Raw genomic sequence first — 288,358 nt, 5'->3', positions numbered from 1 at the left:
ATGAATTGTATTAAGTTGTTGGTGGTATTTTTAAATGTGCCATGTCCTCCGAAATTCAATGAACAACGAATACACCCACAACTACCAAATCAACTAAATCAGATAACAAATATTACATTATAAAACTAATGCCCCGTATGTCCTAAACTGATGGATTTTTATCTGACCTCATGAATTGAGATTTAATATCCTTTTATTGACATTTAACTTGATCTGTATTAACAGAAGTCAAACTAACAAGTACATGTAACTAATGTAGTTGAGGAAACCATCAAAACTCCACTTGATGAACGGACAGAGGAAGAAACCAGTAAAGCACCGACAGAACGCTTGACACCAATGCAAAGCGCGCACCATTCAACGAACCAGGTAATAACCGACCCAGAACAAAAATTTGACTAAAAACATACGTCACATATTAACACATATGCTATTGCAACAGACATCAATGAACGAGAACCATCGAAAAAGAAGAAACGACCAGGTCAGGAACAAGAAACAACAACATTTTTTGGTTCACTACAGTGTAGCAACTAAAAAACATTTATTTTCTGTTGTAAATTATGTAATTAGTTGCTTAAACTAGGTTGATGCACTAACTGAACAACTCTGATGTAAAACTGCAAAATTGCTGTAATAACAGTAGCAGGCAACCCCGTAACAAATGCACATTTTGCATAATATAAAACTTTTCTATATAAACAGATAACCAGCTTTTGTAACCGACTGTAATAAATCGAGAATGCGCAGCGAAGCGCGAGTTGGACCACATTCTACTAGTCAGTATCGATAAAAGTATAGAACTATCTTCTTCATAATTTGTTCTTCATAAATTGCCTGATCTTCTGCTGATCTGCTTTCTGTTCTGCCCGCTGCTATATTTCAGTTTTTATCAATTTGATTAATTGCTGTTGTAGCTATTTGATCATTGGTGCTGTTGCTATTAGTTGTTTATTTACCGACTTTTTTGCTCAGTTGGTCCCTCTATTATACCCCAAATTGCTAACAGCGTGTCTCGATTTTTAATTTGGAATCAGCGTTCCTTAATAATTTTAATTTTGCAATTCGAGTCCCTCCGTTAAGTTTTTGTTAAAAAGGTCCGTTAACCATTGTCATGTGCAATGCATGTGAGGATAAAATCGTCTTTTTACTTTTTTCTTCACTAAAAACAAGGGACCTCCGGCGCAAAAATATCTTAACTAAAAATGAGGGACTGGCTCAAAAAAAACTTATAATGTTTATATTTTTTTAAATTTATAAAAACAAGAACCCAGAACTACTTGCACTTTTCGTTAAATTAATGAATACCAATCTTCATAATCACGGCACTAACGTCACCTTAATAATTCATATTTTTGTGTTCATCTTCACCAATTACTGGATTCATAGCACAAAATCAAAATAAGATTTGTAAATCTGATACAATTCATAGCACAAACTCAAAATTCATAAGACTAATTGGAGATCCAATATCATATTCATTCATCTTCAACAACATTTTGAGATCTAACTCGATACTCAACTTTATTACGAAAATACAATTTTTGTAGCTTCATGAGTTGATTTAGAAACTAACTACACTTTTACTTTTTAATATTTCATTCCCATCGAGCTATAGACCAAAATTTGAACAATTTTTCGAAACAAAAAAAGATGATAACTCGATCAATATAAAGAATTAATGTCTGGAATTTTGCAGATACCTTAACAAAATAATTTCGAAACTATTTGCATTATCAGTTTATGTTAAAACGCCCTAGATTTTCAAATCAACTAAGCAGTCAACAAAAGCCAAACCGAGTTCTAAACTTGATTTTAAGCAATTTAAATATGAAATCAGAAACGAAAATAGAGTGCAATCTGCTACAAATTAAAGAGAACGTCAAATAGAGTGCAACCTAGCTGCAAATTAAAGAGAACATAACAGAGTGCAACCTGCTGGATTTCGCACCGGTGACAGCCGTCAACTTCGCACCACCACTTCCGTCGTACCATCGCTGCAGATATGGAAAAATTATACGATGATGATGATGATAATGATGTCGATTTTTTCATACATTAATTTGGGATGAATTTGGTTAGATATAAGTGTTTATGATTTTTGGGAATTTGTAATTTGAATTTGGTTAGATATAGGTTTGGTGAAGAAGAAGGCTTGATGATGATTTTGTTATAATTTTATATATTTTTATAGATTTTTAATATTATTTTTACAAATTTATCAATTAAAAATATATAAATCATAATTGTGCCCGTGGTCCCTCATTTTTAGTGAAGAAAAGAGTAAAAAAACGAATTTACCCTCACATGCAAGGCACGTGACATGAGTTAACGCACTTATTTAACTGAACTTAGACGGAGGGACGCGGATTGCCAAATCAAAATAACTCAGGGACGCTGATTGCCAAATTAAAACCGAGGGACACTGTTAGCGATTTGAGGTATAATAGAGGGACCAACTGAGCAAAAAAGTCTTATTTACTAGTACTAAGAAAACTTAATATCCTCCACTGCATCAATACTCAGTTTCGTTTTTTTTTTTTTTTTTGTTTTTTTGTTTTTTGGCTAAAATAACGATAACATATAACTCAGTTTTTCATCAATCGATGAACAAGACGAACAAAATACAATCGAACAAAACGCAACCAAGGCTCGGAAGCTGAAAACGTACCCTAAAACTAAACAAAGACCCTAAGCTAACTAAGCTCGAGCCTTGAGAATCCGAAACACTAAAACGTACATGTGATATAAACAACAAACACATCCAATTCAAAAACCAAAAATTAAAGACTACGATCATGGAAACGAGCCAAAACCGCTCAAAAAAATTATCCGGCAACCGCTTTACCTTTACCTTTACTTTTACTTTTTCGAGTCTTTATGATTGATTTCACAACCACGCCGTCAACCTTCAAGCGATTAAATTTCTTGCCTCCCCGATTTTCAATCTCATAAGATGATATCCTTGTCGACCCGATACCAATCCTAAAACCCGGCACAGGGGTCGGAAGCGAGCCTTCCTTCTCTAGACTTTCAAAAAAGCCAATGTTCCGATCCTCCACAATTGACCCGGGACCACTGTTTTCGGACACTCCGGGATCTTCATCATCCGATAAGCGGACTCTTTACCATCTTCACACGACTTATCTGATTCCTCTTCGTCCCTAAGCGTGTATAGGTATCGATCGACTTCGACTTAGAGTTTATAGCCACACTGCTTTCCTTCCTATATTTATTAGGACCTACACAATTTACAGTAACATTATTCGTAGATACCGAAGGGATAGTAGCCGAAGTATCATCAACAAAACCACCGGGAGTAACCGAATCGACCACGTTCGACTTCATCTCTTTAATGTTTGAACCCACGTTAGTGACAGTAGCACCATCCAACACCTTCTTGATTCCACCATCAACATGAGCCCCGGGGCGAAATTCATTCGGACAATTAACCACTTCTTGTATTCATACAATTAAGAATTTTTTTTATTACTGGATATATGTATATGTATGTCTTTAACTAGCTTCAGACTACATACTCAGTTTCGTTATCCTCTTGAGAACGTTAAGAAATTAATATCACCACTTCTTGTATTCATACAATTAAGAATTTTTTTTATTACTGGATATATGTATTTGTATGTCTTTAACTAGCTTCAGACTACTCACTTAAGTTTGTATTTTCACTTCTAATGTTGTTTGTTTACAACTCTACGGTTTTCATCAAATGAAAAACATTTCTTATGGATGAAAATATCAAGTTTTTAAAGATTGATTAAAATAGTGATAAAGCACTTCAGCAAATGACCAAATCTATAGCTTCCCTGCAGATGACAACGACTAAATAAAGACGACTTATAAAAATTTACTTTTTTAAATGTCATAATTTATTAAACAGCACACACTCATTTACAAATAGTTTACAAGGAGAATTGAACTACAACTTCAAGAATGGTGAGTTACTTCGATACCACTAGACAAAGGCCTTTGATTTTATTTCACCTTTTACTTTTAACACGTGGCTTCATCTCCTTATGAAAACTACTTCTAAAATCGAATTTGTAGTCACTTTGATAATATCTCATATGGTAGTCATTGTTGTCAATGCATGAAAAAATCTTAACAAACATACGATTAAATCCTTCAATCACATAAAGTAAAATCTCCAATCACATGAGATCAAGTTCTTCACTGATCATCAAACGCACAATTAAAATGATTGTGATAAGAATACAAAGGTTCACACAATAGCTAACACTTTCAAACAAGTTCAAAGATTTATGAACTTGTTTCTCACTCAAGATTACAAAGATTGAACGAATGAAAGAGATGAACACAAACCCTAATCGGGTTGATCAACGAGAGCAACAAAAACGGAATGATAAAAAATAAAAAAGAAATAAATTATATATAATAAATTAAATTGCATCCAGTTCCCTCAACTCCATTTTTCAGTTGTGCACACAAGTTCTAGCTTTTCAACTTTGACCACCAAACTTAACTTTGACCAAAGAATATAAAAAACGAAACATGCTTAGATTGTATGTATCATATTTAATACTATAATCTAAACATGAAACATGTTTAAAAGTGTAAGTTTTTCACACAACAACTATAACACCCCGCCAAATTACCATCTGACGGCGTGTTAATTCCGGTCCCACGGTTAACAGTTACGCTCTCTATATGAGACGTTTAAAACAATCGCATTTAATTTTATTCAAAAATTAACTTTCAAAAAACATAAGTCAATAATCCCAAAATAGAAACACTGTTGTGATCGTAACCACAAGCAAACAGTATTTAAACAGTATAAAAGTTTTAAATGCGAAAGTAATTAATGTTCTTTAAAATCAAATGCTGACTCCACGGCCAGTCATGCAGCAAACACAGAGGAAGCATACCTCTAACGGACCTGAGAATAACAACACGCAAAAACATGTCAACAAATAATGTTGGTGAATCTACAGGTTTAAAGTAATGTAACAGTATCTGAAAAACAGTTATCAGAAAAATAGTTTAGTTTCCTTGACCACGAGATTCTATCGTTTGCATAAACCGAACACCTGAATACTAGCAATGACCCGAGTATAGAAGCCACTATACCCGCCTTTACCTCCTAAAATGTTATACACTTGTTCAAATGTATTTAATGTTCAAAGTAAATACACCACTGTTTTTATAGCGGGTGAGGTTGTCAACCTAACGGATCCGTCCATCTAAATTGTGCTTACACCGATGGTATTAAAAGTATTCAAGCTAGAGGCTTTTTGAACAAACTCATTATGCATATGTGTAGTACTCATGTCAATATAAAAGTATTTAAAAATGTAAATATAACAGCGTGTATTCTCATCCCTGAAAACATGTAAAAAGCGGGACTGTAGACTCACCTTTGAATAAGCTCGGAATGAAAGACAAACAACTTGTACGGTTTAGACCCGAGTAATGTAACCTAAGTATACGTATGTAGGTTGGTCAATATATGTATCTTAAATAAGGGTAGTTTCATAGTGTACGTTGTCTTATTGCTCGACTCGACGCGTTTCAAAGTAAAAGTCAACTATATCATGCAAGTCAAACAAAGTCAACCGAAGTCAAACCGAAAGTCAAACTTGGTCAAAGTAGTCAACTAAAGTCAACATCAGTAGGTTCATGCCAAATATTGGTCAACATGTCAAACCTAAGTCAAACAATACGTTTTAGGTCATGAATGATCATTTTCACAATTTCAGTTTATCGTCATGCACAAAATTTATGAACACGTAGCATACTTAGCACATTATCTCATAGTACAAAATTCAAGTAAATATGAAAAACTCCAGATCATAAATATACTTAAAATCGATTCCAAAAAGTCCTGCCAGGGACTCATACGACAATTAAAAGTCAGGAATCAGAAGAGATACATTTGGGGTTTGCCAAATCAGTTTCTGACTGCGCACTGATTTCATTTTGGCTATAACCGGAGTTAGGAACATGAAATTGATACAAGACCAGTGGCCATAGTTCAAGGACAAATCAAAGTAACACATATCAAAAATCTAGCAACTTTTGTTTAGCCAATTGGTACAGTTTATTCGTGCAAGTTGAACATTTAGTTTTCAGCTCAAATCAGAATTCACATAAAGTATAGCTCTATTGTGCCCAATGCATAAGGTTTCAGAGATTGACATAAACTAACAATAAGTCACATATCATGTTAAGTTTCATTTCCCATAAGCATACATGCTAAAACAATTCACATAATCCACAGAGTACAAAACCGTGATCAATTTACAGATTCGATTCTCATTTAGTTAGTCACATTCTCATACGATTATCCGAAGATCTATATACAATTAGCCTATGATATCCCAATGAAAGATAAAGTACTTTTTGTCTACTTTTCAAATATGCAAAGCTTTAACCATCGAAGTTAACAAATTTTATCATACAAGGTTATTTTCATGCAAGTGCTGTATAAAACTACATTTACACTAATTCTAGCATATCTCGGGCTATACATAAGCAAACGACATGATATCCTAGTCTAAATTGAGTGTTTTTAAATTATATTTCCAGTGGTATAAGTCTCACATGCCAATTCGTTTTCTATCAATACCAGATTTCTGATCAAGCAACAAAAACACAACGATAATTCAAATCGACATAACTTAATCATACGGAAACGAAATCAAGCGAATCCAAAGCCTAAACTCAATAGTTTTTCGCAAGGAATCTGATTTTAACATAATAATTAACATTTGAAAAACTTAATTTTTCTGATCAAGCAAATACAAATTCATTTTTAAACCCTAGCGCATTAAACAATCAAAATAACGATTACAATTAACACGTACGCGTATAGACTTGAGCAATTGACAACATAACTATGAAACTCACATGAAAATCAGATTTTAAGAATTAGGGTTTATGCAATTATACCTTAGATCACAAAATTATTTATACCAATGGATAGAGAACGAGGAGATGAACGCGATTTGTGTATAACACTTTTGCTAATTTTGAAAGATGAAGGTATGGTGGTGATGGTGATGGTCGACGATGGGAGGAGAGAAAAGCTGCATGTTTTTGTTTCTAATTAGGTTTAGGAAAAAGAATACAAGTACTAATTAATTTATACATGGACTAAATACCCCTAATTGCACTTAAGTCCCTCCATTAACCAAAAATTAACAAAATAAGGGGAGAGGGGAGGGGGTTTGGCCGAATGGGGCCCTCATGGGGTTCTCGGGCTCTCGTTTTGCAATCCCGTATAATCGTGGTCCGTTTTAAGTGCCGTTTAGTCGTATCGAAGGCCCGGAACGCTAACCCGATCGTTAAACGCAACCAATTGTTTAATTTATTAAAAACCCAATAAATTAAATATTTTAAAAAGTTAATAATTAGTAAAATTAATTATTAAAATAAACCCGAGCGTTTCGTTGCTCAAAAAGCTATGATCAAAATCGTATCGTTTTTATCGTATTTCTTTATCCGAAATATTTATTTGAATTAATATCAACCCATATGAATTATTAAAACCCTCCGAAGATCAAGTACGCATTTAATACATGTAAACACATAAAAGTTAAATAATCGCCGTTAAATAAACTAACGGAAGGTTAACGGAAGTAACGGAAAAATCAGGGTTGTTACATTACCCACCTGTTATTGAAAATTTCGTCCCGAAATTTTAGTGATCGTCCGCTGAAGTAGTTTCCTCGGGAAACAATTGCGGATATTTCAGCCTCATCTGGTCTTCACGCTCCCACGTGAACTCTGGTCCTCTTCTAGCGTTCCACCGAACTTTAACGATAGGAATTCTGCTTTGCTTCAACTGTTTGACCTCACGGCCCAAGATTTCAACAGGTTCCTCAATGAAATAAAGTTTGTCGTCGATACGTAGTTCCTCTAAAGGAATAATCAAATTATCATCGGCTAGGCACTTCTTTAGATTGGATACATGGAAAACGTCATGAATACCGCTGAGTGCTTGTGGCAGTTCCAATCTGTAAGCTACTGGTCCAACTCTTTCAATTATCTCAAACGGTCCAACATATCTGGGACTCAGTTTACCTCGTTTCCCAAATCGTACAACACCCTTCCAAGGTGATACCTTAAGCATAACCTTGTCACCAACTTGGAACTCTATGTCCTTCCGTCTAACATCGACGTAACTCTTTTGATGACTTCGAGCCGTTCTCAATCATTCCCGAATCTGTAGGACTTTCTCAGTTGTCTCCTGAATAATCTCAGGACCTATCAACTGACTATCTCCCAATTCGCTCCAACAAACTGGAGATCTACACTTCCTTCCATACAATGCTTCGAAAGGTGCAGCTTTAATGCTCGCATGGTAGCTGTTATTGTATGAGAACCCAGCCAGTGGTAAATACTTGTCCCATCCGTTTCCGAAATCAATGACACATGCTCTCGCATGTCCTCAAAAGTCTGAATAGTTCGTTCGCTCTGGCCATCCGTCTGGGGGTGATATGTTGTACTCATATCTAGACGGGTACCCATTGCTTTCTGCAATGATTGCCAAAACCTGGAAGTAAATCTGCTGTCGCGGTCGGATATAATGGATATAGGCACTCCATGTCTAGAGACGACTTCCTTAATGTAGATTTGAGCCAACTTCTCCATTTTATCAGTTTCCCTTATCAGTAAGAAGTGTGCGGACTTAGTGAGACGATCCACGATAACTCAAATAGTATCGTGACCTCCCGCCGTTCTTGGCAGTTTCGTAATGAAGTCCATGGAAATACCTTCCCACTTTCACTGGGGAATCTCTGGTTGAGTTAATAATCCTGATGGCTTCTGATGCTCAGCCTTGACTTTAGCGCAAGTCAAGCACTTCCCGACATAGTTAGCAATGTCAGCTTTCAAATTTGACCACCAATAAAACGCCTTCAAATCTTGGTACATCTTATCTGATCCCGGATGAATTGAGTATCTCGACTTGTGTGCTTCCTCCAACACTAGTTCTCCCAATCCACCAAACTTTGGTACCCAAATTCGGTTAGCAAAGTACCGTGTTCCGTCCTCCTTGATGTCAAACTTCTTATCCATCCCTTTGAGAAATTCAACATCAACATTCTCTTGTTTCATGGCTTCTTGTTGTGCTTTGCGGATTTGTGATGTGAGATTCGTACGGACAACTATGTTAAGCGCTTTAACCCTAAGAGGTTTCTCTCGCTCCTTTCTGCTTAAGACATCTGCCACAACATTCGCCTTGCCCGGATGGTATTGAAGTTCGCAGTTATAATCATTAAGTAGTTCCATCCAACGTCGTTGTCTCATGTTGAGCTATTTTTAATCGAATATGTGTTGTAAACTCTTATAGTCAGTGAAGATAGTGAACTTGGTTCCAAACAGGTAGTGTCTCCACATTTTAAGTGCAAAGACAACAGCTCCTAACTCAAGGTCATGCGTAGTGTAGTTCTGCTCGTGAATTTTTAACTGACGCGATCCATAAGCAATAACTTTGTTTCGTTGCATAAGCACGCAACCTATTCCTTGACGTGAGGCATCACAATAAACCACAAAATCTTCACTTCCCTCAGGTAGAGACAATACTGGTGCAGTCGTTAACTTCTCTTTCAACAACCGAAATGCAGTCTCTTGCGGTTCTGACCACTCAAACTTCTTGCCCTTATGAGTCAACGCGGTTAATGGTCGGGCGATTTTAGAGAATCCTTCAATGAATCTCCGATAGTAACCAGCTAGACCCAAAAATTGCCTAATCTGCGTTGGCGTCTTTGGAGTTTCCCAATTCTTAACCGACTCAATCTTTGCTGGATCGACCTGTATTCCATTGGCCCCTACAACATGGCCAAGAAATTATACTTCTGGTAACCAAAAGTCACACTTAGAGAACTTTGTATACAACTGCTCTTCTCTAAGCATAGTCAATATCGAATGTAGATGCTGCTCGTGCTCTTCTCTGTTCTTGGAGTACACCAATATATCATCAATGAACACAATGACGAATTTATCTAGGTATGGGTTACACACACGATTCATGAGGTCCATGAACACTGCTGGTGCGTTTGTCAAACCAAACGACATCACTGTAAACTCATAATGTCCATAACGTGTTCTAAACGCTGTCTTCGGGACATCAGCTTCTGTGACTCTCAATTGATGATACCCGGATCTCAAATCAATCTTTGAATAACAACTAGATCCTTGTAGCTGATCAAATAAGTCATCAATCCTCGGTAGCGGATACCAATTCTTGATTGTTAACTTGTTCAATTCTCTGTAGTCGATATACAATCTCATCAACCCATCCTTCTCCTTAACAAACAGGACCGGAGCTCCCCAAGGTGAAGAACTCGGTCGAATAAATCCCTTGTCTAACAACTCTTAAAATTGACTAGATAACTCTTGAAGCTCTGGAGGTGCGAGTCTCTACGGTGCGCGAGCCACTGGTGCCGCTCCTGGCACTAAGTCTATCTGAAACTCAATTTCTCGATGCGGTGGGAGACCAGGTAATTCCTCCGGAAAAACTTCAAGAAATTCCTTAACTATAGGAACGTCTTCGGGTCTCCTCTATTCTGGTACAATTTGGATTACATGAGCCAAGAACGCGATACATCCCTTTCTCACATACTTCTGGACTTTCAAGCAGTTAATGAGATGTAATTTTGAGCCATTCTTTTCACCATAAATCATCATAGATTCACCGTCAGCAATAGGAATACGAATAGCCTTTAGGTCACAGACCACCTCGGCTTTGTTATCAGCTAACCAGTCCATTTCAACCACAAGGTCAAAGCTTTCCAGTTTAATAGGTATCTGATGTGCGAAAAGTGGTATATGAATTATCGTATGGAAAATACCGGTTTTAGAGATTGCTACACACTAACGGGCAGTGTACCCGATCGTGTAGTAGTATAGTAACTGGTTTAGTTCCGTGTATCGTTCCAAGGACAGTTATATCAGTCAAACTAGAATTAGAAACTATATTATGATTAACTAAGTGAATGAAAGTTAAAAGTACAAGTTTTATGTTTTGGTGGCTATTTAACGATTTAGCCAAATCAAAGAAGGTTAAATGTAAAAACAATATTTTTGTCTTTTAAGTTTATGAAATGAGAATAAATGCAAATAAAGCAAGTAAGATAGTTTTGAATTAAATCAAAGAGATGAAATGTTTATCTAGATATTTTACCCTCGGTATTGGATGTATTTTTAGATATTAAGTCCTGATTGAATAATTATGTGTGTAGTTATCTAATAGGTTCACTAAGAGTTCTCTCGGATAAACACGCAAATACAATAACAAGATCAAGGGTTCCCTTTTCACTATGGTTCTTGTATTTGTAATCAAATAACTATAAGCATGCTAATCACCTAAATCGACTCGCCAAGAGTTCTCTTTAGCAAGTACTCAAACTAGAATTACTAAGCGAGGGTTCCCTATTACTTAGACCTTTTCGTTTGTGACTAGTTGATCAACAAGATCAAAGACTTGAATAACAATTGTCTTTGCGTTCGCTCTACACAATTCATTCCTATTTTGTTTAACCGTTTTAATCTAGTTTACCCCCTTGGTCCGGTTTAGCAAACAATCAATCTAAGACAAGTTGATTGTAAATCAATATGATACATCAACAAGAGTTCTCTTTATCAACAACATATCAATTAACTAGATACAAATGATTTTAACAACAATAAGCATGGTTCTTAATTCAAGCTTCAATCTATCACGCATAATACATTCAATCAATAAGATTACACCCAATACCTTGGTTATTAATCTAGACAAACATTATAGAAACTAGCCAACAATCATGGTAACAGACAACAATACAATCAAATTATTAACTGAAATCATTGCTGAGAACAAGTAAATAACCTACAAGAACAAGAGTTCTTGGATGAAGAAGGTTTTGATGGATGATGCCTTGATGTTGAGCCTCTTCAAAGAGGTTGGAGTTCTCCAATTTGCTCCTGAAAATCGCCTCTAAACTCTCTGGTTCGTATTCTGATGAAACAGTCCCAAAACTGATGTTTTAAAGTGGAGAAATTAGGTAAAAAGCAGAAAAAGTCGGGTACACCTACTTCGGGACGTCGTCCTAAAAGGCAGGACGGCGTCCCGGTATAAAGATCAAGACGGCGTCTCGAATGACCATGACGGCGTCCCACTTCAAAGGGCAGGACGGCGTCTAGCTATGTGGGACGGCGTCCTGCTGTACTATTTTTGACTCTTTCGTTTTCTTTTCAATATTATTTCATTTGGACGAAACCTATCATATCGGAAGCCTTGTTTTATTATTTTAGAGTGGTATTTTGACCCTAACTCGTATCGGGATCAACCAATGTCATAAATCATCGAAATTCTTTGCAAATCATTCTTCCGATACAAATTCGCGCATCTTGGCTTATCACTTGTAGATCACCTTCATTATCTTCGATTATAGAGCGTTTTAAGCGATATTGCGATAGATATATATGATGTAATTGAGCAATATCAAAACACCCCACACTTAAACCTTGCTTGTCCTCAAGCAATTCTTTCGTTACAAAGTAGAACAATATCAATCATAATCACACAATATAGATTACATACATTACATGAATCACTCGAAGCACACGAAACACACATGTTGATATAAAACACAACACACACTATATGAAACACACGCTTTAAGTAACACACTCACGCTATATACACAATGGAAACACACGCTTTAAGTATAGTACACTTTTATTGAAATCACACGCACGCTTTATACACAATGGAAACACACACACACATTTTTGGGAGATTTGAGCCAAGTATCCGAAAAATTTGATCCTAGGGAAATCAGGACCTTGATGAAAACGTTTTATGGTTTTGAAAATATCATGCTAGTTTTTAATACTAGACACGTTTTCCGATTTTGTCGGATTTTCTGAATTTTGAAAAATGAGTGCGGGTTTCCCGCTATTGGTCAAGCCAATCCCTCCCACGGTACCTAACATCGCGAGATGTCGGTAGAAAATAATGTGCTTAGGAGGATACACATTACGTCCGGATATCATTGATAATCATGAGGTAATCATCTAATCCGTTAAGTCAATCATAAAGATTGAAGTTCATCAGGCTTAAAAGCTGATATATTACCTTTCTGGAGGTTATCCTTCCGGGGATCTGGTAAATCACTAACATTTTGTGTATACATGGTGCCCCCCCGTTTTACTAGTTAATCCCCCTCATTGAGACAAACCTTGACTACCAGTTTTCCTGTTTGACGTTGAGGCCTGGTAGATTTCCAGTCGATGTTAGTAATGACTTTTCAAGAGTTTTTGTCACCCTACAACTGGTCTGGACTACATCTTCTGAATTGAATCAGTAAGTGTGTCATTCGGAAGACTTTACTTCCTTGAGGATGGAATAGATACATCCTATTGGTCATAATAGGTGGTCGGACACAACATTGTCCTTGTTAGGAGAAACAATGAGGATCGTCCTTAAGGTTTTCGATCTGGCGCGAGATCCGGTTTCCGACCACGCTATACAATCACCGCTCTCTCACGGTTTACACTCGTTTTGGTACAAGTGACCTACAAGTTAGCTTAATAAACTAGTAGGATTTTCATTCAAATAATTGAATGATAGAGCAACTTCAAAGACTATTAATAATTTAAAATGCAAAACAACATTTATTTTCTTTTAAAATCACAATGCATATGACATGGTTTTGTTTTTGGACTTTTAATCGTTTTTAAGGCTTACATGAAAATTTTAAAATTTTTATAATAAACGCCAAACGCCTTATTTTAGTGAAACGAGTTCCCGATAAATTTCTACTCCCCACCCCACACTTGAGATCATGCAAGGCCCTCATTGCATGAAATCACAAAAAGGATTAAATTTAGAGGGCAAAGTGATAGGGTGATTGTAGAAATTTTCAATTTTTAACCTGTAAATCGTGGAATATGTAGACGGATGCCGCTGAACTTACTGCCAGCATAAGAGCATCGTCCATTCCGCGATTATCATCATACACATATCATAATATCAAATGTCGCTGAACTTAATGCCAGTCTTTGAAGTTCAAACATGCTGCAAAAATGAACAAACCACACAAATCACAATAAAAATAACGGTGTTTTTACAACCACAACCGTTTATCAAACCACACCATTAGTACATTATTACAAACCGAAATTATCTCAAAACACATCACACAAATTAAATTGTCTCAAAACAAAGTACAAAATGATCCAATAGGCACGCAGGCCTAGTTATCAAACGGCCAAAAATAATTACCCGAACCATCTCTGTACGGGCGTCCCTGTGGATATTGCTGCTCAAATCTGTTCCGAGCATCCTGCAACGCAGCGGTATTATCATAAATCGGGTGAGGCGGAGGTGGGTTTTGAGGATCCGTGTAATATTGGGGTGTCAGACGTGTCGTCCCATAGTACTGCTCGGGGTTGGAATAAAACAACTCTGAGTTATGGTTATTCCAATCAATACCATAACTCATCCATCCCTGATCGTGCACTTGAGCAATCTGTCGCCGCTCCATTCTTTCCTGACTATCCCACATTTGTTGGTTGTGCCTCCTTTGTTCGTTCGGGCTCAATCTCATGTTGTTAACACTACCAACCAAACTGTCCCAATTCGCTTGGGACGGATGCCACGGAACCTGTTCACCAACATTGGTCTGTGCCTCCATTTCCGCCTCCTCTTCCTGCCGCTGCTCTTGCTGAACACCACTGCCACTTGCGTCACCTGCACCAACTGCCACAAAAGGCACCAAGTGCCCATTCCTGTCTTTCATAATGATTTCGGCATTAATATAAAAAACCTTTTTCAATGGTTTCATGATACTCGTAAGTTCCTGTAATCTGTCGAAATCAATGTTAAAGTGTCGGGCAAATCGGGTTATGTAGTGCCCCCCCAGAAGTGGCTTCTGTAGCCGTGTCTCTGTAGCAATGGAAAGAAAATAGTTACCGATTAACCCAGGAATGTCGGTATAGGCCCCCCGCTTGATTTGATCCATAATCCACAAATCTAATGTTTTCACCTTCTCATGTCCCTCAATCCTCGCATTAAAGGTGCATGCGATGAGTCGGTGAAGCAGCTTATCATCTCGGGCTGCGATTTCGTTGTACCGGTGTTTGCTTGATCGAAAATGTGCCGGCGCATTATTTGGCTTACAAATTCTGCGCCAATAAGAAGTGTCATCAAACTGATGTCGGCCAACATAATCAGAAGCCCTCAAGTATTCACCTAACTGTGTGTCGGTGAGTTCCTCAAAAATACCCAGAATTCTACAAAGCTGAAAACTGCTCAAACCCCTATCTTGGCCTCCTAGACGAAACCGTAGAAACTCAGTTGATAAATAATCGCTTACATTGCTGAACCGCATAGTAGAGTAAAATTCCTTAAGCAGCACCGGGTAGATTGGTTCATTGATGCTAAAAACATGTTCCCAAGCGTGGGCTACTACTCTACCATAAGGAATGGCGAGTAAATTAGTAACATGTCGGCGCATGCCCGCCTCCTCCAATGGCCCCCAGATAAAATACCAAGTGGCATTAATCGGCCTGCGGTTAATTCTCTCAAAAGTTTCGGTGTAGTCTTCATCGTTCTGTACCTGTGTTAACCAAACTCGAGGATCATTGAGATCCTCCTCCTCTTCTTCTCCGGAAGAAGATGATGAATGATGTTGTTGTGGTGGTGGTGGTGGTGGTGGTGGTGGTTGTCTTGGTGGAGCCAAACCTGATGGTCTTCCTCTTTTAGCCGGTCCTCCCCTGCTTGATTGTCCCTGCAAAACATTATACACAAAACCAAAAGAACATAGAAACCGTTGTGTTAATGTTAGCTAAAACATAACCGAGTAGCAGGAGAACTTAATCATTCAATTCCTAGTTCAAAAAGTTATTATGATTCATTTAAACAAAAGTGCATGTTACAAGTTTATACCAGAGTCAACCAAACTTGACTTGAATTCATTAACACACTTTCAAAAACGAAAATCACAACTTAACAAAGTAGCACAAACTTAGGACCTAAAGGATTCAAGTATGTTGTGTCATAGGTCATAGCATTTAACCTTGCATACTAATCATATTCATCACAAATCATAGTGCAATTTTCACAATTTTTTTTTTATCTCAAATGACCATCTTAACACATACATTATGGCATTCCATTCCCTTATTTGATTCAACATGACCTTACAAATGAAAAACAAGCATACACATTTCATAAATTCATTATAATTCATCATATGCTTAGAAATTTACTAATATTCAAAAAAAAAAATGACCCGGCCAAATTGACATCAACATCACTAACACAATCAAATACTTCACAAGAATCATAAACATCATACAATAACTCATCATCACAAATTAAGTACCCTAAATTCGGATTTAAAATCTTCAAACCCTAGTATCATGAATAAACCCCTAAGAACAATTAATCTTTGCAAAATAAACACACAAGGGCAATTTAAACATCTAAGGTATGTTAATCTTAACAATAATCATGCAAATCAAACACCCCACACTAATCTTTAACCAATTTATAGATATAAACATATAATTCAAGTAATTGATAAAGAAAAGTGAAGAAATGGAGTATTCATACCCAAAAGTTCATGATTTAAAGCTTGAATTTGAAGAGGAAATCGCTAATTTGAAGTAGAAATTAGGGTTTTTGGAGAGTGGTTCGGGTTAGGGCAGAGAGAAATAGAGAAGAGTGTGTTTTGTGGATGAAAAATGAGTGGGATAAGTGTTAAAACGTATTTTTTTTTTCTGACTCAGGGGTTCGGGACGTCGTCACGGAATGGAGGACGGCGTCTCGGTTAGTACTTTGGGACGGCGTCGAGCTAATTGAGACGGCGTCTTGATCTTAAAAGTGGGACGGCGTCTAGCTAAATGGGACGGCGTCCCGTAACACTAAAACTCACTGATCTGATTTCTCGAGTCGTTCGCGTTTCGAGGTCATACGTTAATCATTTTGTACCAAACTAAAATTTAACGTGCACACAATACAAACCTAATTACAATCGTGAACCATTCTTTTACGAGTCGTTCACCAAACTCGTCCCCGTTTTGATTTAGGCGTTTTTCTTGAAGTTGAGGCTAACCTCATCCTCAATTTCCAGGGGACCATCAACATAGTGTTTGACCCGGTGGCCATTCACTTTAAAAATATCATCTTTCCAGTTTACCATTTCAATCGTTCCATAAGGGTACACCCTTCTCACCACAAATGGTCCCGTCCATCGGGACTTAAGCTTTCCGGGTGATAACTTGAAACGGGAGTTGTAAACAAGGACACGATCTCCTTCCATGAATTCTTTTGGATGTTTCAATCTCTTGTCGTGCCATTGTTTAGTTTTTTCCTTGTAAATTAGAGAGTTGTCATAGGCTTCAAGCCTCAACTCGTCTAATTCATTTAGTTGGGTCAAACGTAACCGACCCGCTTCTTGGTAATCCAAATTGCATGCCCTTAGCGCCCAATGTGCTTTATGTTCAATCTCCAACGGGAGATGGCATGCTTTTCCGTATACCATACGGAAAGGAGTTGTTCCAATCGGTGTTTTGTAGGCCGTGCGAAATGCCCACAATGCATCATATAACTTGTTTGACCACTCTTTTGGATTAGCACCAACGGTCTTTTCTAGTATGCGTTTTAATGACCGGTTGGTGTTTTCTACTTGCCCACTCGTCTGGGGATGATAGGATGTCGAAATTTTATGGATTACTCCATATCTTTTCAACACCTTTTCCATTTGCTTATTGCAAAAGTGGGTGCCCCGGTCACTTATAAGAGCTTTTGGCGTGCCAAACCTAGAGAAAAGCTCCATCAAAAAATTTACCACTACTCGGCCATCATTTGTTGGTAGAGGCTTTGCCTCCGCCCATTTAGAAACATAATCTATGGCGACAAGTATGTAGAGGTAAGAGTGAGATTTTGGAAAGGGGCCCATAAAGTCAATTCCCCAAACATCGAACACCTCGCATACTTGGATGCTTTGTTGAGGCATTTCATCCCGTTTAGTTATTTGTGATAATGCTAAAAACGAACATATATTTCATAGCATTATTCCCCAAGAAAGACAAGATTTTAGTTGGTATTGTTCGATTTACAAGCAATATTCGTTTAAATATTAAAAAGTGAAGACAAAAGGCAGATTCGACAAATTGAAGACAAAAAGGTCCAAAGAGCTAAAAAGTACAAGATACAACTAAAAAGGTTCAAAATTTTGATGAGGAACGTCTCAAAATGACAAGAGTACAAGTTACAAGACGCAAAGTACACGATATAAAATAATACGCGAAGACGTCCGAAAATCCGGAACCGGGACCTGAGCCAAGAAGAAACGCCCGACGCAACGGACCAAAAATATCTAGTCTACTATGCACAAGAATATAATATAATATATATATAATTATATATAATTATATATTATATATATTATTATTATTATATTACGTCGGCAAGAAGAAAACAAAGCAATTTGGCTGGATCCAGGGTGGCCATGCGACTCGCATGGCCAGAGGCACAAATCCATGCGAGTCGCATGGAGTGAAATTGCTGGTCAGGTCCTATATAAAGCCAGTTTTCTGCCGAGTTTTAATCATCTTTTTTTTCTTCCTCTTCATACGTAAATATATTTATATTTATAATTTATATTTTAATTTTAATTATAATTCTAATAATAAGGGTATGTTAGCGAATGTTGTAAGGGTGTAAGTCGAAATTCTGTCCGTGTAACGCTACGCTATTTTTAATCATTGTAAGTTATGTTCAACCTTTTTATATTAATGTCTCGTAGCTAAGTTATTATTATGCTTATTTAAAACGAAGTAATCATGATGTTGGGCTAATTACTAAAATTGGATAATTGGACTTTGTACCATAATTGGGGTTTGGACAAAAGAACGACACTTGTGGAAATTAGACTATGGGCTATTAATGGGCTTTATATTTGTTTAACTAAATGAAAATTTGTTAATGTTAATATAAAGATTTACAATTGGGCGTCCCTATAAATTACCATATACACTCGATCGGACACGATGGGCGGGGTATTTATATGTACGAATAATCGTTCATTTAACCGGACACGGGAATGGATTAATAGCCACTAGAATAATTAAAACAGGGGTGAAATTACATTCAAGGGTAATTGGTGTAATTGTTAACAAAGTAGTGAAACCTTGGTTTACACGCAGTCGATAACCTGGTGTATTCATTAAACAAAGTATTAAAACCTTGTTACAATTCGAATCCCCAATTAGTTGGAATAGTTATCTTCGGGTATAATAATAATTTGACAAGGACACTTGCAATTTATATTTATGACTGATGGACTGTTATGGACAAAAACCAGACGGACATATTAAATAATCCAGGACAAAGGACAATTAACCCATGGGCATAAAACTAAAATCAACACGTCAAACATCATGATTACGGAAGTTTAAATAAGCATAATTCTTTTATTTCATATTTAATTTCCTTTATTTTATATTTAATTGCACTTCTAATTATCGCACTTTTATTTATTGTTATTTAATCGCACTTTTAATTATCGTACTTTTTAATTATCGCAATTTTATTTTATCGCATTTTTATTATTCGCAATTTCATTATCGTTATTTACTTTACGCTTTAATTTAAAGTCTTGTATTTATTTTTTTTACATTAGGTTTTAACTGCGACTAAAGTCTTAAAATCGACAAACCGGTCATTAAACGGTAAAAACCCCCCTTTATAATAATAATATTACTTATATATATATTTGTATTTTTATAAAAGTAAACTAATATAGCGTTGAGCTTTGTTTAAAGATTTCCCTGTGGAACGAACCGGACTTACTAAAAACTACACTACTGTACGATTAGGTACACTGCCTATAAGTGTTGTAGCAAGGTTTAAGTATATCCATTCTATAAATAAATAAATATCTTGTGTAAAATTGTATCGTATTTAATAGTGTTTTCCTAGTAAAATAATAACTATTTTATATACACCTCGTTGCACATCAAGTATTTTTGGCGCCGCTGTTGGGGATCGCCGAAGCGAAACGCCATATTTTTAAATTTTAAGTTATAATTTGTTTTTGTAAAATTATAAAGTATTTTAAGTATATTTTTAGTTTTTAAAATTAAGTTTTATTTTAATTATATATATATTTATCTTTTAAATATAAAACAGAAAAATATAAATAAATAATAAATATTACGTTTGAACCTGTCATTGAACCCCCTGATTTGAACCTGCAAGGAAGGTCATGCGACTCGCATGACCCCCTCCCTAAAATCATGCGACTCGCATGATGACCCAGGTCAGGCCACATGTAAACCCTAATTCTGCATTTAATGCGGAGTATAATATATTATTATTATAATAAAACCTAGTTTGATTATTATTAATTAAGTTTTTAGTTTAATTATTTTTAACTACTTTTAATTAGTTTTATTATATTTAAAACTTAATACTTTAATATAATTAATATAAAAATAATATTTTAATAAAAATTGTATTTTTATAACTTTTTATAACTTTTAATATTTTGTCCCTTTTTAATCGTTGTAGCGTAATATTTGTATCTTTTAGCTCATATTTAATTTTAAACTTAGTTTTTGCTATAGTTATTTTTACTCCTAGATTTTTAGGCTTTGCCGTAGAATTCCTTAAGTGCTTTTTCTTTAGACTAAGATTTAGGTGCTTTAGAATTTTGCGACGCCTTTTTAAGTTTTAGTTTCTTTTTAAGTTATTTCCATTTGGGATTTAGTTTTTCCTGTAAGCTTTAATATTTTTAGACCTTTTACTATGTACCAATTATCATTCCAATTAGTAATCTCAATTTGCGATTATAATTTTAAGTTAGTTGTAGTAATAAGGTTAGGTTAGTAAAGTATTTTTAAGTTTTTATAAGTTTCTTTTATTTTTCCGTCATCTTTTATTTTTCAATCATTTTTCTTTTTCGACCTTTTGCGACGAACTCTTTTTCTCTCTTATTTCTCGCCATTCTAGTTTTTAGGACTTAGAATTTTTTTCTACTTCTTATCTAAATTTCTTAAAATTACGAAAATTTATTTTAAGTGGTTAAATTGATAGACATCAAAATTTTCTGGTTCGTAGTAATAGTTGGATTTGTACGTGGACCGGGTTATTGGAGCCAAACAGTCCTCAATTATATTGAGACCAAACGAATCCTGCCCCTCTGCTGCATCTTTTGGCTATTCGAAACGTGGGCAAAATCAGAAAAGTCTATTGATTGGATAACTTATTATAATTTTTCTTTCCTTTTTAAAAACTAATAGGATATTCAGTGAATGCACCGAGCAAGACGTTCATCACCTTTTGTACGTTCACCACCTGTAACTCGATCAAGACATCGTTTAACAAATATAACCGCCGTTGATTTTTCTTTAGAATCGTCATCCAGTCAACCAAGTACTTCAGTTCAAATTTCCGATAATCCAGTTTTTGAAACAAACCTCACAATTGAGAATCCAGAAAATATTCAGGAACGGTTCGTAGATCCTGAACCATTAAACTTTCCTCCGGAACCACCAATCATTCAAACAGAGATTGTTGAGGAACGAACCATTAAAACAGAATCATCTAGTGATACCGATTCGACAAATTCAATTATGGAGAATCTGGAACCTTTAAGTATGGAAGACCGAATGAGAGCTAAACGCACTGGCCAAGGTCACGCAATTACTCATCCAGACATTAATGCGCCAGATTATGAAATCAAAGGACAAATTCTACACATGGTGACTAATCAATGCCAATTTAGTGGTGCGCCGAAGGAAGATCCAAATGAACATCTACGTACCTTTAATAGGATCTGCACACTATTTAAAATACGAGAAGTGGAGGATGAACAGATATATCTCATGTTATTTCCCTGGACTTTAAAGGGAGAAGCCAAAGATTGGTTGGAATCGTTACCTGAAGGGGCGATCGATACATGGGATGTTTTAATTGACAAATTTCTTAAACAATTCTTTCCTGCATCTAAAGTCGTAAGACTTCAAGCAGAAATTGTTACGTTCACACAGAAACCAAATGAAACTCTATATGAGGCGTGGACAAGATATGGAAAGTTGTTAAGAGGATGTCCGCAACATGGTTTAGACACCTGTCAAATAGTACAAATATTCTACCAAGGATGCGACATCACTACAAGGAAAGACATAGATATAGCAGCTGGTGGTTCTATTATGAAGAAAACCGAAACTGATGCTTACAAAATTATTGATAACACTGCTTCCCACTCACATGAGTGGCACCAAGAAAAAGATATCATTAGATCATCTAAAGCAGCTAGAGCCGATTCTAGCCATGACTTAGATTCCATTTCAGCAAAGATAGATGCTTTCGAGAGACGAATGGAAAAGATGACTAAGGATATTCACTCAATACGAATTAGTTGTGAGCAGTGTGGAGGACCACATTTGACAAAAGATTGTCTCAGTATTGAATTAACAATGGAACAAAGAGAGAATATTTCATACATAAACCAAAGGCCTGGAAATAATTATCAGAATAATTATCAACCGCCAAGACCGATTTACAATCAAAACCAGAATTATAACCGAAATATTCCATACAATAACCAACAAGGTCCTAGCAATCAACAAGTATCCAATAATACTTACAATCAGCAAAGACCTAATTTTCAAAACAAACCACCACAACAAACCGATGATAAAAAGCCGAATTTAGAAGATATGATGACGAAGCTAGTTGAAACTCAAACGCAGTTTTTCACATCTCAAAAACAAACCAATGAACAAAATGCTCAAGCATTTAGAAATCAACAAGCTTCTATTCAAAATCTGGAACAAGAAGTAAGTAACCTAGCAAGGTTAATAGGTGAAAGAAAACCGGGAAGTTTACCTAGTGATACAAATGCTAACCCCCGGAATGAAACAGCTAAAGCTATTACCACAAGAAGTGGTACAACACTTAAACCACCTGAAATACCAGTAACTTCTGATGAAACTATTCCTACTCCACAAGAACCACAACCTGATCAAGATAAGGAAAAAGAACCGGTAGTTGAAAAGGTTAATGAAAATAACACAGTTAAGGATAAACCTTATGTTAAACCATACCAACCACCACTTCCTTACCCGAGTAAAATGAAGAAAGAAAAACTTGAAGCCGAGCAATCCAAATTCTTGGATATGTTTAAACAGATAAATGTAAATCTTCCTTTCATTGATGTGATTTCAGGAATGCCAAGATATGCTAAATTCTTGAAAGATCTAATCTCAAATAGAAAGAAAATGGAAGAACTCTCGGCTGTTACCATGAATGCCAATTGTTCAGCAGTGCTGTTGAATAAGATACCAGAAAAACTATCTGATCCAGGAAGTTTCACAATTCCATGTTTTCTGGGTAGTCTTAGTTCAATAGAAGCATTGGCAGACTTAGGTGCTAGTATAAATCTAATGCCGTATTCACTATACGCTAAACTAGACCTTGGAGAATTGAAACCAACCAGAATAAGCATACAACTAGCCGATAGATCAATAAAATATCCTAGAGGGATAATGGAGAACATGCTAGTTAAAGTTGGTAATTTAGTATTTCCAGTAGATTTTGTTGTTTTGGACATGGAAGAAGATTCTCAAGTTCCTCTCATATTAGGAAGACCATTCTTAAACACGGCTAAAGCAATGATAGACGTGTTCGGTAAGAAACTGACCCTAAGTATAGAGGATGAGAGTGTTACCTTTTCAGTTGATAGAGCAATGCAACAACCACAATCTGCAGATGATACATGTTATTATATTCAAACTATAGATGCACATGCGGAATTATTAGAAGAATTTCCAGAATTACAAGGAACAGGAGAATGTTCTTTAGGAGAAGGTAATGAACCAATTGATGAAGCTGAAATGTTAGCTACACTTATAGCTAATGGATATGAACCAACAACAGAAGAAATTCAAATGCTAAAAGAAGAAGACAGATATCGATATAAATCATCGATAGAAGAACCTCCGAAATTAGAGTTAAAGCCACTTCCAAACCATTTGGAATACGCTTATTTACATGGTGAATCTGAATTACCTGTAATAATATCGTCTTCTCTTACTGAAAATGAGAAATCACAACTCATTTCTGTGTTGAAAGCTCATAAACCAGCCATTGCATGGAAGATTCATGATATTAAAGGAATAAGTCCTTCGTATTGCACACATAAAATCCTTATGGAAGAAGGTCATAAAACGTATGTGCAACGCCAACGAAGACTAAATCCTAATATGCAAGATGTAGTTAAGAAAGAGATTATTAAACTGCTAGATGCAGGTTTAATATATCCAATCTCTGATAGTCCATGGGTAAGCCCAGTTCAATGCGTGCCTAAGAAGGGTGGCATGACTGTCATCACAAATGAGAAAAATGAGCTTATTCCTACTAGGACTGTAACAGGATGGCGTGTATGTATTGATTATAGAAAATTAAATGACGCCACCAGAAAAGATCACTTTCCCTTACCTTTCATAGATCAAATGTTGGAAAGATTAGCCGGAAATAGTTACTATTGTTTTCTAGATGGATTTTCCGGATATTTTCAAATTCCAATAGCACCCGAAGATCAAGAGAAAACCACATTTACGTGCCCTTATGGTACTTTTGCTTACAAACGCATGCCATTTGGACTTTGTAACGCCCCTGCAACCTTTCAAAGGTGTATGATGGCGATTTTTCATGACATGATAGAAGAATGCATGGAAGTATTCATGGATGACTTTTCAGTCTTCGGTGATACATTTAAATCATGTCTAGTTAATCTAGAACGAATGCTAATTAGATGCGAAAAATCAAATCTAGTACTTAATTGGGAGAAATGCCATTTCATGGTTAAAGAAGGCATCGTTCTTGGACATAAAATTTCAAAAGAAGGAATTGAAGTGGATAGAGCTAAAGTAGATGTAATTGCTAAACTTCCACATCCCACCAATGTTAGAGGAGTTAGGAGTTTTCTAGGGCATGCCGGTTTTTACCGACGTTTTATAAAAGATTTTTCTAAAATTGCCACTCCTATGAATAAAATCCTAGAAAAGGATGCGCCATTCATCTTTTCAGATGAGTGTATCAAATCTTTTAATATTCTTAAAGAAAAACTCACTAATGCACCAATCATGATAACACCAAATTGGAATCTACCATTTGAACTAATGTGCGATGCAAGTGATTTTGCAATGGGAGCCGTTTTAGGACAAAGGATTGAAAAACGATTTCAACCTATATATTATGCTAGTAAGACATTACAAGGAGCACAAACGAACTATACAACTACTGAAAAAGAACTCCTTGCTATTGTCTTTGCTTTTGACAAATTTCGATCATATCTCGTTCTAGCAAAAACGGTGGTCTATACCGACCATTCTGCTCTTAGATACCTATTTTCAAAACAAGATGCTAAACCAAGATTAATCCGTTGGATCTTACTCTTACAAGAGTTTGATATTGAAATCCGAGATAAAAGAGGAGCAGAAAATCTCGCCGCTGATCATCTTTCTCGTCTTGAAAATCCCGAATTAGAAGTTCTAAATGAATCGGCCATACAAGACAACTTTCCTGATGAATATCTATTGAAGATAGATTATAAAGAAATCCCATGGTTTGCAGACTATGCAAACTACTTAGTTTGTGGATTCCTTGAAAAAGGATTATCGTACCAAAGATGAAAGAAATTCTTCAGTGATATAAAACACTATTTCTGGGAAGATCCACATCTGTTTAAAAGTTGTCCCGATGGAATAATACGCCGATGTGTATTTGGAGATGAAGCTAGTAAAATTTTAAACCATTGTCACACAGGACCAACAGGAGGGCATTATGGGCCTCAACTAACAGCAAGAAAAGTTTATGAAGCTGGATTCTATTGGCCTACAATTTACAAAGACGCACACCTTCTTTGCAAATCCTGTGATGCATGTCAAAGGGCCGGAAAAATAAGTCAACGTGATGAAATGCCACAAAATGTCATCCAAGTATGTGAAGTATTTGACATTTGGGGTATTGACTTTATGGGTCCATTTCCAAAATCTCATAATAATCTATATATACTCGTAGCCATTGATTATGTATCTAAATGGGCGGAAGCACAAGCTCTCCCAACTAACGATGCACGAGTTGTAGTCAACTTTTTAAAACGTCTTTTTGCAAGGTTTGGAACACCGAAAGCTTTAATAAGTGATCGGGGTACTCATTTCTGTAATAATCAACTTGAGAAAGTTCTTAAAAGATATGGAGTAACTCATAAAATCTCCACCGCATATCATCCACAAATAAGTGGACAAGTTGAAAATACCAACCGAGCTTTAAAACGTATTCTAGAGAAAATCGTAGGATCAAATCCAAAGGAATGGTCCATTAAATTGGAGGATGCACTCTGGGCTTTTAGAACAGCCTACAAAACTCCAATTGGAACCACACCTTTTAGACTTGTTTATGGAAAAGCATGTCATCTTCCAGTAGAAATTGAACACAAAGCATTTTGGGCTTTGAAGACATGTAATCTTGATTTACATGAAGCCGGACGTCTACGATTAAGTCAACTAAACGAATTAGAAGAATTAAGACATGAAGCATACGAAAATTCGTTAATCTATAAAGAAAGAACGAAGAAATGGCATGATAAAAGAATCAGAAGTTCAAAAGAATTTAAAAAAGGAGACAGAGTTCTTCTTTTCAATTCACGATTCAAGCTATTTCCTGGAAAATTGAAATCAAGATGGTCTGGACCATTCATAGTCAAAAGAGTTTTCCCATACGGAACGATAGAATTAATAAATTCAAATGGCATTGAATTTAAAGTTAATGGTCACAGAGTTAAACATTACATACATGGTCCGATGGAAGTCGACAACGAAGTTAATCACAATTTCGACACCACAGCTAACTAAGTGTGGGGAGAATCAAGTCTTTAAAGGATAATATGTATTTCTGTTAGAGTTAGATTGTCTGTTTTCGTGTAGTTCTCGAAAATGGAACACGTATGGTCTTTCCCTAGCAGACCCTAAAGAACTAGTCTTCTCCCCCCATTCTAAATTTTTATTTTTTTAGGTTTTTACGAAATGAAGACTGCCTGTGAACTAAACCATGGTCTAATGCTACACGCTTTGATCACTAAACGTAATAATGACATACTCCCGAGTGAAATAGTATCAGTAATCAGAGAAAGAATGGACGGAGTTAGAAAAGAATCCAGATGCGAAGATAATAAGTTACAATTTGGTAAAGGAAAATCAAAATCCGCAGCGAAAAGAAGAGCACGACACCTAGAACGATGTCACAAATGCGGAAAATGGTCACATGGAGGTAAATGTTCAAATAATCAAACCTATTCAAATACCGAATTTGTTACTTTATGCAGAGACGGACCGTTCATATGTTTAGAAGAAAAGACAATGAATGCTCGAGGTTACGCCTATGCAGCCATGGAAAACCAATTAAACCGACTATCTTATGAATATAATAGATCATATAACTAAGAAATCTATTTCACAGGTATGTCTGTACAGTTTTTATTTTTATTTTTATTTTTAACCTTTTGATAATAAACGCTAATTTGTTCGCTAAAAAGTATTAAATTGGTATTAAATAAAATTAGGTTTGGCGACCGAAATTATTGATATTGTTCAAAAATTTATTACATCACTGCGAAATTTAACGTTTATTCTTAAGGTATAAATATCTTTAATCAATCAACCCAAAATATTTCAAAAATTCGTCATGAGTCAAATTAGGTCTTGGAACCGAAATTACTTTACCGAAAAGAGGGGCGCATATTTTTGATAATATTTGATTGATTAAAGTGGGATAAAAAGACAAAAAGATTTTTTTTAATTTTATTTTTACCATGTTTTTAAAATTAATATAAATATTAAATTAATATTGTAAACTTTGTAAAAATAATATATTTAAAATTGTAAATATTTGAAAAATTAATATAAGTTTGGTGTAAATTTATAATTTATAAATTTTTAAATTAAGTCTGGTGTGAATTTTTAAAATATGAATTTTTAATTTTATGCATTTCAAATTTTAAGTTTGGTGTGAATTTTTAATATAAATTTTGAATTTTATATTTAAGTTGTGTGAATTTAAAAACAAAAATTTACTTTATCTCATTAAGTTAAAAATATGATTTTTAAAATTCGTCGTAAGTTGAAGACTAGGTCTTTGAACCGAAATTGCTTTACCCAAGGGAGGGACGAGAACTTTTATTATCATTATTTTTAATCTTTTTGATTTAAAGTATGCCAAAAAAATTAAAAAAAAAAAAAAAAAAATATAAAAAAAACCTGGAATTTACCCCCATGCGACTCGCATGGGGGAAAGGCATAATCCATGCGAGTCGCATGGCCACAGAAAACTGGTCAGGTTCAAAAGCTCAGTCCGATCTGTTTTTCTTTCACAATACACACACATATACACGAAAACTCTCCCAAATCCTCTCAAAAATCCGCCATTTTTCACCAAATTTCTTGCAAAACTTCACAACAATCATGCCTAGATTCAGTAGTCTCAACCCCTTCAGGAGAAAGGTAAAGATTTCACCCCTAATCTCTTTAAATTCAAATTTTTGTGTTCTTGAGCTAGAAATTTTATATTTTGATTTTGTTAAATTTAGGTGTAATTAGAGCTAAATTGTTGTTATATTATGCATGTATATCCTAGATAGAAGCTATTTAACATGAATTGAAGCTAAAAACTTCAAATTTTTAAGAATCTAGGGTTTGTGTTCTTGAGCAATTTGGGGCTTTTTGATATAAACAGGTTATGGCCAATTTTTGTCATGAATTGTTGCTAAATTAAGTAGTGTAACATGTTTAGGTAGTTAATTGATCCAAACTTTGAGCCTAAACATGTTTTTGAGAATTAAAGTGGACTTTTTAAGTCCAAAAATTCATGAACTTGGATAAATTGATATAAAGGCCATTTGAAACTTGTTTCATTGCTAGTAGTGATTATTTTGGCATGTTATTTGAGATAAATGCTTATGAACCTGATGTACATTTTTCGTATATGCTTATTTGATAAAGTGTAGACTTGACAAAAATATGAAAATGAGCACTAGTTTGATTTGAATGCCATGTAACAAGTGTTTAATTGCTATAATGATTATTGTTGACATGTTTAAGAGTTTAAATGTGATAAAACATTGTATACATTTTCGTATGTAAAAATGTAGAATTGTTATTGTTAAGAAAATGTGTATAAAATGTGTTATGAATTGAACATGTCATCATAATTGTTTCAAGTTATTATTTTGCTAACACTAATGCATATTTGGATGCACAATTTTTGTGTTTAATGTGTTTTACAGAGAGCCGATACTGGAGGTTCAGGAGCATCATCGTCCAGGCAACCAGAGCCCGAACCGGAAATGTTTCATGAACAAGAACAACATATGCAACAAGAAGAAGAAGAACAGGAGGAGCAACATATTCCATATCACGATCAAGATCAATTATTCATGAATCAGTTTCGTCAATTCGCTCCACATCAAAGGATTCTGAGCTTAGACATTAATGAAGATCAGTTACACCCAAATCTGAGATTTGATCGATGTTGGATAGAGTATCCAGATTATCAAAAGAACATGCACATTCTCTACTTTAAGGTTGTTGAAATGCCAAGGGCAATTGACTGGGTACCTTTGGAAACAGTTAACCTTGCCGAACCGATTCGGGAATTATTGGTGCAAAGGTATGGTAATTCTCAGTTTAACGATTGGATGCGCCTATTTTCCATTCGTAGAACCATATATAGGGAATGGTGTATAGAATTACTTAGTACTATTAAGTTAAACAGTGATGTTAGGAGGATAGATGATAGAAGCTTTATTAGATTTCTGTTAAGTGGACGCATGTACAGAATGTCCATGATAGATTTAGCTAGGGCCTTACAGATTTACACCCCTGCTGAACTTTTGAGCCCCGACTGTAATAGCCTGATTGCCCAAGGAGAAAGGGTAGATAGGGAATTTGATATTAACGCCATCTGGAGGCGTATGTCCCACTTTAATGAATTTCACGCCAGTGGAAATCATACATACTTAGATATAGACAGAGCTGAACTCCGGGTGATTCATAGATTCTTAGCAAACACAATTACACAAAGGGGAAGAAATAAGGAGAAATTGACCGTAAACGATTTGTTCTACCTCAAGTGTATTAGAGACCCGAGGAGTTTCGTTAACATTCCCTATTGTGTTGGTTATTATCTCGCTAATGTAGTTTCGGGGATGAAATCGGGGAGTATTATAGGTGGTGGTATTTTCATTACTCTCATTGGAGAGTATTTAGGTGTAGATAAGCACCAAGGGGGTCCAATGAACGAAATAGAGGACGGAGGTGAAACTATAAGTTCAAACCTTTATCACGGTGCAAGGGTATTATTGATGAGACGTGGTCGGGTATATCGATACGAGGGACCTCAGCGACAGGTAGAAAGAGGTTCGGATGATGAAATGGAAGAGGCAAACAACATTATAGGAGTTGTTCGGGAGACTGCTCTTGATTTAGGCGTTCGTATGGAGGATGAATACATGACGAACTATGATAGGCATATGCAGTACGAGGCATGGCAACGTCGGAATGACTACGAGCATTCCCGGCAACGAGAGCATGGCCGATGGGATTATCATCAGCGCCAAATTATAAGCCAGTTGCAGCCTGGCGAGATGTATTATCCGACCCGACCCGCATACTATCCCGCACATCAGCCAGAAATGAGACCACCCTATGATTCATATGATTATGACGCAGCATACCAGTTCACCTATAATCAGCCATGGAACCCGGACGCGAACATGAATTGGGATCCATATCCTAATTTTCCTCCTAACCCACCTCCTGATCAGTAGAGATAAGTTGGTAATTTTTATTTTTATTTTAAACACTTAACATTTTATTACGTTTATGTAATGTTTGATATTCTTATTATTATTGTGTACTAATATTTTTCTTATAGTTTGAAAGTGGGATGCCAAAGTTCCATTTCAAATTGCATGTATGATTATATTTGTATTGTATGTATTCTCTTTTATGCACAAAACAGGGTAAAACAACGCATTTTCAAAGACTGGCATTAAGTTCAGCAAAAGCAACAAATTTTGACGACAAGATGAAAAATATATGTGAAATAGCAACAAGACGGAATGAACAAATGATGTGCACCATTTATCATTCAGCAAACAAACGCCAATATATTTGGAATCTTTGGTAAAAAATTTAATCATTTTCACACAAATCACCCTCAATAATTTAAATTGTTACTGATTTCTTGCAAATGAGGGCATTGCAAGATCTTAAGTGTGGGAAGGGGTTAAATTCTTTCGGATTTTAAAATTTTTATATTAAACACTTGGTTACCATTAAAAATACTAGTAAAGCAGTAGTTGTATTAGAATCTAGTGCTCTCTGATAAAAAAGAACAGCCCTAGTCTTATATACTGACTACCCAATTCTAGTAAAATTTTTCAAAATTTTCAATTAAATGAATTCAAATCATGTTTATACATATTTATGAACGATAAAACTAGGTTTTAACACCGAAATTATTGTTACCTCGGAAAGGACATAAATTAAGAAACAAACTAAAATGTTAAAATTCATTTAAAATGGAATAGAGAACGATAAAAAGGAAAATAAAAGCCAAGTGTGGGAAAATTTACCAAGTTATTTTAAACATATGCCACATATATCTGTAACAAATAACTGAAAATACTTTTGCTTTGAACTAAACTAAACTGTTTTACCCGATGAAAGAAAAGAAGAGATGGATCTACACGATGAATCAATTCCATCATTAAAAGGAAGTAAAGTCTTCCGAAAAAGACACGCGCTTCTTGATTTAGGTCATGAAGTTGTCGTTCAGACCAGCTGTAGGTTGACGAAAAATCTAGAAAAGTCATCACTAAAATCAGCAGGAAATCCACGGACCTCAGCATTAAACAGGGTCGCCAAGTGGTCAGATTTATCCTAACCATGAGAAGGATTTATCTCGTACAATGGGGAGGCACCATGCAAATTAGCTGGATAAGACTAATGAATCAGATTCCCAGAAAGGATAATCTCCTTAAAGATTAAAAATCAGCTTTTAAGACTGATATTACTCAATCCTAGAGATTGACCTTAAAGATTGAGAATTACAAACTCATGGAATTCAATGATATCTAAACTCGAGCTTGAACGAGAAAATATTTTGATCAAAAATACAAACCGATTTGTTTTCTGAAAATCCATTTTCAATGCGTTCATTACCATTGAACGTAAAATCCTAGGAATTCACCTGGAATTCACTAGGTCACCTGAACTAAATCGGGTGTCAACCGTAAGAACGGTGGTTGCATAGTGGTCAAAGACAGGACCTTGTGCCAGACCGAAAAAATTATAAGGGTGAGCTTTACTATTGCTCCTACCAAGGATAGTAATTGCGTCCGACACGTTATAGACCATAATCAAAAGCATGTCACGGGACATTGCCTTAAACAGTTGCTTGTTCAACGCTTTCCTTTACAACCGGACGGTAGTTTGCCGAAAGGTAATATACGGAACAAGTAAACTGGACGTGTTGCTTTCCAAATACAAGGTTAGCAAGTAGGTGACACAAAACCGCAAGTTTTGAGCTAAAATTTTCAAATCTGAAACCCACCAAACCCACAAAAATATTTTGCAAACACCGGTAAAGGGTTATTCCGGAAAACTTATCTAGGGTAAAAACTAGATTTCAAAAGATCAAATGTTTTCATAAAGATCCAATTTCCTTAATGGATCTAAATTTTTATAGTCATATGAGACTGTAAACCATATCGTTATTACCATTGTTTATACCGCCGTATAGAAATCACTGATGTACAAAGTATGAAGAATAAAGAAGTGATTCTAGTATTTCAAGACAATATTGCTTGAGGACAAGCAACGCTCAAGTGTGGGAATATTTGATAATGCTAAAAACGAACATATATTTCATAGCATTATTCCCCAAGAAAGACAAGATTTTAGTTGGTATTGTTCGATTTACAAGCAATATTCGTTTAAATATTAAAAAGTGAAGACAAAAGGCAGATTCGACAAATTGAAGACAAAAAGGTCCAAAGAGCTAAAAAGTACAAGATACAACTAAAAAGGTTCAAAATATTGATGAGGAACGTCTCAAAATGACAAGAGTACAAGTTACAAGACGCAAAGTACACGATATAAAATAATACGCGAAGACGTCCGAAAATCCGGAACTGGGACCTGAGCCAAGAAGAAACGCCCGACGCAACGGACCAAAAATATCTAGTCTACTATGCACAAGAATATAATATAATATATATATAATTATATATAATTATATATTATATATATTATTATTATTATATTACGTCGGCAAGAAGAAAACAAAGCAATTTGGCTGGATCCAGGGTGGCCATGCGACTCGCATGGCCAGAGGCACAAATCCATGCGAGTCGCATGGAGTGAAATTGCTGGTCAGGTCCTATATAAAGCCAGTTTTCTGCCGAGTTTTAATCATCTTTTTTTTCTTCCTCTTCATACGTAAATATATTTATATTTATAATTTATATTTTAATTTTAATTATAATTCTAATAATAAGGGTATGTTAGCGAATGTTGTAAGGGTGTAAGTCGAAATTCTGTCCGTGTAACGCTACGCTATTTTTAATCATTGTAAGTTATGTTCAACCTTTTTATATTAATGTCTCGTAGCTAAGTTATTATTATGCTTATTTAAAACGAAGTAATCATGATGTTGGGCTAATTACTAAAATTGGATAATTGGACTTTGTACCATAATTGGGGTTTGGACAAAAGAACGACACTTGTGGAAATTAGACTATGGGCTATTAATGGGCTTTATATTTGTTTAACTAAATGAAAATTTGTTAATGTTAATATAAAGATTTACAATTGGGCGTCCCTATAAATTACCATATACACTCGATCGGACACGATGGGCGGGGTATTTATATGTACGAATAATCGTTCATTTAACCGGACACGGGAATGGATTAATAGCCACTAGAATAATTAAAACAGGGGTGAAATTACATTCAAGGGTAATTGGTGTAATTGTTAACAAAGTAGTGAAACCTTGGTTTACACGCAGTCGATAACCTGGTGTATTCATTAAACAAAGTATTAAAACCTTGTTACAATTCGAATCCCCAATTAGTTGGAATAGTTATCTTCGGGTATAATAATAATTTGACAAGGACACTTGCAATTTATATTTATGACTGATGGACTGTTATGGACAAAAACCAGACGGACATATTAAATAATCCAGGACAAAGGACAATTAACCCATGGGCATAAAACTAAAATCAACACGTCAAACATCATGATTACGGAAGTTTAAATAAGCATAATTCTTTTATTTCATATTTAATTTCCTTTATTTTATATTTAATTGCACTTCTAATTATCGCACTTTTATTTATTGTTATTTAATCGCACTTTTAATTATCGTACTTTTTAATTATCGCAATTTTATTTTATCGCATTTTTATTATTCGCAATTTCATTATCGTTATTTACTTTACGCTTTAATTTAAAGTCTTGTATTTATTTTTTTTACATTAGGTTTTAACTGCGACTAAAGTCTTAAAATCGACAAACCGGTCATTAAACGGTAAAAACCCCCCTTTATAATAATAATATTACTTATATATATATTTGTATTTTTATAAAAGTAAACTAATATAGCGTTGAGCTTTGTTTAAAGATTTCCCTGTGGAACGAACCGGACTTACTAAAAACTACACTACTGTACGATTAGGTACACTGCCTATAAGTGTTGTAGCAAGGTTTAAGTATATCCATTCTATAAATAAATAAATATCTTGTGTAAAATTGTATCGTATTTAATAGTGTTTTCCTAGTAAAATAATAACTATTTTATATACACCTCGTTGCACATCAATTTGACCGGTCCGTTGGCACGCGTCACAAGCCTTACAAACAGCGTAGGCATCTTTGAATATGGTAGGCCAATAGAAACCGGCCTCATAAACTTTCTTCCCCGTGATTTGGGGACCAAAGTGCCCACCTGTTGGACCAAGGTGACAGTCAAGCAGAATTTCGGTGCATTCCTTCCCCGAAACACACCGACGGATTATCCCATCGGGACACTGTTTAAAGATATATGGGTGTTCCCAAAAATAGTATTTTAAGTTACTAAAGAATTTCTTTCTTTTCTGGTGTGACATACCGGTTTCTAGGAATCCACCCGCAAGATAGTTGGCAATGTCTACAAACCATGGATCATTAATTTTCTCAACTCTCATGAGATTTTCATCAGGAAAATTATCTTGGATAACGGTCTCATGTAGAACCCCAACATTCGGGTTCTCAAGTCGAGAAAGGTGATCGGCAGCTAGGTTTTCGGCACCCTTTTTATCTTTTATATCGATGTCGAATTCTTGCAAAAGCAAGACCCAACGTATTAAACGGGGTTTAGCATCTTGCTTAGAAAGCAAGTACTTTAATGCCGAGTGGTCTGTGTAGACAACCGTCTTTGCTAGCACTAAATAGGATCGGAATTTGTCAAACGAAAAGACGATTGCAAGGAGTTCCTTCTCGGTGGTAGTGTAATTAAGTTGGGCTCCTTGCAGTGTCTTACTAGCATAGTAAATGGGCTTGAAATGTTTTTCTATTCTTTGCCCCAAGACGGCACCAATAGCAAAGTCACTGGCGTCACACATAAGTTCGAATGGTATTGACCAATTCGGCGATATGAGAATCGGTGACTGCGTGAGCTTTGCTTTAAGAAGATTAAAGGCGGTAAGACACTCGTCCGTAAAGACAAATGGAGCGTCCTTCTCAAGAAGTTTGTTCATGGGAGTTGCAATTTTGGAAAAATCTTTAATGAACCGCCGTGCCCCAGAAAACTTCTAACACCTTTCACATTCGTTGGTGGTGGTAATTTGGCTATTACTTCCACTTTAGCCCGATCCACCTCAAGACCTGCACAAGAAATTTTATGACCCAATACAATTCCCTCTTTTACCATAAAATGGCATTTTTCCCAGTTTAGTACAAGATTTGATTCTTCACACCTAATCAACATACGCTCAAGATTTTTAAGACATGAGTTAAAAGAATCACCGAAGACTGAGAAGTCATCCATGAATACTTCCATAAAGTCTTCAATCATGTCATGAAAAATAGCTACCATGCACCTTTGGAAGGTAGCAGGAGCATTGCATAAGCCAAAAGGCATACGCCGATAGGAGAAAGTACCATAAGGACATGTAAAGGTCGTTTTCTCTTGGTCCTCGGGTGCTATAGGGATTTGAAAATATCCCGAGAAACCGTCAAGAAAACAATAAAAATTCTTTCCCGCTAATCTTTCCAACATTTGATCAATGTAAGGAAGGGGAAAATGGTCTTTTCGGGTAGCATCATTTAATTTCCTGTAGTCAATGCATACCCTCCAACCCGTGATAGTCCTGGTAGAAATTAATTGGTCGTTTTCATTTGTGACAACGGTCATGCCACCCTTTTTGGGCACGCATTGGACCGGACTCACCCAAGGACTATCCGAAATTGGATAAATAAGACCCGCATCTAGGAGTTTTACAATCTCCTTCTTAACAACTTCTTGCATATTGGGGTTGAGTCGCCTTTGTCTTTGTACACACGGCTTATAGTTATCTTCCATTAATATCTTATGTGTACAATAAGAGGGACTTATACCCTTGATGTCATGAATTTTCCATGCTAGAGCCGTTTTATGGGCTTTTAACATGGAAACAAGCTTAGATTTTTCACTTACAGAGAGTTCGGATGAAATGATCACCGGGAGAGTAGAACCTTCTTGTAGGTAAGCATATTCCAAGTGACTTGGAAGTGGCTTTAGTTCCAAAACGGGAGGTTCTTCAATCGATGTTTTACATCGGTATTCATTCCCTAAATCCAACTTTCTGTACTCTTCATCATTTGGCTCATACCCGTTAGCCATCAAAGTGGTCAACATCTCCACTTCTTCCACCATTGCTTCATCATCACCTTCCGCAAAAATGCATTCTCCTGTACCGTGCAATTCTGGAAATTCCTGCAATAATTCCGAATACGTGTCTACGGTTTGCAAATAATAACATTGATCATCAGTAGATTCGGGGTACTGCAAGGCATGGTCAACGAAAAAGGTAACCTTCATATCCTCAATACTAAGGGTCAATTTCTGCCCATGAACATCTATCATAGCTCTAGCGGTATTGAGGAAAGGTCGACCTAATATAAGAGGCACACGTGTGTCCTCCTCCATGTCTAGAATTACAAAATCAGCCGGAAATACTAGGGTACCGACTTTTACTAACATATTCTCTAAAATTCCACGAGGGAATTTAACAGAGCGGTCTGCTAGTTGGATTGCCATTCGAGTTGGTTTCAGTTCCCCGGGGTTTAGCTTAACATATAATAAATAAGGCATTAAATTTATGCTAGCCCCTAAATCCGCTAATGCTTTAATGCATTCCAAATCTCCCAGGAGACATGGTATGGTAAAACTTCCAGGATCAGCTAACTTTTTCGGTATTTTGTTCATCAAAATTGCTGAACAATTAGCATTCATGGTGACGGATGAAAGTTCCTCCATTTTCTTCCGATTAGTAAGTAAGTCTTTTAAAAACTTAGCATACTTGGGCATACCTGAGATTACATCAATGAAAGGCATGTTTATGTTAATTTGTTTAAACATATCTAGGAATTTCGACCTTTCGGCCTCTAGCCTCTCTTGTTGTTGTTTTCTTGGGTATGGGAGCGGTGGTTGATATGGTTTCACTACGGGTTTTTCCCGTTCTTCCTTTTTAACCACTTTTTCCGGCTCCTTAACCGGTTCATCGTTTTGGTTCAATGGAACACTGAAATCAGAATTTTCGGGCATTTTTGGAGCATCGTATGCTAGACCACTCCTTGTGGTGATAACATTTGCGTGCTCATTTCGTGGGTTTTTACTGGTATCGCCCGGTAAACTACCTGGTTTCCTCTCGCTCAGTAAATTGGCTAAACCACTCATTTGTTTTTCTAAATTTTTAATTGATGCTTGTTGGTTTCTAAATTGATGTTCGTTTTTCTCGTTGGTTTGGTTTATATTTGTGACAAGCTGAGTTTGTGATGTAATTAACTTTTCCAACATACTCTCTAAATTTGACTTTTTCTCTTCCTGTTGGGGTTTTTGGTAAAAACCCGGAGTTTGTTGTTGAAACCCACTACCTGACCCTTGTTGAAAATTGAAAGTTTGACCTTGAGGGTTATAGGGGTTGTTAAAGTTCCGGTTAAATTGGGCTCTTCCCTGAAACTGGTTATTATTTCTTTGGCTTATGAAAGCCACTTCTTCTTTTTGAGCCATGGTTAACCCGGCATCACAATCTTTTCCTAAGTGGAGACCTCCACAGTATTCACAACCTACTTTCATACTATGGATTTCCTTGGTGATTTTGTCCATGTTTCGGACAACACCATCTATTTTCACACCTAGGGAGCTTAAGTCATCATAAGCACCGGCGCTTTGGACTTGAGCATTTCGAGTAATTGGGCGTTCTTGATGCCACTCGTGAGAATAATCGGCTAGTTTCTCGATTATCTCATAAGCCTCTTGCTCGGTTTTGTCCATAAGAGAACCACCGGCCGCTTGGTCAATTGAAATTCGGGTTGCTACATCACAACCTTTGTAAAAGATTTGGACCTTTTGAAAGGTATCCAAACCATGGTTTGGACAACCTCTTAGCATTTTGGAAAATCGATTCCATGCTTCGTACAGGGTTTCCATCGGCTTTTGACAGAATTGGGTAATTTCGTGTTGGAGTCTCGCGGACTTGGATGCTGGAAAATATTTCTTAAGAAATTTTTCCAACATACCATCCCACGTTTCTATCGTAGCCTCGGCCAATGAATCTAACCAACTTCGTGCTTCCCCTTGAAGTGTCCAAGGGAAAAGTCTTAATAATATGGCCTGGTCAGTTTCTGGTTTAAGTTTAAATAGAAGACATATCTCTTGAAAGAGACGAATATGTTCGTTTGCATCTTCATTCGGACCACCACCAAATTGACACCTGTTATTAATCATTTGAAGAATAGGTCCTTTTATTTCAAAAGTTACCTCACCAGTAGGTGGAGTAATAGCACTACCTTGTCCGGTCCGGGTTGCTTTCATCTTTGCTGCCATTGATTGTCGTGGTACCAACGGTCTTTCTCCTTCCATTTCAAAATTTGGGGGTTGAACGGGTTTACCAAAGTCTGAATATCGAGGCTTGGTTGTACTTGATTCTGAATCAAAGGTTTCTTGCTTTGATGAAGATTCAAAAATTTCAAGTACTTCTTTTGAAATCCTACCAAGCTTTCTATCAGGTTCTGTAAACGGTGTAAGTAATGGAGATTCTGAACTTCGGGTATGTGGCATATGCGACCTATAAACTGTCAATCACACAACTAACAAAAATTATTAAACATACCGATTCTATAAGTTTAAAAATCAAAGATTATTAAAAATTTAAAATAATTAAGAAACTACTTAATCACAAATCAGTTAATAATTCTATTTTGACACAAAACTGTCCCCGGCAGCGGCGCCAAAAACTTGATGTGCGAAAAGTGGTATATGAATTATCGTATGGAAAATACCGGTTTTAGAGATTGCTACACACTAACGGGCAGTGTACCCGATCGTGTAGTAGTATAGTAACTGGTTTAGTTCCGTGTATCGTTCCAAGGACAGTTATATCAGTCAAACTAGAATTAGAAACTATATTATGATTAACTAAGTGAATGAAAGTTAAAAGTACAAGTTTTATGTTTTGGTGGCTATTTAACGATTTAGCCAAATCAAAGAAGGTTAAATGTAAAAACAATATTTTTGTCTTTTAAGTTTATGAAATGAGAATAAATGCAAATAAAGCAAGTAAGATAGTTTTGAATTAAATCAAAGAGATGAAATGTTTATCTAGATATTTTACCCTCGGTATTGGATGTATTTTTAGATATTAAGTCCTGATTGAATAATTATGTGTGTAGTTATCTAATAGGTTCACTAAGAGTTCTCTCGGATAAACACGCAAATACAATAACAAGATCAAGGGTTCCCTTTTCACTATGGTTCTTGTATTTGTAATCAAATAACTATAAGCATGCTAATCACCTAAATCGACTCGCCAAGAGTTCTCTTTAGCAAGTACTCAAACTAGAATTACTAAGCGAGGGTTCCCTATTACTTAGACCTTTTCGTTTATGACTAGTTGATCAACAAGATCAAAGACTTGAATAACAATTGTCTTTGCGTTCGCTCTACACAATTCATTCCTATTTTGTTTAACCGTTTTAATCTAGTTTACCCCCTTGGTCCGGTTTAGCAAACAATCAATCTAAGACAAGTTGATTGTAAATCAATATGATACATCAACAAGAGTTCTCTTTATCAACAACATATCAATTAACTAGATACAAATGATTTTAACAACAATAAGCATGGTTCTTAATTCAAGCTTCAATCTATCACGCATAATACATTCAATCAATAAGATTACATCCAATACCTTGGTTATTAATCTAGACAAACATTATAGAAACTAGCCAACAATCATGGTAACAGACAACAATACAATCAAATTATTAACTGAAATCATTGCTGAGAACAAGTAAATAACCTACAAGAACAAGAGTTCTTGGATGAAGAAGGTTTTGATGGATGATGCCTTGATGTTGAGCCTCTTCAAAGAGGTTGGAGTTCTCCAATTTGCTCCTGAAAATCGCCTCTAAACTCTCTGGTTCGTATTCTGATGAAACAGTCCCAAAACTGATGTTTTAAAGTGGAGAAATTAGGTAAAAAGCAGAAAAAGTCGGGTACACCTACTTCGGGACGTCGTCCTAAAAGGCAGGACGGCGTCCCGGTATAAAGATCAAGACGGCGTCTCGAATGACCATGACGGCGTCCCACTTCAAAGGGCAGGACGGCGTCTAGCTATGTGGGACGGCGTCCTGCTGTACTATTTTTGACTCTTTCGTTTTCTTTTCAATATTATTTCATTTGGACGAAACCTATCATATCGGAAGCCTTGTTTTATTATTTTAGAGTGGTATTTTGACCCTAACTCGTATCGGGATCAACCAATGTCATAAATCATCGAAATTCTTTGCAAATCATTCTTCCGATACAAATTCGCGCATCTTGGCTTATCACTTGTAGATCACCTTCATTATCTTCGATTATAGAGCGTTTTAAGCGATATTGCGATAGATATATATGATGTAATTGAGCAATATCAGTATCACATTAATGCTAAAGGGCTTACTTTCTAACGTTAAAGTACAATCACGATAAATCTTATCAGCTCTCATCAAGTTACCATTCCCTAGTTCTATGGAATACACGTTATCTAAGGAAGAAACAGGTTTCTTAACATTGTGACAAATATCCCTAGATATAAAACTTCTATCGGCGCCAGTATCAAACAAAACATAAACAGGTTGATCATCAAGTGAAAACGTACCCGTGACTAGCTTTGGATCATCACGAGCCTCCACAGAATTGATGTTGAACACCCTTCCTCGAGCATTCCCATTGTTGTTCTTAGGACAGTCCTTCTTGAAATGGCCCGGCTGTCCACAACCATAACAGTTCTTACCACCATTAGCATTGTTCGCATTGCTTGCAGTGCTGTTGTTGTTGGTTTTGCCGTTGAGATTAACCTTGCAATCTTTTGACAAATGACCAAACTTCTTACAACGGTCATAATTTAGAACAGAACAATTTCCAGTATGATGCTTGCCACACTTCTGACATTGTGGCTTTTTGCCCTTATACCCGGAGTTAGTTCCTGTGGTTCCAGTGTTGTTGCGGAGTTAGTTCCTGTGGTTCCAGTGTCGTTGCGGTAAGAATCTTGCTTTTTGAACGGCTGTTGATTGAAATTCTTGTCCTGACCACCGTTCCTCTTCCTCTTACCATCGTCTGACTTATTCTCATTCACTGTAGTGCCCTTCCCTCTCTGGGCAATCTGATCCAATAGCAAACTAGCCATGTCAATAGCTTCCTGAACATTTGCGGGTTTTGAAGTAGTGACCCCGCCTTGAATATTCTCACTCAGACCTTCAATGTACAGTTTCACCTTACGCCTTTTCGGAGTTACAATTTCAGGACACATTAACGCCAGCTCGAAGAACCTCTTGTTATAGGCGGTGAGATCGTTGCCTACTAACTTCAGCTCTCGGTACTCGCGTTCCATTTTCTTAACCTCGTTCCTCGAACAATACTCCTCGATCATTCTTTGCTTCAGAGTGTCCCAAGGTAGGGCATAAGCCTGATCATGGCCCAGGGATTGAGCATAGTTGTTCCACCAGGTGAGCGCACTGTCTGCCAGTGTGCCCGTTGCAAAGCCTACCCTGTCGTTATCATTACAACCACTAATGCGGAAAACCGATTCGAGCTTCTCAAACTACCTAGTGAGACCAACTGGCCCCTCAGTTCCGTTGAAAGAATGCGAGTTGCAACCAGTGAACGTTCTGTAAGAACATCCATTACGGCCTTGTGTGCCATTTCCATTGGTGTAGCTCGAGCCACCACGATCATTACTGCTTCGAGCGTTATTGAATTCTCTCAGTAGTTCAGCTCTTTCAGCCGCGATTCCTTCGGCGACCATTCTCCTGATTTGGGTGGCGGTTGATTCCTTCGGAGGCATCTTCAACACAGAAAAACACACCAGTTCAGTGTCAAAACAACGCTATATATGAAAATATACTAGCAACGAGTGTTGAAGACTAGTAAATAATAGTACGAAAAGATTCGCTAGTAGTGAGAAGTAGTGTAAGTAGTGATAGTAGTAACACTAGTGGTAGTAGTAGTGGTACTAGTGTTATGTAGTGATAGTAGTGATAGTAACACTAAGTAGTAACATTAATGGCAATAGTAGTAGTATAACATAACACAAGTATTATTGTAACACCCCGTTTTCCCGTGCGCGTCTAAAGGTACGTACTTAATCAATAGTACGCTTATAACTTACTCGTTATGTGATTAAATGAACTAAAGTGTTAGTTAGGTGTAAGTGCATATATGTATATGTGTGTATATATATATCTGGGTATATGCGAATGTGTGCGTATACGTGTTTGTGTATGTGTCGCGATGGTGTTGAGTTGTGTGAGACTTAAGGGCGAAGCTTAGACGTGCATAGGAATAGTGAATGAGGTGTGCTAGTTGTATGAACCTTCGTTTTATGATTTGTTGTCGAAGTGACCAGGAACAGGCTAATGCCGCGACGCGGCAAACAAAGCAAATCCAGATCAGAACTTGAGTTAAGAAGGGTCGTTTTTCCTTCTTTATGTCGCGCCGCGATAAAGGTGCCGCGCCGCGGCAATTCTGCAGTTCTGACTCCGAATTCCACTCAAATTAAATAGGGTTTAGGGGCAATTTGGTCTTTTTGCATGTAGATCTGGTTGGAGCTTTTAATATCAACCACTTATTCTTTATTTCTCATTTCTTTTCCTTTTTCTTTCACATTTTCCTCCCAAAACATAAAACCCACTAAGTTTAATCTTGAGATTTGAAAGTGAAGAGTTGTGAATCAAACCTAGGAGCAAGAATCAAAGTTGTTCATTGTATCTCTAGCTACACGTTCATAGTCTTGGTAAGTTCTAACTCTAAGTCTTGAGTTTTAATTAGTTTAAGCTAGGGTTTGGTTCATATGGAACTAGTATGACCCATTTGAGGGTTAAATGGGTGGGTTTTGGGTTGGATTGTTGAAAGGAAACCCTAAATAGCTATTATCTAGGGTTTGGTCTTGTGATTTGAGGTTGTAAGTGCTAAATGATGTTGTTAGTCATTAATGCACTTTTAAAATGATGAAAGAGTTGTTATTGTGTAAGTTTGACTTGATTTGTGAGTCAAAGAGTCAAAAGAGCACTAGTTGACCTAATCGGGCGAAATGGTTATGAAATACACCAAGTTTAGGTTAGTTGATGTTATTAAACCATAATCACTAGCTTTTAGTGATTTATGACGAGGCATGGCCATTAATGGGCAGTTTTGGTGTAGTTGAGTCATTTAATACAAACGGGTCATTAAATGCTCAAGGGTTAGTGGTTGGCATTTAATTAAACTAGATTGTATGCTAATAAATGCATAATGTAATAGGTACGTTACATTGAAGGGTTGCAAGCTCAGTTAGCTTTCACAAGGGACTTGAGGTGAGTGGAATATCTATATATGTATGTATATGATTTATGTGCCGTATTGATGGTGTCACATAGCCGTTTTGTGACCATAGTTGCGAGACGTAGCCATTTTTGTCTACGTATGTTATTTATGCACATAGCCGTGTTTGTGCATATAGTGGCGAGTAATAGCCGTGTTTTACTCCCACGTTGTTATCCGTGTTATTTGTGCACATAGCCGTGTTTGTGTACAAGATTGTGAGTATTAGCCGTGTTTTACTCACATGTTGATCAAGTGATGTCATAGCCATTTTTGGGAACACTTGGGGGTGATGCCATAGCCGTTTTTGGAACACCTCGGGGGTCAGTATACCATAGCCGGGTTTGGGAGCTAACGGTTGTTATGAACATCGATGACTTATTTCGCAAAGTCATTCCCCTTGCGAAGGATTTTGGTTAACCATGGTTTATAGTTGGTGATGCTAGCATTTGATTTATGATTATGATATTTATGTTATTAATGTGGCTAGTTGTACGGTTTGAAGATACTAGTTTATTTATCGAGATGTTATGCGATTGTGTGCGTTATATGATATCGTGGATGCGTGTGGGTAAGTCTTATATGCATGTATATATTTATTCTACTCACTAAGCTTTGCTTACCCCTCTCGTTGTTTATCTTTTTAGATGCATGCGCGGACAAGGGCAAGGGGGTCGTTGGGCACTAGGTGTCCCTTGTTGTTGTTATGTTGGAGCTTTTGGAAGTTGGCCTAGTTTTGGGTAATTTAGTCCCAAACCATGCTCGGAACGTCGTTTGGTTTATAAACTATCATTTGTAAAGGGTCAAACTTGTACTAAACTTTATTCGTGGCCCTCGTGCCTATTGTAAATAATTAATTGTTGTGCGTTTTAAATAGAACTCGTGAAGTGGGTTACATATTTAATTGGCGTGTAATTGTGTTGTATAAAAAGAAAAAATTTATCGTAAGGATTACGGGTTGAGATGTTACAATTATGATCATACAAAGTTACTAAATATAGAATAATACCGCATGCAATAAAAGATAATAGTTACTAATAGCATAAACCACCATTAATATAAATAAAATCCAAGAGTGATAAACCAAATTCCAAAGTAGTAAACCAAACAATAAACATAATGTGCTAATAGTCCGGTTTATAACACCCGGTAAGTCTTATATAATCAATTAAAGAAGGTATGACGGATGAAAAAGGAAAAGAAGCTCATGGTCAACGACCCTTCACTTCCTCTTCTGTCGGGTACGGAAGGCAGGTCCATCATTCCTTGGCCTATTATGTTCTGCCTCTAACGCAGCAACCCTGGCGGTTAAGGCTGCTATCAATCTCGCCATCTCAACGAACCTCGCTTCAGCTTCGTATGTATAAGTATTTATACCCGTGACTCTTTCCTCCATTCTCTCAAGATCATCGGGGTACGGATATGTCCTAGCAATATCGCTCAAGGCATTAACACGATCAACAATATCCCTTTTACGGTTAGTATGAACCAAATCCAATGCATAAAGGTTCACGGGATGGTTAGGTATCCGATGCGGAGCAGGTGCTGATGCTGGGGCTGGAGCATTCACCTCAGCCACAATGGAGTCGCTGTCACTGCTTCATGAATCCTGTGACATCTAACTCATAGTACAAGAACACAAACAAAATAGATTAGTCAAGTAAATAACGTTAGTCACAAAGTACTCATGTAATGACTAAGTCCCGGTCGTAGTCTAGACTCATCAAGGCGTCCTAATGACCAAATCAGACACACTAATGCAAGTCCTAGTTTCCCTACCAACCGTTAGCTCTGATACCAACTATAACACCCCGCCAAATTACCATCCGACGGCGTGTTAATTCCGGTCCCACAGTTAACAGTTACGCCCTCTATATGAGACGTTTAAAGCAATCGCATTTAATTTTATTCAAAAATTAACTTTCAAAAAACATAAGTCAATAATCCCAAAATAGAAACACTGTTGTGATCGTAACCACAAGCCAACAGTATTTAAACAGTATAAAAGTTTTAAATGTGAAAGTAATTAATGTTCTTTAAAATCAAATGCTGACTCCACGGACAGTCATGCAGCAAACACAGCGGAAACATACCTCTAACGAACCTGAGAATAACAACACGCAAAAACATGTCAACAAATAATGTTGGTGAATCTACAGGTTTAAAGTAATGTAACAGTATCTGAAAAACAGTTATCAGAAAAATAGTTTAGTTTCCTTGACCGCGAGATTCTATCGTTTGCATAAACCGAGCACCTGAATACTAGCAATGACCCGAGTATAGAAGCCACTATACCCGCCTTTACCTCCTAAAATGTTATACACTTGTTCAAATGTATTTAATGTTCAAAGTAAATGCACCACTGTTTTTATAGCGGGTGAGGTTGTCAACCTAACGGATCCGTCCATCTAAATTGTGCTTACACCGATGGTATTAAAAGTATTCAAGCTAGAGGCTTTTTGAACAAACTCATTATGCATATGTGTAGTACTCATGTCAATATAAAAATATTTAAAAATGTAAATATAACAGCGTGTATTCTCATCCCTGAAAACATGTAAAAAGCGGGACTGTAGACTCACCTTCGAATAAGCTCGGAATGAAAGACAAACAACTTGTACGGTTTAGACCCGAGTAATGTAACATAAGTATACGTATGTAGGTTGGTGAATATATATATCTTAAATAAGTATAGTTTCATAGTGTACGTTGTCTTATTGCTCGACTCGACGCGTTTCAAAGTAAAAGTCAACTATATCATGCAAGTCAAACAAAGTCAACCGAAGTCAAACCGAAAGTCAAACTTGGTCAAAGTAGTCAACTAAAGTCAAAATCAGTAGGTTCATGCCAAATATTGGTCAACATGTCAAACCTAAGTCAAACAATATGTTTTAGGTCATGAATGATCATTTTCACAATTTCAGTTTATCGTCATGCACAAAATTTATGAACACGTAGCATACTTAGCACATTATCTCATAGTACAAAATTCAAGTAAATATGATAAACTCCAGATCATAAATATACTTAAAATCAATTCTAAAAAGTCCAGCCAGGGACTCATACGACAATTAAAAGTCAGGAATCAGAAGGGATACATTTGGGGTTTGCCAAATCAGTTTCTGACTGCGCACTGATTTCATTTTGGCTATAACCGGAGTTAGGAACATGAAATTGATACAAGACCAGTGGACATAGTTCAAGGAAAAATCAAAGTAACACATATCAAAAATCTATCAACTTTTGTTTAGCCAATTGGTACAGTTTATTCGTGCAAGTTGAACATTCAGTTTTCAGCTCAAATCAGAATTCACATAAAATATAGCTCTATTGTGCCCAATGCATAAGGTTTCAGAGATTGACATAAATTAACAATAAGTCACATATCATGTTAAGTTTCATTTCCCAGAAGCATACATGCTCAAACAATTCACATAATCCACAGAGTACAAAACCGTGATCAATTTACAGATTCGATTCTCATTTAGTTAGTCACATTCGCATACGATTATCCGAAGATCTAGATACAATTATCCTATGATATCCACATGAAATATGAAGTAATTTTTGTCTACTTTTCAAATATGCAAATCTTTAACCACCGAAGTTAACATATTTTATCATACAAGGTTATTTTCATGCAAGTGCTGTATAAAACTACATTTACACTAATTCTAGCATATCTCGGGCTATACATAAGCAAACGACATGATATCCTAGTCTAAATTGAGTGTTTTTAAATTATCTTTCCAGTGGTATAAGTCTCACATGCCAATTCGTTTTCTATCAATACCAGATTTCTGATCAAGCAACAAAAACACAACGATAATTCAAATCGACATAACTTAATCATACGGAAGCGAAATCAAGCGAATCCAAAGCCTAAACTCAATAGTTTTTCGCAAGGAATATGATTATAACATAATAATTAACATTTAAAAAACTTAATTTTTCTGATCAAGCAAATACAAATTCGTTTTTAAACCCTATCGCATCAAACAATCAAAATAACGATTACAATTAACACGTACGCGTATAGACTTGAGCAATTGACAACATAACTATGAAACTCACATGAAAATCAGATTTTAAGAATTAGGGTTTATGCAATTATACCTTAGATCACAAAATTGTTTATACCAATGGATAGAGAACGAGGAGATGAACGCGATTTGTGTATAACACTTTTGCTAATTTTGAAAGATGAAGGTATGGTGGTGATGGTTATGGTCGACGATGGGAGGAGAGGGAGGAGAGAAAAGCTGCGTGTTTTTGTTTCTAATTAGGTTTAGGAAAAAGAATACAAGTACTAATTAATTTATACATGGACTAAATACCCCTAATTGCACTTAAGTCCCTCCATTAACCAAAAATTAACAAAATAAGGGGAGAGGGGAGGGGGTTCGGCCGAATGGGGCCCTCATGGGGTTCCCGGGCTCTCGGTTTGCAATCCCGTGTAATCGTGGTCCGTTTTAAGTGCCGTTTAGTCGTATCGAAGGCCCGGAACGCTAACCCGATCGTTAAACGCAACCAATTGTTTAATTTATTAAAAACTCAATAAATTAAATATTTTAAAAAGTTAATAATTAGTAAAATTAATTATTAAAATAAACCCGAGCGTTTCGTTGCTCAAAAAGCTATGATCAAAACCGCATCGTCTTTATCGTATTTCTTTATCCGGAATATTTATTTGAATTAATATCAACTCATATTAATTATTAAAACCCTCCGAAGATCAAGTACGCATTTAATACATGTAAACACATAAAAGTTAAATAATCGCCGTTAAATAAACTAACGGAAGGTTAACGGAAGTAACGGAAAAATCAGGGTTGTTACAACAACATGTGTTGTGAACCTGTTAACCCTTTAGTGAAAATATCTGAAATATTATCATTGGAACAAATCTGTTTTGTTTCAATAATACCAACACTAATCTTCTCTATTACAAAGTGTAAATCAACTTCAAAATGTTTTGTATTTTCATGAAAAATAGGATCGTTAGCAATTTGTAAAGTAGATTTGTTTACACGGTAAACTTTTGTAGGTAAAATATGATCAATCTTTAAATTAGTTAGAATTTTTAAAATCCGTATTATCTCACAAGCGACAGAAGAAGCAAGTGCTCTATACTCTGCTTCTGCCGAAGATTTAGAAACAGCTGATTGTTCCTTGCTTTTCTTCCAATAAAAATACAAAAACCAGTAATAGTCCTTCTTACCATATTGCATTTAGCATAATCAGAATCAACATAAGCTGAAACAACAAAACTATCATTTTTGGAAATGGTAATACCAGTTTCAGGGGAACCTTTTAAGTAATTCAAGACCCTAAAAACAGCTTTAAGATGTGAAGTTAATGGAGCATGCATATGGTGGCTTAAGCAGTGAACAAAATAAGTAATGTCGGGTCTAGTCAAGGTAATATATATCAATTTACCAACCAAATTTTGGTATTCACCAACATTGGTAAAGGTAAATAAGTGCTACTATGATCATTGATACTAGCCAAAACAACACCATATTCCATTGGTGTTATTGATGGCTTACTTGCCAACAATACAAATTCGAAAATAACCTCAAAGCAATGCTTTCTTTAAGACATAATAAAGTTATTATCATTTTTAAGCAACTCAATCCCAAGAAAGTACTTAAAAGTCAATATGTCACTCATAAAAGTCATATAAACATCCTCAGTTAAAGCATTGATCAGGAAGAGTCATCAATTTAATAGAGGATGCCTTATGATTCTTCTTGATGATGTTTAAAAGTCATTATGTTTATACTTTGATTTAACTTTTCATTCCATTTTTTTGGTGCTTGTTTTAAACCATTGATATTAGCACATCAATACTATGTGATTCATCAATTGGTGAGGCATGATTGCCATCATCTTAGTATTATCTATCCCTTCATCATTGGAACTTACAGTATTATTTTTATATAAAACATCTGAATCAGTATCATTTTTAACAGTATCACAGTCATGTAGGTAAAAAAAAGTTAAAATTTATAGATCATTATCAGTAAACACAATTTTGTATATAGATATAGAATCAAGTTTAAAAGAAAAAATATGCTCATAGAATTCAACATCTCTATAAAAAAATAAAGATTTTATCTTCCAAAGAAAAAAGTGTGTATCCCTTTTTGAAATTTGTATCCCTTTTAGAATCATTTATTTTTTAAATAATTGCAATTAGCATCCTTCTGTCGGTTCATATAGTATACTTCATATTGCAAATAGCGTATTTCAATTTGTTTTTTACCTTTAGAATTTTTTTTTGACAAAATTGTCCATTTCGTCACCGTGTTTTCAATTTTTTGCCCGTTTCATCCCTGTATTTTATTTTCTGCATTTTTCATCTTTATAAGCATTTTAAAGTCCCAATTTCATCCCTCACCCTAACGAAGGTTAACTGAGTCTATTAAAACTATTCACAAGGGCTATCCACGTAATCTTTAACTAATTAAATTACAAAAATCAATTCCTTATTTCTCTGATTATGTCTGACAGTTCAAAACCTTCAAATAGAAATAATGGAAACAAATTGAAGGTGTGTAAAAAATACAAGGGCTTCCTAAAAATATTGACATAAGCTGACTGGTACTATTTATTTGACTGGTACTATTTATTTGAGTTTAAACTTTGGTATATCATCACGAGAAATTCTACAATTACCAAATTCTTACTAAACAAATTTTACTAAATGACATGGACTAGTGAGTTGTCATTCCATGTCATCCCACTCACTTATCTCAAACTAACTTCCCCTTTTCACTTGCCTAACTTCCATCTTTTTATTTAATACTACGTATTTATTTATTTATTTAATTTTTTTTTATTTTTTGCCACTTTCTTACTTCCGCTTCCTATTTACTCTCTCCCCTGAAACAATTTATTCACGTTCGATGGTAAAAAGCATACTGTTTTTGTATGTGATATTTCACAAATTCTAGCAATAAAATAATCGTATTCATATTCAAGGCACTTGCATATGTTTTTTTCTCGTTACTACATATATATACGAACTTGTTATAAAATTAGGAGAGGTAGAACAAATTTTATAGTGATGGTGGTTTCACTATGGCTGTAGCAAATGACAAACCTTGCAACTCAAAGCACTGAACATAATTTATATATATTGTCAATTGTGTTATGTTTACTTTAGATCACATGACATATAACAGAGACATTATAAATCTATCACTTTACATGACTGAAACTACGAATCAAAAAGTAATTAATGATTAATCTTCCTCAATAAATAAACTAAAATTGAACAAAATGTACCACACTATATAAAACATAAACATATAAAATCATGCTCAACATGAGATGAGCTAAATCATAAAAAATAAAAATAAATAAACAGTCGCTACGGATGAAAAAATTCAGAAGTATTTGGATGCGTAAATGTCATATTTGAAGCATAAAAGTTTGCATTTGATGAGTTGATTTGTGATGGTTGATGCATTTGGATGCCAAAATGTTGTACTTCATTTGGTGTTACTTGCTGAAATATCCTACTATTTTGCGAAGAATATTGAGGAGGTTACATAGCATAACTAGGAATATATCCACTATACTGAGGAGGAACGTTAGCATATCCACTATGATTATATTCATTATAAACTTGGTACACATTTTGATCAACCTGCATTCAAAATAATAGATGTTAATCGCTAGAGTAAATCAGTTTGAACATAATATTAGCACATTTTGTCTAATAGTTATGAGTTTTGTATTACTTTAAATTACCTGTGTTTCATTCCTTGTGCGTTTCCTTATTTGTTCTGTATCATCAACTCCAAAAGCACCTTCACTTTGATTAGAATCTTGCAATTTCTACAATTGAAATTAAGCATTTAACATAATATGAAAAATAATGGTCAGATATATAAGAACCTAATAATAGAATTAGAACCTTCTTCTTTTTTTGCATTTTGGTAATAACTATTTCAGACTTGGACTTCAGCCTATTACTAGGAGGACGACCTTTTCCTCGTACGGGCACAGGATCACGAATCCTTATGTTATCCTTGATAGAAGGACTCACATCTTGTGTACACACGAAGCTACTAGGACCACTTTTTACCTCTAAAACCTCCCTCTTTAATTGGTTGACACGATCAAGTACAAGGCTACACTTATCTTCTAACTCAGATGCCAGATCTGCCACTTCAAAGAAAGCATTACACATTTTATCATAACGACTCCCAACTTCCGAGTTAGACCAATCACTATAATTGACTTTAACCTTAGTATGCATTCTCTTCACATCTTTTCTCCATCTTCTTATAATGTACTTAATTGGCACCGAATACATGTTATTATGGATGAGTACCATAAGTGCATGCCTACACAACATTCCCCGAAACTCAAACAAACGACAAATACATTTAACATCACATTCATCATCACAATTTGTCGTTTTAAGCAAAACAGTAAATGACTGCTTCCTTATATGTCCATCAACTGTAATATCCTCTATTACTTCATATTGTGAATACTCTTGTTCTATATTTGAATAACCAATCTCGCAATACATTTTTCCCGTTAACTCATTCCGAAACTCTTTAAACTTAGCATTTGTGTAAACACCCTTCAATTATTCTTCCATGGCATAACGGGTTATTTGTGGATACCACGAATTGTAAGACTTAAAATCTTCAATATTTTCCTTTTCAGCTCTATCCCTTAAAGCATTTTCATATTGTTCCACAAATTGCTTCAATGTAGTTTTCCTGTTTACATATTTATCAAAAAATGAATTGATGCTCTCGCTTCGTTGTGTGGTAGACATCCCCGCCCAAAACGTATCTTTAACAAAGCAAGGTACCCAACGATATCTTTCAACAAACAATTCTTTCAGCCACCTATTCTTTTCAAGTCGGTATCTTTCTAACATTTGATTCCAATTATTTTCAAATTCGATCGGAGTAAAAGAATCATACACGGCTTTTTTAAGCCTGTACTTTATAGATTTATATCTCTTATGCCTTCCAAACTTTTCAGGTAGTTTTTTCAATACGTGCCATAAACACCACCTATAAGTATAACAAATAAAGATATATAAAAATTAGCCTGTTTATACAAAATAACGAAAATAGTAATTTATACAAAAACTAATTAAATCAACTACACATCTTCATGATAAAATATGTTGTTTTCAAATACCAATAATATGCTTTAATGTCCACTATATTGTGTTAGCATATGCATGGTAGTGAATTATAATGTCAGTGAGTTAGCATATGCATGTGGTAGTGAATTATATCATGTATTTTAAATATACAAAAGATATCATAGCTTGGTTAGAAAAAATAAGTACCTATGACGTGCATTAGGAAAAACAACCTCAATTGCCTTTTTCATAGCTTGGTCTTGGTCTGTTATGATGGCTGGGGGAGCACGCCCAGACATACACGTAAGCCATGTTCGAAATAACCATGTAAATGTCTTAGTATCTTCATTGGAAATCAATCCACAACCAAGCAATACTGACTGTCCATGATGATTTACACCTACAAAAGGAGCCAATGGCATATGATACTTATTCGTCAAATACGTTGTATCAAAGGTCACAACGTCCCCAAATTCTTCATAAGCTGCCCTACACCTTGCATCCGCCCAGAATAAATTCTTCAAACGATTATCATCATCCAATTCCCATGCATAAAAAAATTTATGATCCGTAGATTGAACTTTCATGAAATAACTTTGAATTGCTTCAGCGTCTCCTTCCCCAAATTTCAACCGTTTAACTTTATCAATGTAGTTACGACAATCTTTTTCAGTGAACGGTATATTTTCATATCCACCATTCTCCACGACGAATGTATTGAAACCTTTATTCATTCTTACTTCGAATCTTTGGAAGATTTCAAGTTGTCTTCGCACACGAGAATTAACAACCCTATTACATCGATAAAATCGCCCTTTGCTCGGACTAAATGGATGATTATGTTTGAGCAGGACTTTCGAAATATACCACTTTCCATCATTGCCACGTATTGCATTAACTCTAGCTCCACAATTTGTTTTTGTAATAGGACGTGGATTCAAAGAATTTTGGGTTGTCGATTTTGACTTTCCAACCCGATGACATGAAACAGTAGCATACCTTGGCTCCTCACATGTGTCAGACTTTTGGGAAGACCTTTTACACACTCCAAATCCCATTTTTTTCCCATAGTTTGCATAAAAGTTAGTGAGTTCTTCAACCGTGTCAAATACCATGCCGGTCTTTGGCTCTTCAATATTTTCATCACCATGCACACTTTTATCACGTTTTTCTTGAGCATGTACATTTTCATGACTTCCAAAATCAATAGTTTCATTATGATCAACACTGTTGCCACGATTTTTTTTAGCATGTGCATCCTCATTACAGTTATCTTCATTGTCTTCATCATTATTACTAACATTTTGCTCATAGTTATTCTTATTTTCTATGCTATTAAATTCAGCCCTACAATTAAAAAATATTTAAAAATAGTGATCAAAGTAACGTAATTCAACTCATATATTTTAAATGCTACAATTATGTTAACAAAGAAAGCCTACGTTTTAAACACTTGCAATTAAATAAACAATATGGCCTAGTTTTAAAGGCTACAATCAAGCTTAGTAAAAAAATAAACTTTTCAAAAATAAAAAATAAGAAATATTTATACTAATATAGAACTTAATTACCCGTCTTCTTCATTATCAGAATTTTGGTGTTCCTCTGTATCTGATGAAAAGTCGTCATCTTCTAAAGGAGAAGACGTGTAAGACGATTGATCGGAAATCTGCGATGATGAAGATTGATCCATATTTGTGTAGATAGTTATATTGAATAACAATCGCAGGTATTGAGCGGTTGCAATTTTGAAGAAAAAAGAAGATTAGAGAAAATTAAATTAAACATGTTAAGTAATTTTATGTCAGTTAAATTAGGATTGGTGAAGTCATCGTGTATGTTAAAGGGGAAGTTAGTTTGAGATAAGTGAGTGGGGTGACATGGAATGACAACTCACTATTCCATGTCATTTAGTAAAATTTGTTTAGTAAGAATTTGGTAATTGTAGAATTTCTCTATCATCACTATCACTACCATTTTACAAAACGTGTGGGACACAGCTGACGTGTCAATCTGACATTAAATCCAGGAAATTAGTGCCACGTGTTTTTTCCTAATTATTAATCCGGATTAGTACTGATAATCACCAAATAATGACATCTCTACCAATGAAATATTAGATTAACGTCCATTAGCAAATAAATTAAAAAAGCACGCACACACACGAGTTTACACACACAGCTCCTCTCTCTCCTCAAAATTAACCACCCACAACCTTTCAATCAGTGATTATGGCCGGCGGCGGCCGTAATAAAGGTCGCTGCTACACCAAGTATATCCGCTACAATTTTACGCACCTAATGATATAAATTTTGTATAATATCTCCTATTTACTTAAATTCGCCGGCACCGTTGCCGGTTTTTGGGATAATTTTGAGGAAACCTCTAATCGGAAAGTACCAGGTATAGATTTCAATACATAGTTTACGCTTATAATTTTACTCATTAAGGGTGATTTGGAGTTTTGGTAATCGGTAAATGTCAACCATATCATAGATGAAGTTTTGAAATTGATTAGTTTTCGATTATATTTCATCTGATGATTTATCGATTCATCGACAAATTGCCAGATCGATAACAGCGTCATTTGGTAGCATAATTAAATTTATAGGTTAAATGAAGTGGATTTCATCTGATAATTTATTTTTAACACGATACAGTCGATTTAGATATTTGGTTAAATACTACTTGTGTGTCGTAGGTTTTCTTTTTAGTTGCTGATTGAATAATTACTTGATTGTTTTGGTTGCTGATTAAATAATTACTTGAATGCATTTTATTTTGTTTTATGTGTTAATATCACAACTATGTGTTTGTGTTGTAATTATCAAACCTCCTGTCTATGTTGAAATTTGGTTGTAAGGTAGGTCATCTATAGATTGTGTTGCTGCTTGCTTAAAATAGCCATGAATGTCTGAGATTGTGAAATGACTAAGGTTTTGAGGATTGTTATTGTTAAAATAGCTTAAAGAATATTACAAAATAGTTGTTCATACTCAAAAAATCTGTAGCCTATTGGAAATAAGAAACAGTTTTAGTGCTGCAATAACGGGTTGTGTAACAGGGCTAAATAGGTGGTAATTAATATTAGTCCAAACGGGTTGGGTTGGGTCGGGTCAGGTCAGGTCATGTTGACCCATCAAGACATATTTGTTCTATGACGGCCCGAGGAATTATAAGATTCCTTATCTTTATTACGATCTTCATAATGGGTTCAGGCTAGATTGCTTAATCACTTTAATACTACATTGCCATTGTACAATGCGTTGGTTACTTGCGTTGAAGTATCTATTATATACGAAATGTATAAATAATTGAGTTTTTTGGATTACATCAGTTAATAATATGGCAAATGTGTTAAGCAATGTACCTTCCTATATGTTTTTAAGTATTGAAAATGCTATAAATATCATGTGGACTTAGAAAAAATGCTGACTTATTATTCTAATATACATGTTTGTTGTAACCCAGGTGCTATTAATTTCTAGATATCAAATATAATCGGAACTCGCATATTTTGTTCGTAAATGGGTAAGCTTGCACTATTATGTAATCTTCACTTAATTACTCGATGTATTACTGAATCATGATTGTGTTTTTGGTTGCTGGAAGTAAATAAATATCGCGAACTCTACAGTTTCGGTTACTTTTAGTTTAGGCAATCCGATTTCCATGAGCTCTATTCTTGAAAATCATATTCATTTTACCCAAATGACTTAATTTACCCGAACCACTGTTCTTCAAGGAAATTGCACCGGATTAATGGGAGATGGAGTTGTTGATAGTGATATTTTTATTCAAGAAAGTGATACGGATAAAGCTATGTCAGTTGGTGATGAACAGATGGAGACTAATAGTGACTTATTAAATGCGAAGACAAGTTCGGGTTTAAGCATTTGTGGTGGCTATCCAGGGTATGAACAAATGCTAATTAGTTGCTGAATTTATTGGTATAGAATTTTGTTTTTGGCATACAATTGTATATAGGTAGTCTGTGGTTGCATATTGACATATGTTCTATTAGTAGTATTAGTAGAAGTTGTTGCATATATAAAACATAGTGTAATAGTGTAGTATGCTTGGAAAAATACGTTTTAAAAGCCTATAGACAATAAGATATCAATATATTGATGTGTATAATAAGGTAAGAGAAAGGACTAATAAGGGTGGTTAATTTACTTCCCCGGTTCCTTCGATTTGGAATTTATTAGTTGTTATTAGAAAGGATTGCCACTTTTATCTAGGCATATCGAATGTTTTTGAAATGGACAGGCTTGGGTGAAAGAATGTGAAGGAAAAATAGGGGAGGGATGTGAAGCTTATCATACTCATGCTACTGCTGCTCAGGTACTACTACAATAAGATGTTTATGTATGTTGATTTTTTCAGGTTATATGTTACAAGGAAATATAACCTTAACTTGATTGCTACATTATGTATGTATTAATAATTTAAAATCAACTTGCCCGGAGTCTTACGATGATGTTTACGACTTTGACCGAGTTTCTCACTTTTCACGAAGTTTGACTGACTTTGGCCGACTTTCACATTTTCTGTCCAAGTTTTACTGATTACTCCTGGGTTTCAAGAACCGACTACTACTCAATTCACACGGAGTGCAAAAAATGTGGAAAGAAAGCTACTAAAAATACCCGTCGATCTGTGTGATGCTGTTTTCCGATGCTACAACTGTGGTTTGGTGAAAAGTGTAATACTAAGGTGAGCTTTACATGCACACTTTATTGACTGCATAGTTTCAAAATGGTCTGCTATGGTCATTGACAGTCCATTTGAATGCTATAAATGTACATGGAGTCATTAGTTTTTTTCAAGTTAAGAGTATACTGAAGCTTATGCTGATGTACCTGCTATTAGTACATTTATGTTATTCACCCCTTAATGTTTTTTTTGTTGCTCTGGTCATAAAAAATTACTAATTTATTTCTGATATTTGACAGTGGTTAACTCTGATTGATCTTCCTGGGCTGACAAAAGTTGCTGTTGGTGAGTTAACATCATGCATTTTTTGATTTAGGCAAGTTGGATCTGATTAATTCATATAGTATCATATGTGATCTTTGTAGAGGGTCAGTCTGATATAGCATTATGCAAGACATTGAAAACTTGGTGCGCTCCTATATTGAGAAGGTATGTTGTTTTCAAATAGGCCTACCTGTTTGCGAATTTAGTTACAATCATTGTTATCAGGGTTATTATTTAACATATTTATTAGTTTGTGAGAGTAAGTTTTTAGGTGTCTGTTATTTATATGCAAATACTATACATTCAGGCACATTTTGGCAATGCAATGGAAAAGCTATATGATCGGGCTCCGAATATGATGACAGCTCACTGCAGAAGCAATATAACAAGGTGATTACAGTGTTTGTTTTCATTTATGCAATTTTTGACTTTCTTTGACTTAAATACTTGATTACTAATTGTGTAAATTTATCATGCGTATAACTGTAGGACATGACTTTAAAAGAAGCTGAAACAATTACTCTTTCAATCCATAAGAATTAATATCAACTTTTATGTGGCTTTAAAATTTTCTTCATATTTTAGTGAAGTTGTGGTCTATTTGATAAATGTAATGTAGGTTACATAGTGGTGCTCATTGGATTATAATTGCAATATTTTTTCATCCATATGCCGGCCTGTAATTCTCTGCCATGGATATCCGTACGGCATCGCTTCACAGAAAACGATCTCTCTATCACTCCATGGTAACTTTGACTATCTCGGTTATAATGTTTCAGTGCTGAATAAATAGTAATGATTATGAAAACTACTTTTTACACCCGTCGTGCAACGTACGGGCTCTTAATCCTAATAGCATAGACATACCATTTGGAGAAGGTTGTAGTGTTTGGCTGAGATTTCAGGTGTTACCGGTTATAACTCAAGAAAAGAGAGGATATTGTAGCCGCATCACTTAACTCACTGTTTCCAGTTGGTTTGATTAAGAGTTGCCGTGCAACGCACGGGCTCTTAAAGGCTAGTTATGTATTAATACGAAACATATAATATACGTCTTAATATGTCACTTATTTTTGTACTATTAGAAATCAGTCTGCGAAAATCAAATTTTCTCATGTAATAATGTATAAATTTTGAATTTTGATTTGATTAAAGTTTTGCTCTTTGTATTTTGATGAGATGTGTTGGAGAATGAAGTAGAAGATGAAAGGGAAACCAATCGTGAGCTTAATTTGTAGTTGTTACTTATGGTGCAAATGTAGAAGCATGTTGTACAAAATTTTAAGCATATATAAAGTTACTGTTGTTGTGCTTGATGGGATAAATGTTGGAGCGAGAGATAAAAGGCCCTAAATTAAGTAAACAAGCTTACAACATCACGATGGTTAATATGAAGCAAGTCTAACACAATGATCACAAAGTGAAAGTGACATCGCCATAAACGATTGATAATCTCTGTATACAAGAGCTGATCGTTCTAAGAAACCGATTGGTGAAAGTGGAATGTAATTTGCTGAATATGATTTTTGTAGTTTAACTAGAAAAAAAATCGACCGCGCGTTGCTGCGGTTGTATTCGATGCGCATTCGAATTTGGATATACGTTGTTTGGTACCTAATATATCTAGTAGGTTGAGTTGTTTGTTGGACGTGTATGTATATGTATGTAATATAGGCCGAAATATTTAGTGTTTTTTAATGATGTCCGTTTCGCGTATAGTTAGTCGCGTTGTGTTCGTAAAATTATTTCGAGTTAAATGGTGGTCTCGGGAAAATTTAACTCGCACCGAGCGAGAATATAGGACCCGTTAACCAATTTTTTTTAACGATGTCCGTTTCGCGTATAGTTAGTCCCGTTGGGTTCGTCTGATTTTTTCGAGTTGAACGGTGGTCTCGAAAAAATTTAATTCACACCGAGCGAGAAGATAGAGCCCGTTAAAAATTCGGGTGAAATTAGTTTCTTTTATTTTAATAAGATTATTATATATTTACCCTTTCTACACCTGAAAAAAATGTAAACTTGAGAGGCTGTTTTGTAATTTGAGTCGAATTTGAGGGATCGTTTATAGTGTGAATGCAAACTTAAAATGACAATCCGGTAGAACTGAAACTACGATTTTTTGGGGGACTTTAATTATATAGGTATAATATAATATAATTAGTTGAAGATTACGTGGATAATCCATGTGCATAGTTTTAACGGACTCAGTTAACCTTTGTCAGGTTGAAGGATGAAATTGAGACTTTAAAATACTTTCAAGGATGAAAAATGCAGAAAATAAAATACGGGATAAAACGGACAAAAAGTGAATTTTTTTTTCTAGGGCTTTTCAACAAAGAAATTTTGTCTTTTTTTTTTTATTACGAATAATTGCAATCAGTATCTCTCTATCAATCTACTATTAAGAAAATTCGTTAAGGGTGTGTTTGGCGTGTAGCTTATTGGAGCTTATAGAAGCTTATGGGAGCTTGAGCTTATGATTTTAATAAGCTCTAAGTAATAAGCTTCGTTTGGTAGTAAAAAAAAGTAGAGCTTATGAAAATCATAAGCTCTGAAAAAAGAAGCTACTTGTAGTAGCTTATGAAAAAAAGTAGAGCTTATGAACTGAAAAATAAGCTCCAGCTAGTTTACCAAACATTTATAAAAAATAATAAGCTCCAGCTACCAGCTTCAAAAACAAGCTCCAGCTCCAGTTCCTGCTCATAAGCTCCAGCTCCAGCTCCAGCTCCAGCTCCTTTCGTCCGAACACACCCTAAATCTATGGCAAATTTGTCTTTTTACGCGAAAACCTTTCCATACCCATCATAGTTATTTGTTGAAAAGCCCTATAACCCTAGAACAGCCGCCATCTTCCAGAATCTTCTTCTGTATCTATTTTAATTACTTCTACAGCCAGGTACAACATCCCTGTTATATCATTTTCTTATTCTTGATTAATACTGACCTAATATGTCTATTTTTTTCTTTCTTTAATGTTTCTAACTCTTATTTCATATACTTGACCCCAGGTATTTGTCAATTTTACTGATCTACTCAACCTCCATTTTTTTTGTTTAATTTGCAGGGTTGCAAAAAATAGTACCCACCAGGTGTTTGATTTATTTCCTCAGTCACGTTCTTATCTATCCGCTTCTGTATAATTATATACATGATAAGTTAAGTTCATTTTTATGTAAAACAGATTAGGAGTAGGTTTAATTGTACTCGAGACTATGGCCGCTAAAGATATCAGATTTGGAGTGTATGCTAGGGCTTAAATGCTTAGAGGAGTTGAAGAACTTGCAGATGCTGTTAAAGTAATTATGGGTCCAAAGGTACCTGATTTTTTGATGCCGGCGGTGGTGGTATGCATCGGATCTAAGCCGGTGCGTTGGTGATTTAGGAGACGGAGAGGGAAAAGAGCTCTTCATCTATTTCATGAGCCAAAACAAAGGTAAATTAAATAACTACAGGACAGTTTCATTCCCACCTCTTTTTTATTTCTATTTTTATTTTATTTTATTAAATTATGGTGGGGTTATATATCTGATTATTATTATTATTATTACTGTATTATTATGTTGCTGATACATGTTATTAAGCTTGTCTATGAATTTATTATACATGTTATTACCGTACAAAATTGTTTCCAGCTTTCTATTTTGATTATGTTAGCTTTGTTTGAGAAGTATCAGAACTTGTTTTAAAGAAAATAAAGTGTGCATTAAACCCCAAGCCAGATTGTGAAAACTAATTATATATAGCTTTAATAAAGGCTAAATGAAAAAAAGTCAAGTTTAGTATTAATATATACCTGATGATATTTTGATCTTGATTAAAAGGAAGAATATACATGACTTAGATGAATAAAGTAATTGAAAGTCATGAAACTGACTTGTAGAGATTTCAGTTTGACTTTGTAAGTCAAACTGCTCCAGTTTGAGTGTTGATTAGCTTTAGAGTTAATTATAATGTGTTAAAAGTGTCGATTGTATTGATTGATAGGTACGTGGAACACGAGAAGATATGTCTTGCTTTATAAAAGGTTAAGGTGAATTTTATGGGGTGATATGGTTATATGATTTCGGATTGCATATGTGCAAGAGATTTCATATAATCATGTGTAGTTATATTATATGATGTTATTACTCTCCATATTAATTGTTTTGCTTGTTTTATCATTGTGCAATATAAGTACCCAAGTTGCTATATGCCTATATGCTTGTTGTTATTTGATAAAATGACGTGCTATCACGAGGCTAGTTACTTTTTATGATGAAATGATGTTGTAGCGCGAGGCTAGTTACTTTTTATGATGAAATGATGTTGTAGCGCGAGGCTAGTCACTTGTTTTGATGAAATGTTTGTGATACTCCGGTCTATCACTTGATATTGATGTTACTAGCCGAGGCTAGTTATCTAATGGTTGTATATGCTGAGGCCAAACCATTATGATTGATGATAGGATTGTTTTAGCCGAGGCTAAACAATCATTATTAGAGAGTGATCAATTACATTAGCTATGAGTATGACATGGTTATAGCGCGTGGCTAAACAAATATGTTGATGAATTACATTAGCTATGAGTATGACATGTTTACGGGTACTTTGATGTTAATTGAAAATGATATTGGAATGTCGCTTGTTTAACTTTCCATATTACTCACTAAGCTTTATGCTTACCCGTGGAATGTTTTTTGATATTTTATAGGTACAAGCTTATTGAATGTTAAAGTTGAACTAGAAAAGGAAAAGGAAATCGGCTAAATGTGAAATGTACTTGCCATGTAGGTACGCAAGTGTTTCTTTTAAATTACCGAATTGATTCTTGATTTGTGTAGGTCGCCCATGTTTTGGTCAAATGTGTAAAGTCAATGGAACTGATTATTTAGTCAAGTGAAACGAGGTTATATGGGTTATTGACCCGTTTGATGGATTAGGCATATGCAAAAGTGTTGAAAATGGTGTAAAATGAAATTTGGGTAATTCGACCCGTTTGGTTATAAATAATATGAATACGCGTCAAAATAATGATTTGAAAATACAAATATATACAAACATGTTTAGAGTTGTTCTTGAGAAAGGAAATAGTAGCCGTGAATGTTACATAGTTAAAAGGGTTTTGTGCGTGCGTTTTGGCCCTTTGACTCCCTTTGGTCATATAGTGTCAAATTGAGTATTTGATGATTTATACATGCTCACTATGTCAAGTTAAGCGAAATTGAAAGTTTTGGTGATTTGAAAATGGTTTTGGGCATATTTTGGTTGAAGTGTAAATTTATTGTTTATTTGGGTCATAACTAGGCATGGCAATGGATTAGATATGGATCGGGTGACGCCATATCCACATTCATATCCATTTAGTTTTTGTTCATCCATATTCATATCCATTTACATTTACATTCAGTTCATCCATCCATATCCATATCCAGTGGAATAAGCGGGTTAATGGATATCCATTGAATATTTAAGAAATGTTATAGTATTTTATGATTCCTCGTAATGAATCATTAGAGCACATGGAGTCGTTCGGTGTTAAATCTCAGTGTTAAATTTAACACTGGATTTAACACCGAGGGCAAAACAGGGGAAATGGTTCAGTGTTAAATCTCAGTGTTAAATAATTATTTAATTATTTTTTTAATACTTTTAATAATATTATTTAGTTTAATTATATATTAAAAATATAAAAACAAATGCAATACTAAATTTCATTAATTAAAAAATTACATTAATTAAAAAATTACATTAATTAAAAAAAAACAATACTTAATAAATAAAAAACACTTATTAAAAAAAAAATTACTTAATAAAAAACACAATACTTAATCCGACTCCGACTCCGTAGTCTCACGATTAGCCCATACATGTTCAACCAAATCCGATCGTAGGCCCTCATGCACTTCCCTATCTCGAAATTCTTTCGTCCTCCTCCTGTAAGTTTCGCACCTCTCGATCCAAGTTGTTTGCATATTATGAACGGGTTCGTAAACCCAATCATTTTCGGTTAGAGCAAAACCATTATCTTCAACAATTATGTTATGTAAAGATAATGCACGTATACATCATTTGTTTCATTACATTGATGCTATATGCCCTTGCTGGTTGTTGTAGCATATGCCAACGCCCCTGTAAAATACCAAAAGTCCTCTCAACATCCTTGTGTGCCGCTGCATGTTTCTTCGAAAAGTACTTGCGTTTTTCATCATTTGCACTTGAAAATGCCTTAACAAATGATGCCCACCCGGGGTATATACCGTTCGCTAGATAATATCCTCTTTTGTACTCAACCCCATTTACAGTAAAAGGAATATCTTCTATTTCTTCATTAAGCATTGAGTTGAAGAGATTACTAGCGTTCAAGACGTTTAAGTCGTTGTTTGAACCCGCAACTCCAAAGAAAGCATGCCAAATCCAGTTATCATATGAGGCTACAGCTTCTAGCATAATAGTTGGAACTTTGTGATCGCCTCGAGTAAATTGACCTTTCCATGCAACGGGACATCTTCCCCATGCCCAATGCATACAATCTATGCTTCCCAGTAAACCGTGAACATCTTCGTGAGCTTCATACAATCGTTTGATATTTTCCGTGGTAGGCTCTCGCATATATTCATCTTTATATAAATCAATAATACACTTACAAAAGTGCATTAGCGATTCACGAGATGTTCGTGCCGACATTTGCAAGTACTCGTTAAAAAGATCGGGTGTATCACCATAAGCTAATTGTCGTAGAGCGGCAGTTATTTTTAAGTATGTACTAATACTCAACTTGCCGCGCGCATCAACTCGTAAATGAAAATACTTGAAGTATTCCGGTAGCGGATCTTTGTGGTAGTTGAGAATATCTTTCATAATTCGGAGAAATACGCGACGCCGCATCCGAAACCTCTTTCTAAAATTATCGTCGGAGTATTTGCAACCTTCAACAAAATAGTCGGTCATAAGACGTACATGTGCGGCTTCATGTTCACGTTATATATAACGACGTGTGTGTGAACTTTCCGCTTCATTTTCACTTTCTAACGCCTCGCTATTGATTAAATCGAGCACTTGCATCAAAAACTCTTCGCTAGACGATGATGTTGAAGACATTTTTTGAAAAAAAAAATATGTTTATTTGTTGTGAAATTGAGAGAAAAAGATGTGAAAAAGGATGATAAAATGAAGAGTATTTATAGAGTATTTGAAAAAAAAAAAAAATAGTTTTTGACCGTTTTCCAACGGCCAAAAATCACAAACGGATCAAAATAGCACCGTTACCCAGCTAACGCTGGCCAACGTTAAACACCTTTAACGGTGGTTTAACGCCGGCGGGGAGTGGGTGGCACCACCGTCCCCACCGTTAAATTGGGTTAACGGCGAAAATTTTACTCGACTCCTGGTGCTCTTATATGGTTGCAAACAAAATGTGTATGTAATGATAAATACATTTGTAATAGTTATTGTATATGCATATATCTATATTTTTGTATTTGTATATGCATTTCGGGTGTAAATGAATATATCCATGGATGAAATATTTCATCCAAATCCATACCCATTTAGTTTTATCCATATCCGTATCCATATCCATTTAAGATCATCCATATCCGCTTTAAACGGATCGGATCGGGTGAATATCCATCAGATCGGATGATCATTGCCATCCCTAGTACTCATAACGGTCTTTTGTGACCCATACTTGTGATTTTGGAAATCCGAAGTTACCAACAACTTTAAAATGTTATTCTTGACTAGTCTTATTAATTTAGGTAGCCCAAGTCAGATGTATTAGATTTTGATTTTTCAATAGAAAATAGCCTACTTCGCGGACTCGTAAGTTGAAAGAGGATGAGTTTAAATATAATCTACTTATTGAGTTGAAAAGTAGTACCGACAAGCTTCAAAATAATATTAGATATGTCTGGGTTTGTCGAGTCTAAACTGGTATAAAACGAGTATGAAAATGGGACGTCGTTGCTGATTTTGTGCTGTTAATAGCAGTTGTCAGCATAGTAGTTGCAATATTTTGTTTTGGGAGACGGTTTTCGCAAAGTCATAACTTTTGAATCCTAACTCCCTTTTTGACGAATAAACTATATATAGAAAGATGAAATAGTCTACCTTTCATTGGTATTGGCCTAAGGGATTATATTTGATTGTGTGGGACTCGAAAATATCTCAGGATCAGCTTCAAGTTTCAAAAAAAGAAAAAGAAAAAAAATGCGTCAAAAATATGGGCATTTCATTTAATCTCTACCTGATTAATACCTTAAGATTTGCATAGGCTAGCAAAATGGTCTAGCAATTCGATATTGGTTACTTCTCAGATGATAACTTTACTAAAGATCTCCTTAGTGCTATGTTCTTCCTGAAGTGTTTTGTGTTGCTGTTGTTCTCAAGTTTTGATTGATAGCCACTTCTATTGCGGACCACATCAGAAAATCTTCTATCATCTCGAAAGCAATTGTTCTTTATAGGAGATTTGAATCTCTCCTCGAACATGTTTGTTGTTCAAATGATCCTTTATGTCTCGGAATTGCACAATTTTCCCCATCTTGTTCCTTCATACGCCTTGAAAGCTCGAAGCCAACACCCATCAACTTGAATTGAGTTTAGTTTCTCGAGAAATGCTTCAATTTGACTCAACTCCTTCATATCGAAGCAACCCGAGTTTCCTTCCATTTTGTAATCTCTTTCGTGGAATAAAAACATCACGAACAGGTCCTATACTTTGTGAATAAAAGCCACAAGTCTCTTACTACCCACGATCCTGGTTGGTTGAAAAAGATGAACGAAGTAATCCCGTTGTCGTTGTCTCTTGTTGAATGAGTCTTTTTGTAGGTTCCATTGTACCTCTTCTGCTGATCGAAGGAAGCTCCTCCAGCGCCGTTGCAAACTCTTCCTCTCTAGACCTATTCTCTCTCCCATCTCTCCTTATAATCAATAATTATGAGTGCATGAATGGCATGTGATACCTATAAAGCCATAATATAAATTCAATTGAATTTATATGATGCATGTAAGAATTTCTTACTCTTTGTATATGTACACTCTGTACATGTATGAAGATATGGGATTTTTGGCATAACTACAGTCCTAGATTAGAAGTAAGGTCGATATTGGTATTACGGGAAGGGTGTAAATAGAGTTTCACGACTACCCGAAAGGAATGAACTGATTTGCTAAATGCCTAACTTTTGCTCTCGAAGTTTTTAAGTTATGTAAACTTCTTTCCTTTTGGTTGTTTTATTGAATTGGTATAACATGTGTTTGCTTGATATTAAATGACTATCATTTTTTTTTTTTTTTTTTTTTTTGTGCTTTTGATATTTGGATAGCCTTATATCTCTAGTGTTTTGTTAGGATTACGAGATAATCATGTATGAAAATGAACTTGAACTCTAACAAACCCCGGTTCATCTGAATTCTGTAGACATGATTAATCTAAACATTATAACACGTTTTATGTTTTATCATGGCAAACTCTACATTAGTGCAGACCGCAACAATCTACAACATTACATGTGCACTGGTAGTTAGTCTGTGGCAATAGAATATCAACAATTGTAATGTCGGCATAGATATTTGACATTTTTACGTTTAGTTTTACCATCCATTGTTAGTGTATGGCTGTATAAAACTTTTTTTTCTTCTTCAGGGAAGTGTTAGCATGATTGTCTTATGTTCCGTTGTCACTAAGCATACTTTTAAGTTCTATGTGTAATTAGCTCCATTTGATTGATGAATTGAATTAAATTTGTAGATATGAAAGACGATCCTTACAAGCTGAAGAGACCTCCTAGTGCTTTCGTGTATGCATGATAACAAAAGTTATTATTATTATTATTATTATTATTATTATTACTTTTGGTATTTTATAGATTGATTGTGTAGTTTATTAATTATTGTTACTAATGATTAGTCTACTTTTACATAAAGGAGTTCAGGACATGTAAAAAAAAAAAAATCGAAATGTTTCAATTGTCTTGGACCAAACTTTTTGGACCAATCTCTTGTTGTTGTTTTCTTGGGTATGGGAGCGGTGGTTGATATGGTTTCACTACGGGTTTTTTCCGTTCTTCCTTTTCAACCACTTTTTCCGGCTCCTTAACCGGTTCATCGTTTTGGTTCAATGGAACACTGAAATCAGAATTTTCGGGCATTTTTGGAGCATCGTATGCTAGACCACTCCTTGTGGTGATAACATTTGCGTGCTCATTTCGTGGGTTTTTACTGGTATCGCCCGGTAAACTACCTGGTTTCCTCTCGCTCAGTAAATTGGCTAAACCACTCATTTGTTTTTCTAAATTTTGAATTGATGCTTGTTGGTTTCTAAATTGATGTTCGTTTTTCTCGTTGGTTTGGTTTATATTTGTGACAAGCTGAGTTTGTGATGTAATTAACTTTTCCAACATACTCTCTAAATTTGACTTTTTCTCTTCCTGTTGGGGTTTTTGGTAAAAACCCGGAGTTTGTTGTTGAAACCCACTACCTGACCCTTGTTGAAAATTGAAAGTTTGACCTTGAGGGTTGTAGGGGTTGTTAAAGTTCCGGTTAAATTGGGCTCTTCCCTGAAACTGGTTATTATTTCTTTGGCTTATGAAAGCCACTTCTTCTTTTTGAGCCATGGTTAACCCGGCATCACAATCTTTTCCTAAGTGGAGACCTCCACAGTATTCACAACCTACTTTCATACTATGAATTTCCTTGGTGATTTTGTCCATGTTTCGGACAACACCATCTATTTTCACACCTAGGGAGCTTAAGTCATCATAAGCACCGGCGCTTTGGACTTGAGCATTTCGAGTAATTGGGCGTTCTTGATGCCACTCGTGAGAATAATCGGCTAGTTTCTCGATTATCTCATAAGCCTCTTGCTCGGTTTTGTCCATAAGAGAACCACCGGCCGCTTGGTCAATTGAAATTCGGGTTGCTACATCACAACCTTTGTAAAAGATTTGGACCTTTTGAAAGGTATCCAAACCATGGTTTGGACAACCTCTTAGCATTTTGGAAAATCGATTCCATGCTTCGTACAGGGTTTCCATCGGCTTTTGACAGAATTGGGTAATTTCGTGTTGGAGTCTCGCGGACTTGGATGCTGGAAAATATTTCTTAAGAAATTTTTCCAACATACCATCACACGTTTCTATCGTAGCCTCGGCCAATGAATCTAACCAACTTCGTGCTTCCCCTTGAAGTGTCCAAGGGAAAAGTCTTAATAATATGGCCTGGTCAGTTTCTGGTTTAAGTTTAAATAGAAGACATATCTCTTGAAAGAGACGAATATGTTCGTTTGCATCTTCATTCGGACCACCACCAAATTGACACCTGTTATTAATCATTTGAAGAATAGGTCCTTTTATTTCAAAAGTTACCTCACCAGTAGGTGGAGTAATAGCACTACCTTGTCCGGTCCGGGTTGCTTTCATCTTTGCTGCCATTGATTGTCGTGGTACCAACGGTCTTTCTCCTTCCATTTCAAAATTTGGGGGTTGAACGGGTTTACCAAAGTCTGAATATCGAGGCTTGGTTGTACTTGATTCTGAATCAAAGGTTTCTTGCTTTGATGAAGATTCAAAAATTTCAAGTACTTCTTTTGAAATCCTACCAAGCTTTCTATCAGGTTCTGTAAACGGTGTAAGTAATGGAGATTCTGAACTTCGGGTATGTGGCATATGCGACCTATAAACTGTCAATCACACAACTAACAAAAATTATTAAACATACCGATTCTATAAGTTTAAAAATCAAAGATTATTAAAAATTTAAAATAATTAAGAAACTACTTAATCACAAATCAGTTAATAATTCTATTTTGACACAAAACTGTCCCCGGCAGCGGCGCCAAAAACTTGATGTGCGAAAAGTGGTATATGAATTATCGTATGGAAAATACCGGTTTTAGAGATTGCTACACACTAACGGGCAGTGTACCCGATCGTGTAGTAGTATAGTAACTGGTTTAGTTCCGTGTATCGTTCCAAGGACAGTTATATCAGTCAAACTAGAATTAGAAACTATATTATGATTAACTAAGTGAATGAAAGTTAAAAGTACAAGTTTTATGTTTTGGTGGCTATTTAACGATTTAGCCAAATCAAAGAAGGTTAAATGTAAAAACAATATTTTTGTCTTTTAAGTTTATGAAATGAGAATAAATGCAAATAAAGCAAGTAAGATAGTTTTGAATTAAATCAAAGAGATGAAATGTTTATCTAGATATTTTACCCTCGGTATTGGATGTATTTTTAGATATTAAGTCCTGATTGAATAATTATGTGTGTAGTTATCTAATAGGTTCACTAAGAGTTCTCTCGGATAAACACGCAAATACAATAACAAGATCAAGGGTTCCCTTTTCACTATGGTTCTTGTATTTGTAATCAAATAACTATAAGCATGCTAATCACCTAAATCGACTCGCCAAGAGTTCTCTTTAGCAAGTACTCAAACTAGAATTACTAAGCGAGGGTTCCCTATTACTTAGACCTTTTCGTTTGTGACTAGTTGATCAACAAGATCAAAGACTTGAATAACAATTGTCTTTGCGTTCGCTCTACACAATTCATTCCTATTTTGTTTAACCGTTTTAATCTAGTTTACTCCCTTGGTCCGGTTTAGCAAACAATCAATCTAAGACAAGTTGATTGTAAATCAATATGATACATCAACAAGAGTTCTCTTTATCAACAACATATCAATTAACTAGATACAAATGATTTTAACAACAATAAGCATGGTTCTTAATTCAAGCTTCAATCTATCACGCATAATACATTCAATCAATAAGATTACATCCAATACCTTGGTTATTAATCTAGACAAACATTATAGAAACTAGCCAACAATCATGGTAACAGACAACAATACAATCAAATTATTAACTGAAATCATTGCTGAGAACAAGTAAATAACCTACAAGAACAAGAGTTCTTGGATGAAGAAGGTTTTGATGGATGATGCCTTGATGTTGAGCCTCTTCAAAGAGGTTGGAGTTCTCCAATTTGCTCCTGAAAATCGCCTCTAAACTCTCTGGTTCGTATTCTGATGAAACAGTCCCAAAACTGATGTTTTAAAGTGGAGAAATTAGGTAAAAAGCAGAAAAAGTCGGGTACACCTACTTCGGGACGTCGTCCTAAAAGGCAGGACGGCGTCCCGGTATAAAGATCAAGACGGCGTCTCGAATGACCATGACGGCGTCCCACTTCAAAGGGCAGGACGGCGTCTAGCTATGTGGGACGGCGTCCTGCTGTACTATTTTTGACTCTTTCGTTTTCTTTTCAATATTATTTCATTTGGACGAAACCTATCATATCGGAAGCCTTGTTTTATTATTTTAGAGTGGTATTTTGACCCTAACTCGTATCGGGATCAACCAATGTCATAAATCATCGAAATTCTTTGCAAATCATTCTTCCGATACAAATTCGCGCATCTTGGCTTATCACTTGTAGATCACCTTCATTATCTTCGATTATAGAGCGTTTTAAGCGATATTGCGATAGATATATATGATGTAATTGAGCAATATCAGTATCACATTAACGCTAAAGGGCTTACTTTCTAACGTTAAAGTACAATCACGATAAATCTTATCAGCTCTCATCAAGTTACCATTCCCTAGTTCTATGGAATACACGTTATCTAAGGAAGAAACAGGTTTCTTAACATTGTGACAAATATCCCTAGATATAAAACTTCTATCGGCGCCAGTATCAAACAAAACATAAACAGGTTGATCATCAAGTGAAAACGTACCCGTGACTAGCTTTGGATCATCACGAGCCTCCACAGAATTGATGTTGAACACCCTTCCTCGAGCATTCCCATTGTTGTTCTTAGGACAGTCCTTCTTGAAATGGCCCGGCTGTCCACAACCATAACAGTTCTTACCACCATTAGCATTGTTCGCGTTGCTTGCAGTGCTGTTGTTGTTGGTTTTGCCGTTGAGATTAACCTTGCAATCTTTTGACAAATGACCAAACTTCTTACAACGGTCATAATTTAGAACAGAACAATTTCCAGTATGATGCTTGCCACACTTCTGACATTGTGGCTTTTTGCCCTTATACCCGGAGTTAGTTCCTGTGGTTCCAGTGTTGTTGCGGAGTTAGTTCCTGTGGTTCCAGTGTCGTTGCGGTAAGAATCTTGCTTTTTGAACGGCTGTTGATTGAAATTCTTGTCCTGACCACCGTTCCTCTTCCTCTTACCATCGTCTGACTTATTCTCATTCACTGTAGTGCCCTTCCCTCTCTGGGCAATCTGATCCAACAGCAAACTAGCCATGTCAATAGCTTCCTGAACATTTGCGGGTTTTGAAGTAGTGACCCCGCCTTGAATATTCTCACTCAGACCTTCAATGTACAGTTTCACCTTACGCCTTTCCGGAGTTACAATTTCAGGACACATTAACGCCAGCTCGAAGAACCTCTTGTTATAGGCGGTGAGATCGTTGCCTACTAACTTCAGCTCTCGGTACTCGCGTTCCATTTTCTTAACCTCGTTCCTCGAACAATACTCCTCGATCATTCTTTGCTTCAGAGTGTCCCAAGGTAGGGCATAAGCCTGATCATGGCCCAGGGATTGAGCATAGTTGTTCCACCAGGTGAGCGCACTGTCTGCCAGTGTGCCCGTTGCAAAGCCTACCCTGTCGTTATCATTACAACCACTAATGCGGAAAACCGATTCGAGCTTCTCAAACTACCTAGTGAGACCAACTGGCCCCTCAGTTCCGTTGAAAGAATGCGAGTTGCAACCAGTGAACGTTCTGTAAGAACATCCATTACGGCCTTGTGTGCCATTTCCATTGGTGTAGCTCGAGCCACCACGATCATTACTGCTTCGAGCGTTATTGAATTCTCTCAGTAGTTCAGCTCTTTCAGCCGCGATTCCTTCGGCGACCATTCTCCTGATTTGGGCGGCGGTTGATTCCTTCGGAGGCATCTTCAACACAGAAAAACACACCAGGTCAGTGTCAAAACAACGCTATATATGAAAATATACTAGCAACGAGTGTTGAAGACTAGTAAATAATAGTACGAAAAGATTCGCTAGTAGTGAGAAGTAGTGTAAGTAGTGATAGTAGTAACACTAGTGGTAGTAGTAGTCGTACTAGTGTTATGTAGTGATAGTAGTGATAGTAACACTAAGTAGTAACATTAATGGCAATAGTAGTAGTATAACATAACACAAGTATTATTGTAACACCCCGTTTTCCCGTGCGCGTCTAAAGGTACGTACTTAATCAATAGTACGCTTATAACTTACTCGTTATGTGATTAAATGAACTAAAGTGTTAGTTAGGTGTAAGTGCATATATGTATATGTGTGTATATATATATCTGGGTATATGCGAATGTGTGCGTATACGTGTTTGTGTATGTGTCGCGATGGTGTTGAGTTGTGTGAGACTTAAGGGCGAAGCTTAGACGTGCATAGGAATAGTGAATGAGGTGTGCTAGTTGTATGAACCTTCGTTTTATGATTTGTTGTCGAAGTGACCAGGAACAGGCTAATGCCGCGACGCGGCAAACAAAGCAAATCCAGATCAGAACTTGAGTTAAGAAGGGTCGTTTTTCCTTCTTTATGTCGCGCCGCGATAAAGGTGCCGCGCCGCGGCAATTCTGCAGTTCTGACTCCGAATTCCACTCAAATTAAATAGGGTTTAGGGGCAATTTGGTCTTTTTGCATGTAGATCTGGTTGGAGCTTTTAATATCAACCACTTATTCTTTATTTCTCATTTCTTTTCCTTTTTCTTTCACATTTTCCTCCCAAAACATAAAACCCACTAAGTTTAATCTTGAGATTTGAAAGTGAAGAGTTGTGAATCAAACCTAGGAGCAAGAATCAAAGTTGTTCATTGTATCTCTAGCTACACGTTCATAGTCTTGGTAAGTTCTAACTCTAAGTCTTGAGTTTTAATTAGTTTAAGCTAGGGTTTGGTTCATATGGAACTAGTATGACCCATTTGAGGGTTAAATGGGTGGGTTTTGGGTTGGATTGTTGAAAGGAAACCCTAAATAGCTATTATCTAGGGTTTGGTCTTGTGATTTGAGGTTGTAAGTGCTAAATGTTGTTGTTAGTCATTAATGCACTTTTAAAATGATGAAAGAGTTGTTATTGTGTAAGTTTGACTTGATTTGTGAGTCAAAGAGTCAAAAGAGCACTAGTTGACCTAATCGGGCGAAATGGTTATGAAATACACCAAGTTTAGGTTAGTTGATGTTATTAAACCATAATCACTAGCTTTTAGTGATTTATGACGAGGCATGGCCATTAATGGGCAGTTTTGGTGTAGTTGAGTCATTTAATGCAAACGGGTCATTAAATGCTCAAGGGTTAGTGGTTGACATTTAATTAAACTAGATTGTATGCTAATAAATGCATAATGTAATAGGTACGTTACATTGAAGGGTTGCAAGCTCAGTTAGCTTTCACAAGGGACTTGAGGTGAGTGGAATATCTATATATGTATGTATATGATTTATGTGCCGTATTGATGGTGTCACATAGCCGTTTTGTGACCATAGTTGCGAGACGTAGCCATTTTTGTCTACGTATGTTATTTATGCACATAGCCGTGTTTGTGCATATAGTGGCGAGTAATAGCCGTGTTTTACTCCCACGTTGTTATCCGTGTTATTTGTGCACATAGCCGTGTTTGTGTACAAGATTGTGAGTATTAGCCGTGTTTTACTCACATGTTGATCAAGTGATGTCATAGCCATTTTTGGGAACACTTGGGGGTGATGCCATAGCCGTTTTTGGAACACCTCGGGGGTCAGTATACCATAGCCGGGTTTGGGAGCTAACGGTTGTTATGAACATCGATGACTTATTTCGCAAAGTCATTCCCCTTGCGAAGGATTTTGGTTAACCATGGTTTATAGTTGGTGATGCTAGCATTTGATTTATGATTATGATATTTATGTTATTAATGTGGCTAGTTGTACGGTTTGACGATACTAGTTTATTTATCGAGATGTTATGCGATTGTGTGCGTTATATGATATCGTGGATGCGTGTGGGTAAGTCTTATATGCATGTATATATTTATTCTACTCACTAAGCTTTGCTTACCCCTCTCGTTGTTTATCTTTTTAGATGCATGCGCGGACAAGGGCAAGGGGGTCGTTGGGCACTAGGTGTCCCTTGTTGTTGTTATGTTGGAGCTTTTGGAAGTTGGCCTAGTTTTGGGTAATTTAGTCCCAAACCATGCTCGGAACGTCGTTTGGTTTATAAACTATCATTTGTAAAGGGTCAAACTTGTACTAAACTTTATTCGTGGCCCTCGTGCCTATTGTAAATAATTAATTGTTGTGCGTTTTAAATAGAACTCGTGAAGTGGGTTACATATTTAATTGGCGTGTAATTGTGTTGTATAAAAAGAAAAAATTTATCGTAAGGATTACGGGTTGAGATGTTACAATTATGATCATACAAAGTTACTAAATATAGAATAATACCGCATGCAATAAAAGATAATAGTTACTAATAGCATAAACCACCATTAATATAAATAAAATCCAAGAGTGATAAACCAAATTCCAAAGTAGTAAACCAAACAATAAACATAATGTGCTAATAGTCCGGTTTATAACACCCGGTAAGTCTTATATAATCAATTAAAGAAGGTATGACGGATGAAAAAGGAAAAGAAGCTCATGGTTAACGACCCTTCACTTCCTCTTCTGTCGGGTACGGAAGGCAGGTCCATCATTCCTTGGCCTATTATGTTCTGCCTCTAACGCAGCAACCCTGGCGGTTAAGGCTGCTATCAATCTCGCCATCTCAACGAACCTCGCTTCAGCTTCGTATGTATAAGTATTTATACCCGTGACTCTTTCCTCCATTCTCTCAAGATCATCGGGGTGCGGATATGTCCTAGCAATATCGCTCAAGGCATTAACACGATCAACAATATCCCTGTTACGGTTAGTATGAACCAAATCCAATGCATAAAGGTTCACGGGATGGTTAGGTATCCGATGCGGAGCAGGTGCTGATGCTGGGGCTGGAGCATTCACCTCAGCCACAATGGAGTCGCTGTCACTGCTTCATGAATCCTGTGACATCTAACTCATAGTACAAGAACACAAACAAAATAGATTAGTCAAGTAAATAACGTTAGTCACAAAGTACTCATGTAATGACTAAGTCCCGGTCGTAGTCTAGACTCATCAAGGCGTCCTAATGACCAAATCAGACACACTAATGCAAGTCCTAGTTTCCCTACCAACCGTTAGCTCTGATACCAACTATAACACCCCGCCAAATTACCATCCGACGGCGTGTTAATTCCGGTCCCACAGTTAACAGTTACGCCCTCTATATGAGACGTTTAAAGCAATCGCATTTAATTTTATTCAAAAATTAACTTTCAAAAAACATAAGTCAATAATCCCAAAATAGAAACACTGTTGTGATCGTAACCACAAGCCAACAGTATTTAAACAGTATAAAAGTTTTAAATGTGAAAGTAATTAATGTTCTTTAAAATCAAATGCTGACTCCACGGACAGTCATGCAGCAAACACAGCGGAAACATACCTCTAACGGACCTGAGAATGACAACACGCAAAAACATGTCAACAAATAATGTTGGTGAATCTACAGGTTTAAAGTAATGTAACAGTATCTGAAAAACAGTTATCAGAAAAATAGTTTAGTTTCCTTGACCGCGAGATTCTATCGTTTGCATAAACCGAGCACCTGAATACTAGCAATGACCCGAGTATAGAAGCCACTATACCCGCCTTTACCTCCTAAAATGTTATACACTTGTTCAAATGTATTTAATGTTCAAAGTAAATGCACCACTGTTTTTATAGCGGGTGAGGTTGTCAACCTAACGGATCCGTCCATCTAAATTGTGCTTACACCGATGGTATTAAAAGTATTCAAGCTAGAGGCTTTTTGAACAAACTCATTATGCATATGTGTAGTACTCATGTCAATATAAAAATATTTAAAAATGTAAATATAACAGCGTGTATTCTCATCCCTGAAAACATGTAAAAAGCGGGACTGTAGACTCACCTTCGAATAAGCTCGGAATGAAAGACAAACAACTTGTACGGTTTAGACCCGAGTAATGTAACATAAGTATACGTATGTAGGTTGGTGAATATATATATCTTAAATAAGTATAGTTTCATAGTGTACGTTGTCTTATTGTTCGACTCGACGCGTTTCAAAGTAAAAGTCAACTATATCATGCAAGTCAAACAAAGTCAACCGAAGTCAAACCGAAAGTCAAACTTGGTCAAAGTAGTCAACTAAAGTCAAAATCAGTAGGTTCATGCCAAATATTGGTCAACATGTCAAACCTAAGTCAAACAATATGTTTTAGGTCATGAATGATCATTTTCACAATTTCAGTTTATCGTCATGCACAAAATTTATGAACACGTAGCATACTTAGCACATTATCTCATAGTACAAAATTCAAGTAAATATGATAAACTCCAGATCATAAATATACTTAAAATCAATTCTAAAAAGTCCGGCCAGGGACTCATACGACAATTAAAAGTCAGGAATCAGAAGGGATACATTTGGGGTTTGCCAAATCAGTTTCTGACTGCGCACTGATTTCATTTTGGCTATAACCGGAGTTAGGAACATGAAATTGATACAAGACCAGTGGACATAGTTCAAGGAAAAATCAAAGTAACACATATCAAAAATCTATCAACTTTTGTTTAGCCAATTGGTACAGTTTATTCGTGCAAGTTGAACATTCAGTTTTCAGCTCAAATCAGAATTCACATAAAATATAGCTCTATTGTGCCCAATGCATAAGGTTTCAGAGATTGACATAAATTAACAATAAGTCACATATCATGTTAAGTTTCATTTCCCAGAAGCATACATGCTCAAACAATTCACATAATCCACAGAGTACAAAACCGTGATCAATTTACAGATTCGATTCTCATTTAGTTAGTCACATTCGCATACGATTATCCGAAGATCTAGATACAATTATCCTATGATATCCACATGAAATATGAAGTAATTTTTGTCTACTTTTCAAATATGCAAATCTTTAACCACCGAAGTTAACATATTTTATCATACAAGGTTATTTTCATGCAAGTGCTGTATAAAACTACATTTACACTAATTCTAGCATATCTCGGGCTATACATAAGCAAACGACATGATATCCTAGTCTAAATTGAGTGTTTTTAAATTATCTTTCCAGTGGTATAAGTCTCACATGCCAATTCGTTTTCTATCAATACCAGATTTCTGATCAAGCAACAAAAACACAACGATAATTCAAATCGACATAACTTAATCATACGGAAGCGAAATCAAGCGAATCCAAAGCCTAAACTCAATAGTTTTTCGCAAGGAATATGATTATAACATAATAATTAACATTTAAAAAACTTAATTTTTCTGATCAAGCAAATACAAATTCGTTTTTAAACCCTATCGCATCAAACAATCAAAATAACGATTACAATTAACACGTACGCGTATAGACTTGAGCAATTGACAACATAACTATGAAACTCACATGAAAATCAGATTTTAAGAATTAGGGTTTATGCAATTATACCTTAGATCACAAAATTGTTTATACCAATGGATAGAGAACGAGGAGATGAACGCGATTTGTGTATAACACTTTTGCTAATTTTGAAAGATGAAGGTATGGTGGTGATGGTTATGGTCGACGATGGGAGGAGAGGGAGGAGAGAAAAGCTGCGTGTTTTTGTTTCTAATTAGGTTTAGGAAAAAGAATACAAGTACTAATTAATTTATACATGGACTAAATACCCCTAATTGCACTTAAGTCCCTCCATTAACCAAAAATTAACAAAATAAGGGGAGAGGGGAGGGGGTTCGGCCGAATGGGGCCCTCATGGGGTTCCCGGGCTCTCGGTTTGCAATCCCGTGTAATCGTGGTCCGTTTTAAGTGCCGTTTAGTCGTATCGAAGGCCCGGAACGCTAACCCGATCGTTAAACGCAACCAATTGTTTAATTTATTAAAAACTCAATAAATTAAATATTTTAAAAAGTTAATAATTAGTAAAATTAATTATTAAAATAAACCCGAGCGTTTCGTTGCTCAAAAAGCTATGATCAAAACCGCATCGTCTTTATCGTATTTCTTTATCCGGAATATTTATTTGAATTAATATCAACTCATATTAATTATTAAAACCCTCCGAAGATCAAGTACGCATTTAATACATGTAAACACATAAAAGTTAAATAATCGCCGTTAAATAAACTAACGGAAGGTTAACGGAAGTAACGGAAAAATCAGGGTTGTTACAACAACATGTGTTGTGAACCTGTTAACCCTTTAGTGAAAATATCTGAAATATTATCATTGGAACAAATCTGTTTTGTTTCAATAATACCAACACTAATCTTCTCTATTACAAAGTGTAAATCAACTTCAAAATGTTTTGTATTTTCATGAAAAATAGGATCGTTAGCAATTTGTAAAGTAGATTTGTTTACACGGTAAACTTTTGTAGGTAAAATATGATCAATCTTTAAATTAGTTAGAATTTTTAAAATCCGTATTATCTCACAAGCGACAGAAGAAGCAAGTGCTCTATACTCTGCTTCTGCCGAAGATTTAGAAACAGCTGATTGTTCCTTGCTTTTCTTCCAATAAAAATACAAAAACCAGTAATAGTCCTTCTTACCATATTGCATTTAGCATAATCAGAATCAACATAAGCTGAAACAACAAAACTATCATTTTTGGAAATGGTAATACCAGTTTCAGGGGAACCTTTTAAGTAATTCAAGACCCTAAAAACAGCTTTAAGATGTGAAGTTAATGGAGCATGCATATGGTGGCTTAAGCAGTGAACAAAATAAGTAATGTCGGGTCTAGTCAAGGTAATATATATCAATTTACCAACCAAATTTTGGTATTCACCAACATTGGTAAAGGTAAATAAGTGCTACTATGATCATTGATACTAGCCAAAACAACACCATATTCCATTGGTGTTATTGATGGCTTACTTGCCAACAATACAAATTCGAAAATAACCTCAAAGCAATGCTTTCTTTAAGACATAATAAAGTTATTATCATTTTTAAGCAACTCAATCCCAAGAAAGTACTTAAAAGTCAATATGTCACTCATAAAAGTCATATAAACATCCTCAGTTAAAGCATTGATCAGGAAGAGTCATCAATTTAATAGAGGATGCCTTATGATTCTTCTTGATGATGTTTAAAAGTCATTATGTTTATACTTTGATTTAACTTTTCATTCCATTTTTTTGGTGCTTGTTTTAAACCATTGATATTAGCACATCAATACTATGTGATTCATCAATTGGTGAGGCATGATTGCCATCATCTTAGTATTATCTATCCCTTCATCATTGGAACTTACAGTATTATTTTTATATAAAACATCTGAATCAGTATCATTTTTAACAGTATCACAGTCATGTAGGTAAAAAAAAGTTAAAATTTATAGATCATTATCAGTAAACACAATTTTGTATATAGATATAGAATCAAGTTTAAAAGAAAAAATATGCTCATAGAATTCAACATCTCTATAAAAAAATAAAGATTTTATCTTCCAAAGAAAAAAGTGTGTATCCCTTTTTGAAATTTGTATCCCTTTTAGAATCATTTATTTTTTAAATAATTGCAATTAGCATCCTTCTGTCGGTTCATATAGTATACTTCATATTGCAAATAGCGTCTTTCAATTTGTTTTTTACCTTTAGAATTTTTTTTTGACAAAATTGTCCATTTCGTCACCGTGTTTTCAATTTTTTGCCCGTTTCATCCCTGTATTTTATTTTCTGCATTTTTCATCTTTATAAGCATTTTAAAGTCCCAATTTCATCCCTCACCCTAACGAAGGTTAACTGAGTCTATTAAAACTATTCACAAGGGCTATCCACGTAATCTTTAACTAATTAAATTACAAAAATCAATTCCTTATTTCTCTGATTATGCCTGACAGTTCAAAACCTTCAAATAGAAATAATGGAAACAAATTGAAGGTGTGTAAAAAATACAAGGGCTTCCTAAAAATATTGACATAAGCTGACTGGTACTATTTATTTGACTGGTACTATTTATTTGAGTTTAAACTTTGGTATATCATCACGAGAAATTCTACAATTACCAAATTCTTACTAAACAAATTTTACTAAATGACATGGACTAGTGAGTTGTCATTCCATGTCATCCCACTCACTTATCTCAAACTAACTTCCCCTTGCCTAACTTCCATCTTTTTATTTAATACTACGTATTTATTTATTTATTTAATTTTTTTTTATTTTTTGCCACTTTCTTACTTCCGCTTCCTATTTACTCTCTCCCCTGAAACAATTTATTCACGTTCGATGGTAAAAAGCATACTGTTTTTGTATGTGATATTTCACAAATTCTAGCAATAAAATAATCGTATTCATATTCAAGGCACTTGCATATGTTTTTTCCTCGTTACTACATATATATACGAACTTGTTATAAAATTAGGAGAGGTAGAACAAATTTTATAGTGATGGTGGTTTCACTATGGCTGTAGCAAATGACAAACCTTGCAACTCAAAGCACTGAACATAGTTTATATATATTGTCAATTGTGTTATGTTTACTTTAGATCACATGACATATAACAGAGACATTATAAATCTATCACTTTACATGACTGAAACTACGAATCAAAAAGTAATTAATGATTAATCTTCCTCAATAAATAAACTAAAATTGAACAAAATGTACCACACTATATAAAACATAAACATATAAAATCATGCTCAACATGAGATGAGCTAAATCATAAAAAATAAAAATAAATAAACAGTCGCTACGGATGAAAAAATTCAGAAGTATTTGGATGCGTAAATGTCATATTTGAAGCATAAAAGTTTGCATTTGATGAGTTGATTTGTGATGGTTGATGCATTTGGATGCCAAAATGTTGTACTTCATTTGGTGTTACTTGCTGAAATATCCTACTATTTTGCGAAGAATATTGAGGAGGTTACATAGCATAACTAGGAATATATCCACTATACTGAGGAGGAACGTTAGCATATCCACTATGATTATATTCATTATAAACTTGGTACACATTTTGATCAACCTGCATTCAAAATAATAGATGTTAATCGCTAGAGTAAATCAGTTTGAACATAATATTAGCACATTTTGTCTAATAGTTATGAGTTTTGTATTACTTTAAATTACCTGTGTTTCATTCCTTGTGCGTTTCCTTATTTGTTCTGTATCATCAACTCCAAAAGCACCTTCACTTTGATTAGAATCTTGCAATTTCTACAATTGAAATTAAGCATTTAACATAATATGAAAAATAATGGTCAGATATATAAGAACCTAATAATAGAATTAGAACCTTCTTCTTTTTTTGCATTTTGGTAATAACTATTTCAGACTTGGACTTCAGCCTATTACTAGGAGGACGACCTTTTCCTCGTACGGGCACAGGATCACGAATCCTTATGTTATCCTTGATAGAAGGACTCACATCTTGTGTACACACGAAGCTACTAGGACCACTTTTTACCTCTAAAACCTCCCTCTTTAATTGGTTGACACGATCAAGTACAAGGCTACACTTATCTTCTAACTCAGATGCCAGATCTGCCACTTCAAAGAAAGCATTACACATTTTATCATAACGACTCCCAACTTCCGAGTTAGACCAATCACTATAATTGACTTTAACCTTAGTATGCATTCTCTTCACATCTTTTCTCCATCTTCTTATAATGTACTTAATTGGCACCGAATACATGTTATTATGGATGAGTACCATAAGTGCATGCCTACACAACATTCCCCGAAACTCAAACAAACGACAAATACATTTAACATCACATTCATCATCACAATTTGTCGTTTTAAGCAAAACAGTAAATGACTGCTTCCTTATATGTCCATCAACTGTAATATCCTCTATTACTTCATATTGTGAATACTCTTGTTCTATATTTGAATAACCAATCTCGCAATACATTTTTCCCGTTAACTCATTCCGAAACTCTTTAAACTTAGCATTTGTGTAAACACCCTTCAATTATTCTTCCATGGCATAACGGGTTATTTGTGGATACCACGAATTGTAAGACTTAAAATCTTCAATATTTTCCTTTTCAGCTCTATCCCTTAAAGCATTTTCATATTGTTCCACAAATTGCTTCAATGTAGTTTTCCTGTTTACATATTTATCAAAAAATGAATTGATGCTCTCGCTTCGTTGTGTGGTAGACATCCCCGCCCAAAACGTATCTTTAACAAAGCAAGGTACCCAACGATATCTTTCAACAAACAATTCTTTCAGCCACCTATTCTTTTCAAGTCGGTATCTTTCTAACATTTGATTCCAATTATTTTCAAATTCGATCGGAGTAAAAGAATCATACACAGCTTTTTTAAGCCTGTACTTTATAGATTTATATCTCTTATGCCTTCCAAACTTTTCAGGTAGTTTTTTCAATATGTGCCATAAACACCACCTATAAGTATAACAAATAAAGATATATAAAAATTAGCCTGTTTATACAAAATAACGAAAATAGTAATTTATACAAAAACTAATTAAATCAACTACACATCTTCATGATAAAATATGTTGTTTTCAAATACCAATAATATGCTTTAATGTCCACTATATTGTGTTAGCATATGCATGGTAGTGAATTATAATGTCAGTGAGTTAGCATATGCATGTGGTAGTGAATTATATCATGTATTTTAAATATACAAAAGATATCATAGCTTGGTTAGAAAAAATAAGTACCTATGACGTGCATTAGGAAAAACAACCTCAATTGCCTTTTTCATAGCTTGGTCTTGGTCTGTTATGATGGCTGGGGGAGCACGCCCAGACATACACGTAAGCCATGTTCGAAATAACCATGTAAATGTCTTAGTATCTTCATTGGAAATCAATCCACAACCAAGCAATACTGACTGTCCATGATGATTTACACCTACAAAAGGAGCCAATGGCATATGATACTTATTCGTCAAATACGTTGTATCAAAGGTCACAACGTCCCCAAATTCTTCATAAGCTGCCCTACACCTTGCATCCGCCCAGAATAAATTCTTCAAACGATTATCATCATCCAATTCCCATGCATAAAAAAATTTATGATCCGTAGATTGAACTTTCATGAAATAACTTTGAATTGCTTCAGCGTCTCCTTCCCCAAATTTCAACCGTTTAACTTTATCAATGTAGTTACGACAATCTTTTTCAGTGAACGGTATATTTTCATATCCACCATTCTCCACGACGAATGTATTGAAACCTTTATTCATTCTTACTTCGAATCTTTGGAAGATTTCAAGTTGTCTTCGCACACGAGAATTAACAACCCTATTACATCGATAAAATCGCCCTTTGCTCGGACTAAATGGATGATTATGTTTGAGCAGGACTTTCGAAATATACCACTTTCCATCATTGCCACGTATTGCATTAACTCTAGCTCCACAATTTGTTTTTGTAATAGGACGTGGATTCAAAGAATTTTGGGTTGTCGATTTTGACTTTCCAACCCGATGACATGAAACAGTAGCATACCTTGGCTCCTCACATGTGTCAGACTTTTGGGAAGACCTTTTACACACTCCAAATCCCATTTTTTTCCCATAGTTTGCATAAAAGTTAGTGAGTTCTTCAACCGTGTCAAATACCATGCCGGTCTTTGGCTCTTCAATATTTTCATCACCATGCACACTTTTATCACGTTTTTCTTGAGCATGTACATTTTCATGACTTCCAAAATCAATAGTTTCATTATGATCAACACTGTTGCCACGATTTTTTTTAGCATGTGCATCCTCATTACAGTTATCTTCATTGTCTTCATCATTATTACTAACATTTTGCTCATAGTTATTCTTATTTTCTATGCTATTAAATTCAGCCCTACAATTAAAAAATATTTAAAAATAGTGATCAAAGTAACGTAATTCAACTCATATATTTTAAATGCTACAATTATGTTAACAAAGAAAGCCTACGTTTTAAACACTTGCAATTAAATAAACAATATGGCCTAGTTTTAAAGGCTACAATCAAGCTTAGTAAAAAAATAAACTTTTCAAAAATAAAAAATAAGAAATATTTATACTAATATAGAACTTAATTACCCGTCTTCTTCATTATCAGAATTTTGGTGTTCCTCTGTATCTGATGAAAAGTCGTCATCTTCTAAAGGAGAAGACGTGTAAGACGATTGATCGGAAATCTGCGATGATGAAGATTGATCCATATTTGTGTAGATAGTTATATTGAATAACAATCGCAGGTATTGAGCGGTTGCAATTTTGAAGAAAAAAGAAGATTAGAGAAAATTAAATTAAACATGTTAAGTAATTTTATGTCAGTTAAATTAGGATTGGTGAAGTCATCGTGTATGTTAAAGGGGAAGTTAGTTTGAGATAAGTGAGTGGGATGACATGGAATGACAACTCACTATTCCATGTCATTTAGTAAAATTTGTTTAGTAAGAATTTGGTAATTGTAGAATTTCTCTATCATCACTATCACTACCATTTTACAAAACGTGTGGGACACAGCTGACGTGTCAATCTGACATTAAATCCAGGAAATTAGTGCCACGTGTTTTTTTCTAATTATTAATCCGGATTAGTACTGATAATCACCAAATAATGACATCTCTACCAATGAAATATTAGATTAACGTCCATTAGCAAATAAATTAAAAAAGCACGCACACACACGAGTTTACACACACAGCTCCTCTCTCTCCTCAAAATTAACCACCCACAACCTTTCAATCAGTGATTATGGCCGGCGGCGGCCGTAATAAAGGTCGCTGCTACACCAAGTATATCCGCTACAATTTTACGCACCTAATGATATAAATTTTGTATAATATCTCCTATTTACTTAAATTCGCCGGCACCGTTGCCAGTTTTTGGGATAATTTTGAGGAAACCTCTAATCGGAAAGTACCAGGTATAGATTTCAATACATAGTTTACGCTTATAATTTTACTCATTAAGGGTGATTTGGAGTTTTGGTAATCGGTAAATGTCAACCATATCATAGATGAAGTTTTGAAATTGATTAGTTTTCGATTATATTTCATCTGATGATTTATCGATTCATCGACAAATTGCCAGATCGATAACAGCGTCATTTGGTAGCATAATTAAATTTATAGGTTAAATGAAGTGGATTTCATCTGATAATTTATTTTTAACACGATACAGTCGATTTAGATATTTGGTTAAATACTACTTGTGTGTCGTAGGTTTTCTTTTTAGTTGCTGATTGAATAATTACTTGATTGTTTTGGTTGCTGATTAAATAATTACTTGAATGCATTTTATTTTGTTTTATGTGTTAATATCACAACTATGTGTTTGTGTTGTAATTATCAAACCTCCTGTCTATGTTGAAATTTGGTTGTAAGGTAGGTCATCTATAGATTGTGTTGCTGCTTGCTTAAAATAGCCATGAATGTCTGAGATTGTGAAATGACTAAGGTTTTGAGGATTGTTATTGTTAAAATAGCTTAAAGAATATTACAAAATAGTTGTTCATACTCAAAAAATCTGTAGCCTATTGGAAATAAGAAACAGTTTTAGTGCTGCAATAACGGGTTGTGTAACAGGGCTAAATAGGTGGTAATTAATATTAGTCCAAACGGGTTGGGTTGGGTCGGGTCAGGTCAGGTCATGTTGACCCATCAAGACATATTTGTTCTATGACGGCCCGAGGAATTATAAGATTCCTTATCTTTATTACGATCTTCATAATGGGTTCAGGCTAGATTGCTTAATCACTTTAATACTACATTGCCATTGTACAATGCGTTGGTTACTTGCGTTGAAGTATCTATTATATACGAAATGTATAAATAATTGAGTTTTTTGGATTACATCAGTTAATAATATGGCAAATGTGTTAAGCAATGTACCTTCCTATATGTTTTTAAGTATTGAAAATGCTATAAATATCATGTGGACTTAGAAAAAATGCTGACTTATTATTCTAATATACATGTTTGTTGTAACCCAGGTGCTATTAATTTCTAGATATCAAATATAATCGGAACTCGCATATTTTGTTCGTAAATGGGTAAGCTTGCACTATTATGTAATCTTCACTTAATTACTCGATGTATTACTGAATCATGATTGTGTTTTTGGTTGCTGGAAGTAAATAAATATCGCGAACTCTACAGTTTCGGTTACTTTTAGTTTAGGCAATCCGATTTCCATGAGCTCTATTCTTGAAAATCATATTCATTTTACCCAAATGACTTAATTTACCCGAACCACTGTTCTTCAAGGAAATTGCACCGGATTAATGGGAGATGGAGTTGTTGATAGTGATATTTTTATTCAAGAAAGTGATACGGATAAAGCTATGTCAGTTGGTGATGAACAGATGGAGACTAATAGTGACTTATTAAATGCGAAGACAAGTTCGGGTTTAAGCATTTGTGGTGGCTATCCAGGGTATGAACAAATGCTAATTAGTTGCTGAATTTATTGGTATAGAATTTTGTTTTTGGCATACAATTGTATATAGGTAGTCTGTGGTTGCATATTGACATATGTTCTATTAGTAGTATTAGTAGAAGTTGTTGCATATATAAAACATAGTGTAATAGTGTAGTATGCTTGGAAAAATACGTTTTAAAAGCCTATAGACAATAAGATATCAATATATTGATGTGTATAATAAGGTAAGAGAAAGGACTAATAAGGGTGGTTAATTTACTTCCCCGGTTCCTTCGATTTGGAATTTATTAGTTGTTATTAGAAAGGATTGCCACTTTTATCTAGGCATATCGAATGTTTTTGAAATGGACAGGCTTGGGTGAAAGAATGTGAAGGAAAAATAGGGGAGGGATGTGAAGCTTATCATACTCATGCTACTGCTGCTCAGGTACTACTACAATAAGATGTTTATGTATGTTGATTTTTTCAGGTTATATGTTACAAGGAAATATAACCTTAACTTGATTGCTACATTATGTATGTATTAATAATTTAAAATCAACTTGCCCGGAGTCTTACGATGATGTTTACGACTTTGACCGAGTTTCTCACTTTTCACGAAGTTTGACTGACTTTGGCCGACTTTCACATTTTCTGTCCAAGTTTTACTGATTACTCCTGGGTTTCAAGAACCGACTACTACTCAATTCACACGGAGTGCAAAAAATGTGGAAAGAAAGCTACTAAAAATACCCGTCGATCTGTGTGATGCTGTTTTCCGATGCTACAACTGTGGTTTGGTGAAAAGTGTAATACTAAGGTGAGCTTTACATGCACACTTTATTGACTGCATAGTTTCAAAATGGTCTGCTATGGTCATTGACAGTCCATTTGAATGCTATAAATGTACATGGAGTCATTAGTTTTTTTCAAGTTAAGAGTATACTGAAGCTTATGCTGATGTACCTGCTATTAGTACATTTATGTTATTCACCCCTTAATGTTTTTTTTGTTGCTCTGGTCATAAAAAATTACTAATTTATTTCTGATATTTGACAGTGGTTAACTCTGATTGATCTTCCTGGGCTGACAAAAGTTGCTGTTGGTGAGTTAACATCATGCATTTTTTGATTTAGGCAAGTTGGATCTGATTAATTCATATAGTATCATATGTGATCTTTGTAGAGGGTCAGTCTGATATAGCATTATGCAAGACATTGAAAACTTGGTGCGCTCCTATATTGAGAAGGTATGTTGTTTTCAAATAGGCCTACCTGTTTGCGAATTTAGTTACAATCATTGTTATCAGGGTTATTATTTAACATATTTATTAGTTTGTGAGAGTAAGTTTTTAGGTGTCTGTTATTTATATGCAAATACTATACATTCAGGCACATTTTGGCAATGCAATGGAAAAGCTATATGATCGGGCTCCGAATATGATGACAGCTCACTGCAGAAGCAATATAACAAGGTGATTACAGTGTTTGTTTTCATTTATGCAATTTTTGACTTTCTTTGACTTAAATACTTGATTACTAATTGTGTAAATTTATCATGCGTATAACTGTAGGACATGACTTTAAAAGAAGCTGAAACAATTACTCTTTCAATCCATAAGAATTAATATCAACTTTTATGTGGCTTTAAAATTTTCTTCATATTTTAGTGAAGTTGTGGTCTATTTGATAAATGTAATGTAGGTTACATAGTGGTGCTCATTGGATTATAATTGCAATATTTTTTCATCCATATGCCGGCCTGTAATTCTCTGCCATGGATATCCGTACGGCATCGCTTCACAGAAAACGATCTCTCTATCACTCCATGGTAACTTTGACTATCTCGGTTATAATGTTTCAGTGCTGAATAAATAGTAATGATTATGAAAACTACTTTTTACACCCGTCGTGCAACGTACGGGCTCTTAATCCTAATAGCATAGACATACCATTTGGAGAAGGTTGTAGTGTTTGGCTGAGATTTCAGGTGTTACCGGTTATAACTCAAGAAAAGAGAGGATATTGTAGCCGCATCACTTAACTCACTGTTTCCAGTTGGTTTGATTAAGAGTTGCCGTGCAACGCACGGGCTCTTAAAGGCTAGTTATGTATTAATACGAAACATATAATATACGTCTTAATATGTCACTTATTTTTGTACTATTAGAAATCAGTCTGCGAAAATCAAATTTTCTCATGTAATAATGTATAAATTTTGAATTTTGATTTGATTAAAGTTTTGCTCTTTGTATTTTGATGAGATGTGTTGGAGAATGAAGTAGAAGATGAAAGGGAAACCAATCGTGAGCTTAATTTGTAGTTGTTACTTATGGTGCAAATGTAGAAGCATGTTGTACAAAATTTTAAGCATATATAAAGTTACTGTTGTTGTGCTTGATGGGATAAATGTTGGAGCGAGAGATAAAAGGCCCTAAATTAAGTAAACAAGCTTACAACATCACGATGGTTAATATGAAGCAAGTCTAACACAATGATCACAAAGTGAAAGTGACATCGCCATAAACGATTGATAATCTCTGTATACAAGAGCTGATCGTTCTAAGAAACCGATTGGTGAAAGTGGAATGTAATTTGCTGAATATGATTTTTGTAGTTTAACTAGAAAAAAAATCGACCGCGCGTTGCTGCGGTTGTATTCGACGCGCATTCGAATTTGGATATACGTTGTTTGGTACCTAATATATCTAGTAGGTTGAGTTGTTTGTTGGACGTGTATGTATATGTATGTAATATAGGCCGAAATATTTAGTGTTTTTTAATGATGTCCGTTTCGCGTATAGTTAGTCGCGTTGTGTTCGTAAAATTATTTCGAGTTAAATGGTGGTCTCGGGAAAATTTAACTCGCACCGAGCGAGAATATAGGACCCGTTAACCAATTTTTTTTAACGATGTCCGTTTCGCGTATAGTTAGTCCCGTTGGGTTCGTCTGATTTTTTCGAGTTGAACGGTGGTCTCGAAAAAATTTAATTCACACCGAGCGAGAAGATAGAGCCCGTTAAAAATTCGGGTGAAATTAGTTTCTTTTATTTTAATAAGATTATTATATATTTACCCTTTCTACACCTGAAAAAAATGTAAACTTGAGAGGCTGTTTTGTAATTTGAGTCGAATTTGAGGGATCGTTTATAGTGTGAATGCAAACTTAAAATGACAATCCGGTAGAACTGAAACTACGATTTTTTGGGGGACTTTAATTATATAGGTATAATATAATATAATTAGTTGAAGATTACGTGGATAATCCATGTGCATAGTTTTAACGGACTCAGTTAACCTTTGTCAGGTTGAAGGATGAAATTGAGACTTTAAAATACTTTCAAGGATGAAAAATGCAGAAAATAAAATACGGGATAAAACGGACAAAAAGTGAATTTTTTTTTCTAGGGCTTTTCAACAAAGAAATTTTGTCTTTTTTTTTTTATTACGAATAATTGCAATCAGTATCTCTCTATCAATCTACTATTAAGAAAATTCGTTAAGGGTGTGTTTGGCGTGTAGCTTATTGGAGCTTATAGAAGCTTATGGGAGCTTGAGCTTATGATTTTAATAAGCTCTAAGTAATAAGCTTCGTTTGGTAGTAAAAAAAAGTAGAGCTTATGAAAATCATAAGCTCTGAAAAAAGAAGCTACTTGTAGTAGCTTATGAAAAAAAGTAGAGCTTATGAACTGAAAAATAAGCTCCAGCTAGTTTACCAAACATTTATAAAAAATAATAAGCTCCAGCTACCAGCTTCAAAAACAAGCTCCAGCTCCAGTTCCTGCTCATAAGCTCCAGCTCCAGCTCCAGCTCCTTTCGTCCGAACACACCCTAAATCTATGGCAAATTTGTCTTTTTACGCGAAAACCTTTCCATACCCATCATAGTTATTTGTTGAAAAGCCCTATAACCCTAGAACAGCCGCCATCTTCCAGAATCTTCTTCTGTATCTATTTTAATTACTTCTACAGCCAGGTACAACATCCCTGTTATATCATTTTCTTATTCTTGATTAATACTGACCTAATATGTCTATTTTTTTCTTTCTTTAATGTTTCTAACTCTTATTTCATATACTTGACCCCAGGTATTTGTCAATTTTACTGATCTACTCAACCTCCATTTTTTTTGTTTAATTTGCAGGGTTGCAAAAAATAGTACCCACCAGGTGTTTGATTTATTTCCTCAGTCACGTTCTTATCTATCCGCTTCTGTATAATTATATACATGATAAGTTAAGTTCATTTTTATGTAAAACAGATTAGGAGTAGGTTTAATTGTACTCGAGACTATGGCCGCTAAAGATATCAGATTTGGAGTGTATGCTAGGGCTTAAATGCTTAGAGGAGTTGAAGAACTTGCAGATGCTGTTAAAGTAATTATGGGTCCAAAGGTACCTGATTTTTTGATGCCGGCGGTGGTGGTATGCATCGGATCTAAGCCGGTGCGTTGGTGATTTAGGAGACGGAGAGGGAAAAGAGCTCTTCATCTATTTCATGAGCCAAAACAAAGGTAAATTAAATAACTACAGGACAGTTTCATTCCCACCTCTTTTTTATTTCTATTTTTATTTTATTTTATTAAATTATGGTGGGGTTATATATCTGATTATTATTATTATTATTACTGTATTATTATGTTGCTGATACATGTTATTAAGCTTGTCTATGAATTTATTATACATGTTATTACCGTACAAAATTGTTTCCAGCTTTCTATTTTGATTATGTTAGCTTTGTTTGAGAAGTATCAGAACTTGTTTTAAAGAAAATAAAGTGTGCATTAAACCCCAAGCCAGATTGTGAAAACTAATTATATATAGCTTTAATAAAGGCTAAATGAAAAAAAGTCAAGTTTAGTATTAATATATACCTGATGATATTTTGATCTTGATTAAAAGGAAGAATATACATGACTTAGATGAATAAAGTAATTGAAAGTCATGAAACTGACTTGTAGAGATTTCAGTTTGACTTTGTAAGTCAAACTGCTCCAGTTTGAGTGTTGATTAGCTTTAGAGTTAATTATAATTATAATGTGTTAAAAGTGTCGATTGTATTGATTGATAGGTACGTGGAACACGAGAAGATATGTCTTGCTTTATAAAAGGTTAAGGTGAATTTTATGGGGTGATATGGTTATATGATTTCGGATTGCATATGTGCAAGAGATTTCATATAATCATGTGTAGTTATATTATATGATGTTATTACTCTCCATATTAATTGTTTTGCTTGTTTTATCATTGTGCAATATAAGTACCCAAGTTGCTATATGCCTATATGCTTGTTGTTATTTGATAAAATGACGTGCTATCACGAGGCTAGTTACTTTTTATGATGAAATGATGTTGTAGCGCGAGGCTAGTTACTTTTTATGATGAAATGATGTTGTAGCGCGAGGCTAGTCACTTGTTTTGATGAAATGTTTGTGATACTCCGGTCTATCACTTGATATTGATGTTACTAGCCGAGGCTAGTTATCTAATGGTTGTATATGCTGAGGCCAAACCATTATGATTGATGATAGGATTGTTTTAGCCGAGGCTAAACAATCATTATTAGAGAGTGATCAATTACATTAGCTATGAGTATGACATGGTTATAGCGCGTGGCTAAACAAATATGTTGATGAATTACATTAGCTATGAGTATGACATGTTTACGGGTACTTTGATGTTAATTGAAAATGATATTGGAATGTCGCTTGTTTAACTTTCCATATTACTCACTAAGCTTTATGCTTACCCGTGGAATGTTTTTTGATATTTTATAGGTACAAGCTTATTGAATGTTAAAGTTGAACTAGAAAAGGAAAAGGAAATCGGCTAAATGTGAAATGTACTTGCCATGTAGGTACGCAAGTGTTTCTTTTAAATTACCGAATTGATTCTTGATTTGTGTAGGTCGCCCATGTTTTGGTCAAATGTGTAAAGTCAATGGAACTGATTATTTAGTCAAGTGAAACGAGGTTATATGGGTTATTGACCCGTTTGATGGATTAGGCATATGCAAAAGTGTTGAAAATGGTGTAAAATGAAATTTGGGTAATTCGACCCGTTTGGTTCTAAATAATATGAATACGCGTCAAAATAATGATTTGAAAATACAAATATATACAAACATGTTTAGAGTTGTTCTTGAGAAAGGAAATAGTAGCCGTGAATGTTACATAGTTAAAAGGGTTTTGTGCGTGCGTTTTGGCCCTTTGACTCCCTTTGGTCATATAGTGTCAAATTGAGTATTTGATGATTTATACATGCTCACTATGTCAAGTTAAGCGAAATTGAAAGTTTTGGTGATTTGAAAATGGTTTTGGGCATATTTTGGTTGAAGTGTAAATTTATTGTTTATTTGGGTCATAACTAGGCATGGCAATGGATTAGATATGGATCGGGTGACGCCATATCCACATTCATATCCATTTAGTTTTTGTTCATCCATATTCATATCCATTTACATTTACATTCAGTTCATCCATCCATATCCATATCCAGTGGATTAAGCGGGTTAATGGATATCCATTGAATATTTAAGAAATGTTATAGTATTTTATGATTCCTCGTAATGAATCATTAGAGCACATGGAGTCGTTCGGTGTTAAATCTCAGTGTTAAATTTAACACTGGATTTAACACCGAGGGCAAAACAGGGGAAATGGTTCAGTGTTAAATCTCAGTGTTAAATAATTATTTAATTATTTTTTTAATACTTTTAATAATATTATTTAGTTTAATTATATATTAAAAATATAAAAACAAATGCAATACTAAATTTCATTAATTAAAAAATTACATTAATTAAAAAAAAACAATACTTAATAAATAAAACACACTTATTAAAAAAAAAAATTACTTAATAAAAAACACAATACTTAATCCGACTCCGACTCCGTAGTCTCACGATTAGCCCATACATGTTCAACCAAATCCGATCGTAGGCCCTCATGCACTTCCCTATCTCGAAATTCTTTCGTCCTCCTCCTGTAAGTTTCGCACCTCTCGATCCAAGTTGTTTGCATATTATGAACGGGTTCGTAAACCCAATCATTTTCGGTTAGAGCAAAACCATTATCTTCAACAATTATGTTATGTAAAGATAATGCACGTATACATCATTTGTTTCATTACATTGATGCTATATGCCCTTGCTGGTTGTTGTAGCATATGCCAACGCCCCTGTAAAATACCAAAAGTCCTCTCAACATCCTTGTGTGCCGCTGCATGTTTCTTCGAAAAGTACTTGCGTTTTTCATCATTTGCACTTGAAAATGCCTTAACAAATGATGCCCACCCGGGGTATATACCGTTCGCTAGATAATATCCTCTTTTGTACTCAACCCCATTTACAGTAAAAGGAATATCTTCTATTTCTTCATTAAGCATTGAGTTGAAGAGATTACTAGCGTTCAAGACGTTTAAGTCGTTGTTTGAACCCGCAACTCCAAAGAAAGCATGCCAAATCCAGTTATCATATGAGGCTACAGCTTCTAGCATAATAGTTGGAACTTTGTGATCGCCTCGAGTAAATTGACCTTTCCATGCAACGGGACATCTTCCCCATGCCCAATGCATACAATCTATGCTTCCCAGTAAACCGTGAACATCTTCGTGAGCTTCATACAATCGTTTGATATTTTCCGTGGTAGGCTCTCGCATATATTCATCTTTATATAAATCAATAATACACTTACAAAAGTGCATTAGCGATTCACGAGATGTTCGTGCCGACATTTGCAAGTACTCGTTAAAAAGATCGGGTGTATCACCATAAGCTAATTGTCGTAGAGCGGCAGTTATTTTTAAGTATGTACTAATACTCAACTTGCCGCGCGCATCAACTCGTAAATGAAAATACTTGAAGTATTCCGGTAGCGGATCTTTGTGGTAGTTGAGAATATCTTTCATAATTCGGAGAAATACGCGACGCCGCATCCGAAACCTCTTTCTAAAATTATCGTCGGAGTATTTGCAACCTTCAACAAAATAGTCGGTCATAAGACGTACATGTGCGGCTTCATGTTCACGTTATATATAACGACGTGTGTGTGAACTTTCCGCTTCATTTTCACTTTCTAACGCCTCGCTATTGATTAAATCGAGCACTTGCATCAAAAACTCTTCGCTAGACGATGATGTTGAAGACATTTTTTGAAAAAAAAAATATGTTTATTTGTTGTGAAATTGAGAGAAAAAGATGTGAAAAAGGATGATAAAATGAAGAGTATTTATAGAGTATTTGAAAAAAAAAAAAAAATAGTTTTTGACCGTTTTCCAACGGCCAAAAATCACAAACGGATCAAAATAGCACCGTTACCCAGCTAACGCTGGCCAACGTTAAACACCTTTAACGGTGGTTTAACGCCGGCGGGGAGTGGGTGGCACCACCGTCCCCACCGTTAAATTGGGTTAACGGCGAAAATTTTACTCGACTCCTGGTGCTCTTATATGGTTGCAAACAAAATGTGTATGTAATGATAAATACATTTGTAATAGTTATTGTATATGCATATATCTATATTTTTGTATTTGTATATGCATTTCGGGTGTAAATGAATATATCCATGGATGAAATATTTCATCCAAATCCATACCCATTTAGTTTTATCCATATCCGTATCCATATCCATTTAAGATCATCCATATCCGCTTTAAACGGATCGGATCGGGTGAATATCCATCAGATCGGATGATCATTGCCATCCCTAGTACTCATAACGGTCTTTTGTGACCCATACTTGTGATTTTGGAAATCCGAAGTTACCAACAACTTTAAAATGTTATTCTTGACTAGTCTTATTAATTTAGGTAGCCCAAGTCAGATGTATTAGATTTTGATTTTTCAATAGAAAATAGCCTACTTCGCGGACTCGTAAGTTGAAAGAGGATGAGTTTAAATATAATCTACTTATTGAGTTGAAAAGTAGTACCGACAAGCTTCAAAATAATATTGGATATGTCTGGGTTTGTCGAGTCTAAACTGGTATAAAACGAGTATGAAAATGGGACGTCGTTGCTGATTTTGTGCTGTTAATAGCAGTTGTCAGCATAGTAGTTGCAATATTTTGTTTTGGGAGACGGTTTTCGCAAAGTCATAACTTTTGAATCCTAACTCCCTTTTTGACGAATAAACTATATATAGAAAGATGAAATAGTCTACCTTTCATTGGTATTGGCCTAAGGGATTATATTTGATTGTGTGGGACTCGAAAATATCTCAGGATCAGCTTCAAGTTTCAAAAAAAGAAAAAGAAAAAAAATGCGTCAAAAATATGGGCATTTCATTTAATCTCTACCTGATTAATACCTTAAGATTTGCATAGGCTAGCAAAATGGTCTAGCAATTCGATATTGGTTACTTCTCAGATGATAACTTTACTAAAGATCTCCTTAGTGCTATGTTCTTCCTGAAGTGTTTTGTGTTGCTGTTGTTCTCAAGTTTTGATTGATAGCCACTTCTATTGCGGACCACATCAGAAAATCTTCTATCATCTCGAAAGCAATTGTTCTTTATAGGAGATTTGAATCTCTCCTCGAACATGTTTGTTGTTCAAATGATCCTTTATGTCTCGGAATTGCACAATTTTCCCCATCTTGTTCCTTCATACGCCTTGAAAGCTCGAAGCCAACACCCATCAACTTGAATTGAGTTTAGTTTCTCGAGAAATGCTTCAATTTGACTCAACTCCTTCATATCGAAGCAACCCGAGTTTCCTTCCATTTTGTAATCTCTTTCGTGGAATAAAAACATCACGAACAGGTCCTATACTTTGTGAATAAAAGCCACAAGTCTCTTACTACCCACGATCCTGGTTGGTTGAAAAAGATGAACGAAGTAATCCCGTTGTCGTTGTCTCTTGTTGAATGAGTCTTTTTGTAGGTTCCATTGTACCTCTTCTGCTGATCGAAGGAAGCTCCTCCAGCGCCGTTGCAAACTCTTCCTCTCTAGACCTATTCTCTCTCCCATCTCTCCTTATAATCAATAATTATGAGTGCATGAATGGCATGTGATACCTATAAAGCCATAATATAAATTCAATTGAATTTATATGATGCATGTAAGAATTTCTTACTCTTTGTATATGTACACTCTGTACATGTATGAAGATATGGGATTTTTGGCATAACTACAGTCCTAGATTAGAAGTAAGGTCGATATTGGTATTACGGGAAGGGTGTAAATAGAGTTTCACGACTACCCGAAAGGAATGAACTGATTTGCTAAATGCCTAACTTTTGCTCTCGAAGTTTTTAAGTTATGTAAACTTCTTTCCTTTTGGTTGTTTTATTGAATTGGTATAACATGTGTTTGCTTGATATTAAATGACTATCATTTTTTTTTTTTTTTTTTTTTTGTGCTTTTGATATTTGGATAGCCTTATATCTCTAGTGTTTTGTTAGGATTACGAGATAATCATGTATGAAAATGAACTTGAACTCTAACAAACCCCGGTTCATCTGAATTCTGTAGACATGATTAATCTAAACATTATAACACGTTTTATGTTTTATCATGGCAAACTCTACATTAGTGCAGACCGCAACAATCTACAACATTACATGTGCACTGGTAGTTAGTCTGTGGCAATAGAATATCAACAATTGTAATGTCGGCATAGATATTTGACATTTTTACGTTTAGTTTTACCATCCATTGTTAGTGTATGGCTGTATAAAACTTTTTTTTCTTCTTCAGGGAAGTGTTAGCATGATTGTCTTATGTTCCGTTGTCACTAAGCATACTTTTAAGTTCTATGTGTAATTAGCTCCATTTGATTGATGAATTGAATTAAATTTGTAGATATGAAAGACGATCCTTACAAGCTGAAGAGACCTCCTAGTGCTTTCGTGTATGCATGATAACAAAAGTTATTATTATTATTATTATTACTTTTGGTATTTTATAGATTGATTGTGTAGTTTATTAATTATTGTTACTAATGATTAGTCTACTTTTACATAAAGGAGTTCAGGACATGTAAAAAAAAAAAAAATCGAAATGTTTCAATTGTCTTGGACCAAACTTTTTGGAGCACATCTCCATTATTTGGTAAAGGTCAAGAAAACTGGAAGAAAGAAATGGACGTCTCTTGTCTCTCTAGCAGTTGGTAATGTCAACATGATCTAATATGGCGTACATGGAGTTATAGTTTTTTGATATTCTTTTATTCGAGGGAAAAGCATCGTATAAATCAAAAGTTGCAAAACTGATATATCACTTAGAACACTTTAAATGTTCAATACATAGTTGTGCCTCGCCCATTTGGAATCAAGATCTCTCCCCAATATGCTCATGTATTGCTAAGGCTGATATGGTGCCTATGTTGTATTGACTGAAAAGTAATAGGTTAATTGATCTTGTCACCACAGGCTCTTGTGGACACTCATAGTAAATCATATAATAATGGGAGATTTGAAATATTATTGAATCCTTACTTCGGATTACAAATCATATAGGACTACCCCTTTACTATGACGACTACTAGGCCTATGAAGATTGCATACAGACTTGCTGATTTGTCATATAAGTCGGGTCGTTGGAGGTATAACATTGATGGTTTCATTGCCAAATAAAAATCGGATGAAATAAAACGACTACTTGTTAACTTCTCCTCAAAATACGAAAAAAATACGAAAATAAGTTTTCGGTGCTTGCGAGTGTTACTATGGGAATATTTAGTGACATAGAAGTAGCTCGTGCAGCGACTGATAATGTCCCTTTCGAAGATGAATTGTGTAAAAATTGGAAGGTTGATGATCCGATGACAGAAGAAATTGATAGCGTTTGGAAGTAACTGATGGCGTAAGAAACTGATGACATTTGGACGGTTAATGATTCGATTGAGGAAAAAACTCATGAATTGTTGGTAGTCGGTGTCGACACTAGATCTTCGGATATATCGAAACACCCTTGTGTTGTAAGAAATAATTGGTGAGAATCGTGGGACAGGGATAGCTACAGCGATTTCTTATTCGAGATGCTGTAAGGTTGCAGCTCTTCCAATATTCAACCTGTGAAAGGTAATTACAAATTTCATTTTACCTTTCCTCGGTTGAATATCGGAAGAGCTGCAACTTGCAACATGAGATTCTGTTGTAGTCATTCGTTGCCCATGATTCTCCCCATTTGTTTCTTACAACACAACAGTGTTTCGATACATCTGAAAATCTAGTGTTGACACCAACTGTGCTAGCAAGGCATGAGTTTTTCCTCAATCGGATCATCAATCTTCCAAATTTCATCAGTTTCTTTCGCCATCAATTTCTTCCAAATGACATCACTTTCTTTTAGGTCAACAACCTTCCAGTCTTTATATAATTCATCGTGGAAAAGGATATTATCAGACGATGCACGAGTTACTTCTACGTCATTTTTCCCATAGTAACATTTACAATCACCGGAAACTTATTACTGTATTTTGAGAAGTTGTTTACAATTAGTCGCTCTGTTTTATTCGAATTTTGTTTGATGATTAATTTATCAATGTTATATCTACGATGACCCGATTTATATGAAAAATCACCGGGTCTGTATGCAATCTTCTCAGGCCTAATAGTCGTCATGGTGTAAGGTAGTCCCGAATAATCTGTAATTTGAAGTAAGGATTCATTACTATTTTGGAGTGTTATCTTGGAGTGTAAGGTAGTCACAATATCAGGCTTAGTGATACACACACATTTTGGAGTGTTTATCTTGATTCCAAATGGGCGGAGCACAACTCTGTATCGAACATCTAAAGTGCTCTTAAGCGATATACCAGTTTTTTAACTTTTGATTTATTCGATGCTTTCCTTAAAATAAAAAAGTATCAGAAAAACTATAACTTTATATACGCCATATTAGGTGAGATTGATATTACTTACCGCTTCTGACGAGACATCCATTTCATTTCTTTCAGCTTTCTTTACTTTGACCAAATAGTGGACATGTGCTCTAAAGAGTTTAGTCAAGATATTCGAAACATTTCAATTTCTTATTTCTTACATGCCTTCCCTAACTCGTCTTTCTAAAAATAAACCTCAATCATCAGTAATAATAGTGTACACAATCTATCTATAAAATATCAAAATAATAATATTAATAATAACTTTTTTGATCATACATATAGGAAAGTATTACATATGGCGGCTTACCCAATTGGTAATTGCGAGCTGCTACCAAAAGGTTGGAGCAAAAGGAGTGATCCAAGAGGTAATTAACACTTTTATGTTTCAGAAACATGTACATGCGTACCCATGGTGTTTATATAATATCCTTAATTCCATTTACAGACATAGTTGGCACTCATCCATATAGAGGCTTGATAATGAAAAGACATGGGTACGACTACTATGTTTGCTCGCCAGGTTGGTTTATTTTAACATAAATATACTTACGTATTAACCTAGTGATCTCTTATAAGTTAAGAATTTGAGGGAGGGTGGCTGTTTATATATATCTTTCAATTTTTACTCGTCATGATTTCCACTCTGAATATAATTGGTGAATGTTTGTGGCCGGTACACTCGAAGAAATTGGCAAGGCATCGGATGCGAGTAGAAATGATATCATCTTCTTGTGGTGATGACCGATGATTTTTTAATAATATTTGATATCTAATATTTATGTGTATATATGTGATTTGATATGATAGAATCTAATTTAATGTTTTAAAATATTAACTGGTTGAGTAGCAACAATCACTTATAGATTGCTCAGTGATAGATTGTTTGCTTACTCTTGTCTCTATTTTATCACCTTATGTTTTTTCTTTGGATCTAATTGTTTTAGTTTATCATTATTGGTTTTACTTGGAACATATGAGTAGTTGTAAGGTTTTCCCTTTTCAGGTGACTCGAGAAGGACCGGTAATCCGACTCTATACTCTAGTGTACGCAGCCCATCACGAATACACTTCGAACAAAACCCTGAGAATTTCAGATTAGAGCGAAAATAAAGGTCGAGCGAACAAAAAAGGTGAAATTCGAACAAAAATGGTGAAATTAGAAAAAAAAGGGCGGACGAACAAAAAGGTGAAATTCGAACAAAAATGGTGAAATTCAAACAAAATGGTGAAATTCGAACCGTTTTATGTTCTACATTTTTCAAATTCGAACAAAAAAAATTGTAGATTCGAACAAAAATTTGTAGAACAGGTGAAATTCGAACAATTTTATGTTCTACATTTTTGTAATTCGAACAAAAAAATGTAGAACTGAACAAAAAAAGTGTAGAACCGAACAAAAATTTAAGATTCATGAAAATCATGTTCTACAATTTTTTGTTCGACCAACTTTCATTTTTGTTCGCCCGGGCGAACAAAATGGTGAAATTCGAACAAAGATGGTGAAATTCAAACAAAAATGGTGAAATTCGAACAATTTTACGTTCAACATTTTTCAAATTCGAACAAAAAAATTGTAGATTCGAACAGAAATTTGTAGAACAGAAAAGGAAATTCGAAAAATTGTATGTTCTACATGTTTGTAATTCGAAAAAAAAAATGTAACCGAACAAAATTTTAAGATTCATGAAAATCATGTTCTACAATGTTTTGTTCGACCAACTTTCATTTTTGTTCGCTCACCCCTTTTTTTTGTTTGAATTTCCTTTTTTTGAATTTAAAAAAACGTTAATATTCTTCACGATCAATATTATCTTGAATGTTATTTTTGTCGAGCGTTTTTCCGTCAAAATAAAAATATTTATCACAAAGTGTCTTTATTAAATGTTCATATTTTCATCCAATCTATAATGTTCGTGAACAAAGTTTTTTCAAAAAACGAAAAAAAAAATTGCTTCCCTCGGTTTCCTCCCGGTTGGTTATTTCCTCCATGATCTTACCACTATATATATATTGTTTTAATCAAGAGGGAAACTCTTTTTTGGGAGAGAGTGGGGGAAGTAATTTTTTTTTTTTTTTTTTGAATTTTTTTTCCAATCATTAAAATCACTTGAAAATATGAATATTTTAAAACGGCTCTTTGTGATAATTGTTATTATTTTGGCGGGATAATGCTCGAAGAAATAAATGATAACATTCATTCCAATGAATGTTTTGCTTTTGAATTTTTTTTTAAGGTTTATAAATTAGGGTTTAGAAATTAGGGGTTAAAAATTATGGTTTAGAAATTAGGGTTTAGAAATTAGAGTTTAGATTGATCTTTTGTAAGGGTGCAAACCAGAGTTCACATCGGTCATGGGATAAAACAAATGTATGTATATAAGTCTAAGGAGAAGTCTCTCTATCACCAATTGGTTTTAGAAAAGGATGGACTATTGGGCTTAAATGCAGGACATTGTGTTTGGGCTATCGATCCTTACAAATGGTATCAGAGCTGGGCCATAGCCCCGATGTGGTGGATGGCGCAGTAGGCGCACCCCTGAGCCACGCAGCGACGTGGCGCACCCTCGGTTGTAAGCAGCGATGAGTGGACACAGCTATCGTTCGAGGGGACCCTGGCACGATGAGTTGATCCTGGAAGCCTTGTATCGAAATCTCCTTGTTCCTTCTTCCAGGTTGAGAGTTCCGAGTTGGCGGCGGTAAAGGTTGGATCCGGACTATCGTTGGAGGGTAGGCCTAGATGGACTTAGGTTTGAGTGGAGGTTTGTAAGGGTGCAAACCAAAGTCTCACATCGGTCATGGGATAAAACAAATGTATGTATATAAGTCTAAGGGGAAGTCCCTCTATCACCAATTGGTTTTAGAAAAGGATGGACTTTTGAGCTTATATTGCAGGACATTGTGTTTGGGCTATCGATCCTTACATCTTTAACACGAACGATTTAGGATTTTGGGTTTAGGGACTAAACCCTAAACTCTAAGCCCAAAATTCTAAACTCTAAATCGTGCTAAATCTTGAAAAAAGCTTCACATATGATAGAAAAAAAATCTCGAAGAATAACATTACACATGATGCATCGTATCAGTATTTTCTTCGAGTGTTTTTCCGCCAAAATAATAACATTCATTACAAAGTATCTTTTATAAATGTTCATATTTTGTTTTCGTGTGCTTTTAATGTTGGAAAAAAAAAATTCTAAGAAAACGAAAAAATTAAAATATAAATTTTACTTCCTCCCAAAAAAGTGTTTCTATATATATATATATATATATATATATATATATATATATATATATATATATATATACACACTAGGTTTTAGAGTCCGTGCGCTGCACGGGCGCGTGCAAAATCAATTGAGTTTATCAAACAATTACGAAGTATTTTTTAGAGCTAATATTTTCAATAAAATAATAATAAATTATTAAATTGCTAACACTTTATAAAATAGTTGGTGTATGGAGCCCGTGCATTACGATTTTTTCATACAATTATTCTTTTAAGTTTAACAGTCCGTGGTGTTGACAAATTTTAAAAGTAGTTTTGAGTGGTGTTAGTAATTTAACTGCTACAATTTTTTTTATTTCTCTCCATTAATATCTTTGTAATTATTTATATATAAGTTATATACTACGTAATATTATTTATTAAATTTAATATCTTAGTAATTAAAAGCTACTATGTTTATATTTTTAATTGTTCATGCCCAAAATCATTTATCCTTTAAAGACGACTACAACTACAACAATAGTTGGAAAAAAAAAAGTTGACTTCCTATATCGATCGAGTTCCTTATTTTTATTTGGATATTATAATGTTTCGGGGGTATTTTTAATTTGGTGACGGTAATGAAATGTGACTGAAAGATTAGGAAGTTTACGGGAGAAAGAGTTACGTACTCCAAGCCATTCATGTCGATCTCACATAATTCTAAATGTGTTGGAAACTTCAAATCCTCATAATTATTCAAATGGGTTAACATATGCATCTCTTCCTTCAAAATAATTTGAAATGGATCCTTTAATTAAAATACCTCTAAAAATCATTTTAAAACACCAAAACTTGACAGCACAATTAGAGGGTAAACGTATATATCTTAGTATATCTTATCTATTTATGTGTTAGATATTTATGGGGTAATATTTATTTTATATAATATATATATATATATATATATATATATATATATATATATATATATATATATAATGAATAATTAATTTATATATATATAAATTGTGGTAAATGATGTCAAAATATATATATATATATATATATATATATATATATATATATATATATATATATATATATATATATATATATATATATAATGAATAATTAATTTATATATATATAAATTGTGGTAAATAGTGTCAAAATTTGATTGGTCAATACCTTGCGGTAACTAATCTTAATACCCAAATCTTCCCCTTACCCGGTCCAAACCCCCAATACCCACTGTTAAAACCGTTTTACTCTCATGGATCCACCCGACCCGACACTCCCTCCTAACCAATTACTTCTCAAATCTTCTACACCCATCTTCTTCTTCTTCTTTCTATCCATGCCTCTTCATAGTTGAATCACCACCATCGTCATCGCCCCTCTATCCTCCTAAATTAATCATAAACATCGCCAATCTTCTCAAATCTTCTGCACCCTCCTCCTTCTTCTTCTTCTTCCTATTCATGGCTCCTCAGTTTCTGAATCACCACCATCGTCCTCGCTTCTCCATCCTCCCAAATTAATCACAATCATCGCCAATGGTAACCAACGACTCCGACGCCAACAAAGACGCCTACACCATCGCATCTACTCCACTGCCACACACAATCTTAATTCTTCCTTTGTGTTTCTTGCGATTCCAATCATTATTGAAGGTGGTTTTTATTTTTAATTATACTTTTCATCGTATGGATTTAATCTTATATGTCTTAAACTTTGGGGGAAAACTTTTACGATTGACGGTTTTGGGGTTTCTTATAAAGGGGCTTAAATTCAGTCATATAAGTTTGATTTACTCAAGCGCTAATAGCATGTTTTATTAAGCTTAATTTTGTGTTTTTTTTTTTTTTTTAAATGACGGTTCTTATATATTTAATTTGTTTTTTTTTTTTTTTTTTTGTTTTTTGTTGAAGCATCTATGACTTGAGGATAAATAAGCTGATTTGTTGGTGTTTATGTGTGTAATTTATTTGATGTCTGATTAATTTTTGTTTAAGTGTTTGTTGTTCATGTTGCAGATTGTTTTTTGTCGTGGTTCTCTTGCTTGCAGTTTATTGAAGGTTTGTTATACTGTTAGTTTCGTTGATAAAATTTGTTTGGATGAATGTTAGATTAGCAAGTGCAGTGTCAAGTGAGTTAGAGTTGTAATTTTTGTTTGTACAAATTATCCACTGTTTAAACTTACAAGTTTAAGTGGTTGGATTTATATGGTAGTTATAATGTGTTTTTTATTTGTTCTCATTGTTTGTTGACTTTCGCTTGAAGTTCAAATTTGTTGTTCTTATCAGACTGCTATTGCATAGCAATAGCAAAAGAATTTCAACCAAGGATGTTATGGGGCATTAAACCCATGTGATTGATAAAAGCAGGTTAATTTGGTTAAGGTTTACATTCTCTTTTACATCTCTTTTTTATATTAAATCTATAACTAAAAATCTATGTTTGATTTTTGAGATTGAAAGGTTAAACTAAAAGAATGGAAAATGTTTTGTGTATCACGACATAGAAAAAGAGGAAATTTACGAACAAAGTTTCTTGGTCTACTTCTGACATTGGAACTATTTGTTTTATTTTATGTTTTAGATTTATGGAACTTATTTTCGTTTCTAATAATTGATGGGAGACCTCTAATGATAATGGTATGCTTTAATTTGTGATTTAATATTTCGGCTGATGTATATTTGGAGGAAGAGTATCCATATCTTTGTTTTCTATGTTTTATAATTTCATATTTTTTTGGGTAGAGCAACCATCTACCCATAATGTTATTGCTGATCAGGTGTTACACCGGTGAGGTCTTACTGTATATGATCGTAGCAACTCATCCTTTGATCTATCTATGAGTTTACAACAGAATGATACTGGTGAACGTCTGTCTTTCTTCGAAATGATTTTAATGATATTCGTTAATATTTGATTTGCTTTCAAGACATTGGATTCCTTGGCTTTTGTTGGCAACTGATAGTCCATGGTGTGTTCGGTTTTATAAGGTACCCAATTTCAACAACACTTTCTCAATTAAATTCGAGGTTGTTTTTGTTGAAGAGAATCAATCCTGTATAGTTTCTTTGATGATTAATAGCTCTTACTTCTTATTAGCTATTTTATTAGTTATGATACAATAATATTGATGTAGAAAAGTTGATGGTGACAGGTTCAGATGCCTCCTATTGTTAGTTCATTGCTGATCACTTGGGTTATCACTAAGGTAAGTTAGGATGGTTACCAAAATTCAGTTTTATAAGCAAGGAAATGGTGTTCAGCTTGTGCCACTGTAGCTATTTGTTGGTAATATAAATGAGTTCACTTTATCAATTTCTTAATTTTTCACAACCACATAAATTTTGCAGCATTTGACCTTAGATATAAACATAACGTCTAAATAAACTATTTGCAGATACCCTATAAATTAGTGTAAATCTGTACCCACATAGTAGAGGTGACAATATTCATCCAATTATATACTAATGGGTTTTGTTATTATGCTTTGTCGCTAACAAGTTCAGTCAGCCAAACTTAAAGATTTAACTAGAAATGATACATGTCAAATGGGTTAAAAGTTGTCTGAAACTTCGATTTTGTCTGCAAATTTTTTTTTACAGGTTAATATTCTTCATTCATCTCAAGTAGTATATGCTACATTAACCAAGGACTTTGATTGCAGCTGCTGCCTGCCACCTCTGATGCCGCTGCTGCTACTCCAAGGTTTTAACATGTTCCAAAAAAGTTGTACTAATGTTAATAAGAATAGATATGTTTTATACATTATTATCATTAATGAATACTTCTTTTTTTGTTGGTTGTCGTTTATAAAAGTAATTTGCAATTTTTTTTATGAAGTTTGGTTGAGGTTGAAATCAAAAACAAGTACGGGACAAAAATGGTCAAAATGGCCTAATTCAGTATTAAGTATTTACGAATGTTGGTTTTGCGGTCGTTCAAAATCCGCAGCGAAACGCGGACCACCTAACTAGTTCAATTTAATCACAAAATGTCACATAAGCAAAAACCTTTTTGGTTATATATATATATATATATATATATATATATATATATATATATATATATATATATATATATATATATATATAGGGGCAGGATCAATGTAGAAGTAACCAATCGGGGGGAAGCGAAAAAAAAAAATTTCGTTTTTTTTTTTGGAATTTTTTTTTCCGGCATCAAGATCACACGAAAATATGAACATTTAGAAGAGAGACTTCGTGATGAATGTTATTATTTAGGCGGGAAAACGATCGACAAAAATAACATTCAAGATAATATTGTTCGTGAAGAATATGAACGTTTTTTTTTTTTTTTTCATGTTTTGTGAAGTAAAATTTAGCCCGATTTAGAGTTTAGGGTTTAGGGTTTGGTGTTTTGGGTTTATTTCATAAATCCAAAACACCAAACCCTAAACTCTAAACCGTTCGTGTTAAAAACTCAATTTAAATTCTAAATCTAAACCTTAAATCTAAACCCTAAACCCTAAATTTCTAAACCCTAATATCTAAACCCTATAAACCCTAATATCTAAACTCCAATAGCTAAAATTCCAACATACGCTCGAAAAGCACGATAATTGTTATATATTACTTCTTCGAGCGTTTTTCCGCCAAAATAAAAACATTTTTCACAAAGTGTCTCTACTAAATGTTCATATTTTCATCCCATCTATAATGTTCGTGAACAAAGTTTTTTCAAAAAACGAAAAAAAAAAAAAAAATTGCTTCCCCCGCTTGGTTACTTCCCTCTTGATTCTACCACTATATATATATATATATATATATATATATATATATATATATATACCCAAGTTCCGTCTGTAGTTTTGTATGTGATCTTTGGTTTTTCCAACGTCGTTTCTTCATAAGACTATAACTGTAAACTCTTTAACTATTTTTGATAAATAAGTTATCCATAGAAAGGTGGGAGAGTCAACTTTCCAATGGTCATGTCCTAATAGGATAAATCAGATTTTGTTGGACCCGAAATTTATTGTAAAGTTGCTGAAAAAAATTGTGTCATAAAGGATGAAGTTAATTAAATCGTGAAAATATATGATTGAATATTCTATGACTTATAATTAGGCATAAGTATAAGTATTACGTATGAACCCGCATCCACATTCCTATATCACAATTCAGCAGTAACTCATACAACCTATGTTAACTGCAGGATCAGAAATCCAAGCAGGTACGGTACTTCATCCAACTCTGCATCTATCTTACCACAAAAAATTACGGCATCAGCTGAATAAAACTTCAACTGCAACCAAGGTAAATAGAAATAATGTCATAAGTCAATTGTATCCTACAAATTAACAAAATAAATACGAACAAACTACCTTTTGTTAAAAAGCAACATGCTCTTGTAGTAAACACTTTATAAGTCCATCTGTACTTTATCAAGAAAACAATTGTTAAGTACTTAAACTTGCTAAATCATCAACATCCAAAAAAAATTCAGGTTTGAACCCTACGGTTCTTACTAAATTTTTTACATATATATATGTTCAATGTTATCATAATTACTCAAACTCAAATTTCGTTGTATTAAGTTGGTGGTGGTATTTTTAAATGTTTAGTCTGCATTTGCTGTTCGTTTTGACCACGGATTGCTCATGCGCCATGTCCTCCTGAAATTCAATGAACAACAAAGACACCCACAACTACCAAATCAACTAAATCAGATAACAAATATTACATTATAAAAACTAATGCCCGTTATGTAGTAAACCTATGAATTTTTATCTGACCTCATGAATTGAATTTAATATCCTTTTATCGACATTTAACTTGATCTGTATTAACTGAAATCAAACTAAAAATTACATGTAACTTATGTAGCTAAGGAAACCATCAAAACTCCACTTGATGAACGGACAGAGGAAGAAACCAGTAAAGCACCGACAGAACGCTTGACACCAACGCAAAGCGCGCACCATTCAACGAACCTGGTAATAACCGACCAAGAACAAAAATTTGACTAAAAACATATGCCACATATTAACACATATGCTATTGCAACAGACATCAATGAACGAGAACCATCGAAAAAGAAGAAACGACCAGGTCAGAAACAAGAAGCGACAACATTTTTTGGTTCACTACAGTGTAGCAACTAAAAAACATTTATCTTTTGTTGTAAATTATGTAATTAGTTGCTTAAATTAGGTTGATGCACTAACTGAACAACTCTTATGTAATACTGCAAATGCTGTAATAACAGTAGCAGGTAATGTTGGAGATATGGAGAACTTTAAACAATTAGAGGGAAGATTCCAGAAAGGTTCGTGTTAGTTTATCTTCCCTCGTGTCATGCGGCTTGGATTGCGAGGACGCAATCCGAATAAGTGGGGGAGAGTTGTAAGACCCGAATATTTGTAGTGTATATAAGTGTAATGTTCGATACTTGAAACGGGGTTTTGGTTATATATTTAAAAGCAAGAAAGAAGCTGAACTGGAGGTGTCGCGCGCCGCGCGGCCTGGTGGTGCGCCGCGCCATCTATCTGCGACAGATTCTCCTCTTCTTTTAAAATAGATATTTTGAGGGCATTTTGGTCAAAACACATTGTAGCCCGAATTTAATGCCTTGGATCAGTTTTGGAGCTTCATTCACTCCATTCCCAACAACCTTATCTTCTCCAATTAAACTCTAGAGAGAGAGTGCAATCCTTGAGAGAGAAAGCTCCATTAAAGGGTGAAAGAGGTTGAATCGGGTCTTGGTGCAAGTTATAAAGTCGTTCATCTAGTCGATAGCTACGTGGTGATTGTGTTGGTAAGTTATAAAACCCGATTTCTTACTTTAATTGCTTTAAGGGTTAGGGTTTGGGCTAGTGATGAACCAAAGACCCATTTTGTTAGTATTTTGGGGATTTTGGGTGAATATGGGTTATGAAGGCTCATTGATGACTAACCTAGGGTTTGAATGTGTTAATTGGACTTTTGAGTCTTAAATTTGGTTAGTTAGTTGCTAGAACACTTTAATAATATGTAAATGGGTGTTATTGGGTATGGATGACCCAAATGGGTGTGTTGACCTTGAAATGGGTCAAATGAGTCTTTAATGACCTAAGTGGCCTAGCAAGTATGAAAACGAGTTAGCCTTGCGACCTAAATGTGTTTTAAACCCATCTTGACGAAAGATTAGGGTTTTGGTGTGTGTTGACCCAATTTAGGGTTAAGGGTGCAAATGGGTTGAAATTGCACCTTGGGTCAAAATGGCTTAGAATGGTGAAAAGGGTTTGGTTGACCGACGTGAGTTTGCGTTTGATGATGTGTATTATATGATAGGTACGTTACTTTGAGGTCTTGCAAGCTCGGGTATCTTTTCACAAGACTTTGAGGTGAGTGGAATAATTATATGCGTATGTATATAATGTATCTATTTGTTGTAGCGTGAAAGGTGTAGTGTCGAGGTGTTAAGACACCACGTTTCACGTGAAGAGTGTAGCATCAAGGTGTTAAGATGCCACTCGGGTGTAGCATCGAGGTGTTAAGATGCCACCTAGGAGTGTAGTGTCGAGGTGTTAAGGCACCACTCCATAAAAATAATGAGTGATGCATCGAGGTGTTAAGATGTGTAAAGACCCGTCCTTATCCATCCGGACGATATCTTCAACATTTGGTCCCATTGCGATGGTCGACTCCAAGTAATGTCCTTAAATTGAGCAAATGCACAGCGGAAGACTTAATTCGTACCTGAGAATAACATGTTTTAAAAGGTCAACATAAAGTTGGTGAGATATATAGGTTTGTTGCTAGCAGCGTTATAACTATGGACCACAAGATTTCATATGTAAACATTTTAATAAAAATATTCTAAGTGGTTGAGCACTTGGTAACCATACTTAACAATTAATCACGTCGCATATTCCCTTTAATATGAAATCTTACTACACTGTACCATGTGTAGTCACGAAACGAAGTACTGTGCAACCGTTGAATACTGGTCGTCCAGTCCGGTTGGGGTTGTCAGGCCCGATAGATCTATCAACAGGATTCGCGTTTACAATACCGCTGTAAATAACAGTTACCAAGCTACAGGGAAGTATGCCAGTGGTACAACTCAACGTAGAATATATTTTTCAGTTACTTGTGTCCATAACGTAAAACATAAAATACATGTATTCTCATCCCGAAATATTTAGAGTTTAAAAGTGGGACTATATACTCACCTAATGTATTTTGTAGCAAAATACATATAACACCGTTGAACACTTATAAGGTTGGCCTTCGATTCACGAACCTAATTAATTATATATTTATATATTGATTAATATCTAATTAATAAATAAAATCAAATTACAGTGTACCTCAATCCTAATGCTCGAGACTAATTTGTAAAAGTTAACAGAAATTCATTTGACACAAAATGATTTCCAAAAAATTATACATAAATAGATATTGTCATTTCATATTTTAAATTTTTAACAAAATTTCCTTTATAGTAAATAACAATATAACTTACTTGTTAATAAATAATATTTTATATACAAAAACGTTTTAAAATAATAAATCAATATTTTATAGTAATATTTCCCTTTATAATAAATTTTATTAATAAATTGATAATTTAATTAATAATATAATATTAATAATAATAATAGAAATGATAAATTAATAATTTTATTATTTATAATAATCAAAATAATAGTTTGATAATTTTTGACAAAAATATTAATTGTTTTTAGTTATTAACATAAATAATCATAATAATAATAATCTTAATGATAATAATAATAATATTTTAAAAAAATATCAATTAATAGTTTTAATAATAACAATAAAAATTTTACATTTGTTGAAAAAATATATTAGTTTTTAATAATAAAAGTCATAATAACATTAACGATATAATAAAAATGATGATTTTAACGACGTAAAAATAAAAATATTCATTTTTAACAATTTGTACAAAAGTTCAATTGACTATATCTTCAAATCCGCCCGTCGAATTCATTCGACATCTAAATGAAAAGTTTATAGTTTTTCGCCACCTTTCCAAAAACATATAATTCATATATCTTATCTTCACCGCATGAGTAGCAAATTCAGATTCTATCCTGATGTATATTTTGACAAGAATAGATAAATAAACAAGCTTGATCCTAAATTCTCGAGCACTAGTCAGGGACACATTAAAAGTAAATAAAAGTTAAGTTTTGAGTGCTCACGTATCAATATTGAGATTCAATATTGCAGGGAAGGTATATACACGTCACAGAGATAATAAATACTAGTTTGTCTCACGAGCAAAACCCACGATCCATACCCATAACCTCCATAGCTATAACTCATAATTTCTTAAATTCTATCTCATTCATGACATAAATTTTGGGACACTTGGGCAGAATCCCGTCATGAAATCTTATAGTAATTATGCTCATAATCATAAAATTAATGATATTGATAATAATAATAATAATAATAATAATTATAATATAAATATGGATATAATTTAGATTGAAGTCATATTATCATTATGTTACGGAGTAATAAAATTTTGAGTATGTGGTTGTGTGTGTGCATTGTATGAAATGAAAAAAATCAGAAAGTTGGTCTGGCATTTAAAGGCCCACTTTGTAATTATTGCTCCACAAGTCGCTGTATACCCAAGGCAATATATCCGCGAGTCACGGCATTGGGGATTCCATCTGTCCAGCACTCAATAAAAAGGATCCGATGTTTTATTTTGTATTTTAATATATTTAATTTTTATATTTAATTAAATATTATATTATATTTACGTTAAGGGTAAAATATAATTTTTACAAAAATTACTTTTACTTTGTCACGCGACTAACGTTCCGGTTCCAGTTTCTCAGACAACGTTTCGTACGCTGAGAAAATTAACATTTTACGTTTTGGGACTCGTACCTTTATCAAAATAATGACCTTTAAAATTATAAAAAAACAATCCCACTAAAAATATAACTTAACCTTTTGAACATGGTGATCATTTACTTGTATAAATCAAAGTCTAGTTATTTCCCAGAGTATATTTTTAAATCGAAAACGTTTTGTATTTAGTTAAATACCTTATTTAATCATTTTATAAAATACAAAAATATATAATGAACACATTTTGTTTAAATATTTGTTTTTATTAAAATCCCGGACCGTTAATATTTACGAAGTGACAAAAGGTTTCTAGAAAAGTTCTGACTTTTAAGAAAACGTTAAATCCTTCAATCTTATATTAACTCGTTAATAATTTGACAGACACAGTTTCAGATATTTATATATTTAAATTATCTTTTACTCTCGTTGATAACATAATAATCTTATATCGAAACCTAGTGTTCATATCTAATACTTTGTTAACAATAAATAAATATATATCACCTAAACACATAAATGTTCGTGAATCGTCAGGCTTGGTCAAAGGGTAACTAATTATCCAGATGAAGATTTCAGACTTTCTAGACTCAACATTAGGGTTTTTACTTATTGTGTCGGAAACGTATAGAGTTTAAGGTTTAAATTTGGTCGGAAATTTCCGGGTCGTTACAGTACCCACCCGTTAAGGAAATTTCGTCCCCGAAATTTGGTAGAGGTTGTCATAAATAACAATAGGAATGTTTTCATGACCAACATAAGGTGATAATGGAGTTTTATCATTATTGAGAGATATAGATAAAACGATTCGATCATGTGAAGCGTACAAGTGAAGTTATCACAAAAGAGCGAAATGTGTAAATAAATATATTCGTTTCAACCGATGACGTAGTTACTGTTGATTTCCGGGATTTAAGGGATTTAAAGAAAATCTTACGTAATAAGATTTGGTTCTTCGGCGATTTAGAAAATCAAAATCTTCTTTAATTAATGCAATAATCTGTTCCTGATTTCTCTGTCGGATATATTGCTATAAATCCACCCCCTTCGTTTTCCTTATTCTCCACACCTTTTATTCTTTCTTCCTCTACTCATTCTTAATATGTTCCATCCAATCCTGATTCTTATTATACTTCTAACCTTCATATCTTTCATTCTTCTTTTTCATTTGCCGCCATAAGAATCTATTTACTTTTATGATTTTCTTGGAATTATAATGTTTCTTATTCTCCCGTGTCTTTACGTCGCATTACGTATTGATATACACGGTTTGTAGTTTCTGGGTGATTATTGGGTTTTATATCTTCCCTTATACTTCGATGTCCTTGCTTTTGTTTTCTATAATCATTATCATCCACAGTTAATACTCTCTTCCATTTACTGCGATTTATACTCCAATTTCTATTTCGGAGCTTCATTCTTTTTCTTTTCCTCCTTTTCAACTAAGCATCTTTTGTAATGGTCCGGAATTCGTAGGTATGAAATTCGAGATGAATATAGTTAATGTCCTAAGAGAGAATTGGTAATGGCACGATTTTTGATTTGTCAAATTACTATAATATCCTGGAAAAGACCGAATCATCAAGAGAATATTTTCTTGATATGTTTAGAGATTGGATAGATTGTAAGAGCCGTGTAACATGGCACATGATGATGGTACTGTGAATCATCACATTCCATTAGAAACGCAACATGACTTACTGTAATATAATGAAGTTGATCAAGTTTCATTATATTATACTAATTCACGCATCAGTTCCCAACACTGCTTCAAGACATTCATATTTTAAACTTGAAGATTTCAGAATTTAGAAACTACCACAGTTTCTTTTATGTTGTAACGCAGATATTACGGGGAGATAGATGATTGCAGATAGGAACAGTTGTGAAAATATATTTAGAAATATGGAGAATATGTATAGCGTAAAATATGAAAATACCTTATAATATCAAAGATAAGATGATGATGAATAATATCATCTGAAAAAGTTTAGAATAAGGAGTAGGGTTCATACTGACGGTTTCAACAGATACTGAATCATTTGCATTATTTGAAGGCAGGTTCATTCCTTGTATTTGTTCTTTGTTTCCTTCACGGTTAGCTCAATCCATTTTTTTTTTTTTTTTTTTTTTTTTTTTTTCAGCACTAAATTTTCTATCGAGCGTTCCTAACATTCCCTTCTTTATCATCAAACTTTTGGCCATTTAGGCCATCTAAAATTTTACTGTTTCCTCTGCATTTAATGCAGTCATATCTGAATCGTCGATTATCAATCCGAGGTGTTTTTGGGCGAATTGTGTTTTTAGATGATTAAATGCTGATGATAAAATGGCGGAGTATGAAAGGTTCCCCGGTAACGATGAGGAAAACCAATCGTATATATCAAAGTTATAATAAGATTTTTTTTTTTTTTTTTTTTTTTTTTTTTTTTTTTTTTTTTTTTTTTACGAATGAAAGGTCGAAGTTGTTCTGCTGAAGCTGTGATAAAATTGGCTACTTTGAAAAGGAATCGTAAAGTTGTTTTTGCTAATAAATGCTAAAGAATTCGTCGCGGTACGTGTTGAACTATGACTTTTGGTTCAAGAGTTTTTCATGTGTATAGATCTTTTCTTCTGTAGATGAAGTGCGGTCGGTTCAACTTTTCGATTGAGGTATTTTCAAGAATCCTGATAGGTTTGTACGCGGATTGTAAACGTCGAGATACAAATGAGGTTTAGGATGAAATCAAGTGGCAAACTTGAAGATTAGTTTAGTTTCATATGTTATAATCAATATTTTAATTCATTTTAATTGTCCAAAGTTAGCAGTCCAATAGTCCGATTGTACAATGATCCAATATATTCATATATAAATTAAATATATAATATTTGAATTAACTTATACGTATCGTGACCCGTGTACCAGTCTCAGTGTCGATCACAACTCAAAGTATATATATATTTTGGAATCAACCTCAACCCTGTATAGCCAACTCCAACATTCACATATAGAGTGTCTATGGTGGTTCCGAAATATATATATAGATGAGTCGATATGATAGGTCGAAACCTTGTGTACGTGTCCCGTTATTTAAAGTGCGTAAAATAAATAACAGAACTTAAATGACAATAAATTAAATGCGTAAAGTAAATAACAGAAATTAAATGACGATAAATAAAATTGCGATAAATTAAATGTTAATCAGTTAGCTGGGAACAGTTAGCCGGAACAGTTAGCGTGAAATCCTATCACAATTCCAATTAATTAATTCGTTTGTTTCTAACACTTTTTATTTTTGTCCAATGTTTTCTTCGTTATGCCACTTGTTGGATTCTGATAGGTCAAAATCCAAATATGAAATTTGAATAGAAATGGTTATTCTGTGGTGAACGGATACGTATATCGGTAGTTGTAAGTAGGATAGAAAATGATTGTTGAATCAGATTCGAAGAATGTACAGTGTAACTTATTAATGTGAAATCGGAATATTTCTCGGGTACTACCCACCCGTTAAAATATTTTCATCATTCACAGTTTGTACGAAAGAATTTTAATTACAATCTTTATGAAAATATACTTGCATATATATTTTCTTCGGATGTAATCATAGATTTAATGAGTCAATAAGATATTATACTCATTTGATTTATTGTTGGCACTTGATTATATGACCTCTAGAACATTAGAGACTACATAATTGCCATGTCGAACGAAAATAAATGTGATAGAACGATAAGTAAAGCGAAGATAATCGATATAAAATGATATGTAAAACGAAGATCATACTCGAGGTACAGATAGTGATATTGAGGTGAGTGATGTTGATATCCGAGGTACAAATTGTGATGTTGAGGTTTACGACGCGGTTGTGGTTGAGGGTGATATGGGTACTGTCGGTGTTGATGATGGTGGTACGGATTATGCTGCTGGTGCTGCTGCTGGTGTTTGTAACCTTCGCACCGTATTCTCCAAAGCCGTCACGCGAGCGCGAAGTTCGTTAACTTCTGCTAGTACACCGGGATGATTGGTGGTTGGAGTGAGCGAATGAACAAGATCTGAAATATGGGATAGTATATAATCGTGACGAGATACTCTAGAAATGAGAGAGAAAATGGTTTCTCGAACAGGTTCGCCGGTAAGTGCTTCAGGTTCATCGCCAAGAGGGCAATTTGGTGGATGGAAGGGATCACCCTCTTCATGTCTCCAGTGACTTAGTATATTACGAACCCACCCCCAATTCATCCAGAATAGATGATGGGAGATTGGTTGATCCATTCCGGTGACGCTGCCTTCGGAGCTTGAATGAAAATCCATATCGGCATAGTTGTCATAATCTGAGGAATTCGAACTAGATGCGGAATCCATCTTGTATAATCGAAAAAATGAATTTTTGGTATGAAATAGATTATAGAAGTTAGATTTGGTACTCTTCAATACATACTTTACATATGTATATATATATAATACCAAAATCCCGTAAATTACGGAGAATCTTTAAAAAAATGTCAACTAAAGTCCAAAGTAACAGATATGCTAAGATATGAATTTTGTCTATACACTATCGATACACTAAATGCAGTAAGACGTGTCTAGACTTATGAATCATAAGAAGGCAATTCCCTAAGGATGATAAGCAAATAATTTACGACTAGAAATGATAAGCAAAACTTTTGACATGCAGGCACGGTCGAAGTCCAGACTCATTAATGTATTCTAACAACTACCAGTTAGACACACAAATGGGAGACCTGGTTCGCTAAGACCACCGCTCTGATACCACCTGTAAAGACCCGTCCTTATCCATCCGGACGATATCTTCAACATTTGGTCCCATTGCGATGGTCGACTCCAAGTAATGTCCTTAAATTGAGCAAATGCACAGCGGAAGACTTAATTCGTACCTGAGAATAACATGTTTTAAAAGGTCAACATAAAGTTGGTGAGATATATAGGTTTGTTGCTAGCAGCGTTATAACTATGGACCACAAGATTTCATATGTAAACATTTTAATAAAAATATTCTAAGTGGTTGAGCACTTGGTAACCATACTTAACAATTAATCACGTCGCATATTCCCTTTAATATGAAATCTTACTACACTGTACCATGTGTAGTCACGAAACGAAGTACTGTGCAACCGTTGAATACTGGTCGTCCAGTCCGGTTGGGGTTGTCAGGCCCGATAGATCTATCAACAGGATTCGCGTTTACAATACCGCTGTAAATAACAGTTACCAAGCTACAGGGAAGTATGCCAGTGGTACAACTCAACGTAGAATATATTTTTCAGTTACTTGTGTCCATAACGTAAAACATAAAATACATGTATTCTCATCCCGAAATATTTAGAGTTTAAAAGTGGGACTATATACTCACCTAATGTATTTTGTAGCAAAATACATATAACACCGTTGAACACTTATAAGGTTGGCCTTCGATTCACGAACCTAATTAATTATATATTTATATATTGATTAATATCTAATTAATAAATAAAATCAAATTACAGTGTACCTCAATCCTAATGCTCGAGACTAATTTGTAAAAGTTAACAGAAATTCATTTGACACAAAATGATTTCCAAAAAATTATACATAAATAGATATTGTCATTTCATATTTTAAATTTTTAACAAAATTTCCTTTATAGTAAATAACAATATAACTTACTTGTTAATAAATAATATTTTATATACAAAAACGTTTTAAAATAATAAATCAATATTTTATAGTAATATTTCCCTTTATAATAAATTTTATTAATAAATTGATAATTTAATTAATAATATAATATTAATAATAATAATAGAAATGATAAATTAATAATTTTATTATTTATAATAATCAAAATAATAGTTTGATAATTTTTGACAAAAATATTAATTGTTTTTAGTTATTAACATAAATAATCATAATAATAATAATCTTAATGATAATAATAATAATATTTTAAAAAAAATATCAATTAATAGTTTTAATAATAACAATAAAAATTTTACATTTGTTGAAAAAATATATTAGTTTTTAATAATAAAAGTCATAATAACATTAACGATATAATAAAAATGATGATTTTAACGACGTAAAAATAAAAATATTCATTTTTAACAATTTGTACAAAAGTTCAATTGACTATATCTTCAAATCCGCCCGTCGAATTCATTCGACATCTAAATGAAAAGTTTATAGTTTTTCGCCACCTTTCCAAAAACATATAATTCATATATCTTATCTTCACCGCATGAGTAGCAAATTCAGATTCTATCCTGATGTATATTTTGACAAGAATAGATAAATAAACAAGCTTGATCCTAAATTCTCGAGCACTAGTCAGGGACACATTAAAAGTAAATAAAAGTTAAGTTTTGAGTGCTCACGTATCAATATTGAGATTCAATATTGCAGGGAAGGTATATACACGTCACAGAGATAATAAATACTAGTTTGTCTCACGAGCAAAACCCACGATCCATACCCATAACCTCCATAGCTATAACTCATAATTTCTTAAATTCTATCTCATTCATGACATAAATTTTGGGACACTTGGGCAGAATCCCGTCATGAAATCTTATAGTAATTATGCTCATAATCATAAAATTAATGATATTGATAATAATAATAATAATAATAATAATTATAATATAAATATGGATATAATTTAGATTGAAGTCATATTATCATTATGTTACGGAGTAATAAAATTTTGAGTATGTGGTTGTGTGTGTGCATTGTATGAAATGAAAAAAATCAGAAAGTTGGTCTGGCATTTAAAGGCCCACTTTGTAATTATTGCTCCACAAGTCGCTGTATACCCAAGGCAATATATCCGCGAGTCACGGCATTGGGGATTCCATCTGTCCAGCACTCAATAAAAAGGATCCGATGTTTTATTTTGTATTTTAATATATTTAATTTTTATATTTAATTAAATATTATATTATATTTACGTTAAGGGTAAAATATAATTTTTACAAAAATTACTTTTACTTTGTCACGCGACTAACGTTCCGGTTCCAGTTTCTCAGACAACGTTTCGTACGCTGAGAAAATTAACATTTTACGTTTTGGGACTCGTACCTTTATCAAAATAATGACCTTTAAAATTATAAAAAAACAATCCCACTAAAAATATAACTTAACCTTTTGAACATGGTGATCATTTACTTGTATAAATCAAAGTCTAGTTATTTCCCAGAGTATATTTTTAAATCGAAAACGTTTTGTATTTAGTTAAATACCTTATTTAATCATTTTATAAAATACAAAAATATATAATGAACACATTTTGTTTAAATATTTGTTTTTATTAAAATCCCGGACCGTTAATATTTACGAAGTGACAAAAGGTTTCTAGAAAAGTTCTGACTTTTAAGAAAACGTTAAATCCTTCAATCTTATATTAACTCGTTAATAATTTGACAGACACAGTTTCAGATATTTATATATTTAAATTATCTTTTACTCTCGTTGATAACATAATAATCTTATATCGAAACCTAGTGTTCATATCTAATACTTTGTTAACAATAAATAAATATATATCACCTAAACACATAAATGTTCGTGAATCGTCAGGCTTGGTCAAAGGGTAACTAATTATCCAGATGAAGATTTCAGACTTTCTAGACTCAACATTAGGGTTTTTACTTATTGTGTCGGAAACGTATAGAGTTTAAGGTTTAAATTTGGTCGGAAATTTCCGGGTCGTTACAAGATGCCACTCAGGGTGATGTGCCGAGGTGTTAAGGTGCCACCCTAGGGGTTAGTGGTGCTAGGTGTTAAGTGCCCTAACGGATGTTATGAACACCGATGGCGTTTTCGCGAGCGCCGTTCCCTTGTACTATTGGTTAACCATGGTTATTTGTGTTGTAAGCATATTATATTATTCGAGTTATATTTATATGCGGATGTTATGCTAGCTTGGGGGTATTGGTGAATTATAGCTTGATATTGCGACGATAAGCTAATGTTGTTTGCTAGCATGTTTGCGGTTGTGTAAGTGTATGCAAGTAGGTATAATTATATATGTATTCGTATAATTATTGCATTCACTAAGCTTTGCTTACCCTCTCGTTGTTTACCATTTTATAGGTTCGGTTTTGGACAAGGGTAAGGGCATCGTTTTGGACTAGAGATCCCGCTTGATGCTAGGGGACGCTTTTGGCTTTAGTAGCTCTTGGAGTTTGACCGATAGTTGGGTAGTTTAATCCCAAACGCCATGCTCATTGTGTAGTTTGGAACTTAAACTTTTTGGTGGTCGAAACTCGTAAATTGTATTAAACTCGTAAAACGGCCGATGTGGGCCCCACCTGTAAAACATCGATTTTATATTTGAAACAAGTTAGTTTTACATATTTGGATGTATGGTAAAAAGCGTTTCGCCTAAAAGTGTCGGGAACTAGTCAATCTTTTTCGCATTTTGAGACTTTCCGGACAGTCCACTTTGGTGCGCCGCGCCCCTACCTGGCGCGCCGCGCGGGTATGCTGCACAGGAATTTTTTTTTTTTTATTTTGTATTTTCGCGTGGTTTGGTCGAGGGTTGGTTTGGGTTGTTACAAGTGGTATCAGAGCATGGTCTAAGGGATTTAGGTGACTTGAGATAGGCGCCTAGACTTAGACTTTTTGTGTGTGCGCTATGCGGGACTTGTAGGACTTTGGGTCGGATCGGGATTGGTTTGTGCATAGGTTTATGTAAACTAATCATGCGCTAATTGTTATGTATGTTTAGCGAGCATCGAGCGAGATGGACGTTGTACTAGCAAGTTAATGCGACGTGCTCGCGTAACAATGATTAGCTACCATTGTTACGGGCGCAAATCGTGTCGAACAAGCAATGTACGACGATTGTTGAGCAAGATGGGGTAGTGTGGTGTATATGTATATACATACGTGTTATGTCTTTTTGTTTTGCCGTTTAACCTACTTCGTTTTATAGAATGAAGACGAGAAATGGACCCGATCATGATAACGGAAGTACAAGTGAGGACGCCGAGTTTTCGGCCAAGGTTGAGGCCGTCTTTAAAAAGTTAAAAGCGGATTTTCTTACGGACGTCCGAAAAGTCTTCCAAGATTCGGTCGATGGGCAAGTGACCGATTTGATAAATGAACGAATGAAGGCCACTATCGAAGAGGCCCTTGATGCTAGAAACATTTATCCTCGTGGTGAAGGAGGTGAAGGAAGGCGGGACTTCCACTACAAGAATTTCAAGGACGCTCAACCCCCGATGTTTAATGGGGTACGAGATCCTTTAAAAAGTACATGTTGGATCTCCGATATCGAGGGAGCTTTCCGTACCTCGGAATGTCCTCCCGAGAAGAAGGCGAGGTATGGCTCTAGCATGCTACGAGAAGAGGCTAAGTTATGGTGGGATGATAAAATCAACTTATATGGTGAGAAACAATGTATGGGCTTGACGTGGGAAGAGTTTAAGAAGGAGTTTTTCAAGGAATACCGAACTTCTTTCGATCTCGATAGAATCCGGGACGAGTTGCACCATTTGCAACAAGGCTCAATGGACTTAGTTACTCTTAAGTCTACATTCTTGGCAAAGACTCGTTTTTGCCCGGAATATGTTGGTGATGATCATAAGCTCATGAAGGATTTCTACCGTACTTTGAATGATGAGTACAAGGGGAAGATTAGTCGGGGTATGGCTAAGTCTTTTGATGAATTGTTCGAGTTGGCTCGGGGTTTTGAGCCGGAGGTTCCAAGAAAGAGTGATTTCATGTTTTCCAAAAATTTTTTTGAAGGTTTTAGTTACTCTAACGCCTCAAGCAAGAAGAGCAAGAGCAAGAGGGGGGCCGAAAGTGTCAATAGTGCAAAGAAGGGCACTACCGGCGGGTTTTCTTATACGTGCTACAATTGTGGGCAACCGGGTCATATGGCTCGTGAGTGTCCGAAACCACGTTCCGGGAACAAAGTCACTTGTTTTAATTGCGGTAAAGAAGGGCATAAGAAGCCGGAGTGTCCCGACTTGCGAAACGACAATGTGAAACGGTTAGAGAAGGCGGCAGGTACGGCTAGGGGTCGCAACTATTTGATGACCAATGATGAAGCCAAACAATCGCACGAAGTTGTCTCAGGTACTGACATGGTTAATTCTAATCCGGCAAGGATTCTTTTCGATAGCGGTGCAAATTTGTCGTTTGTGTCTCCTAAATTTGTGCCTAAACTTAATAGACCGTTAGCTAAGTTAAGTCGTCCGATAGAAGTCGAAATAGCGGACGGCAAGACGGTGCTAGTGGTTGATGTGTGTGAAAATTGCGATGTTGTTTTTGGTGCCGAAACCTTTAAAATTGATCTTATTCCAATGACCTTGGGCGACTTTGATATTGTCGTTGGTATGGATTGGCTCGATCGTTATAGAGCTGATATTGCATGCCATGATAAGTTTATTCGTGTGAAGACCCTAAGTGGGGGAGAGTTAATTATTCATGGTGATAAGCGAAGGAGACCGGTGCCGATATGCACTTTTGCACGGGCACGTCGTTTTGTTGTTACCGGTGGCATGGCTTTCCTTGCTCATGTTGTTGATACTCGCAATGAGCCACCACCTATTCGTGGAATTCCGGTTGTTAGTGAATTCGAAGACGTTTTTCCGGACGAATTACCGGGTGTTCCGGCGGAAAGACAAGTTGAGTTTCGTATTGAGTTGGTTCCGGGAGCTACTCCCATTGCTAAAACTCCTTATCGTTTAGCACCAACGGAAATGCAAGAGTTGTTAAATCAAACCCAAGAGTTGCTCGAGAAGGGTTTTATTCGACCGAGTGCTTCGCCATGGGGCGCTCCGGTGTTATTTGTGAAGAAGAAAGATGGTAGTATGCGTATGTGCATTGATTACCGTGAGTTGAATAAAGTGACGATCAAGAATCGTTATCCATTACCTAGGATTGACGATTTATTTGATCAACTTCAAGGTGCAACGTATTTCTCTAAGATCGACCTACGGTCCGGCTATCACCAAATGCGGGTCCGTGAGGAAGACATAGAGAAAACGGCTTTTCGAACGCGTTACGTGCATTATGAGTTTGTAGTTATGCCCTTTGGTCTTACGAACGCACCGGCGGCATTCATGGATCTTATGAACCGAGTGTGCCAACCTATGTTGGACAAGTCGATAATAGTGTTCATTGACGACATACTAGTCTACTCGAAAAGTATGAACGAACATGAACATCATTTGCGTGAAGTATTGAAGACGCTACGAAAGGAGAAGTTGTATGCAAAGTTCTCCAAATGTGAATTTTGGCTAAGGGAAGTTCAATTCCTTGGTCATATTGTGAACGAAAACGGGATTCAAGTAGATCCGGGGAAGATCAAAACGGTGAAGAGTTGGGGACGACCGACTACGCCTACGGAAATCCGAAGTTTTCTCGGATTGGCCGGTTATTATCGTCTGTTTATCCAAGACTTTTCTAAGATTGCTTCTCCATTGACGAAATTGACAAGGAAGAATGCGAGGTTTGGTTGGGAGAACGAGCAAGAAATTGCTTTTCAATTGTTAAAAGAGAAGTTGTGTCAAGCTCCGGTGTTAGTGTTACCGGAAGGTGTTGAAGACATGGTGGTTTATTGTGATGCTTCCTTAAATGGTCTCGGGTGTGTTCTAATGCAAAGAGGTAAGGTCATCGCTTATGCCTCACGACAATTAAAGGAACATGAAACGAGGTATCCGACTCATGATCTTGAGTTGGCGGCGGTAGTGCATGCGTTGAAAATTTGGCGCCATTACTTGTATGGTGTCAAGTGTACGATTTATTCGGATCATAAGAGTTTGAAACATCTCTTTAATCAACGAGATTTGAATTATCGCCAACGTAGGTGGATGGATGTGGTAAAAGACTACGATTGTGAAATACTTTATCATCCGGGTAAGGCGAATGTGGTCGCGGATGCGTTGAGTCGAAAGAGTCAACATCCGGCGATAAAAGCGGGGTCGTTACGTTTGATTATTACCAACGATTTTCTTGAAAAGCTTGGTGAGATTCAAATAGAGGCTTATGTTCACAACAAGCATACGGAGCGAATCGTGGGCCAATCGGAGTTTATTACTATGGGTCCGCGTGGGTTGTTGTCCTTTCAAGGAAGGGTGTGGGTGCCTAAGATGGGTGATTACCGACGGGTGCTACTTGATGAAGCACATAAGTCAAAATATTCCATTCATCCGGGCGCGACGAAAATGTATCTTGACTTGAAGAAAGATTATTGGTGGCCGGGCATGAAACGTGATGTTGTGAAGTATGTTGAGCAATGTGTCACGTGTTTACAAGTAAAAGCCGAACACCAAAAGCCGTATGGTAAGTTGCAACCGTTAGAAATCCCGAAATGAAAATGGGAGCACATTACCATGGATTTCATTACAAAGTTACCTAAAACGGCGAGAACCCAATTCGATTCGATTTGGGTTATAGTTGACCGATTGACAAAAAGCGCTTTGTTTCTTCCCATTAAAGAAGCGATATCGTCGGAGACCTTGGCAAAGTTGTTTATCAAGGAAGTGGTCTCGCGACATGGGGTTCCTATATCTATTATTTCGGATCGAGATACCCGTTTTACATCTCGGTTTTGGGAAAAGTTTCATGAAGATATGGGTACGCAATTGAAGTTGAGCACGGCGTATCATCCTCAAACGGACGGTCAAACCGAACGTACGAATCAAACTTTGGAAGATATGCTACGAGCGTGCATCATTGACTTCGGTGGTAATTGGGATGAGCATTTGCCTTTGGTGGAATTCTCGTACAATAATAGTTATCATACTAGTATCGGGATGCCACCTTACGAAATGCTTTATGGGCGTAGGTGTCGAACTCCCGTTTGTTGGGGAGAAGTGGGTCAAAGAGAGATCCGGAGTACCGATTTGGTTTTAGAGACCAATGGCAAGATCGATTTGATTCGGGAACATTTGAAGAAGGCTCAAGATAGGCAAAAGTCGTATGCCGATAGACGTAGGCGATTGATTGAGTTCCAAGAAGGCGATATGGTGATGCTTAAGGTTTCGCCATGGAAGGGTATTATTCGATTTCGAAAACGGGGAAAGTTAGCTCCTCGGTTTATTGGGCCATTCAAGGTTTTAGCTCGTGTTGGTGAAGTTGCATATCGATTGGAATTACCAGAAGAGCTTGCGGGGATCCATAATACATTTCATGTTTCCCACCTCCGTAAGTGTCTTGCGGATGATTCCTCATGGATGCCTTTAGACGAGATCGAGCTAAACAACAAGTTAGAATATGTCGAGGAACCGATTGCTATCCTTGACGAGAAGGTGAAAATGTTGAGAAATAAAGAGGTGAGAACTTTCAAGGTTCAATGGCGACGAAGTAAAGGTTCCGAGTTCACTTGGGAGCCCGAAGAGTTCGTGTTAGTTTATCTTCCCTCGTGTCATGCGGCTTGGATTGCGAGGACGCAATCCGAATAAGTGGGGGAGAGTTGTAAGACCCGAATAATTGTAGTGTATATAAGTGTAATGTTCGATACTTGAAACGGGGTTTTGGTTATATATTTAAAAGCAAGAAAGAAGCTGAACTGGAGGTGTCGCGCGCCGCGCGGCCTGGTGGCGCGCCGCGCCATCTGTCTGCGACAGATTCTCCTCTTCTTTTAAAATTGATATTTTGAGGGCATTTTGGTTAAAACACATTGTAGCCCGAATTTAATGCCTTGGATCAGTTTTGGAGCTTCATTCACTCCATTCCCAACAACCTTATCTTCTCCAATTAAACTCTAGAGAGAGAGTGCAATCCTTGAGAGAGAAAGCTCCATTAAAGGGTGAAAGAGGTTGAATCGGGTCTTGGTGCAAGTTATAAAGTCGTTCATCTAGTCGATAGCTACGTGGTGATTGTGTTGGTAAGTTATAAAACCCGATTTCTTACTTTAATTGCTTTAAGGGTTAGGGTTTGGGCTAGTGATGAACCAAAGACCCATTTTGTTAGTATTTTGGAGATTTTGGGTGAATATGGGTTATGAAGGCTCATTGATGACTAACCTAGGGTTTGAATGTGTTAATTGGACTTTTGAGTCTTAAATTTGGTTAGTTAGTTGCTAGAACACTTTAATAATATGTAAATGGGTGTTATTGGGTATGGATGACCCAAATGGGTGTGTTGACCTTGAAATGGGTCAAATGAATCTTTAATGACCTAAGTAGCCTAGCAAGTATGAAAACGAGTTAGCCTTGCGACCTAAATGTGTTTTAAACCCATCTTGACGAAAGATTAGGGTTTTGGTGTGTGTTGACCCAATTTAGGGTTAAGGGTGCAAATGGGTTGAAATTGCACCTTGGGTCAAAATGGCTTAGAATGGTGAAAAGGGTTTGGTTGACCGACGTGAGTTTGCGTTTGATGATGTGTATTATATGATAGGTACGTTACTTTGAGGTCTTGCAAGCTCGGGTATCTTTTCACAAGACTTTGAGGTGAGTGGAATAATTATATGCGTATGTATATAATGTATCTATTTGTTGTAGCGTGAAAGGTGTAGTGTCGAGGTGTTAAGACACCACGTTTCACGTGAAGAGTGTAGCATCGAGGTGTTAAGATGCCACTCGGGTGTAGCATCGAGGTGTTAAGATGCCACCTAGGAGTGTAATGTCGAGGTGTTAAGACACCACTCCATAAAAATAATGAGTGATGCATCGAGGTGTTAAGATGCCACTCAGGGTGATGTGCCGAGGTGTTAAGGTGCCACCCTAGGGGTTAGTGGTGCGAGGTGTTAAGTGCCCTAACGGATGTTATGAACACCGATGGCGTTTTCGCGAGCGCCGTTCCCTTGTACTATTGGTTAACCATGGTTATTTGTGTTGTAAGCATATTATATTATTCGAGTTATATTTATATGCGGATGTTATGCTAGCTTGGGGGTATTGGTGAATTATAGCTGGATATTGCGACGATAAGCTAATGTTGTTTGCTAGCATGTTTGCGGTTGTGTAAGTGTATGCAAGTAGGTATAATTATATATGTATTCGTATAATTATTGCATTCACTAAGCTTTGCTTACCCTCTCGTTGTTTACCATTTTATAGGTTCGGTTTTGGACAAGGGTAAGGGCATCGTTTTGGACTAGAGATCCCGCTTGATGCTAGGGGACTCTTTTGGCTTTAGTAGCTCTTGGAGTTTGACCGATAGTTGGGTAGTTTAATCCCAAACGTCATGCTCATTGTGTAGTTTGGAACTTAAACTTTTTGGTGGTCGAAACTCGTAAATTGTATTAAACTCGTAAAACGGCCGATGTGGGCCCCGCCTGTAAAACATCGATTTTATATTTGAAACAAGTTAGTTTTACATATTTGGATGTATGGTAAAAAGCGTTTCGTCTAAAAGTGTCGGGAACTAGTCAATCTTTTTCGCATTTTGAGACTTTCCGGACAGTCCACTTTGGCGCGCCGCGCCCCTACCTGGCGCGCCGCGCGGGTATGTTGCACAGGAAATTTTTTTTTTATTTTGTATTTTCACGTGGTTTGGTCGAGGGTTGGTTTGGGTTGTTACAGTAGTATTATGTATGCCATGGTTTGTACAAGACTCGATATTGCTCAAGCAGTGGGAGTTGTAAGTCGTTATATGTCTAATCCGGGGAAAGAGCATTGGGAAGCGGTTAAATGGTTGCTTCGTTATTTGAAAGGTACTTCTAATATGGGATTGTGTTTCTCCAAAAACAATCTCATACTTAGGGGTTATGCGGATGCTGATTTGGGTGGATGTGATGATTCGGGGAAAAGCACTACGGGTTATGTTTTCACAATAGGGAAGACGGCGGTTAGTTGGATGTCTCGACTACAAAAGAGTGTTGCTTTATCAACCACTGAAGCCGAATATATGGCTATTGCAGAAGCTTCTAAAGAGATTGTTTGGTTGAAAAACTTCTTAGGTGTGTTGGGTAAAAGACAAGACTATTGCGTCTTGAATTGTGATAATCAAAGTGCGGTTCATCTTGGGAAGAATCCGGTGTTTCATAGTCGTACGAAACACATCAAGATAAGGTATCATTTTATTCGACAACATATAAATGATGGTACTTTATTATTGGAGAAAATCCTTGGTACGAAGAATCCTGCTGATATGTTTACTAAGGTTGTTACGACAGAGAAATTGAGGTTTTGCATTACCTCAATTGGTCTTCTAATGAATTGATGAGAGAAGACCCCAACTAGAGAATTAGAGAGTTAATGTTTCAATTCTAACAAGTAGTGTTGAAGACCTTGTATCGAAAGTCTACTCATCCGAAGTATGTGTTGAGTGTGCGAGTCCCAAATGGAGTTTGGCGGTATAATGGTGGTTTAACGTTCTTGGTTAGATCGTTGATATTTTGGGTTGACGAAGGTTGGGTTTGTTCAAAGTCTCCAAGTGGGAGATTGTTGGAGATATGGAGAACTTTAAACAATTAGAGGGAAGATTTCAGGAAACTCACACGAAGCTTTCCAGGAAACTCACATGTAGCTTCTACGAAGTTGTTAGGAAACTCACATGTAGCTTCCACGAAGTTGTGAGGAAATTCACATGTAGCTTCCATGAAGCTGTCAGGAAACTCACATGTAACCTCCATGAAGCTGTCAGGAAACTCACATGAAGCTTCAAGGAATTGTTTTTTAGCTTACTCCTTAAATCATTCTATAAATAGACCCTCTTGTAATGTCATAACCCGACCTTAACCATAAGGACGAATACAATAACATATGATTTCATCGCGAGGTATTGACCTCTATATGCGACATTTTTCAAAAACTGCATTCGTTTTTACAATACAAACCATAGCTTTTATTACAAATACAAGGTTTAAACAACTTAATAATGATTATCGTTTAGCGATAATCTTAGACTTACAAACTTTACATGTGATAATAACAATACGACCTCCAACATATTTTACATTACAAATCCTTCGATATGCAGTTTTATTTTTGACACAAATATGCATACTCAAGATCTTGCTTAAATTCAACATGTTGCAGCGGAAGCTTTTAGTTATCACCTGAGAATAAACATGCTTAAAACGTCAACATAAAGTTGGTGAGATATAGGTTTAAAGCCGGCAGCGTTATGAATATAGACCACAAGATTTCATATATAAACGTTTTAATAAAAATATTCTAAGTTGTTGAGCACTTGATAACCATACTTAACATTTAATCAACGTCGCATATTCCCTTTATTATGAAATCTTACTACACCGTACCAAGTGTAGTCACCGAAACGAAGTACTGTGCAACCGTTGAATACTGGTCGTCCAGTCCGGTTGGGGTTGTCAGGCCCGATAGATCTATCAACAGGATTCGCGTTTACAATACCTCATGTAAATAGTAGTTACCAAGTTACGGGGAAGTATGCCAGTGGTACAACTCAACGTAGAATATATATTTTTAATCACTTGTGTCTATAACGTAAATCATAAAATGCATGTATTCTCATCCCGAAATATTTAGAGTTTAAAAGTGGGACTATATACTCACTTTTGTCTTGAAGGTATTTAACTCGACTTGGTCTCCGATAGATATCACGAACCTAACCATATATATAATATATCAACATATTTTCTTTTCAAGTAATCGTTACATATATATATATATATATATATATATATATATATATATATATATATATATATATATACTTTTAATACTTTTAATATTTTCTTAGTCCGTAGTTAGCAGTCCGATGTTAGTGGTCCACAATTAGTTGCTTAAATAAAATAAATAAAGACCCCATCGTATTCGTGTTGATCAGAATTAATCTTGACCCATGGTACCATGTTGTCAAATGACGTGTTGCGTACATAAAGTACCGTGTTGTCAAATGACGTGTTGCGTACAATCATGAGGTCTTATGATTAATCTTCTCGTGTTGTTTACGGGTGGTCCTGAAATATATAAAATAAAATCATAAGTAAATATATATTAAATATTATGTTAATTAGCCAAGATATGATTAATCCGATTTTGTCATAATATGATATATTACAGGTCTTGAAGTGTTATTAAAAATCAAATTAGAAGGATCTATTTAGTTTGCGAACAAGTTTGAAATTACTCAAACTATGTTCTTGTTGTTAAAATTTTATAACACAAAATAAGATAGCTATATAAATATGAATCGAATAAGGTTATGAATAAGGTTACTACCTCAAGTTACTTGGACAAAGCTACTGGAAAAGGTAAGAAAAATCTTGGAATCAAAAGAGTGGTGGAGTGGGATTGAAAGATTGGAAGTAATCTCCTTGAAATCGGATGACTATATTGATACGTTCTTGAGTAGGTAAATGAAGAGAGATTAGGGAGTGAATTAACTTGAAAGAAAATTGGAAATGAAATTGTATGTGTGTGTGTGTAAAATAGCATGATTATGGGATGGATATATAGGAGATTTAGTTTGTTTTCTTGCACAAAAGTCACACATGAGGTTAAATGGCTGGTTCCCACATGTAACATCATGTCTAGTGGCTGATCATTGAAGTTTATTGTTGGTATATACCAATAGTAAATACGTATAGAAGCTGGGTATGATACGGTTACATATACCCTAGATATACTTGTAGAAATTTTGAGGAATCGGAACGAGAATTCAAATATGGACGGGTTTATAACTATAAAAGAGGCTCAAAACTGGGCTTTTATTTTTGGGTCAAACCGGGCCAAAATAAAATTTTAAGACATTTTTAATAAAGCAATGTTAGCCCAAAAAAAAAAAATTCCAAGCTGACATGGCAGCTCGACCCCAGCCAGGGGCTCTGCCCCTTGGACCCCGCCAGGGGTTGCCACCCCTTGGACCCCGCTTATCGGGGGCGCTGCCCCCGAACCCCCGTCATAATCAAGATAAGTTCAAACAAGTGTGCACTTCACACTTCCCCAAACTTGTTCGATATTTATCAAGATTATTTTGGTTACAAATTAATCCCATTACACTTAAATCATATTGGTGACATAGATCACCAACACATTATAGATTGTAAGTATATATGTCAAAGAACGTTACATATAGTTATCGTTTTGAAAACTTAAGTTTGTGGTCTCAAAGTATACTTATAACTCATTGTTGTTAGTTCACAATGAAATGTTAAACCATCCTTAAATCATGTTAAATATGTATAGATATGTACATATACATAATCGTATAATTATCGTGTGTTATATAGTTCGTGATATCATCGGTCAAATTGGACGGTTACACGTTGTGTGAAACTCTTTTCAAAAACATAAGTCTCAACAGTTTGGATTGCTTATCATGTTGGTAAGGTTTATTTTATGTAAATATTAATCTCATAAGTATAAAACGATCGGAAAATCCGGGTCGTTACATGTAACTCATTGTAAACACACCACAAATATTCAGTAAATACATTCTCTAGTTGGTCCGTGGACTAAAGCAATCACAACGATTGCATATAACCACGTTATCTCTTGTGTCGATTTACATTTCTTGCATTTATAATCTTTCGTTCATTAAGTGGGTTAGTAATCTTGTAGAATTATTATCGGTGAGTGATTTTGCGTTGTTTTGGGTCTCAATATCCTTACAGGTAACGCCGTAACAAATGCACATTTTGTATAATATAAATGTAACTTCTGTATAAACCGATAACCAGCTTTTGTAACCGACTGCAATAAATCGAGAATGCGCAGCGAAGCACGAGTCGGACCACATTCTAGTGATCAACATCGATAAAAGTAGAGAACTATCTTCTTCATAATTTGTTCTTCATAAATTGCCTAATCTTCCGCTGATCTGCTTTCTGTTCTGCCCGCAGCTATATTTCAGTTTTTATCAATTTGATTAATAATTACTGTTGTAGCTATTTGATCATTGGTGCTGTTACTATTACTTGTTTATTTACTAGTACGGAGAAAACTCAATATCCTCCACTGCAAAAATGCTCAGTTTCGGTATCCTCTTGAGAACGTTAAGAAATTAATATCACCACTTCTTGTATTCATACAATTAAGAATTTTTTTATTACTGGATATACGTATATGTATGTCTTTAACTAGCATTAACTACTCACTTAAGTTTGTATTTTCACTTCTAATGTTGTTTGTTTACAACTACGGTTTTCATCAAATGAAAAACAATTTTTATGGATGAAAATATCAAGTTTCTAAAGATTGATTAAAATAGTGATAAAGCACTTCTGCAAATGACCAAATCTATAGCTTCCCCTGCAGAGTGACAACGACTAAATGAAGACAACTTATAAAAATTTACTTCTTTTAATGTCATAGTTTTTCAAACAGCACACACTCATTTACAAATAATTCTCTAGGAGAATCGAACTACAACTTCAAGAATGGTGAGTTACTTTGATACCACTAGACAAAGGCCTTTGATTTTATTTCACCTTTTACTTTTAACACGTGGCTTCATCTCCTTATGAAACGTACTTTTAAACTCGAATTTGTAGTCACTTCGATAATATCTCATATGGTAGTCATTGTTGTCAATGCATGAAAGAATCTTAACAAACATACGATTAAATCCTTCAACCACATAAGGTAAAATCTCCAATCACATGAGATCAAGTTCTTCACTAATCATCAAACTCACAATTAAAATGATTGTGATAAGAATACAAAGGTTCACACAATAGCTAACACTCTCAAACAAGTTCAAAGATTTATGAACTTGTTTCTCACTCAAGATTACAAAGATTGAACGAATGAAAGAGATGAACACAAACCCTAATCGGGTTGATCAACGAGAGCAACAAAAACGGACTGATAAAAATAAAAAAGAAATAAATTATATATAAAAAATTAAATTGCATCCAGTTCCCTCAACTCCATTTTTGAGTTGACCACCAAACTTAATTTTGATAAAATGACTGCAAACCCTACACAATATTAACCCAGAAATAAGGACCAAATAATATAAAAAACGAAGCATGTTTAGATTGTATGTATCATATTTAATATAATCTAAACATGAAACATGTTTAAAAGTGTAAGTTTATCACACAACAACATGTGTTGTGAACCAGTTAACCATTTAGTGAAAATATCTGAAATATTATCATTGGAACAAATCTGTTTTGTTTCAATAATACCAGAACTAATCTTCTCTCTTACAAAGTGTAAATCAACTTCAAAATGTTTTGTACTTTCATGAAAAATAGGATTGTTAGCAATTTGTAAAGTATATTTGTTAACACGATAAACTATTGTAGGTAAAATATGATCAATCTTTAAATTAGTTAGAATTTTTAAAATCCGTATTATCTCACAAGCGACAGAAGAAGCAAGTGCTCTATACTCTGCTTCTGCTGAAGATTTAGAAACAGTTGATTGTTCCTTGCTTTTCTAAGAAATCAAAGAATTTCCAAGAAAAATACAAAAACCAGTAATAGACCTTCTTACCATATTGCATTTAGCATAATCAGAATCAACATAAGCTGAAACAACAAAACTATCATTTTTGGAAATGGTAATACCAGTTTCAAGGGAACCTTTTAAGTAATTCAAGACCCTAAAAACAGCTTTAAGATGTGAAGTTAATGGAGCATGCATATGGTGGCTTAAGCAGTGAACAAAATAAGTAATATCGGGTCTAGTCAAGGTAATATATATCAATTTTCCAACCAAATTTTGGTATTCACCAACATTGGTAAAGGTAAATCAGTATATGATCATTGATACTAGCCAAAACAACACCATATTCCATTGGTGTTATTGCCGGCTTACTTACCAACAATACAAATTCGAAAATAACCTCAAAGCAATACTTTCTTTAAGACATAATAAAGTTATTATCATTTTGAAGCAACTCAATCCCAAGAAAGTACTTATATGTATGTGTAAATATTTATTTACTGGTATATTAAAAATTATTATCTTATCTATATAAAAAGTATATATACAGATGTACACATAAGAATTTTTTGGAAACCATAAGTTTTTTAAGAAATTGAAATTTGGAAACATAAGAATTATGAATGCTCCGTGAGTTTTAATTGAACGTCACTCCCCACTTAGGCAACAAAAAATAAAAAATAAATAAATAAATAGGAATTTTCCATATAAGACGTGTTAGATTAATAATAAGTATCAAGGATAAATTTTAAGAACGTGTTTTTTCGTCCCACATCGATGGATTACGTAAACAAACATGGGTATATATTCTAGAAACTTTAACCCATCGGCAGTAATATTAAAAGACGAAAACTTGGGCCTATTCTCTTAGGCTTCAAACAAAATACACTTTTTTAAAAAAAATTATCTTTTTACACCATTCGGTAGACGGGATTTCTGTCTACCACCTTTATCTGTCGTCTACTATTATTTTTACAAAGTAGTAGACAGCTTTTTCGTCGACTACTCAATAAAGGTGGTCTACTACGTAGTAGACGTAACCCTGCCTTATAACTTCGTCTACTACGTAGTAGATCAGGGTTACGTCTACTGCCTTATAACTTCGTCTACTACGTAGTAGACCACATTTATAAGTAGTAGACGAAAAAACTGTCGACTACCTTGTAAAAATAATAGTAGACGACAGTAGACGAAACTATAAGGCAGTAGACGTAACCCTGCCTTATAACTTCGTCTACTACGTAGTAGACCAGTGTTACGTCTACTGCCTTATAACTTCGTCTACTACGTGGTAGACCACATTTATTAAGTAGTCGACGAAAAAACTGTCGACTACCTTGTAAAAATAATAGTAGACGACAGATAAAGGTGGTAGACAGAAATCCCGTCTACCGAATGGTAAAAAAAAATGCATTTTATTTGAAGCCTTAAAAAAAGTGTATTTTCATCAATTTCCCTTTCTTTTTTCCCATTAAAGTGTTGTCTAGTGGTAACGAAGTAACTCACGATTCTTGAAGTTGTAGTTCAATTCTCCTTGTGAATTATTTGTAAATGAGTGTGCTGTTTAAAAAATTATGACATTGAAAAAAGTAAATTTTTATAAGTCGTCTTTATTTGGTCGTTGTCATATGCAGGGGAAGCTATAGATTTGGTCATTTGCTGAAGCACTTTATCACTAATTTAATCAATCTTTAAAAACTTGATATTTTCATCCATAAGAAATGTTTTTCATTTGATGAAAACCGTAGTAGTAAACAAACAACATTAGAAGTGAAAATACAAACTTGAGTAGTCTAATGTTAGTTAAAGGCATACATATACATATATCCAGTAATAAAAAATTCTTAATTGTATGAATACAAGAAGTGGTGATATTAATTTCTTAACGTTCTCAAGAAGATACCGAAACTGAGCATTGATGCAGTGGAGGATATTGAGTTTTCTCAGTACTAGTAAATAAACAAGTAATAGCAACAGCAGCAATAATCAAATCAAATAGCTACATCAGTAATTAATCAAATACATAAAAACTGAAATATAGCAGCGGGCAGAACAGAAAGCAAATCAGCAGAAGCAAGATGATAGACAAACCAGAGATCCAATAAACTGAAAAACTCTTCTCTGGCCGAATACAAAACACTAATTGAGCAACACTTTAACTATTATTATGGGGCTTGACCTTGAGCTATTCTCTAAAAAGAGAAAATTCTCTTCAATTATAGATTAGAAATACACATGTATTGCAAATTGTGTAGGACACTTGGACCCATCTGAGATTTAAATTGGAAGTTATAATTGATCTTAGAAAAGACTTGGGCAATTTTATCACTAAGATGTTTGAATTCAAATATTTACAGGTTTATTAACACAAAACCATATGTTCCAAGTGTATTACTTATGGGCTGCATACACTAGAGTATGGGGTCGTAAAACCCTTGCAACAACTCATATGTTCCAAGTAAAACCCATAATGATAAACTAATACAATTGGATCCAAAGAAAATATATAAGGTGATAAAATAGAGACAAGAGTAAGCAAGCAATCTATAAGTGATTGTTGCTGCTCAACCGGTTAATATTTTAAAACATTAAATTAGATTCTATCATATCATCACATATATAAGCATAAACATAAAAATTAGATATCAAATATTATTAAAAATCATCAGTCATCACCTCAAGAAGATGATATCATTTCTACTCGCATCCTATGCCTTACCAATTTCTTCGAGCATACCCGCCACAAACATTCACCAAATATATTCGTAGAGTGGAAATCCTGACAAGTAAAAATTAAAAGATATATGTAAACGGCCAACCTCCCTCAAATTCCTAACTTATAAGAGATCACTAGGTTAATACATAAGTATATCCATGTTAAATAAAAATTACATGGAGAGCAAACATAGTAGTCGTACCCATATCTTTTCATTATCAAACCTCTATACGGACGATTGCCAACTATGGCTGTAAATGGATTGAGGTTATTTAAACACCCCGGGTATGCATGTACATGTTTCCGAAACATAAAAGTGTTAATTACCTCTTGGATCACTCCTTTTGCTCCAACCTTTTAGTGGCAGCTCGCAATTACCTATTTGTGTAAACCGCCACATGTAACACTTTCCTATATGTATGATCACAAAAGTTGTTATTAATATTATCTTTTTGGTGTTAGATTGTGTAGTTTATTATCAGCTCGCAATTACCTATTTGTGTAAACCGCCACATGTAACACTTTCCTGTATGTATGATCACAAAAGTTGTTATTAATATTATCTTTTTGGTGTTAGATAGATTGTGTAGTTTATTATCACTGATAAATTGAGGTCTACTTTTACAGAAAGGAGTCCGGGAAGACATGTAAGAAAACAAAATTTAAATGTTTCGATTGTCTTGCCCGAACTCCTTAAAGCACATGTCCATTATTTGGTCAAGATAAAGAAAGCTGGAAGAATGAAATGGATATCTCTATCAGAAGCAATAAGTAATATCAATCTAACCTAATATGGCGTATATGGAGCTATAGTTTTTTTATACTTTTTATGTCAGGGAAAAACATCATATAAATCAAAAGCTGCAAAATTGGTATATATCGCTTAGAACACTTTAGATGTTCGATACAGAGTTATGGCCTGCCCATTTGGAATCAAGATAACGCTCCAATACGTGTGTGTATCGTTAAGGCTGATATTGTGATGATGTTGTATCGAATGAAAGGAATACGTGAATTGATCTTGTCACCACAGCCTTTGGTAGATACTCACAGTAAATCATATAATAATGGGAGATGTGAAATATTAATGAATCCTTACTTCGAATTACAGACCATTCGGGACTACCCCTTCACCATGACGACTACTAGACCTGAGAAAGATTGCATGTGGACTCGCTGATTTGTCATATAAGTCGGGTCGTCGTAAGTATACAATTGATAATTTGGTCGTCAAACAAAATTCGTATGAAATAAAGCGACTAATTGTAAACAACTTCTCAAAATACGGAAATAAGTTTCAAATGCTTGTGAGTGTTACTATGGGAAAATTTAGTGACGTAGAAGTAGCTCGTGCGACGGCTGATAATATCTCCTTCCACGATGAATTGTATAAAGATTGGAAGGTTGATGATCCTATGGCGAAAGAAACTGATGACATTAGGAAGAAACTGATGGCGTAAGAAACTGACGATATTTGGAAGGTTGATGATCCGAGTGAGGAAAAAACTCATGCCTTGCTAGCAGTTGGTGTCGACACTAGATCTTCGGACGTATCGAAACACTGCTGTGATGTAAGAAACTGTTGAAGGGAATCGTGGGGCAAGGAATGACTACAACATAATCTCATTCGAGATGTTGCAAGTTGCAGCTCTTCCAGTATTCAACTAGGAAAAAGTAAAATGAAATTTGTAATTACCTTTCCCCGGTTGAATTCTGGAAGAGCTACAACTTGCAACATCTCGAATGAGATTCTGCTGTAGTCACCTTGTTCCACGATTCTCACCAACTATTTCTTACAACACATCAATGCTTCGATATATCCAAAGATCTAATGTCGACACCAACTACTATCAATGCATTAATTTTTTCCTCGATCGAATCATTAACCTTCCAAATGTCATCAGTTTCTTCCGTCATCGAATCATCAACCTTCCAATCTTTAAACAATTCATCGTGGAACGGAACATTATCAGCCGCTCCACGAGTTACTTTTACGTCACTAAATTTTTCCATAATAACACTCACAAGCACCGGAAACTTATTTTCCTATTTTGAGAAGTTAACAATTAGTTGTTTTATTTCATCCGATTTTTTTTACGATCAAACCATCAATGTTATACCACCGACGACCCAACTTATATAACACATCAACGGGTCAGTATGCAATCTTCACAGCCTAGTAGTCGGTAATAATGAAGGGGTATTCTCGAATGATCTATAATCCGAAGGTAAGGATTCATTAATATTTCACATCTCTCATTATTATATGATTTACTGTGAGTGTCCACAAGGGGCTGTGGTGACATGATCAATTAACGTATTCCTTTCATTCAATATAACATCGAAACTATATCAACCTTAGCGATACATGAGCATATAAGAGCGGTATCTTCATTCCAAATGAGCGGGGCATAACCCTGTATAGAACATGTAAAGTCCTCTAAGCGATATATCAATTTTGCAGCTTTAGAATTATATGGTGCTTTTCCTTAAAATAAAGAAGTATCAAAAAACTATAACTCCATATACGCCATATTACGTCAGGTTGATATTACACACCGTTTAAGACAGAGACATCCATTTTTTTCCTTCCAGCTTTCTTGATCTTGACCAAATAACTGACATGTGCTCTAAAAGAGTTTAGCGAAGACAATCGAAACATTTCGCTTTTTTTCTTACATTCCTTCTTGAACTCTTTTATGTAAATGGAGACCTCAATTATTAGTAACAATAAATAATAAAATACATAATCTATCTATAAAATACCAACAATAATAATAATAATAATAATTTTTGTTATCATACATACAGATAAATCAAGAAGCACTAGAAGGTCTCTTCAGCTTGTTAGGATCGTCTTTCATATCTACAAATTTAATTCAATTCATTAATCAAATGGAGCTAATTAGGAAGTTACCGAATACTCCTTTCAATAGTATACAATATAAGTTGAAGGTAGGAAAATAAAACAATCATGCTAACAATTCCATGAACAAAAAAAACATGTTTTATGCAGCCATAAACTAACAATGGATGGTAAAACTAAACGTATAAATGTCAAATATCTATGTCGGCATTACAACTGTTGATATTCTATTGCCACAGACTAACAGCGCACATGTAATGTTGTAAATTGTTGTGGCCTGCACTAATCAAAAGTTTGCCATGATAAAACATAAAACGTGTTATAACGTTGAGATATTGTAATCACGTCTACAGAATTCAGAATTCAGATGAACTACATGTATGTTAGAGTCCAGGTTCGTTTTCATTCATGATTATCTCGTAATCTTAGCAAAACACTAGATATAAGGATATCCAAATGTCAAAAGCACATAAAAAATAAATTGTAATAGTCATTTAATAATATCAAGCAAACAACACATGTTATACCGATTCAACAAAACAACCAAAAGAAGTTTAAATAACTTAAAAATTTCAAGAGCAAAAGTTAGGCATTTAACCTAATCAGTTCATTCCTTTCGTGGTCGTGAAAAGTCTATTTACACCCTTCCCATAATACCAATATCGACCTTACGTCTATTCTAGGACTGTAGTTATGCCAAAATCTCATATCTTCATACATATATAGAGTACATATACAGAGTAAGCAATTATTACATGCATCATATAAATTCAATTGCTTATAAAAACTGCATTTATATTATGGCCTTATCGGTATCACATGTCATTCATGCATTCATATCATACGGAGAGATGGAAGAGAGAATGTCTAGAGAGAGGAAGAGATGGTAATGGCACCGGAGGAGCTTCGATTGATCAGCAGAAAATGTACAATGGAACCTACAACAAGACTAGTTCAATAAGAGACAACAACAATATTACTTCGTTCATTGTTTTTCAACCAACCGGGATCGTGGGTAGTAAGAGACCTGTGGCTTTTATTCACGAAGTATAGGACCTTTTCGTGATGTTTTTATTCCACGAAAGAGATTACAAAATGGAAGGACATCCGGGTTTGTTCGATATGACGAAGTTGAGTCAAATTGATGCATTTCTCGAGAAACTAAACTCAATTCAAGTTAATGGATGTTGGCTTCGAGCTTTCAAGGCGTATGAAAGGAAAAAATATGGGGAAAATGGTGAAATTCCAAGGCATAAAGGATCATCTGAACAACAAACAACATGTTTGAGGCAAACAGGAGAGATTCAAATCTCCTATAAAGAACAATTGCTTTCGAGATGATAGAAGATTTTCCGATGTGGTCCAAAATAGATGTGGCTATCAAGCAAAACCCGAGAACAACACAAAAAGATTGAAAATGATAACCCTTAAGGAAGAACATAGCAATAAGGAGATCCTTAGCAAAGCTATCATCTGAGAAGTAACCACGATCGAATTGCTGGACCAGCTTGCTAGCCCATGCGGATCTTAACGTCTTAATCAGGTGGAGATCACATGTAACGCCTATTTTTTAGGCAATTTTTTTTTGTAAACTTTCAGCAGGTTGGTTCTGGTTGACAACTTCTGAGATATTTTCAGGTCCCACACAATCAGATAAAATCCCTTAGGCCATGAACAAAATAAAGGTAGACTATTTCACCTTTCTATAGATAGTTTATTCGTTAAAAACGGAGTTAAGATTAAGAAGTTATGACCTTGCGAAAATAGTATCCCAAAACAAAATATTGCAACTGCTATTAATGGCACAGAATCAGCAACAGACGTCCCATTTTCATACTCGTTTTTCGGAATGTCTTAAACCATTATTTGTTGTTTCGGAATGCACTACAAGCTTATCCATTTGACCCTTATCTTTTTGTCTCGTAAAATGCAAACATCCAGTTTGTCATCTCTAATTTTGTTTTCTTTCTTGGCTACAAGGCTAGCTTTGAAAAAGATACATGTTAGGCTTAGTTGAGTGTTTGAATCACGAGTTTTTGTAGCCATATCCTGTTCTTTATGAAAAACTAATAAAAGTAGTATTTTTGAGGTTTATGTTACATTTTTAAGTATGTATAATTTATATGTGAGGATGGGTTGTTTTTGTTAGAGGTGATTTTTTTGTACATATCAAATTCACGGTTCTCTTAATGCCAAATGGATCTGACTATGTTATGTCACATTTCTCTACAAGAGTTGTAGACAACAAAAACTGTAGATAACCCTGAAATTAAAGTTTGGTTGGCGCTACCTGTGAAAAGCAAGAAGAAATGTTGTGGCAAGAAATGTTGTGGCACTTTTAAGTGCTCGATTCGACAATACTCGCCACGTTATTAAGACCAAAGACACAGTGGCGCATATGCACCTTTTGCTTTCGCCTACATGGTTACTATTCTATATAGGATGGTAGGATTCGATAAATTAGTCCTATCACCCCAGCCTTTAAATTGACGTTCAGTGTAGAGAACACCTACGACATTCATGATCTTACGTGAACGTTCTTTCGGGTTAAAGTCCATTGAGGACTACACGTGTACGTTGATGGCCACTTTTTTAGGCAAATGGAAAATCAATATAAATGAATTTGGTGATCTAAAATTTAGATTGAGAAGTGATATAAAAAATTGGGATTTTAGGATGGGCGCAGGTTTCACATTGAAGATTTGATTATCTATGATCCGGGTGAAATCAAGGACCCCATTGTAAATAACTTTTCAAAAGATGGAGATCAATATCCGGTATTTGTGATCGTAAATATTAAATCTTTTAGTGATGGTGAAAAAGCTCGCGATGCTTATGACGTCACCTTACACCGTGAATCAGAGTCAGAGTCTGATGATAGTTCTAGAGATACTAAAGTAGAACCTAACACGCCTTGCTAGTTATGGGAATAGATACGACATCGTTAAACGAATTCGATCACTATTGCTTGGTGAAGAAATCCTGTGGGAAAAGTTGGGGTAGAAACGGTTTCACCAAAATACATTTTAAAATACTGCTATCAGGTGCTGTACCGATATTAATGGTTGAAAACGCAAGTTGTTCCTTTTTTATGCTCATAGAAACAACTTACGTTTTAAACCATAAAAAATCGGTAGAGCAACGATATCAGCATCTCAACATGTATCTTGGTGAAACCGTTTTAACCCTAACTTTTTCCATAAGAGTTCTCACCAAACAATGGTGCTCGGATTCATTTAACGATGTCATATCTTTTCCCATAACTAGCAAGAAAAGTTTAGGTTCCACTTTAATATCTATGAACTGTCAACATCATCATCGGATTCTGATTCACGGCGGAAGGGGACGTCACAAGCATAGCAGTCATTTTCACCATCACCAAAGGATTCAATATTTACGGTCACAAATACCGGATACCGATCTCCATCTTCTGAAAAATTGTTTAAAATGAAGTCCTTAATTTCACCGGGTCATATTTGATAATCAGATCTTTAATGCGAACATACTCCTATCCTAATATCCCCATTTTTTTGTATCATTTACCAATCTCGATTTTAGTCCTCAAAGACTGTAACCCGAAAGGACGTTCACGTAAGATCATTAATGCTCGTAGGTGTTCTCTACAATGAGCGTCAATTAAACGCTGGGGTGATAGGACTAATTTATCGAATCCTACCATAGGATAGTAACCATGTCGGCGAAATCAATAGATGCACATGTGCCACTGCGTCTTTGGTCCCAAACACGTGGCGAGCATTGCCGAATCGAGCACTTAAAGTGCTTAGATAGATCAGACGAAGCCCATCTCTTCTTGCCACCACATTTCTTCTTGCTATTCATAGGTCGAGCTAACAAAATTTTAATTCCAGTCATCAACAGTTTTGCTGTCTGCAACTCTTGCAGAGAATGTGACATGACACGGTCAGATTTGGCATTAAGAGAACCGTGAATTTGATATGTGCAACAAAATCATCTCTAACGAATACACCCATCCCCACATTTACATACTCAAATATGTCACATAAAGCTCAAAAATACTACTCTTACTAGTTTTTCACAAAGAACGGGATACGGCTGCAAAAGCTAATGATCCACAAATTCAACCAATCCTAGCCTAGCAAGTTTCTTTTTCAAAGCTCTATAGCCAAGAAAGAGAATACAACAAAATTAGAGATGACAAACTAGATGTTTGCATTTTGCGAGTCAAAAAGTTAAGGGTCAAATGGGTAAGCTTATAGTATATTCTGAAATAGCAATTAATGGTTTAAGACATTTCTGCAAAAATTACCACCAATTATAATATATAAATATATATATATATATATATATATATATATATATATATATATATATATATATAATGGTAGGATCAAGGGGGAAGTCGGGGGAAGCAATTTTTTTTTCGTTTTTTTAAAAAACTTTGTTCACGAACATTATAGATTGGATGAAATTATGAACATTTAATAAAGACACTTTGTGATAAATGATTTTATTTTGGCGGAAAAACGCTCGAAGAAGTAATATATAACAATTATCGTGTTTTTCGAGCGTATGTTGAGATTTAGATATTAGGGTTTATAGGGTTTAGAAATTTAGGGTTTAGATTTAGGGTTTAGATTTAGGATTTAGATCGAGTTTTTAACACGAACGGTTTAGAGTTTAGGATTTAGGGTTTGGTGTTTTGGGTTTATGGAATAAACCCAAAACACCAAACCCTAAACCCTAAACTCTAAATCGGGCTAAATTTTACTTCACAAAACATGAAGAAAAAAAAACGTTCACATTCTTCACGAACAATATTATCTTGAATGTTATTTTTGTCGATCGTTTTCCCGCCTAAATAATAACATTCATCACTAAGTGTCTTTTCTAAATGTTCATATTTTCGTGTGATCTTGATGCCGGAAAAAAAAATTCCAAAAAAACTAAAAAAAGAAAAAAAAATTTGCTTCCCCCGATTGGTTACTTCCCCATTGATCCTGCCCCTATATATATATATATATATATATATATATATATATATATATATATATATATATATATATATATATATATATATAAACATACCTAGTAGAGAATAACATGGCAGAGAACTTTTTACTGATTTAACAATATTTAACACGAGATGCCTTCCTTTTTAAGTGATAAATCTTGTCGGCAGCTCTTTTATAAACTTTGCTGCATAACCATCATCAGCATATCAATATTCAAAAACAATAGCAATTTACATTTATATGCAAATACATATGCCATTACCAGAATATTGTTTTTATGTAATTACCTTGTCGTCTCCCGTGCTACTCATTATATCAATTTCATACACTTCATTCTCCTCAAATTCAGCATCATCAACTCTGGTGTCGGGATTTGACACAGTTAAACAACTTTGTTTCTGTTAATCACAAATTGCTTCAGTTGATGACCAAGTACACCTTCAACTACTATTTTGCAATCATATAGTCATATGCTGCAGCAACATTTTGAATAGCTTATGTCACATCTTGATTCTGCAATAAAATAAGGATCAATATAATTTCCAAAATTTTGACTCACTTTTAAATTTAAATTATAAATTCCAAAATTACTATTTCTATTCTTAAATATAGTGTAGAACTATAAGCATAAAAGATATAATCTTCAACTTAATTGTCTAGACACATGCACATAAGCGTTGATTTTCTAAGATACTCCAAAATCGTAGTTTTAATTCGTAACAAAAATTTGACCAACTTTGCCCAAGCAAATACGACAATTGGCCGATTTCAACTCGTTAAGTGGCATGCTTCTAAAAATGATAGTTTGGAATCAATCTTGTTTGTTTACAACCATAATTTGTAGTTATATTTGACACAGTATTTTTTGGAGAGCGAGAATGTTCAATTATTAAGAGTCTTATTGAGACTACAAGTACGAGTAGAAAGAATGTAAACCCTGTAGGTTATTAAGTTACTTTTTTCGTCCCAAAATAATTGTCCCACTTTGATTTGTTACTTTTTTTCTTTTAACTTTGACCTTAAATATTTTTGTATGTGTTATATAATATTTTATTTATGATAAGAAAGTTATACCAATGAAAATGAAGACATTTACAAATCAATCAATTTATGTAATTTTCCTATAGTACAAACAAGTATTAGGGGACGGAGGGAGTAATATGGATCAAGTATTTACAAAATATAATGAAAGTCCAAAATCTAACTAAACTCTAACGTACCAAACCTTAGATTGAGTTAAAAACATTAGTGTGAGAAATTGAATCACCATTGTAATCAAAAAACATCAGTTGAGAAATTGAACATTTAGTACTGTATACAGTATTATACAGTATATTACTAGCCAAATTGTCCAAAAAAAAAAAAAACATCTTGCTTTTCAATCTCAAACTTAAGCTCATACAAATCATCAAAACTTCACTAAAAGCTTTGAAAATAAAAGTGTGAGTTTCATCGAAATACCTCCCCGCCTGTACTGAAACACAAACAAACTAAACAAACAATGGCGGTGGCTGAATCTAGCCAGAGGATCCAGCAGAACCCAATAACAACAAAAACCAAAAATCCGCCCAGCTAAATTAAAAATACCGTTTTTCTTAATAAAAATTAAAAAAAAAAAAATTACCTGTAAACATCGGAACAAAACTCCACACTAAACCCTTTTCAGAAAAACGTAAGAGGCCAAGCAACAAGACACAAAGAGTGTCGGAGCAAGAAACTAACCTGAAGCAAGGAGCGAACAGATCCGTCAGCTACACTCGATAACTAGCTATAAAGAGTGCCGGAACAAAAACGAAACTCACCTCAGAAGTCCGATCGGGAAGAAAAGAGTGCCGGAGGGGAAAGGAAAACAAAGCTAAACACGATAAAAAGAAAAGGAAGCCAAACCGCAACTCCGGCGAGTTGCCGGAGGAGGAGGTGGCGGCGCCGTGAGAATTAGGGTTGGTCGGAAGCAACTTGTTCAGAGAGAGAGAGAGAGAGAGAGAGAGAGAGAGGTGTGAAAAAGTTGAGAAATTTTTTTGAACAAGCCTTCAGTTGACCGAGAGTTTAAAAGCAATCTATTTGACCATACTTTGCAAACTAGTGCCTCAATAATCCTTTAAAAAATAGATTTTTAATAATAATAAGAATAAGAATTAAAAAAAAAATGGATAATCTTTATCGAAAAATAATACTTACTCCGTCCTCCGTATTTCATATGTTAACGGGGTTACAGATAAAATTTAAAGTTATTACAAATAAAATTTTGACTGTGGCACAAGTGATACAATCACTTATGAAAAATGTTCAAGTTTCAAATTAAAACCATAGAAATAGAAAATCATATCTAGACTGTAAATTGATTAATCATTCAAGTCAAAACATGAAGGACCGTTGAGATTTCACTTCCTGTAAAGTTATCAAAGTTAGGGTGTTCATTAAATGGTTCAAATAGAAAAACCGAATGATCCAAATGATTTTAGTTGAAGTGGGTTCGACTAATCTGGTTATGGTTCGAGATTTTAGTGGCATCCGACTTATAAATTTGTTTATGGATTGGATGAACTAAATCAGCTGTTGTCAGGTTTTAATTTTAACTGCATGAAGCCCGATCATTGGAAGTGGAACTTCACATCGGACAGGAAATTTACGGTAAAGAAGCTCTCAACAATCATTGATGATAATACAATCGCTTTGAACAATTTTGAGCAGGAAACGATTCGCAACAATTTGGTTCCTAAAAAACTGGAAGTGTTTGTTTGGCTTGCTCTAAAGAAAAGATTGTCCGTTAGGATGGAATTAGACAAAAGGGGAATCGATTTACATAGTGTTCGATGTCCAATATGCGATGATGGATTAGAATCCATGGAGCACTCATTAATCTTTTGTAAGCATGCTTTCGACATTTGGTCTCGTGTCTTCAAATAGTGGAATCTTGGTAACTTCTCTAACCTTAGCCCCAATGAATTGCTTCGTGGAAATAATTGTCGATCAATGACATCTTGGGGCAAAAAGGTTATGGCAAGGTGTGGAATGGACATGCGCGTATTTTATATGGAAAAATAGAAACATGGTTGTATTCAAAAACAAAGGTTGGAATGCTCTGATGGCGCTCAACGAGATTCAAGTAAAATCTTTTGATTGGATCTCAAATCGTGCTAAAGGAAAACCGCTCGACTGGAAAACGTGGCTATCGTCTGCGGATATATATTTAACAGCTATAAGATTTTTTGTTGGATGCTAACTCTGCATCGTATATGTTGTAAATTCGTGTTTGTGTAAAAGTGTACGGTGGTTGCATCGTTCGTGTAAAAGTATATAGTAGAAATTATATGTCATATTACATTTTGGGGTTGTATTTGTTAACATAAATCTTTATTAACATGAGTGTTATTATAATACTTGAAGTTGGATGGGTTTTGTATTTAGAAGTATATGAAGATAGTTTATGGTCGCCATATTTTATACCTTCAAAGACTTGATAACATAACTTAGCTATCGTATTTATATGGAAAAACTATTGTTTTGGTTTGTTTGCACTAATAATCCCACTCATTAATGATTAATGTATCATGTGTTGGGTGCAAACCCAATCTCACATTGGTTGGGGATAAATGTCAAGATCAACATATAAGCTCATGAGTGTCTCTCTCTACTACCAATTGGTTTAGAGTAATTTGGGAGCTCGTGGCTTATATGTTTGGTGCTTGTTGGGCTATAACCGGTCCTTTCAGTGGTATCAGAGCGGGTTAGCCCAGAATTATGTGGATTAATCACCCCAGTTAGACAACGATAATGGATCATTGTGTGTGCCTTATATCAAAAGATCTCCCTGATTTGGCCTTGGTCAGGTTGAGAGTTGCCGGTAATGGCCGGCGATATAAGATGAATGGATCTTGTGAGGAATATCGTTGAAGAGGAGGCCTGGTGATGTGGTCTTCGGTTTGAGGGGAGAATTGTTGGGTGCAAACCAGATCAACATATAAGCTCATGAGTGTCTGTACTACCAATTGGTATATGTCGAAGTGGATTGAACTTAGGTTTTCATAGGAGATTTCTCTTTTGGGCCGGTGAACCCCCTAAAAGGCGAAAATAGAAGCCCAGGCCAACATAAGGTATGCATATACGATACGTAAGGGTTGTTAAATTTGCATACGATCAAACCCTCTTTTTTCATCTTTTTTCGTTGTCTAACAGGTTATCTCCTTAATGTTTTTATACACACATACATATATTTTTTTAACAATCGTACGTGATCTGTTGATATGCTTGGTATAGTATTGAAATCGTATAAGTGATAGATTTTGTTTGGAATAATATGTATGGATACTCTTTGTGTTAACATGTTTAGGGTTTTGCTCTCGAAATCCTAAGTTTCCTAAATTTCTTTCCTTTTGCTTGTTTTGTATATTTGTTGAATCAGTATAACATGTGTTTGCTTGTTATTAAATGACTAATACAATTTTTTTTTTTTTTCATGTGCTTTTGATATTGATATTCAGATAGCCCTATATTTGGTGTTTTGCTACGATTACGAACTCAAACCTGAACAAACATGTAGTTCGTTTGAATTCTATAGTATCTCAACATCAAAACATGTTTTATGTTCTATCATGGCGAATTCTTGATTAGTGGCTGCAACAATATACAACATTACTTGTGGACTGTGAGTTTGTGACAATAGAATATCAACAAATGTAATGCCGGCATGTATAGATATTTGACATTTAGATGTTTTACTATCCACTGTTAGTTTATGGCTGTATAAAACATGTTTTTTTCAGGGAAATGTTAGCATGACTGTCTTATGTTCAGTTCTCACTAAGCATACTTTATATCACTCTAACTTTTTATCATGTTCTTTCATGAATTTTTTTAAATCATCTTCAACTTCTATAGTCATTGAAATGAGTATGTTATAACTTTTAGGTTCTGAGTTAACCATCTAATGCGAATACTTTTCTGCTAATGGGGATCTGCTTAGTTATGTTGAGATTGATTAGAATGTTAGCTTTTGGATGATTTGGAAAACATGTTATTTGATTTTTCACTGTTGCAAATTTCTTAACTCTGTAATTTTGCTTTTTGTTGAAAAACACCTTTTTGGGGAAGTGGAACTATGACATTTACAGATAAGATTTGATTGCAATATTGAAGCGTTTGTTTGTATAGTGAATATGCCTAGACAGCCCAAATTAAAAGAGAATCGATGGGAGTTTTCTGAAAATTCGAATGGGAAACCTTCAAGCAAAAAGCAAAGTGTGGGGGAGTTGCGTCTTAACAAAGGTAGAATGCGTTACTAATTAACAAGTGAACTCAGTATTAGTGTTTATAGGTTCCCAATTCTTGATATACAGGTTAAAATATAAGGTTTTCTCTGTTAAGGTTACCCGGTTTTACTCAGATATACACGGCCTAATCAGGTTATTTGGTGAGGTTTAAACCTGAGACATCTTGTGTTAGAGATTATGAGGGTTCTCGGTTCTTGGTGCTATTTCACTAATGTTACTAAAGATTTCTACTTTTTGAGTGCCAATGATTTTTGTTTTAATATGTTATTTTCGGCGTATTGTGTGTAGATATTAGCGAGTTAAACCTACCCGAGACATGTAGCATATCATTCCCAAAAGGAAAACATGACCTCATGCCCTTTGAAGTAACCATTCGGCCAGATGCGAGAGACTACTCATAGGAGACTACGCATAAGCGTATCTTTCCTTTTGTTCCCAACTTGATATAACGTTTAACTAATAGATTCCTACATTTAGAATGATATTGAAGTTTTTGTTGTTGTTGCTAGCTTTATAATTATAATATTTACATTAATTTAAAATCAACTATATATATATACTTAGAGTGTTCCATTATTTAGAATATAAAATGAAGTCCACCGTCGGATAATATGTTATCAGAGGTGGCATATTTACATTTACATTCAAGATTTCACCGATCTATCCCTACGTGGCACCAAAGATCAAATGCCAAACAAAGGTACACATACTTGTAGCTTGTTAGAAATTAGGGTTGTAAATGATAATCCCGGATTGATTCTTGAATCGTGAAACACTTTCCTAATTAAGTATTTCGACCCTACTTGCCTCGGGTTACACGAAATCTTAATTGGGATAAGACAAGAACGCAATTTGACTCTAGGCAAGAAGAGATCAAATTATAGTATTAGTGAGAATGTCATTTTTCTTGTTTGTATAATGAAAGCAAAGTCCCATATATATAGAAAATGGAAAGGTATAATGAAAGGACACAACCTTTCAATGAAAGTGTGCAACTCTTCATTGACACCTATTAGAAAATAACATCACTTTTCATGAAATGATGTAACCATTCATGGTTATCTTTTCATCAAATGATGTAATTTTCAAGACCTTATCGAATTAATCCGAACGAGCGTGCACTCCGCACTCTCCAAACTCGTCATTGATCTTAATGCGATAAGCATTTGCTTTCTAGTAAATCCCAATTAACTAAAATGATTGTTGATAACACTAAAATCACCAACAAATGCCAAACAAAGGTACACATACTTGTAGCTTTTAGTGTTTAAGATCCTCATTTGGCGGTTAATTTCTTTTCTACTACTTGTGTTATTTAAGGATAGGGGTGACAAATTCAATTTTTTTACTTATGAACAGTTTGATTTTGGGTCGTGTTTTATCTCAAAGAAGGTCAAACAAAATATTAACGGGAATGGGTCAAACAGACTGAAAGTCATCTATGATCAATATTTTTTTACTACTATGTTAGAAAAGCAGCAATGAATACATAATCTATTTTTAGTTCATACTACCTTTTAAAATTATAATTAACGCTTTGGTTACATGTGCTTTTTTCCTAAATGGGCGGGAATGTGTTATTGGGTCAACCCGTTTTTACGAACATTACTACACAATGACTCATTTTGACCTGATGCCTATTCATTTAGTCAATTGTAAACTGTAATGTTCATGATAAGCTGAATCATAACTGTGTGTTGTTATTTGTAGGTGCACCACCCTAACATAGACTTGGATGGAAATGTTTGCCTTAAAATTCTTCGAGAAGACTGGAAACCAGTTTTAAACATTAACACTATAATCTGCGTATTGGATCATCTTTTCGTGGTAAATTTTCTTATCTTCCTTTGGGTTGTGTTTGGATTGGCGTTTTGAAAGTGATTATGTGATATCACATATCTAGAATCAGATAATTATTCGTGTAATAAAAGCTTAAGGCTCTCAAATTTTAATAAAAAGGGTAAATAGGCAATTTTATTCTACTGTTATCTTGACATAAATTAATTATCGCGTATTTGATGGTGCAATAATCCGAACACCAAACACACAAAATACCAATTTTTTAATTTTTATTTATTTATTTATCGATTTGACTAGCTTGATTTGTTGTGTAGGAACCAAATCGTGAGGAATTCTTAAATTCAGATGCAGCTGAAGTGTTGAGAAAGCGTCATAGGTTATTTAAACGTAGGTTTATTTAAGTCACTTTTCACTCCCACACATGACTTTCTGATGGCCGGCATCAACAAGCATAATTGATCTGTGAGGTTAGAATCTGACGAAAAAAATGAACTTAATTGATGATGCATTTGGTTGTTACCATGTAAAACTAATTGGTTTCGTATGAATTTCACTTGAGGGAAGATGATGGCTAATACAGACTTGCTGAATGAGTTTGGATAAACCGTTGCAACTTTTGTATGGTTCTAAATATTTCATTTTGGGTCTGATTCTTTGGTAGTCTTGAATTGGTTTTTAGTTACGGTGTAACACGTGTCGGCTCGTTTAAAAATAAAAGAGATCGGGCTCAGTCTTGACTTGTTTCGAGCTTAATATGTGAAGTTAAAGTTTAACTCGTTTGGTTTTATACAAGCTTAATAATATATATTAAGCTCGAGCATTGATATTCAACTCGTTTCACTCTACTGTTTGTTGGAAAACCGTGTGTACTTTTACCAATTTCAGATTAACGCAGCGGACAGTGGCGGAAATAGCATGGGGCAAGGGGGGGCAGATGCCCCCAGTCGATTTGTAATTTTTAGTGTAAAAATTTTGGGTTTTTCGACTTTGCCCCCGGTGGAATTTTTTTTTTTGCCCCAAAACCTCCGTATTTTGCTCCAAAACCTTCACATTTTGCCTAAAAACCTCCACATTTTGCTCAAAAATCACCATATTTTTCCCCAAAACCTCCATATTTTACCAAAAAAAGTTGATACGCTTTAAAAAAAATTCGCCCCGGGTGAAAAAAAATTCCTGTTTTCTCCACTGGCAGCGGATAGTTAAAATAATAATCTTTTATTATTTCATAAAAACATTTACAAGATTATATATTCATATATTTAATGAAACAAGCACACGATTAATTTATCCCAATGATCCAATTATACCATAATAATTGTCATGAATATAAAACAAAAGAGGAGTTAACGATATACCTTTCTTGGAGAAATTGATGAGACGGAGAGAAACTTACGATCAAAAGTATGACCGTCTCTTTGGATAGTCCACACTACACTTCAAACGACCGTCAATGGATTCTAGTCCAAACTCAAATATCGTATTAATATAATCCAATTATATTAATACATTAATCGATAATACTCTGTATGTGTATGTTGAGATTTATCAAAGGAAAGCAAAACAAATATGTTATTTTTCCTCTCTTCTCACTTACTGATCTCATAACCCAACGATCATATATATATATATATATATATATATATATATATATATATATATATATATATATATATATATATATATATATATATATATATATATGAATATATGATATACTCTGTTTGTTTGGTAGCAAAAAGCAAATCAAAAGAATATATTGTTTTTGTTATAATTCAGTAGGCTTATAACTACCTTTAGTGACGTGTTATAATTCAGTAGGCTTATAACTACCTTTAGTGGCCTGGTTTTTTACTGTGGACTATTGATAATTATTAGAAGATATAAAGAGAGAGAGAGAGAGAGAGAGAGAGAGAGAGAGAGAGTATATATGAAACTTTATATTCAAAGGTGCATATTCTGCAAACTACATCTTTATATATTTATAGTACAACATAAGTTACTGTGCAAATTGGTGAAAAATTTATAGCTACAAAATTGGCAGACATATTTGACTTTCATAACACTCCTCCTTGGATGACAATTTTATTAGAGAGCAACTAGTACTGCCTCATTAAAAATCTTGCTAAAGAAAACCCAGTGGGAAAAAAAACTTTAGCTAAGGGAAAAAGAGTGCAGCATAGAGTTGACTCCCCCTCAAGTAGACATTGCTTCAGCTGTTACATCTTTTGAACATGTCTCATGCCAATGTTATGAACGTGTGTTCTGAAAATAGCAATTAGAAGTGCTTTGGTGAAAAGATCAGTAGAGTTTTTGCTGGATTGAACATATCTCATTTCAATCTGGTTGTCCTTAATGAGATTTTGAGTGTATGAGAAGAATCTAGGAGGTATGTGTTTTGTTCGGTCACTTTTGATATACCCTTCTTTCCTCTGTGCTATGCAAGCTGCATTATCTTCGTAGATAGTTGTTGGGCTTTTATCGCGTTCTAGTCCACAAGAATCGGTAATGAGTTGTGTCATTGATCTCAACCAAAAACATTCCCGAGTAGCTTCATGTAATGCAATCACTTCGGCATGATTTGATGATGTTGCAACAAGTGTTTGTCTTTGAGAACGCCGTGATATTGCAGTACCTCCATTTAGGAATACATATCCATTTTGAGATTTAGCTTTATGTGGATCAGATAAATAACCTGCATCTGCATAACCAACCAAATCTTGTTTTGATTCGTTAGAATAAAATAATCCTAAATCAGTAGTTCCTCGAAGGTATCGAAATATGTGTTTGATCCCATTCCAGTGTCTTTTGGTAGGAGCTGAGCTGAACCTTGCCAACAAATTAACTGCAAAAAAATGTCAGGTCTTGTACAATTTGTAAGATACATAAGAGCTCCAATTGCACTAAGATATTGTACTTCTGGTCCCAGGATATCTTCATGATCTTCACAGGGACGAAATGGATCAGTGTCAACATTAATTGATCTAACAACCATAGGAGTACTTAATGGTTTTGCCTTGTCCATATTGAAACGTTTTAAAATCTTTTCTGTATAAGTTGTTTGATGTACAAGTAAACCATTAGGCATATGCTCAATCTGCAAACCAAGGCAATACTTGGTTTTTCCGAGATCTTTCATTTCAAATTCTTTCTTTAGAAGTTGAATGGTGTAGTGACCCGAACTTTTCCATGTTTATATACATTAATTGAGATTGATGTTTACATGATTAAATGTTTCCAACATGTTAAGCAATCAAACTTGTTAAGACTTGATTAATTGAAATAGGTTTCATATAGACAATTGACCACCCAAGTTGACCGGTGATTCACGAACGTTAAAACTTGTAAAAAAACTATATGATGACATATATATGGTTATATATATAGTTAACATGATATTATGATAAGTAAACATATCATTAATTATATTAACAATGAACTACATATGTAAAAACAAGACTACTAACTTAATGATTTTGAAACGAGACATATATGTAACGTTTATCGTTGTAACGACATTTAATGTATATATATCATATTAAGAGATATTCGTACATCATAATATCATGATAATATAATAATTTAAAATCTCTTTTGATATTATAAACATTGGGTTAACAACATTTAACAAGATCGTTAACCTAAAGGTTTCAAAACAACACTTACATGTAACGACTAACGATGACTTAACGACTCAGTTAAAATGTATATACATGTAGTGTTTTAATATGTATTTATACACTTTTGAAAGACTTCAATACACTTATCAAAATACTTCTACTTAACAAAAATGCTTACAATTACATTCTCGTTCAGTTTCATCAACAATTCTACTCGTATGCACCAGTATTCGTACTCGTACAATACACAGCTTTTAGATGTATGTACTATTGGTATATACACTCCAATGATCAGCTCTTATCAGCCCATGTGAGTCACCTAACACATGTGGAAACCATCATTTGGCAACTAGCATGAAATATCTCATAAGATTACAAAAATATGAGTAATCATTCATGACTTATTTACATGAAAACAAAATTACATATCCTTTATATCTAATCCATACACCAACGACCAAAAACACCTACAAACACTTTCATTCTTCAATTTTCTTCATCTAATTGAACTCTCTCAAGTTCTATCTTCAAGTTCTAAGTGTTCTTCATAAATTCCAAAAGTTCTAGTTTCATAAAATCAAGAATACTTTCAAGTTTGCTAGCTCACTTCCAATCTTGTAAGGTGATCATCCAACCTCAAGAAATCTTTGTTTCTTACAGTAGGTTATCATTCTAATACAAGGTAATAATCATATTCAAACTTTGGTTCAATTTCTATAACTATAACAATCTTATTTCAAGTGATAATCTTACTTGAACTTGTTTTCGTGTCATGATTTTGCTTCAAGAACTTTGAGCCATCCAAGGATCCATTGAAGCTAGATCCATTTTTTCTCTTTTCCAGTAGGTTCATCCAAGGAACTTAAGGTAGTAATGATGTTCATAACATCATTCGATTCATACATATAAAGCTATCTTATTCGAAGGTTTAAACTTGTAATCACTAGAACATAGTTTAGTTAATTCTAAACTTGTTCGCAAACAAAAGTTAATCCTTCTAACTTGACTTTTAAAATCAACTAAACACATGTTCTATATCTATATGATATGCTAACTTAATGATTTAAAACCTGGAAACACGAAAAACACCGTAAAACCGGATTTACGCCGTCGTAGTAACACCGCGGGCTGTTTTGGGTTAGTTAATTAAAAACTATGATAAACTTTGATTTAAAAGTTGTTATTCTGAGAAAATGATTTTTATTATGAACATGAAACTATATCCAAAAATTATGGTTAAACTCAAAGTGGAAGTATGTTTTCTAAAATGGTCATCTAGACGTCGTTCTTTCGACTGAAATGACTACCTTTACAAAAACGACTTGTAACTTATTTTTCCGACTAGAAACCTATACTTTTTTTGTTTAGATTCATAAAATAGAGTTCAATATGAAACCATAGCAATTTGATTCACTCAAAACGGATTTAAAATGAAGAAGTTATGGGTAAAACAAGATTGGATAATTTTTCTCATTTTAGCTACGTGAAAATTGGTAACAAATCTATTCCAACCATAACTTAATCAACTTGTATTATATATTATGTAATCTTGAGATACCATAGACACGTATACAATGTTTCGACCTATCATGTCGACACATCTATATATATTTCGGAACAACCATAGACACTCTATATGTGAATGTTGGAGTTAGCTATACAGGGTTGAGGTTGATTCCAAAATATATATAGTTTGAGTTGTGATCAATACTGAGATACGTATACACTGGGTCGTGGATTGATTCAAGATAATATTTATCGATTTATTTCTGTACATCTAACTGTGGACAACTAGTTGTAGGTTACTAACGAGGACAGCTGACTTAATAAACTTAAAACATCAAAATATATTAAAAGTGTTGTAAATATATTTTGAACATACTTTGATATATATGTATATATTGTTATAGGTTCGTGAATCAACCAGTGGCCAAGTCTTACTTCCCGACGAAGTAAAAATCTGTGAAAGTGAGTTATAGTCCCACTTTTAAAATCTAATATTTTTGGGATGAGAATACATGCAGGTTTTATAAATGATTTACAAAATAGACACAAGTACGTGAAACTACATTCTATGGTTGAATTATCGAAATCGAATATGCCCCTTTTTATTAAGTCTGGTAATCTAAGAATTAGGGAACAGATACCCTAATTGACGCGAATCCTAAAGATAGATCTATTGGGCCTAACAAACCCCATCCAAAGTACCGGATGCTTTAGTACTTCGAAATTTATATCATATCCGAAGGGTGTCCCGGAATGATGGGGATATTCTTATATATGCATCTTGTTATTGTCGGTTACCAGGTGTTCACCATATGAATGATTTTTATCTCTATGTATGGGATGTGTATTGAAATATGAAATCTTGTGGTCTATTGTTACGATTTGATATATATAGGTTAAACCTATAACTCACCAACATTTTTGTTGACGTTTTAAGCATGTTTATTCTCAGGTGATTATTAAGAGCTTCCGCTGTCGCATACTTAAATAAGGACAAGATTTGGAGTCCATGCTTGTATGATATTGTGTAAAAACTGCATTCAAGAAACTTATTTTGTTGTAACATATTTGTATTGTAAACCATTATGTAATGGTCGTGTGTAAACAGGATATTTTAGATTATCATTATTTGATAATCTACGTAAAGCTTTTTAAACCTTTATTGATGAAATAAAGGTTATGGTTTGTTTAAAAATGAATGCAGTCTTTGAAAAACGTCTCATATAGAGGTCAAAACCTCGCAACGAAATCAATTAATATGGAACGTTTTTAATCAATAAGAACGGGACATTTCAGTTGGTATCCGAGCGTTGGTCTTAGAGAACCAGAAAATTTGCATTAGTGTGTCTTATCGAGTTTGTTAGGATGCATTAGTGAGTCTGGACTTCGACCGTGTTTTCTTTAAAAATGATTGCTTAACATTTTTGTTGGAAACTATATATTTTTAACATATGAATATTATGTGATATATTAATCTCTTAACGTGTTTGATATTATGTGATAGATGTCTACCTCTAGAACAAGTCCCATTGACTCACCTAATAATAATGAAGAGTCAAATGTAAATTGGAATGATTTGTGGACTGATTCACAAGTTCCCGAAGAGGAACCGGAAGAAGAGTCGGAACCGGAAGAAGAATCGGAACCGGATGAAGAAATAGAACCGGTGGGGGAAATAATAAAACGGTTAAGTAAAAGAAAATCCTCAACCAACCGACCAAAGTTAATTATGGTCAATGGTGTTTCCGCCAAGGAAGCAAAATATTGGGAGGATTACCAATTCTCCGATGAATCGGATTTCGACGAGAATTCCGATGATGTTATAGAAATTACCCCAACTGAATTTAAAAAGGCAAAAGAAAATAATAAGGGAAAGGGCATAAAAATAGAGAAATCTAATTCCAACCCCGATGAACTTTATATGTATCGTCAACCCCCAAAGTCCTTAAGTTGTAACAATGACCCGGGAACCTCTAAACCACCAGGTTTTTCTAAACCAATGTGGACAACGACGGCTCGTATTAGGGGAACATCATATATCCCTAGAAACTTGGCAAAACGAACCAAAACCGAAGAAGAAGAAACGAGCGAGTCGGAATAAGATAGTTGTATTCGTGTGGTGTAATATATGGAATATAGTGTTCTTATGCTTTATGATATATGTAAAAATTGCTTGTATTAATAAGTATTTTTTTTATGAATCTAACTCTTGTCTATTTTACAGTTTAAAAACACAAAATGGATAGACAACCCAATATTTTAAGAGACCTACCCGGAGACATGATTGATGAAATCTTGTCTAGAGTCGGCCAGAATTCTTCGGCACAACTATTTAAGGCGAGATCAGTTTGTAAGACATTCGAAGAACGTTCCAAGAATGTCTTGGTTTATAAGAGACTTTCGTTTGAAAGATGGGGGATATCACATTGGGAAACCCATAAATTACGATGTGTTTACTTTGACGCATATATTGCGGGGAACCCAAATGCTATTTTACGCAACGGGTTAAGAAATTATTTTGACTCAATATATCCGAATATTGGACTTCGTGATTTAGAAAAACCGGCTAACATGCAACATAAAGAAGCATGTTATGCTTACGGATTAGTAATGTTCGCTTCTCACCAAAGTGAGAACAAGAACATCGGGCTACAACTATTAAACAAAACGTTTCCACAAGTGACGGAGTCGGTAATTGGGGTAAGAAATGAGGTTTTTAGATTATTACGGGACTGTTGGACATTACGTAACCCTCGTCCCTTTGATGACGTTACAACACGCTGTCTTATCAACGGCCATAACGGTTATGTTGCACAAGACCAAGGATGGGAAGTAGTCCTAGTAAAACCAGAATGCATGACTTGTTTCTGGACGTATGAATTACGTGTCTTTATTGCCTTTGCCGAACGACTTGTGTACTAGCTAGAATTGTCTTCACAACTATCTTGTATCAAAGTTATTGTGTGCTATATTTCATGCTTTATGTAAAATAAGCGGTATTGTAAGTTTGTAAAATATTGTATAAAAGTTTGAACACGAAATATTATTACAATCAGTTTTTCATATAGAATTGTAGTAGTTGAATTGTATATTAGCTACTAAGTATGAACTTAACGGGTAGGTACTACCCGAATTTAAACTTATAAAACGCTAATATGAAGAAAAAGCTTTTATAAATGAGTTCATATTATGCTACGAAATACTATTAACTACTCTTAATATTCTGTATGATTAACTTGTTCCATTTAACTATTTTGAAGGAAATGGCACCGACTACTCGACACACCGTGAATATGAATGAAGAGGAATTCCGTACTTTTCTAGCTTCAAACATAGCCGCAGTACAGGCTGCGCTACATACCAACAATAACCTTGGATCTAGCAGTACAGGAAATCGTGTAGGATGCACCTACAAAGAATTCACTGCCTGCAAACCTTTGGAATTTGATGGAACCGAAGGACCGATCGGATTGAAACGGTGGACCGAGAAGGTTGAATCGGTGTTTGCCATAAGTAAGTGTACTGAAGAGGACAAAGTGAAGTACGCTACGCATACCTTCACAGGTTCTGCGTTAACATGGTGGAATACTTATCTAGAGCAAGTGGGACAAGATGATGCGTACGCACTACCGTGGTCAGCATTCAAGCACTTGATGAACGAGAAGTACCGTCCCAGAACCGAGGTCAATAAGCTCAAGACAGAACTTAGAGGGTTACGAACCCAAGGATTTGATATTACCACGTACGAAAGACGATTCACAGAATTGTGCCTATTGTGTCCGGGAGCATTCGAAGATGAGGAAGAGAAGATCGACGCGTTTGTGAAAGGATTACCGGAAAGAATCCAAGAAGATATAAGTTCACACGAGCCCGCCTCCATACAACAGGCATGTAGAATGGCTCACAAACTAGTGAACCAGATTGAAGAAAGAATTAAAGAACATACTGCTGAAGAGGCCAATGTGAAGCAAGTCAAAAGAAAGTGGGAGGAAAACGGTGATAAGAATCACCAATACAACAACAACAGCAATTACAACAATAATCGCAACAATTATCCCAACAATCGCAACATCAATCGCAACTACAACAAACGGCCCAACAACAACAACAACAGCAACTACAACAATCATCCCAACAACAATAATAACTGCAACAACAACAACAATCAGAAGCAGCTATGCCAAAGGTGTGAAAAGAATCACTCGGGGTTCTGCACCAAATTTTGCAACAAGTGTAAAAGAAATGGTCATAGCGCGGCGAAGTGTGAGGTCTACGGACCAGGGGTTAATAGAACGAAAGGAACAAATGGTGTCGGAACGAGTAATGGCGGAGCAAGTAGTGTCGGAGCAAGTTATGCCAATGTAGTTTGTTATAAATGTGGAAAACCAGGCCACATTATTAGAAATTGCCCGAACCAGGAGAACACGAATGGACAAGGCCGTGGAAGAGTTTTCAATATTAATGCGGTAGAGGCACAGGAAGACCCGGAACTTGTTACGGGTACGTTTCTTATTGACAATAAATCTGCTTACGTTTTATTTGATTCGGGTGCAGATAGAAGCTATATGAGTAGAGATTTTTGTGCTAAATTAAGTTGTCCATTGACGCCTTTGGATAGTAAATTTTTACTCGAATTAGCAAATGGTAAATTAATTTCAGCAGATAATATATGTCGGAATCGAGGAATTAAACTGGTTAGCGAAACATTTAAGATTGATTTGATACCAGTAGAGTTAGGGAGTTTTGATGTGATAATCGGTATGGACTGGTTGAAAGAAGTGAAAGCGGAGATCGTTTGTTACAAAAATGCAATTCGCATTATACGAGAAAAAGGAAAACCCTTAATGGTGTACGGAGAAAAGGGCAACACGAAGCTACATCTTATTAGTAATTTGAAGGCACAAAAACTAATAAGAAAAGGTTGCTATGCTGTTCTAGCACACGTCGAGAAAGTACAAACTGAAGAAAAGAGCATCAATGATGTTCCCATTGCAAAAGAATTTCCCGATGTATTTCCGAAAGAATTACCGGGATTACCCCCACATCGATCCGTTGAATTTCAAATAGATCTTGTACCAGGAGCTGCACCAATAGCTCGTGCTCCTTACAGACTCGCACCCAGTGAGATGAAAGAACTGCAAAGCCAATTACAAGAACTTTTAGAGCGTGGTTTCATTCGACCAAGCACATCACCGTGGGGAGCTCCTGTTTTGTTTGTCAAGAAGAAAGATGGTACATTCAGGTTGTGTATCGACTACCGAGAGTTGAACAAACTTACCATCAAGAACCGCTACCCACTACCGAGAATCGACGACTTATTTGATCAACTACAAGGCTCGTCTGTTTATTCAAAGATTGACTTACGTTCCGGGTATCATCAAATGCGGGTGAAAGAAGATGATATTCCAAAGACTGCTTTCAGAACACGTTACGGTCATTACGAGTTTATGGTCATGCCGTTTGGTTTAACTAATGCACCAGCTGTGTTCATGGACCTTATGAACCGAGTGTGTGGACCATACCTTGACAAGTTTGTCATTGTTTTCATTGATGACATACTTATTTACTCAAAGAATGACCAAGAACACGGTGAACATTTGAGAAAGGTGTTAGAAGTATTGAGGAAGGAAGAATTGTACGCTAAGTTTTCAAAGTGTGCATTTTGGTTGGAAGAAGTTCAATTCCTCGGTCACATAGTGAACAAAGAAGGTATTAAGGTGGATCCGGCAAAGATAGAAACTGTTGAAAAGTGGGAAACCCCGAAAACTCCGAAACACATACGCCAGTTTTTAGGACTAGCTGGTTACTACAGAAGGTTCATCCAAGACTTTTCCAGAATAGCAAAACCCTTGACTGCATTAACGCATAAAGGGAAGAAATTTGAATGGAATGATGAACAAGAGAAAGCGTTTCAGTTATTGAAGAAAAAGCTAACTACGGCACCTATATTGTCATTGCCTGAAGGGAATGATGATTTTGTGATTTATTGTGATGCATCAAAGCAAGGTCTCGGTTGTGTATTAATGCAACGAACGAAGGTGATTGCTTATGCGTCTAGACAATTGAAGATTCACGAACAAAATTATACGACGCATGATTTGGAATTAGGCGCGGTTGTTTTTGCATTAAAGACTTGGAGGCACTACTTATATGGGGTCAAAAGTATTATATATACCGACCACAAAAGTCTTCAACACATATTTAATCAGAAACAACTGAATATGAGGCAGCGTAGGTGGATTGAATTATTGAATGATTACGATTTTGAGATTCGTTACCACCCGGGGAAGGCAAATGTGGTAGCCGATGCCTTGAGCAGGAAGGATAGAGAACCCATTCGAGTAAAATCTATGAATATAATGATTCATAATAACATTACTACTCAAATAAAGGAGGCGCAACAAGGAGTTTTAAAAGAGGGAAATTTAAAGGATGAAATACCCAAAGGATCGGAGAAGCATCTTAATATTCGGGAAGACGGAACCCGGTATAGGGCTGAAAGGATTTGGGTACCAAAATTTGGAGATATGAGAGAAATGGTACTTAGAGAAGCTCATAAAACCAGATACTCAATACATCCTGGAACGGGGAAGATGTACAAGGATCTCAAGAAACATTTTTGGTGGCCGGGTATGAAAGCCGATGTTGCTAAATACGTAGGAGAATGTTTGACGTGTTCTAAGGTCAAAGCTGAGCATCAGAAACCATCAGGTCTACTTCAACAACCCGAAATCCCGGAATGGAAATGGGAAAACATTACCATGGATTTCATCACTAAATTGCCAAGGACTGCAAGTGGTTTTGATACTATTTGGGTAATAGTTGATCGTCTCACCAAATCAGCACACTTCCTACCAATAAGAGAAGATGACAAGATGGAGAAGTTAGCACGACTGTATTTGAAGGAAGTCATCTCCAGACATGGAATACCAATCTCTATTATCTCTGATAGGGATGGCAGATTTATTTCAAGATTCTGGCAGACATTACAGCAAGCATTAGGAACTCGTCTAGACATGAGTACTGCCTATCATCCACAAACTGATGGGCAGAGCGAAAGGACGATACAAACGCTTGAAGACATGCTACGAGCATGTGTTATTGATTTCGGAAACAGTTGGGATCGACATCTACCGTTAGCAGAATTTTCCTACAACAACAGCTACCATTCAAGCATTGAGATGGCGCCGTTTGAAGCACTTTATGGTAGAAAGTGCAGGTCTCCGATTTGTTGGAGTGAGGTGGGGGATAGACAGATTACAGGTCCGGAGATTATACAAGAAACTACCGAGAAGATCATCCAAATTCAACAACGGTTGAAAACCGCCCAAAGTCGACAAAAGAGCTACGCTGACATTAAAAGAAAAGATATAGAATTTGAAATTGGAGAGATGGTCATGCTTAAAGTTTCACCTTGGAAAGGCGTTGTTCGATTTGGTAAACGAGGGAAATTAAATCCAAGGTATATTGGACCATTCAAGATTATTGATCGTGTCGGACCAGTAGCTTACCGACTTGAGTTACCTCAACAACTCGCGGCTGTACATAACACTTTCCACGTCTCGAATTTGAAGAAATGTTTTGCTAAAGAAGATCTCACTATTCCGTTAGATGAAATCCAAATCAACGAAAAACTCCAATTCATCGAAGAACCCGTCGAAATAATGGATCGTGAGGTTAAAAGACTTAAGCAAAACAAGATACCAATTGTTAAGGTTCGATGGAATGCTCGTAGAGGACCCGAGTTCACCTGGGAGCATGAAGATCAGATGAAGAAGAAATACCCGCATCTATTTCCAGAAGATTCGTCAACACCTTCAACAGCTTAAAATTTCGGGACGAAATTTATTTAACGGGTAGGTACTGTAGTGACCCGAACTTTTCCATGTTTATATACATTAATTGAGATTGATGTTTACATGATTAAATGTTTCCAACATGTTAAGCAATCAAACTTGTTAAGACTTGATTAATTGAAATAGGTTTCATATAGACAATTGACCACCCAAGTTGACCGGTGATTCACGAACGTTAAAACTTGTAAAAAAACTATATGATGACATATATATGGTTATATATATAGTTAACATGATATTATGATAAGTAAACATATCATTAATTATATTAACAATGAACTACATATGTAAAAACAAGACTACTAACTTAATGATTTTGAAACGAGACATATATGTAACGTTTATCGTTGTAACGACATTTAATGTATATATATCATATTAAGAGATATTCGTACATCATAATATCATGATAATATAATAATTTAAAATCTCTTTTGATATTATAAACATTGGGTTAACAACATTTAACAAGATCGTTAACCTAAAGGTTTCAAAACAACACTTACATGTAACGACTAACGATGACTTAACGACTCAGTTAAAATGTATATACATGTAGTGTTTTAATATGTATTTATACACTTTTGAAAGACTTCAATACACTTATCAAAATACTTCTACTTAACAAAAATGCTTACAATTACATTCTCGTTCAGTTTCATCAACAATTCTACTCGTATGCACCAGTATTCGTACTCGTACAATACACAGCTTTTAGATGTATGTACTATTGGTATATACACTCCAATGATCAGCTCTTATCAGCCCATGTGAGTCACCTAACACATGTGGGAACCATCATTTGGCAACTAGCATGAAATATCTCATAAGATTACAAAAATATGAGTAATCATTCATGACTTATTTACATGAAAACAAAATTACATATCCTTTATATCTAATCCATACACCAACGACCAAAAACACCTACAAACACTTTCATTCTTCAATTTTCTTCATCTAATTGAACTCTCTCAAGTTCTATCTTCAAGTTCTAAGTGTTCTTCATAAATTCCAAAAGTTCTAGTTTCATAAAATCAAGAATACTTTCAAGTTTGCTAGCTCACTTCCAATCTTGTAAGGTGATCATCCAACCTCAAGAAATCTTTGTTTCTTACAGTAGGTTATCATTCTAATACAAGGTAATAATCATATTCAAACTTTGGTTCAATTTCTATAACTATAACAATCTTATTTCAAGTGATAATCTTACTTGAACTTGTTTTCGTGTCATGATTTTGCTTCAAGAACTTTGAGCCATCCAAGGATCCATTGAAGCTAGATCCATTTTTTCTCTTTTCCAGTAGGTTCATCCAAGGAACTTAAGGTAGTAATGATGTTCATAACATCATTCGATTCATACATATAAAGCTATCTTATTCGAAGGTTTAAACTTGTAATCACTAGAACATAGTTTAGTTAATTCTAAACTTGTTCGCAAACAAAAGTTAATCCTTCTAACTTGACTTTTAAAATCAACTAAACACATGTTCTATATCTATATGATATGCTAACTTAATGATTTAAAACCTGGAAACACGAAAAACACCGTAAAACCGGATTTACGCCGTCGTAGTAACACCGCGGGCTGTTTTGGGTTAGTTAATTAAAAACTATGATAAACTTTGATTTAAAAGTTGTTATTCTGAGAAAATGATTTTTATTATGAACATGAAACTATATCCAAAAATTATGGTTAAACTCAAAGTGGAAGTATGTTTTCTAAAATGGTCATCTAGACGTCGTTCTTTCGACTGAAATGACTACCTTTACAAAAACGACTTGTAACTTATTTTTCCGACTAGAAACCTATACTTTTTTTGTTTAGATTCATAAAATAGAGTTCAATATGAAACCATAGCAATTTGATTCACTCAAAACGGATTTAAAATGAAGAAGTTATGGGTAAAACAAGATTGGATAATTTTTCTCATTTTAGCTACGTGAAAATTGGTAACAAATCTATTCCAACCATAACTTAATCAACTTGTATTATATATTATGTAATCTTGAGATACCATAGACACGTATACAATGTTTCGACCTATCATGTCGACACATCTATATATATTTCGGAACAACCATAGACACTCTATATGTGAATGTTGGAGTTAGCTATACAGGGTTGAGGTTGATTCCAAAATATATATAGTTTGAGTTGTGATCAATACTGAGATACGTATACACTGGGTCGTGGATTGATTCAAGATAATATTTATCGATTTATTTCTGTACATCTAACTGTGGACAACTAGTTGTAGGTTACTAACGAGGACAGCTGACTTAATAAACTTAAAACATCAAAATATATTAAAAGTGTTGTAAATATATTTTGAACATACTTTGATATATATGTATATATTGTTATAGGTTCGTGAATCAACCAGTGGCCAAGTCTTACTTCCCGACGAAGTAAAAATCTGTGAAAGTGAGTTATAGTCCCACTTTTAAAATCTAATATTTTTGGGATGAGAATACATGCAGGTTTTATAAATGATTTACAAAATAGACACAAGTACGTGAAACTACATTCTATGGTTGAATTATCGAAATCGAATATGCCCCTTTTTATTAAGTCTGGTAATCTAAGAATTAGGGAACATATACCCTAATTGACGCGAATCCTAAAGATAGATCTATTGGGCCTAACAAACCCCATCCAAAGTACCGGATGCTTTAGTACTTCGAAATTTATATCATATCCGAAGGGTGTCCCGGAATGATGGGGATATTCTTATATATGCATCTTGTTATTGTCGGTTACCAGGTGTTCACCATATGAATGATTTTTATCTCTATGTATGGGATGTGTATTGAAATATGAAATCTTGTGGTCTATTGTTACGATTTGATATATATAGGTTAAACCTATAACTCACCAACATTTTTGTTGACGTTTTAAGCATGTTTATTCTCAGGTGATTATTAAGAGCTTCCGCTGTCGCATACTTAAATAAGGACAAGATTTGGAGTCCATGCTTGTATGATATTGTGTAAAAACTGCATTCAAGAAACTTATTTTGTTGTAACATATTTGTATTGTAAACCATTATGTAATGGTCGTGTGTAAACAGGATATTTTAGATTATCATTATTTGATAATCTACGTAAAGCTTTTTAAACCTTTATTGATGAAATAAAGGTTATGGTTTGTTTAAAAATGAATGCAGTCTTTGAAAAACGTCTCATATAGAGGTCAAAACCTCACAACGAAATCAATTAATATGGAACGTTTTTAATCAATAAGAACGGGACATTTCAAATGGCTTCATGGATCTCTTTATTTGTACCTATGATATTAAGATCATCGACATAAACGGCTATGATCACATATCCGGATGTTGTTTTCTTAATGAATACACACGGGCAAATAAGATTATTTGTATACCCTTTGCTTATCAAGTAATCCTTTAATCGTTTATACCACATGCGACCCGATTGTTTCAAACCCATATAAAGACCTTTGTAACTTGATCGAGTACATTTCTTTGGGTTTTGCATTGGTTGCTTCTGATACCTTAAATCCTCAGGTATCTTCTGATCCATATAGATAAGCAGTCACAACGTCCATGAGATGCATTTCTAAATTTTTAGAAACTGCCAGGCTGATTAAGTATCCAAAAGTAATTGCATCCATAACAGGAGAATAAGTTTCTTCATAATCAATTCCCGATCTTTGAGAAAAACCTTGAGCTACAAGTCTAGCTTTATACTTTGTAACTTCATTTTTCTCATTTCTTTTTCGCACAAAAACCCATCTATATCCCACAGGTTTCACATCTTTAGGTGTGAGAATGATATATCCGAAAACTTTTCTTTTATTGAGCGATTCAAATTCAGCTCGTATTGCTCCTTTCCAATGATCCCAATCATGTCTATTTTGACATTCCATGACAGATTTTGGTTCTGGATCATCATCATCATCATCATTCATGATGTCATATGCAACATTATATGAAAATATCTCATCAAGATTTTTCATTTCATTTCAGTTCCATAATATTTTTGAATGTGCATAATTAATTGAAAATTCCGTATTGACATCATCAATCTCTTCTGCAGAATGAGTATTGATTTGTAGTTCTTCTTGAACACTTTCTTTTACCTCATTATCAGCTGATTTTCTTTTGCGAAGATTTTTATCTTTGGAACCAATTGGTCTCCCACGTTTCTGGCGTGGCAAAGACTCAAGAGTGACATTATTGCCAGCTTTTGGAATTTCAATTCGAGCTGGAGCATTTGCTGCTGGTATATATGATTTAGTCACTCTTTTTGTATCTGTAAATGCATCAGGCAATTTATTCGCAAGTTCTTGCATATGCATTATTTTTTGAACTTCGGTCTCGCATTCTTTTGTGCGAGGATCAAGATACATTAATTGAGGTTCACACCATGAAACATCATTTTCTTTATTTTTTATTTCTCCTAATAATCTAGGGAACAATGTTTCATTAAAGTGACAATCAGCAAAACGTGCTGTAAAAACATCACCCGTAATGGGTTCAATATATCTTATGATTGAAGATGTTTCATATCCAACATATATTCTCATCCTTCTTTGAGGACCCATTTTAGTGCGTTGTGGTGGTGCGATAGGAACATAAACTGCACAACCAAATGTTCTAAGGTGGGAAATATTTGGCTGATGGCCAAAAGCAAGTTGCAAGGGAGAATATGTATGACTTGCACTTGGTCTAATTCGAATTAATGATGCAACATGTAAAATTGCATGACCCCATACAGATAGTGGGAGTTTTGTTCTCATTATTAATGGTCTAGCTATTAAATGCAATCGTTTAATTAGTGATTCAGCTAAACCATTTTGTGTATGCACATGGGCAACAGGATGTTCAACAACAATCCCAATAGACATGCAAAAATCATTAAATGCTTGAGATGTAAACTCACCAGCATTATCCAATCTCACCCTTTTAGTAGTATAATCAGGGAAATGTGCTCTCAATTTAATAATTTGAGCAAGAAATTTTGCAAATGCCACATTTTGACTTGATAATAGACAAACATGAGACCATCTACTAGATGCGTCTATTAGGACCATGAAATATCTAAATGGTCCACATGGTGGATGAATTGGTCCACATATATCACCTTGAATTCTTTCAAGAAACATTGGTGATTCTTTTTCAACCTTAAGAGGTGATGGTCTTATTATCAATTTTTCAAGTGAGCATGATGTACATGGGATAAGTGCATCATGAGGGATCTTTTGATCCGTCAATGGATGTCCATGTGTATTTTGAATTATTCTTTTCATCGTTGTTGATCCTGGGTGGCCTAATCTTTCATGCCACAGATTGATCATTACAGAATCACATGCCTTTTCATTAACTACCATGTGTGCTGCTGGTACATTTATATATGTAAAATGTAAACCAGAACTAAGTCTTGGTAGTTTTTCAATCACATGCTTCTTGTCAGTGATACTTAAGTATTTATCATTTTCTGTAGTCACTGACTGATAATCATATCCATTTTGGTATATGTCACAGAAGCTTAACAAATTTCTCTTTGACATGGGAGAAAATAAGACATTTTTTATTAGAAAATTTGTACCATTTGGTAACATGAATTTTGCCTTTCCCATTTCCTTTATTAAATCCGCAGGACCTGATATAGTATGTACCGTTCCTTCTGTTGCTTTAAAATCAGTGAAATATTTTTTAGATTTGAGTATAGTGTGTGTGATACCACTGTCTGCAATACAAAGATTCTCACCATTTGACTGATTTTGCACTCCAATAGTGTACATCATGAACTTCAAAATATGAGAAACAAATAATGAGTACATAATTCATCAATATATTACATTCAAAAATATGTTATAAACGAAAGTACATAATAAGGAAAGATATAGTAAAGTAGATATGGTATAGATCGTAAATCTATATCCATCTATTTGATATGGACATATAATAGAAAATTTATTCATTAAAGTAGACACTTGTTGGCTCAGTGATTTTTGTATCAAGGTCATCCACAAGGTTTGCCTCTTTTCCTTTTCCCTTTAGGGATTCTTGATATTGATTAACAGAATATTGATTTGTTCGACAGTTCTTAGACCAATGTCCAATTTTACCACATCGATAACAAGAATCTTCAATATTCTTTGAAGAACTTCCTTCAACATTATGATTTGTGGGATTGTATGGTGGTTGAAATTTATAATTGTGTGGATTATTATTTCTTTGTCCACGACCACGACCACCGTAACCATTACGACCACGACCACCACCACGACCATTACCGTAAGGGTGATTTCGAACATAGTTATGATTTTTATTATTGTTATGGTAATTTCCATGATGATGGTTTTGGCCAATATGACCACGACCTCGCCCACGTCCTCGTCCAGGTGCATTTCTTTTTTTATTATTATTATTGTTAATAGCATTAGCTTCAGGGAATGCTAGTGCATCCGTAGGACGAGATTCTTGATTCTTCATCAGTAATTCTTTATTCACTTCTGCAACTAAGAGATAAGTTTGAAGTTTGAAAAAAGTTTTGTAATTCTGCAATCTTAAATTTTCATATACAGTAATATTTGCAGAATGCATTGTGGAGAAAGTTTTCTCCATCATATCAGCATCACTTATTTCTTGACCACAGAATTGAAGCTTTGAACGGATCTTGAACATGGCCGAGCTGTATTTACTTACTTTTTTAAAGTCTTGGAACCTTAGATTTCTCCATTCTTCCCTCGTAGCTGGGAGTAATATTTCCTTTTGATTATCGAATCTACTCTTGATACTTTCCCATAAAACATGTGGATCTTTGATAGTGAGATACATATGTTTTAAGGTGATATCAATATGTTTGCGAATAAAAGCAATTGATTTTAATTTATCTTGATCAGAACAAGTATTGTTTTCTTTTAAAGTTTCTAGAATACCAAATGATCCAAGATTTATTTCTACATCCATGACCCATGATGTGTAGTTTGTTTCCGATACGTCTAGGGCATCAAACTCAAGCTTTGATAAGTTTGACATTTTCTATTTTCAGAAAGATGAACAACATAAATTATAATCATAATCAATTTCTAACAACATGAAATTAGAATCATTTTAAATTCATAAGTAGCAAACAACAGAATAATGGTATGATTACAAATAATAAAATCACAAGGGCATGATAGAATATAGGTTCACCCGGTGGTATATTAGCAACAATGATGATAGTTAATATGACCAATACAATAGGAAAAATCATCCTTGTGTGAATCATCTTTACAAAAACTTTTTGAGAGTGGTGATCTGAGAAAATGAAGATTGATTTGTGAAAATGTGAAAATGGAGATGTTTATTTTATATTTGAAAAATATAGTCGTTGTAACGTCGTCAGTTGACGTTAACAACCGTTATGTATATATGACCGTTGTAACGTCGTTAGTTGACGTTAACGACTGTTATGTGCTCGTTATATTAATAATAATTTTAATAAAAGAATTTTATTAGTATAAATGTGATTACTATAAAATACATTTAGTATAAATACGTTTAGTATAAATACGAAGATTAAGAGAATAAACATATTATGCATAAATAATAAATTTAAGAATAAACATTAGTATGCATGAAATAAATAATGATTAATTGCATAAGTAATCATAAATGTTAGATAACATAAATATAAATGTTAGTGAAGTTAATAAGAGTTAGATTACAGAAATATAATTCAGGCGGTATAACCGACCATATATAATATAAATATAAATGTTAGTGAAGTTAATAATAGTTAGATTACAGAAATATAATTCGGGCGGTATAACCGACCATATATAACATAAATATAAATGTTAGTGAAGTTAATAATAGTTAGATTACCGAAATATAATTCAGGCGGTATAACCGACCATATATAACATAAATATAAATGTTAGTGAAGTTAATAATAGTTAGATTACCAAAATATAATTCAGGCGGTATAACCGACCATATATAACATAAATATAAATGTTAGTGAAGTTAATAATAGTTTGATTACCGAAATATAATTTTACTTATGATGATAATAATATTGTAACACCCTGATTTTTTTTATATATATATCACAGTGGAAGACTGAATTACATAAATACCCTTAGATAACATTTACAAACCATAGTTATCAGTTTAGCTTAGTTAACGTTATTACAATATTCCAAAACGTTGGTGTTACGTGAAAATATTATAAAACCAGAAAACATCAGAGTTAAGCACGTAGTCAAACATGTCTTCAACCCAACAGCAACACCCTTCCTAACCAGCAGTACCTAAACCTGCAAGGGGTGGAAATGTGGGGGGAATTAGCACATAGCTAAGTGAATAGATACTATCTAACAGACCAAGCATAAGCAACTGAACATGCAAGGGATCACAGATATGCTAACGTCCTGAACTAGCATATAATAACTGACAATATGAGGATCGGCGGCTTGTACGAGCACACGACGTAGTTGATCAAGCTACAGTCTACCGATAGTCCGCTTTACTGATTTCACTGCATAACCATCCAGACGCAACACATGCGTCCATCTATGCTATACTGAACAATCAGTAACTCATGACCCGACCAGGCTACCACAGTCGACCTCACATCAACCCTACCTTGCCGCCTTGGTGGGTTCCCAACCTTGCCGCCTCGATTGGTGTCCAACTAATAGTGTGCACATAAGATCACAGATAAAAAAGTCATGCAATCGTCTTAACTAGCATGGCAATATCTAACTACGCATGGTAATCGTAATGAACATAATCATAGTAATAAAGAGTCTGAACAAGTAGCGTGTCAGCTACTTAATACTCTATCCGGAGATAGACCCACTCACCGATTACCCGCAACTGAAGGTTCTCAGAGGTCTAATCTTTCTGAGCCTTCACCTTTTTGTTTATCACCTGTGAATCATCACATAATATCTCAAGTTAGTATTATATCCAAGTATTAATACACAACTTTACATTCAATTGAAAATATTCACATAACAGGCAAGGTTTTCAAGCAACATGGGGTTCTCGAGCAAATTCGAGTTTTTCGAGCGAATTCGAGTTTTCGAACATATTCGAGTTTTTCGAGCAGAAGGTTCTCGAGCAACTTGAGTTTTTCGAGCAATCGAGTTTTTCGAGCAGAAGGTTCTCGAGCAACTCGAGTTTTTGGAGCAATAATATGTTTTCGAGCAAAAGGTTCTCGAGCACTATTTTCGAGCGAGTCTCGAGCACTATTTTCGAGCGAGTTTTTCGAGCAGCTTCATCTTCACCCTCAGCTTCGCTGATTTGGTGATTTTAAGCCAAAAAAACTCGATTTCAAGGTTTATAGTCCAAATTCAAGCATAAAGAAACATACCAATCATACATAAACACTTTTTCCAACTATAAACATCAAAATCTAGCATTTACAATCAAGATTTGGGATTAATTCATCCCAAAATACTCACTTTATCATAAACTCAAGTTCTAACACACAATTCATCATTTTTAACAAGTTCTTGCTCAATTCACAGCATAATTAGATCATATAAACTATATAGCAACTATTTCTAACATCAATTAAACATAACAAACACAAATCATGAAGATTTAAGCTTAATTTCATCAAAAACCCATTTTTACACCCAAAACCCAATTTCTATAAATTAAAGCACGAATTCAAGCAAGCTAACCTGGATAAATGCTTATAAGAATGATAAGATTCAGATCCTAAAGCTTCTTAATTCAATTTGTGACTTGGATTCAATTAGGGTTTTGAGATGATGAAAGTTAGGTAAGGGTCTTGTTCTTGCACAAATTGGGAAATAAATGGAAGTATTCAGATATTAGTTACTTAAGTAGGTTATAAACCCACACCCCATAACACACGGGTATTTATCAGTTATCTGATATCTTTCGTACTTAATTTGGCAATCCTAACGGAGTCTAAATTTAACAAACGAACCATTTATGTGACCCTTGTCACAAACTGGTCTTAACCAACTAATCAATTAATAATAAACATATTATTAAAATAAAAGCATATTTTAAGCACAAATATAAACCTAAGGGCAATTAAGTAATCTTACTTCTAACCCCGGTTTCAGTCAGTTACAAATCCACCCCCTTAAAGAGATTCCGTCCTCGGAATCTGGTCTTGGTCAATCAGATGAGGGTAACGGGTCTTTATCAACTCTTCTGTATCCTACGTCAAGTTAGCCCCTAAACTGTGCTTCCATTCTATCAAAACCATCGGGATTTCTTTCCTTCTTAACTTAGTAACCTTTCTGTCGACCACTCGGATAGGTTCCTCAACCAACTTGTTACTCAAATCAACTTTCAAATCTACTAGCGGTACGATTTGTGTCTCGTCATCGACTTTACACTTACGCAAATAACACACATTGAAGGTATTATGAATACTAGCTAGCTCAGAAGGAAGATCTAACACAACTGTCTGGTCATTAACTCTCTGAATAATCTTGAACGGTCCAATAAATCTCGGAGCTAACTTTCCTCGCTTACCAAACCTGATAACACCCTTCCACGGCGAAACTTTCAAGTAAACACGATCACCTACCTCAAAGTTTACTGGACGTCTACGTGGATCAGCATACATCTTTTGTCTATCCCCGGCAGCTTTTAACTTTTCTCGCGCGATAGCAACTTTTTCGGCTGTCATTTGAACAATCTCGGGACCAGCAAACTGTTTCTCTCCAGCTTCTAACCAACAAGTCAGAGTTCTGCAACGACGGCCGTACAACATTTCGTAAGGTGGCAACCCTATGCTCGAATGATAAGAATTATTATACGCGAATTCAACCAACGGCAAATGTGTATCCCACGAACCACCATATTCTAATACACATGCTCTCAACATATCCTCTAGCGTCTGTATCGTTCGTTCACTCTAACCATCTGTCTGAGGATGATAAGCAGTACTTAGATTCACACGTGTACCTAGATTCTGTTGTAGACTATTCCAGAAGTTCGACACAAATCTAGAATCTCTGTCTGACAAAATCGATAATGGCACACCATGCCGACTAATTATCTCTTTCACATATAAATCAGCAAGTTCGCTTAATGATGCTGTCTCACGAGTAGCAAGAAAATGAGCACTCTTGGTCAAACGATCAACTACTACCCAAATCATATCGTGTTTTCTCTGAGTTCTAGGTAATTTTGTCACAAAATCCATCGTGATATGCTCCCATTTCCACTCTGGAATATGTAACTGACGCAACGAACCATACGGTTTCTGGTGTTCTGCCTTCACTTGCGCGTAAATATGACACTTTTCAACAAAACGAGCGATGTCTGATTTCATGGTCGGCCACCAATACATAGATTTAAGGTCATGATACATCTTATTACTGCCTGGATGTACTGTCAATCTAGATTTATGAGCTTCAGTTATGATCAAATTCCTCAAGTCTCCAAGCATAGGCACCCAAATATGGTTATTTAAAGTCTTAAGTCCACGAGAATCATCAATTAGGTCAAATTTTCGTTTAGTCATAAGTTCAGATTTAATATGTTCATCCTCCAAAGCACAGGCTTGAACTGTTCGTAGTTGATCAATCAAATCTGAAGTTATACTCAAACGCAGAAATTTCACATTCTCATCAGACTTTTTACGACTTAACGCATCTGCTACGACATTTGCTTTACCCGGATGGTACTTTATTTCACAATCATAGTCTTTGATAAGTTCTATCCACCGTCTCTGTCGCATATTCAGTTCTTTCTGCGTGAAAATATGCTGTAGGCTCTTATGATCTGTACATATTACACACTTTGTACCATATAAGTAATGTCTCCAAAGCTTCAACGCAAATACCACTGCAGCCATTTCTAAATCATGAACCGGATAGTTACGTTCATGTGTCTTTACCTGACGAGAAGCGTACGCGATAACTTTATCTCTCTGCATCAGTACACATCCCAACCCGGCAAATGACGCATCACAATAAACCACAAAGTCATCTGAACCCTCTGGCAATGCTAACACTGGAGCCTGACACAACAACTGTTTCAGAGTCTGAAAAGCCTGTTCCTGTTGATCTCCCTATTGAAAACTTACATCCTTTCTAGTCAATTTGGTCATTGGACCCGCTATTTTAGAAAAATCTTTTATAAATCGGCGATAATAACCCGCAAGACCCAAGAAACTCTTAACTTCTGTCGGCGTCTTCGGCAAATTCCAACCCATTACCGCTTCTATTTTTGACGGATCCACTTTAATACCTGCCTCACAGATAACATGACCCAGAAATTGCACCTCTCGAAGCCAAAACTCACACTTCGAGAACTTAGCGTATAACTGCTCTTTCTTTAACAACTCTAACACTAATCGAAGATATGTCGCATAATCAGCTTCTGTCTTTGAATATACCAATATATCGTCGATAAACACAATAACAAACTGATCTAAATATGGTTTACAAACCCTGTTCATCAGATCCATGAAGACTGCTGGAGCATTCGTCAACCCGAATGGCATAACCAAGAACTCGTAATGCCCATATCTAGTTCTGAACGCTGTCTTCGGTATATCTGATTCTGCAACCCGAACCTGATGATAACCTGATCTAAGATCTATTTTCGAGAAATACGATGCACCCTGCAGCTGATCGAACAGATCATCGATTCTAGGCAGAGGATACTTGTTCTTAACTGTTCTCTTGTTCAATTCTCGATAATCTATACACATTCTCAGTGAACCATCTTTCTTCTTTACAAACAACACTGGTGCACCCCACGGCGAAGAACTTGGTCTTATAAACCCTCTGTCTAACAGTTCTTGTATATGAGACATCATCTCTCTGATTTCAGAAGGTGCTAACCTATAAGGAGCCTTAGCTACTGGAGTTGTTCCCGGAACTAACTCAATCTTATATTCTACTTCACTTACCGGCGGCAACCCCGGTAATTCGTCAGGAAACACCTCAAGAAATTCCGAAACCACAGGAATATCAATAACAGATTTCTTCTCTATCTTAGCATCAATAACATAAGCCATAAAAGACTCACATCCCTTAGAAAGTGACTTCCTCGCCTTCATCGTAGAAATCAATGGAAAACTAAACCCACTCGTTCCCCTCGGGCCACAATACGGGTTCCATCGGTCAAACGGAAAGTCACAATCTTCTTATCACACTTAATGTGGGCCTTATGTAGGCTCATCCAGTTCATCCCTAATACTACATCAAAACTAGGGATAGGCAACACTATACAGGACATAGCAAGCGGTCTACCATCAATTTCTATACTAGCTCCAGACACATACGTTGTGACTAGAACCGTCTTACCATCAGCTACCTCTACTCTAACAGGCTCAGGCAGCACAGTAGCAGGTAACCCTAATTTAGTACAGAAATCTATAGACATAAATGTCCTATTTGCACCCGAATCAAACTATATTCTAGCAGGTATTGAGTTGATCAAGAACATACCAGTTATGACATCATCATTATTAGTAGCAGCCTCAACTGTCATCTGAAAGGCCCTGGCTTCTGCAGTCGGTGGGTTCTTTCTCTTATGTCCACTTGAGGCTGTGGAACCCCCGACAGATGCTGAACGCGCCCCTGACCCTGCCCCGGAACTTGCGCCCTTTGACGCCTGACAACTTGCTGAACGATGACCCGGCTGATGAAAACTCCAACAAACATTTTCTCTGAAGGAACACCCCTGAGATTCATGACCTACCATACCACATCTTAAACATCTTCTCGTTGCCTCAGAACACTGACCACTATGTGAAGACTTACAACCTTTACACCAATCTTTCTTTCCAGAACCTGAACCTGATCCACCTTGGTTACCCTTACCCTTTTTTCTAAACCCAAACGATTTCTTAGACTTTGAACCTGATTGACTGGTAGCCTGACTACCCCGTGGTACCACATTTCCCCAATTCATACCCCTAGCTGCTCTTACATCACTTTCCACCATCTTTGCCATCACAAAAGCTTGAGACAATGTCGGTGCTGACCTCACAAAGGTCCTATACTCTGGCAAGATCATGTTTACAAAGTGCTGAATTCAGTATTGTTCATCCGGCACCCATTGTTGCACAAATCTTAGCTTGTCCATGTACTTCTCAATCACCTCATCAATTGACATCTGCGGTGTCATCCGCATTTCTAGGAACTCCATCTTAATTCTATTCATGTCAAACACATTACAATACTGTTCACATACCTTCGCATAAAACTGTTCCCAAGTAATCATCTTAACTTGCTCTGGAGGGACACCAGCTATCACAGAATCCCACCACACCATTCCTCTATCTTTCAACAACCTGCTTGCATAAATCACCTTTAACTCAGGCTCACACTGACATGCATCAAACACCTTTTCAACATCCCGTAACCAATTGAGAGTCACGGCTTGGTCATTACTTTCTGAGAAAGGAGATGGTCCACAATCCCTGAACTGTTTAAAGGTACATCTTTTTGGTGGCTGATATTGTTATTGGAATTGCTGTTGTGGGAATGGTTGTTGGTATGTAGGTGGCTGAACTTGGTTCATCATCATGGGATGTTGGTATTGGTAATAGTTCTGTGGTGGCATGATATGCTGAGGGAATTGGTTCTGTAACGGGTATTGGTATTGGTTCTGGTTTATCTGTGGTACGGAATGCGACTGTGCAGTGGCAAAACCTGGCGGTGTATCCTCATTACCCGACTGTCTAGCTAACTCAAGCTCAGCAATATTTTCCTGAGCTTCCTTAAACTTACTTTCAAGCTCATGTACATAATCAGTATCATATACTTCTACCTCATCCTCCACATCAGGAGCACTGAAGGTTCCGGGGTGGATCGGGTTTGTAGCGTTCGCATCCCTGTTGTCTGCCATCTGTGCTACAAAACACTCGCACAAAAGCTTAGTGGATAACTGTTAGCTTACTAAACACTAACATGCACAACATCCTATATTCACTTAGCCCCACCCCACGGACATGTTTGACTTAATTCAAGGTTTAGGAACAAATACGCGCACGTACTTGCTGCTAAACCACGCTCTGATACCAACTTGTAACACCCTGATTTTTTTTTATATATATCACAGCGGAAGACTGAATTACATAAATACCCTTAGATAACATTTACAAACCATAGTTATCAGTTTAGCTTAGTTAACGTTATTACAATATTCCAAAACGTTGGTGTTACGTGAAAATATTATAAAACCAGAAAACATCAGAGTTAAGCACGTAGTCAAACATGTCTTCAACCCAACAGCAACACCCTTCCTAACCAGCAGTACCTAAACCTGCAAGGGGTGGAAATGTGGGGGGAATTAGCACATAGCTAAGTGAATAGATACTATCTAACAGACCAAGCATAAGCAACTGAACATGCAAGGGATCACAGATATGCTAACGTCCTGAACTAGCATATAATAACTGACAATATGAGGATCGGTGGCTTGTACGAGCACACGACGTAGTTGATCAAGCTACAGTCTACCGATAGTCCGCTTTACTGATTTCACTGCATAACCATCCAGACGCAACACATGCGTCCATCTATGCTATACTGAACAATCAGTAACTCATGACCCGACCAGGCTACCACAGTCGACCTCACATCAACCCTACCTTGCCGCCTCGGTGGGTTCCCAACCTTGCCGCCTCGATTGGTGTCCAACTAATAGTGTGCACATAAGATCACAGATAAAAAAGTCATGCAATCGTCCTAACTAGCATGGCAATATCTAACTACGCATGGTAATCGTAATGAACATAATCATAGTAATAAAGAGTCTGAACAAGTAGCGTGTCAGCTACTTAATACTCTATCCAGAGATAGACCCACTCACCGATTACCCGCAACTGAAGGTTCTCAGAGGTCTAATCTTTCTGAGCCTTCACCTTTTTGTTTATCACCTGTGAATCATCACATAATATCTCAAGTTAGTATTATATCCAAGTATTAATACACAACTTTACATTCAATTGAAAATATTCACATAACAGGCAAGGTTTTCGAGCAACATGGGGTTCTCGAGCAAATTCGAGTTTTTCGAGCGTATTCGAGTTTTCGAACATATTCGAGTTTTTCGAGCAGAAGGTTCTCGAGCAACTTGAGTTTTTCGAGCAATCGAGTTTTTCGAGCAGAAGGTTCTCGAGCAGAAGGTTCTCGAGCAACTCGAGTTTTTGGAGCAATAATATGTTTTCGAGCAAAAGGTTCTCGAGCACTGTTTTCGAGCGAGTCTCGAGCACTGTTTTCGAGCGAGTTTTTCGAGCAGCTTCATCTTCACCATCAGCTTCGCTGATTTGGTGATTTTAAGCCAAAAAAACTCGATTTCAAGGTTTATAGTCCAAATTCAAGCATAAAGAAACATACCAATCATACATAAACACTTTTTTCAACTATAAACATCAAAATCTAGCATTTACAATCAAGATTTGGGATTAATTCATCCCAAAATACTCACTTTATCATAAACTCAAGTTCTAACACACAATTCATCATTTTTAACAAGTTCTTGCTCAATTCACAGCATAATTAGATCATATAAACTATATAGCAACTATTTCTAACATCAATTAAACATAACAAGCACAAATCATGAAGATTCAAGCTTAATTTCATCAAAAACCCATTTTTACACCCAAAACCCAATTTCTATAAATTAAAGCACGAATTCAAGCAAGCTAACCTGGATAAATGCTTATAAGAATGATAAGATTCAGATCCTAAAGCTTCTTAATTCAATTTGTGACTTGGATTCAATTAGGGTTTTGAGATGATGAAAGTTAGGTACGGGTCTTGTTCTTGCACAAATTGGGAAATAAATGGAAGTATTCAGATATTAGTTACTTAAGTGGGTTATAAACCCACACCCCATAACACACGGGTATTTATCAGTTATCTGATATCTTTCGTACTTAATTTGGCAATCCTAACGGAGTCCAAATTCAACAAACGAACCATTTCTGTGACCCTTGTCACAAACTGGTCTTAACTAACTAATCAATTAATAATAAACATATTATTAAAATAAAAGCATATTTTAACCACAAATATAAACCTAAGGGCAATTAAGTAATCTTACTTCTAACCCGGTTTCAGTCTGTTACAAATATTTACCTATCGTTAAAGAATTTCATACCTTGATTAGTGATTTGTGCTTGCTTATATAAACTTTGATTATACTGAGCACTTTGTGCTGATAACGTGTTATAATTCAGTAGGCTTATAACTACCTTTAGTGACGTGTTATAATTCAGTAGGCTTATAACTACCTTTAGTGGCCTGGTTTTTGACTGTGGACTATTGATAATTATTAGAAGATATAAAGAGAGAGAGAGAGAGAGAGAGAGAGAGAGAGAGAGAGAGAGAGAGAGTATATGAAACTTTATATTCAAAGGTGCATATTCTGCAAACTACATCTTCATATATTTATAGTATAACATAAGTTATTGTGCAAATTGGTGAAAAATTTATAGCCACAACATTGGCAGACATATTTGACTTTCATAACAGTTTTCGATTTCTTTGTCTGTAATATCATATTTCGTTTGATTTGGTTTTAAAAAGTCGTATTTCTAAAATACTTTAGGGGTATGTTATGTAACTTATAATTAATAATTTCTATCATGTCGCTTTTATGTGAATAGTAAATTAATTAATTTCGTTTCATTTACTATTCATATGAATAGCAAATGAATTAATTTTGATTTACTATTTTGTTACTTGAGTAATATATATACATCATATATATATATATTTTATTTGACTTCTCGGTGTATATGTGTGTGACCCCGAAGGCTCAAATGAAGTTGGCCATATAGTTATATGTTGTACCTTGCACATTAATCCTACAGACTCCCACTTGTGCATGGCATAACACCAAGTAACTATACAAACAATGGTAAGCATCTAGCAACACGTCATTGTCCCCAAATTCATGTGAGGGTAGTTTCTCGAAACTGTTTGTGGTAAGTTTTAAATGTCATTCGTCCTTTTGTTTCAGATACTTTAGTTAAACTTGAGATATAGATCATCAGTCATTCTCATTTGTTTAACAATTTTGTTTCTCGATCTTAGAACTGAATTAGATCACCAAATTAATTAAATATCATCTTAATTACATCTGGGTGCGGCCACACAAATATCTTATTCATTCATCAAGGAGCTCAAAAAGTATCTAACTCCAAACATTTTAGAGGAACAAATCCTATATTGCATACACGTGTCTATCACGAGCTTTACATTATATCCAATAATGGCCTTTATAATAGCCTTATTCAAGACAACGTTTAACCATATCAAAATACAATGCTACACTCATCAATACGGGCGTGTAACTCAAGTCTAAGGACATAAAAACATAATCATTAAAAGATTTACTACTGACTACGATCCATGTAGTGACATCTCATGGTTGGGTCATTCCAATATTCATCCCGAATACATATGAATATTGGTCTCAACAAGTTAACTATTCATCATCAATGAATATAACCAAAATTTCACATTAATCTTAATTAATGTTATTCCCATAACATGACCGATTATGGAGATTTTAAATAATCAACAATTATTCATGGATTAAACATGCTAATATAGAACACAGTGATATAAATGAAAACGATCATACCAACTATATATCAATTCATTAATATAAAACTGCTTAATGTTCTAAAAATATCCAAATACTAAAATTACAAATGAAAAAGATCAGCAGCATAACGAAGTCCAGTATTACTAGAATGATCATCATGCTTGTTGTGCATCATGGGCTTCATGAACGGGTCAGCCATATTATGATTTGTATGAACCTTTAAGAATACTAATATCATTCCTCTTAATGACTTAATGAATGTAGTCAAACTTTTGAAGAATGTGCCAGATACTTTTATGTACATGTGATTCTTTCAAAAGTATATTAACACTCGAACTATCAAAGTACATATTATAGAAGATTAAATATTGTGTACTACTCTGAGTATAACAACAAACTTCCTTATCCAGACAGCTTTCTTAGCAGATTCTCAGTCAACAATGTATTCTGCTTTTGTTGTAGATTGTTCAATAATGCTCTGCCTAGAGCTCTTCCAATCAACTGTCTTGCCCATCATGACAAAGAAACAACGTGACTGGATCGAGAATCATCTTGATCAGTTTGGAAACTAGAATCAGTAAAAACTTAATACTTAACTCTTCTTCCAAACCACCGTAAACCAAGAACATATCATTAGTACTCTGCAAATACTAAAGAATATTCTTAACAACAATCCAATGTACTTCACCTGGATTATGTTGACAATGACTCGTCAAACTCAAAACTAACGAAACATCGAGTATAGTATATATCATTGCATACATAATGGATCATATAGCCGAAGCATATGTGATACATTTCATTTGTCTCATCTCATCTGCTGTGATAGGACTTTTAAGACTTTCTCAAGGTTATGCCCTTTTGCATTGGCAAAGCTCCATGCTTGGAGTTTTGCATGCTAAATCTCTGCAAGATAATGTATGTACTTTGATTCAAACTAATAAGCTAATTGGATCTATTGTACAGATCCTCATTCTAATAATATAAGTAGCTTCATCAAGATCCTTTATGGAAATACATTTTCCAAGCCAAGACTTGACATCTTGCAAGTTGGAATGTTATTTCTAATAAGTAATATGTCATCAAGATATAAGATCAAGAAGACTACTCTGCTCCTACTAGCTCTAATGTAAACTCAGAGCTTATCTTGGTTTTGAGAAAAATTAAACACTTTGATTTTCTCATTAAACTTAAGATTCTAGCTCCTGGATGCTTGCTTTTATCCATAAATGGATTTTAGAAGCTTGCATACTTTATTAGGATGCTTAAGATTCATAAACCCTTCTGGCTGAACCATATATACATCCTCGCTTAAGTCGCCATTTAGGAAAGCGATTTTGGTATCCATTTGCCATATTTCATAATCATGAAAAGCAGCTATGGCAATAAGTATCCTAATTGATTTAATGCTCGCGACTGATGAAAAAGTTTTCTCATAATCAATTCCTTGAGTTTGAGTATAACCTTTTGCCACCAACCGAGCCTTAAAAGTGTTTACATTGCCGTCCATGTCAGCCTTGTTTTTGAAGACCCATTTACTCCCCACTGTTTTGTAATTGGGTGGAAGATCAATCAAGTCTCATACTTGATTATCTTTCATGGACTGCATCTCTGCCTTCATAGCATCTCGCCATTTGTTAGATTCTGGATCTGACATGGCTTCACCGTAGCTAGAGGGTTCATCATAATCCCTTAGTTGAGGTTTATCTGAATTAATTAGATAATTAAACCTCATAAGCCGATGAGTTCTACTAGATCTACAAGTGCAGGTGTAACACGTTCTAGCTCACCAACAATGCGCTCAGTTTCAACGTATGGATTACTAGTGCTTACTGAAGGTATGTTACTTTAAAGTACTTGAATTTCTTCAAGATCTACTTTACTCCCACCGACTTCTTGTAAGAGAAGATCTCTTTCCAGGAATTCAGCAGACTGAGCAGAAAACATGTTGTCTTCAGCTTGGTAGTAAAAGTAGTAACCCATTGTTTCCTTTATGTATCGTATACAAAGTAACATTAGATAGTTCTGGGTTCTAATTTGTTTAAAGTGTCATTCTTCACGTACGCTTTACAACCCCAGACTTTCAGATAAGACAACTTGGGATTCTTCCAATGCCATAACTCATATGGTGTCTTTTCTACCTTCATAGTTGGAATCACATTGAGTATGCCTGCAGCAAACTCTCATGCATATCCCTAAAAGACGGTAGTAGAGAAATCAGACTCATCATAAATCAAACTATATCAAGTAAAGTTCAATTCCTCTTACTCGGACACACCATCGTGTTGTGGTATGTAAGGTAGAGTGAACTATGAGATAATCCCACAATTCTTTAGGTGGTCCAAAAAACTCTTGACTCATAAACTTACTTACTTCATCGGAGCGAAGTGCTTTAATGGTCTTTTCAATCTGATTATCTACTTCATTTTAGAATACTTTTGAATGTAAAAATAGCTTTATGTTTATGTTTCAGCAAGTGAACATAATCATAGTGATGTGTGAAATCGTGTATATTATTTATCAAAGGAAAATGTCGGTTAAAAGATTACTACACACTAACGGGCAGTGTACCCGATCGTGTAATAGTATAAAGTTGGTAATTCTGAAATCGTTCCAAGGACAGTTTTAAACGTGAGAATTAAGATTGCAACTAATAAAATAAACTAAGTTAATCTATGAAAATCGAAAGTACGAGATTGTCTGTTTTGTGGCTATTTAACGATTAGCCAAATCAAAGATTGATTAAAAGTAAAAGACAATATTTTTGGTATTTTTAGATTTAAGCTTTAAAGCGAACAGACAAATAAAATAAGATAGTTTAAATCAAACAGGAAAAATAAATGTTCGTCTAGAATCTTTACACCTAGTCTTGGATGCATTTAAATTAAGCCCCAGTTATTTTCTAACCTATGCGAATTATCTAGTCGGTTCACCTGGAATTCCCCAGTGCAAACACTTCAATTAAAATTACACGACACAGAATTCCCCGTAGCCTAAGATCTCCTAATTGTGACCAAATATTTCAACTGAGATGAAGACTTGAATCGCAATCACACCAACTCTCATTGTGTGTAATTCACCCCTATTTCGTCTAGCCTTTTGAATTCAATTTACTCTCGTCTCCGAGTAAGCAAACAACCAATTAAGACAAACCAATTGTAAATTTATGCATTAAATTAATGAACTCTCGTCCTATCAAACAAATACACAACCAATTGAATCGAAAAGTCTAGCTTTAATAAGAATCGTTCTTTAATCCAAACATTAAATCATCATAAATAAAACGAATAACTGTTAAGTAGTCTCCAAAACATAGGTTTATAAGTCTAGACAAACATTAAAATAACTAGCCAATAACCATGGCAACAAAAGAAATCAAAATAATAAATAATAGAGAAAACATTGTTGGATAAGTGAGAATAAACCTAACACAATGAATCTTGATTATTGCTTGAATTGATCCTTGATAGCGGAATGATTGGAGCGTTAGAATAGCCTTGGAATTCCCCAAAAGTACCTAAAAATCGCCCCAAGTGCTCAGAAAACCGGCTGACAAAAAGTTAGTAAAAGGTAGGGTTAAGTTTCCCTATTTATAGCTCCAAAAACCGACACAGTAACGACCCGCGCCGCGGGCTCACCAGCCGCGCCGCGGCTTAACACTAACCAGCACTCCAACCATTATCAATATGCTCGACCCTAAATTTCAGTTATAGCCCGCGCCGCGGGTCTTCTGGCCGCGCCGCAGCTTAGTACAGGCACAAGAATTTCTTCATTTTGCTTCATAAAAATGCCTAAAACCACATCGCTTCATCATATTAAGGCACCTCTGATAAAGTAACATAAAATGTACCTCATAATGATCAAAAAGGCGTATAAAAGATCTTCTCGGCTCTTGAATCATAATCTTCCCAAATTATCACGAATAAAGACCAAAACAGTATCCGAATGGACTAAAAATGACAGATATTGCCATGATAAGTATATGAAAAATCCGCAATATCAAATCACCCCACACTAGAGTCTTGCTTGTCCTCAAGCAAAGTCGACTCGAAAATAATCTTCTACTAAATGATAACGTCTTCACAAGTGTAAGTAGAACCAACGAACATGAATCAAAAAGAGAAACTAGCATGGGTACGGTCTTAAGAGAACATATCAACAATGTGTCTTCCACTTGTAATCCCAAAATCTCCAACATCCCCAAATAAAGTACCGGCATAATAATAATAACTCGAACAAAGTGTACCAAATATATAATCCGAATAAATGTAGAAGATCTCGAACCTGAATATGTCTTCAAATATAAAATGTGGATACAAGTGGAAACCATGAGCCGAGAAAGTGAAACCTTCGAACCAAAGAACCATACGGGCTACCCCGCGATTGGTCAAGCCAATGCCTCCCACAGTACCTAACATCGTGAGATGTTGGTAAGAAAATAATGTGCTTAGGAGGATACACATTACGCCCGGATATCATCGATAATCATGAGGAAATCATCTAATCCGTTAAGTCAATCATAAAGATTGAGGTTCATCGGGCTTAAAAACTGATATCTTACCTTTCTGGAGGTTATCCACTGGGAATCTGATCAATCACTGACATTTTGTGTATCATGGTGCGCTTCCCATTTGACTAGCAAATCTCCCTCACTGAGATAAGCTTTGACTACCAGTTTCCCTGTTTGACGTTGAGGCCTGGTAGATTTCCAGTTGATTTTAGCAATGACTTTTCAAGATTTTTCGTCACCCTACAACTGGTCTGGACTACAACTTCTGAAACAAATCAGCAAGTGTGTCGTTCAGGAGACTTGACTCCCTTAAGGATGGAATAGATACATCATGTGTGGTTAAATAAGGTGGTCGGGTGCAACATTGTCCTTATTAGGAGAAACAATGAGGATCGCCCTGTTTAAGTTTTCGATCTAGCGCATGGTCCGGTTTCGACCACACGCTACTATCACCGTTCATACGGTTGACACCCGCCTTGGTGCAGATGACCTTCGTATGAATTTTTATGTTCATGTAGGATTTCACATTCAAAATAATGAACATGTTTTGATAGTTCAAGACTTTCTCCTCTAACAGTACCTCATCGTGAAATGATGGGTAATGAAATGGTATCGCTTAAGAGGTATACGTACCAAGTAAAACGGGCGGAAGACTTTACTTCCTTAATAAGTGGATCTGAGTCACTCGGGAATGCCAATCTATTTCAATTGACACTCGGTTTAAATCCCAAAAACCTTTGGGCGCCATAGCTTTTGGCTATGGGCTGTGTTGTCTAAGCAAACACAAGCACGTAGCTATTGTTCCTAAAAAGGACAACACTGGTGAAGCTCTAAGCTCCTCTTCCCACAGTATCACACCATTGAATGATGTAATAATAAAATGGTATAGTTTCGGAAGTCTGCTATACCAAGTAACCAAAAGTTTGTGATCAGGCACATGATTCGGTCACAGTCACGCTATGCAATCACCGCTCTCTCACGGTTTACACCTGTTGTGGTACAGGTGACCTACTATTGAGTTCCCCGAACTCATAGGATTTCATGTCCAAGAAAATGAACATGTGAAATAATTTTGGCTTCTTTGAAAACACGAAATATGCCATAAAATACCAAGCCAATTTTCATAACAAAAGTTTTGGCCGAATTTTCAATTGGTTTTCTATTTTTTTTTCTTTTTCTCTAACTTTTCTCATTTTTTTTTATTTTACCCTAAATTTTTCAATTTTTTTTTACGACCAAAACCCGTGAAACGTCAAGTCCTTTAATAATATCAAAACTAATATGATGATGATTTCATTAACAACCAACCCGAGAGATTTTACATCCCCACCCCACACTTGATATCGAGTAATATCCCCATCACTTGAGATCAAAAATAGATTAAAATCGAAAGGGTAAGAAAAATAAAAACTTATCGAGTTAACCACTGATCGTGGAATGACAGTGACAGATGGCGCTGAACTGACTGCCAGCATAAGATCATCGTCCATTCCTGATCATCACACCAAAATCATCAATCATGCAGTTTTGCTGAACTTATTGCCAGACTTGAAAATCGTTTCACCAACAAACCTAACCAACATAAAAGAAACTACATAAAACGGGACAAGGTGGCACCACCTGGTACCGAAACGCCTTGTCCCCGAATAAATCCACAGTACAGAATTAAAGTAAATAATTATCCAAGTACAGAACCAAATAAAAATGTTTGCAAACAAAGTACAACATGATCATCGGGCACGCAGGCCCTCCTCACTGAAAACCATCATACGACCAATTGACATACTGATACTGCTTCTGAAACCTCTGATCTGCATCTTCCAACCTTTCCCCCTCGCTATAAATCGGGGCATGCACTCATGGCCGAACTGGACTACGATAATACACGGGTGGCTGAGCAGTAGTACCATAATAATGATCCGGGTTGTAGTAGTAAAGACGAGCATTGTGCCTTTGCCAATCGTTCCCATATGCCATCCATTGCTGGTCATGTAAGGACTCGGCCGACCTCTCATCGATCCGCTGCTGACTTTCCCACATACGGCCGTTATGCGACCGTTGTTCTCCTTGAAACTCATTAAATCTATCAGACACCCCGATTTGAACATTATCGACCCTCGAAACCAAATCATTCCAAACTGTCTCCGAAACCCCCCAAGGCTGACCACTACCCGAACCAACGTGCTCCTCTGACTCGGAACCAAAACACTCGTGAATGCGAGCCGCAACTTCCTCATCATCATCGTGTTGCGCACCATTACCACTCGCCCCACCTTGTTGAGACGGCTCAACATATTCAACTAACATAGACCGATTCGAGTTCCACATCAAAATTTTCGCATTAATATAAAATCGAACCCCGAATGGTTTCATTGAATCCCGAGCCGGTGTACAACAAGTGAAATTTATATTGAAAAATCGAGCAATTTTAGTAACATAATGTCCACCCAAAAGTGGTTTTGCCTTTTGTTTCTCCATCGCATGCGTACGCAAATACTCACCTACCAAATTCGCCAAATCAGCAAACTGTCCATGCTTAATCATATAAATGGACCACAAATCATGATTGGTCTCCTTGCCATACCCATTCACGCGCGCACAAAATGTACAATCCAACAACCTCTTAATCAATCTCGCATCCTTGTCCCTAATGTCCGACCCCTTTGATTCACTAGACACAAATGGATTCTTCCCACTCAGTTGATACCAATATTGTTGTGCATTAAAGAACTCGGCACCATAAAATTGAGTTTCGTTCAAATACTGTCCTAAAATGAAATCATCCATTTTGGGGTACAAATTTAGTGCCCGACAAAGATCAAACCTACTCATCTCCCTATCCATCCCTCCTAAGCGATATTGTAAGAAACGCGTATCTGAAGCTCCACGGCGAGGATTAAAAGTCAATGTGGAGAAGAATTCCCACACCAATTCCTCATAAATAACATCTGTACACAAAAACGCCTGCTCCCATGCGTGAATGAAATGGTTACCCGGCTGTTTTACGCATGTAAGCACCCCTTAGAGATGAGTTCTCAAATGTCTTCCCGCTTGTTCTAGTGGGGCCCAGTCTAAATACCAAGTACCGGTGATGAGACGCCTTCTAATATATCCAAACCTTCTGGCATACTCTTCATCATCCCTTAACGCTTGTAACCAATTTTCAGGATTGGTTTGAATTTCCAAAAGTCTTTCTTCCTCCCTTTGAGCATTAGAGACTCTTTGCTTCTGTTTTAACAAATACCAAACAAACAAAACACAAAAGCAAAACTTTGTCATTAGCATTAAAGGTTAGTCCCTGCCCATATTCAAAACAATCCGTATTTTAAACATAAGTCAACCTTGGTCAACAACTTCTACAAGCATAAATCAATTATGACCAATACGAAAACCACAAACTATCACCCTTTCCAAGTACGCAAACAATTATCATTCACAAATACATCTCAACATACACTTAAACCGTTTGAATCAATAACATTAGTGAAAAGATAGTTTGAAACTCCAAATTTAGCAATTCAATCCAAAAATTAACAACAACTAGCACCAAGTAATCATAGCATCAATTTCATGGCATCTATATCGTATAAAACCAAATTAATCATAAGAAAACCATTCAATTAAGACTAGAACCCTAATGACCCGGCCAAAGTGACACACCCCACACTTATCATTCAAGTCAAACCATAATTAACAAGACCCGTAACCAATTTTTCCCAATTACTCATCTCTAATTCAAAATCAAATTAACCATGAACCCTAGAATCAAAGATATGCATGAAAAACACAAAAAGATTATGAATTGCATACATACTAATCATATTCAACAAAAACCCATGATAAATTTAAGCATACAAGACCAAAATTAACAACCCCACACTAATTCTAAACCTAATCCGAATTTAAACAACAAATAAGCATGCAATTAGGCAAGAACAAGATAAAGAGACTCAAAATCGAACCTTTGGTGCCATTGATTAGAGAATGGATGAAGAAATTTAAGTAAAGATTGGAGATTAAAGATTAGGGTTTGAGAGATTTATGAATCGTGCTTGAAGTATATAAGTTGTGTGTGTTTCTCATACAGCAAATAACCCTAATTAACTTAAATTCCCGTCGGGTATTACCGTTGGGTCGGGTTTGACCCGTTTCCTCTTATTAAAAAAAAGGAATTTTAATTGACATCAGACATACCCCGCGCAGCGGGCTCACTGGCCGTGCCGCGGCTTAACGCATCAAAAATCCCTGACTTTTTAAAAACCCTCGACTTGCAAAACCTTTGTTACCCCGCGCCGCCGGCTCCCCAGCCGCACTGCGGCTTATAACGGATGACTTTCCTTTTTAAAATTTTGAAGGTTTTTCAACTAAAACACAATTTCATGCAACCAAGCATCCAAACAATGATCATATTGTACCTGTTCAAGCAAGAAAATATACAAAACAAAAATAATATACAAACTCTACAACAAATATTACCACCAAGGCTATCACACGTCGTTAGAGGTAAAGATGAGTTTAACCTCATCATCCACCTCTTGCGGTCCATCGACATAATGTTTGATCCGGTGACTGTTCACTTTAAACTCTTCCCCCTTCGAGTTAACCAAATCAACCCCCCCATGGGAATAAACCTTACGAACAATAAATGGTCCCGACCACTTTGACTTCAACTTTTCGGGAAACAAACAGAACCGCGAATTGAAAAGAAGCACACGATCCCCCTCCTTAAATTCCTTAGGATCTTTTAAACGACTATCGTGCCACTTCTTCGTCCTCTCCTTACTAATCAATGAATTTTCATAAGCATCGAGCCTCAATTCCTCTAGCTCATTTAATTGGCTCAAATGAAGGCGTCCCGCCTCCTTAAGATCAAGAATGCTCGTTTTGAGAGCCCAAAAAGCTGTGTTCAATCTCCACCGGAAGATGACATGCTTTACCATAAAGTAACCGAAAAGGAGTGGTCCGGTTGGCATTTTGTATGCCATTCTAAATGCCCATAAGGCATCATCAAGCTTAAATGACCACTCCTTAGGATTAGAACCAATTATTTTTTCAAGAATCCTCTTTAAAGCTCGGTTGGTGTTTTCGACTTGCCCATTGGTTTGAGGATGGTAGGATGTCGAAACTTTATGGGTCACCCCATACCGTTTCAACACCTTTTCAAGTTGGGCATTGCAAAAATGAGTTTCCCGATCACTAATCAAAGCTTTCGGGGCACCAAACCGAGAAAAGAGTTGTTTAAGGAACGAAACTACAACCCGTGCATCATTAGTGGGCAAAGCTTGCGCTTCGACCCATTTCGAAACATAATCGATGGCAACGAGAATGTAGAGCTTATTATTGGATTTCGGAAACGGGCCCATGAAGTCAATCCCCCATATATCAAAAACCTCGCAAACTTGGATGACATTTTGAGGCATCTCATCTCGTTGGGTGATTTGACCCACTCGTTGACAAGCATCGCACGATTAAGAAATTCGGTGGGCATCCTTGAAGATAGTAGGACAATAAAAATCGGCCTCAAAGACTTTTCACCCCGTAACTTGGGGACCATAATGCCCACCCGTCGGTCCATGATGACATTAGACAAGAATGCGCTCGCATTCGTCTCCGGAAACACATCGGCGGATCATTCCATCGGAACACCGCCTAAAGAGATAAGGGTCCTCCCAAAAATAATACTTAAGGTCACTAAAGAATTTCTTATGTTTATGATGTGACCAACCTTTTTCTAAGAAACCCCCGACCAAGTAATTAGCAAAATCAACGAACCAAGGGTCTTCACACTCTTCCACCTTCATGAGATATTCATCGAGAAAATCATCATGAATAGTAGTCTCATCGAGAACCTCACGGGAGGGATTCTCAAGACGTGAAAGGTGATCGGCCGCTAAGTTCTCGGCACCCTTTTTATCTCAGATCTCAACATCGAATTCTTGCAAAAGCAAGATCCATCAAAGAAGTCTAGGTTTAGCATCCGGTTTAGCGAAAAGGTACTTAAGAGCAGAATGGTCTGTAAAGATTATAGTCTTAGATAAGACTAAGTAGGACCGGAACTTATCAAACGAAAAGACCACTGCAAGGAGCTCCTTCTCAGTGGTAGTATAATTCAATTGCGCCCCTTGCAAGGTCTTGCTTGCATAATAAATGGATCGGAAGTGTTTCTCGACCCTTTGACCCAGAACAGAGCCAACAGCAAAGTCAGAAGCATCGCACATAAGCTCGAATGGAAGGGACCAATTCGGAGCAATTATGATGGGTGCATTGATCAGTTTCTCCTTAAGAAGATCAAATTCCTTTTGGCACTCTTCGGAGAAATTCCATGGCGTGTCCTTTTCGAGGAGTTTGTTCATCGGGTTAGCGATTTTAGAAAAATCCTTAATGAACCGCTGGTAAAAACCGGAGTGCCCGAGAAAACTCCAAACACCCTTAACATCGGTAGGAGGTGGAAGGTTCTTAATAGCCGTTACCTTCGCGGAATCCACCTCAATACCGTCCTTGGAAATCTTGTGCCCGAGAACTATGCACCCTTGAACCATGAAATGGCACTTCTCCCAATTGAGCACAAGATTAGACTTTTCACACCTTTTCAACATCCGTTCTAAATTAAGAAGGCATGAATCAAAAGTGTCACCGAAGACCGAAAAGTCATCCATGAAGACCTCCATGCAATCCTCTATCATATCATGGAATATGGCCATCATGCACCTTTGAAAAGTGGCCGGAGCATTGCAAAGGCCAAAGGGCATGTGTCGGTATGGAAATGTGCCATACGGGCACGTGAAAGTAGTTTTCTCCTGATCCTCGGGCGATATAGGAATTTGGAAATAGCCCGAAAAACCATCAAAAAAATAATAAAAGCTGTTTCCCGCTAACCTCTCTAGCATTTGATCCATGAAAGGTAGCGGGAAGTGGTCTTTGCGTGTGGCGTCGTTCAACTTACGATAGTCAATACAAACACACCACCCCGTGACAGTCCTAGTGGAAATTAACTCATTTTTATCATTGGTGGTAATAGTCATGCCACCTTTCTTCAGTACACAGTGTACCGGGCTAATCCACGGACTATCAGAAATCGGGTAAATCAGACCTGCATCGAGGAGCTTAATGATCTCTTTCTTCACGACATCTTGCATGTGCGGGTTTAACCTCCTTTGACGTTGCACCACAGGTTTGAAGTTTTACTCCATTAGGATTTTGTGGGTGCAATAGGAGGGACTAATACCCTTGATGTCGTGAATTTTCCATGCAATGGCTGGTTATGGGCCTTGAGCATGGTTACAAGCTCAGTTTTCTGACCTGTAGTAAGAGAAGAAGAAATAATTACCGGGAGCTTAGATTCCTCCTGCAAATAAGCATATTCCAAATGATCTGGAAGTGGCTTCAATTCTAACTCGGGAGGTTCTTCAATTGACGACTTGCTCCGGTATTCCTCATCACGTTCGAGTTCTTTGAACTCCTCCTCAGTCGGCTCATAGCCGTTTTCCATCAAGGTGGTCAAAATATCCACCTCCTCAACCTGCAACTCTTCATCAATTTCTACCAATGAACATTCTCCTGAACCCTATAACTCTGGGAATTCCTGCAACAACTCAGACTGGATATTCAAAGTGTTAAGAAAATAGCATACATCATCGGTGTACACAGGGTATTTTAGAGCATGGTCGATTGAGAAAGTTGCATGCAAATCATCTATCCTAAGGGTCAACTGTTGGCCATAGACATCAATGATACATCTAGCAGTATTTAAAAATGGCCGATCCAAAATAAGTGGAATCCTCTCATCCACTTCCATATCCAACACCACGAAATCAGCCGGGAAAACCAACGACCCGGTCTTAACTAGCATATTCTCGATAATTCCACGAGGGAATTTAATAGAGCGGTCCGCTAGCTGAATAGCCATACACGTGGGTTTCAACTCCCTGGGGTCTAGCTTTAAGTAAATAGAATAGGGCATTAAATTTATGCTAGCCCCCAAATCTGCCAATGCCCTCATACAATCCAAATTACCCAGTAAATAAGGAATGGTAAAACTCTCAGGATCCTCAAGCTTCTCGGGAAGCTTGTTTGCAACTACCGCTGAGCATGCGGCATTCAACCTGACTAAAGACACGTTCTCCAGCTTCTTCCTGTTAGTTAGCAAGTCCTTAAGAAACCTTGCATACTTGGGTATACCTGCAATCACATCAATAAAAGGCAAATTAATGTTAACTTTTTTAATCAAGTCCATGAACTTGGACTTTTTTGCCTCCAACTTCTCCAATCTCTGCTTCCTCGGGAATGGGAGCGGTGGTTGATACTCTTTAACTACCGGTTTCGCAGCGACAGTTTCCGGAACCCTCACAACTTTCTCAATCACCTGTTCTGGCTCCTTATCCCCCTCCGACTCACTAACAACAACCAGCTCACTATCATTAACCAACGACACTCGTAAATCATACTCATCAGGCTTCCGCGGTGATTCATATGCTAAACCACTCCGGTGGTGATAGCATTAACGTGCCCATTCTTCGGGTTATTATCTGTCTTACTTGGTAACTCCCCTGCTTTCCTCTCATTATTCTGATTTGCAAGTTGACCAATTTGTTTCTCTAGATTTTGAATAGCTGCTTGTTGATTTCGAAACATTTGATCATTCTTCTCATTGTTCTGAGTAACAGTAGTAACAAGCTGAGTTTGAGACATCACAAGCTTCTCGATCATAGCTTCAAGGTTGGACTTTTTCTCTTCGGCTTGGGGTTTCTAAAAATACCCGGGAGCTTGCTGTTGATATCCTCCACTAGAACCTGGCTGGAACCTCGAACCTTGATTACCTTGAGGATTATAGGGATTGTTGAAATTCCTATTAAACTGCGCACGTCCCTGAACCTGATTGTTGTTCTGTTGACTAATATAAGCGATCTCTTCCTTTTGCCCTATCGTTAGCCCCGCATCACAATCTTTTGCCAGATGTAATCCCCCACAATACTCACAACCAACCTTCATACCATGAATATCCTTATTTATCTTCTCCAGATTCCTACCAAAGGAATCTAACTTAGCACTTATAGACCCAAAATCGTCATATGCACCAGCGGTTTCGGTTCTCTTAACTGAAGCTGAACGAGTTAACTCATGATCTTGATGCCATTCATGAGTGTAAGCAGCCTGCTTTTCAATAATTGCTAACGCCTCTTCTTCTGTCTTATCCATCAAAGTCCCACGTGCTGCTTGATCAATACTCTGACGAGTTGGGATGTCACACCCCTTATAGAAAATTTGGACCTTCTGTAAATCATTCAACCTGTGTTGCGGACACGAGCGTAACAAATTAGAATAATGGTCCCAAGCATCAAATAGTGTCTCGCTGCTCTTTTGTCTGAATTGAGAAATATCTGCTTGAAGTCTAGCAGCTCGAGACGCAGGGAAAAACTTTGATAAGAACTTATCTACCAACGTATCCCAAGAGGTAATTGCTCCTTCCGGTTGCTTATCTAACCATCTCTTAGCTTCTCCCTTAAGAGTCCAGGGAAAAAGCCTCGTCTTGATCGAAGTATCGGCAACCTCATGCAGTTTGAACAAGTTGCAAACATCATTGAAAATACGAAGATGCTCGTTAGCATCCTCACTATCCTTGCCATGAAATTGGCAGTCAGAAGAAATCAAACTCAGGATCGCCCCTGTAATTTAAAAAGGCTGAGTGATGTCCGGTTGAGTTATCGAATTGACTTGGCCCCCTCGGGTGGACTTCAACTTTTCTACCATAGTCTGAGGTCGATTCGGTTGTTCAGCTTGGTCAGCCATATCTTCAGTCTCGAAAAGATCTAATGAAATGTAAGATTCTTCTTCTTCTCTGATTTCATGTGGTGTATCGGGCACCACAGTCTCATAACTACTACCCAAATTAATTATATTAGCACTCGAAGAAAAAGATGAATCCACTGTAGACTGTTGTTCTTGACTTAACGCTATGAATAACTCTCTTTCGGGTTATGTAAATGGTTGAAGAATCGGAGAATTAGAAGAACGCGTATGTGGCATGCACTACCTGTTACCTGCGAAATCACAACTAACAACTGATTAAACACACCGATTCAACTGAGAATAACGAAAAGAAATAATAAACTCTAACTAAACTAAACTAAACTAAGAACAATTAGATAACAATCTTAATTTTCGACACAACTGTCCCCGGCAGCGGCTCCAAAAACTTAATGTGTGAAATTGTATATATTATTTATCAATGGAAAATGCCGGTTAAAAGATTACTACACACTAACGGGCAGTGCACCCGATCGTGTAATAGTATAAAGTTGGTAATTCCGAAATCGTTCTAAGGACAGTTTTAAACGTGAGAATTAAGATTGCAACTAATAAAATAAACTAAGTTAATCTACGAAAATCGAAAGTACGAGATAGTCTGTTTTGTGGCTATTTAAGGATTAGCCAAATCAAAGATTGATTAAAAGTAAAAGACAATATTTTTGGTATTTTTAGATTTAAGCTTTAAAGCGAACAGACAAATAAAATAAGATAGTTTAAATCAAATAGGAAAAACAAATGTTCATCTAGACTCTTTACACCTAGTCTTGGATGCATTTAAATTAAGCCCCAGCTATTTTCTAACCTATGCGAATTATCTAGTCGGTTTACCTGGAATTCCCCAGTGCAAACACTTCAATTAAAATTACACGACACGGAATTCCCCGTAGCCTAAGATCTCCTAATTGTGACCAAATATTTCAACTGAGATGAAGACTTGAATCGCAATCACACCAACTCTCATTGATGTGTAATTCACCCCTATTTCGTCTAGCCTTTTGAATTCAATTTACTCTCGTCTCCGACTAAGCAAACAACCAATTAAGACAAACCAATTATAAATTTATGCATTAAATTAATGAACTCTCGTCCTATCAAGCAAATACACAACCAATTGAATCGAAAAGTCTAGCTTCAATAAGAATCGTTCTTTAATCCAAACATCAAATCATCATAAATAAAACGAATAACTGTTAAGTAGCATCCAAAACATAGGTTTATAAGTCTAGACAAACATTAAAATAACTAGCCAATAACCATGGCAACAAAAGAAATCAAAATAATAAATAATAGAGAAAACATTGTTGGATAAGTGAGAATAAACCTAAGACAATGAATCTTGATTATTGCTTGAATTGATCCTTGATAGCGGAATGATTGGAGCGTTAGAATAGCCTTGGAATTCCCCAAAAGTACCTAAAAATCGCCCCAAGTGCTCAGAAAACCGGCTGACAAAAAGTTAGTAAAAGGTAGGGTTAAGTTTCCCTATTTATAGCTCCAAAAACCGACACAGTAACGACCCGCGCCACGGGCTCACCAGCCGCACCGAGGCTTAACACTAACCAGCACTCCAACCATTATCAATATGTTCGACCCTAAATTTCAGTTATAGCCCGCGCCGCGGGTCTTCTGGCCGCGCCGCGGCTTAGTACAGGCACATGAATTTCTTCATTTTGCTTCATAAAAATGCCTAAAACCACATCGCTTCATCATATTAAGGCACCTCTGATAAAGTAACATAAAATGTACCTCATAATGATCAAAAAGGCGTATAAAAGATCTTCTCGGCTCTCGAATCATAATCTTCCCAAATTATCACAAATAAAGACCAAAACCGTATCCGAATGGACTAAAAATGACAGATATTGCCATGATAAGTATATGAAAAATGCGTAATATCACATAGCTACTGTACTCATCAGTAAATGTAATGAAGTAAAATTAACTAAATCTATACATTGTTCTTAAAGGACTACATACAACAGTATGTATTAGTCCTAAAAGATCTTTAGCTCTTTTACCTAAATCGGAGAAAGAAGCATTTGTCATTGATAATGCTAAAAATGAACATATATTTCATAGCATTATTCCTCAAGAAAGACAAGCTTTTAGTTGCAATTGTTCTATTTACAAGTGATATTCGTTTAAATAATAAAAGGTGAAGACAAAAGACAGATTCGACGAATTGAAGACGCAAACGACCAAAAAGCTCAAAAGAACAAAAGACAATCAAAAAGGTTCCAATTATTGATAAGAAACGTCTCGAAATTACAAGAGTACAAGATTCAAAACGCAAAGTACAAGATATAAAATTGTACGCAAGGACGTTCGAAAATCCGGAACTGGGACCAGAGTCAACTCTTAACGCTCGACGCAACGGACTAAAAATTACAAGTTAACTATGTATATAAATATAATATAATATATAATTAATTATATTAATTATATATATATATTATATTTATATATAAAAAACCGTCGGCAGAGAAACTCCAAGGGTGTGAGCTGTAATTTCTATCTCCGCGACTCGCGGAGTTTGAAGAGGCTTTTGCCGCGAGTCGCGGAGCCCCAAATTTCAACTCTGGCTATAAAGCAAACCGAATTCTGATCATTTTTCATATTCTATTTCTCTCATCTCTCTATCTATACGATATATATATATATATATATAATTTATATTTTAATTTTAATTTTAATTATAATTCTAATAATAAGGGTATGTTAGCGAATGTTGTAAGGGTGTAAGTCAAAATTCTGTCCGTGTCACGCTACGCTATTTTTAATCATTGTAAGTTATGTTCAACATTTTTACATTAATCTCGTAGCTAAGTTATTATTATGCTTATTTAAAACGAAGTAATCATGATGTTGGGCTAATTACTAAAATTGGGTAATTGGGCTTTGTACCATAATTGGGGTTTGGACAAAAGAACGACACTTGTGGAAACTAGACTATGGGCTATTAATGGGCTTTATATTTGTTTAACTAAATGAAAGTTTGTTAATGTTAATATAAAGATTTATAATTGGGCATCCCTATAAATTACCATATACACTCGATCGGACACGATGGGCGGGGTATTTATATGTACGAATAATCGTTCATTTAACCGGACACGGGAATGGATTAATAGCCACTAGAATAATTAAAACAGGGGTGAAATTACATTCAAGGGTAATTGGTGTAATTGTTAACAAAGTAGTAAAACCTTGGTTTACACGCAGTCGATAACCTGGTGTATTCATTAAACAAAGTATTAAAACCTTGTTACAATTCGAATCCCCAATTAGTTGGAATATTTAACTTCGGGTATAAGAATAATTTGATGAGGACACTCGCACTTTATATTTATGACTGATGGACTGTTATGGACAAAAACCAGACGGACATATTAAATAATCCAGGACAAAGGACAATTAACCCATGGGCATAAAACTAAAATCAACACGTCAAACATCATGATTACGGAAGTTTAAATAAGCATAATTCTTTTATTTCATATTTAATTTTCTTTATTTTATATTTAATTGCACTTCTAATTATCGCACTTTTATTTATTGTTATTTAATCGCACTTTTAATTATTGTACTTTTTAATTATCGCAATTTTATTTTATCGCAATTTTATTATTCGCAATTTCATTATCGTTATTTACTTTACGCTTTAATTTAAGTCTTGTATTTATTTTATATTTTACATTAGGTTTTAACTGCGACTAAAGTTTTAAAATCGACTAACCGGTCATTAAACGGTAAAAACCCCCCTTTATAATAATAATATTACTTATATATATGTTTGTATTTTTATAAAAGTAAACTAATATAGCGTTGAGCTTTGTTTAAAGATTTCCCTGTGGAACGAACCGGACTTACTAAAAACTACACTACTGTACGATTAGGTACACTGCCTATAAGTGTTGTAGCAAGGTTTAAGTATATCCATTCTATAAATAAATAAATATCTTGTGTAAAATTGTATCGTATTTAATAGTATTTCCTAGTAAAATATAAACTATTTTATATACACCTCGTACGACATCAAGTATTTTTGGCGCCGCTGCCGGGGAGTATCTTAAAAGCCGGAAGCGCAACGTTAATATAAAAAAAAAAGATTTTTTTTGTTTACTTTTATTAAAATTCGTTTTGTAAAAATACGTTTTAATTATTCAAAAATATAAAAAGAAAAACAAAAATATAAGTATTTTTAAGATTTTGGTAAATATTTAAGTTTTATAAGTTTCTTTATCTTTAGTTTAGTTTATAAAAATATAAGTTTAATTTTAATATCTTTTATTTATATAAAAATTAAAAACAGAAAATAAAAAATAAATAAATAAAGAAAAACGCGTCGAAAATTCAAATCTGTCAGCTGAATTCTGGATCCCCGCGACTCGCGGGGTTTGATGCTTTAATTGCCGCGACTCGCGGAGTAACTCTGACACGCGACAGAAACCCTAAAACTGCATTAATTACGGGTTTTAATTAATTATAATTATTATTTAACCCTAATTATAATTATTATTATTATTATTATTAATTTTAGTTTTATTTTTACTTTTTATTTAATTTATGTATTTAGTTTAAATAAGTTTAATTAAATTATAAAATTAGTAGTTTTATTAAATAAATAATATAAAAATAATATTTTTATAAAAATTGTAATTTTTACAACTTTTTGTATATTTTTATATTTTGTACCTTTTTAATCGTTGTAGCGTAATATTTGTATTTTTTAGCTCATATTTAATTTTAAACTTAGTTTTTGCTATAGTTATTTTTACTCCTAGATTTTTAGGCTTTGCCGTAGAATTCCTTAAGTACTTTTTCTTTAGACTAAGATTTAGGTGCTTTAGAATTTTGCGACGCCTTTTTAAGTTTTAGTTTCTTTTTAAGTTATTTCCATTTGGGATTTAGTTTTTCCTGTAAGCTTTAATATTTTTAGACACCTTTTACTATGTATCAATTATCATTCCAATTAGTAATTTCAATTTGCGATTATAATTTTAAGTTAGTTGTAGTAATAAGGTTAGGTTAGTTAAGTATTTTTAAGTTTTTATAAGTTTCTTTTAATTTTCCGTCACCTTTTATTTTTCAACCATTTTTTTTCTTTTTCGACCTTTTGCGACGAACTCTTTTTCTCTCTTATTTCTCGCCATTCTAGTTTTTAGGACTTAGAATTTTTTCTACTTCTTATCTAAATTTCTTAAAATTTCGAAAATTTATTTTAAGTGGTTAAATTAATAGACATCAAAATTTTCTGGTTCGTAGTAATAGTTGGATTTGTACGTGGACCGGGTTATTGGAGCCAAACAGTCCTCAATTATATTGAGACCAAACGAATCCTGCCCCTCTGCTGCATCTTTTGGCTATTCGAAACGTGGGCAAAATCAGAAAAGTCTATTAATTGGATAACTTATTATAATTTTTCTTTCTTTTTTAAAACTAATAGGATATTCAGTGAATGCACCGAGCAAGACGTTCATCACCTTTTGTACGTTCACCACCTGTAACTAGATCAAGACATTTAGCAAATATAACCGCCGTTGATTTTTCTTTAGAATCGTCATCCAGTCAACCAAGTACTTCAGTTCAAATTTCCGATAATCCATTTTTTGAACCCAACCTCACAATTGAGAATCCAGAGAATATTCAGGAACGGTTCGTAGATCCTGAACCATTAAACTTTCCTCCGGAACCACCAATCATTCAAACAGAGATTGTTGAGGAACGAACCATTAAATCAGAATCATCTAGTGATACCGATTCAACAAATTCAATTATGGAGAATCTGGAACCTTTAAGTATGGAAGACCGAATGAGAGCTAAACGCACTGGCCAAGGTCACGCAATTACTCATCCAGACATTAATGCACCAGATTATGAAATCAAAGGACAAATTTTACACATGGTGACTAATCAATGCCAATTTAGTGGTGCGCCGAAGGAAGATCCAAATGAACATCTACGTACCTTTAATAGGATCTGCACACTATTTAAAATCCGAGAAGTGGAGGATGAACAGATATATCTCATGTTATTTCCCTGGACTTTAAAGGGAGAAGCCAAAGATTGGTTGGAATCGTTACCTGAAGGGGCGATCGATACATGAGATGTTTTAATTGACAAATTTCTTAAACAATTCTTTCCTGCATCTAAAGCCGTAAGACTTCAAGCAGAAATTGTTACGTTCACACAGAAGCCAAATGAAACTCTATATGAGGCGTGGACAAGATATGGAAAGTTGTTAAGAGGATGTCCGCAACATGGTTTAGACACCTGTCAAATAGTACAAATATTCTACCAAGGATGCGACATCACTACAAGGAAAGACATAGATATAGCAGCTGGTGGTTCTATTATGAAGAAAACCGAAACTGATGCTTACAAAATTATTGATAACACTGCTTCCCACTCACTTGAGTGACACCAAGAAAAAGATATCATTAGATCATCTAAAGCAGCTAGAGCCGATTCTAGCCATGACTTAGATTCCATTTCCGCAAAGATAGATGCTGTGGAGAGACGAATGGAAAAGATGACTAAATATATTCACTCAATACGAATTAGTTGTGAGCAGTGTGGAGGACCACATTTGACAAAAGATTGTCTCAGTATTGAATTAACAATGGAACAAAGAGAGAATATTTCATACATAAACCAAAGGGCTGGAAATAATTATCAGAATAATTATCAACCGCCAAGACCGATTTACAATCAAAACCAGAATTATAACCGAAATATTCCATACAACAACCAACAAGGTCCTAGCAATCAACAAGTATCCAATAATACTTACAATCAGCAAAGACCTAATTTTCAAAACAAACCACCACAACAACCGATGATAAAAAGCCGAATTTAGAAGATATGATGACGAAGCTAGTTGAAACTCAAACGCAGTTTTTCACATCTCAAAAACAAACCAATGAACAAAATGCTCAAGCATTTAGAAATCAACAAGCTTCTATTCAAAATCTGGAACAAGAAGTGAGTAATCTAGCAAGGTTAATAGGTGAAAGAAAACCGGGAAGTCTACCTAGCGATACAAATGCTAACCCCCGGAATGAAACAGCTAAAGCCATTACCACAAGAAGTGGTACAACACTTAAACCACCTGAAATACCTGTAACTTCTGATGAAACTATTCCTACTCCACAAGAACCACAACCTGACCAAGATAAGGAAAAAGAACCGGTAGTTGAAAAGGTTAATGAAGATAACACAGTTAAGGATAAACCTTATGTTAAACCATACCAACCACCACTTCCTTACCCGAGTAAAATGAAGAAAGAAAAACTTGAAGCCGAGCAATCTAAATTCTTGGATATGTTTAAACAGATAAATGTAAATCTTCCTTTCATTGATGTGATTTCAGGAATGCCAAGATATGCTAAATTCTTGAAAGATCTAATCTCAAATAGAAAGAAAATGGAAGAACTCTCGGCTGTTACTATGAATGCTAATTGTTCAGCAGTGCTGTTGAATAAGATACCAGAAAAACTATCTGATCCAGGAAGTTTCACAATTCCATGTTTTCTGGGTAGTCTTAGTTCAATAGAAGCATTGGCAGACTTAGGTGCTAGTATAAATCTAATGCCGTATTCACTATACGCTAAACTAGACCTTGGAGAATTGAAACCAACCAGAATAAGCATACAACTAGCCGATAGATCAATAAAATATCCTAGAGGGATAATGGAGAACATGCTAGTTAAAGTTGGTACTTTAGTATTTCCAGTAGATTTTGTTGTTTTAGACATGGAAGAAGATTCTCAAGTTCCTCTCATATTAGGAAGACCATTCTTAAACACGGCTAAAGCAATGATAGACGTGTTCGGTAAGAAACTGACCCTAAGTATAGAGGATGAGAGTGTTACCTTTTCAGTTGATAGAGCAATGCAACAACCACAATCTGCAGATGATACATGTTATTATATTCAAACTATAGATGCACATGCAGAATTATTAGAAGAATTTCCAGAATTACAAGGAACAGGAGAATGTTCTTTAGGAGAAGGTAATGAACCAATTGATGAAGCTGAAATGTTAGCTACACTTATAGCTAATGGATATGAACCAACAACAGAAGAAATTCAAATGCTAAAAGAAGAAGACAGATATCGATATAAATCATCGATAGAAGAACCTCCGAAATTAGAGTTAAAGCCACTTCCAAACCATTTGGAATACGCTTATTTACATGGTGAATCTGAATTACCTGTAATAATATCGTCTTCTCTTACTGAAAATGAGAAATCACAACTCATTTCTGTGTTGAAAGCTCATAAACCAGCCATTGCATGGAAGATTCATGATATTAAAGGAATAAGTCCTTCGTATTGCACACATAAAATCCTTATGGAAGAAGGTCATAAAACGTATGTGCAACGCCAACGAAGACTAAATCCTAATATGCAAGATGTAGTTAAGAAAGAGATTATTAAACTGCTAGATGCAGGTTTGATATATCCAATCTCTGATAGTCCATGGGTAAGCCCAGTTCAATGTGTGCCTAAGAAGGGTGGCATGACTGTCATTACAAATGAGAAAAAATGAGCTTATTCCTACTACAACTGTAACAGGATGGCGTGTATGTATTGATTATAGAAAATTAAATGACGCCACCAGAAAAGATCACTTTCCCTTACCTTTCATAGATCAAATGTTGGAAAGATTAGCCGGAAATAGTTACTATTGTTTTCTAGATGGATTTTCCGGATATTTTCAAATTCAAATAGCACCCGAAGACCAAGAGAAAACCACATTCACGTGCCCTTATGGTACTTTTGCTTACAAACGCATGCCATTTGGACTTTGCAACGCCCCTGCAACCTTTCAAAGGTGTATGATGGCGATTTTTCACGACATGATAGAAGAATGCATGGAAGTATTCATGGATGACTTTTCAGTCTTCGGTGATACATTTAAATCATGTCTAGTTAATCTAGAACGAATGCTAATTAGATGCGAAAAATCAAATCTAGTACTTAATTGGGAGAAATGCCATTTCATGGTTAAAGAAGGCATCGTTCTTGGACATAAAATTTCAAAAGAAAGAATTGAAGTGGATAGAGCTAAAGTAGATGTAATTGCTAAACTTCCACATCCCACAAATGTTAGAGGAGTTAGGAGTTTTCTAGGGCATGCCGGTTTTTACCGACGTTTCATAAAAGATTTTTCTAAAATTGCCACTCCTATGAATAAACTCCTAGAAAAAGATGCGCCATTCATCTTTTCAGATGAATGTATCAAATCTTTTAATATTCTTAAAGAGAAACTCACTAATGCACCGATCATGATAACACCAAATTGGAATCTACCATTTGAACTAATGTGCGATGCAAGTGATTTTGCAATGGGAGCCGTTTTAGGACAAAGGATTGAAAAACGATTTCAACCTATATATTATGCTAGTAAGATATTACAAGGAGCACAAACGAACTATACAACTACTGAAAAAGAACTCCTTGCTATTGTCTTTGCTTTTGACAAATTTCGATCATATCTCGTTCTAGCAAAAACGGTGGTCTATACCGACCATTCTGCTCTTAGATACCTATTTTCAAAACAAGATGCTAAACCAAGATTAATCCGTTGGATCTTACTCTTACAAGAGTTTGATATTGAAATCCGAGATAAAAGAGGAGCAGAAAATCTCGCCGCTGATCATCTTTCTCGTCTTGAAAATCCTGAGTTAGAAGTTCTAAATGAATCGGCCATACAAGACAACTTTCCTGATGAATATCTATTAAAGATAGATTATAAAGAAATCCCATGGTTTGCAGACTATGCAAACTACTTAGTTTGTGGATTCCTTGAAAAAGGATTATCGTACCAAAGACGAAAGAAATTCTTCAGTGATATAAAACACTATTTCTGGGAAGATCCACATCTGTTTAAAAGTTGTCCCGATAGAATAATACGCCGATGTGTATTTGGAGATGAAGCTAGTAAAATTTTAAACCATTGTCACACAGGACCAACAGGAGGGCATTATGGGCCTCAACTAACAGCAAGAAAAGTTTATGAAGCTGGATTCTATTGGCCTACAATTTACAAAGACGCACACCTTCTTTGCAAATCCTGTGATGCATGTCAAAGGGCCGGAAAAATAAGTCAACGTGATGAAATGCCACAAAATGTCATCCAAGTATGTGAAGTATTTGACATTTGGGGTATTGACTTTATGGGTCCATTTCCAAAATCTAATAATAATCTATATATACTCGTAGCCATTGATTATGTATCTAAATGGGCGGAAGCACAAGCTCTCCCAACTAACGATGCACGAGTTGTAGTCAACTTTTTAAAACGTCTTTTTGCAAGGTTTGGAACACCGAAAGCTTTAATAAGTGATCGGGGTACTCATTTCTGTAATAATCAACTTGAGAAAGTTCTTAAAAGATATGGAGTAACTCATAAAATCTCCACCGCATATCATCCACAAACAAGTGGACAAGTTGAAAACACCAACCGAGCTTTAAAACGTATTCTAGAGAAAACCGTAGGATCAAATCCGAAGGAATGGTCCATGAAATTGGAGGATGCACTCTGGGCTTTTAGAACAGCCTACAAAACTCCAATTGGAACCACACCTTTTAAACTCGTTTATGGAAAAGCATGTCATCTTCCAGTAGAAATCGAACACAAAGCATTTTGGGCTTTGAAGACATGTAATCTTGATTTACATGAAGCCGGACGTCTACGATTAAGTCAACTAAATGAATTAGAAGAATTAAGACATGAAGCATACGATAATTCATTAATCTATAAAGAAAGAACGAAGAAATGGCATGATAAAAGAATCAGAAGTTCAAAAGAATTTAAAGAAGGAGACAGAGTTCTTCTTTTCAATTCACGATTCAAGCTATTTCCTGGAAAATTGAAATCAAGATGGTCTGGACCATTCATAGTCAAAAGAGTTTTCCCATACGGAACGATAGAATTGATAAATTCAAATGGGATGGAATTTAAAGTTAATGGTCACAGAGTTAAACATTACATACATGGTCCGATGGAAGTCGACAACGAAGTTAATCACAATTTCGACACCACAGCTAACTAAGTGTGGGGAGAATCAAGTCTTTAAAGGATAATATGTATTTCTGTTAGAGTTAGATTGTCTGTTTTCGTGTAGTTCTCGAAAATGGAACCCGAATGGTCTTTCCCTAGCAGACCCTAAAGAACTAGTCTTCTCCCCCCATTCTGAATTTTTATTTTTTTTAGGTTTTTACAAAATGAAGACTGCCTGTGAACTAAACCATGGTCTAATGCTACACGCTTTGATCACTAAACGTAATAATGACATACTACCGAGTGAAATAGTATCAGTAATCAGAGAAAGAATGGACGGAGTTAGAAAAGAATCCAGATGCGAAGATAATAAGTTACAATTTGGTAAAGGAAAATCAAAATCCGCAACGAAAAGAAGAGCACGACACCTAGAACGATGTCACAAATGCGGAAAATGGTCACATGGAGGTAAATGTTCAAATAATCAAACCTATTCAAATACCGAATTTGTTACTTTATGCAGAGACGGACCGTTCATATGTTTAGAAGAAAAGACACTGAATGCTCGAGGTTACGCTTATGTAGCAATGGAAAACCAATTAAACCGACTATCTTATGAATGGAATAGATCATATAACTAAGAAATCTATTTCACAGGTATGTCTGTACAGTTTTTATTTTTATTTTTATTTTTAACCTTTTGATAATAAACGCTAATTTGTTCGCTAAAAAGTATTAAATTGGTATTAAATAAAATTAGGTTTGGCGACCGAAATTATTGATATCATTCAAAAATTTATTACGTCACTGCAAAATTTAACGTTTATTCTTAAGGTATAAATATCTTTAATCAATCAACCCAAAATATTTCAAAAATTCGTCATGAGTTAAATTAGGTCTTGGAACCGAAATTACTTTACCGAAAAGAGGGGCGCATATTTTTGATAATATTTGATTGATTAAAGTGGGATAAAAAGACAAAAAGATTTTTAATTTTATTTTTACCATGTTTTTAATCTTAATATTTAAATCTTAAATTAATATTGTAAACTTTATAAAAACAATATATTTAAAATTGTAAATATTTGAAAAATTAATATAAGTTTGATATGAATTTATAAATTTTTAAATTAAGTTTGGTGTGAATTTTTAATTTTTAAAATATGAATTTTTAATTTTATGCATTTCAAATTTTAAGTTTGGTGTGAATTGTTAATTTTTAATTTTTAATTTTGAATTTTATATTTAAGTTGTGTGAATTTAAAAACAAAAATTTACTTTATCTCATTAAGTTAAGAATATGATTTTTAAAATTCGTCGTAAGTTGAAGACTAGGTCTTTGAACCGAAATTGCTTTACCCGAGGGAGGGACGAGAACTTTTATTATCATTATTTTTAATCTTATTGAATTAGAGTATGCCAAAAACATTGAAAAAACCCAAAAATCTTAGCTTTTAAAACAATCGCTACAAAAAGACAAATTTTAAAATTTTGTCGAAGGACGGACTAGGACATCGATCCGAAACGACCTCGTCCTAAATAACAAGGGAAACAAAATTTTAAAATTAAATACTTAATTGTTTTATAAGTTAAGATTATAAAAAAAAAAAAAAAAAAGAGCAAACTCCGCGACTCGCGGAGTTTGAAAGGGAAATCTCCGCGACTCGCGGAGGGACCAATTTACAGAAAAAAAATATAACGCAAGAACTGATCAGTTTCACTCCCCCACACAAAACACTGCGAAAAATAACAGCGAAAACCCACGAAAAAACCCGAAAAACACCCCCAAAAATCCCAATTTTTAACCGTTAATCACCAAATTTTTTGCTAAAATCATGTTGAGAAGGATGCTATCTAAAAATTACTCAAGAAAAACGGTAAATTTCTACACCTAAACACCATTTAATCCGAAATTTGGTGTTCTTGAGCTATTTTTTTCCCAATTTGATTTTGATGCTTTTTAGTGTAATTAAGCTTAAATTGTTTATGTATTATGCTTGTATAACCTAGATTGATGCTGTTTAACATGATTAGAAGCCTTAAACTTCAAATTTTGAGTAATCTAGGGTTTGTGTTCTTGAGCAAATTTGGGGCTTTTTGATATAAACAGGTTATGGCCGATTTTTGTCATGAATTGTTGCTAAATTGAGTAGTGTAACATGTCTAGGTAGTTAAATGATCCAAACTTTGAGCCTAAACATGATTTTGAGAATTAAAGTGGACTTTTTCAAGTCTAAAATTCATGAACTTGATTTTGAAAGATAATGCCATTTGAGACTTGTTTGATTGCTAGTAATGATTATTTTGACATGTTATTTGAGTTGAATGCTTATGAACTTGGCGAACATTTTCGTATATGCTTATTTGAAAAAGTGTAGATTTGATAAAAATGTGAAAATAAGCTTAAGTTTGATATAAATTGATAATGTCATTGTAATTATTTTGATTGATGATTTTGCTGACACTAATGCATATTTGGATGCACAAAAATTGTGTTTGATGTGTTTTGCAGAATGAAAGGGGTGAATCTTCATCCCAAGCCCGCAATGCTCCTGCTGAGAATTTGGAACAACAGGAGGTGGATAACTACTACAAGCAGGATGTACCTCATCCAGTCATGACCTTTTCCGATATGCATTTGGAAGAGTTGCACCCGAACCTGAGATTTGACAGACTTTGGATAGATTATCCAAAATATCAACGGGGTTTGCATACTCTTCATTCTAAGGTTGTTGAGGTACCGAGGGTCATAGAATGGGGACCCTTAGAAGCTGTAGAATTGGCCGGGCCAATTAGGGAATTACTTGTACAGAGGTATGGTAATTCTTCTTTTAATGACTGGATATGTTTATTCACCATACGCAGACCTGTATATAAAGTATGGTGTGAAGAATTGTTATGTAGTATAGAGTTGAATGATCGGGTAGCTAGTTTAACCGATCGTTCTTTTATTAGATTTTTGTTAGGCGGTTCGATGCGCCACATGTCTTTACTGGACATGGCTCAGGCTTTACGTATATATACGCCTGAGGAGTTAGCGTCTGCCGATTGTAGAGGATTGATACTAAACGGTAGAAAGATAGATGAGAATTTTGATACACACGGTGTGTGGAGTCAAATGACAAGCCATCACCGTTTCAAAGGGGGAAATTACTCTTATTTGGATATAGATAGAGCCGAATTAAGAGTGATACATAGGTTTTTAGCTAATTCGATTACACAAAGGGGTAAAAACAAGGAAAAAGTAAATGAACATGATTTGTTTTACCATATGTGTATTCGAGACCCACAAAGCGCTGTAAGTATACCATATTGTGTGGGTTATTATTTATCAGCTATGGTTCAGGGGATGCGACCACATAGCATAATAGGAGGTGGTATTTTTATTACTTTGATTGGTGAATATCTCGGTGTGGATATAAGTCGGGGGGGATTATTACTAGAAGAGCCGGAACCCCGCGACACTATAGGTTTAAATGTATACCATGGTGCAAAAGTTTTGAAGAGGCGAAATAACGCCGCAGTACGATACCATGGTAGACATCCACAGGTGGAGAGAAACCAGCAACAAGGTAATGTAGGAGGGGGGAATGAGATGCAAGAAATGCATAGGTTTATAGCTTCTCAGGAATACGAAAATGCTAGACAGAGAGCATTTGAAGATTGGCAAGTTCATCAGAACCAGATCATAGCTCATTGCCAACATATAGGTAGAAACTATATTCCTACACCGAAACCCGTCTTCCCTCCTTGGTCTATAGAGATGCAGCCACCATATCCTACGTATGATCCTGCCGAAGCATTCTATAGCACTTATGGTTATGCTTGGAACCCCTATTGGTACCAATATCATCCTTAGTTTACTTATTTTTTTTTATTTTGTAATTTGTAATTATTGATACATTTAATATTTTTGTTAATATTGTAATCATTTTTATAATTATCTAACTTTTATTCTTAGATTTTAATAATTTTTGAATGTGGGGTAATATACCAAACTTCAAAAATATGTATATATGTTTGCAGTTTATCTTATGTACACAACAGGGTAAAACAACGCATTTTCAAAGACTGGCATTAAGTTCAGCAAAAGCAACTAATTTTGACGACAAGATGCAAAATATATGTGAAATAACAACAAGACGGAATGAACAAATGATGTGCACCATTTATCATTCAGCAAACAAACGCCAATATATTTGGAAACTTTGGTAAAAATTTAATCATTTTCACACAAATCACCCTCAATAATTTAAATTGTTACTGATTTCTTGCAAATGAGGGCATTGCAAGATCTTAAGTGTGGGAAGGGGTTAAATTCTTTCGGATTTTAAAAATTTTTACTTTATACACTTGGTTACCATTAAAAATACTAGTAAAGCAGTAGTTGTATTAGAATCTAGTGCTCTCTGATAAAAAAGAACAGCCCTAGTCTTATATACTGACTACCCAATTCTAGTAAAATTTTTCAATTAAATGAATTCAAATCATGTTTATACATATTTATGAACGATAAAACTAGGTTTTAACACCGAAATTATTGTTACCTCGGAAAGGACATAAATTAAGAAACAAACTACAATGTCAAAATTCATTTAAAATGGAATAGAGGACGATAAAAAGGAAAATAAAAGCCAAGTGTGGGAAAATTTACCAAGTTATTTTAAACATATGTCACATATATCTGTAACAAATAACTGAAAATACTTTTGCTTTGGACTAAACTAAACTTTTTACCCGATGAAAGAAAAGAAGAGATGGATCTACACGATGAATCAATTCCATCATTAAAAGGAAGTAAAGTCTTCCGAAAAAGAAACGCGCTTCTTGATTTAGGTCATGAAGTTGTCGTCCAGACCAGCTGTAGGTTGACGAAAAATCTAGAAAAGTCATCTCTAAAATCAGCAGGAAATCCACGGACCTCAGCATTAAACAGGGTCGCCAAGTGGTCAGATTTATCCTAACCATGAGAAGGATTTATCTCGTACAATGGGGGGGGCACCATGCAAATTAGCTGGATAAGACTAATGAATCAGATCCCCAGAAAGGATAATCTCCTTAAAGATTAAAAATCAGCTTTTAAGACTGATATTACTCAATCCTAGAGATTGACCTTAAAGATTGAGAATTACAAACTCATGGAATTCGATGATATCTAAACTCGAGCTTAAACGAGAAAATATTTTGATCAAAATTACAAACCGATTTGTTTTCTGAAAACCCTATTTTCAATGCGTTCATTACCATTGAACGTAAAATCCTAGGAATTCACCTGGAATTCATTAGGTCACCTGAACTAAATCGGGTGTCAACCGTAAGAACGGTGGTTGCATAGTGGTCAAAGACAGGACCTTGTGCCAGACCGAAAAATTATAAGGGTGAGCTTTACTATTGCTCCTACCAAGGATAGTAATTGGGTCCGACACGTTATAGACCATAATTAAAAGCATGTCAGGGGACATTTCCTTAACAGTTGCTTGTTCAACGCTTTCCTTTACAACCGGACGGTAGTTTACCGAAAGGTAATATACGGGACAAGTAAACTGGACGTGTTGCTTTCCAAATACAAGGTTAGCAAGTGGGTGACACAAAACCGCAAGTTTTGAGCTAAAATTTTCAAATCTGAAACCCACCAAACCCACAAAAATATTTTGCAAACACCGGTAAAGGGTTATTCCGGAAAACTTATCTAGGATAAAAACTAGATTTCAAAAGATCAAATGTTTTCATAAAGATCCAATTTCCTTAATGGATCTAAATTTTTATAGTCATGTGGGACTGTAAACCATATCGTTACTACCATTGTTTATACCGCCGTATAGAAATCACTGATGTACAAAGTGTGAAGAATAAAGAAGTGATTCTAGTATTTCAAGACAATATTGCTTGAGGACAAGCAACGCTCAAGTGTGGGAATATTTGATAATGCTAAAAACGAACATATATTTCATAGCATTATTCCTCAAGAAAGACAAGCTTTTAGTTGCAATTGTTCTATTTACAAGTGATATTCGTTTAAATAATAAAAGGTGAAGACAAAAGACAGATTCGACGAATTGAAGACGCAAACGACCAAAAAGCTCAAAAGAACAAAAGACAATCAAAAAGGTTCCAATTATTGATAAGAAACGTCTCGAAATTACAAGAGTACAAGATTCAAAACGCAAAGTACAAGATATAAAATTGTACGCAAGGACGTTCGAAAATCCGGAACTGGGACCAGAGTCAACTCTTAACGCTCGACGCAACGGACTAAAAATTACAAGTTAACTATGTATATAAATATAATATAATATATAATTAATTATATTAATTATATATATATTATATTTATATATAAAAAACCGTCGGCAGAGAAACTCCAAGGGTGTGAGCTGTAATTTCTATCTCCGCGACTCGCGGAGTTTGAAGAGGCTTTTGCCGCGAGTCGCGGAGCCCCAAATTTCAACTCTGGCTATAAAGCAAACCGAATTCTGATCATTTTTCATATTCTATTTCTCTCATCTCTCTATCTATACGATATATATATATATATATATAATTTATATTTTAATTTTAATTTTAATTATAATTCTAATAATAAGGGTATGTTAGCGAATGTTGTAAGGGTGTAAGTCGAAATTCTGTCCGTGTAACGCTACGCTATTTTTAATCATTGTAAGTTATGTTCAACCTTTTTACATTAATGTCTCGTAGCTAAGTTATTATTATGCTTATTTAAAACGAAGTAATCATGATGTTGGGCTAATTACTAAAATTGAGTAATTGGGCTTTGTACCATAATTGGGGTTTGGACAAAAGAACGACACTTGTGGAAACTAGACTATGGGCTATTAATGGGCTTTATATTTGTTTAACTAAATGAAAGTTTGTTAATGTTAATATAAAGATTTATAATTGGGCGTCCCTATAAATTACCATATACACTCGATCGGACACGATGGGCGGGGTATTTATATGTACGAATAATCGTTCATTTAACCGGACACGGGAATGGATTAATAGCCACTAGAATAATTAAAACAGGGGTGAAATTACATTCAAGGGTAATTGGTGTAATTGTTAACAAAGTAGTAAAACCTTGGTTTACACGCAGTCGATAACCTGGTGTATTCATTAAACAAAGTATTAAAACCTTGTTACAATTCGAATCCCCAATTAGTTGGAATATTTAACTTCGGGTATAAGAATAATTTGATGAGGACACTCGCACTTTATATTTATGACTGATGGACTGTTATGGACAAAAACCAGACGGACATATTAAATAATCCAGGACAAAGGACAATTAACCCATGGGCATAAAACTAAAATCAACACGTCAAACATCATGATTACGGAAGTTTAAATAAGCATAATTCTTTTATTTCATATTTAATTTCCTTTATTTTATATTTAATTGCACTTCTAATTATCGCACTTTTATTTATTGTTATTTAATCGCACTTTTAATTATTGTACTTTTTAATTATCGCAATTTTATTTTATCGCAATTTTATTATTCGCAATTTCATTATCGTTATTTACTTTACGCTTTAATTTAAGTCTTGTATTTATTTTATATTTTACATTAGGTTTTAACTGCGACTAAAGTTTTAAAATCGACAAACCGGTCATTAAACGGTAAAAACCCCCCTTTATAATAATAATATTACTTATATATATGTTTGTATTTTTATAAAAGTAAACTAATATAGCGTTGAGCTTTGTTTAAAGATTTCCTTGTGGAACGAACCGGACTTACTAAAAACTACACTACTGTACGATTAGGTACACTGCCTATAAGTGTTGTAGCAAGGTTTAAGTATATCCATTCTATAAATAAATAAATATCTTGTGTAAAATTGTATCGTATTTAATAGTATTTCCTAGTAAAATATAAACTATTTTATATACACCTCGTACGACATCAGTCATCTTTTCACATAAACATGACTCGCATACATCAAATGACTCAGAGTCAATTGATTCCAAAAGTTCATTAGATTGGAGTTTTGAAATGTATTGTTTGTTTATATGACCAATATGACAATGTCATAGATAGGTCTTATTCAAGTCTTGCTTGAAGACTTTGGCGATGTAGGTATACACAGAATTTTCATTTGAAATTACATTATGCATATCAATTTCAAAAATACCATCACGTGGATAGGTATTAAGATAAATATATTATCCTTAGAAACTGAAATACCTAAGTGTGTAAATGCAAGTTCAAAACTAACATCTTTCAAACTATGTCGCTCGCAGTATTGAGAGCATAATGCTATTATTCCAACAAAACAATAAGACCACTTAGAGAAGTAAGTTCAGAGGTACCAATAGCATTAACAAAAGCTTAATCCCCCTTACCTACTTTTAAATTCAGTGTGTCTTTCTTCAGTCTATTACTTCTTCTCATTCCCTTCATATTGTTACAGGTGTGAAGGCCACAACCAGTTAACAAAGATCTAGGAATCACTAGAAGAAGTATATAACTATATATGGAATATACTTGATTTGCTAGTCTCACCAGCGTTGCCTTTTCTCAGCTCAGATTGGAAGATAGGACAACTTCCTTCTCCAATTGCCAACCTTTCCACAATGGAAACATTCGGCGTCTTTTGTTGGGTTTTCTTTCTTGGAAGGTGGTAGAATTTGCTTCTTAGCAATTGACTTCCCTTTTCCCTTTCCCCAAGTTTTCGGCTTATTCTTTTTCACCCTACCTTCCCTAATCATAAGGACACCTGGATTGAAAACCTTAGATGGAATATTCTGTTCAGCAGTTTTGAGCATCGAGTGTACCTCTGCCAGAGATTTCTCCCAACCTTGCATATTGTAATTCATCATAAATTGGTGATACGATTTTGGTAGTGAAGCCAAAACCGTGTTCACGGCCAAGTTAGGCGGTAAGGTAGTTCCAAGTTTTTCCAATCGGTCAATGTAGCTTTTCATTTTCAAGATATGAGAGCTCACTGATTGACCCTCCTCCATTTTACATGTTTGAAGAAGTTTATAAGTTTCATATAACTATTGACTAGCCTGTTTCTGAAATATATTTTTCAGCTCAGTCATCATATCATATGCTGTACAATCTTCCATTTCTTTTTGGAGGTCAGAAGTCATACTAGCAAGCATGATTAAAGCTATCTTCTCTTGCTCATCAAACAACTTCTGATAAGCATTATTTTGAGCAGCAATAGCTGTCTCAGCAGGAGAATCAGGTAAGGGTTCTTCAATTTTGTTCAACTTCTCTTCATATTTGAGAACAATTCTCAGGTTGCGGTACCAATCGAGGAAGTTTGAACCATTGAGTTTCTCCTTCTCCAATAAAGAACGGAGGTTGTTTTGGTTTACGTTTTGATTGTTTGACATCTACAAAAGAACAAGGTTCAATTTTAGTATTTTCGATATAATACTTTAGTAAATTAATTACCCAAGTTTTAATATATTTTAAAAACAATTAATTTACGAAAGCCTAAGATCCACATAGAGGTTCCATAACTACATCTGTTGATCAGCTAGCAGTTATAGAGTCTGTTGTTAGGTAGCGAGTACCAATTGCATCATAGGTGCAACTCTTAGATCTTTATGGGACCTAGAAATATGTGTAGTTCAACAAACCACTATTATTTATGAACGGATTGTTTGCGATTTTGTTACATGAATTTTTTTATTATATATATGGTGTTTTTAATGAATTCGGGTTGATTTCACACATATATAGGCAACTAGTCCTATCCGCATAGTTTAGTTTTATAGGAAAATCCGATTCGCTCCATAGGGAGATGGAGTGTTTAATGGTTTTTAATAGTCTTTGAAGTTAAACTAATTTAAAGGGGGTTTTAGATTAGGAATTTATATTTAGCATAATAATAATAAAATATAACTTATTCTTAGATTAATTAAACTACTTATTAATTAAGATTGCATGATTTATAATAGTTAACTTAAATGTGAACTAAATGAAATTATACTATTTACGATAAAACAATTGTATTACTGAATGGTAATAAATAAAACAATAACTTGCATAAAACTAAATGATTAGGAATTTGTTTTAAACAATAAAACGCAAATCTATTTAAATTAACTAAATAATAAGTTTTAATTAAATTAAAGATGAATAAAAGATAATTATAATAATTATACTAATTATAAATTAAATACTTTATAAGTAATAATAAAAGATTTAAGTAAAACTTGGATTTTAAACAGTATTCGTACCAGTACTGTATTAGTACATACGCATTTCGCGAGTATTTATACGCGTTCCGCATATATTTTTGAAGATACGCGTGTCGTGTGAATATCTACACGGTCCGCGTATGGTATATTCGATGTGACAAAACAGTAACTATTAAACTGATGTATATTGATTTATATTTTTTAATTTTAGCTGAATAATAATACGTAAAAATAATAATAATAATAATTATTTGCAATATATAAATGGGAGTGTTCACTTAAATGTTTTACCTCTAGATCCATGGATTGTTTTAAAATTAAGCTCTATTAAAATGTTTTAGTATAAAACTTTATATTTTTCTTTCGAATATATAAAGTTTCAACTAGCTAAATTAAATCTAATTTTCATTTGACCTTATTTAGGTAGTTTACTATTCCCCAAGTATTTAAATTGAGACCCAATCTAGTTTTGACTTTCGCCAAAACCCAAATCATAACGGTTTCCCTTTTTACAATTTCACTATTATGTAACTAATGATGTTACCCACACCATCGAACTTTATTTCTAAATTAGTATTAATAACTTATTCATAAGTTCGTCTAAATCACTTTTAATGTTGAAGCTTAATTTATATAAATAAAAATAACTTTCGTTATTTGAATCTAATAAATTAAGTGACAAGGGTTAAATATCTAAGTACATAATAATGGTTCTTTTAATTAGGCACAATGTTAAAAATACTTAAGTTACATTTTAATTTTTACAAATGATAACAATCAATTTCACCAGGGGCTCTACATCTAAGCGAACACTATGGAAATTTAGCTACTCATTATACTAGGGTAAACATAAAAATATAAATATACAAACATAATAATAACGATAAAAATTGATAACGATAATTTTAATAGGATAAACTTACCAAAATCTTCACTTTCATTAACTTCAAATGGTAGAAAATTACAATAACAACACCCTTGTACTCGCACAATAATACCCTTAATCACGAACAATACACCCTTAATATTGAAACTATCCTAATTCTTGACCTTTGAGAATTAATATGGAACTGTACTAAATTATACGGAGTACTAAAAATACAAAGACATAAAAATAATTTAGTTGTGTTGATATCTCTCTCTGCTCTCTATCTGCGTACTCCCTTTGTGTAATAAAATGTATCTGGTATATATTCGAAACTGAGCAGTTGTAGGTGTGGATATATGCATGATTTGTATTGGTGGATTCCTCTGTAAAGTAAAGCCTGTGCAGTATAAAGTATGATTATTATATTAAAAAGCAACCGGCCCATGTGAACTTGGAATCTGAATCTGGTCTCAACATTACGCGTTCCGCGTGGAGATGTACACGACCCGCGTAAGAACAAGTTTGAATCTTCATTTATAACATAACTTACGCGTTTCGCGTGAATACTTACACGATCCGCGTAAGTTGAAACAGAAATTTTCTTATTTTTATTTTTGCGTTTGTTCTTTGTTGATCCCGTGTTGACGTATATTGACTTGGAACTTTCATTTGAACTCTTTTTCTTCGATCATCTTTAACTTGCATTCGAGTAACGTTATCTCGATATATATTTGGTTTAAATCCGTCGTTTATCGTCGTTTTTTCAAACTTCAAGCTCGTGTTTACTTTTGTCGTTTTTCTCGTGAATTATGCATTTGAATGTCTTCGTAAACGGTAAAAGCTGATGAAATATAAATGATATTGCGTCGAAATATATATATGTTTAAAGCAATATCAAAATATCCCACACTTGAATGTTGCTTGTCCTCAAGCAATTACATCTTTTAAATAGAATCGGAACATTACATATTTTTCCATGTCAAAAATTAAATCACACAACACACTCCACACGAAATGAAAACACACGCTATATGGAATAAATTGGAAACACTACACAATATTTATTGGATCACCCGCACACCACACGAAATGAAATTCTGACAACAGAAACAAAGTTGAAACTCGTGATTAAGGTATGAAAATTTGGATCCTTAGGGAAAATTGGACCTTGTGAAAACGTTTTATGATTTTATAAAATGTCATGATAGTTTTTACACTAGACACGTTTTCCGGGTTTAACCTCAAATTCCGGTCGAGGGTAACTGAAAACCGTAGTCTCAGTCGGCGATTAGCAAGCTATCCGCCCCCATGATTGAAGTATCATGGAACTTGAAACCGAATGTCCAAAAAATGGTTTTACACAATATAGTTCATAAAATAGCATAAGTTTTAGAAGAAACTTATATCGTGTCCAAATATCATCGGTGAACCATGAGTTTGCACACCTCAATTTGTTATGGCATATGTATGTTGACCGCGGTCAAACATAGATGCAGTTAATCTTTATGGAGATCATCCATCTGGGGATTAGATTCATTAGTCTTAAAAGCTAATTTGCAATGTGCCCCCCATTGTACGAGACAGATCCATCTCATGGTTAGGATAAGTCTGACCACCAAAAACCCTGTTTGATGCTGAGGTGAGGTGGATTTCCAGCCGATGATAGAGATGACTTTTCAAGATTTTTCGTCAACCTACAGCTGTTCTGGACTACATCTTCTAACATAAGTTAGCAAGTGTGTCATTTTGGAAGACTTTATTTCCTTAAAGGATGGACTTGATTCATCCTTTATTACTCGTATCAATGGGATATTCAGGTTTATACATTCCAAAGCAATGATATCTGCAATAAACTTCATAGAAACATGTGATAAATGGTTTTAAACATATGGGTTTATAAATTCTGTTATACTTGGTTTTCTTTTATAGGTTTTAATCAAATAAACTTATGTATTTTTAATGTATGGAGACAATAATTTCGATTTTTGACACCTAATCTTTAATTGCTCGTAATTACCTTAAAAATTGACTACATATATTTGTTTAAAAATTTTCAAACTTTTTCGTAAAAACCACCAAGTTATAAGTTCTCGAGAATTTATATATTCCCACCCCACACTTAAGATTATGTAATGCCCTCATTACATAAAATCAGATTAAATGTATAAATTTGAGAGGACAAAAAGTGTAAAGTATTTAGAACTTCATTTGTTAAGTAATTGGACATTGTAAAATGCTTATCGTATGAATATATCCAATCCCTTTATCACAATATAAATGTAGTGTTTCGTTATGTCAAATGCATCATCATCATAAGTACCTGTCAACAAACATGTTAATCACACAAAAGATGGGGTTGTATTTTAGTAGTACAAAAATTTTACCCCACACTTAAAATTTTTGTATATATATAAAAAATAAAAAATAAAAGTAAAAGTAAATACTTAACACACACCATAAAAATCATTTTTTTTACAAACAAGATAAAAAAATAATAAAAATAAATTGTTTTAAAACTAAAAACTAGAAAAAACGGCCATACTGGGCCTCCTTGATTTTCCTCTTCCTGTTGCTGTTGCTGCCGCTGTTCATTTTGGCGTTGTTCCTTGTAAAAACGCCGATAGGCATCCTGACTTGCAGCTAGAGCAGCATTGGGGTCATAAGGTGGAGGGAGAGGATCACCGGGTGCTTGCCATGGGGTGTATGAAGGAAAGACTGAGGGTGCGTGTCACACCCCCAAAATAGGGCCTAGGGTATTTGTGACTAATTATATCAAATCACAGTTGTATATACGAGAACGACTCTATATGAGACGTTTTGAATAAAACATTTATTAATAAAACAGCGGAAGCATTAAAAGTTTTACATCAAATTTAAACTGAAATAATAATAATAGTCTTAATGCAAAGTAAATGTAATGAAATGAAGACTCCATGTAGCAGCATTCAATTCATCAGGTAGCAATCATGGCAATCATCTTATTCGTCACCTGAGACAAAACATGCTTAAAGTGTCAACCAAAAAGGTTGGTGAGTTCATTAGTTTATCAAAATCAATCATTTCCGTTATAATAATAGGCCACAAGATTTCAGTTTCATAAATATCCGCACACTAGCAAGTGTATAAAAGCATTCTATAAGTTGTAGGCACCCGGTAACAAGCCTTAACGTTCATGTTTTACCCTCTGAAAGTACACCGAATCAGGTGTGTTATATAAACCTCGAAGTACTAAAGCATCCCATAGTCAGGATAGGGTTGTCAGGCCCAATAGATCTATCTTTAGAATTCGCGCCTACCGTACATAGACAAGTAGTTTAATGTTACCAAGCTAAGGGTATATTTCTGGTTTAAACCCACATAGAATTAGTTTTAGTACTTGTGCCTATTTCGTAAAACATTTATAAAACAACGCATGTATTCTCAACCCAAAAATATATATAAAAAGGGAGTAATGAAACTCACCTTAAATAGCAGTTAAAGTATTCCACGCAAGAAAGGAAAGTAAAGCAAGTAAGTGACCGAGATATTAACTAGAAGTAGTTCTTAATAGAAAAATGAGAGATTAAGGTATAAGTTTAAAATGAGAAATGTATGTGGTATTTATAGTTGAAAATGTTAGGTAAAAAAAAAATTAAAATAAAATAAGTAAATCTTAAAAGTTAAAATAAGAAAAAGTATTTTGTATTTTTATTAAAAGTAAATCTTAAAAGTTAAAATAAGAAAAAGTAGTTTGTATTTTTATTAAAAGTAAAATCTTAAAAGTTAAAATAAGAAAAAGTAGTTTGTATTTTTATTAAAAGTAAATCTTAAAAGAAAAGTAGTTTGTATTTTTATTAAAAGTAAATCTTAAAAGAAAAAGTAGTTTGTATTTTTGTATTTATTTATTCAAAGTAGATATAGTTTTTATTTTTATTTTGTATAAAATTCTAAAAAAAATTGTTTAATATATTTCTAAACATTTTATTTCTATATTTGTTTAATTATTAAATACGAATTTTATATAAAAATTATTATTATATTTAGTTTTTATAAAAATTAAAATTTATGATTATTAATTTATAGTTTTTATTAGTTTTATAAATGTTATAATATTATTTATTATTTAGTTAATTATATATTCTATTAACTAAATAACAAAAGTAATATAAATATTATATATATATATATATTCATTGATGTAATTATGTTATATTATATATCATAATCTTATTTATAATATTTATAATTATATTATTTATTTTAAGCGTACGTTTATTCGGTCAACGTTAAATTTATTCGTATATAACAACTCTAGGTATTTTAGTAAAATCGGAAGTCGAAAAGTGAGGGTTGTTATAGTACCTACCCGTTAAAAGAAATTTCGTCCCGAAATTTAGTTTTTGCCATCAATCGGCGTTGTTCGTACCTAGACGAGGATATTTACGTTTTATCTGGTCTTCACGTTCCCAGGTAGGTTCGGGGCCTTTCGTGAATTCCAACGGATAGAATATTGTTCTGTTTCATGCATTTAAATAATACGAACCCTAATTTCTTACAGGTTCTTCTATAAAGTGCATTTTATCATTAATGCGAAGGTTATCTAAAGGATTAATAAGAGTGTCATTTGACTAGGTTATCCTCAAAAGGGATGATGTTGTTATACGAGCATTTTAGTAAACTGAACACATGAAATATGTTATGAATAGTATTGAGCTTATTTAAAACTTTGAGTGTTTATGTCACAATATTAGGGTAGAAAAAAAAACAGAGAGTAGTTCATGAAAATTATAGTCATGAAGTTTGATAGAGATCATCATTGTTTACAACAAGAATATTGTAATGATGAATATAAGTTGAAAAAAATAAAGTTTTATCACTACTGAATAATATGGATAAAACGATTTGATTATAGGAAGCGTATAAATGAAGCTATTGTAAAAGAGTGAATGAGAAATTAAATGTTCGCCTTAACTTTTGACGTAGTCACGATTGATTTCCGAAATTCAAGGGATTAAAGGAAATCTTCGTAATCCATAAGATTTGATTCTCCGGTAATTAAGGAATTTGAAATTTTCTTTGATTAAATGAGGTGAATTGCTTCAATTGCTGTGTTTGGAATTTTACTATAAATTAGCTTCTTCCGTTTCATTATCTTCACCACTTCTATACTGTCTTCCTCAATTCATACTTCCAAAGATTGTGAGAATGCTCCATCCAGTTCTTATCCTGGATATTTTCTGACTATCATTTCAGTCATTCTTCTTTTTCATTTACCACCCGAGGAATTTGTTTTCTTCTACTATTACCTTGGGGTTATAGTGTTTTTAATTCTCCCATGTCTTTACGTTGCAATACGTATTGATATACACGGTTTGTAATTCCGGTATCGTTATCGGGCTACATATTTTCCCTTATATGTCGGAGCTCTTTGCCTTTTTATTCTCCTCTCGACTCTAAGTAAAGCGAGTAATGGTCCAGAATTTGTAGGTATGAAGTTTCGAATGGACCTACTGTTCTAAGCGTAATATCACGATTTGATTTGGTAAATTACCAGAATTACTGAGGATAGAACTATCAAAAATATATTTTCTTGATATGTTCAGAGATTAAGTAGAATGTAAGAGTCGTGTAACATGGCAAATGATGATTATAAAGTCTATGAATCATCATCTTCCATTAAAAATTTAGCATGACTTACTATAATATAATCACGTTGGCCTGACGTCATTATATTATACTAACTCATGCTTCAATTCTCAACACTACTTCAAATCATTCAAAATTTGAATTTAAATTTTACGGAATATAGAAACTTAAACAGTTTTCCTTTATGATGTAATAAAGATATTGCAAAGAGATAATTAATTGCGGACAAGAATCGTTATGAAGATATCTTTAGAAATATCGAGGATATTTATAACGAAAGATACGATGATATTTTAGAATTTCTAAAATCGATGGATAATGAAGAAATTCTTCTGTAAGGATTTAGAATGCGTAAAAAGATCTTCTGTGATTTCCTTCAGAAATCGAATCATCTAGATTCTTTGGTTATAGGTTTAGTCCTTGAGATTTGTCCTTGGTCTCCTTCATGTTTTGCTCAATCCATCTTTCAATACCAGATTTTCTTTTGAGCTTTTCCAAGACACAATTCTTTATTATCAAGCTTCTGATCATTAAGGCCATCTACTGCTTTTGCTGCTTCATCAGCATTCTCAAGGTTAACTGATCTGAATCATTGATTATCAATCCGATATGTTTTCAAAGATTTTGAAGAATGTACAATGTAATATATTAATGTGAATGTTAGATATTTCTTGGGTATTACCTACCCGTTAAAATATTTTCACAATCAACAGTTTGTACAAAAGAATTTTTAAATACAATCTTTATGAAAATATACATACATATATATTTTCTTCAGATGTAATTATGGATTTAATAAGTTAATATAATATTAAACTCATTTGATTTACGATTGGAACGAGAATAAATAATCTCCAAAACTTTAGAGATTACATAATCGTCGCGGAATATTTCTTTAATGAAGTTATGAATCAATACTTCATCGTTCATTGTTATTAATATACCTCAGTATATGATGTTGATGCTCGTGGATTTCTTGTGAAATTTATAAGGCACAAATGATGTTTTCGAGAAATTTTCGAGTACATCGAAAATAGGAGTGTAAAATCACACATGCATTTGAATAATACACTTAGTTTATTATGAAATGGAGTTTATTGTACTGAAGCAGTGATTAATGATTGTTAAGTCATTAACGAAGGATGTACATCATAGCGTATTAGTGATATAAATTAACCAAGTAGTACATACTAGTTAAGATTCACACGTAATAGTTTAGTACGAAAAGATTTATTATTGTTCCAAATCATATATATATAAAGTATACATATATAATTCTTCAGGAAGAATGAGTCAATACATCTTAACTCATTATTACTAATATTTCTTAATATCTATGGGCGTATGATGTCGATGTTTGAGGTACCGATTATGATGTTGAGACGTGGGATGCTGATGTTGTTGTTGGTGAAACTGATGCTGTTGGTGGTGATGCTAATAGTACTGGTGGTGCTGGTGCTGCTGTTGGTGCTGCTTGTGGTACTTGGTTAGTAAGTGTGAGCCTAGCTACCAAATCGCGCACTATTTCCTCCAGGGTTTCTACTTTACGCTCGAGTCTATGGATTTGTTCTACCCATTCCTCTGTAAGGTTTGTCAATTCTTGATATTTAGTTCGAAGTCTTCTAACTTCTTCTAATAACCCTTTCTGGTTAGAATTCGGGAGTAGAGGACGAATATTGTCATTGGTTACATCGAGTCGACCTTCGAGGCGGAAAATCCTTGCGAAAAGAGTGAAAACGGTATTGCGAACAGGTTCGCCGGTAAGTGGATCGAGTACTCCGACGTTTGGTGGTAAGTTTGGCTCGTGATAAGGAGTACCTTCTTCATTTCTCCATAGGGTGAGTATTTCGCGAACCCATCCCCATTTTCTAAAGAAATCACGGTAATTGATCGGTGGGTGTGCTCCTGTCACGCTATCTTTGGAGCTAGAAGAACTTGAGGAATCAGGTGAGAAATCCATATTATGTGTTTGGAATAGGGTTTGATATGAAATTGGTGTTGAATATTGAATGATATATTCGTCTCCTTGAATACGTATATATAGCAGAAAGATTTCTGTAATTTACGGAGGAAATTTAGGAAAAGTGTTAGACAAGGTCTATTGGGAATAGATATGCTAAGATATGATTTGTCTATACTCCAATAATGGCAGTATGACGTGTCGATATTATAAAATGATAAGTATGTAATCTAATAATCTTTCGATTAAAGACTTTCAATTCGTATACTGTGATAACCCAATGACATTTCCCGGTTCGCAAACCGATGCATAAAGGCATAAGGTATATAGGTACGTGATATAACAAGGAGTTATATACGTTTGAGTATGAATTATAGGAGTTTCAAAAATCTTAGATAATATTTCATGTAATACATATGTAATACACAAAACCAGGATAGATGACTAAGTGAGTTGTTCTTAATAAGTTCACCACTTATTAAGTGCGTAAGTGACTAAGTGTTGTATGATCACTATAGTCAGGTTTGATATTGTGCACCATACCCAAACATCTATGCCACCGCCGAGTCACTTGAATGATCAACTGTTACCGGTTGGCCAAGGAATTCTCGACCAAAATCTAAGTTTGGCATTCGAAATCCACAAGCGTCCCATAGTGGTACCAAGGTTCACCCTAGGCCTTAAGTAGCGTTGACGTTCGAGTAATTTCACATTATCGTGTATGTTATAATCTTAAGATTTAAGTATAGTTTCTAAGGTATAGTGTAGCATTTATCAATTAAAGGCAACAATTAAATGCACTATGGTCAAGAAAAGTTGTAGTCCTACATTGCTAAGGTACCTAATTGTATAAGGCACACATAAAATGCAATCCTGGTTCTCTACAACAACCTGCTCTGATACCAATCTGTCACACCCCCAAAATAGGGCCTAGGGTATTTGTGACTAATTATATCAAATCACAGTTGTATATACGAGAACGACTCTATATGAGACGTTTTGAATAAAACATTTATTAATAAAACAGCGGAAGCATTAAAAGTTTTACATCAAATTTAAACTGAAATAATAATAATAGTCTTAATGCAAAGTAAATGTAATGAAATGAAGACTCCATGTAGCAGCATTCAATTCATCAGGTAGCAATCATGGCAATCATCTTATTCGTCACCTGAGACAAAACATGCTTAAAGTGTCAACCAAAAAGGTTGGTGAGTTCATTAGTTTATCAAAATCAATCATTTCCGTTATAATAATAGGCCACAAGATTTCAGTTTCATAAATATCCGCACACTAGCAAGTGTATAAAAGCATTATATAAGTTGTAGGCACCCGGTAACAAGCCTTAACGTTCATGTTTTACCCTCTGAAAGTACACCGAATCAGGTGTGTTATATAAACCTCGAAGTACTAAAGCATCCCATAGTCAGGATAGGGTTGTCAGGCCCAATAGATCTATCTTTAGAATTCGCGCCTACCGTACATAGACAGGTAGTTTAATGTTACCAAGCTAAGGGTATATTTCTGGTTTAAACCCACATAGAATTAGTTTTAGTACTTGTGCCTATTTCGTAAAACATTTATAAAACAACGCATGTATTCTCAACCCAAAAATATATATAAAAAGGGAGTAATGAAACTCACCTTAAATAGCAGTTAAAGTATTCCACGCAAGAAAGGAAAGTAAAGCAAGTAAGTGACCGAGATATTAACTAGAAGTAGTTCTTAATAGAAAAATGAGAGATTAAGGTGTAAGTTTAAAATGAGAAATGTATGTGGTATTTATAGTTGAAAATGTTAGGTAAAAAAAAATTAAAATAAAATAAGTAAATCTTAAAAGTTAAAATAAGAAAAAGTATTTTGTATTTTTATTAAAAGTAAATCTTAAAAGTTAAAATAAGAAAAAGTAGTTTGTATTTTTATTAAAAGTAAAATCTTAAAAGTTAAAATAAGAAAAAGTAGTTTGTATTTTTATTAAAAGTAAATCTTAAAAGAAAAGTAGTTTGTATTTTTATTAAAAGTAAATCTTAAAAAAAAAAGTAGTTTGTATTTTTGTATTTATTTATTCAAAGTAGATATAGTTTTTATTTTTATTTTGTATAAAATTCTAAAAAAAATTGTTTAATATATTTCTAAACATTTTATTTCTATATTTGTTTAATTATTAAATACGAATTTTATATAAAAATTATTATTATATTTAGTTTTTATAAAAATTAAAATTTATGATTATTAATTTATAGTTTTTATTAGTTTTATAAATGTTATAATATTATTTATTATTTAGTTAATTATATATTCTATTAACTAAATAACAAAAGTAATATAAATATTATATATATATATATATATTCATTGATGTAATTATGTTATATTATATATCATAATCTTATTTATAATATTTATAATTATATTATTTATTTTAAGCGTACGTTTATTCGGTCAACGTTAAATTTATTCGTATTAACAACTCTAGGTATTTTAGTAAAATCGGAAGTCGAAAAGTGAGGGTTGTTATAGTGCGTAATTCTGTGGGTTAGCTGCGTATAGATATGTCTGATGATGTGCCCACTCAAGTTGTGCTCCCTGGCCCCTTTGATCATATCGGATGTTTTCTAAAATATTACCCTGAGCTAGTTGGGTATCCCTTATGTCCCCTAATTGCCGAGACAAACTAGTGTACTGGTTTTCTGATCTCTGTCCCCAATTTTCATATGAGTTCCTTACATCTAAACTCAATGAATTAAACGAATTTTGTAACATATCGAAATCAGAAGTACCTACATTAGACGAACTAGCCTGATCTGGCTGTCTCCGTCTTCTCCTAGTATCTCGCTCAGGTTCATCATCTTCCTCCATAAGAGCGGGAGCAACAACTTCTTGTCGTCTTAAATACGTACCCCACCCCTCACTTGTATTGCTTTTGCCGTCTTATAGACCTCCAATCCTAAAGTTCTAACAGCTTGATCTACCGGTATGATTGGAGGTTCTGATTCACTCAGTTCGAGTCCGAACCAGTTTCCTAAACAAGTGATATAGTGACCCCCCGACATGTCACTTAACCCTCTAGCACCTTTACCTACATGAGCCAAGAAGTAGGCAACTCCATAGGGTATACTAACAAAAGTCTCCCTATCTTTGATCACATCTAAATACCAAAGGTCAATATAATTAATTTTATCTGTATTACCAAATGACCTTTGGTTTATTGTGTTCGCTATAAATTTATGAATTATTCTAAACCGAACATCAGTGATCTTTAGGTATGATTCTTGGTCGGTCTCATATGTATTTCTACGAGTAAAAGATTGCCAAACTCTCCCAGAATCATAATTACCTGTATATCTAGCCCCAGTAAAAATATACTCCCTAAAACCGGGAGTCAACATCTCCTCGATGGTGTAAATCCCTAATGCGTTAGTCACGTCGCTTAGGGACATTCTTCTATCTACCCCACCCAGCCTAAATTGTAGAAAATTAGTATCATCAATAGTTTCTGGGTGTATGCTCATTCTAACAGTAGAATAGAATTCTAAGCACCATTCTCTATATACAGGACTATTTAAACTAAACAACCTCTCAAAATCATTAAAAACCAAAGTTATCCCAAATTCGTTTGTGAAACTTTGGTTTAAAATCTCCCTTATTTGTGTATCTAAGTTGACCGGCGGTCCTAAGGGAGTCCAATCTACAATGTAAACCGGAGAGATGTTTCTATGGATCAGAGAAAGTAAGTCCTTAACCTTTTGTACCCGTTGAGGTAAATCATTAGGGAATCTCAGGTTTGGGTGTAAAGTTTGGAGTTGTTGTTCCATTTGTGGTGTTACTTGTTCCTCTTCTTGTTGTTGGTTTACAGCTCTCATTCTAAATAATCCCTGCATAACATTTTAAAATAAGAAAATCGTCCCAATTGGGTGTGTTAATATTAACAAAGAATCCATACTCAACATACAAGCTTGTTTTCAACACCACAGGAACCAATATTTCAATAACAGTTAAAGTTTTACTTCTAAAAATTAAAACAAACAAAAATAAACCAAAAAAAAAAAAAATTCATAATCATCAATCAAGTTTCATAAACAAAGTTTAATTCACAAGTGGAAACATTCAATGAACTAAGCATATATAATTCAATTCAATCACATTGCGTGCATTCCAGCTTCCAAATAATCCTTAGCATCATTACAATCCATACTTGATTCATGGCAATAACGAAAATTATCAAATATGAACAAAAATTAAAATCACAAGATCAAACAATCAAACTCATGTTTAAAGGTTCTAACTACTATTAAAATAGCTAAAAACATCTAATTATAACCAAAATAACACACTTCAATAGCAATTCATCAATTTTCCCCAATATGTATAAACCCTAACTTTGAAATAATCAATTAAACATCAAATTCTCATGCTAATCGGGTTTAATATCATACTAACAACATAGTTATAGCATTAATAAAGCAAAATTCAACAATAACACGCACTAAATTCGGATTAAAGCTATAAAAATAAATAATGAAAAACTTGAAGAACAAGTGGTAAAATGGGTTTAGGACCCTTACCAATCTAGGCATGTTGAAAGATTGGAGAATTGGAGGAGATTGTGATTGTTAATTTAGTTTTTGGAGGTGATTTTGGTATTTTTGGGTTTCTATTTCGTTCACAGCAAGCAGAATGAGAGAAAAAAAATAAGTGTGAAAAAGAAAGAGTTGGTCGATCAGATATATGATCTGGCTTTTGGAATTACGCGTTTCGCGTAGAGCTACGCGTTCCGCATAGTTATCGATTATACGCGTTTCACGTGGATTACTACACGTTTCGCGTAAGTGTTAGGACCCCCACCCCCCTCCCCCCCCTTTTTTTTTTTAACTTTATAAGTAATCAAATTTTTAAAATATCTTTTATAAATTTATATTTGTTATTACGGAAATTTCGGTTGTTATACCTAGTCTTTATCCTTTTATAAATTTTTAAATTCAATTTATAAAATTTAATTCATTAAAAGTTAAAATTTTAATATTTTTCAAAAACAACTTAGAAATAAAACAAAACACTCTATATTTTTTTTTTAAAAAATAAAAGAAAATTAATATTTTAAAATTTTAAAACAAGTACATGAAAAATAAAAATTAAATGAATTTAAAATACACTCTATTATATATATATATATATATATATATATATATATATATATATATATATATATATATATATATATATATATATATATATATATATATACTTTCAAACTAACTAATTTTCAAACTTAAAACTTTGTTTCCTATCAACTAGGTAGAGATAATCTCGGTTGTTACACCTATCATTACCCACGACAAAGTTTATAAGTTATATATGTTTTTACGGTTATTGATAAAAAAGTATATTTTTAGTAGAAAAAATTTTTCTTTTGTTTTTGTGGTTTACTATTTAAAAGATATATTATGAATCCAACAAGAAATTTCGTGCAATTTGAAGAATGACAATTCAATTGTTACACTTAACATTATCGTTTTCAATGAAAACAGGTTGAACTCAAGGTTCATCAATTTTAAATGGTAGACCCTTTTTTTTTTAAATAATAAGACACACAACAAACAAATACAAACTAAAACACAACAAAACATAAACACAAAAATGCACAAACACACAATTGGAGAGAAAAAGGATCAGATTGTGAAATCGCGTTGACTCGCCTCATAGTAGAGTCGTATCATTTCGCCCCCATGGCTTCGTAGGCGTAACCTCGTTGGTTTAAGAGGTTTTCCCTTGAACATTTAAAAGGCCCTTCTTGGCACAAAGTTACGTACTCGTAATTAGAGTCCGTTTGGTTCTTTGGGCAATTTCCGTAATGAGTCGGTTTTCCACATTTTACACATTTGCCTAAATGACGCGCTCGACGCTTCTTAGCTGATTTTGATTTGCCTTTTGCATAATTTTTCTCATTAAGTTCATGTCTTATTTCTTTTCTCGCCTGATCGCATCTACTTTTTATATCTAATACCACATCCCTCGGTAAAATATTATCGCACACTGAAAAGAAGTGGTTGTAGACATATTGATTGCGCATCTTGAAGAAAAAAACGAAAGAAAATAAAAAGGTAGAATGGAGGGAGAAGACTAGTTCTTTAGTGTCTGCTAGGGAAAGACAGAACAAACTCCACTCTTAAAGATAAACTAAAGATCGAGAATGGAGTTGAAAACCTTAAAGTTACCCTGATTTTACTTGTCCTTAGGGTAGAAGGTGATTTTGTTTCTTTCCATAGTGTTGATTCCGTCAAAGTATAATTTGAGTCGATGACCGTTTACCTTGAAAGTTCCACCGTCTTTGCTATATAACTCTGCATATCCAGATGAAAAAACCTGTTTTATTATATATGGCCCAGTCCACCGGGATCTAAGTTTCCTAGGTGAAAACTTAAAACGTGATTGGAAAACTAATACTTTATCCCCTTGTTCGAATTCTTTTCTTTCTTTTAATCGTGCATCGTGCCATCTCTTAGTTTTCTCTTTGTATGTTTTAGAGTTTTCATAGGCTTGTAGTCTTAATTCGTCTAATTCATTAAGTTGTAAGAATCGGTTTTCTCCGGCTTCCACAAGGTCAGTGTTACATTGTCTTAGAGCCCAAAATGCATTGTGTTCAACTTCGACAGGTAGATGACACGCCTTACCATAAATTAATTAGAAAGGTGTAGTACCAATGGGCGTTTTGAACGCAGTTCTAAATGCCCAAAGCGCATCATCTAACTTTCGATGCCAGATTTTAGGATTATTTTTAACCGTTCTTTCTAAAATTCGTTTAAGACCTCGATTTGTGTTTTCAACTTGGCCACTCGTTTGAGGGTGGTAAGAAGTTGAGAAACGATGATTAACTCCGTACTTTTTAAGTACTTTCTCGAGTAATTGATTTGTAAAATGAGTTCCACGATCACTGATTAATGCTTTTGGAATCCCAAAACGTGAAAATAGATTTTTTAGAAAGTTCACAACAACACGGGCATCATTTGTGGGTAAAGCTTTTGCTTCGGCCCATTTAGAAACGTAGTCAACTGCCACAAGGATGTATTTGCATTTATTCGATGCGGGAAATGGACTCATGAAGTCAATACCCCAAATGTCAAATACTTCACATACAAGAATGCCTTTTTGTGGCATTTTGTCCCTTTTTGAGATGTTACCGGATCTTTGACATGCATCACATGTTTTAAACATGTGGTGTGCATCTTTGAAAATGGTTGGCCAATAAAAACCTGAGTCAAAAACCTTCTTATCTGTATAGCTAGGTCCGAAATGACCACCGGCTGGGCCTTGATGACAGTGCTCCAATATTTGTTGAGCTTCTTTACCATATACGCATCGGCGGATAACTTGATCCGCTCCTATTCGAAAAAGATTAGGGTCTTCCCAGAAGTAAAATTTTAAATCAGCAAAGAATTTCTTCTTTTGCTGGTACGTTTGGTTTTTAATTAATACTCCTGCAGCGAGAGAGTTTGCAAAATCCGCAAACCATGGAACTTCAAATTCGGTTTCTATTCTCATTAGAAACTCAATGGGAAAAGTGTCATGAATAACTGGCTCATCTACTTTTTCTAGGTCGGGATTCCCCGGCAGCGGCGCCAAAAAGTTGATGTGGTGAAACTATACCTTTATTTATGAACGGATTTGAGCGATTTTGTTACACGAATTGTTTTATTATATATATGGTGTTTTTAATGAATTCGGGTTGATTTCACACACATATATAGGCAACTAGTCCTATCCGCGTAGTTTAGTTTTATAGGAAAATCCGATTCGTTCCACAGGGAGATGGAGTGTTTAATGGTTTTTAATAGTCTTTGAAGTTAAACTAATTTAAAGGGGTTTTAGATTAGGAATTTATATTTAGCATAATAATAATAAAATATAACTTATTCTTAGATTAATTAAACTACTTATTAATTAAGATTACATGATTTATAATAGTTAACTTAAATGTGAACTAAATGAAATTATACTATTTACGATAAAACAATTGTATTACTGAATGGTAATAAATAAAACAATAACTTGCAATAAAACTAAATGATTAGGAATTTGTTTTAAACAATAAAATACAAATCTATTTAAATTAACTAAATAATAAGTTTTAATTAAATTAAAGATGAATTAAAGATAATTATAATAATTATACTAATTATAAATTAAATACTTTAAAAGCAATAATAAAAGATTTAATTAAAACTTGAATTTTAAACAGTATTCGTACCAGTACTGTATTAGTACATACGCGTTTCGCTTGTATTTATACGCGTTCCGCGTATACTTTTGAAGATACGCGTGTCGTGTGAATATCTACACGGTCCGCGTATGGTATATTCGATGTGACAAAACAGTAACTATTAAACTAATGTATATTGATTTATATTTTTTAATTTTAGCTGAATAATAATACGTAAAAATAATAATTATTATTATTTGCAATATATAAATGGGAGTGTTCACTTAAATGTTTTACCTCTAGATCCATGGATTGTTTTAAAATTAAGCTGTATTAAAATGTTTTAGTATAAAACTTTATATTTTTCTTTCGAATATATAAAGTTTCAACTAGCTAAATTAAATCTAATTTTCATTTGACCTTATTTAGGTAGTTTACTATTCCCCAAGTATTTAAATTGAGACCCAATCTAGTTTTGACTTTCGCCAAAACTCAAATCATAACGGTTTCCCTTTTTACAATTTCACTATTATGTAACTAATGATGTTACCCACACCACCGAACTTTATTTCTAAATTAGTATTAATAACTTATTCATAAGTTCGTCTAAATCACTTTTAATGTTGAAGCTTAATTTATATAAATAAAAATAGCTTTCGTTATTTGAATCTAATAAATTAAGTGACAAGGGTTAAATATCTAAGTACATAATAATGGTTCTTTTAATTAGGCACAATGTTAAAAATACTTAAGTTACATTTTAATTTTTACAAATGATAACAATCAATTTCACCAGGGGCTCTACATCTAAGCGAACACTATGGAAATTTAGCTACTCATTATACTAGGGTAAACATAAAAATATAAATATACAAACATAATAATAACGATAAAAATTGATAACGATAATTTTAATAGGATAAACTTACAAAAATCTTCACTTTCATTAACTTCAAATGGTAGAAAATTACAATAACAACACCCTTGTACTCGCACAATAATACCCTTAATCACGAACAATACACCCTTAATATTGAAACTATCCTAATTCTTGACCTTTGAGAATTAATATGGAACTGTACTAAATTATACGGAGTACTAAAAATACAAAGACATAAAAATAATTTAGTTGTGTTGATATCTCTCTCTGCTCTCTATCTGCGTACTCCCTTTGTGTAATAAAATGTATCTGGTATATATTCGAAACTGAGCAGTTGTAGGTGTGGATATATGCATGATTTGTATTGGTGGATTCCTCTGTAAAGTAAAGCCTGTGCAGTACAAAGTATGATTATTATATTAAAAAGCAACCGACCCATGTGAACTTGGAATCTGAATCTGGTCTCAACATTACGCGTTCCACGTGGAGATGTACGCGACCCGAGTAAGAACAAGTTTGAATCTTCATTTATAACATAACTTACGCGTTTCGCGTGAATACTTACACGATCCGCGTAAGTTGAAACAGAAATTTTCTTATTTTTATTTTTGCGTTTGTTCTTTGTTGATCCCGTGTTGACGTATATTGACTTGGAACTTTCATTTGAACTCTTTTTCTTCGATCATCTTTAACTTGCATTCGAGTAACGTTATCTCGATATATATTTGGTTTAAATCCGTCGTTTATCGTCGTTTTTTCAAACTTCAAGCTCGTGTTTACTTTTGTCGTTTTTCTCGTGAATTATGCATTTGAATGTCTTCGTAAACGGTAAAAGCTGATGAAATATAAATGATATTGCGTCAAAATATATGTATGTTTAAAGCAATATCAGTTCCATAACTACATCTGTTGATCAGCTAGCAGTTATAGAGTCTACTGGTAGGTAGCGAGTACCAATTGCATCATAGGTGCAACTCTTAGATCTTTATGGGGCCTAGAAATATGTGTAGTTCAACAAACCACTATTATCTACTGGCATGTTTGTCCCATCTTTGCCTCAAATTCAGGTCTCACCGTGAATACGATTAAGTCGTCCAATTTAGAAATAGTGAAAATTCAGCCTAGTCTCACTCGTAACTGAAAATCCACCTCGTGGCTATAATTCGATTAGGTCTCACCGTAATCAAAAAATAACGAGGAGTGTTTGCCAGCTCATTGGATGGCATGACTTAAATTTGTCGGGTATTTTAAAAATGTTTGTGTTAACGAATAATGTATGCACACAAGATTCGCTACACTATTTGTTAAAAATCATTTTAACCAATTTTGTATATGTCGATCGTGTTTATGCATCTAGTTTGTTATTTTATTTTATATATAAAAGTAACAAATACACAAACGTGTATCGTTTTAAAAAATTTTTAAAAGATTTCGGTCATATATAATTTGTGTTTCAAAAATCATTTAACTTTAAACTCGTTAGAGTTTAACTTTTAAAATGATCAATTTTAATCTTTGAAACTGTTTACGGTTTTATTTGATGTTTTCATCAAAAACATTTAGCATATATTCTAATTAACAATTATATATAAATGCAAAAATAAAATATAACCATATCATGCATCACACACACATAGTCTAACCCAAAAATCCTATGCTTGATCCCATGAGCCGACATGAGATCAAGAGGTCAAACTAAGGGTAATATCGTAGCTCCCTCCTAATTAAAGAATCAAGTGAAAACTTGACAAACGCCATCGTTGTCAACTTGACATGTTCGTCATCTTCTAAGTCAAACTCCACGTTGCATCTTTATCTTTAATCTTCATCTTATTACATTTATTTAAAATTGAAAAATACAACTAATCTAATACTTTTACAATTTAGAATAAACATAAATACAATACTATGAAAATGAAAAATAAATATAATACAACTTTGGCTTCAAAATGGCATTTCTAATAAAAATAAATAATCAATATAACTTAATATTGTCGTAATCAACAATCACAACAATCATACATAGGTCGGAGCATTATGGGCTATGTGTGCAATCACAATTTTAATAACTACATTATTAAAACCTACATATGGCTTGTCAATGGTTACAATGCATGTGTACAACCATGGAATAAAATAAACAACAATTATTCAAGCCATAAAAAATAAATTCAAAATTTATAACAGTGATTTTTTTCAGATCTTATTCGTGCGTCATGAGGTAATCAACAAAGTTGACTTTCAAAACCATAAAGGTTTTGACTCTTACCAATTCACCACAAAGCTAAATCTAAAGAAAATCACGCGACAATTAAGATGGTGTAAAAGCGGCTCGGATACCACTGTTGGAAAACCGTCTGTACTTTTACCAATTTCAGATTAACGCAGCGGATAGTTAAAATAATAATCTTTTATTATTTCATAAAAACATTTACAAGATTATATATTCATATATTTAATGAAACATGCACACGATTAATTTATCCCAATGATCCAATTACACCATAATAATTGTCATGAATATAAAACAAAAGAGGAGTTAACGATATACCTCTCTTGGAGAAATTGATAAGACGGAGAGAAACTTACGATCAAAAGTATGACCGTCTCTTTGGATAGTCCACACTACACTTCAAACGACCGTCAATGGATGCTAGTCCAAACTCAAATATCGTATTAATATAATCCAATTATATTAATACATTAATCGATAATACTCTGTATGTGTATGTTGAGATTTATCAAAGGAAAGCAAAACAAATATGTTATTTTTCCTCTCTTCTCACTTACTGATCTCATAACCCAACGATCATATATATATATATATATATATATATATATATATATATATATATATATATATATATATATATATATATATATATATATATATATATATATATATATATATATGATATACTCTGTTTGTTTGGTAGCAAAAAGCAAATCAAAAGAATATATTGTTTTCGATTTCTTTGTCTGTAATATCATATTTTGTTTGATTTGGTTTTAAAAAGTCGTATTTCTCAAATACTTTAGGGGTATGTTATGTAACTTATAATTAATAATTTCTATCATGTCGCTTTCATGTGAATAGTAAATTAATTAATTTCGTTTCATTTACTATTCATATGAATAGTAAATGAATTAATTTCGATTTACTATTTTGTTACTTGAGTAATATATATACATCATATATATATTTTATTTGACGTCTCGGTGTATATGTGTGTGACCCCGAAGGCTCAAATGAAGTTGACCATATAGTTATATGTTGTACCTTAGCACATTAATCCTACATTGTTTTGGTGCTCAAGCTTGGTGCCACACTGCCACTAGGTGAACAAATCAATATCAGAGAAAATCAGGAGTCAGGACACATATTTCTTAAGCTCTTCTTAGATTAACTAATTAATTGTAATTTTGGTATCGGAATAGTATACAAAATGGAGTTACAGGTTTGAAACTTTCAGCCAATGTTTTTAACCGAATTCCTTTTCGAACACCGTTTTCTTATCACATTGCACGCTTGACTACTTTAAAAATACATTGAAGGTGAAGGTGAAGAAACTTATCCCAAATTCGTTCGATAGAACGTATTACAATAGAAGCTGTAAGTTGAAAGTATCAAAAGTTGATGCTCAAAGGGTAAATCCAAAATCACATTACATTTTGTAGCTATTTATTTTAATATAGAGTTTAACTAGTTTTTTAACCCTCGCTTCGCGCCGGGGTTCGGTTTCCAATGTATTTCATTGCGTTTATTTTGCAAAATTATTCCGTGACTAACGATGATGTCATTGACGCGCAACTCGAGTCGAACGAAAAGGTATAACCCGTCAAAGATTTAGATGTTATCTTAAATTAACAATATATGTGTATTTCCGCGTTTCGCTATGAAGTTGTTGACTTTTTAAAATTTAACGCAATTAACTCGTTAGCTTATATTAACACTCCGTATGATTTAAGAATAGAATATTTACTAAGTAATATTAAAAAAATTACTAAATAATTTTTAAAAAAAATAATAAGACTCATATGTATATGTTGTTAATATATAGATGTAAATAGTTACTGAGCCCATGAAGAAAAAATCAACGTGTATGAAAGGTGGACTCAAATATTTAACGTTTTTTAAAAAGCGTCCGTTTTACGTATAGTTAGTGACATTGTGTTCGTAAAGTTTTTTTGAGCCTGACGATGTTGTCGGAAAAATTTAACTCGTTGCGGGCGAGAAGATATGACTCGTTGAATATTTGAATGGAGTTTATTTAAGATTTTTTATGAAAATGTTGATTTGACACTTTACCCCCCTGTTTCGGGGGTCGATTTTAATTTTTGAACAAAGTGTGGGAACCTTTTTTGAAGAAAAACATAAAAAAGGTGAAATGACGAAAATGCCTTCAATGTTATTCATAACTTTTGTCTAATAGATAATATGATAATAACATTTCATAGCATTGATGGAGTTGATGCGACTATTCAAATTTACAAGGGGTAAGACTGAAACGCACTTTAACTCGTATTTTTTTTATTCTTTTTTTCCTTATTTACGTCGTACTCGTACGGCCTGCAACCGTACGAATTCGCTTTGGCAATATTCGACCGTACCAATACGCCACAAAAAATAATGTTGCACCTGATCGAAAAATTAAAAAATTCTTTGACACGCAACATATTTTGACTTCAAACATGCAAATCTTCAAATTCTGACTTCTAAAAACTTACTAATAACTCCGGGAAACATTTCAAACACGCTTACATAACATACATTAATTCCAATCACAACATCATCAAGTTTCCCCACTTTACAAACAACTTCAAAACTAGGCTTTGCACATTTGATGAAAGTTCAAACCGACTTCTTGACCAATTTAATCAAGTTCATGCATCTTTTTCTTACATAAGGAAAAATCATCCAGACTTGTTTAAAAGAGGAGGGTATTCAACAATGATCATGGGGTTAGAGGAATCAGATACACATTGCAAGGTAAGTTAAAGAGATGCAAAAGAAGCTACACGAGTATTTTACTTCATATTTTTCCCACAGATGATACCATGTAGTAACTTGAATATAGTGTGACAGAGGATATGTTTCTGAATCGTACAAATTTCTTCTTTATGGATATTGATGAAAACCACTTAACAAGGTTAGTATTTATGTGTAGTTTACTTGGTTATGTTATACGGAGCATATAGTTTTTAGAGTAACAATAATGAGTGGTAATATGATATTTGGTGATGGTGCAGAGCTCAAGTTTTTTTTTTCTTTTTCTTCATATGATGGATGAAAGAGACGGGGCTTTGAAAATTGTTGACGAAGTGGAGGGGCTTTGTAAGTTATGAGATAGTTTTCAATAATTGAGTTCCTGACTGTGCTGAAACGATACCCAGTTGCTTGTTGGACTAATCTAATTTTTTTGTTGGACCAGGACATTGATGAATTGGAGAAAGAACTAGAGAAAAAGGCATAAAATGGAGGTGCATCATGGGTAGTTTAAGACATGTTGAATCATTTTTCTTGTGAGCATTTTGCTATTAAATGAACCATCATGTATGGAGTTATTTTGACCTTTTTATTGTTATATTATGTTGAGAGCTTCGACGAGCCCAACATACCCACTATATAGGATCTAAATTATACTATACTTGCTACACTAACACTTTGACGTTGGTTAGCCTTTAATTATATAAATTCTTAGTGCACAATAATACTTAGGCGACAGTGTCGACCATATATCATTCTGGTGGTATAATCAATCTTATAGCACTTAGGTCACAGAACCGACCATATAACAAGAACACAAGTGCACTAAGAACTTAAACACAAACTAAGGCTTAACCGAGAAACTTAACAAAGAACACTTTTATTAATACAAAATATAAGGTTGTAAAACTCGCGACTCGGGGAGAACTTGACAGGAGGTTTTTGAGTAGTTCTCGACGACTCGGGAAGAACTTGGGGGAGAACTCGGATGTTGACTTTCTTTGACCTTTTAGTTTTTTAGTATATATATATATATATATATATATATATATATATATATATATATATATATATATATAAGTTTATAATATTATTTATTAACTTATAGAGCTCATATATGTTATTCTTATCCAATTTATACTTTTTCTTCCTTAACTCAAATTCCGGCAAATAACTTCCAATTTCAGCCATCAAAATTTATTTTCTAGCCCCCAAGAATATGAAAAAGGTGAAAAACAAAAAAAATTTGAAAATTTTGCAGGTTTGAGGGGCATTGACTGAGTTGACCAAGGTTGACCGAGTTTTGACCGAGTTTGTAGCCGATTTCTCGTTTCCTTTGATCCGCCGATTTCTCCCTGAGTACTCAACCCAGTCGGCCAAGTTTTGCAACACTGACAAAATATAATTACAACATTACTTACTTCACTATCTTTCTCTTCTCTACTTATGAGCTTTCTTTCTCTAACTCACATTTTTCTTACTTCTTCACAACTTTTTTACAAATGGAAAACTCACCCATATTTATACTACTCAATAGAAGTTTCTATATACTAGATATTTCCATAGATATAAACATCCAGATATTTCTTTTATATACAAATATCTAAATATATTTCTTTTACATGCAAAAACTATATACAATATACTAATTACTAATTACATATTATTCTAGAATACTAAATTTGCATTGTGTTTTAACACATTACATTGTGTATTATTTATTTTTCATGCGTAGATTGCAACTTTTGTTTTAAAGGCAACATCCATTAAGCTGTATCATGCAAAACTAAAGTAAATGCATCTTTAGTCGAACTCACTGCCTGTTTTAAAGGCAACATACTAGTGATGAGCAAAATTGGAAAGCTCTTTAAAACGTATGTCAATACATTTACTGTTTCCATTATATTATTCAAAAATTTATATACCGAGTGAAACAATTACCCTAAGACCAGATATTGTGAGTAGTGACCGGGTAAGATGACCTGAATGATGAGTAACAAACTTAAGTGACCGAGTACTCAAGACTTGGATGACCAGTGAATGAAGGTTGGTTACTGTGAAGAATTGATCGTGTGTCCAGATAATAAATGTTAGTTCATCCTCCTAACCAATTAACAATGTGTTTGGTTTAGTTGATCGTTTTTCATGGTGGCTTAGTCCTAAGTAATAACTGTTAGATAATAGGTGCAGAGTAATGCAGTAAAGTGACCAAGAAATATTAGACTTGGTTAGCTTAATGAACGGTTATCAGTCGCGGATCCAAGATTTATTTTTAGTGGAGGCGAAATATTTGAGACAAAAAAGGCTTTGGATTGAAAATGATATTTGTTAAAACCTTAGTAACATTAACAATATAATCAAAAAACAACATAATAGCTCAAAACACCTAAGTTTAATTTTGTCTCTTATTATGTATATTTTTTAAACAAATAAGTTTTTAAATCTATTATTGTTGATGTAATCATAACTTTAAAATTTTCAAGCTACGGAACATTAATCAAAAACAATATTCAGTATAAATGGATTAAAACAGTACGTAATAGTTTTAGTTCTCTTGTTAGCAGATTTTATTAGTTTATATTCTATATTACAAACTTTAAATTGATTGAAGTTCAGAATGCAGATTTTTTTATAAATTTAAGCATATTCATTATTTTATAAAACAAAAAGTTATTATGTTAAACATTAATTAGAGATAGTAAAATACTATTTGAAAAATGTGTGAAGGCTAAGTTAATTATTTCTTGTTGTTTACGGAATATAAAGTAACTCTATTTTATGTTATTAGAAAAATAACTCAAAGTTATCCCTTGGAGCAAATGTGATGTAACAATAAATTGTTATAAATTAATATTAATATTAATATTAAATTGTTATAAAAATAACTCATAGTGTTTTCTCGATTATTTGTTTTAAAATAGTTTCAACGGACAGACTCATAATCTATGCGTTAGTATTCATAACTATTATTTTCTATACATATATCATCAATATTAAATAGTTTTTTCCATTGTAATTGTATTATACATTTAATAAGTATCAATACTTGCATTATCGAATACTAATTTATACAATTGCCGTGCAACGCACGAGCTCAAAATCGAATACTACATAGAAATTAATTACTAATTTATATAATTGTCGTGCAACACACGGGCTCATAAAACTAGTAAGAATAATATAGTACGTAATATACTAGCTAGCACCTTCGTCTTCTTTTACTATTTAATACTACCTCCATCTTATATTAATTGTCTCTAGACAAAAAACACACAGTTTAAGGAAATATCATAAAAGTAATGTAATTTATGTTTACGTTTCAGTTTTACCTTACTTTTTTTTTCCTCCTTTAATATCATCCACATATATTAAGAACATAATAGAACTTAATCTTCTTATATTATTTTATTTATTTATAGAATATGGACAATTGATTTAAAACATCTTAAAATGGAATACTAGACAATAAATTAGAGACGGAGGAATTAGAACAAATAGGGCTTAAAATGATAAATAGTAAATTGTTGGAGGTTATTGTTTATCTATTACGAAATGACAGCTAAAATATATAATACGAAGTAATACTTGATAAAAGAGTACAAGTGGGCCAGGTTTTTCATCTTGTTTACTTGTTATCAAACATAAAAATAGTCCTCGGTCTACACTTGATCGATGGATTTAAGGGTCTTTTCGAGTTTAACTCTTCGGTCCGTAGTACCGTGAATAACCCCAATACGAGATGATGATCTCAAAAGGGTGGTTAAACATCCTTCGGGATAGCCAGAATCGATGGCTCAAGGACGGTAATAGGATTTGTGTTCAAGGAACGTTACCTGAAACCGTAAAGTGTTTAGTTTTTTTTGAGGAGGCGGTTAAGGGACTTGAAGGTTTGGTGAGAGTGGAGGGCAAATTAATCGGGTCGAAGACACTTCCGAAGCAAAAAGAGTGTAGGAGGTCACGGGCAAAGAAAGGTAAAGAGGTGGTGGGTCGTAAGGATAATGTTGATGGATCGTGATGTATTCGTTTCGTTTCTTCCTTTTTTAGTTTGGTAGTGCTCGTTATTTTCTTTTAGCTTTTGTTTGATCGTTAGTTTTTAGTTTGGGTTGTAGAATATTTATTTGTCTTTGGGTTTGGCCTCATTGCCTTTGTTTGTAATCCGGGTTCTGAGTCTTCATTTTTTTGATGAAGGTCTTTAGTTTTTATAAAGTTAAAGTTTTTAGCAAAAAAAAAAAAAAAAAAAAAAAAAAAAATCTGTATCCATTTGTTTATTTGCCCTAGATTAGATTACTCATATACTCTCTCGCAAAACCCTAACCGACTCGTCTCTCATTCCTCATCTCTGTCGATTGAATCAGGTTAGTTCCCAATAGTCCTAATCCCTGCACAATTTTAGTACAGTTTTTTATTCGATGATGCTTATTTGACCATTTGGACGTTTTACTATCCATTGTTAGTTTATGGCTGTATAGAACATTTTTTTTTTTTCAGGGAAGTGTTTGCATGATTGTCTTATGTTCTGTTCTCATTAATAAGCATATTTTCTACTGCTCCAACTTTTTGTCATGTTCTTTGTGAATTCTTGTTTCAACTTCTATCGTATACTACTGAAAGGAGTATGACTAGTAACTGTAAATTCTAAGTCAACCTTCTAATGGGCATATAGTTTTATGCTATTTGGGCTCTGCTTAATTATGTTGAAATTGATTAGAATGTTAGCATTTGGATGATATGGAAAACATGTTATTTTTTCTTGTAATTTTGTTGAAAAACACCTTTTACTTTTCTTTTTGGGTAACTATGACATTTACAGATGATTTTTTATTGCCATATTGAAAAGTTTATTTGTACAGTGAATATGCCTAGACTGCCCAAATTAAAGGAGTAGCAACATGAGCTTTCTGAAAATTCCAATAGGAAACCTTTAGGCAAAAAGCAAAGTGCGGGGGAGTCGCGTCTTAACAAAGGTACACTGCATTACTAATTAAGAAGTGATGTTACTAAATATTCCTACTTTTTTAGTGCCAATGACTTGTGTTATAGTATGTTATTTTCTCGTATTGTGTGCAGATATTAGTGAATTAAACCTACCCAAGACATGTAACATATCGTTCCCGAATGGAAAACGTGATCTAATGTACTTTGAAGTAACCATTCGGCCAGATGAGGGAAACTACTTGTAAGTGTATTCTTTCTTTTCTTCTTTCGTTCTCAACTAGATATACCGTCTAACTAATAGATTCCCACATGAAGGCGGAACAAAGAAGGGTAAAGGTAAAGTGTCTGTTTCGGTTTCTTCTCGTAATTGTTCTGTTTCCAACGGGAGTAAAGTAAAAGCAACACCTGGTAAGAAAAAAGGTGGTTGTTGGTCAAATTTGAGAAGATGGAAGTCCTCATCAAGAATGTTGAATGCTAAAGGTGTTGCTGGGGTTCTGAAGGCATCGAATCAACCCCTAAGATAGACTTGCTCATCATGTAATGCCAATAGCTCGACTCAAAACCCTAATCGAAAGAGTGGCGAGTCCCTGTCTAATCCTTCCCAATCGCAGGAGGTGAAAGAATATGGACAAAAGTTGGGCCTCAAATGGAAGCGTAAAGCTTCCAATCAGTAAGTTCTTTTTAATTCTTTGTCCTTCGTATAATGTCCTTCGTATAATATTGTTTCCAATGAAGATTATTGCATTTAACATACGTGGTTTTGGGTTCGGGACAAAGGATGAAAAATCGGGATATTTAAGAAATTTGATAAACAAAGAAAAGCCTTCTATCATAGCACTTCAAGAAACTAAATTAAAGACCATGGATTTCAATTGGGTTAGATCAGTTTGGGGTTCGGATGATTGTGATTTCATACAAAGAGAAATGGTGGGCAAATCGGGTGGTCAACTTTTAATTTGAGATACTAATCAATTTTTGGCAGGGTCGGTGATTGGGGGTGATTATACAATCGGTATCAAAGGAAAGTGGGATGTTTCGGGGTTGAATTGTGGTATCGTTAATGTTTACGGTCCACATGATGACCCCGAAAAACAAAAACTTTGGGCATACTTATCTACTTTGGTTGACTCGTATTTAGATGAAGCGTTAGTTCAATGTGGGGATTTCAATGAAGTTGTAAGTGAAGCCGAAAGATTTAATTGTGAATTTCTAGAATATAGGGTGAAAAGGTTTAACAATCTCATTACGGATTCTAGTTTAATTGATATTCCAATGTCGGGACGTATATTTACACGTGTTAGTGATGATGGGCTCAAATATAGTAAATTAGACCAGTTCCTTGTATCGGAAAAATTTCTCCAATCTTGGAGTGATTTAACCGCTAGTGTGTTAGACCGGCACCTCTTGGATCATTGTGCATTACTCTAAAAGATGAAGAAAGAAATATTGGTCCGAAACTGTTCAAATTGTTTGATGCATGGTTGGATGATGTTGAAGTGGAAGATGTTATTCGTAGTGCGTGGGCTATTGGGGTACCGGTAACAAGTGGTGTAAAATGGGTTCGTTCCTATTTAACATCGGCTTCCATCTCCAACGGTTCCCCGACTAAGGAATTTTCTCTTGGAAGAGGAGTTAGACAAAGGGACCCGCTTTCCCCGTTTCTATTTATTCTCGCGGCAGAAGGTCTTAATATTCTAGCTAAAAGTGCGGTTGAGAAGGGTCTTTTGTATTGAAGTGGGAGGTGATAAAGTTCCAATCTCTTACCTTCAATACGCGGATGATACAACTTTTATGGGTGAATGTAATGGTGCGAATATCCGTAGTCTTCATAACCCTTTAAAATGTTTTGAGCTCGCTTCCGGGTTAAAAGTGAATTTTCATAAAAGTTGCTTATATGGTGTTGGGATTGGTAGTGAAGATTTGTTTATAATTGCCAACGAATTTGGATGTCAAGTGGGGAAATTTTCGTTTACTTACCTTGGACTTTCAATTGGTTGTAAGATGAATAAGTTGAAGCATTGGGATCCGGTGATTGAGAAAATAAAAAATCATCTTTCAAGTTGAAAAATGAGATCGATGTCATATGGAGGAAGATTAGTACTTATTAAATCGGTTCTTTCGAGTCTCCAATTGTATTTTTTTCGCTCTTTCGTGCCCCGCAATGTGTGTTAAAATTACTTGAGAGTGTGAGTAGAAACATTATTTGGAGTGGGGCGGATTCGGATTCAGAAATATCTTGGGTCAAATGGGAAAATATCTTAACTACTTATGGGAATGGGGAGTTAAATATTGGGTCATTTAATGGGAAAAACTTAGCTCTACTCGGAAAGTGGTGGTGGAGGTTAACAAACCGAAACTAATTCACTTTGGGTTAGAGTTATACGTAGTATCTATGGCTCGTGTGGTGGTCTAGGGTCGGATGGTGACTTAGGTTATCGCCCCGGCCTAGGTATTTGGCATAACATCATTATTGCAGGTAACAAGATGGAAGAAATTGGAATTAGCATCAAGAACTCGTTCATCAAAAGAATTGGGAATGGAGCGGACACGTCTTTTTGGAATGAAATATGGATCGGGAATAGCAAATTAAGCAAACAGTACCCTCGGTTATTTCGCTTGGAATCTGAAAAAAATGCTTCTGTTGGTTCACCCATTGCAGCTTCTGATCAAGGCATTGTTTTCACTTGGGCCTGGGCCCGTCAACCATTGGGGCGAGGCCTAGGTGACCTCGAGAATTTACAGCAGCTCTCGGGAACAACCTGTTACCTACTATACGCAACAACCTTGTACAAAAAAAAAAATTGAGGTTTTTGTGTGGCGTTTGTTGAAAAAAATATTACCGGTTCGGATTGAGTTGGACAAAAAGGGCATTGATCTTCATAGTGTTCGATGCCCCCTTGTGATGATTATCTTGAAACAATGGATCATACCGTGTTATTTTGCTCGTTTGCTCATGATATTTGGAGACGCATATTTAATTGGTGGTGGTTGGGTTCCTTTTCGAATCTTAGTTTCAATCTTAGAGGTAATTCTGGTGCATCTATGTCACCTTTCGGGAAGAAAACCTGACAAGCTATTAAGTGGATAAGTGCCTATTACATTTGGAAGAACCGCAACAATAAAGTGTTTCATGGAACGTCTTGGAGTGTCTCGGTTACTCTCAATGAAATCCAATTTAAGTCTTTCGAATGGATTTCTCTACGATCGAAAGGAAAGAAGTTCGAATGGTGAACTTGGTTGAGTAGCCTGCATAATTATCTTTCGTGTTAGTTTAGACATATTGGTTGCATACTTTGCAACCAAATTTCGTGATGTAATATAGTTGATATATAATATATATTGTGTGAGTTTTATTAATAATAATAATAATAATGTTTCTTTGCTTTTTTTCTAAAAAAAAAAAAAAACATCATAATCATCTCAATTACAATAGCCCTAATTTTAGGAAGAAAGAAAGGGTCATATTGTATTTATGTATTATTATTATCAATAAATAATAATACTCCGTAATTATTAGTTAATGTTGGGTGTTTTTATTATTGTATAAATAAATAATAATATAAGTAAATAAAGGGCCAATAAACAAATGGTACTCCATCGTAACTTTTTACTCCGTATTTCTGAATTACAACGGTCGGATTTGTCAATACGCTATCCTAAACCCTAAGAAAGGATATACGGAGTATTACTTATTGTATTTTACTCCGATTATTGAGTATAAAGTAAAATCCCATTTAAAAATTTTGTTAATTATTGATTACCGATGGCTGAACCAATGAACGGTGGTACCGATGGCAGAACTCACGGCAAAAGCAAACCGGATTGGCCATTACTACACCATGGTGAAAACATAGTTTACAAGTTGAATACACGTGGGGTTTCATCCAGACGTCGTTCTGTTACCTATAATCGATTCAAAAAGCTTAGTTTAACGGTAATTACTTTATTCTTGAATACAATTTGGGTCGGGTCTTTTATTAATGGGTTATGTATTGAATTGACTGATACCGTACAAAATTTTTCTGGTTATGTATTGAATTTTTCAAACTTGATGGAATTCAACTATCAGAACCTTAAATTTGATTGATACGGTACAAAATTGCCAATTAATTTTAAAAAGAAAAAGATTCAATCTTTATAACCAGGATCACTGTCAATTACTAAAACAAATGCACCAATTTGATTTGTTACCATAAAAAAACGTCAATCTTAGTGTAGTAATCTTAGTGATGTCAGTCATGTTATTTAATTTTAAACTTGTACAATCCAGTGTTGTAAAACTAGGTGATTACTCAGTTTTGGAGAGATCCGAATCTATTAATTAAATCGATTAAAAACAGTAAACCCTTGATCAACATGTTTAATCAGGGTTAGCCTCCGATCAAGCGATTACCATCAATCGCAGATTAATAGGTCCAGGCCAAAGTCAAACGTAATAAAACTTGGTCAAACATATTGATGGGATTAATTGGCAAATCTCATGAATATGTTGACCAAGTTTTATTACGTTTGACCTGGAACTATTAATCTACGATTGATGGTAATCGCTTGATCGGAGGCTAACCCTGATTAAACATGTTAATCAAGGGTTTACCGTTTTTAACCGATTTAATTAATAGATTCGGATCTCTCCAAAACTGAGTAATTGCCTAGTTTTACAACACTGGATTGTACAAGTTTAAAATTAAATAACATGACTGTCATCACTAAGATTACTACACTAAGATTGACGTTTTTTATTGTAACAACTCAAATTAGTGCATTTGTTTTAGTAATTGACAGTGATCTTGGTTATAAAGATTGAATCTTTTTCTTTTAAAAATTCATTGGCAATTTTGTACCGTACCAATCAAATTTAAGGTTCTGAAAGTTGAATTCCATCAAGTTTGAAAAATTCAATACATAACCAGAAAAATTTTGTATGGTATCAATCAATCCAATACATAACCCAATAATAAAAGACCCGACCCAAATTGTATTCAAGAATAGAGTAATTACCGTTAAACTAAGCTTTTTGAATCGATTATAGGTAACAGAACGACGTCTGGATGAAACCCCACGTGTATTCAACTTGTAAACTATGTTTTCACCACGGTGTAGTAATGGCCAATCCGGTTTGCTTTTGCCGTCAGTCCCACCAACGCCATCGGTACCACGGTTCATTGGTTCAGCCATCGGTAATCAATAATTAACAAAAATTTTAAATGGGATTTTACTTTTTACTCAATAATCTAAGTAAAATACAGTAAGTAATACTCCGTATATCCTTTCTTAGGGTTTAGGATATCGTATTGACAAATCCGACCGTTGTAATTCGAAATACGGAGTAAAAAATTTTCTCCTCACACTCTCAAGTAATTTTAACACACATTACGGGGCACGAAAGAGCAAGAAAAAATACAATGGGATACTCGTAAGAACCGATTTAATAAGTACTAATCTTCCTCCATATGACATCGATCTCATTTTCCAACTTGAAAGACGATTTTTTATTTTCTCAATCACCGGATCCCAATGCTTCAACTTATTCATCTTACAACCAATTGGAAGTCCAAGGTAAGTAAACAAAAATTCTCCCACTTGACATCCAAATTCGTTAGCAATTATAGACAAATCTTCATTACCAATCCCAACACCATATAAGCAACTTTTATGAAAATTCACTTTTAAACCGGAAGCGAGCTCAAAACATTTTAAGAGGTTATGAAGACTACGGATATTCGCACCATTACATTCACCCATAAAAATTGTATCATCCGCGTATTAAAAGTGAGAGATTGGAACTTTATCACCTCCCACTTCAATACAAAAGACCCTTCTCAACCGCACTTTTAGCTAGAATATTAAGGCCTTCCGCCTCGAGAATAAATAGAAACGGGGAAAGCGTGTCCCCTTGTCTAACTCCCCTTCCAAGAGAAAATTCCTTAGTCGGGGAACCGTTAACAAGAATGGAGATGGAAGCCGATGTTAAATAAGAACGAACCCATTTACACCGCTTGTTACCAAAACCCATGCAAGACATAACTTGAAGCAAAAAATCCCAATTTATACAATCAAATGCCTTCTCGAAATCTATTTTGAAAAGGAAGCCCTTTTTTTCTATCCGACTTAAGAAAATCCGCACATTCATTTACAATTAACGCCCCATCAAGAATGTATCTACCCTTTAGAAACGCACTTTGTTCCACACCTACAAGTGACGGCATAACCTTACGAATACGATTAGAAAGTAATTTGGCAATTATTTTGTAATAACTACCAATAAGACTAATGAGTCGAAAATCATTAAGGGCTTGCGGGTCTTTTATTTTTGGGACAAGTGTGACAAAAGAGGCATTACAACCTCTCGAAATATCCTCGTTCTCCCAAAACCAATTAAGAGCATCAATAAGGTCACCCTTGATTAAATCCCAATATTTTTTAAAAAATCTCATATTAAAACCATCCGGCCCCGGAGCCTTATTACTACCACAATCAAAAATGGCATCATGAATTTCTTTTAGCTCGAATTTATCCTCTAATAGATTTACCTCCATAGGTGAAAGTGTCGGATAAATAAGATCCTCCAAGCTTGGTCTTACGCAATCAACTTCTTTAGATCTATTAGAAAAATGGTAAAAAGCTTCGAATTTTATCTCACCCGGCTCGTCTTTCCAACAACCATCAATTACTAACCCACGATGCAATTTTTATTATTTCTCCTACGAACAACCGAATGGAAGTATTTGCTATTTTCATCCCCTTCCAATACCCATTTGATACGTGCCTTTTGTTTTAGCATGCTTGTCTTTATTTTCTCTTTCTCAAACCACACTTTTCTAGCATTTCACCAATTTTCCAATTCTACGTCATCCAAAACCGTATGCTCGGCCTTTAGTTCAAGGGCTTGAGCAATCGACTTATGTGTTTCAATCTCGCCTTCAAGATTATTAAATTTATTGTTGCTCCATTCCTTAATTTTAACTTTAACGTTTTTAAGCCTATTTCTAAATGTACAATCTTTTCTATCGATCACCGGTACCCCAATAGCCCACGCACTACGAATAACATCTTCCACTTCAACATCATCCAACTATGCATCAAACACTTTGAACGGTTTCGGACCAATATTTCTTTCTTCATCTTTTAAGAGTAATGGCACAATGATTCGAGAGGAGCCGGTCCAACACACTAGCGGTTAAATCACTCCAAGATTGGAGAAATTTTTTCGATACAAGGAACCGGTCTAATTTACTATATTTGAGCCCATCATCACTAACCCGTGTAAATATACGTCCCAACATTGGAATATCAATTAAACTAGAATCCGTAATGAGATTGTTAAACTTTTTCGCCCTATATTCTAGAAATTCACAATTAAATCTTTCGTCTTCGCTTCTAACTTCATTGAAATCCCCACATAGAACTAACGCTTCATCTAAATACGAGTCAACCAAAGTAGATACGTATGCCCAAAGTTTTTGTTTTCCGGGGTCATCATGTGGATCGTAAACATTAACGATACCACAATTCAACCCCGAAACAGCCCACTTTCCTTTGATACCGATTGTATAATCACCCCCAATCACCGACCCTGCCAAAAATTGATTAGTATCCCAAATTAAAAGTTGACCACCCGATTTGCCCACCATTTCTCTTTGTATGAAATCACAATCATCTGAACCCCAAACTGATCTAACCCAATTGAAATCCATGGTCTTTAATTTAGTTTCTTGAAGTGCTATGATAGAAGGCTTTTCTTTGTTTATCAAACTTCTTAAATTTCCCGATTTGTCATCTTTTGTCCCGAACCCAAAACCACGTATGTTAAATGCAATAATCTTCATTGGAAACAATATTATACGAAGGACAGAGAATTAAAGAGAACTTACTGATTGGAAGCTTTATGCTTCCATTTGAGGCCTAACTTTTGTCCATATTCTTTCACCTCCTGCGATTGGGAAGGATTAGACAGGGACTCGCCACCCTTTCAATTAGGGTTTTGAGTCGAGCTATTGGCATTACAAGATGAGAAAGTCGATCTTAGGGGTTGATTCGATAACCTCAGAACCCTAGCAACACCTTTAACATTCAACATTCTTGATGAGGACTTCCATCTTCTCAGATTTAACCAACAACGGTCTTTTTTCTTACCAGGTGTTGCTTTTACCTTACTCCCGTTGTAAATACCTTCTTTGTCTGACGCTCTGCTGTCAACTCCTACAAGTAACAAGAGAAAACAATTAGTCATCAATTCTTGTTCATTACTTCAAGGCGGAACAAAATATCATAAGCAACAAAAGCTACTTCCTTGTTACGAAATAATCCTATACGGACTTTCAAACCATCGGAGATATCGATTTCCAGATTCTAAAAAGTTCTATACTATGAACCCTTGACTTAATCGGAAGAATATAATCTTTAATGATTAAATCATCAATCGTATACTTTCGCCCAACTGATATCCCAAATCATCTTAATTGTATTCGAATTTCATAGAATAATAACTGCTCATCATAGTAAACGAGTAGTGTTCAATTGATTATAACCTCAAGAAAAGGATTTATTACGTTGTTTTGTGCACGAACAAATAAACTACAGTGAACGTCAACCAACAGTTGTGGTGATAGCACTAACCTACTTAACCCTTCCATCCTCTATATATTGTAATGACCATGGCGGCGGTCACAAAATGGTAAACAGGTAGAAGTGCAGAGGAGTCCAAGTGTAGGGCGAAATAAGTAACATTATCATAAGACACAAATCTTTTATTTATCTACTAAAGAGATTTTTTGGCTTACGTAATTTAGCTAATTTGACAAGCTATTAGATAAGGATTTTTGTATCTCAATCTATACATGATCTCATGATATCATATCTTCTGCAAATTTATAAATACACAGATAAATTTACACAGTGATTAATAACTCAAAAATAATATATATTCGAAGGTGACGGCGGCGGTAACGGTGGATGCGGTAACGGTGGATGCGGAGGTGGCAATGAGACGGGCGATTGCGATTAAGAAGGTGACGGATGGTGGTGGTGTTTCGCGTCGTGAGTATTCGTTGTTTGTAACCCCCCAGAGGTGATACCATGTTTACGTAATCGTGGACCCCAATTTCCGTCACTACCAGGTAACTTTTTTTGTTTATGGTTATTTTTACATTTATTATATTATTATGAAATTATTTATTAATTAATTAAAATAGTTACAGTAATTTTTTTTATGTTTGGAGTAATAAATGATCATAGATTCATTGGTTTGGGTATTACATTTGTTTATTGTTATTGTCAACTATCCCAACAAGTAATAAGTCATGTATTTTTTTAATTATTGAAATAAAGTAGTAAATCGTGTATTTTGAAATGGTTGGATTATTTATCATAGATTCATACAGTAGTAAACAACTCATACCGAAAATCTTAAGGATGGAACAAGCCGATCTGAGATCGGTCGGCTTCTTTAAGGATGGAACAACTTATTTTGTATGTAATTAAATGTCACGTGAGTAGCACAATCTATTACTAACGGCACCTATAAACGAATGTTAACAGCAGGGACTAAATTGGGAATCAAAATGGCATTTAGGGACCATTAAAAAGGAGTTTCATTGGGAGGGACTAAAAAAAAGAAAATGAACAAACGAATTTGGCAATTTTGTCTATTATAAATTACTTTGTAACTGTAATAATTACAAAGCACCACCAAACAGGAACCTCCTGCGAGTAAACAAAGAGAAGAAAAAGAAGGAAAAGGAAAGTGAAAGGGGACTGACCGGTAACGGAAAAAGTAAACAGAACATGGGAGAGGATAATCTCCTGCTAGGTCACCGGAAAATAGAAAAATAGAACCCTCCAACCACCGGCGAGTTGCCAGTGAGCGATGGAGTAGCAGATCGATGAAGGAAGGAGCACAAGAGTGGTGTCGGCGCTATTTGAAAAACTAGGGATCAAGATGTGATGGGAGGGAAAGATATAGAGAGAAATGAAGTGTGAATAATTTGTTGACAACCCGTTTTGACCGAGACTTGAAAAACATAATTTAGTTGACTGAACTTTGCAAACTAATGCGTTACTAATTTTTTACAAAAATAGAGGAATAAAAAAGTTAAAATTAAATATTTTTTATAAAAATAATATTTCATATGTTTCTTTTGTGAACGACGATATCGACATCGGAATCTCATTTGTACCCACACACTCGTTAAGAGTAAACTCAAATCGCGACGATGTTGGCAGTACCATCGAAGGTTGGGAAAAAACTCAGACCTTCCCAAATTGCATTTATGTTCGCAGTAATCAAAGTTTTGAAACTACATGTTTGGAGTGAGAATTGAACATGGGTTGTCAGTACTCAAAGTTGGATCTCACCCTTATACCACTCAAGCCAAGCTTCGATGGTATAATATTTCATACGTTACTCCGTATTTCTTATGCTAATGAATTTTTTCTTAGAACGACGATTAAAGGTTATTGACGGGGTTCGAACGCGATATCAAAACATGGTAATCATTGAGCGTGGGCTTAAGAAGAGAGATTATACTATGTGAACGAAGCAACTCAACAAAGTAGAGTGATGCTTGAAGGAACACATGATATGGAAGTTCTTTTATGGCATAGTAGTTTAGGTCTTACATCCAGTGGTTAATTTAGTTTTCTATTTCCACAAATATTTTCATCAAATTAAATATTAACGTGCAAAACGTGTAATTTGGCGAAAAATCAAAAGAGCACATTTAAAGTAAGTAATATCATAAATTATAATGTTCATTAATTCATTTAGATGTATAGGGACCAACAATAGTTAACGAGGACAAAACTTTCGTTATTTCCAACTTTTTATCAGTGATTGCACGCATGCACCTTTTCCTAAATTTTTAATAAACACATCAAAAAAATCTGTTATAATAATAATAATAATATAGATATGGATAGTCAATTTTGGTGTATACATATAGTCAATTTTGGTACACAAAGTATGTATTTTTATATTGAGATTTTAGGCTATAAATACTCATGAATGCAAGCATTAAACTTGCACCATTTCTCACACTTACAAAGTGTTTCTTTCTTTCTCTCCATTATCATCTTTGTTCTTACACTTCATTATTAGTATTCTAAATCAAGAATCAAATCACTAAAGGTAGTTATAAGCCTACTGAATTATAACATCAAGAATCAAACCACTAAAGGTAGTTATAAGCCTACTGAATTATAACATCAAGAATCAAACCACTAAAGGTAGTTATAAGCCTACTGAATTATAACATCAAGAATCAAACCACTAAAGGTAGTTATAAGCCTACTGAATTATAACACGTTATCAGCACGATAATCTTAATACTAAATATGGTTGGCTCTGCCACCAAAATGATATATGGTCGGTTATACCACCAAAATGATATATGGTCGGTTATACCACCAAAATGATATATGGTCGGTTATACCACCAGAATGATATAGGTCGGTTATACCACCTGAAAAAATATATGGTCGACACTGTCGCCAAATTTTCATTTATGTTTACTAATATTTATATTTTTGTTATATAACATTTATTTATGATTACTTACACATGGTCGACACTGTCACCTACTTATCATTTATGTTATATTAAATTTATGTTTAATGTTTATATACTTATGAATATAAATTGACTCTAATTTATCATGATGTTTGTTTTAATTTTTGATAATAGAAAATGTCGAATCTGGAAAAGCTTAAATTTACTCCTTTAGAATCAACTGGAAACAACTACATGCCATGGGTTATAAAAGTAAAAATGCATCTTAAATCAATGGGCATTCTTGAAACCATAAATGAAAACAACACTTGTTCTGAAAAAGAACAAGCTACGGCATGTTGCTTTATTCATCAACATATTGATGAATGCTTACAAAATAATTATGTGACTATAGAAGATCCCCATGTTTTATGGGAAGGTCTCAAAAGCAGATTCAATAATCAAAGAGAAATTTTACTTCCAGCTGCAATGGAACAATGGAGAACATTAAGGTTCCAAGACTTTAAGAAAGTAAATGAATACAGCTCAGCTCTGTATAATACATGTTCACAACTTAAATTCTGTGGACATGAAATTAGTGATGCAGACATGATGGAGAAAACTTCCAGCTGCAATGGAACAATGGAGAACATTAAGGTTCCAAGACTTTAAGAAAGTAAATGAATACAGCTCAGCTCTGTATAATACATGTTCACAACTTAAATTCTGTGGACATGAAATTAGTGATGCAGACATGATGGAGAAAACTTTCTCCACAATGAATGCTGCAAACATCACAGTGCAAAGAAATTTGAGAATGCTAAAGTTCAAAACATATCCTGAACTTAATTCATATCTCTTAGTTGCAGAGCAAAATGATGAGCTATTAATGAAAAATCAGCAATCCCGTCCTACTGGTACACTTGCAATCCCTGAAGCAAATACTGCAAATAATTATAAACAGGGACAAGGACGCGGGCAAGGTCGTGGTCATAATAACCATCACCATCATCATGCCAAAAGCCATAACTATGGTAGAAACCATCCTTATGGTAATGGTAATGGGCGTGGACGTGGTCGTGGTCGTGGCCGTGGTGGTCAAAGAAATAGTAATTCACGAAAATATAAATATCAACCACAAAACAAGCCCATTAAACAAGATGTTGAAGAAAATTCTTCTAAAAATTCTGAAGAATCTTGCTACAGATGTGGTAGAATGGGCCACTGGGCTAATACTTGCCGAACATCTAAACATCTTGTTAAGATGTATCAGGATTCGCTGAAAGGTAAAGAAAAGGAAGTAAATTTTGTGGATAATATTGATCCAACAGTCACTGAGAAACCATCTGATTTATATGAAGATTTCTTGAATGTTTAAGTTGTGTGTCTTTTGAAAAATAAACGATTTAATATCGTCTGTCTTTGTCATTATGTTTGCTAAATGTTTCAGTACTATCTATTTGCGTTTAAAATATTGTGTAATATTAATGTACTCACTATTTATTTCTTATATATGAAGTTCAATATGAATTTTGCTGGAATACAACATCAATCAAGTGGTGGAGATCTCTGTATAGCAGACAGTGGAACTACACACACTATACTTAAATCCGAGAAATATTTTATTGATCTAAAACCAACGGAAGGAACTATACATACAATATCAGGACCTGCTAACTTGATAAAAGGGATAGGAAAGGCAAATTTCATACTACCAAATGGTACAAAATTTTTAATAAATGATGCCTTATTTTCTCCCAAGTCAAGCAGAAATTTATTGAGTTTCTCCGACATATACCTTAACGGGTATGATTATCAGTCAGTGACAACAGAAAATGAGAAATATTTAAGTATCACTGACAAGAGTCATGTGGTTGAAAAACTGCCAAGACTTAGTTCTGGATTACATTATACACATATAAATGTACCAGAAATACATATGGTAGTTAACGAAAAATATATTGATCCTGGTGTATTCAGTTTATGGCATAACAGATTAGGCCATCCAGGATCAACAATGATGAAAAGGATTATTGAATGTACTCATGGACATCCACTAAAGGATAGAAAAATCCATCATGATACAATGGTTCCATGTACATCTTGCTCTCTTGGAAAATTGATAACTAGACCCTCACCACTTAAGGTTGAGAAAGAATCACCAATGTTTCTTGAAAGAATTCAAGGTGATATATGTGGACCAATTCATCCACCATGTGGACCATTTAGATATTTCATGGTTCTAATAGACGCATCTAGCAGATGGTCTCATGTTTGTCTGTTATCAAGCCGTAATGTGGCATTTGCAAAATTTCTTGCCCAAATTATTAAATTGAGAGCTCATTTTCCTGATTACACCATTAAAAGGGTGAGACTTGATAATGCTGGTGAATTTACATCTCAAGCATTTAATGACTATTGCATGTCTATAGGAATTGTTGTTGAACATTCTGTTGCTCATGTGCATACACAAAATGGTTTAGCCGAGTCATTGATTAAACGTTTACAGTTAATCGCTAGACCATTGATAATGAGAACAAAACTCCCTGTATCTATATGGGGTCATGCAATTTTACATGCTGCTGCATTGATTCGCATCAGACCAAGTGCAAGTCATAAATATTCCCCCCTACAACTTGCTTTTGGTCAAGAGCCAAATATTTCCCATCTTAGAACATTTGGTTGTGCAGTGTATGTTCCAATTGCGACACCACAACGTACAAAAATGGGTCCTCAAAGGAGGTTGGGAATATATGTTGGATATGAAACATCTTCAATATTAAGGTATATTGAACCTATGACAGGTGACGTTTTTACAGCACGTTTTGCTGATTGTCATTTTAATGAAACATTGTTCCCTAGATTAGGGGGAGAAATAAAAAATAAAGAAAATGATGTTTCATGGTGTGAACCTCAATTAAAGTATCTTGATCCTCGCACAAAAGAATGCGAGACAGAAGTTCAAAAGATAATGCATATACAAGAACTTGCAAATCAATTGCCTGATGCATTTACAGATACAAAAACGGTGACAAAATCATATATACCAGCAGTAAATACTCCAGCTCGAATTGAAATTCCAAAAGCTGGCAATAACGTCACTCATGAATCTTTGCCACGTCAGAAACGTGGAAGACCAATCGGTTCAAAGGATAAAAATCCTCGAAAAAGAAAATCAGCTGATAATGAAGTAAAAGAAAGTGTTCAAGAAGAACCACAAATCAGTACTCCTACTGCAGAGGAGATTGATGATGTCAATACAGAAATTGCAATCAATTATGCATATTCAAAAATATTATGGAACCGAAATGAAATGAAAAATCTTGATGAGAAATTTTCATTTAATGTTGCATATGACATCATGAATAATGATGATGATCCAGAACCAACATCTATGGTTGAATGTCAAAATAGACATGATTGGGCTCAATGGAAAGAAGCAATACGAGCTGAATTAGAATCACTCAATAAAAGAAAAGTTTTCGGATCCATCATTCTCACTCCTAAAGATGTGAAACCTGTAGGATACAGATGGATTTTTGTCCGAAAAAGAAATGAGAAAAATGAAGTTACAAGGTATAAAGCTAGACTTGTAGCTCAAGGTTTTTCTCAAAGACCGGGAATTGATTATGAAGAAACTTATTCTCCTGTTATGGATGCAATTACTTTTAGGTACTTAATCAGTCTGGCAGTTTCTAAAAATTTAGAAATGCATCTCATGGATGTTGTGACTGCTTATCTATATGGATCACTTGATAGTGATATATATATGAAGATACCTGAAGGATTTAAGGTACCAGAAGCATCAAATGCAAAACCCAAAGAAATGTATTCGATTAAATTACAAAGATCTTTATATGGGTTAAAACAATCGGGACGTATGTGGTATAACCGATTAAGTGATTACTTGATAAGCAAAGGGTATACAAATAATCTTACTTGCCCTTGTGTTTTCATTAAGAAAACAACATCCGGATATGTGATCATAGCTGTTTATGTTGATGATCTTAACATCATAGGTACAAATAAAGAGATCCATGAAGCCATTCAACTTCTAAAGAAAGAATTTGAAATGAAAGATCTCGGAAAAACCAAGTATTGCCTTGGTTTACAAATTGAGCATATGCCTAATGGTTTACTTGTACATCAAACAACATATACTGAAAAGATTTTGAAACGTTTCAATATGGACAAGGCAAAACCATTAAGTACTCCTATGGTTGTTAGATCACTCAATGTTGAAGCTGATCCATTTCGTCCATGTGAAGATCAAGAAGACATTCTTGGACCAGAAGTACCATATCTTAGTGCAATTGGAGCTCTTATGTATCTTACAAATTGTACAAGACCTGACATTTCTTTTGCAGTTAATTTGTTGGCAAGGTTCAGCTCTGCTCCTACCAAAAGACACTGGAATGGGATCAAACACATATTTCGATACCTTCGAGGAACTACTGATTTAGGATTATTTTATTCTAACGAATCAAAACAAGATTTGGTTGGTTATGCAGATGCAGGTTATTTATCTGATCCACATAAAGCTAAATCTCAAACTGGATATGTATTCCTAAATGGAGGTACTGCAATATCATGGCGTTCTCAAAAACAAACACTTGTTGCTACATCGTCAAATCATGCCGAAGTGATTGCATTACATGAAGCTACTCGAGAATGTTTTTGGTTGAGATCAATGACACAACTCATTACTGATTCTTGTGGACTAGAACGCGATAAAAGTCCAACAACTATCTATGAAGATAATGCAGCTTGCATAGCACAGATGAAAGAAGGGTATATCAAAAGTGACCGAACAAAACACATACCACCTAGATTCTTCTCATACACTCAAAATCTCATTAAGGACAACCAGATTGAAATGAGATATGTGCAATCTAGCAAAAACTCTGCTGATCTTTTCACGAAAGCACTTCCAACTGCTATTTTCAGAACACACGTTCATAACATTGGCATGAGACATGTTCAAAAGATGTAACAGCTGAAGCGATGTCTACTTGAGGGGGAGTCAACTCCATGCTGCACTCTTTTTCCCTTAGCTAAAGTTTTTTCCCACTGGGTTTTCTTTAGCAAGGTTTTTAACGAGGCAGTAATTTATAGTTGATCTTCAACAAAATAAAATTGCTATCCAAGGGGGAGTGTTATAATAATAATAATAATATAGATATGGATAGTCAATTTTGGTGTATACATATAGTCAATTTTGGTACACAAAGTATGTATTTTTATATTGAGATTTTAGGCTATAAATACTCATGAATGCAAGCATTAAACTTGCACCATTTCTCACACTTACAAAGTGTTTCTTTCTTTCTCTCCATTATCATCTTTGTTCTTACACTTCATTATTAGTATTCTAAATCAAGAATCAAATCACTAAAGGTAGTTATAAGCCTACTGAATTATAACATCAAGAATCAAACCACTAAAGGTAGTTATAAGCCTACTGAATTATAACATCAAGAATCAAACCACTAAAGGTAGTTATAAGCCTACTGAATTATAACATCAAGAATCAAACCACTAAAGGTAGTTATAAGCCTACTGAATTATAACAAAATCCACTTACTTCGCTATGTTTGTCTAATCTACTTCCACTTTTTTACAAATGAAAAACTCACCCATATTTATACAACTCAATAGAAGTTTTTATATACTAAATATTTCCATAAACATCTAGATATTTCTTTCATATACAAATATCTAGATATATTTCTTTTACATGCAAAAACTATATACTAATTACTAATTACATATTATTCTAGAATACTAAATTTGCATTGTGTTTTAACATATTACATTGTGTATTATTTTTTATCAATTATCATGCATAGATTGCAACTTTTGTTTTAAAGGCAACATCCATTAAGCTGTATCATGGAAAACTAAAGTAACTGTAACTTTAGTCGAACTCACTTCCTGTTTTAAAGGCAACATACAAACTTAGACCTTAGTGATGAGCAAAATTGGAAAGTTCTTTAAAACGTATATCAATACGTTTACTGTTTCCATTATATTATTCAAAAATTTAAATACCGAGTGAAACAATTACTCTAATCACTTCTAGCTTTAGTCCACAACTTAAATAACAGTTGTCCCGTAGTCATCAGGCGCCACAAATCCATGAAGCTGCTACATTTGCTAGTCCTCCACTTGGCACATCCATTCGGAACTTCACACCCGCTGATAATCCCAGACCTCCAATTGCAATCGGCACCTGATGAAATTATTTAATTAACGAACTAATAGAGAACTTTAAAAGGCTTGTTATACAGTGATAATTTGAGATGTTGATGGTGACCACACGCCTACTGTCTGTCACTAACAAAAAGATCACCATCTACTATAATGGGCACTATCTTAGAATAAAGAAAAGCATCATAACTTGGGAGAACTAAATCAGATTACAGGTATATGTTAACGGTCATATCAAGTTTGATACTTTAATACTTCCATTAAGATTATGATGTTTTTATTATCTTAACCAAAAAAATGTATACATAATCAACCAAAGATGTTTCATGGACCTATTTAGTTATTATGGTAACAAAAATTTAACATGCCAATTGCCAACAGAGAGACATAACGGTTACCGGCTGAAGAGTATGTGATGTTAGGAACTAAAACAAGTTCGCCAACAATTTATAGGTGGGTGGGTTGAGTAGGGTAATCGGTTAAATTGTGCAGCGTTTTGTACGTGAATCTGAACTGGACACGGTCGATGCAAAACAATATTTATCCATGACTTTGAACTTTAATAAAATAGAATGATTGTCAAGCATGGCTAAAAATATATATATGCTATTAATTTGGTACATTGTATACATTTAGCATAAAGCTTGGGTAATGTACGACCCAACTGACTAATTCTGGTTTTAGCTTAATATTAGTTTCCCCATTTAGAGATTTAAAAAAAAGCCAGAATGAAACTATATTAAGTTTGTTAAAATCTCCATGACCCTCAAATATAACAGTTGTTACCATGCAAATCTGGGCATAAAACGCAAAGATCTTGAAGGACCGAACAGTTTTACCTTAACACCTTCATCAGCAGTCTTGCAGACAACAACTGTTGCCTCAACATCACAAGTATGCCCAACCATGTCACCATTCGGCATGTTCACGCGTACCTAAAATCACATTGAAATCAGTGGTGGATCCAGGATTTTTTTTCACCGGGGGCGAAATTTTTTTTAAAACCATAGCAATTTTTTTGAGTAAAATATGTGAGTTTTGGGAGAAAAAAATTGAAGTTTTTAGGCAAAATTTGAAGATTTGTGGGTAGAATTTAAAGGTTTTGGGGCAAAATTTGGAGAATTTTGGACAAAATTTGAAGGTTTTGGGGCAAAATATATAGGTTTTGGGGAAAAAAAAAAATCCACCGAGGTCAAAGTCGAAAAATTCAAAATTTTTACACTAAAATTTTGAAATCCACCGGGCCCCCCCTCTCTCACTCTAAATCCGCCTCTGATTTAAATGCCTAGAACTAATATTCATTATATATATATATATATATATATATATATATATATATATATATATATATATATATATATATATATATATATATATATATATATATATAGTGGTAGGATCAAGAGGGAAATAACCAATCGGGGGAAGCAATTTTTTTTTTTTTCGTTTTTTGAAAAAACTTTGTTCACGAACATTATAGATGAGATGAAAATATGAACATATAGTAGAGACACTTTGTGATAAATGTTTTTATTTTGGCGGGAAAACGCTCGAAGAAGTAATATATAACAATTATCGTGTTTTTCGAGCGTATGTTGAGGTTTTAGATATTAGGGTTTGGATATTAGGGTTTAGATATTAGGGTTTAGATATTAGGGTTTAGAAATTTAGGGTTTAGGGTTTAGATTTAGGGTTTAGATTTAGGGTTTAGATTGAGTTTTTGACACGAACGGTTTAGGGTTTAGGGTTTAGGATTTAGGGTTTAGGGTTTGGTGTTTTGGGTTTATTCCATAAACCTAAACCACCAAACCCTAAACCCTAAACTCTAAATCGGGCTAAATTTTACTTCACAAAACATGAAAAAAAAAAACGTTAACATTCTTCACGAACAATATTATCTTGAATGTTATTTTTGTCGATCGTTTTCCCGACAAAATAATAACATTCATTACGAAGTGTCTTTTCTAAATGTTCTTATTTTCATCCAATCTATAATGTTCGTGAACAAAGTTTTTCAAAAAACGAATTTTTTTTTTTTTTTGCTTCCCCCCGCTTTCCCCGATTGGTTACTTCCCCATTGATCCTGCCCCAATATATATATATATATATATATATATATATATATATATATATATATATATATATATATATATATATATATATATATATACACACACATGGTAGGACCAACTGGCTTTCCACTATCATCAACAATGACAAACGGAGGCAAATACTGGTCATTAGCTCCAGGAGTAGACAAGATCCAATCAATAGCAAATACTTCAAGTTGTAACAATTATAAGTTTAGACATAAAACACTGATTTAAATATTGCTGAGTATCGGCTTTGAATTATTGAAGAAGTTACCTCATAACGATTCATGGTGACGTACATACGCCCTCCACCAGAAAACTTGTGCATCAATTCCCATGCTACGTAGGTCTGCAAGTTCTGCTTCAAGAATTTCAGGAAAACCAATACTTGAACCGTCCAATACATCACGGCGTCGTTTAAACTGAAATAATTAAGTTGAAGAAGAAAGTTTTGATAGATAAAGAAAAACCAAACTTTGTACAAATGGAGTTCAGTAAGCTCACATAACTTTAGTTCAGCTAACTTCAAAAGGTCAAGTTCAGCCAACTCAAAAGATTTATAGTTCAACCAGCTGTGAACGTTGATTTTCTTCAGCCAGCTTGTTGAGCCATGGACACTACTAATAGGCTCACTCTAGACATTAAGATAAATGAATTTAACTTGTATAAAAATAACCAAAATGTAACTATTATTTTTTTTAGTTTTTGAAAAATGGAGAATTCTCAAAAGATTATTGGGCCCATTAGATAAATTGGTAGAAAACCATGCTGTGAATTTAACTACAACGGATTTTAAATTTAGTTAGCTAAATTTATTTACTATTACGAAGTAATTTATCATATCTATTATTTTCAGAATATTCCAAATGTATAGTATATTTGGGCTATTATATATTGTATAAATTTTTTGAATATTTTATGTTTTTGTAAAAAACATGACATGCACGAGTTATATTTATAGATCGACACATAAGCATATCCTTTATATAAGAGCTTGCCAAATCAACCTAATAACATAAGCGAAAAGTCCCTTTTAATATATAGATAGAATATTTGTGTATTATGATAAGGTTCATTTATATCTCTACACTTACAAGTTGCACTATCTTTGCACTTTAAGTGCTAAATTAGGCGATAATGGCCACACATTTGGAACCAACGATGCAATCCCACAAGTTAAAATGCCGTAATTGTCGACATGGTCACTACCATATATATAGGATGAAGGGATTAAGTATATTAGTGTTGTCACCACAACCATTGGTTGACACTCACTGCAGTTCATTTATTCGTGCACAAGACATCATAACAAATCCTTCTTTAGGGTTATAAGCAATTGAAGACTACCTATTTACCATGACGATTAGTTATTATCCTAAGAAATTCGAATACAGATAAGGTTATTTGACATATAGTTGGAGCGAAAATATACAATTGATTGTTAAAGATACTCCCGATGAAATCAAGGAACTCGTAGCACAAAACTTTTCAGCATCTATAATTCGATATCTGATGGTTGTGACAATCCGTATGGGATTTTTTTATATAAAAAAAAGAACTATGTCTTGCTATTTATAATGTTCTGTTCCACTCTGAAGTGAATTAATGAGAATTGACAACTAATCTACATGTTTTGTTATTTGTCAAAGTCAACACGAGTGTGTTAGACGAAATCAAACACTATTGCTTGGTGAAGAACAGTTGAAGTAAAAGTTGAGATAAAAATGGTTTCAGCAAAATGTTGAGAACACTCTTGGTTTTCTGCTGAAACAAATTAATTACTTCTTACTATATTTTTTTATTAGTATTTATCTTCATCCAATTACATTAAAATAATAACCTGGATATTATCTTCTCGTAAGGTTAGCCGTTCTAGTTGAGAATGATGAGCCGGAAACAAAAAAAAGTTAATGTTCCATATTCCACCATGGGATCTACCATGTACTAAGACTTATTGCCATTAGTATCACTAGTTTCTTATTTTAAGAACTGATTTGGGAAAATAAGAAACTTCACTTAGCAGATTAGTGAAGGCACCAACTCTTCGTTTATGGAAGAATCTATGGAGGAATGTGCAACATTAATGTCTTCTATTGCATAGCTAATCACCCTCAACTTAAGACTTATGTAAAATGGCAAACAGTAAAGAATATAATATTGTTAGGAAGAGAGGATCGCCTGGACGTTGGGAGATATAAATTTGAGAGAAAAACAACTCTATTACTCACAAGAATAGATTTACAGAGTATTACAAAACTCTTACAAAAAAAAACTCTCAAACTCACACACACTCTCTAGGTTGTGATTACACTTCTCTGAATGATTTGGGATGATTTACAATTGAGGTTTGCACCTCTATTTATAGTAAAAATTCTATGGCGGTGAATGGTGTGAACGAAGAAGGTTGGCGGAAGTTGGCGGCCGTCATCGTGTTCAAGTTTGCTACTTCCGTATGAGTTGTTCAAAGCTGGAAACGTTGAACATCTAGATGGCAGCTGGAACAGAGCCATCTAGATGACGGCTGGAAACCACTGGAAACCATCAATTCTCCCCCTCCAGCCGAATCCACGAACATTCCAGTTATGTCTCTGCATAACTTCAACTTTTCTCGAGTCACCACCTTTGTTAACATATCCGCAAGATTCTCCTTTGTATGGATCTTCACTAGTCTCAACAGTTGTCGATTAATTACCTCGCGAATCCAATGATAGCGAATATCAATATGTTTTGTACGGGAATGGTACATGGAGTTCTTGCTCAAATCTAGAGCACTCTGACTGTCACAATGTACCTTGTACTCCTTTTGCTTGATTCCAAATTCTTGGAGATAACGCTTTAACCACAACATTTCGTTTCCAGCTTCTGCGACAGCAATATACTCTGCTTCAGTTGTGGATAATGCAACACACCTATGTAGTCTTGACTGCCATGAAACAGCTCCCCCTGCAAAAGTGTAAATGAATCCTGAAGTAGATTTCCTACTATCAGGATCTCCGGCCATATCCGTATCTGTATAGCCTTCCAAGATTGGATCAGCTCCCCCGTAACAAAGACATAGATTCTTTGTACCTTTAAGATATCTGAGAATCCATTTTACTGCATCCCAATGCTCTTTCCCGGGGTTCGAGAGAAAACGACTCACCGTTCCCACTGCATGAGCAATATCGGGCCTTGTACACACCATCGCATACATCAAATGTCCAACTGCTGAGGAATATGGTACTGACGACATCTCTCCGATCTCTTCCTTGGATGAGGGACAAGAACTCTTGCTTAACTTGAAATGGTTAGCTAATGGAATGCTAACAGGTTTGGCATTGTTCATATTGAAACGTGAAAGCACTCGTTCAATATACTTCTCCTGAGATAGCCATAACCTTTTATTCTTCCTATCTCGGGTTATCTGCATTCCCAAAATCTGTTGAGCCTGTCCTAAGTCTTTCATGTCAAAAGACTTAGAGAGTTCCTTCTTCAGCTGGTTGATCTTCGTTACGTCTTTCCCTACGATCAAAATATCGTCTACATAAAGTAGAAGAGCAACGAAATCTCCTTCAGAAAACTTCTGAATGTAGACACACTCATCTGCTGCAGTTTTCTTGTACCCGTGACTCACCATGCACGAGTCAAACTTCTTGTACCACTGCCTAGGTGACTGCTTTAAACCGTACAAACTTTTCTTCAGCTTGCATACGAGATTATCTCCTGAAACCTCAAAACCTTCTGGCTGCTCCATGTAAATTTCTTCATGTAAATCTCCATGAAGAAAAGCTGTCTTTACATCCATCTGTTCAAGCTCCAAGTTCATACTTGCGACCAATCCAAGTATGACTCTAATTGAAGTCATCTTGACTACTGGTGAAAATATCTCGTCAAAATCAATCCCTTTCTTCTGTTGGAATCCTTTGACTACAAGTCGTGCTTTGTATTTCACCACTTTTCCACTACCATCCTTTTTCAGCTTGAACACCCATTTATTTTTCAGTGCCTTCTTCCCGCGTGGAAGTTCTACAATCTCATAAGTTTGATTTTTCTGCAGAGAATCCATCTCATCCTGCATTGCGAGCAACCATTTTTCTTTATCCTTATGAGTTACTACTTCATGAAAACTCTCCGGTTCTCCATCTTCAGTAAGTAGAAGGTACTCGGATTCTGGATATCTACTCGATGGAATCCGACCTCGTTCAGATCTACGAACTTATGGAACATTCTGAGGAGATCCACCATCATCTTGACCTTGTGATGGTGCTGGAACGTCTGGCAGATAGGGTTGTGGCTCCCCCTGCTCAGCACCGTCATTTTCCTCATTATCTTCTACTTCTGGCATTTCTTCTTGCACTGAAAATTCATTTCTCATGAATGATTCCGTTGTTGCCTCTGGCACCTGAGCAGTAACATTTGACTTCTGAGATATTGTGGGTTTTTCAATATCTTCTATTGTCTGGCTTTCATGGAACACCACGTCCCTACTTCTGATCACCTTTTTCTCCTTTGGATCCCATAATCTGTATCCAAATTCTTCATCTCCATAGCCTATGAATATGCATGGAGTGGTCCTTGCATCCAGCTTCTGCCTGAGCTCCTTGGATACATGTGCGTACGCCAAACATCCAAATACTCTTAAGTGAGAGTATGATGGATCCTTTCCAGACCAAAGTTTCTCCGGAACTTCAAAATTCAGTGGTACTGATGGAGATCGGTTGATCAAATAACAAGCGGCTCTGACTGCTTCTCCCCAGAATGGCTTTGGCAGCTTAGCCATACTGAGCATGCTCCGAACACGTTCCATGATTGTTCGGTTCATTCTTTCTGCTATACCATTATGTTGAGGGGTACGTGGGACTGTCTTCTCATGTCGGATGCCATATGATCTGCAATAGGCATCGAACTGCCTGGAAGAGTATTCACCGCCGTTGTCGGATCGAAGACACTTTAACTTCTTTCCTGTCTCACGTTCTACCATGACATGGAACTGTTTGAAGTAATCGAACACCTGGTCCTTCGTCCGCAAGAAATATACCCACACCTTTCGAGAAGCATCATCGATAAATGTCAGAAAGTATCGGTTGCCGCCAATTGATTCAACCTCCAAGGGACCGCAAACATCAGAGTGTACCAGACTGAGTAACTCTGATTTTCTCGTTGAAGAGGAATTAAATGAGACTCTATGCTGCTTACCAAACAGACAATGATTGCAAGGATCTAGTGCAGCGTCCTTGTCTACATTGATAAGCTCCTTCTTTATTAGGGTAGACAACCCTTTCTCACTCATGTGACCGAGTCTCTGGTGCCATAAATTTTGTGAAGCCTCCTTTTCTGCAACATTAATGCTGTCTGTGCAGATCTTCACATGAGTCTTGTACAGTGTGCCACAAATGTGTCCTCGAGCGACTATCATAGCGCCTCTTGACAATTTCCATGTGCCTTTACTGAAATGACTATCATAGCCCTGTTTATCGAGAGCTACGCCGGAAAGTAGATTCAGCCGAAGATCTGGCACATGGCGGACATCCTTCAGAGTGATTGTGCTCCCAGAACTTGTCTTTATCTTGACATCTCCAATTCCGACAATCTCAGCGGAACTGAAATTTCCCATCTTCACAGCTCCAAAGTCTCCAGCTTTGTATGTTGTGAAGTATTCCTTGTATGGAGTCACGTGGTAGGAAGCTGCAGTATCTACCACCCATTCTGTTTCTTCTCGTAAGACGTGAAGGCATATCTCATCATGGGTTGAACAATAAGCTACATCACCAGAGATAGTCACTAATGTTTCTCCACCCTTATTCTTCGGCTGTGAACTGCTTTGACCTTGTTCCTCTTTTAATCTATAGCAGTTCTTCTTCATATGCCCCTCTAATCCACAATGATGGCATTTATATGTTGGTTTTCTGTCATCAGCTGACCTGCCCCTGCTCTTGCTTCTGCCTCTCCATTTATTTTTGCTACTCATTCGCTGTCTCCCCCGATTCTCTGTGACAAAGGCATGGGTCTGATCTGTGCCCATGTCTTTTCTCCTTGCCTCTTCACTGAATAGGGCATCCTTGACCATTGACATGGTAAGTTTGCCATTCGGGGCTGAGTTGCTGAGTGTTACTACCAGCGTTTCCCAACTATCGGGAAGGGAACTAAGTAGCAGTAGCGCCTGAACTTCATCGCCAAGCGGCATCTCTATAGACAATAACTGGTTGACCAAGCTCTGGAACTCACTGGTATGCTCGGCAACTGAAGTTCCACTTTTGAGCTTCATGTTGACTAAACGCCTCATCAGCAGGGCTTTATTCCGAGCAGTCTTGGCCTGGTACATGTCCTCCAACTTTTTCCAGAGGACATATGCGTCTGTCTCTTGTGCAACATGGTGGAAGACACTATGATCAATCCATTGACGGATCTGACCAATAGTTTTTCGGTTTGATTTCTTCCACTCTTTCTCTTTGGCAGAATCAGGGTTTATACCCTTCAATTCAATAGGATCGAACAAATCCTTACAGCTGAGGAGATCTTCCATTCGAGGTTTCCACAGCGTGTAGTTTGTGGCTGTGAGCATAATCATAGCTCCGAAAGATGATGTTGACTCTTCTGTGGACATTATCACCTTACAAATAATTTTTCAACACAAACGGGGTTGAATTGTAGAAAACAGAGATCGCCGTTACGTCCGGAACGGTTGAAAATGGTGGAATAGACACTTCGCGGCTTAAATTCCACTTACGGGGCAAAATTATAATTTTTATAAACTTCAGGGACCAAAAATGAAATTCTGAAAATTTCAGGGACCAAATTGTAAAATTTCAGAATTGCTACAGTACCGCTACAGTATCGCTACAGTGACTTGCTACAGTTCCGCCAGCTGCTACAGTGAATTGCTACAGTGATCGTCTTCTCCGGCGAAAATTCCGGCACCGGTCGTCTTCTCCGGCGAGATTCCAGCGAGTTGACCAAACTTTGACCGCGTTTTCTGGGCTTGTTATAACTCCGTTTAAGTCGCCGTTTTTTGCGTCGGACTCGGTTCGACGAGACGAATCCAATGGTACACTAAAAATTAAATTTTGAGAAAACTTCAGAAGACCCAAAAACTCAACCAACGTCTCTAACCAAGCTCTTGATACCACTTGTTAGGAAGAGAGGATCGCCTGTGTAACATCCCGCGTTTTTCCGTTAAATTTATTTTTAACACCGTATTTTTTTATATAATAATATCTTTCGTATTTAAATTCGTCGACTCCGTTGACGAACGTTCATAATATTCTCGTTATTTAATTATAACATCTCTCGTTAACTTGCGTTTTAAAAATATTCGATCGGTTAAATCCCGCACCCGCTTCTAAACTCGAGGGACTAAAATTGACACGAGGCAAACTAGTTGACTAGGTCAACTAGTCCACCCCAATCACCACCATTCAATCCCTCCATCTCTCTCTCTTTCTCTCTAGCAAGAACACACACACAAACAAAAATTCATCATCTAAATTCGGATCGGGAAGCAAACTTCAAAACAAATTACATATTCGTGATCCTCTCATCATCCTCTTCGATTTGGTACCAATTTCATCTCATTTGGGTAACTTTCTAAAATCACTAATTTTCTTTAAATTCGTTTTATATACTTGAAATTGTGTTAGTTAGTGTCTATGGCTCGTGTGTAACATGAATATATGTTTTGTTTGCTCGATTTGTGGTTTGGAGTAACTAGTTTGAGTTTTTGAAATGGGTTTGCTTAATCCTTGATTTTGGATGAGTTAATGTTGTTAGATTGTTAAAGTGCATGTTTTAATTGTGTTACTAGTATCATTAGCCACATTTGGATGTGTAGGTTGATTAAGAAAACTTCAAAAACCCGATTAATGATTTTTTTTGATGTTTGACTAGGGTTTGATAGTTCTTGACATGAACTTTTGGATGCTTAAATGCCATGGAATGTTAATTGTTAGTGATTAGTAGTAATGTATGCTTCATTACCTTCAAAACGGCATATCGTATGTGTAAATTGGATTCCCGAATCATAAAATACGTTTTACGAACTTGAAACTTTGAAAATGGACTTTTATTGATCACTTGATGAGATTTCGGTTATTGTAAATGATGTTTTTGATTGATGATATGTGGTTAGTTGTATTCCTCGTCAAAATACCTTTTCGACGATATATGATAGGCATTATAAGTGTTTGCGGGTCAAGAATTGGGTTGGAAAAGGTTTTGGTTCGTGCACACTTGGAAAAACTGACCAGAATTCTCTGCCCAGGTAGTGGCGCGGCGCGCCACATCCCCGCGCGGCGCGCAGAATCGCCTGGCCAGAATCTGCTCACTTTGTCACATTTCACGCGAAATGTTTGACTAGCTACCGACCTCCGATTCACATGAAACTTGTTTTAATATACTTGTATATGAATATTTAGCATAGAAAAATAGTTCGGGACCCGACCCGAACATGTTGACTTTTTCGTTGACTTTGACCAAGTTTGACTTTTAGTCAAACTTAACCAAACTTTTATACAATCATTCTAAAATGCTTTTATACTTGTTTCTTGTATGAAACTTGACAACGTGATTCACATGCTATACTTAATCGAGTCGTAACGAGCCATGGGACTAATTGAACACATTTCACCCGACCTTGTGTCGTAACCGGTTAATTGATACAACTTACTTGTTTAGGTCAAGGCTAAGCAACTTTCATGCACACGTTTACTTTGCGAAGTACTTTTATACTCGTGCACTCGAGGTGAGATCATAGTCCCACCTTTTCAACAATTTTTATACTTTTAAATTGTGGGTTGAGAAACATATACAATTTTTATACTACATACTTTTATGCTTTGAACACAAGTACGGGAAAACAAACATTCCACAGCGGGTTAGAACGAAAAGCCTCAATTCAATTATCATTAGTTACACTTGCAGGGTGTAAGCGAGAACTTATATTATGTGATCACATGGGCTTGACGAGCCTCATTCGGACGGTTCGCTACCGTTATGCGAATGAAATATATTTTCGGGTTTAGTGTATGTTCTAACACTACGCAACAGGGTGCAAAACAGTTAAGCCTTGATAATTGGGTGCTCGCGAACAATACTTTTTGAATGCAAACGATTTTGATAATCAACTATGGGAATACTAAATCTTGTGGTTCAAAAACAACGTTTACAAACACCTATGATTTCACCAACGTTTTTCGTTGACAGTTTTCTATATGTTTCTCAGGTTCATACTTGGCTATTTGATATATGCTTCCGCGTTCACTCATACTTGCTTGGGGTCAAGCATACATGCATACACTCTGATTATTTGCTTGGAGTCAAGATACATACATACATACGCTAGTGATAGCACCTTTGGATTCAAACATATTGTTTACATACTTACGCTATTTATAGCAACTGTGTTTTTCAACTTATATTATGTCGCAAGTTATTTCATTTATACCTCATGACTTTTGTAAACTTAGACTTGTTGTCGAACGGTTTTGTAAACTAAACTTGCAAGTCTTGTACCCTTCAAATGAATGCGACATAATTTTGGTCAAACGAGTCTCATATAGGGACTACGACCACGCAACGGGACCTAAGTTAACGGCGCCGTCAATAACGGTTTTGGTCGGGTCGTTACAGCCTGGACGTTGGGAGATATAAATTTGAGAGAAAAACAACTCTATTACTCACAAGAATAGATTTACAGAGTATTACAAAACTCTTACAAAAAAAAAACTCTCAAGCTCACACACACTCTCTAGGTTGTGATTACACTTCTCTGAATGATTTGGGATGATTTACAATTGAGGTTTGCACCTCTATTTATAGTAAAAATTCTATGGCGGTGAATGGTGTGAACGAAGAAGGTTGGCGGAAGTTGGCGGCCGTCATCGTGTTCAAGTTTGCTACTTCCGTATGAGTTGTTCAAAGCTGGAAACGTTGAACATCTAGATGGCAGCTGGAACAGAGCCATCTAGATGACGGCTGGAAACCACTGGAAACCATCAAATATTCAGTTCTAATACCATTAACTCCAAATAAATTCTAAAAACAAGGTACAATAATATGTAACTATGTTTCATCCGTAGAAAATCGTTAGAGTTGCCCGAATCACTATTTCGAAACACATTTTGCTAAAACGATTATTACCTCAACTTTTGCTCCAGCTATTCTTTTCCAAGCAATATTGTTTAAATTTGTCTAACAATCTGTTGTCAACTCCCACAAGTAACAAGAGAAAACAATTAGTCATCAATTCTCGTTCATTTACTTCAAGGCGGAACAAAAATATCATAAGCAACAAAAGCTACTTCCTTGTTACGAAATAATCCTATACGGAATTTCAAACCATCGGAGATATCAATTTCAAAATGCTGAATAGTTTTGTATTATAAGCTTATTGGTTTCATCGGAAGCATCTTTAACGATTAATTCATCAATCGTATACTTTCGCCCAACTGATAGTCTGATATCCCAAATCATCTTTTGTATTCGAATTTCAGAGAATAATAAGTGCTCATCATAGTAAACATATAGTCTTCAATTCATTATAACCCTAACGAAGGATTTATTATATTATCTTGTGCACGAACAAATAAACTACAGTGAACGTCAACCAATAGTTGTGGTGATAGCACTAACCTACTTAACCCTTTCATCCTATATATATTAATGACCATGGCGGCGATCACAAAATGGTAAACAAGTGGAACTGCATCTTTGGTTCTAAACGTACGACGAGTATCGCCTAATTGAGCACTTAGAGTGCAGAGATGGAGTCCAACTGTAGAGCAAAATAAGTAACATTATCATAAGACACAAATCTTTTATTTATTGTTGTATTTTGATAGATTCGAGACATACCCGAAACTAGTAGCGGAAGCGAATATGATCGACGTTTAGATCACCGGTCAGGAAAGCAATCACAAATGGAAAGTTTTCACAGTTTCACGGCCTAAGTTCCTTCAACGATTTGCAATGTTCCACTTGAACATTTATACTCACAATTTTACTACTTGCTAGTGTATGATTTTCTCAATGATTTGTTGTGTGTTACTTGTGTTTTTGTGTATTTTGTGAGAAGAGTTTAACTCCCTATTTATAGATACAAGAGAGTACTTATTACCATGTACTACCGAAAGTACGTAGTACTTATTACCTTTGTAAGTGTACTATCAAATGGTAATTGATACTTATTATCATTAGTGAGTGAACCACTATGTCCACTAAGCAAAAGTTTGTGGGTGTACTTTAACTAATGTTCTCCATTTAGTCCACTAATGGTCTCCATTAAGTCCATTAATTTCCCACATCTCCCACTCACACACAAACAATTTGATATACTCATATATCTTGAAAAAACATACCGTGTAGTACGCAAACCATTCATACTGGGAACTAGGCTGTGCGACCGGCATACTTTGAGAGCACACGTGCTATACATCTGTTAGGAATATATAGCGTCTCAAAACAAAATGACAAGAGTAGATTTAGTATGCAATATCCTAGATCATTAATCACATTAATAACTCACATGATCTCAGTTTTGCTCATAAAACTATATCGTATTCCCAATTATCATTTATCACTAAGATTTGTCACTGAGACAAGATAACTGGCCGGCCGGTGAATACAAATCAATGCGAACTTCAAATGATCTTTCTTTCTCTTAGAATCAATCGGCCTTAACTCGACTTGCTTTCCTAAGAACCTCCTGCCAGGTCGAATCGCTCATAACCCTTAAGCAACGCCTTAAGATAGCAAACATCAAACTAAGCCTCAAGAGACAAGAAAAAGTCATAAGGATATTAATTGAGGTTACTAATACCTCAAGGGACTCACATTACATAGAAGTAGAGATCTTTTCTTCTATTTCCCTTATTGGTCGTCTTGATCACATGTGGTATGAATCACATGCTGCAACATTTCTCCTTTCCCAGTGGAGCTATGTCTTTAAATCAATGTTGCACAGATGATAGTTCAAACACACTCAATGTTCAAACTCGAGTTCACTCATCTACTCATAAAAATACATCTTTTTCACAAGAACTCACATCTGGATATATAAGACAGATAATGTGAAACTTAAATAATTCACATATTGTTGTAAACGTTACAACTGTAGCATCAAATATTTTAAGTTTGTGCTCAGTTGTCACTCAGACAATATACTTAAAATGCGCTATTTCACCAGTCACTACTAAAGTGATTGAGCTGATCACCCATGTGAGTGGGCTGATCTCTAATCTGTCCGACATACTTTTCTCACAATAATACTTTGTATATAATATTTGACAAACACATTGTCATGGATATCGAACACTAAATATGTTGGAAAAAATAAAAACTCAATACAATCTCAAAATCTACGCAACCCCTGAGACGTGACATGTCACATAAACATATCTCTCTAGGCATGGATTTCTCAAATGATTTACAACCATTTCATTCGTAGATATGTACTACATATTTACTAAAACTCTTGCAACCATGTCTCTAAGTAATGATGCATTTTACAACTATGTGCTTGACTTACAATGGACCTTGGAATGAACTACAAAGTACTAACTATTTGAGTAAACTATTACTCAATCGATAACTTTGTTATAAACTCCAAGTTTATCAAAAGATTGGTTAAGCTACACAGCTTATTGAACCTTCGTTGACATTAAAAAATCAGCCTCCATTGTAAACAAGGCTTCATATGATTAATTCTTGTTACTCTATGAGATAACAACCTAGTAAATATGTGTACAGCCTTTTGATTTCAAATCATTTTCATTAAAGCACAATAAGATAACATTACTACTTAGATACCTTAGTATCATTTTCATGGCTTTTTCATTGCTTTCCATCCTAAATGGAGATTAATCAACTTTGTACATTGCATAACGTACAAAGGATTTCCAACATTATTTGCATAAACAACAAACTTCATTTGCTCATTTCATATTGGAGTCTAAGAACAAAAAGATATGCTCAATATTCACCATAAGATTCCCAGTGAGATTATTTAACACGCTCGAGGATCTTGTTAATATACGCTCTTGTGAAAGAGATATTAACTTTCTTGAACAATCTCTTGAAATTCTAATTTCAAGAATACATGAAAATTCTCTCACAATAACATTCTTCTTATTTATTCAATCCACAAAAAATATCATCAACGTATAACGATAAAATAAACATTTAGACCTTTTAGTACATACTCATGATCCTTATTGATCATAATGAAATCATTCGATATGATTACACTGTGAAAGTACATATATCATTTTCTCAAACACTGTTTGAGGCCATAGATTAATTCAAAAAATCTACAAACCATATGTTTGTGACCATTGTTGAAGAAATCTACACATTGATTTCTTGATATAGTTCTTCATTGAGAAGTCAAGACTTGTTACATTCATATAATGTAACTCAAGGTCTCTTGTTTGTCATTATGGCTAGAATAAACCTAATTTGATGATTTTATAACAAGATACGAGGTTCTCACAAAGTAAACTTTTCTTGTTGGTTATAGCCTTCTGCCACATGTTGACCTTTGTATCTTCAGGATACTCACTCCAATTTTTTATTCCATTATTCTTATTCAATCTTATATCGAATAGGGTTTATAACGACAACTTCTTTGTTGTAATTGAGATTTCTTTGAAACTAATTCTTGGTATCTCATAAGCTCCCACTCAAATAAAAGTTTTTTTCATTTGCAATAGTTTGAGGAATCGTGCATAGATAAACAAATTCTCTAACATCATTCCTCAAATTTCTCCCACTCGAACGAGATAATTACATGGCATCAAATAAAGACGAAACTTTTTTAATTGTTTCTAGAGATTTTAGAAACTCATTTCTGAAGTTTTAAATTGAGTTAGACTCCCACTGATGTGTTCACGTATGAACATATAACCCCTTGATTGTTAACGTATTTGGTGAAAACAAAATTTATTTTCCAAAATTTATTTGATAAATTTAATATATACGTTTCACAACCTTAATGTCCTATGACATTGTAATTGTGGTCATAATTTTTCCATAACTTATATGGTGTGGAAGGTACTAATTTTCAAGGACATTTAATTAGGTACAAATGTGGGATTTCATAATACCCCATCATCGCCCTAACCAATTCGAGGACCGTTTATTCTAAATTTTCAAAATATCGTTTTGCTGTGGGGTTATTGGAATAAAGAAAATGACGTTTGAATACTTTTTAGCATCACACAGTGCTATGAACTAATCACAAGATATTCACATCATAATTTTGAAATTTTAATCCAATGCTTTGGATTTTTGAGAAATCAACTAACACGAGGAAATTATTAACAATATGTCCTTTGTCTTTCTCTAACGTTCATAAGACCAATATGTCCTTTGTCTTTCCATAACTCAACCGCATTTCGTGAAATCAATAATGAAAATCAATATCACATAGATATTTGTTTTGATGAACAATCATGTAAGGATTTAAATTCGATCATCATTCAAGACCAACTTGTATGGACCGTTCTTAATAACTCCATCTAAAGAGTTATTTTCCCACATATATCCACTTCACTTTTAGAAAATAATGAAATTCATCAAAACTCTACAAATATATCGTTATCCTTTGATAAATGGTTTCCCATGTTCAAAACTACTATCCACATAGGACAAGATGCAAACACAAAGTTTACCAACCATGGTAACCATATGCAATCCAAAATAAAACTTGATGTTTTCATTATAAGTAAGGTGCAACATCATATGTTCCAAACTTTGAGGTAAGAAAAATAATTAAATCTTGAACCAACGTTCATGTGTAAGACTCTAATATTTATTGTACGGAAGTGTAATTATGCTACGTTGAATGCAGGAAGTATTGTGCAATTAAACGAAGGTCAGAATCTGCCCAGACTGTTGTGCGCGCCGCGCACAGTTATGGGTGCGCGCCGCGCACCTTGCCAGCAACAGATTTTAGCCTTTTTCTATTTTGAGTTTAATGAAGGGCAATTTGGTCATTTCACTTGAGGCCGGATCTGTGGGCTTTATCAGTTGGTTTGGATCCAACTTTGGATCATTTTCACATCCATTCATCACTCTCATCTTCAAACCCTAGAGAGAGAAGAGTTTTAGAGAGAGGAAGCTTCATTTGGAGAAGAAAGAGTTGGATTCTCACCAAAGCTCGGGTTTTTAAAGTTGTTCACCTCGTTCTTAGCTACGTTTTGGTTGTTGTGGTAAGTTCTAACTCCGAATTTCATTATTTGATTTGATATTCAAAGTTAGGGTTTGAACTTGATTTGTAGAGAAACCCATTTAAAACTCTTGAAGTGAGTTTGTTGATGCTAGTAATCGGGTTTATTGTTATTATTGGTGGATTTTGGGTTGGCGAACAAATTGGTCTTGTTTATGACTTGTAATTGGGTTTAATCACTAGGTTTAGTGATTATGGAAGTATTGGAACACTTTTGGTGTGTTTGAAAGACTAATTTTGGAATTGAGTCAAAATTAGGGTTTTTGGGTGATTTTGAGATTGATAAGTGTTAAACACTTAAGTTTGGGTTCTTTTGGCTTATTAGGACCATTTTCACTTATGATTAGTGATTAGTGGTTAGTTTGGACGCGTTTGGTGTTTGTAAGTGCAATTGGTCGAATTTGCACTAAGTGTCTAATTGAGTTGGTTTGTAAATCCACTCTAAATGTGTTATTGTATTTGTGATAATGGATTAGGTACTTTCCATTGACATGTTGCAGAATTACTCGGTTGCATTCATCAAGGCAAAAAGGTGAGTGTTAATATCCTATGTGCATATGTATGTGTAGGATGGGTGCGGGTTGGGTGAAGCGGTTCTCGGTTATAGAGATCACTTCACATATAGGTTCATGATGGCTCGGTTTGCACGATCATCTTATTGTTAAGTTGTGAATTTCGGTTAGAGCGGATTCATGGTGACTCGATTTATACGGTCATCTTATTGTTAAGGTTAAGTGTTTAGCCTTGGGTCGTAGGTTCGGGGATATTATATTATCTTATGTTTTGATATTGATGTGTTGTAGCTAGCCCTTCGGGTGTAGCTTGGTAGTGTTGTTCATAACGTTGTGAGTGAACTTACATTGATGTTGTAGCTAGTGGTATCGCAATTGTACGGTAAGCTTAGTTTTGCTTGCTATATGCTCGGATGATCCGGTATGTGTTATTTGATATTGTGTGGCATGTCCATTTTATGCATATATATGTATGTAGTATATTCTCACTCACTAAGCGTTAGCTTACCCTCTCGTTGTTTACTTTTTTTTATAGATTTGCTTGGATGCGGTGACTCGGGTAAGCGTGGGAACTAGTGGCTCGCGTAGTTGCTTTAGAAGATCTTGCTTTTGGATTGGATAGGATTGGGTAGCGTATCCCCAATCACCATGCTCGGTTTTATTTTGTATTAGAAGTCGTGTGGTTGAAAACTTGTATTTTGTACGAAAGTCGTAGAACGGCCGATGTGGGCCCGGTCTCGTAAAACTCATTTTATTATTGGAACGTGTTAGTTTTAACTAATGTAAATTGTTGTGAAGAGCGTTTGGTCTAAAAGTGTCGGGAAGCAAGAGATCTTTTTGCGAAAATTGGAAAAAGTGGACAGCGGGCTGCCAGGCCCTGTGCGCGCCGCGCACAGGTGTGGGTGCGCGCCGCGCACCCCATCTAGACAGCTCTGTTCAGTTTTAATTTTTTTTTTATTTTCGCGTTTTTGGTTGGTTAACTGGTTGAGTTGTTACAAGTGGTATCAGAGCATGGTCTAAGGGATTTAGGTGACTTGAGATAGGTGCCTAGACTTAGACTTTTGTGTGTGCTTATTTGTTGCGGGACTTGTAGGATTACGGGTCGGAATGGGTTATAGTTAGTGCCTTGTTTGTAAGTGGACTAACGTTTATATTAGTAATGCGGATATTATTAATATATTATTGTGTTGTGATAATAATTCTCGCGTGTGTTGTTGTCGCGTGGAGTTTGTTTGTGTTTGTTTATGACATCAAGCGAGGCGGTCGTTGTACTAACGAGTTGATACGGCGTGTGTGCGTAATAAGGACTTGCAAACCTTATTACGGGTGCAAATCGTGTCAAACCAGTGATGTACGACGGGTGTTAAGCAAGATGGGCGGTGTTGTGCGTGTGGTTTTACACGTTCGTGGACTAATCGTTTTGCATTCTTTAGAATGGCGATGCGAAACGATATCGAGACGAATGACGAGGAGTTTAATACTAGAGTTGCGGCCGCCGTTGCGGAGCAAATGGGTGCGTTGGAAGAAAAAATGGATAGGAGGTATTCCGAATTTTGGAGTAGCGGCGAAATGGAGCATTGTCTTAAGAGCTTCATGAGGACTAAACCTCCGATGTACGATGGGAAACCGGATCCCTTGGTAAACACCACTTGGATCTCGGATGTCGAAGGGTGTTTTCGCACGATTGAATGTCCTCCCGAGAAGAGGACAAGGCTCGCTACTAGTTTGTTGCGGGGTAGAGCAAAGGATTGGTTGGATGGTAAGATTGATCTTGTCGGTGGTGAACTGTTTATGGTGTTATCATGGGACGAGTTTAAGAGGGAATTCTTCAAGGAGTTCCGGACTTCAGCCGATTTGTCGGAAATGCGGAATGAGTTGCGAAATTTGCAACAAGGGTCGATGGACTTGAATACTCTAAAGACGACCTTTATGTCGAAGGCTCGTTTTTGCCCGGAGTATATTGGGAATGATCGGATGTTGATGGAAGATTTCTATCGGACTTTGAATGATGATTTGCAGGGCAAAATCAGCATTGGCCAAGTGAACTCGTTTGCGGAGTTATTTAACATGGCTAGGGGTTTCGAATCACATTCGCGATCGAAAGCTAGGGAGCTCTCAAGTAAAAGAAGGGTTGATTCGTATGGTGCTCCAAGTAAGAAAACTAAGGGCGCAGGTGCGAGTATGGGTAATGCGGAGAAAGGTTCGACGAGTTCTCGTGCGCCTAGATGTTTCAATTGTGGTGTTAGGGGCCACAAGTTGTGGGAATGCACAATGCCGAAGAGTGATGACGGAATGAGCTACTATTGTCATAAAGAGGGACATCGCAAGCTGGATTGTCCCGAGCTGGCGGCGGCGAATGCCGCAAGGAGACGTTAAGGTACGTTTCGTTTTAATAAATATGCCCTTTGAATATTTATTTATGTGTCGATGCGTTCGGGTTTGTGGGTTGCATAGTGTTTTGCATGTTATTGATATGGGTGACGTTCCTAATGGAAGTACCCTATGGTGACGTTTGATTGTCGGGCGAAGGGCGTAAGACTTGGTGCAACCAAGCATTCCTTAGTATTTGGGAAACATTTCTACCAAACCATGGAAATGGGTTTTGGTGTTCGGTCGTTAAGTGTGTGTTCGCTTTCGTGTTGAAGTTGATGAACCATGAGGTTCGTCGGGTGGATTGAAACTCTTGAAATCGAGTGTTGATCTCGATGCATGTTGGTAAAGGAGTCTACGTGACTCGACATTAGGTGCCTTTTTATACCTGCTAGCGTGGTGTTCGACTCCGATTATGTCGCGGTTACATTGTACTTAGGGTACCGAAGTGAAACCCTTAGGTTCATGAGCGATCGGGTGAAATTCGACAAAATAAAGCAATTGGATGATTGCGAGTGTATAGTTCGTGTAATTTGTGGTACACTTTTTGTTCGAAGTGTTTAAGGATAGGTTAGGATCCTTGGTTTGCTCAAAGTTGAAGCAAGACGTGGTGATGGGCTGTGTGAACCCAATTATTGGTAAAGTCTACCTTTGGTAGCATTGTGCGGGTGTACGAGATGCGATTATGGAACGTAGTTCCAAATGGGGGAGTTACACTCCCGCACGAGGAGGTTTTAGTGTGAGATTTCGAACAATGCTTTTGGTAGATCCGAAATTTGTGTCGGGACCTAGATTTGGTCGATTTGTGGTAGGGTACAATTTCGGTTAAATTGTACTTATGATTTTGGATTTGAAATATCACCAAGGTAGTAATGTGGTAAATCTCGTTGAGAGATAATGGACGGGTATGGTGAGCAAGGTGAAATCCCTCGGTTAAGGGATGTGCGTATCGGATCCTCTTTAAGAGAAGTATTGTTTTGTGCCTATGTTTGATATAGGCGGTTCTTGCTCGATTGTGTGAATGGTTAGTGGTATCCGTTAGGATTCACTATGGCGTAGCAGAGCGTGATGTTACACTACTCGTTGTTCGAGGCCAAAAGGGATCGTTGATTGGTGGAGCATGACCTTCGGGGTCCTCTGACTTCATCATGAGATCATTGATTGGTGAAGCATGACCTTCAGGGTCCGCTGACTTCATCATGGGATCGTTGATTGGTGGAGCATGACCTTCGGGGTCCTCTGACTTCATCATGAGATCATTGATTGGTGAAGCATGACCTTCAAGGTCCGCTGACTTCATCATGGGATCGTTGATTGGTGGAGCATGACCTTCTGGGTCCTCTGACTTCATCATGAGATCATTGATTGGTGAAGCATGACCTTCAGGGTCCGCTGACTTCATCAGGGGATCGTTGATTGGTGGAGCATGACCTTCGGGGTCCTCTGACTTCATCATGAGATCATTGATTGGTGAAGCATGACCTTCAGGGTCCGCTGACTTCATCATGGGATCGTTGATTGGTGGAGCATGACCTTCGGGGTCCTCTGACTTCATCATGAGATCATTGATTGGTGAAGCATGACCTTCAGGGTCCGCTGACTTCATCATGGGATCGTTGATTGGTGGAGCATGACCTTCGGGGTCCTCTGACTTCATCATGAGATCATTGATTGGTGAAGCATGACCTTCAGGGTCCGCTGACTTCATCATGGGATCGTTGATTGGTGGAGCATGACTTTCGGGGTCCTCTGACTTCATCATGAGATCATTGATTGGTGAAGCATGACCTTCAGGGTCCGCTGACTTCATCATGGGATCGTTGATTGGTGGAGCATGACCTTCGGGGTCCTCTGACTTCATCATGAGATCATTGATTGGTGAATCATGACCTTCGGGGTCCGCTGACTTCATCATGGGATCGTTGATTGGTGGAGCATGACTTCGGGGTCCGCTGACTTCATCATGAGATCGTTGATTGGTGAAGCATGACCTTCGGGGTCCGCTAACTTCATCATGGGTGTAGTGTTATATCGGTGAAGCATGACCGTTGACGGGGTCCGCTGACTTCATTCGGTGTTGAGATTTGGGAAGTGGGTCGTGTGTAGTTTTCTGCCAGCCTTCTTGTTGTTGGATGTGTGATCTATTGGTTGTTTTATACGCCAATGGTGGGGTCGTAAGGACCACGTTGTTTGAACTAACGGTGGTTTTATACGCCGATGGTGGGGTCGTGGGGACCATGTCGTGGGATTAGTGAGGCGATAGCCGTGTTTCGCTCACATGTTGTTACGGGTGTAACAATAGTCGATTTTTGTGCACCTTGGGTTTAGCGTTGCGATAGTCATTTTGGACGCTTTCGGTCTTAGCCGTTGCTTATGATGTTAGGATAGTGGCGTATTGGTTGTATTGCACGCTACAAAGGATGTTTAGTGGTAAGTGTAATCCGTAAGGATTTTTGTGGTTCGATCTTCAACGTTCGGATTGTTGACTTTAGGTTGAGACTTGGTCACTTTTAGCGTTGTCCTTGGTAAAGGTACGCTAAGGAATTGATATCTCGGTTCGAGATTTGCTGAGTTTTCCCGATGTGAGGGATTGAGTAAGGTTTAGTGCACGGATTGTGACTTGATAAATCGCGTGTGACGATTTTGGTTGTTAAAAGCGATTCGTTGGGAAGAATTGCCTAGGAAAGTCGGTTTGGGACTTACGTTTAAGGACCGTGGAGCGTGGTCCGTTTGGTTAAGTGACAAGGATCACGAGGACGTGATCGATTCTAAGTGGGGGAGAGTTGTAAGACTCTAATATTTATTGTACGGAAGTGTAATTATGCTACGTTGAATGCAGGAAGTATTGTGGAATTAAACGAAGGTCGGAATCTGCCCAGACTGTTGTGCGCGCCGCGCACAGTTATGAGTGCGCGCCGCGCACCTTGCCAGCAACAGATTTCAGCCTTTTTCTATTTTGAGTTTAATGAAGGGCAATTTGGTCATTTCACTTGAGGCCGGATCTGTGGGCTTTATCAGTTGGTTTGGATCCAACTTTGGATCATTTTCACATCCATTCATCACTCTCATCTTCAAACCCTAGAGAGAGAAGAGTTTTAGAGAGAGGAAGCTTCATTTGGAGAAGAAAGAGTTGGATTCTCACCAAAGCTCGGGTTTTTAAAGTTGTTCACCTCGTTCCTAGCTACGTTTTGATTGTTGTGGTAAGTTCTAACTCCGAATTTCATTGTTTGATTTGATATTCAAAGTTAGGGTTTGAACTTGATTTGTAGAGAAACCCATTTAAAACTCTTGAAGTGAGTTTGTTGATGCTAGTAATCGGGTTTATTGTTATTATTGGTGGATTTTGGGTTGGCGAACAAATTGGTCTTGTTTATGACTTGTAATTGAGTTTAATCACTAGGTTTAGTGATTATGGAAGTATTGGAACCCTTTTGGTGTGTTTGAAAGACTAATTTTGGAATTGAGTCAAAATTAGG

At 34.9% G+C, this 288,358-nt stretch overlaps 7 protein-coding genes, 2 long non-coding RNA genes and 1 pseudogene across 20 annotated transcripts; 3 read left to right on the top strand and 7 right to left on the bottom strand.

Annotated features, from left to right (window-relative positions):
- Positions 1 to 52,802: 52,802 nt before the first annotated feature.
- LOC139902702 (protein FAR-RED IMPAIRED RESPONSE 1-like) lies at positions 52,803 to 55,011 on the bottom strand. Its single transcript, XM_071885306.1, has 3 exons — positions 54,890 to 55,011; positions 53,526 to 54,665; positions 52,803 to 53,241 (listed from the first exon to the last, which is right to left on the bottom strand). The coding sequence occupies exons 1-3, from the start codon at positions 55,009 to 55,011 to the stop codon at positions 52,803 to 52,805; spliced, it is 1,701 nt and encodes a 566-aa protein (XP_071741407.1).
- A 9,094-nt stretch (positions 55,012 to 64,105) lies between these two features.
- On the bottom strand, positions 64,106 to 65,138 carry LOC139902701 (uncharacterized). The gene is made up of 2 exons (XM_071885305.1): positions 64,421 to 65,138; positions 64,106 to 64,305 (listed from the first exon to the last, which is right to left on the bottom strand). The coding sequence occupies exons 1-2, from the start codon at positions 65,136 to 65,138 to the stop codon at positions 64,106 to 64,108; spliced, it is 918 nt and encodes a 305-aa protein (XP_071741406.1).
- Positions 65,139 to 83,332: 18,194 nt separating this feature from the next.
- Positions 83,333 to 85,541, bottom strand: LOC139902700 (protein FAR-RED IMPAIRED RESPONSE 1-like). Its single transcript, XM_071885304.1, has 3 exons — positions 85,420 to 85,541; positions 84,056 to 85,195; positions 83,333 to 83,771 (listed from the first exon to the last, which is right to left on the bottom strand). Exons 1-3 carry the CDS (start codon positions 85,539 to 85,541, stop codon positions 83,333 to 83,335), a joined length of 1,701 nt encoding a protein of 566 aa, XP_071741405.1.
- A 9,078-nt stretch (positions 85,542 to 94,619) lies between these two features.
- On the bottom strand, positions 94,620 to 95,652 carry LOC139902699 (uncharacterized). The gene is made up of 2 exons (XM_071885303.1): positions 94,935 to 95,652; positions 94,620 to 94,819 (listed from the first exon to the last, which is right to left on the bottom strand). The coding sequence occupies exons 1-2, from the start codon at positions 95,650 to 95,652 to the stop codon at positions 94,620 to 94,622; spliced, it is 918 nt and encodes a 305-aa protein (XP_071741404.1).
- Positions 95,653 to 100,845: 5,193 nt separating this feature from the next.
- LOC139899469 (uncharacterized) lies at positions 100,846 to 133,308 on the top strand. 10 transcript variants are annotated; one of them, XR_011777518.1, is made up of 10 exons: positions 105,152 to 105,452; positions 105,816 to 106,181; positions 106,381 to 106,436; positions 106,542 to 106,787; positions 106,952 to 107,005; positions 107,400 to 107,502; positions 108,973 to 109,073; positions 109,644 to 109,753; positions 109,827 to 110,031; positions 133,121 to 133,306. XR_011777518.1 is itself a non-coding variant. In XM_071882295.1 (6 exons), the coding sequence occupies exons 3-6, from the start codon at positions 106,958 to 106,960 to the stop codon at positions 109,716 to 109,718; spliced, it is 327 nt and encodes a 108-aa protein (XP_071738396.1). In that variant the 5' UTR covers positions 105,152 to 105,452; positions 105,816 to 106,787; positions 106,952 to 106,957; the 3' UTR covers positions 109,719 to 109,820. The 10 variants fall into 10 exon arrangements, 1 of the variants encoding a protein (XP_071738396.1); XR_011777520.1 differs by lacking the exon at positions 106,381 to 106,436 and having other exon boundaries at positions 105,816 to 105,857; positions 106,577 to 106,787; XR_011777519.1 differs by lacking the exon at positions 106,381 to 106,436 and having other exon boundaries at positions 105,816 to 105,857.
- A 3,442-nt stretch (positions 133,309 to 136,750) lies between these two features.
- On the bottom strand, positions 136,751 to 147,384 carry LOC139903014 (uncharacterized). Of its 3 annotated transcripts, none has more exons than XR_011777870.1 (8): positions 147,202 to 147,384; positions 145,767 to 145,992; positions 145,553 to 145,663; positions 140,429 to 140,485; positions 138,113 to 138,145; positions 137,947 to 138,030; positions 137,796 to 137,870; positions 136,751 to 137,682 (listed from the first exon to the last, which is right to left on the bottom strand). It is a non-coding gene; the product is annotated as an uncharacterized lncRNA (long non-coding RNA). The 3 variants fall into 3 exon arrangements; XR_011777871.1 differs by lacking the exon at positions 147,202 to 147,384 and adding an exon at positions 146,855 to 146,941; XR_011777869.1 differs by having other exon boundaries at positions 136,752 to 137,682; positions 147,104 to 147,203.
- A 675-nt stretch (positions 147,385 to 148,059) lies between these two features.
- LOC139902698 (uncharacterized) lies at positions 148,060 to 150,007 on the top strand. The gene is made up of 2 exons (XM_071885302.1): positions 148,060 to 148,345; positions 149,961 to 150,007. The coding sequence occupies exons 1-2, from the start codon at positions 148,060 to 148,062 to the stop codon at positions 150,005 to 150,007; spliced, it is 333 nt and encodes a 110-aa protein (XP_071741403.1).
- Positions 150,008 to 150,635: 628 nt separating this feature from the next.
- Positions 150,636 to 152,950, top strand: LOC139902697 (NEDD8-conjugating enzyme Ubc12-like; annotated as a pseudogene).
- A 20,680-nt stretch (positions 152,951 to 173,630) lies between these two features.
- Positions 173,631 to 181,390, bottom strand: LOC139899468 (uncharacterized). The gene is made up of 3 exons (XR_011777513.1): positions 181,320 to 181,390; positions 174,356 to 174,422; positions 173,631 to 173,806 (listed from the first exon to the last, which is right to left on the bottom strand). It is a non-coding gene; the product is annotated as an uncharacterized lncRNA (long non-coding RNA).
- A 72,449-nt stretch (positions 181,391 to 253,839) lies between these two features.
- On the bottom strand, positions 253,840 to 254,839 carry LOC139902696 (uncharacterized). Its single transcript, XM_071885301.1, has 2 exons — positions 254,273 to 254,839; positions 253,840 to 254,085 (listed from the first exon to the last, which is right to left on the bottom strand). The coding sequence occupies exons 1-2, from the start codon at positions 254,837 to 254,839 to the stop codon at positions 253,840 to 253,842; spliced, it is 813 nt and encodes a 270-aa protein (XP_071741402.1).
- Between the last annotated feature and the right edge of the window lie 33,519 nt (positions 254,840 to 288,358).

Source organism: Rutidosis leptorrhynchoides, chromosome 3, assembly GCF_046630445.1.
Source record: "Rutidosis leptorrhynchoides isolate AG116_Rl617_1_P2 chromosome 3, CSIRO_AGI_Rlap_v1, whole genome shotgun sequence".
Taxonomy (NCBI): domain Eukaryota; kingdom Viridiplantae; phylum Streptophyta; class Magnoliopsida; order Asterales; family Asteraceae; genus Rutidosis; species Rutidosis leptorrhynchoides.
This window is presented reverse-complemented; position numbering and strand designations above follow the sequence as displayed.

What these genes read in the sequence shown, in the direction of transcription:
- LOC139902702 (XM_071885306.1), bottom strand. Translation starts at nt 55,011, where the DNA reads ATGGATCAATCTTCATCATCGCAGATTTCCGATCAATCGTCTTACACG. An exon ending in TCTGATAATGAAGAAGACGG is followed by an intron (nt 54,666 to 54,889) that starts GTAATTAAGTTC and finishes TTTTAATTGTAG; the next exon opens with GGCTGAATTTAATAGCATAG. An exon ending in TTTCCTAATGCACGTCATAG is followed by an intron (nt 53,242 to 53,525) that starts GTACTTATTTTT and finishes TTATACTTATAG; the next exon opens with GTGGTGTTTATGGCACGTAT.
- LOC139902701 (XM_071885305.1), bottom strand. Translation starts at nt 65,138, where the DNA reads ATGAAAGATATTCTCAACTACCACAAAGATCCGCTACCGGAATACTTC. An exon ending in GGATGTTGAGAGGACTTTTG is followed by an intron (nt 64,306 to 64,420) that starts GTATTTTACAGG and finishes TAATTGTTGAAG; the next exon opens with ATAATGGTTTTGCTCTAACC.
- LOC139902700 (XM_071885304.1), bottom strand. Translation starts at nt 85,541, where the DNA reads ATGGATCAATCTTCATCATCGCAGATTTCCGATCAATCGTCTTACACG. An exon ending in TCTGATAATGAAGAAGACGG is followed by an intron (nt 85,196 to 85,419) that starts GTAATTAAGTTC and finishes TTTTAATTGTAG; the next exon opens with GGCTGAATTTAATAGCATAG. An exon ending in TTTCCTAATGCACGTCATAG is followed by an intron (nt 83,772 to 84,055) that starts GTACTTATTTTT and finishes TTATACTTATAG; the next exon opens with GTGGTGTTTATGGCACATAT.
- LOC139902699 (XM_071885303.1), bottom strand. Translation starts at nt 95,652, where the DNA reads ATGAAAGATATTCTCAACTACCACAAAGATCCGCTACCGGAATACTTC. An exon ending in GGATGTTGAGAGGACTTTTG is followed by an intron (nt 94,820 to 94,934) that starts GTATTTTACAGG and finishes TAATTGTTGAAG; the next exon opens with ATAATGGTTTTGCTCTAACC.
- LOC139899469 (XM_071882295.1), top strand. Translation starts at nt 106,958, where the DNA reads ATGCCTCCTATTGTTAGTTCATTGCTGATCACTTGGGTTATCACTAAG. An exon ending in TCACTTGGGTTATCACTAAG is followed by an intron (nt 107,006 to 107,399) that starts GTAAGTTAGGAT and finishes TTTTTTTTACAG; the next exon opens with GTTAATATTCTTCATTCATC. An exon ending in AAACTTCAACTGCAACCAAG is followed by an intron (nt 109,074 to 109,643) that starts GTAAATAGAAAT and finishes TAACTTATGTAG; the next exon opens with CTAAGGAAACCATCAAAACT.
- LOC139902698 (XM_071885302.1), top strand. Translation starts at nt 148,060, where the DNA reads ATGAAGCCCGATCATTGGAAGTGGAACTTCACATCGGACAGGAAATTT. An exon ending in GGAGCACTCATTAATCTTTT is followed by an intron (nt 148,346 to 149,960) that starts GTAAGCATGCTT and finishes ATTGATATTCAG; the next exon opens with ATAGCCCTATATTTGGTGTT.
- LOC139902696 (XM_071885301.1), bottom strand. Translation starts at nt 254,839, where the DNA reads ATGAAGATTATTGCATTTAACATACGTGGTTTTGGGTTCGGGACAAAA. An exon ending in TGGGACGTATATTTACACGG is followed by an intron (nt 254,086 to 254,272) that starts GTTAGTGATGAT and finishes TTTGATGCATAG; the next exon opens with TTGGATGATGTTGAAGTGGA.